We start from the raw sequence: 268823 nt of genomic DNA, 5'->3' as shown, positions 1-268823 counted from the left end.
TCCACAAGTTGCAATATAGATTAATTGCTAATAGGACAAGAAAAATAAATAATACAATGTAACATATACATACAATAATATACAATGTAAATGTTAGGATGGAAGAAAACCCCACACAATTTGTACATAAGAGCATTTATGAAAAATTATTAGAATTAATTCAAGAGTCAAAAAGGTGGTGCAATAAAAAAATCAACAAAAATCAAAAGAATTCTTATTCCTTGACAAGCATCAGTTAGAACATATGACAGAAAAAAGAAACCATTGGTGATAATAAAAACCACAGAAAATCTTGAATATAAATATAAAATTAACAAAACTTATGTGAAGAAAACTTAAGATTTTACTAATACGTACAAAAGAAAATTTGAAAATTTTTATCTTTTTATTACTTGATAAACTAAAGATGCCATTTCTCCACAAATTAAACAATGAATTAGTGAAAAATAAAGACAAATAGTTAAGAGAACACAAAAACATATATATTTAGATATATATGAAAAATTAGTTTATAATTAACATAGTATTTCTAATGAGTACAAATACTAAACTGTTCACCACATGCTTTGGGACCTATTGGTTTCCCACAAGGAAAAAAATTAGCAAATCTAGATTCCTATATCAACATTCATAAAAAACACAGCTGGGCTCCAGTGGCTTATGCCTATAATCCTAGCTACTCAGGAAGCAGAGATTAGGAGAATCATGGTTTGAAGCCAGCCTGTGCGAATATTTCCATGAGGCCCTATCTTGAAAAAAAAACCTCACCAAAAACTGGGTTGGTGTGGGGGAAAGGGGGGAGAAATGCCCCAAACACTGTATGCACATATAAATAAAAGAAAAAAAAAGAATTGGGCTGATGGAGTAGGTCAAGGTGTTGGCCTTGAGTTCAAAGCTCAGTATTGAAAAAAAAAAAAGTTCCATGTAGATCAAAGAGCTAAATATTTTAAAATTTAGTAAACTATTTTAATGTTCCTTCCTATTTCCTTCCTCTTTTTCTTTTCCTTTCCTCTTTCTGAACTTTTCAGTCCTAAAGCCATTAGGAGCAGCACAGCAAATTGGATTTTCATAAGGAGAAGACTCCCTGTATGGAATACTTGTGCTCATAAGACTAAGGAGTTTAGTAGCCCGGCTGGAGAGTCAGAGCCCAAGTAGGATGAGAAGAGTAGATAAATGGAAGGTCAATCCAGCGTGGAGTATCTAGGGTACAAGTGGGTCACAAAGGCATCCTAGTGTGTTATATTAGAGTCGTTTTAAATAAGGTGAAGAGACTGTTCATTTGTAGGGAAAAGCATGGTATGTGAACAGTGAGGACAATGTCCATGTAGGAAGATGGTATGGCAAGGAATGTCAGAGCCCAAGAAGGGGGAGGAGGGCATTAATGCAGGGACCAGCAATAGGTCATGAGAAGAACAAGAGATATCTGAGAACCTGAGGAGAACCAGAGTTATGGCGGAATGGCTCAAGTGGTAGAGCACCTGCCTAAAAAGCATGAGACCCTGAGTTCAAACTTCAGTACCAGCAAAAAAAAAAAAAAAAAAAAAAAACCAGGAAAACCAGGAGAAACTAAACCAAAATTTCAATGTGGAAAACTACTCAGCTCACAGAATACAATGAGAACCTGGATATTGATACTGCAAAAAATATGTATTTGGTCCTGTAGTTACTTTAAGAAATCACTTCTATTGGTCAGTAAAAATTATTATTCATGTGTCAGCATATAAATGCAAGTCAAAGCCCTGCCACTAATCAGCTGAGTTGACTGTTACTAAGGGATATCAGAAGTTTCCTTTAAGAAAGCAACTGGAAACTTGGAATCTGCTTGGGCATTGATTCCTCAGCTGCAAAACAATTAGAGTACAATATTTTTTGCCTAAATCTGCTTTCTTTAAATAAGGCAAGAATAAATGGTGTTTTGTGTGAAAATGTAACTGTCTTGTGCTATTTTTGTTCAATGCAGTGCACCTGTAACAATGAAGCCGGCACAGAGCATCAGGGCTAAACTCTTTGCCTCTGTTTTTTTAAAAGACTTTTTCTGTTGAGAAATAATTTGCATCTGGAGATATGCATAAATCTTAAGTGGACACTTTGATCAGTTTTACAAATGCATCCATCCAAATCACTCATGCCCCAATCAAGAATAGAACAGGGGACTGGCGGTATAGCACAAGCAGTAGAGCACCTGCTTTGCAAGTGCAAATCCCTGAGTTCAAACCCCAGTCCAACCCCTTCCCCCCTGCAAAAAAAAAGAATAGAACAAGGCCAAACGTACTATCACCACAGTCAAACATGGCCTACTGCCCTATTTTTTCTACAGCCTGTGAATCGTTTTTGCATTTTAAATGTCTTTAAAGACATTTAAATGAAGAATAATTTCTGTGACCCATGAAAATTACATAAAATTCAAATTTTAATGTTTATAAATAAATTCTTATTAGGACACAGCCATTGGTTTATATTTTATCTATGACTGATTTCATGCTACAATGCAAAGTTGAGTAGGTGTGACAGAAACTGTATGTCTCTCAGAGCATAAAATATTTACTCTTTGGTCCCTTACAGAAAAGATTTGCTAAACCACAATAGACACCATTTTCATCACCACTAAATGTCATCTCATGCTTATTTCTAGTGAAGACACCGCTCGGAGTCATCTTTGTTTCCAATTCTATCATCATGCATTAGCTTTACCTGTTCTCGAATTCAATTTCTTGGTTTACCTTTTGTTTTTATGATACTAGGGGTTGAACCCAGGGCCTTTGCACATATGAGGCATGTGCTCTACACTGAGCTACACCCCCAGCCCTGAATTTAAATTCAATAATACCATATGTATTTTTTTTTCAGTACTGGTATTGTGGATTATATGGCAGATCTATGTTTAGTTTTTTAAGGAGCCTCTGTATTGTTTTCCAAAGTGGTTGTACTAGCTTACATTCCCACTGCATTTCTCCTGCATCCTCACCAGCATTTGGTGGTGATAGTGGTCTTGATGCTAGCTGTTCTAACAGGGAAGAGGTGGAATCTTAATGTGGTTTTGATTTGCATTTCCTTTATGGCCAGGGATGGTGAGCATTTTTCCATGTGTTTTTGGCCATTTGGGCTTCTTCCTTAGAAAAAGTTCTGTTTAGTTCAGTTGGCCATTTCTTTACTGGTTCATTGATTTGGGGGGATTTTAGTTTTTTGAGCTCCCTGTATATTCTGGTTATCAATCCTTCATCTGATGTATAGCTGGCAAATATTTTCTCCTACTCTGTGGGTAGTCCCTTCAATTTAGAGACCATTTCTTTTGCTGTGCAGAAGCTTTTTAATTTTGTGTAGCACCATTTGTCCTCCTTTCTCTTAGTTGCTGGGCTGCTAGAGTTCTACTGAGGAAGTCCTTGCCTATACCTATTGTTTCCAGGGTATTCTCTGCTCTTTCGTGTACTGATTGCAAGGTTTCAGGTCTGATATTAAGGTCCTTAATCCACTTTGAGTTGATACTAGTACAGGGTGACAGACATGGATCTAGTTTCAGTTTTCTGCAGGCAGATAACCACTTTTCCCAGCAACATTTGTTGAAGAGGCTATCTTTCTCCATCGTATGTTTTTGGAGTTTGTGTCAAAAATAAGGTGGGCATAGCTGTGTGGATTCACATCCAGGTCCTCTATTCTGTTCCACTGGTCTTCATATCTATTTTTTGTGCCACTACCATGCTGTTTTTATTGCCATGGCTCTGTAGTATAGTTTGAAGTCGGGTATCGTGACACCTCCAGCATTGCTCAGAATTGCCTTGGCTATTCACAGTCTTTTGTGTTTCCAAATGAACTTTAGGGTAGATTTTTCAATCTCTGTCATGAATGTCATTGGGATTTTGATGGGAATTGTATTGAACATGTAGATTGCTTTTGGTAATATAGCCATTTTTACTATGTTGACTCTGCCAATCCATGAGCATTGGAGATCTTTCCATCTTCTGTAGTCTTCCTTGATTTCTTTCTTCAGTGGTTTGTAGTTCTCCTTATAGAGGTTATTTATATCCTTTGTTAAGTTTACTCCTAGGTATTTGATTTTCTTTGAGGCTATTGTAAATGGAATTGTTTTCCTATATTCTTTTTCAATTTGTTCATTGTGTATAGAAAGGCTACTGAGTTTTATAAGTTGATTTTTGTATCCTGCTACATTGCTGAAGTTTTATGGTGTCTAGAAGCTTTTGGATGGAGTTTTTTGGGTCTTTGAGGTATAGGATCATGTTATCTGAAAATAGGGATATTTTGACTATTTCTTTACCTATTCATATTCCTTTTATTTTTTCTTCTTGCCTTATTGCTCTGGCTAGGAATTCTAGGACTATGTTGAATAGGAGTGGGGAGAATGGGTACCCTTGTCTCGTTCCTGAGTTTAGGGAAAATGGTTTCAGTTTTTCCTCATTAAGTGTGATGTTGGCTATAGGTTTGTCATAAATAACCTTTATAATGTTGAGGTACATTCTTTCTATTCCTAGTTTTCTTAGAGCATTTCTTAGAGCATTTATCATAAAACAGTGTTGAATCTTATCAAAGGCATCTATTGAGATGATCATGTGGTTTTTTTCTTTCCTTCTATTAGTGTGTTGCATTACATTTATTGATTTGTGTATGTTGAACCATCTCTGCAACCATGGGATGAAGCTGACTTGGTCATGGTGAATGATCTTTCTGGTATGTTGTTGGATTCGGTTTGTCATTATCTTTTTGAGGATTTTTGCATCAATGTTCATTAAGGAGATTGGCCTGTAGTTCTTCTTTTTGGAGGTGTCCTTGTCAGGTTTTGATATGAGTATAATACTGTCTTCATAGAATGAGTTAGGCAGTGTTCCTTCCCCTTCTATTTTGTGGAAAAGTTTAAGGAATGTTGGTATTAGTTCTTCTTTGAAGGTCTGGTAGAATTCAGCTGAGAACTTGTCAGGTCCTGGACTTTTCTTTTTTGGGAGATACTTTGTTGCTGCTTCAATTTCATTACATGTTATAGATCTGTTTAGGTGGTTAATAGCCTGCTGGTTCAGTTTTGGATGGTCATAAGTATCAAGAAATTTGTTCATTTCTTCAAGATTTTCCAATTTATTGAAATATATGTTCTCAAAGTAATCTCTGATGATTCTCTGGATTTCCTTGGTGTTTGTTGTTATCTTCCCTTTTTTGTTTCTGATTTTACCAATTTGGGTCTTTTCCCTCCTCATTTTAGTCATATTTGCCAAGGGCTTGTTGATCTTGCTTACTTTTTCAAAGAACCAGCTCTTCGTTTTGTTGATTCTTTGTATGGTTTTTTTTTTTTTTGTCTCTATTTCATTAATTTCAGCCCTTATTTTTATTATTTCTCTCCAGCTTGTTTTGGGTTTTGCTTGTTCTTGTTTTTCTAGGCGTTTGAGATGTAGCATTAGGTCACTGATTTGAGATCTTTCTGTCCTTTTAATGTATGCACTCATGGCTATAAAATTTCCTCTTAGGACTGCCTTTGCTGTGTCCCATTGGTTCTGGTAGGTGGTGTTTTCATTTTCATTAGCTTCCAGGAAACTTTTTATTTCCTCTCTTATTTCTACTATGACCTGCTGATCATTGAACAATGTGTTATTCAGCCTCCAATTATTTGCATGTTTTCTGCTGTTGTTTTGTTGAGTTCTAGTTTTAATGCATTGTGGTCAGATAGAATACAGGGGGTTATTTCTATTTTCTTATGTTTGCTGAGGTTTGCTTTCTGCCCTAAGATATTATCTATTATGGAGAAAGTTCCATGGGCAGCAAGAAGAAACTATCTTGTGTTGTTGTTGGATTAAATATCCTGTAGATATCAGTTAGGTCCATTTGATTTATGGTGTCATTTAGTTCTAGGATATCTTTGTTGATTTTTTTGTTTGGATGACCTATCTATTGGTAATAGAGGGGTATCAAATTCTCCCACTTCCACTGTGTTGGAGTCTATTTTTTTTTAAGTCTTTTAGTGTATGTTTGATTAAGTTGGTTGCACTGACATTGGGTGCATATAGGTGGATAATTGTTATTTCCCTTTGATGTATTGCACCTTTTATTGGTTTGAAGTGTCTTTCTTTATCTCGTTTGACCAATGTAAGTTTGAAGTCTACTTTGCCTGATGTAAGTATTACTACTCCTGCCTGTTTCCGGGGGCCATTGGCTTGGTAAATCTTCTTCCAGCCTTTCTCCCTAAGCCAGTGTTTATTTCTGTCAATAAGATGGGTCTCTTGTAAACAACAGATAACAACAGATTGTTGGATCTTTCTTTTTTTTTTCTTTTATTATTCATATGTGTATACAAGGCTTGGGTCATTTCTCCCCTCTGCCCCCACCCCCGCCCTTACCACCCACTCCACCCCCTCCCTCTCCCCCCCACCCCCTCAATACCCAGCAGAAACTATTTTGCCCTTATTTCTAATTTTGTTGTAGAGAGAATATAAGCAATAATAGGAAGGAACAAGGGTTTTTGCTGGTTGAGATAAGGATAGCTATACAGGGCATTAACTCACATTGATTTCCTGTGCGTGTGTGTTACCTTCTAGGTTAATTCTTTTTGATCTAACCTTTTCTCTAGTTCCTGGTCCCCTTTTCCTATTGGCCTCAGTTGCTTTTAAGGTATCTGCTTTAGTTTCTCTGCGTTAAGGGCAACAAGTGCTAGCTAATTTTTTAGGTGTCTTACCTATCCTCACCTCTCCCTTGTGTGCTCTTGCTTTTATCATGTGATCAAAGTCCAATCCCATTGTTGCCCTTGATCTAATGTCCACATATGAGGGAGAACATACGATTTTTGGTCTTTTGGGCCAGGCTAACCTCACTCAGAATGATGTTCTCCAATTCCATCCATTACCAGCGAATGATAACATTTCATTCTTCTTCATGGCTGCATAAAATTCCATTGTGTATAGATACCACATTTTCTTAATCCATTCTTCAGTGGTGGGGCATCTTGGCTGTTTCCATAACTTGGCTATTGTGAATAGTGCCACAATAAACATGGGTGTGCAGGTGCCTCTGGAGTAACCTGTGTCACAGTCTTTTGGGTATATCCCCAAGAGTGGTATTGCTGGATCAAATGGTAGATCAATGTTTAGCTTTTTAAGTAGCCTCCAAATTTTTTTCCAGAGTGGTTGTACTAGTTTACACTCCCACCAGCAGTGTAAGAGGGTTCCTTTTTCCCCGCATCCTTGCCAACACCTGTTGTTGGTGGTGTTGCTGATGATGGCTATTCTAACAGGGGTGAGGTAGAATCTTAGCGTGTTTTTAATTTGCATTTCCTTTATTGCTAGGGATGGTGAGCGTTTTTTCATGTGTTTTTTGGTCATTTGAGTTTCTTCTTTTGAGAAAGTTCTGTTTAGTTCACATGCCCATTTCTTTATTGGTTCATTAGTTTTGGGAGAATTTAGTTTTTTAAGTTCCCTATATATTCTGGTTATCAGTCCTTTGTCTGATGTATAGTTGGCAAATATTTACTCCCACTCTGTGGGTGTTCTCTTCCGTTTAGAGATCATTTCTTTTGATGAACAGAAGCTTTTTAGCTTTATGAGGTCCCATTTATCTATGCTATCTATTAGTTGCTGTGCTGCTGGGGTTTCATTGAGAAAGTTCTTACCTATACCTACTAACTCCAGAGTATTTCATACTCTTTCCTGTATCAACTTTAGAGTTTGGGGTCTGATATTAAGATCCTTGATCCATTTTGAGTTAATCTTGGTATAGGATGATATACATGGATCTAGTTTCAGTTTTTTGCAGACTGCTAACCAGTTTTCCCAGCAGTTTTTGTTGAAGAGGCTGCTATTTCTCCATCGTATATTTTTAGCTCCTTTGTCAAAGACAAGTTGGTTATAGTTGTTTGGCTTCATATCTGGGTCCTCTATTCTGTTCCACTGGTCTTCATGTCTGTTTTTGTGCCAGTACCATGCTGTTTTTATTGTTATTGCTTTGTAATATAGTTTGAAGTCAGGTATTGTGATACCTCCTGCATTGTTCTTTTGACTGAGTATTGCCTTGGCTATTCGTGGCCTCTTGTGTTTCCACATAAATTTAACGGTAGATTTTTCAATCTCTTTAATGAATGTCATTGGAATTTTGATGGGAATTGCATTAAACATGTAGATTACTTTTGGGAGTATCGACATTTTTACTATGTTGATTCTACCAATCCATGAGCATGGGAGATCTCTCCTCTTTCTATAGTCTTCCTCAATCTCTTTCTTCAGAAGTGTATAGTTTTCCTTGTAGAGGTCTTTCACATCTTTTGTTACGTTTACACCTAGGTATTTGATTTTGTTTGAGGCTATTGTAAATGGAATTCTTTTCATAGATTCTTTTTCAGTTTGCTCATTGTTAGTGTATAGAAATGCTAATGATTTTTCTATGTTGATTTTATATCCTGCTACCTTGCTATAGCTATTGATGATGTCTAGAAGCTTCTGAGTAGAGTTTTTTGGGTCTTTAAGGTATAGGATCATGTCATCTGCAAATAGGGATATTTTGACAGTTTCTTTACCTATTTGTATTCCTTTTATTCCTTCTTCTTGCCTAATTGCTCTGGCTAGGAATTCCAGTACTATGTTGAATAGGAGTGGAGATAGTGGGCATCCTTGTCTGGTTCCTGATTTTAGAGGGAATGGTTTCAGTTTTTCTTCATTAAGTATAATGCTGGCTGTAGGTTTGTCATATATAGCTTTTATAGTGTTGAGGTACTTTCCTTCTATTCCTAGTTTTCTTAGAGCTTTTATCATGAAATGATGTTGGATCTTATCAAAGGCTTTTTCTGCATCTATTGAGATGATCAAGTGGTTTTTGTCTTTGCTTCTGTTAATGTGGTTTATTACGTTTATTGATTTTTGTATGTGGAACCACCCCTGCATCCCTGGGATGAAGCCTACTTGGTCGTGGTGAATAATCTTTTTGATGTGTTGCTGAATTTGGTTTGCCATTATTTTGTTGAGGATTTTTGCATCAATGTTCATTAAGGAGATTGGCCTATAGTTCTCCTTTTTGGAGGTGTCTTTGCCTGGTTTTGGAATAAGTGTAATACTGGCTTCATAAAATGTGTTTGGCAGTTTTCCTTCCCTTTCTATTTCGTGGAATAGTTTAAGGAGGGTTGGTATCAGTTCTTCTTTAAGGGTCTGATAGAATTCAGCAGAGAATCCATCAGGTCCTGGACTTTTCTTTTTGGGGAGACTCTTGATTGCTGCTTTAGTTTCATTTTGTGTTATAGATCTATTCAGGTGATTAATTTCCTCTGGTTCAGTTTTAGATGATCATATGTATCTAGAAATCTGTCCATTTCTTTAAAATTTTCAAATTTATTTGAATATAGGTTCTCGAAGTAGTCTCTGATGATTTCCTGGACTTCCACGGTGTTTGTTGTTATCTCCCCTTTTGCATTCCTGATTCTACTAATTTGGGTTTTTTCTCTCCTCATTTTAGTCAGGTTTGGCAGGGGTCTATCGATCTTGTTTATTTTTTCAAAGAACCAACTTTTTGTTTCTTTAATTCTTTGTATGGTTTTTTTGGTTTCTATTTCATGGATTTCAGCTCTTATTTTTATTATTTCTCTCCTTCTATTTGTTTTGGGATTTGCTTGTTCTTGTTTTTCTAGGAGTTTGACATGTGTCATTAGATCATTGATATGGGATCTTTCAGTCTTTTTAATATATGCACTCATGGCTATAAACTTTCCTCTCAGGACTGCCTTAGCTGTGTCCCATAGGTTCCGGAAGGTTGTGTTTTCATTTTCATTGACTTCCAGGAACTTTTAAATTTCCTCTTTTATTTCATCGATGATCCATTCTTCATTAAGTAATGAGTTATTTAGTTTCCAGCTCTTTGCATGGTTTTTGTCTTTACTTTTGTTGTTGAGTTCTACTTTTACTGCATTGTGATCAGATAGTACGCACAGTATAATTTCTATTTTCTTATATTTGCTGAGACTTGCTTTGTGCCCTAGGATATGATCTATTTTGGAGAAGGTTCCATGGGCTGCTGAGAAGAATGTATATTGTGTAGAGGTTGGATGAAATGTTCTGTAGACATCTACTAGGTCCATTTGATCTATTGCATATTTTAGATCTTGGATTTCTTTATTGAGTTTTTGGTTGGATGACCTATCTATTGATGATAATGGGGTGTTAAAGTCTCCCACAACCACTGTGTTGGCGTTTATATATGCTTTTAGGTCTTTCAGGGTACATTTGATGAAATTGGGTGTGTTGACATTTGGTGCATACAGATTGATGATTATTATTTCTTTTTGGTCTATTTCCCCTTTTATTTGTATGGAATGTCCTTCTTTATCTCATTTGAGCAATGTAGGTTTGAAGTCTACTTTGTCAGAGATAAGTATTGCTATTCCTGCCTGTTTTCGGGGGCTATTGGCTTGGTAAATCTTCCAGCCTTTCATCCTAAGCCTATGCTTATTTCTGTCAGTGAGATGGGTCTCCTGTAAGCAACAAATTGTTGGATCTTCCTTTTTAATGCATTTTGTCAAGCGGTGCCTTTTGATGGGTAAATTAAGTCCGTTAACCTTAAGCGTTAGTACTGATAGGTATGTGGTGATTCCTGTCATTTAGTTGTCTTAGTTGTTTGAAGGTTTGATTGTGTGTACCTAAGTTGAGGTTACTCTCTACCATCTTGTTTTTTATTTTCCTGTGGTTTGGTGGGTTTCACTTTCTGTGTGCAGAAACCCTTGAAGAATCTTTTGTAGTGGTGGCTTTGTGGTCACATATTGTTTTAGTTTCTGCTTATCATGGAAGACTTTTATTGCTCCATCTATTTTGAATGATAGTTTTGCTGGGTAGAGTATCCTGGGGTTGAAGTTATTTACATTCAGTGCCCGGAAGATCTCACCCAACGCTCTTCTTGCTTTTAATGTTTCTGTTGAGAAGTCTGCTGTGATTTTGATGGGTTTACCTTTGTATGTTACTTGTTTTTTCTCTCTTATAGCCTTCAATATTCTTTCTTAGTTTCTGAACTTGTTGTTTTAATGATGATATGTCATGGGGTAGTTCTATTTTGATCTGGTCTGTTTGGTGTCCTGGAGGCTTCTTGCATCTCTATGGGAATATCTTTCTCTAGATTTGGGAAATTTTCCATTATTATTTTGTTAAATATATTACGCATTCCCTTCACTTGCACCTCTTCTCCTTCTTCGATGCCCATGATTCTCAAGTTTGGTCTTTTGATGGAGTCGGTGAGTTCTTGCATTTTCTTTTCATAGGTCTTGAGTTGTTTAATTAATGGTTCTTCGGTTTTTCCTTTAATTACCATTTCATCTTCAAGTTCTGAGATTCTGTCTTCTGTTTGTTCTATTCTGCTGGATTGGCCTTCCGTTTTGTTTTGCGGTTCTGTTTCATTCTTTTTTCTGAGGTTTTCCATATCCTGGGTGGTTTCCTCTTTAATGTTGTCTATTTTTGTCCTGAGTTCATTTATCTGTTTATTCATCGTGTTCTCTCTTTCACTTTGGTGTTTATACAGTGCTTCTATGGTTTCCTTTATTTCTTCTTTTGCTTTTTCAAATTCTCTATTTTTGTTGTCTTGGAATTTCTTGAGTGTCTCCTGTACATTTTGGTTGACCCTATCCAGTATCATCTCTATAAAATTCTCATTGAGTACTTGTAGTATGTCTTCTTTTAAATTACTCATGTGGGCTTCATTGGGTCCTTTGGCATAGTTTATCTTCATTTTGTTGGAGTCTGTATCTGAGTTTCTGTTTTCTTCATTCCCCTCTGGTTCCTGTACTAATTTTTTGCTGTGGGGAAACTGGTTTTCCTGTTTTTTCTGTCTTCCCGTCATTGTCTTTGGTGTTGTTACTGTCCCTGTACTGTGTGCAATTAAGTATTTTCTACTTGTAATAATAAGAATGGTAATATTTAGAATGGAAGGGTGAGCTGAGATGGAAAGCAAGAAGTTAAAGAAAAGGGGAAAACAAATACACAGACAAGAGGGAGAAAGCAGAACAAGGTATCAGACAAGAAAGTTTCAAAGGTATAAAGAGGGAGCATTAGTGTACTAATTGACAGTAAGGTGAACAGACAGAGGGACAGAGATAGGATTGAAAATCAAAAACAAAAAAAATTAAGATAGGAATAAAAATAAAAAATAAGTAAATGAAAGAAATATCTATATATTAAAAAGAATTAAAATAAAATGGAAAATAGAAAATTAAAAAAAAAAAACCAAAAAACCCTCCAAGTTCAAATGCAATGAAGTTTCTGTCTTAATAATTTGGGTTTCCATCTCAGTCTTCAATCCTGGAGATGGTGCCTCAGATGTTGTTCTGTAGGTGTCTCATCAAAGGAGATGCATAAAGTAGAACAAAACTACACACACATACACACACACACACACACACACAAAACCCACCTAGTGTCCCAAATTCAAATGCAATATAGTTTCAGTAAGTTTTTCCACTTGCAGGTGTAATTCGGTTGTTCTCTCATCAAAGGTAGGGAGAAAAAGAAAAAAAGAGTCTGGAGACAGTTCTGAGAATGGTATCTGCAGCTGTGGCTTGACTGCCTGCTGCTCTCAGCCTGCTGTTGCTGGAGGCGTTGTTCTCGCAGATCTCTGGGGTGAGCTTAGCACTCACCTGGCCCCGCAGGCTTTGTTTGCTCAGAGTTCTCCCGTGTGGGAGCCTCTGCTACAAGCTCTCCCCTTTCCAAGCACACTGGAAAAGGTGACACTGCACCCACGTTGTCAGGCCTGGTCCGCGTCTTCCCAAGCCGTCTAGGTGCTGGCTACTGGCGGCCCGGGGACCCTCCTGGTTTCTCCGTTTAACGTGAAGTGGAGATTCTCTGCGCTGGCTGGAGGTGTGGAGGGGTCAAAGTTATGCCTTTTCTCAGTGATTATGCCTGCAAAGTGTGTCTCCAAGATTTCACTATAGGAGGCTCACTTTCTGCTTCCTCCCTCTCTCTTCTGTCTTACCTAACAGAAATAACAGATGCCCTGAGCACAGTGAGCGATCTTTCCTCCAACGTGTTATAAATAGGATATCATGCCAGCTGCAAAGGACCTGATATGGTAGATCAATTAATTGCAAAATGTCTCACAGTTCTCTCTTCCTCTCAGCATCCATGCCCTCTGACACCTGACTCTGGATCTTTCTTTTTAATCCTGTTTGCCAAATGGTGTCTTTTGATGGGGGAGTTGAGTCTGTTGACATTCAGTGTTAATATTGATAGGTATGTGGTGATTCCTGCCATTTAGTTGTTTTTGTTGTTTAAGGATTTGTGTGCAGTCGAATCAATGCTACTCTCTAATTACTTATCTTTTCTTCTCCTATGGTTTGATGCTTCCCATCCACTCATGGTTTTGTTTGCTTTCATATTCTGTGTGCACAATTCCTTGTAGAATCTTCTGTAGTGGTGGCTTGGTGGTCATATATTGTTTTAGTTCCTGTTTATTGTGGAAGATTTTTATTGCTCTGTCAATTTTGAATGATAGTTTTGCTAGAGTATCCTAGGGCTGGAGTTATTTTTATTCAGTGCCTGAAATATCTCACTCTATGCCTTTTTTGCTTTTAAGGTTTCCATTGAGAAATCTGCTGTTATTTTGATGGGTTTGCCTTTATATGTTATTTGTTTTTTTCTCTCCTACAGGCTTCAATATTCTTTCTCTGCTCTCTGAGCTTGTTGTTTTAATGATAATATGCCATGGGGAGGTTCTATTTTGGTCAAGTCTCTTTGATGTCCTGGAGTCTTCCTGTAACTGAATGGACAAAATTTTCTGGAAATTTGGGTAACTTTCTATTATTTTATTGAATATGTCATGTATCCCTGTGGCTTGCACCTCTTTTCTGTCTTCAATGCACATGATTCTCAGGTTTGATTTTTTGATGGAGTCCCTGAATTCTTGCATATTTCTTTCACAGCTCTTGAGTTGTTTGACTAAGATTTCTTCTGTTTTTCTTTAATATCTATTTTATCTTCAAGCTCTAAAATTCTGTCTTCAATTTGTTCTAGTCTGCAGAAGTGGCCTTCCACTGTGTTTTTTGTTTGAATAAGGGAATTTTTTATTTCCAGGATTTCTGTTTGATTCTTTCTTCTGAGATTTTCCATATCTTTGTTCAACTCCTCTTTTATAATTTGTGTTGTCCTCTTTAATTCCCATATCTCTCTTTTTTATAGTGTCCTTTATTTCACTTTGATGTTTGTTGAAGTCCTCTCTGAGTTCCTTTATTTGTTTCTGTGTCTTCTCGTGTTCTTTATTTTTGGTGTCTTAAAATTTCGTGAGTGCATCTTGTACATTCTGGTTAACCATGTCTAGTATCTTCTCCATGAATTTCTCAGAGATTTCTTCCGAGATTTCTTCTTTGAGGATTTTTATGTGGGTGTCACTGGACTCCTTAGTGACATTTATCATTGTTTTGTTGAGGTCAGGAATGGGGTATCCATTTTCTTCATTTCCCATTGAATCCTGTATTGAATTATTTTTTGAGGATGGTTGTTTCCATCCCTTCTTCTTCTTCCCATTGCTCCACTTGGTACTGTGCAACTATGTTTTTGGTAAGCTAGTTGAGATTTGATTGCCTGATTTCTTTCCTTGATTTAATTTTTGTGTTGTGACTGACTTGGTTGTTACCTAGGTTGATGTGCTCTTTCTGTCCCTGGCCTGGAGGTGTAATATAGCATAACAAATTTACAGGTTCAATGCCAGGCCAGTTGTTTATATATTATATAGCAAACCCCTTGGTGACAATATCTATAAACACTGGGAGTTTGGAGAGGGTAATGGTTATTAGGCTAGTTATAGATTTTGGAGAATTGGTAAAGGTGGCACTAAGAAGGGGGGGTGAGAAAAGGAGTGGGTGGGTGGGGGAATTTCTAAGGGGGCTGCTGTGTTTTGTGGCCCTTGTGTGTGTTTCGGTGTGTTTCTGTTGTAGTGGAGGGTGTTTGTGTCAGGGACTTCAGGGGGCTGGGATTGTGTGCAGTTGGTAGAGTGGGCTAGTCAGCAGGTAGTGAGTGTGTAGGAGGGAGGGGTAGTGTGGTGACAGGTTGTGGAAGGATAGGAGGGGAAGGTGAAGATGGGAAAGAGTGGATGAGAAGGAGCAAAAAGAATTGTTGAAAGGAAGAACAATGGATTGTAGTACAGGAGAAGGAGGGAAAGTGAAGAGGGTAAGAATAGGGATAAGAGAATAGTGATGATGAAGTTAATAATACAGGAATAAAAAACCAACCAGCCAAACAAACAAAAAACCCACCAGACTCAGGAACTACAAAAAACTCAGTCTTTTGGTAAAAGTTCTGGAGTTATTCCTTAGGTGCCACATCCTGGTATTGGCATACAAGAGGAAGCTCTGATGTGGTCCTTCTGTCCACAAGATTAGTTGTGAGGTGAGGTAAGGCTGCCAGCTCGTGCAGAGTGGTCAGAGCTATTGTTTTTACCAGGCAGCAGCTGTGTTGCCCTTCAGCTGCAGCTCTGTTTGGTCAGCAACTCCCCCAGCAAGGTGGGGAAATTCAGTTTTGAATATTGGCCTCTGTCCCAGAGATCAGCTCCAGGATCCACCTCTTGCCCTGCTTTGGGAGGTTGGCCTATCGCCCCACCCCTGCTCTCAGCTTTGTGCTTTTCCTGATCTCTGCTGAGTGCTGGTGGCTCCTCTGGGAGGTTGGGTTGTAAACTCCTCTCCCTTTCTCAGCCTTTATGCCTTTCCCAATCTCTGCTGGGTGCTGGTGGCTACTCTGGGAGGTTGGGTTGTAAACTCCACTCCCTTTCTCAGCCTTTATGCCTCTCCCAATCTCTGCTGGGTGCTGGTGGCTCCTCTGGGAGGTGAACTTGTCACTCTGCCCCACTCTCAGCCTTTGCTGCTTTGTACTCCTGTCACTGAGAGTTGGGCTCATTGCCCCAACTCCAGGGCAGGTTCAGCGTTCCACCTCCACCTCCACTGTTGGAGTTAGATTACAATTCATTTGTTTATGTTTTTCAGTTTTCTTGTGTGTGGGGGGGTTCAGTCTGCCCAGTGGTTGTGCTAGATTATTTTCCCTGGGGGGTGGGGATGTAGGTACATGATGCTCACTTGTTCCTTCTGCAGTTTTATGCAAGCAGCTTTGGAGCCAGCTGGCAGGGAGAAATGACACTGATTTTTTTTCAGTGCAGTGCAGCTAGGGAGGCTTTGCACAGGCTAGGGATCCAGGATGTCACAGAGTTTTTCCCTAATGGAGCTTTGAAGTAGATTGAAACTTTATTCAGTAATTTATATGGCATAGGACTAATAAAGAGAAAAATGTGGTAGAAGTCAGTCACGTTTAACACCTTACTTTGGAAAGAACTTATCAGTGGGCCAGCTGGAATGTCAGGTTTTATCTATGCTTTAAGTGGTCTTTTCCCAATAACTTTTTTTGGGGCTGATGGGGATAGAACCCAGGACTTGTTCATGCCAAGCAAGCACTCTACTACTGAACTATATTCCAGCCCCACTTAAGTGCTCTTAATTTTTCTTATAGAAAAAGTATAAATCAGTTTATTGTAAATATATCTCAACCAGAATTGTACAGCTTTCAGGTAAAATTCAGCACCTCTTTTATACTAATGGGCTTCTTTTAGTAGATCTTATAGTTGAGATCTGCTACAGATAAGTTATCTCATCTTTACAGTTTACAAAGCCTTATTTTCACTTTTATTTTTAAAGGTCATTTTTTGCTGAATATAGAAGTTTAGACTGACAGGGTTTATATTTTTCTCTTTCACCTATAAAGACACCAATACCTTACCTTTTGTCCTCTATTATTCCTGATGAGAAATCAGATATTATTCTGTTATTGTTCCTCTGTATATAATACGTCCTTTGGTCTTTTGAAATATAGATCTGCTTTCAAGATAGTCTCTATATCTTTGCTTTTTAGCAATTTGACTCTGATGTTAGATGTCATATGAACCAGATATTTAAATGTAGTAAAAAAAATGTAAACATCAACTGTACCCCCAAAAAGTTAGAAAGGTAAAGGAACTAGGATGCTTCTAGGATAAACTAGGAGTTTAAATATTTTTAAGTTATGGCTATTAAGAAGTATGAAAAAGAAGGGGAAAGGAAAAGAAGAAGCAAGATAGGAAAGGGAGGAAGTATATGAGATAAAGGTATAGTGAGAAAAAACACACTAAAATATGAATAGATTAAGAAAAAACAGTAAAAAAAAAAAAAAAAAAAGTAAAACCACAACAGTAACAACAGCAAAAAAGAAAGGGAAAAAAAATTTCCTCATTGCTAAGGAAGAGGGTGAATCTCCACTCCCCAGGTTTGTCTTTTGCAGTTCACTTTGTGAGTAAGGAAAGTTTTTTGAATTCCAAATAGGTTAGACCAGAGAGGATTGTTTGGGTTGTGGATGTGGCTCAGTGGCAGAAAATCCACCCAGCATGCACAAGACCCTGAACCTGACTCTCAGCACAGCAAGAAGACAGAAAATGCTACTTGCAGGTTGGGTATGCTTCTGCTCTGGCTTGCAGCTCACTTCAGGCTGCTCCCAACTCACACCAACTCTCAACTCACTCCCCACTCAACTGGAGTCAGGTGGCTCCCTGTGTGGCAGTCTGGCTTGTGACTTGCACTCTCTGCATAATAGTTCTGTGTCTGTGAATCTGGTTCCAGACGAATTATCACAGGGTTGCTTGCTTAGCCAATAGAGGGGAGAAGGCTTTTGGAGTTTGGAGATACTGGGCTGCAGGGTCTTCTGCTCTCCCCAGCTGGGGGTTTGTCTTCAAGACCTTTTCTGAGATAACTCCTCCAGTGAGTGAGTTGGGAAGTGCCAGGGGCCCCTTCTCCAGCTTCTACCTGCTTTCAGCACAGGATATAGATTCCTTCTTTTAAACTTTATTGTGTGTGTGGTTTTTTTTTTTTTTTTTTTGGCAAGGTACCAACCATTTGTACTCAGCTCATGCACCTGTGGGGTATCTCAAGGAAACTGTCCTTTTCTGTTTTGCCTGCAATGCTGACACTTTGTGTTAGGGTCCACTGTTTCTTTTGTAAATCTAAAGTTCAGTATTTCTGGAGTTCTCTCTTCTCTGTCTGCTGTTTACTGTTTCCCTCCCTTAGCAATTTGGATTTTGGTTTGTTTGTCTGTTTTGGTGGTGTGGGGTTTGAACTCAGGGATTCATGCTTACTAGGCAGGTGCTCTACCACTTGAGCCATTCCACCAGCAATTTGTTTTTTTGGTACAAGTTAAATAGGAAGCCACTGAAATGTTTTCAATAAGGAAAGACATAATCCTTTTTGGGGCAAGAACAGAAGTTGGGAGTTGGGGGTCTAATTAGGAGACTGTTGGTCCAAGTGGGAGATGGTGGTTGCAGAGGAGATAAATTGTAGTCAAATTATAGTTGTCTCCCTCCTTCCTTCCTTCTTTCCTTCCTTCCTTTCTTCCTCCTTCTCCTCCTCCTCTTCCTCCTCCTCCTCTTCCTCCTCCCCCTCCTCCTCCTCCTTTAGAACATGTTTCATTATGTTACCCAGGCTGGTCTTGAATTTCTGGACTCAAGTGATCCCTCCAGGATTACATGCATGCATCCAAACCCAGCTTTGAGGTTGTGTTTTGAAGACTTTGCCAATGGATTGGATTAGAAATGAAGGGTCACAACAAAACCCATGGCAATGTAGCACTCTGTTTCACTCGGCAGCCTTCCTCACACATGCTCAGCATGAATGGCATTCCCTAAGTGGCTGTGCTTACTCCTGTGGTTCACCACAGAGTCTGTTCCCATGAGCATCTGAGCTTGATGGGCCCATTATGGTATTTGTAACATCACCACAAAATAATTTATTCATGTTCTTTATCCTCTTTGCATGACCTTCAAGAAGTATGTGCGATCCGCTTTCACTTTGCCAATTGGACTCATGTCTTTATTGGTCATTCAAGTGGGGCAAAGGAAATGTTCTTTTACAACTCAGGCAAACTGAGTATTTGTCCTGCAACCTGTCAGAGGAAACAAATTTAAAAAAAAGAAAGAAAAGTACGTGCTGCTAGACACGGTGGTGTACACCTGTAGTCTTGGCACTCAGGAGGCAACAGCAGGAGACTCATGAGTTCAAGGCCAGCCTGGGCTACATAGTGAGACCCCCCCCTCAACTCAAAAATCAAAAATAGCTGGGCATGTGGGCTCCTGCCTGTAACCCCACTACTTGGTAGGCTGTGAGATGATTAATGGTCAAGGCCAGCCCAGGCAAAAAGTTAGTAAGAACCCATCTTAACCAATAAACTGATGGCATACCAGGTAGCTGTCATTCCAACTACAAGAGAGGCTACAGGGATAGAGGTCCAGGCCAGCCAGGCAACAATGCAAGACCTTATTTGAAATATAATTAAATTTAAAAAGTGGCTCAAGTGGTAGAGGGCAAATATGAGACCCTGATTTCAAACCACAGTACTGCCTAAACAAAAAACAAAACAAAGTATGTGCTTTCACTTCTTAGGTGCTATATATTGTTTTGGTTTTAGGGTTTGATTTTTTTTTTTTCCTACAACCATGTGGCTTCCCATACTTGCTTTAAAAGTCTTTTAATGATCACTGTTAAATGAGTATTATTTTTGTTGTTGTTTCTCCTCTTTTTTTTTTTTTTTTTTTGAGGCAGGTTCTCATTATATAGTCCAGGCTGGCCTCAAACACACAATTGTCATGCCTTAGCCTCCCAAGTGGGATTACAGGCTTGCTCCACCACATCCAGTAGAACTGAATATTATTTTTCTTTTTTTTTTTCCTAAGAGATAGTATCTTAATATATTGCCCAGGTTGGCCACAAACTCCTGGGCTCAAGCCATCCTCTCCTCTTGGCCCTGCAAGTAACTGGAACTACAAGTATGTACACCTGTGCCCAGCTTGCTACATAATTCTTTGAAATAATAATGACACTTTTATTCTCCATGCATTTTTCTTTTCTCTTTTGGCTAGTAAAGCTTTTATCTTCCCTCCCAAACACTCTCAGTAACTCTCCCTCTGGGAAGATTTTGAACTTGTACTTTTGAACTCAGGAGTACCAAGCTATGTGGGTCATCACTTTGAGGTAGACACTTTAAGATTCTCTACCTTTCCTTTCCTTCTGCCACAAGGACTGACCATACTCCATATAACAACAGGGAGTAGAGACACAGTTTACTCTTCAATAAACAGAAAGCATAGGGGGAAATAGTCGCTGCTGTGAGCTATTATGGTTTGAAGGTCATTTGTCACCACAGCATAATCTAGTATATTCTGACTGGCACTTCACCTATGGATGCATAACATAAGGGTTGCTGAGATTCTAGGACTTGATTTAAGTAATCTTCCTCATTGCCTCTCACCCTGTTTAGCTGCTAAAATGACTTCCTGCTGTACCCAGAAAAAAGTCCCAAATCCCACAGTGTGCATGGTCTTTGCACTGGTTCCTCTACCTCTCACATCTCTCTTCCTACCTTCATTCTGTCCACGAGGCCTTCAGGCACTTCCTGAAGTGGAACTTTCTTCTCCCCGTTCTTCCTATCATTGCCTTGTCTTCTCATGCAGATTTCATCAAAATTCACCCCTTTAGCTGGGCACCAGTGGCTCATGTCTGTAATCCTAGCTACTCAGGAGGCAGAAATCAGGAGGATCTTGGATAGAAGCTAGCCCCAGGCAAATAGTTCCCAAGATCCTATCTTGAGAAAAGCCATCACAAAAAAAGGTCTGGTGGAATAGCTCAAGGTGAAGGCCCTGAGTTCAAACCCCATACTGAAAAAAAAAAGAACTCACCCCTTTAAAGGAGCTTCCCTGACAAGTCCATCTAAAGCAGCCTTCAATATGTAGCAGAAAACCTGACCGAAAACTCTGGAGGAAAAGAGTCTAGCCTACAGCAAATGCTCAATTATGGATAATACAATTCACATTTTAATGAGTCTTGAACATATTGTCAAAATCCTTTGGAAAAAAAACAACAGACAACCTGCATCTCTCCCTGCATCCTCAAGAGTACTGGATAAGATCTACAGACTCTATTTTGCTCACTTGCTAACAAATTTATATCTGGTTGGCTTGAATATGCTTTTCTTTGGTTACTGGTGAGGATAAATAATTCTTATCCTTTTCCTAAAAATTGTTTATTCTTATCCTTTGTCCATGGGTATTAGGGAGTCAGTGCTTGTCTTGTTGATTTATATGCATTCTTTATAGTGAAAGGTCGAATTTTAAGATAAATAGCCTAATGGGAACTTGAAAACAATGTTAAAACATCTCACTGGTAGCCTCAGATAAATTAAATTCATACTCATAAGGGTAGTTTGTCTTGTTTTAATTTGTTGGTTTGGCTTTATTGGAAGAGGGAGTTAATTACTTATTAATTTCTAGCTAATAATTCACATCAAAGAGATAAGGGTGGGATGCAGTGGCGGTAAACAAAATACTTTTCCCAATATGGTAAAATACCCTACTAAAAACAGAGACAGACATCTGCAACCTGATTCTGGTAGGCAAGCACAAGTTCAAGGTCAGGCTTTAGAATGCAATTCAAGGTAAATGCTAACTGGGAATGCAAATTCGTGTGAGATCAGGATTCCATGAAGTTACAAATAACTATTCTAAGGCTAATGTGAAAGGTAAGGTATCTACAGCACTTGTACTTATTGCTTATTAATTAATATAAGTCATACTAAATGTACAATTGAGCTGTTTTCATGCAAAGCTGCTTTGCCCAGCTACTTCAATCTACCCTTCTCCTTTCTCTGTGCCCTAGAAGGCTGACCTCCTATTGGGAAGAAGATCTGGAGATGCAAGGGGTGGGGTGTGGGGTAAATTGTATTCTTCTACTAGAGGTCACTGCTCCTGCTGTGTGGAACTCTCCCGCAAATCACAACTGCTCTGTCCAGGCTCCAGTAACCCCTTCTTCCTCCTCCTCCTTCAGGCAGGGGGTGATAATGGGTCCACATTGTTGCTAGGCTTGGATACTTCATCATCCTCTGTGGTTTTCCTACCCAGCCCTCACTCTGCCAGTGGTCCCTTTGTTCTGTTCTTCTCAGTTGCCTTATTTGAGTCTGCTTTTAGTGCCAGGGTCCTGACTGATAAAGTGATGTTGCTTATTAAAAAAGAAAGGAAGGGTGCTGGTGGAGTGTCTCTAGTGGTAGAGCACCTGCCTAGCAAGCATGAGGTCCACCATTCAAACCCCAGTACAGCCAAAAAAAAAGGAGGGAAAGAAGGAAGGAAAGATGGAAGGAAGGAAGAAAGGAAGGAAGGAAGGGAGGAAAGAAGGAAGGAAGGAAGGAAGGAAGGAAGGAACAAACTTAATCGCCACTTGTCTAATATGGTACTGCTACCAACTGGTCAATCAAAGTATCCAAAGAGGAAATAACCTCTTAACAAACTTGCTGCAGAGGTAGGGAAAACAAATATCTTGCAAACCAAATATCGACAAGTCCTATGACACATTGCCCTGTTTATCTCTCACACTTCTACCTATTACATTGTGTCTTGATATCTTTTTTTGTCATGTGTGTTGACAGAGTCAGCTAATTGTCTCTATGTAGCTATTCTCTCCTTCTTTTAGCAATGAATGCCAAGGTTTAGCTGGGCCCATAGTCCCGCTACATCTCTGAAGCTTCCTCCCAGAAGCTGGGCCCATGTGTCAAGCTTTGGCTAAAGGGATGTGAGTGGAAACAATATGTGCACCTCCAGGTCCTGCCTTTGATGGAAGGCATGCCTCTGCTCCCTCTTCTCCTGTGCCTTGAGTGTTGGAGGGTGGCCTACTGTCCCATCTTGTGCTGCCTCCTGCTATTGGCCTTGCTATAGTAAAACTAGGGAACTCTGCTGGACACTGATGGCTCACAACTGTAATCCTAGCTACTCAGGAGGCAGAGATCAAAAGGATCACAGTTTGAAGTCAGCCAGGGCAAATAGTTTGCAAGACCCTATCTCAAAAAAAAAAAAAAAACTTGCAAAAAAGGGCTGGTAGAGTGGCTCAAGGTGTAGGCTCTGAGTTCAAAGTCCAGTACCACAAAAAAAAAAGAAAAAACTGGGAAACTCTCAGGCAAGCTGATGAATTGATCACCCTAAGTGTGGATGTCATAGTGTGGACTAAAGGAGCCACTTTGGAGGCTGCTTGTTGAAGAGAAAAGGAAGTATGCCCTTGCCACATGAATAAATCAAGAAATAGACTCTTATTTTGTTCCAGCTATTGTTACTTTGGTTTCTTTTACAGTAACGGAATCTGTATCCTAACAAATGCACACTTTTTCCTCTATTTTTCCCTCTTTTCTCCTTGTAGCTGGAATGTTCTTTCTTACTACAATATTAGAACATGAGAAAGGTGTGGGGTTTTTGTTGTTGTTGTTGTTGTTAAATTTGTTTTATTTATGTGTGTTCTTAATAGATGATCTATTAATACAGGTTTGCTAGATGGTCTAGCAACTCCTCTTCTAGTTACATATATTTGGAAGAATTGAAAACCAGTACTCAAATGAAAATTTATAATTTATTCTTAGCAGCACTATTCACAATCCAAATGTTTATCAGCTAATGAATGGATAAATCAAATGAGATACATGCATACAATAGAATATTATTAGGGCTATAAAAATGATGAAGAACTAATAAATGCTACAACATGAAAACATTATACTAAGTGAAAGAAGCCAGACCCAAAAAGCCACACATTGTATGATTCCATTTATATGAAATAAACAGAATCCGACATTATACATAGACAGAAAGCACAGTAGTGGTTGCCATGGTTTGGCAGGAGTAGAGAATGGGGAGTGACTACTTCATGGGCACAGGATTTCCTTTTGGGGTGATGAAAACATTCTGGATGTAGCATTTTGAATGCACTAATGCCACCAAATTGTACACTTGAAAATGATTGAGATGGTGGTGAATTTCAGTGTGCATGTCCCTGGATGTTCGTGCACACACACACACACACACACAGAGTCTATTTAAATTGAACTGAGGAAGTGTGGAAGCCATGAGTTCTCTTTCTCCTTCCAAAGGAGACTTCTTTCTGTTTTACCTTTCTTGTGACTTCCTAAAGAGCTTGAGCATGACACAGAATACATTGGCTTTTCCTCAAAAACCACTGGGCCTCCACTCCTGCACTCTCTGTCCCCTTAATCCCCAGAACCTATGAATATGTTACCTTACATGCAAAAGGGTCTTTGCAGATGTGATTAAGAATCTTGAAACTGGGTGGCGGTGGCTCATGCCTATACTCCTAGCTACTCAGGAGGTAGAGATCAGGAGGATCGTGGTTTGAAGCCAGGCCAGGCAAATTGTTCACGAGACCCTATCTTGAAAAGCCCTGTCACAAAAAATTGGGCTGGTGGAGTGGCTCAAGATGAAGGCTCTGAGTTCAAGCCCCAGTACTGAAAAAGAAAAAAAAAGTTCTTGAGAGAGGGAGATCATTATGGATTATACTAGTTGGACTCATATAATTATAAGAGTCCTTATTCCAATTCAGGAGGACAAATTTGAAAGATGTGATAATGGTGATGAGAGGTGCTATCTATGCTGCTGGCTTTGAAGATGGAGGAAGAAGGGGCCATGGGTTGAGAAATGCAGGTGGCCTCTAGAAACTAGAAGAGGAAAAAAAAAAAAAAGAAAAGAGAAAAAAAAAAGATTCTCCCCTAATGCCTCCACTTTGATTTAGGAACGTCTAAGCTCCAGAACTGTAAGATAACAAATCTGTGTTGTTTTAACCCAAAAGAAAAAAGAAAGGCCCAATTGAATCTTTTCTAGTTCTCCCTCAAAAAAATCCTAATACCTTAAAATTTTTTATAGCTGTAATGAAAATGGACTTTTCCTTCTAGCAAGTTAATAGGAAAGGCTATCATTTTTGTTGACTGCTTGTAACATAATTTGAAATCTTTATCTTGTGGAAGCTTCGAAATAGCCTCATGAGGTAGGTATAGGTATTCCTGGTTTTCTGGTGAGAAGCTGAAGGTTAGGAAACTTGCCTAAGAGCGTAGCTAGGAAGGCTGGTAGCCAGTTAGCCTGTCATCAAAGCCAGTGCAGGAATTTCCCGTCCTGGGCTGTTGTGACCTTCAATGTAAAAAGATTCCTGTCTCCATAGATTATTGACAGCTGCAGCTGCAACTGAGCACATGCAAGAGGGTGATGGGGCCTCCTGGCAGGCCCAGTGGGTTTGACAGATTTGAGCTGCCAGCTGCTGATAATTACAGTGTGGTTCCTCCCCTGGGTCAGCCTTCCAGGGGCTCCCACTGGAGCTGGGGGCTGGGGGCCTGCTTCCTTCCTTTGCCTTTCTGCCCCCACCTGGGACATCTTTTTACCGAGTGGGGCTGCTTCAGCCATAAATTCCTTTTTAAACATTTGTCCTTGGCAATTTTTCATGTGCATATTGTTTCTTATAAAGGATTTAGTCTGAAATGTTTTTGTCTTTGTACTTTTGTATTACCTTAGTATGTTTTTTATTTTGATTTATGTTGCTTTGAGTTATTTTAAACTACATTATCTTATTTGTACACCTTTTAAGTCTTTCCTAATTTATCTTTTATGTTTCTTTTGCTTGCTTTTTTTTTTTTTTTTTTGCAGTATTGTGGTTTGACTTGAGTCATCCCACCAACCCTTTTTAGTGATGGGTTTTTGTGAGATAGGCGGGCTTCAAACCACAATCCTCCTGATCTCTGCCTCCTGAGTAGTTAGGATTACCGGCACCTTGCTTTTTGCTTACTTCTTGAATTTTATTTTGTGTACAATTTTTTTAAAGAGTTATTTTTCTCATGTTTTGTATGATTTTTAATCTTTTCTTGCTGTTTTTCTTCTTCAATCTTTTTCCTTTTTTTTTTTTTTTTTGGTTTCACCCTGCTATATCTTGGCAGACACGAATTTATCTTTGATCTTCTAGTTTCATTTTAAAGTGTTTAGCTTCTTTATTTGTATTTATTATATAATTTCTATTCTTAGCCTTGTAGTCTCTTTTGTTACCTGGACATACTGTTTTTGCTTTGGGTTTTTTTTTTTATTAATTATTAAAGGCCATTTTGGTACCCTGTGAATGGTAGTCAGCTCACTTTACATGACTCAAAACTTTTTTAAAAATTTTTTTCCACTTGCACTGTACCACTAATTTACCACAGGAATCCTGATTCTTCTGTTCTGAACTCTTTTCGTGTGTTTGAAATATGATTCTTTTCATTTGAGATGGGGTCTTGATATGATGCCCAGGCTGACCTTGAACACCTTCGCTCAAGCCATCCTCTTGCTTAAGCCTCCACAGTAGCTGGGACTACAGGCATGAAAAACTGTGCTCTGCTATTTCTTCCTGTTCTTGACTTTGACTCTTTACTGTTTGTTTTCGTCACGGTCGTAGGGAAATTGATGGAGGCTGAAAGCTTCAGCAAACTCTTACCATAAACTAGGGAAATGTCTTCTTAGCTGTGGCTACAGCTGTCTCTCTTGTTTCTCTTAATAGATTTCATATGCTCTTCGGCTCTCCCCCAAAAACTTTAAAAAAAAAAAAGGAACAATAAAAGAAGTAAATCACTCTTCCTGAAATAAGCACCTTTCTGGCCACAGAGATCCTCTCTCTCATTTTCTACCTGTACTTTTACTCTCTTCCCCCATCCTGTTTCTGTTCCCATCCCTCCTACACTTGCATCAGCACTGGCTCTCAAAACCCTTGGTAGGGTGTGGAGGCTCATACCTGTAATCTCAGTTACTTGGGAGGCAGATACCAGGAGAATCATAATTCCAGGTCAACCTGGGCAAAAAGTTGGCATGACTTCATCTCAACCAATAAAAGGTGGGTGTGGGGGTGAGCGCTTGTCATTCCAACTACACTAAAAGCCTAAATAAGAGGATCAAGGTCCAGGACAGCCCTTGAGACCTTATTCAAAATATAGCCAAAGCAAAAAGGACTGGGGGCATGGCTCAAGTGATAGTGTCTGCCTAGCAAGCATGAGGCCCTGAGTTCAAACCCCAGTACCACCCAGGGGAAAAAAATCTTTAGGGACCAATGAGTAGCTTTTGCTGGAATTGCTCTTTCATCTCTTAGCCCTAACCATGGCCCTCTTCTGCTGTGACACCTTGAGCATGGGGAGTTCCTTCTTCGTCCTCTACACACCCAAAATCCTTGGAAAGACCAGCATTTTTCTTTATGTGGGTGTGGTGCCAGGGCTGGTACATGCTAGGCAAGCACTGTACCACTGACCTTCATCCCCAGCCCAACCACTGATCTTTTTAACCCAACACCTTCACTTTTGAGCATAAACACCTCCTTGGAGACTGGATCCACCAGCTCCCACATCACCTTCCCTCCTTTTATGGTCACTCATGTATGTTCATTGAAGAATTTAATTCCTGCCTGGCAGTTTTCCTGCTATCATCCCAGGTGATTTCAGTGTCCATGTGGTTGATCCAACGACCAGCTCAAAACCGAGCCTCTGTTTTCTGAGGTAAACTCCCAGACTGGTCAGTTAGCCTAAGGTTCTCCTAACCATCTGTTCATCTAAAGGCTGCTTCACTTAAATCCGTCTCCTCTCTGCATCGCTATATGTGGCCTCTTCTTGGCTCATATTACATACACTATTGAACTGAATTTCTGCAACATCCTTTGAAGTGAGGCTTTTATTAAAACCTACTTTGCAGGGCTGATGAGGTGGCTCAAGCAGTAGGAGCACCTGCCTAGCAAGTGTGAGGCACTGAGTTCAAACCCCAGTACCGCCCAGGAAAAATCTACTTTGCAGATGAGAAAACTGAGACTTAAAACAAGGAAGAACAATTTGGCTTATCTATCACAATTTAATAAGCAACCAGGTACCGATGGCTCACATTTATAATCCTAGCTACTTAGAAGGCTAAGATCGGGGGATCATGGTCAAGGTCAGCGGGGCAAAAAAACTAGGTGTGGTGGTGGAATCTGCCATCCCAGTTATGGCAGGAAGTGTAAATAAGAGGATTGTGGTTCAGACTTGGCTGGGCAAAAAAAAATGAGATCCTTTCTCCAAAATACCAAAAGCAAAAAGGGCTGGGGCCATAGCTCAAGCAACAGAACACCTGCCTAGCAAACACAAAGCCCTGAGTTCAAACCCCAGTACCTCCCAAAATATTTTTTAGTAAGCACTCACCTTAACTCTGCAGTTCCAAGTCTAAGACTTTATCCTACAGAGACACTCAGGTTCATGGGCATGTGCTTAGTGACTTATATAAAAATGTTCACCACAAGACCAAGGGACTGGTTAAATAAGGACTGATACAACTACTGAGATACTATGCAGCAAGGTAAAAGAAAAGAGGGAGCTGGGGATGACTGTCAGGACATATTAGTGAAAAGCCAAGTGTAAAACAGTGTGCATCATTTACTCCCATTTGTATTCTTAAAAATGGATATTACAAACATATATGTATTTATATATCTATTTGGTGGTATATAATACATATATGTATTATACATCTATTTGAACTCAGGGCCTTGTGCTTACAAGCCAGGTGTTCCACCGTTTGAGTCACTCCACCAGTCCTAAACCTATGCTATGCATGGGCCATTTCCAAAAGGAGGTCCAAGATACCGATAACAAGTATGGGCTCTAAGCGGGGAGGAGGAACTACTTTTGCTTACATTTTTGTGCTGTTACTTTTTTAAATCCATATGCATATATTATGTGCACATTTTATCTTTTCTATTAAAAATAACTGAACTGTCCTTTAAATGTTCCGTGTCTAGCAATAGGCATTTGTTAATAGAACTCAAGGCATGACTTATGACTCATTTTTATATGTTCATTTGCTGTGATTTATTTCTAGGGTCAGAAAATATTCAGAGTGAACCCCTGACTCACTGTGCACCACCTGAGCAGCACACGCTCTAAGGGACACTGTCAGTGCGCATGGGGGCACGTGTGAGAAGGAGGCAGAGGAGGCAGTACCAGAACTGAGCAGGCAAGAGGTGGGAGTGCACCAGGGATTATTTTTGTGCTCATGTTAATGTTTCTTACTCTCATGCTATTGAAAAAAAAACACTTTACCAAGCAAGTAGGTGTGAATCTCAGGCTATAAATGCAGCGATGTAAGAACGGTAACCTTGCTTGCTTTCTGTAACGCACCTTACATTCAGTCTCTGGTCTAGCAGAAGAATCTAAAGTGAATCCTGGCCAGGGTCCACATCCCTAAGGTTGGGGTATGGTTTAGGGTCCAGGAGGTGAGTATGTGAGGTGTCACCAATGCCAGGGCTCTGCTGTTCCCTGCTCCATGCCTTCTAAAGATATGGGCATCTTGTTTTTTCATTGTTATTTGGTTGGTTGAGTTTTGAGTACTGGGATTGAACCCCGGGTACTGTACATGTTAGCTAGGCCAGTGCTTTACTATTTTGAGCCATGCTCCCAGCCCTTTTTGTATTTTGGGTTTTTTAGATAGAATCCACTAACTTTGCCCAGACTGGCCTCAAACTTGGAACCCTCCTTGCCTCTACCTCCCAAGTTTCTGGGATTACCACTGTGAGCTGCCATGGCCAGCAGCATCTTGTTGAGATTGTCAGAAGACAGTGAAGACCTGGGTACCATTCTTATACAGACCCACTCCCTCCCTGGTTTCTCCCTCCTTCCCCTCACAATCCTCCCCAGTCATTTTGGAATGATTCTTCTCGTCCCTTTGGAATTCACAGCAGACTTGTGGAACACTTCTGTTTCTACTCCATGATATGCTTCCTCTCAAGGGAGACAGCAGTAAAGTTGCTTAACATCTCTACACCTTAGTTTCCCCTCATCTGCAAAATGCAGGTAATAATTTTGTCCATCTAAAAGGTCTGTTGTAGGGCTGGGGGAGTGGCTCAACTGGTAGAGCTCCTGCCTGGCAAGTGCAAGGTCCTGAGTTCAAACCCCAGCACTGCCAATAAATAAATAAATTAATTAATTAAATTTAATTAAAGAACTGTTGGAGAAACAAAACATGAAGTGTTAGGACAGTTCCTGATACATATGTAGCAAACACAAGGCCCATGACTTGAGAATGGCTTGTATGTTTTGAGGTGTGGGGAGGGGGGCGGAAATCAAAGGAAGAATATAATTTTATGACACTTCAAAAATATTTTAAATTCAAATTTCTGTCCCATAAAGTTTTGGGTTTTTTGGTGGGACTGGGGTTTGAACACAGGGCTTCGAACTTGTAAAGCAGGTGCTCTACTGCTTGAGTCACACCTCCAGTCCATCTTGCTCTGATTATTTTGGAGGTGATTGGCCTAGGCTGCCTCAAACCTCAGTCCTCCTGATCTGACTCCCAAATAGCTAGGATTACAGGCGTGACCCACCGGCACCTAGCTCCATACAGGTTTTATTGGAACAAGGTCATTTGCTTTACATACTGTGTGCATGGCTACTACCACACTACAACAGAGTTGGATAGCTGAGAAAGAGTTGATATGACTCACAGAGCCTAAGCTATATACAATCTGGTCCTTAATTTAAAAAAGAGTTTGCTAGGTATGGTGACTCACACCTGTAATCCCAGTTACTTGAGAGGCAGCAATCAGGAGGATCAAGGTTTGAGGCCAGCCTGGGCAAAAAGTTAGCAAGACCCCATCTCAACAAATAAGCCAGGTGTGATGGTATGTTTCTGTAATCCTAACTACACAGGACACATAGGTAAGAAGATCACTGCCAAAGTCTGCCTGGGCAAAAACTTGAGACCCTACCTGTGAAACAACTAAAGCAAAAAAAAAAAAAAAAAGGCTGGGGGTGTGGCTCAAGCAGTAGAGTACTTGCCTATAGCAAGTGCAAGAGCCTGTGTTCAAACCCCAGTACTGCCAAAAAAAGAATAAAGTAAAAGGTTGCTGACCATTATGTAGACCAAAGTCAGGGAATGACTAAAGCAGGTATACTGCTTGTCTCATGTAAGCAGCAAGGGGACCAACAGGGTCACAGAGGATAATCTGTGAGTCCACTGTCATTCAGAGATTAGAGCACAGAGAAGAAGGGCTGGGTCCCTGGGTCTCAACCTGACAATTCTCTAGTGTCAGGATAACTGGACACGTCAAAGCTCAAAAGCTCAGGAGGAACTTGAACCAATGAAGTGTGTGCCAGACCAGGAAAACACTTCTCTGAGCAACTTTGACTGTGACTACTTTGAATGCAGTAGAAGTGACAGTGTGTGTCTTCTAAGGTCAGGTTTTGGGAGACATTGTCACTTTCAGTGGAATGCTGCCTTGAGTCTGCTTACTCAGAGGAAGCCCAAGCTAGCTACCTGGAAAGATTACATGGAGAAGAACTGAGATGCATCAGCTGACAGCCCCAGCTGAGCCCAGCCCCCAGCCCACCCGTGAACTCACCACCTAGCCCAGCCTTACCATGCAGAGTAAAAGAACCACCCCATTGACCAAGACCATGAAAGTCATCGTGACAGAATAGTCAGAAATAATGAATTGTTTTCAGCCATTAAATTGTGGGGTGATTTGTTACACAATAGATACCTGATACATCCCTGGACTCTCAAATGCCAAAGATATTACAGAAGTCACTGTGCTCTGTCTGTATATTTCATCCTGCTTCACCCCAAGTGAATGTCTCACTGCACTTGGGAAAAATGTCTCACTGAATTCAAGAAAGAATTTCCATCCTTACAGTCTGCTTTCCAGACCAATTTTGATACTAATCATTTATGTAGACTAGATAATATTTGTAAATCATCTTTCTATTAAAAGATTTATACTAGAATATACAAAGAATTCTTAAAGCTCAACCAATTATAAAATGGGAAATCTGTCTGAATAGACATCTTTTCAAAGAAGATGAGCCAATGAACACTGGGAAAGAAACTAACCATCATTAGTCATCAGGGAAAGGAAAATCAAATCCTAATAAAATACCATTTCACATCCACTAGGATGGCTAAGATAAAAAAAGTCAGAGACCAACAGGTGGTGTAGAGAAATCAGAACATGGATGCTACAAATGGGAATGTAACATGGCAGAAAACAGCCATTGTGGAAAACAGGCAGTTCCTCAAACATTAATGCATACAGGTATCTTATAAACATAGAGACTGACAGACTAGAATTGAGAAGCAACTATATACAGTTGTCCCAACAGTGTTGAAAGAAACATTTCCCCCTCTAGAATGGTCTTGGTACTTTTGTCAAAAATGAGTTGTGATGTTACTTATGTTTCTCAATTCTAGTCTGTCAATCTCTATGTTTATCCTTATGCCAGTATCACATTTTCTTGTTTAATGTTCTGTAGCATGTTTTGAAATTGGAAAGTTTGAGTCTTTCTACTTTCTCTTTTTTAAGATTGATTTGGCTGTTCTGAGCATCTTGCAGTTCAATATGAATTTCATTTTATTTTATTTTGGTGGTACTGAGGGGTTAAAAGTCAGGGTGCCCTACCACTTGAACCACTTCACCAGCCCTTTTTGCTTTGGTTATTTTTGATAGGATATCACTTTATGTGCAAAACTGGTCTGGACCATGATCCTCCCATTTATGCTTCCCCACATAGTTGGGATGACAGGTTAGAGCCACTGCACCCAGCCATTGGTTGAGACGGGGTCTGGTGATGGACTCCAGCTCAGGCTGGACTCAAGCCACAATCCTCCTGATTTCTGCCTCCCAAGGAGCTAGGCTTACAGTGTGAGCAGGCTCCATATGAATTTTAGAAACAGTTTGTCAGTTTCTATGCAGAAGTCCACTGGGATTCTGCTAGAGATTATAGTGAAGCTGTAGAAAACTTTGGGGAGTATTGCCACTTAACAATATTGTCTTCCAATCCATGCATGTGGGTTATTTTTCCACTTAATGTAACTCTTCTAATTTCCTTCAACAGTAATTTGTAGTTTTCAGTGTAAATTTTTGCTTATTTTGTTAAACTTACCCCTAAGTGTTTATTATTTGGGGATGCAATTGTAACTGAAATTGTTTTTTATTTCATTTTTTGATTGTCCATTGCAATGCAACCAATTTTTCTATTTACATTTTATAACCATGCTGAACTTGGTTATTAGTTCTAATAGTTTTCTGAGGATTTTCTATATTTAAAATCATGTCATCAGCAAATAGAAATAGTTTTACTTCTTTTCTAATATGGATGCCTTATATTTCTCGTTCTTGCCTAGTTGTCCTGGCTGGAATCTCTAATTCAATGTTGACTAGAAGTGGACATCCTGTCCTATTCCTGATCTCAGGTGGAAAGCATCTAATGTTTCACCGCAAAGTATGATGCCAACTGAGTTTTTTGAAGATGCTTTTTATCAGATTCCCAGCTATTTGGGAGGTAGAGATCAGGAGAATTGAGGTTTGAAGCCAGTCCAGGCAAATAGTTCCTTAGACCCTACTTCAAAAATATCCAACACAAAAATGGACTCGAGGAGGAGCACCTGTCCAGTAAGTGTGAGGTCCTGAGTTCAAACCCCAGTACTACCACAAAAAAAAAAAAACCTTTATGGATACAGAAATTTGAAGGAGTTTCCACCATGACGGGCTTCCTCACCACAGGTCTAAAAGCACCGGGGCCAACTGATCATGGACTGGAACCTCCAAAACTGTGAGCCAAAATAAATTGTTTCTCATTTTAAGTTGATTATCTCAGGTATTTGTTATAATAATAAAAAGCCAACTAACACAGAGACTCACTTGCCTCATCCTACTTTGATCTTCACCCAACACATCCTTTAATTCCTCCATTAACCATGCCCTTGCCTTTCACCCCACAATGACTCCTCCTTGAGGCATAGCCAACTCATTTACCTCTCATGCACTAGTAATAACCTGCAAACACCTCCACTGTAATACATAGGGTCCTGAACCATTTTCTCTTGGCATTCTATTTTTTATCATGTCCTGCTCATATGAATAGCTGGGTTATTGTTCCACCAAGTCAAGATTAGGGTATAATTTTCTTCCTGGCATTTTTAACCCTGAGGCATACTAGGTAGTCAGTAAATGTTGGTTAATTAAATGGATGAATAAATGAATGGAAGTTGAATGAATCTAGTCTGTCACTGAGTTCCTGAATCACAGTAAATCCATAAGAAAGATGCTACATCTACAGCTCCCTTTAAGAGCATCTAATTCAGTATGTCTCAAACTTGAAAAATATTTACAACCATTTTAAATAGAAAAGATAACTTACAGGAGACTCCAAGATGGTGGCTAGAGGGAGGAAGCAGAAAGCGAGCCTCCTATAGTGAAATCTTGGAGACACACTTTGCAGGCATAATCACTGAGAAGAGACATAACTTTGACCCCTCCACACCTCCAGCCGGCACAGAGAATCTCCACTTCACGTTAAACGGAGAAACCAGGAGGGCCCCAGGGCCGCTAGTCGCCAGTGCACAGATGGCTTGGGAAGACACAGACCAGGTGAGCTTCGCGGTGTCGCAGTACTCCCACAGACAAGCCTGGGCCAGAGCAGCATAGCCCCCTGGACAGACTGACCTCCACCCGGGGGAAAAAAGAGAAACTGAGTAATAAGCAATAAGAACAATAAAGACATGCGGGAAAGAGGGTGGGACGCCCTGAGCGCCGAAGATTGAGGGAAGGGAATCCTTCCCGGGACTGTAAATAAACAAGCCTGGCGGGCAGGAGAGGCTCTGGCGGGAGCGGGGGTGCGCCTAGCAACCAGGAGCGGGAAAGCTTGTAAGAGTGGCGGAGGGAGGAAAACTCCACAGGAGAGGAGGGAAGACCCATTTCCCACGTGAACTGTAAATAAACATGGCGACTGGCAGGAGCAGCAGCACCGCCCAGTAATCAGGAGCAGGAAAGCTTGTAAAAGTGGCGGTGGAAGGAAAACTGCACAGGAGAGGAGAGAAGACCCACCTCCCACATGAACTGTAAATAAACACACAGGCCTGAGAACGCGGGTGCAGTGTCACCTTTCCCGGTGTGCTTGGAAAGGGGAAAGCTTGTAGCAGAGGCTCCTGCACAGAACTCTGAGCAAACAAAGCCTGTGGGGCCAGGTGAGTGCTAAGCTCACCCCAGAGATCTGCAGAAATAAAGCCTCCAGCAACAGCAAGCTGACAGCAGCGGGCAGGCAAGTCACAGTTGCAGATACCATTCTCAGATCTGTCTCCAGACTCTTTTTTTTTTTCTCCCTACTTTTGATAAGAGAACAACCGAATTACACCTGCATGCTGAAAAACTTACTGAAACTATTGCATTTGAACTTGGGACACTTGATGGGATTTGTGTGTGTGTGTGTGTGTGTGTGTGTGTGTGTGTGTGTGTGTAGTTTTGTTCTACTTTATGCATCCCCTTTGATGAGACAACTACAGAACAACATCTGAGGCACCATCTCCAGGATTGGAGACTGAGACAGACACCCAAATTATTAAGACTGAAACTTCATTACATTTGAACTTGGAGGTTTTTTGGTTTTTTGTTTTTTTTTTTTTAATTTTCTATTTTCCATTTTATTTTAATTCATTTTTAATATATAGATATTTCTTTCATTTACTATTTTTTATTTTTATTCTTATCTTTCTTTTTTTTATTTTTGATTTTCAATCCTCTCTCTGTCTCTCTAATGTCTGTTCAGCTTACTGTCGATTAGTACACTAAAGCTCCCTGTTTATACCTTTGAAACCTTCTTGTCTGATACCTTGTTCTAGTTTCTCCTTCTCGTCTGTGTATTTGCTTTTCCCTTTTCTTTAACTTCTTGCTTTCCATCTCAGCTCACCCTTCCATTCTAAATATTACCATTGTTATTATTACAAGCTAGAAAATACTTAATTGCACACAGTACAGGGACAGTAACAACACCAAAGACAATGACGGGAAGACAGAAAAAACAGGGAAACCAGTTTCCCCACAGCAAAAAATTAGTACAGGCACCAGAGGGGAATGAAGAAAACAGAAACTCAGATACAGACTCCAACAAAATGAAGATAAACTATGCCAAAGAACCCAATGAAGCCCACAAGAATAATTTAAAAGAAGACATACTACAAGTACTCAATGAGAATTTTATAGAGATGATACTGGATAGGGTCAACCAAAATGTACAGGAGACACTCAAGAAATTCCAAGACAACAAAAATAGAGAATTTGAAAAAGCAAAAGAAGAAATAAAGGAAACCATAGAAGCACTGTATAAACACCAAAGTGAAAGAGAGAACACGATGAATAAACAGATAAATGAACTCAGGACAAAAATAGACAACATTAAAGAGGAAACCACCCAGGATATGGAAAACCTCAGAAAAAAGAACGAAACAGAACCGCAAAACAAAACGGAAGGCCAATCCAGCAGAATAGAACAAACAGAAGACAGAATCTCAGAACTTGAAGATGAAATGGTAATTAAAGGAAAAACCAAAGAACCATTAATTAAACAACTCAAGACCTATGAAAAGAAAATGCAAGAACTCACCGACTCCATCAAAAGACCAAACTTGAGAATCATGGGCATCGAAGAAGGAGAAGAGGTGCAAGTGAAGGAAATGCATAATATATTTAACAAAATAATAATGGAAAATTTCCCAAATCTAGAGAAATCTATTCCCATAGAGATGCAAGAGGCCTCCAGGACACCAAACAGACCAGATCAAAATGGAACTACCCCATGACATATCATCATTAAAACAACAAGTTCAGAAACTAAGAAAGAATATTGAAGGCTGTAAGAGAGAAAAAACAAGTAACATACAAAGGTAAACCCATCAAAATCACAGCAGACTTCTCAACAGAAACATTAAAAGCAAGAAGAGCGTGGGGTGAGATCTTCCGGGCACTGAATGTAAATAACTTCAACCCCAGGATACTCTACCCAGCAAAACTATCATTCAAAATGGATGGAGCAATAAAAGTCTTCCATGATAAGCAGAAACTAAAACAATATGTGACCACAAAGCCACCACTACAAAAGATTCTGCAAGGGATACTGCACACAGAAAGTGAAACCCAACTTAACCATGAAAAGACAGACAGCACCAAACCACAGGAAAAGAAAAAGCAAGACAGTAGAGAGTAACCTCAAGTTAGGTACACACAATCAAACCTTCAAACAACTAAGACAACTAAATGACAGGAATCACCACATACCTATCAGTACTAATGCTTAATGTTAAAGGACTTAATTCACCCATCAAAAGGCACCGCTTGATGAAATGGATTAAAAAGGAAGATCCAACAATTTGTTGCTTACAGGAGACCTATCTCACTGACAGAAATAAGCATATGCTTAGGATGAAAGGCTGGAAGAAGATTTACCAAGCCAATGGCCCCCAAAACCAGGCAGGAGTAGCAATACTTATCTCTGACAAAGTAGACTTCAAACCTACATTGATCAAACAAGATAAAGAAGGACATTCCATACTAATAAAAGGGGAAATAGACCAAAAGGAAATAATAATCATCAACCTGTATGCACCCAATGTCAACGCACCCAATTTCATCAAAAGTAGAACTCAACAACAAAAGTAAAGACAAAAACCATGCAAACAGCTGGAAACTAAATAACTTATTACTTAATGAAGAATCGATGAAATAAAAGAGGAAATTAAGAAGTTCCTGGAAGTCAATGAAAATGAAAACACAACCTACCGGAACCTATGGGACACAGCTAAGGCAGTCCTGAGAGGAAAGTTTATAGCCATGAGTGCATATATTAAAAAGACTGAAAGATCCCAAATCAATGACCTAATGACACATCTCAAACTCCTAGAAAAACAAGAACAAGCAAATCCCAAAACAAATAGAAGGAGAGAAATAATAAAAATAAGAGCTGAAATCAATGAAATAGAAACCAAAAAAATCATACAAAGAATTAATGAAACAAAAAGTTGGTTCTTTGAAAAAATAAACAAGATCGATAGACCCCTGGCAAACCTGACTAAAATGAGGAGAGAAAAAAACCCAAATTAGTAGAATCAGGAATGCAAAAGGGGAGAGAACAACAAACACCATGGAAGTCCAGGAAATCATCAGAGACTACTTTGAGAACCTATATTCAAATAAATTTGAAAATCTAAAAGAAATGGACAGATTTCTAGATACATATGATCATCTAAAACTGAACCAAGAGGAAATTAATCACCTGAATAGATCTATAACACAAAATGAAACTAAAGCAGCAATCAAGAGTCTCCCCAAAAAGAAAAGTCCAGGACCTGATGGATTCTCTGCTGAATTCTATCAGACCTTTAAAGAAGAACTGATACCAACCCTCCTTAAACTATTCCATGAAATAGAAAGGGAAGGAAAACTGCCAAACACATTTCATGAAGCCAGTATTACACTTATCCCAAAACCAGGCAAAGACACCTCCAAAAAGGAGAACTATAGGCCAATCTCCTTAGTGAACATTGACGCAAAAATCCTCAACAAAATAATGGCAAACCAAATTCAGCAACACATCAAAAAGATTATTCACCACGACCAAGTAGGCTTCATCCCAGGGATGCAGGGGTGGTTCCACATACGAAAATCAATAAACGTAATAAACCACATTAACAGAAGCAAAGACAAAAACCACTTGATCATCTCAATAGATGCAGAAAAAGCCTTTGATAAGATCCAACATCATTTCATGATAAAAGCTCTAAGAAAACTAGGAATAGAAGGAAAGTACCTCAACACTATAAAAGCTATATATGACAAACCTACAGCCAGCATTATAGTTAACGGAGAAAAACTGAAACCATTCCCTCTAAAATCAGGAACCAGACAAGGATGCCCACTATCTCCACTCCTATTCAACATAGTACTGGAATTCCTAGCCAGAGCAATTAGGCAAGAAGAAGGAATAAAAGGAATACAAATAGCTAAAGAAACTGTCAAAATATCCCTATTTGCAGACGACATGATCCTATACCTTAAAGACCCAAAAAACTCTACTCGGAAGCTTCTAGACATCATCAATAGCTATAGCAAGGTAGCAGGATATAAAATCAACATAGAAAAATCATTAGCATTTCTATACACTAACAATGAGCAAACGGAAAAAGAATGTATGAAAACAATTCCATTTACAATAGCCTCAAAAAAAATCAAATACCTAGGTGTAAACCTAACAAAAGATGTGAAAGACCTCTACAAGGAAAACTATACACTTCTGAAGAAAGAGATTGAGGAAGACTATAGAAAGTGGAGAGATCTCCCATGCTCATGGATTGGTAGAATCAACATAGTAAAAATGTCTATACTCCCAAAAGTAATCTACATGTTTAATGCAATTCCCATCAAAATTCCAATGACATTCATCAAAGAGATTGAAAAATCTACTGTGAAATTTATATGGAAACACAAGAGGCCACGAATAGCCAAGGCAATACTCAGTCAAAAGAACAATGCAGGAGGTATCACAATACCTGACTTCAAACTATATTACAAAGCAATAATAATAAAAACAGCATGGTACTGGCACAAAAACAGACATGAAGACCAGTGGAACAGAATAGAGGATCCAGATATGAAGCCACACAACTATAAGCAACTTATCTTTGACAAAGGAGCTAAAAATATACGATGGAGAAATAGCAGCCTCTTCAACAAAAACTGCTGGGAAAACTGGTTAGCAGTCTGCAAAAAACTGAAACTAGATCCATGTATATCACCCTATACCAAGATTAACTCAAAATGGATCAAGGATCTGAATATCAGACCCCAAACTCTTAAGTTGATACAAGAAAGAGTAGGAAATACTCTGGAGTTAGTAGGTATAGGTAAGAACTTTCTCAATGAAACCCCAGCAGCACAGCAACTAAGAGATAGCATAGATAAATGGGACCTCATAAAACTAAAAAGCTTCTGTTCATCAAAAGAAATGGTCTCTAAACTGAAGAGAACACCCACAGAGTGGGAGAAAATATTTGCCAACTATACATCAGACAAAGGACTGATAACCAGAATATACAGGGAACTTAAAAAACTAAATTCTCCCAAAACTAATGAACCAATAAAGAAATGGGCAGGTGAACTAAACAGAACTTTCTCAAAAGAAGAAATTCAAATGGCCAGAAAACACATGAAAAAATGCTCACCATCTCTAGCAATAAAGGAAATGCAAATTAAAACCACACTAAGATTCCACCTCACCCCTGTTAGAATAGCCATCATCAGCAACACCACCAACAACAGGTGTTGGCGAGGATGCGGGGAAAAAGGAACCCTCTTACACTGTTGGTGGGAATGTAGACTAGTACAACCACTCTGGAAAAAATTTGGAGGCTACTTAAAAAGCTGGACATCGATCTACCATTTGATCCAGCAATACCACTCTTGGGGATATACCCAAAAGACTGTTACTCCAGAGGCACCTGCACATCCATGTTTATTGCGGCACTATTCACAATAGCCAAGTTATGGAAACAGCCAAGATGCCCCAGCACTGACGAATGGATTAAGAAAATGTGGTATCTATACACAATGGAATTTTATGCAGCCATGAAGAAGAACGAAATGTTATCATTCGCTGGTAAATGGATGGAATTGGAGAACATCATTCTGAGTGAGGTTAGCCTGGCTCAAAAGACCAAAAATCGTATGTTCTCCCTCATATGTGGACATTAGATCAAGGGCAAACACAACAAGGGGATTGGACTATGAGCACATGATAAAAGCGAGAGCACACAAGGAAGGGGTGAGGATAGGTAAGACACCTAAAAAACTAGCTAGCATTTGTTGCCCTTAATGCAGAGAAACTAAAGCAGATACCTTAAAGCAACTGAGGCCAATAGGAAAAGGAGACCAGGAACTAGAGAAAAGGTTAGATTAAAAAGAATTAACCTAGAAGGTAACACCCACGCACAGGAAATCAATGTGAGTCAATGCCCTGTATAGCTATCCTTATCTCAACCAGCAAAACCCCTTGTCCCTTCCTATTATTGCTTATACTCTCTCTACAACAAAATTAGAGATAAGGGCAAAATAGTTTCTGCTGGGTATTGAGGGGGGGAGCGGGAGGGGGTGGAGTGGGTGGTAAGGGAGGGGGTGGGGGCAGGGGGGAGAAATAAACCAAGCCTTGTATGCACATATGAATAATAAAAGAAAAATGAAAAAAAAAAATCCCTATTTGCAGATGACATGATCCTATACCTTAAAGACCCAAAAAACTCTACTCAGAAGCTTCTAGACATCATCAATAGCTATAGCAAGGTAGCAGGATATAAAATCAACATAGAAAAATCATTAGCATTTCTATACACTAACAATGAGCAAACGGAAAAAGAATGTATGAAAACAATTCCATTTACAATAGCCTCAAAAAAAATCAAATACCTAGGTGTAAACCTAACAAAAGATGTGAAAGACCTCTACAAGGAAAACTATACACTTCTGAAGAAAGAGATTGAGGAAGACTATAGAAAGTGGAGAGATCTCCCATGCTCATGGATTGGTAGAATCAACATAGTAAAAATGTCTATACTCCCAAAAGTAATCTACATGTTTAATGCAATTCCCATCAAAATTCCAATGACATTCATTAAAGAGATTGAAAAATCTACTGTGAAATTTATATGGAAACACAAGAGGCCACAAATAGCCAAGGCAATACTCAGTCAAAAGAACAATGCTGGAGGTATCACAATACCTGACTTCAAACTATATTACAAAGCAATAACAATAAAAACAGCATGGTACTGGCACAAAAACAGACATGAAGACCAGTGGAACAGAATAGAGGACCCAGATACGAAGCCAAACAACTATAACCAACTTGTCTTTGACAAAGGAGCTAAAAATATATGATGGAGAAATAGCAGCCTCTTCAACAAAAGCTGCTGGGAAAACTGGTTAGCAGTCTGCAAAAAACTGAAACTAGATCCATGTATATCACCCTATACCAGGATTAACTCAAAATGGATCAAGGATCTTAATATCAGACCACAAACTCTAAAGTTGATACAGGAAAGAGTAGGAAATACTCTGGAGTTAGTAGGTATAGGTAAGAACTTTCTCAATGAAACCCCAGCAGCACAGCAACTAAGAGATAGCATAGATAAATGGGACCTCATAAAGCTAAAAAGCTTCTGTTCATCAAAAGAAATGGTCTCTTAACTGAAGAGAACACCCACAGAGTGGGAGAAAATATTTGCCAACTATACATCAGACAAAGGACTGATAACCAGAATATATAGAGAACTTAAAAAACTAAATTCTCCCAAAACTAATGAACCAATAAAGAAATGGGCAAGTGAACTAAACAGAACTTTCTCAAAAGAAGAAACTCAAATGACCAAAAAACACATGAAAAAATGCTCACCATCTCTAGCAATAAAGGAAATGCAAATTAAAACCACACTAAGATTCCACTTCACCCCTGTTAGAATAGCCATCATTAGCAACATCACCAACAACAGGTGTTGGCGAGGATGCAGGGAAAAAGGAACCCTCTTACACTGCTGGTGAGAATGTAAACTAGTACAACCACTCTGGAAAAAAATTTGGAGGCTACTTAAAAAGCTAGACATTGATCTACCATTTGATCCAGCAATACCACTCTTGGGGATATACCCAAAAGACTGTGACACAGGTTACTCCAGAGGCACCTGCACACCCATGTTTATTGTGGCACTATTCACAATAGCCAAGTTATGGAAACAGCCAAGATGCCCCACCACTGACAAATGGATTAAGAAAATGTGGTATCTATACACAATGGAATTTTATGCAGCCATGAAGAAGAATGAAATGTTATCATTCACTGGTAAATGGATGGAATTGCAGAACATCATTCTGAGTGAGGTTAGTCTGGCCCAAAAGACCAAAAATCGTATGTTCTCCCTCATATGCGGACATTAGATCAAGGGCAAACACAACAATGGGATTGGACTTTGAGCACATGATAAAAGCGAGAGCACACAAGGGAGGGGTGAGGATAGGTAAGACACCTAAAAAATTAGCTAACATTTGTTGCCCTTAACCCAGAGAAACTAAAGCAGATACCTTAAAAGCAACTGAGGCCAATAGGAAAAGGGGACCAGGAACTAGAGAAAAGGTTAGATCAAAAAGAATTAACATAGAAGCTAACACACATGGACAGGAAATTAATGTGAGTCAACTCCCTGTATAGCTATCCTTATCTCAACCAGCAAAAGCCCTTGTTCCTTCCTATTATGGCTTATACTCTCTCTACAACAAAATTAGAAATAAGGGCAAAATAGTTTCTGCTGGGTATTGAGGGGGTGGGGGGAAAGGGAGGGGGCAGAGCGGGTGGTAAGGAGGGGGTGGGGGCAGAGGGGAGAAATGACCCAAGCCTTGTATGCACATATGAATAATAAAATAAAATAAAAAAGAAAGAAAAGATAACTTACAATACCCCTGGGACTCTTGTGGACCTACAAGGTCCTTGTTCCTCAGATTGAGAAAAACTCATGTAAGAAAGTCTTATTCAGCCAAGCTCCAATGGCTCACACCAGTAATCCTAGCTATGTGGGAGGCTGAGATCAGGAGGATCACAGTTAGAGGCCAGCTCAGGCAAATAGTTTGAGAGATCCCATCTCCAAAATAATTAGAGCAAAATGGACTGAAGGCATGGCTGAAACAGTATAGTGCCTGCTTTGTGAGCACAAAGTCCTTAGTTCAAACCCCAATCCCATCAAAAAAAAAAAAAGCTTATTCTATGAATATCTTTATGATTTTTTCACTGCAAATAGGAATATTTGTCTTAAGAAATGGTTTTAAAAACTGAGATTATTAGCAAAGTGAAATCAGTAAGATAAAAAGAAGAAATTTGTAAAGAAAATGAAATCAGGAAACTAAAAATTGCTCTTGGAACTCAGCTTCCTGTACATAGTACCTGTTCTCACCCTCATTTTTGTTTTTTTGTAGTAAAAATAATAGCAAAGTTTATTAGAAAAGAAATTTAGTGTAGCAGGATAAAAGTGAGAGAAATGGGAGGGAAAAAGTGAGAAACATTTCCTGCCCCCAATGCAGGAAATGGAAGTAGAGACTTCCTCGCTCTCGTTTTAACTGAACTTCTTAAGACAAAAGATCTAGAGTTTGCATTTCACCTCTGCCAGTTTCCTGCTTTGGAGAATGGTAAGTCACCTGACCTATCAGAGCCTCCACTGACTCATCCATTCAAGAGTAATAATAGCATTGATGGCACAAGGTTGTCACAGACATTTGCTTAGAAAACCTGGGAAAGTGCTTGGGAAACTACACGAGTCTTGCTATTCACACTGTAGTTGGCTATTGCTTGTGAAGCCCAGCGCAGAAAGCGTCAGGCCTTTCCATCGCACTTTGCAAAGTACTATAGAGGCGTGGGTCTGGCCTAACACACAAGGACAGAGGATCCACGCCCCTAGCTCTCATTGCTGACAAATCAGAGAGCCTCTGCTTGTTCACACAGGGATGGAGTCATCTCCAACGTGATGTTTTTGCTCTCTCTCATTCACTGCCTCTGAGCACACACCCTGACTCCTGGGGGCAGCTCTTCTCATGTGTCCAGAGGGCCTGGGCTCTCAGCCTTGGCACACAGAGCACAGCACAGCACTCATCACCAGTCTGTCATCCAAGCCTGGCTCACAGCATAGTTTACTTGCACAGTGATTCCAAACTTCACTTGTCCCATTGACCAGAAAACTCTGTTCTAAGACAGCTGGACACTTCGGAGTGGGGAAAGAGGAGCCAAACTCTTCCCTGCCCTCCTGCCCATGTTGGCTATAACTGTCTAGCTCTCATATCTTTAGCAGCAAACTAGCTGTCGATCCCCGCTTCTCTCCCCCGCTGCAGGCTCTGGGCTGCAGTAATAGTGCTGCCTTGCCATCGGGCTGAACTCCAAAATGACTGATAGCTTGGTATCTTGTCAATTGTACTGCTTGCTTGCAGAAGTTAAAGGCTGGATGCTGATAAGCACAGGTCCCCAGCTGCTGATCATGGAGTTATCACATATTGCCAGTCACTGAGGGGTGGCTCCAGACTGGATCTGTCTGAATACCAGATGACCTTGAGCTCATTATCATCTCACTGTAATAAACACACCAACCAGAACCATGACAGATCTGACTCTGCCCAAATTAAGGAAGAAATAGAGGTAGTACCCTGATCCTTGAAAATCTCCTCCCCTTCTCATGAAAAGCTCTCATGGGGGCTGGTGGAGTGGCTCAGGTGGAGGAGCACCTGCCTACTAAGTACAAGGCCCTAAGTTCAACCCCAGAATAGGAAAACAAAACAAAACAAAACTGAAACAAAGCCTCTGATGATAGCATGCACATCACACAGCCTTCATAATCCAGCCCTAGTAAAAGCCCAGCCCCCAGCCCTGCTCAGGGAGAAGGTGCCTTTAGAGTGCCTTCCCATCATTGGCCACCAATTAAAATTTCCTGCCTGCTCCTAGAGCCATTTGGTTTTTTGAAATGGTACTGAATAGGAAGAAGAACCTGCATGTTTGCTAATATCAGGACTTCAAAAGTGAAATCTGGGGTGGGGGAAGACGGCCCAAATAATGTATACACATGTAAGTACATGTAAAAACAATAAAATAAAATTTAAAAAAAAAAGTCTCACACCATCCCAACCTTTAACCTCTTGAAAGAGAAATGCTGTGCTAAGGCCTGTCTGTCAGTCACTTGGTTGTCCGAACACTCTCTATGGGGACTAGAGTCTAAGGGGCCAGTGTATGTGAAAGCAAGTCACATGGTGTGAGAACCCCCAGTTCTCAGGTCTTTGGACTTACATTGTCTCCTCTGGTTCTCAAGATTTTGGTCTTAGACTGACTGAATTATACCACAGGACTTCCTGTGTCCAGCTTGCAGACAGACTTCTTGGCTTTCACAAACACATGAGCCAACTCCCATTATATGTACATAACTTAAATATATCATATATGTATTGCATTATATATATGTATATATATGTGTGTGTGTATATATATACACACACATACACACCACACACACACACACACACACACACACACACACACACTTTGGTTCTGTTTCTCTGGTGATCCTTGACTAATACACCCCCAGAGCACTCACTGCAAGATCAGCCTGGAACTCCACAACTGGGGACTTAGAAGGCACCACAACCTTGCTCACCCCTGCTTCCTTTTTGTCATGTTTGAGGGTTTGGGGTGGTCTTAATTAACCAGCTTCCCCAACAGTGACTTCTCCCCTTCAGTCTTTTTTTTGGCAGTACTAGGGGTTTGAACCCAAGGCCTCATGCTTGCTAGGCAGGTGCCCTGTCATCCGAGCCACACTCCAGTCCCCTCTTCAGTTCATTTGCATTAAAGATGAGTCTTAAGCACCATCTATGCTCAAGCAGTCTATTCTGGCAGCACTGTACAAGGCAGACGGAATGAGCCAGATCCAGTCAGAGGTCAGGTGACCAACTGGTAAGAGAGTGTTTGTCCTGAGACATTCTTAGAGTTAGAGACGTATCAGTGTATGTTATTGCTAAGGGTTTCTTTCATAAAAGGAGTTAAAGCAATTATTGTAAGGGCAATCTTTGTTTCAGTGTTTGCATCAGTTGCATCTATCCTGACATGGCCCTGTCTCCTGGAAATTCCCGGGCCAGGATGCATCCAACTGCTGAGTAACAAGGAGTATGGGCCCTGTGAGATGCTTGCATTGGCCTAATAGCTATCATTAGTCCTAGCGCCATGATCTGTCTCCTACTGCCCCCTCCCTTGGAGGTCTCGTCACTGATAGTCTCCTGCATAGGGTCTGCTTCTGAGCAATCTCTTCTAAGTGGGGACACCCCAACTGTTATAGTCTATTCAGGCGGTTATAACAAAATACCATAGACAGAGGTGGTTTAGAACCAACAGACATTTATTTCTCGTGGTTCTAGAGGCTGAAAGTCTAAGATTGGAGTGCCAACAAGGTAGAGTTCTAGAGAGAGTCCTCTTCCAGCTTGCAACTACTTATATCCTCATGGGACAGGTGTGGTAGAGTGCCTCCCATGAAAGTGCAAAGCCCTGAGATCAAACCCTAGTTCCAATAAAAAAACTATATCCTCAGATGGCAGAGAGAGAGAAAGCTAGCCCTTCTTATAAGGGCACTAATCCCATTCATGAGCGCACCACTCTCATGACTCAATCACCTCCCAAAGACCCCACCTCTTTATTAAGCACATATTGGGATTAGGGATTCAAAATAACAATGTGGCAGGGCAAGGGAGGCACAAATTCTGCCCATTGTACCAGTGTAGCAGGGATCTTCCCATTTAACCTCAGAGAATCGTCCTCATCCTCCCCTTAACATTGGACACCATGAGCCATTCTCCTTCCACAGTTCCCCCTTTAACTCTTGTGGCAGCATTTGTCAGTGTCTGCTTCATCTCTGATGTCCTTTGATTTTGTCTCTGGCTGCCATGATTTCCTGTATCCACCAAAGGAAGTGACCCCAGACTTTTTTTGTCTGCTTTTCTCCCTCTGTGCTTTTTCACTTGCTTTTTCACATCCTTATGGTTCAACCATTATTTCCAGCAGGGTGAGTTCCAGAACTTATCTTCTTCCTGAGTTTCAGCCTCATATTACCAATAAATCCTGGCATCTCATCCTTACCATGTCTCAATTAGAATTCTTTCCTCCAACTTGCTTTGCCTCCTTGCCCCTAATCTGTGAAAGCTTCCCACTTTACTTGTTATCATCCCAGGCATCTCACTCTATTTTGTTCTCCTTTTCAAAGCCCTTTCCAAAGCCTATTGATCTTGTCTCCACAGTTTTTCACTCATTAGCCCTTCTCTCTCCAGGCCACCACCACTTCAGTGAATTGAGCACTCACTACCTTCTGTTTGATGTTGGGTCATTTCTGATCCTATCCCAAGAGATCACAAAAGTTAGGACATATCCTGGAATCCCAAGTTTCTCCCACTGACATCATCACTAATGAATTCCATGGCTATTATATCAGTTCCTATCTGTAGATACACATTCTGGGGTTAATGTCAGCAGATACTAATACTGGAAATTATAGACATTTGTGATCACAGAATCCCTATGTGCTATGCAGTAGACAAGAGAAGTAACTTAAATTTTGTTTGCCCCAAACCATGGCTTAATAAAAATCCTTTTAAAAGGCTATTATCAAGTAAATGAGATAATTGTTCTGTCATGGCTATGCATTAAGCTATAAAAATCAGTCTTTTTTTTTTTCAGTACTGGGGCTTGAACTCAGGGACTCTACCTTGAGCTGCTCTACCAGTCCTTTTTTGTGATGGGTTTGTTTTTTTTTCCCCCATCACACAATTTCATTTATTATGGTCAACTTACAAAGATACAGCTGAGGATAAAGAAAATGCATTTAGCAATCATCTTTACTCTAAACGAGATGACTCTGAGTTGACATTATTAGTTTATAATTTTTAACCATTTTTACTGTGCAATTCAGTGGTATTAGGTACATCCAATGAACTGCACAGTAAAAATGAATTGATTATTTTTTATTCTTTTATTCACATGTGCATACATTGTTTGGGTCATTTCTCCCCCCCTGCCCCCCTCCCCCACCCTCTGCCCCCCTTCCCCCCTCAGTTCCAGGCATATCCTGTTCTGCCTTGATCACTAGTTTTGTTGAAGAAAAGAGAAAAGCCTAATAAGGAAGACAAAGCATTTTTGCTAGTTGAGTTGAGGATAGCTATACAGAAATATTCCTAGCACTGCTTTCGTGGACACGTGTTATGACCCATGTTGATTCATCTCTAACTGATCTTTACCCTGGTTACTGATCCCCTTCTCGCGATAACCTCTGTTGCTTTAAGGTTTCTATATTAGCTTCTCTGGAGTGGGGACATCAAACACTTTCATGTTTTGGGTTTTCTGCCTAATGTGCTCTCCCCTTATCATGTGATCCAAGTCCAACCACATTGCTGCATTTGCCCTAGATCTAAAGTCCGCATATGAGGGAGAACATACGATTTTTGGTCTTCTGAGTTTGACTGACCTCAGTCAGAATGATGTTCTCTAGTTCCACCCATTTACCTGCAAATGATAAGATTTCATTCTTCTTCATGGCTGAGTAAAATTCCATTGTGTACAAGTACCACATTTTCTTGATCCATTCACCAATAGTGGGGCATCTTGGTTGTTTCCATAACTTGGCTATTGTGAATAGTGCTGCAATAAACATGGGTGTGCAGGTGCCTCTGGAGTAATCTGTGTTGTATTTCTTTGGGTATATCCCCAGGAGTGGGATTGCTGGATCATATGGCAGATCTATGTTTAGATTTTTAAGGAGTCTCCAAATTTTTTTCAAGAGTGGTTTTACCAGCTTGCATCCCCACCAGCAGTGGATTAGGGTACCTTTTTCTTGTGATGGGTTTTTTTTTTGAGATAGTGTCTCACGAACTATATGCCTAAGCTGGCTTCAAGCTGCAATCTTCCTGATCTTGCCTCCTGAGTCACTAGGATTACAGGTGTGAGCCACTGGCGTCAAACTAAAACCGTAGTAATTTGATGAAACTAACTGGATCAAAATACTTCTTTTCTGAAACTTCAAATTAAGTGAATAATAAAAGGCAAACAGATATTTTTAATTCACAAAAGCTAATATATTACTGAGGCCATCAAATATAATTTAAAAAATACTGACTTGTTCACTAATTATTTTACTAACTTATGTATTTCTGCCACAGCAAAATTTAATACCTTTTCATATAGTAGATAATCGCTTGTATCATGAGCATGTTATGGTACCTTCCTTCATCTGGGAAACTCTCCTCATTCCCTAGCCACATAAATCTGCCACTCATGACACCTACACTCTGGTAGCACAAGTGGGGAGTTGATTCCCAAAGACATGTTCATTAGATCAGAAATAAATATATGACCTTGGCCTGGCCAATCAGAGCTTTTCTGTAGAATCATTCTCTTTAGAACTTGGGAAAGAGTCTTGTTTCCTCTCTGGTTCCATACTGTAAGGATGTAAAGGTGGGGTGTCCCATGACCACATCTCCTACTCCATGAAGGAACCAGTCTAAGAATACAAAGCTATCAAGGATAACAGAATAGAGACTTAAGTCTGGGAGTAGTCCTACAAGATTATAAACCCTGGATCCAGTTGAACCTGAGGCTAGATATATTTCTCTGCTTCTTCAGTCTTTCTCCCTGAGCCAACACATTTCCTCTGTGTGCTTCTGTGTAGAGTCTCAACAGGTAAAGCCCTGTAGACAATAGCCATACCTTACATTGATTTGTGCCTTATGATATCTAGAGAGAGCTGAGTGAGGGTTTAATGAAAACCCACCAATGGATTAAACACTGAAATAAAAGACAAGTCTCTGAATTAAATTTAGCTCATTAATTTCCTTGATATTTCCAAGAGGCAGGCAAATCCACACAAGTATACTCACATTTCATACTCACAAACACAGACTTACTTTGTCATCCTCCCTTTATCAGACCGGGAGAGTGTGCATGTGTGCACACCCACTCACATATGCACACCCAAATACACACAACACCAAATACTACTTTCTGGGAACTTTGAAAATCTTCACATGCCAAGTTGCCCAAAACCAAGTTCTTTAAAGACTAGATCTAGCATTATATACAAAATGAATTAGAAAAAAATTTCATTTTGTTCCAGGACTGTGCTTTATGTTACAGTCCTTCTCACTTGCTTCCCACAAAATCCTATCAGGTGATATTAGCATCCCCACTTCACAGATGAGGGCTCTGGAGAAGTGACGCGCAAGGATACATATCTATTAGATCTGGAATTCAGAACCAAGCCTGGTCCCAGGTTCCTTGCAGCCTCCTTGTGGACTACAGACTGTGCCTGAGGCAAAATAGCAGCCACAGTCCATGTCTTGGAACACATCTCCATGTTTTCTAGAATCGAGAAAGGTATATAGCTAAGGTATTAGGCAAGCCCAACCTCTGCAGTGGGTGGGGGAGCAATGTGTGTGGAAACAAGTGACCACCCTGTTTATGGATGGAAGACAGCATTGATGACCTCGTGGCTGCTTTCCTTTGTGAAGGCTGGGGTAGCTGCAGTGATGAGGAGCTTGAAAAGGAAGATAGTATTAAGGACAGCAGGAAGACTGGGGTCACAGACAGTGGATGAAGGCAAAAGAGGAGTGGAGGTTCAGGAGGTTTGGTGAGGCGCTGAGTCCTACATCTGTTGCTGTCCCTCAACCATGAACTCAAAGGTTAATGGTATTCATGAAGCCTGCCTCACTTAAATCAATGCTTAACACAGTATAATTTCTCAGCAGGTGTTTCTGACTTAACTACCAAACTCAGAGAGCTTTATTGAATAGCATCAAAGGAAGTAGTAGCCCTCAAAATCTTGCTCCCAAAATTCTCACAAAAATGTTGGGAAGATGAAGAAAATACCCAGACCTTGTCACAGCACTGAAATCTAAGATCAACAGTCTATCATAGGCAAATGAACTGAGAGCTGATTATGAGGCAGGTGTAGCCATTTTGGGGAAAAACGCCCAGGCTACAGTTGCTGGTGTATCTCAGGAGTACTGGATGTAAGAAGTTTGAGTTTTCCATCCAGGTTCTGTTCTCTGGCTCAGACACTCAAGACTGAGGAACAGACAAATCTTGCATTTAATTCACCCCTCTAAATTTGTTGGATTTTTTTGTGATATTGGGATTTAAACTCAGGGCTTGGCACTTCTAGGTAGGAACTCTACCACTTGAGCCATGCCTTCATCCCTCTTGAATATTTCCTTATGCACCTTTGTGCATACTTTATTTCTGCATGCACTTTTTATCATATCCTCCATGCTCACAATCCATACTTCTGGATTTGGAAGCCACCAATTCCAGGAAATATGGCATAAGAAAGCATTGTATGTGTGTGTATGTTGAGGGCAGAGGTTAGGAAGAAGCAAGTGTACATATGGTACATCTTGGAAAGTTGGTTCTAGGAGTAAAGAATTGTCTGTGGGAGAAACCCAAAGAACCTCATGGCAGTTTGTGCAAGGAATACTCCATTCGTTCAGAAAACCATGGAAAGGGAGTATGAGGAAGCTGCCATGTCACCAGTGTAAAGTTTCCTTGGGAAAAGGAACCAGGTCATGGAGATAAGAAATCAACCTGCTCCAAGAAGTAGGAGAGAATAAAAGCACTGTGATGAGTGAGACCAAGATCAGCTACCCTCACTCTGTGAGGTCACGCATTGTCTGTTTGATGTGGGGTAAAGAGAAGAGCAACATTAGATTTACAAGATAGTGATGAATAGGAAAAAAGGAAACAGCATTAAGAAGAATCAGAAGGAAGTCAAAGCCTCTGAAAAATTTAAGAAACAGACCATAACCATATATTGGTCACTAGTATATGAAATACATTGCACAGCATCCTAGCCTCCCAGATAACACTGTAACTAAGCCATCCACAGACTATTCCACTGTTTAATCAACACAGCTAACTCTGGGTGATACATGGCATATGATGATGCCACCGAATTCTACAGACATGGGACCATTGCTGCACTGCCTTTACCACAAACTTCGCTCCTTGATCATAGGCAATTTAGTATGAGTTACCAGGATGATAAGCAATACATATATAATTCCACAAATAGCAGTGCCATCAGAAGCATTGTGGGCAAGGCAGACAAGCCCTTATCTGGAATAAGCATCTATTCTCATGAAGATAAGTTGCTATTTTCTCCATAACAGAAAGAGTCCAATATAATCAACCTAGGACATGGGAACTGGCTGGTCTCCAAGGATAAGTGTCATAACAAGACCTTAGTGTTGATATCTACTGTTGTGACATCACTAAAAATCCCATGAACATTAAAGGAATACAAAAAGAACATTATAAACAATTCTTTGCCCATAAATTTTATAACCTAAATGAAATGGACCAGCTCCTTGGAAGGCACAATCTGCCAAAAGACACACCAGAAGAAATAGACAATCTGAACAGGCCTCTAACAAAGAGATTGATTCAATAATTAATAACCTCCCAAAACAGAAAGCATCCAGTCCAAATAGGTTCATTGGTGAATTCTACCAAATATTTAAGGAAAAATCATACTAATTCTCTACAATCTCTTCCAGAGAATAGATGCAGAGGAATATCCTAACTCAGTGTATGAGTCCCGCATCTAACAAAATCAGACAGACAAAGACATAAAAAGAAAATAAAACTACAGACTAAGATCTTTCATGAACTTATGTACAAAATTTCTTAACAAAATATTAGCAAGTCAAATCTTATAGTGTATAAAAAGATTAGCATAGGAAAACTTCCCAGTAAATGAGTCTGACTAAGCCACCAGACTGAGAGCTTTATTGTCCATGAAAGAGAGCATCATGACCAAGTGGGATTTACACTAGATATGCAAAATTGGTTTAACATTTAAAAATCAATTAATGTAACCCATTACATCAATAGGTTAAAGAAAAAAATTATATGAGTATATCAATGATGCAGAAAAAGCTTTGATAAATTTCAACATGCACTAGTGATAAAAAAAAAAAAAACCTCCTAGCAAACTAGAAACAGAGGGGAACTTCCTCAATTTAGTAAAGAACATCCACAAACACCACAGAGATGCCACCATACTTAATGGTGAGAAACTCAAAGCTTTTTTGTTAAGATTAAGAACAAGGTAAAAGTTGGACACCAGTGGCTCATGCCTGTAATCCTAGCTACTCAGGAGGCAGAGATCAGGAGGATCACAGTTGGAAGCCAGCCCAGGCAAATAGTTTTCGAGACTCTACCTCAAAGAAAACCTTCACAAAAAAAGACTGGTGGAGTGGCTCAAGGTGTAGGCCCTGAGTTCAAGCCCCAATACGGCAAAAAATAAAAATAAAAAAACAAGGTAAGGGTGCCCCCTCTTACCACACCTTTTCAACACTGTATTAGAAGTTCTAGACAATGCAACAAGGCAAGAAAAGAAATAAAGGGTATACATATTGGGAAGGAAGCAATAAAACTACCTTTGTATTCAGATGAAAAAATCCAAAAGAACAAGCAAAAACTCTCCTAGAATTAATAAGTGACTGCAGCAATGTTGCACAATATGGAGCTGATAAACAAAAGTCAATAGTTTTCCTTTATCCCAGTACTTAACAAAAGGAATTGGAAATTAAAAACACATATCAACTTACATTAGCACTCACCCAAAATGAAATACTTGGATATAAACTTACCAAAATATGCAGAGAATCTGTATCAGTAAAACTACAAAACTCTGGTGAAAGATATTAAAACAGAACTAAATAAATGAGATATTTCATGTTCATGGATAGGAAGATTCGGTATTGTTAAGATGTTGGTTCTTCCCAATTTGACTTATGTATTCAAAGGAATTCAAAATTATAGCAAGTTTTTTTTATATTGACTAATAATAAAATTTTCATGTAGAGGCAAAAGACCCACAATAGCCAACTCAATATTAAAGAGGAACGGAGTCAGATAACTGACATTACCTTACTACAAGAGTTATAAAGATACACCAACTAAGACAGTGTGGTATTGGCAAAAGAACAGACAAATAAACCAGTGGAAAAGACTAGATGGCGCAGAGATAGACCTGTATAAAGATAACTGACCTTTGGCAAAGGAGCAAGAGCGGCATAATGGAACCACCCTGGGATGGCCACCCAGACAGACTTTGCCTCCCTGATGGAAAGAGAAAGGCACAGGCATTAGAATCATTCTTTTCCTATGCACAGCTCTCCAGGCTTCAGCACATTTGATGTATGGGAAAAATAATGCCAGCCTTCCCCATCTTACTGGGTATTTTTAAGGACAAATGTCGCCAGGGTTTTAACATCAGCAAGGAAGGCTGACCTCTGTACTCCTGCATCAGCCAGTCACAGACTATGTGAGGGCTGCTCCCCACCCAAGGCACAGTTCCAGCAGCCAGGGCAATTCCCAGGGAATGCTGGTCAGCACCTAGTACTCCCAGCAGCTGGGAGATGGATGTGTCTGTCCTGAAGAGGGATATAAAAGACGTGTCACAGTATCTATGTCAGTGAGACTTCTTAGTTTATGCCTTTGGATGTCCACAATAAAGCTCACAGGATCCCCTCATTATGACCAGAGGTCACTTTCCTCCTCTCCCCCCTGCCCCCTCCCCTCCTCTCTCTCCTTCCTGTTCCCAACACAGTGAACAGCTCTTCTCTGTCACACCCCCCCACTGCTATAATGTTCTGCCAAAGTATGAGAACAAGTGACATCATGGACTGAAGCTTCTGAAAACATAAGCCAAAATAAATCCTCCCGTAAATTGCTTATGTCAGGTTGGTCACGGGGACAAAAACCTTACTCATCTATGTACCGTTTTTTGAGGAGATATGCTCAGGGAACTGTTTCCCCCAGGTCAATTCAGAGCTATAGGAAGATGCTGTCCCAGGACCTTGGCTCTGGCATCCCATTCAGCCATTGTAATTGTGTGCATTGTGTCAGGGCATGTGACACTCCTGCGAGATACCAGAGGTCTGGAGAGAAAGAGGGGCAGAACTGCTTAGCTCTTTCTCAGATCTTCTAATGCACTGCATTTCTGTCTATGCTGTCCAAACTATAGACATAGACAAGTGCGGGTATTTAAAGTTAATTTAAGCTCTTGTTTCTGTTTCCTTTCCAGTTGTCTTCTGTTCTATAGGCCAGGAAGAATTTTCATGTCCGTGTGTGTGTGTGTATGTGTGTGTGTGTGTGTAGGGGGATCATGTGTAGTTTCATAGTCTAATGGTTTCATATTATTCTTCCTCTTCCTTTATTTCCTCAGTGCTAGCTCATTAAGTTGCTAGCCTTCCATCAGGCTCTTGAAAAGGAGAAAGAGTGTCCTACGAAAATTCAATTCCTTCTTGTTATATAGGAAGCTATTGAAATGGATCTAGATTTGTATTCTTTATTACTTTATATGAATGTTATATTTTGTTGTGCAGCATTCATATCTTTACCATAACTGAACTCTGTTTTTAAAAACCAACATACATTTCAGATTCTGGAATGTTGACTTGGCAGGTAAAAATCTAAGAAAAAGGAATATCATCTTATCTCAGTAATTGTGTAGGATGAAACATCAGATACAATGAACTGGCAAATATCTAGCACAGCAGGAGGGAGCTTGGAGGAGAAGGGAGGCAGGCACTGCAGTCTGTAAATCAACTAGGTTGCCCCACTGCTGTCAGGAGCAGGTTTTATGAAGATCGTGTTATCGCAGTGCTGCATGTTTTTGTTCTCTTGCACAAAGGAAGGAAAGATTCCAGAGATACAGGAAGAGGAAATGAAATGACCTCCCCCCCACCTACCCCCACCCTAGTGGAGCTGTCAATATGCAGATGAAGCCCTGAGCTCCTAGAGCAGAATCAGATCTTGCATGTAAGCTTCCAGGAGGAATTGTAAAGTCAGAAGTCCCTCCTGCTACTGAGTACCAGAGATGTACAGGTTCCTTAAGATACACTTTACATTTTCTCTTAATTGTACAGGTAACTTAAGCTCAGTCTAGGAAACATAGAAAATATAGATAGGTATTAAGAAGAAAAGAAAAATTAATCACTATCCAGAGATAAACACTATTATCATCCTCTGCTTATTATACACACACACACACACACACACACACACAATTTTTTTTTTTCAAGATAAGGTCTCACAAACTATTTGCCTGGGCTGGCTTCAAACTGCTATCCTCCTGATCTCTGCCTCCTAAGTATCTAGGAGGCTCAAGCCACCAGTGCCCAGCTTCCCTTTTTATTTTAATTTAATCGGTAATATACCATGAACACATTATTTTTCCTTTTTACATTATATCTTGTCTATATTCTCATTCCATTAAAAGTAATTTTAAATGTCATTTAAGTGACATGACATTACATCCTGTAAACATACTATGACTCATTTAACTATCCCTCTGATACCATTTAAGCACTTTTTTCCTCTCGTAAATAACACAGCAGTGAACAGTTGTTTGCATCTACTGAACATACCTTCCTAACAGTGAAAATCCTAGGTAAAAGAACATGAATTTTGCTGGGCACAATGGCTCACACCTATAACTCCAGCTACTCAGGAGATGAAGATCAGGAGGACTGCAGTTCAAGGCAAGCAATAACATTTCAATCAATAAGCTAAACTCTCACCTATTTGGGAAGTCATAAGTAGGAAGATCATGGTTTGATGCCCTGGGGGAAAAACTCCACACCTTACCTGAAAAATAACTGAAGCAAAAAAAGGGGCATGGCTCAAGTGGTAGAGTGCCAGCTTGGCAAACTGAAGTCTTGAGTTCAAACCCCAGTACCACAAAAAAAGTAAAAACGAAAATGGAAGAAATTCTACAAAGTCTATGAAGCCTACAAGCTGGGTGCCCATTGGACAAGACTACCTGCCCAAACTCTAAATGTAGATGAATTTAAGCTATTTTCTATAGGCAATGTGAGCCCTACAAAAATCAAAGAGTAACTTTTATTAAGTTTGTGAGCATTCTAAAGTAGTTTGGGGGCAATGCCAGTTACCAATTCATCATTTTCAAGTCCAAATTCACCCTTTTTGCCTGCTCTATGAAAACAAGGCTGGGACCTTTAAATATTTTTCCTTTCCCAGTGACACTAAAGCTTTGGCAGTAGAGGGCGCAGGAGAGACATTGCAGGACCAAAGAGTTTTGCTTCTTGTCTCCAAGTACTTCTTTTTCAACAGGCTCCTGCAACAGGCATAACTTCTTCAGTCCCAGGATCCTGTAGCAGAGGCCAGCAGCTTCCCCTGGCACCCTGGCGTGACAGTGCCTTCAGTGACACCTCCCCATGAACAATTTACCTCATCACTCTAGAGTGCTGATTTCCAGCAAGTTCTTCTGGTACAGACCTGAGCTACTCTGTTGTCCCAGGGGCCATGGCTTGTCTAGAGGATACACTGCTACGCCTTATATCTGCATTCTTACTTCCCTTAGCATTCTCTTTGCTTCCTGCTAGCCAGACCCTTGTTACTCCGATTCATTACCATAGTTAATTCATTTTATTACACTTCCCGTTTCTCTGTAGTTTCTCTCTTCTGCTTGGACCCTGACCAACCCAGAGGCCTGGACTCAGAGAAGATCTCTCTGGTGGATGAAGTAACTGACTCCTCTAACCAGCCTGAATCTCAGCTCTGACCCAGTCCCAAATACACTGTGCTGCAGTTTTAAATAATTGAAAGTCTTACTTAAATTCCCTCTTTCTTAAGTTTTCAGGTTGCAGAGACTTATGGACATGCCATTTAGGAGGCAAAATATAGTTACTTCTAAACTATTGTTGCTTTTTCTTTACTGACTCCCCCACCTTGGCCCCCATCATCAGCCACTGAGTTCATTCAGTCTTCTTCTGTTTCTTCTCTTCTACCTGCTGACATTACTCCATCTCCCTCTCCTTATTTCAGAAGCCTAATTCTCCACACACAACATGTTCTTACTATCACTGGGAAATTCTAGTTCCTGCATTTTGATCCTCTGTTCCAAACAAGTGCATCTGGATTAACAGCCCCAGTCATGTCCTTGGGTGTTTAGCAACCTTGTGAACTAATGAGGACCATTTCTTTTCCCTTTCCTGTTATCATGGACAGCCACCAGAAAATAACACTACCTGATTTGTCTGTAAACAAAAGCTATCCAGATAAAAGCTACTGTGCTCTGTTGAGTAAAAAAGAAAGTCGAATTGTTGATAAGTAATAATAAATTTCCCCTTCTCCGCTTGCTGGACATTACACATATCCTTCAAGTCCCAAATCATATGTCAGTGCTTCTGTGATTCTTTCTGTCAGCTCATCGGTAGGAATGAATCCTCTTCCTCTGAGCCCTTTTTGTATTTGTGCCTCAGCTGCAGTGCAGGTCACAGTTAGCTGGCTTAACACTGAGTTACCCATCATTTTGGAAACTCCTGTTGAAAAGGTACCATGTCAGGATGTGGGCCAAACAATGTATACACATGTGAGTGAATGTAAAAACAATAAAAAAAAGAAAGAAAAGGTACCATATCTTTTCTACTTTTGTGTTGAAAGATAATAAATGCCTAATTTGTAAATGGTACATTGTTACAGTCGCAGTAATAAAATCACTTCTATGTATTAAACATATGGAGGAAAATAACAACCAAATCAAAATGAACTGTAGATAAGTGGTTTTCAAACTTCAACTTGCATCAGAGTTGAGGGGGCAGCTTATTGAAAATACAGGCGCCAGTGGTTTATGCCTGTAATCTTAGCTACTCAGGAGGACTGAGGTTTGAAGCCAGCTTGGGCAAATAGTTTACAAGACCCTATCTCAAAAAAAAAAAAAACCACACAAAAAAATGGGCTAGTGGAGTGGCTTAAAGGTGTAGGTCCTGAGTTCATTCAAGCCCCAGCACCATTCACACATACATACACACAAAAATATAGATTCTTAGCAGAGCATGTTGGTGCGTATCTGTAATACCAGCACTTGGGAGGCAAGGTAGAAAGATCAAGAGTTTGAGGCCAGCCTACACAGAGACCCTGACTCTCTCTCTCTCTCTCTCTCTCTCTCTCTCTCTCTCTCTCTCTCACACACACACACACACACACACACACACACACACTACCCACACAGATTCTACGGCCCCCACCCATATAGTTTCTAATTCAGTAGGTCTAGGATAGGGTTCCAAAATTTGCAGTTTTATCAAGTTCTCAGATTATGCTGAAACTGCTGGTTGGGACACACTTGAAACCTATCAGGCTGTTCCACCTCTGTTGGTCTCAATACTCCCTCCACGTGTGCTTTTGTAAACCTCAGATGAACCCCAGGTCTGGGCAGACCCCCACAGTGCACCTTTCCCCAGTGTTGCACCTGTCACAGAATCAGATTCTTAGCATAGACACTTCAGTCACAGAAACTTAAGAGTTAAAAAATTAATTAGGAATCCCACTGACACCAGTGGCCCCAAACATTCTAATCCCCTCAAGTTTGACACTCTTTTTTTTTAATGTGTGTGTGGGGGGGTGCTGGGGCTTGAACTCAGGGCCTACACCTTGAACCACTACACCAGCCCTTTTTAGTGAAGGGTTTTTTTCAAGATAGGGTCTTGTCTATGATTTGCCGGGGCTGGCTTTGAAAAGATCCTCCTGATCTTTTGCCTCCTGAATAGCTAGGATTACAGATGTGAACCACCAGCGCAGCACAAGTTTGACACTCTTAGGGACGGACAGGAACAGTTTTCACCTCTACTTATCATGGTCCTGGTCTGCCATGATGCCAAGATGTCAGCTGACCAGCACAGGGACTATTGTCTGTGTTACCAGCTCCTGTGAGCACCTTCCTTGTTCTGGAATTCTTATCTGCCTGATCTCCATTCTTTCTATATCCTCACATGGATCAAACATTGGCTCGGACTGGATTTGATCTTGGTTTCCCTTGAGGACTTCACTGAGCACTCCTGATGGACTTGCTGAAGACCTTGGATCTTCCAAGCCATGGGCGCTGCCCCACTTATCCAGTTGCTTTTGGGGGGCCTTCCTCACTGGTTTCCCCGGAGGGCATGCCAGGCCACCCCAAGGCCAGAGCCCAGGGAGTCCCTTCTCTGGGCTACAGACCTGGGGCCTTCCCTTGCCAACATGACTCTAAGTGGAGGAAGTGAGAGACCCAGGCTGAGTTCTCAAGGGGATTGATGGCAGAGCGTAGGTGTCTGGGAGGGAGTCCATGCTAGGATTGGAGGACTGGGTCCAAATCTGGGTCTGACACTTGACCTCCGGCAAGTTACAGTTTCTGAAACCTTGGGAAATTGAAGGATTCATGAGAAGATGTAACAAGAAAATCCATTTCAAGTACTTTCCACCCACCTAGTACATAGTATTGTTAAACTGTTAGTTACTGTTATTACATTTGAATCTACGGGCTTCCTTTTGAATTGTGTGTTTTCTCACACAATGGATGGAGGGATCTCTGCAATTAGAGGGAAGGTTGCAAGTAGATGAGGAGAGTGCAGAGTAGTCTGAGGGTGAGAAGAACAAACAAAGGGAATTTCATGAATACTGTGTGCTTGATATGTGCTTGACATGTGCTGCTTGATATGAACCTCAAAGTAAAGCAAAGGAAGTATAAGAAGCCCAGGCAATGAGGTGTAGAGAGGTTAGACAACCTCGCCAAGGACAGCAGGAGGCACAACTGGGGTTTGAACCAGGAGCTGATAGGCTACTGCTCTTCCCCTAGCATGGCTTGGAAACCAGAGCACAGGAGAAGCTCAAGGTGAAAGGCACCTGGAGAAGGGCAAAGGGGACTTAGGAAGGAAAGTAGCTGGACCAGAAGACTGGGTCTCAGCAGATGCTACCCCCAGTGGGCTGCTCCCGGGAGCTCCCCTAAAGCCAGTGATAAAGGCCAAGGCTCTGAGCCTACACACAGCCCCACAAGCCACCTCTCTCTGCCCCAGAAATTGTGTCCCAGACCTCCTAACTTTTGTCTCTTACCTAATCTCTCTTGAGACTGAACTACAAATGGCTATGTCACTTGACTGGGACAAAATCTAACAGTCTAATGTAACCTGGCTCTGCCACTAACCAGCTCTGAGGACTTCAGCAAGATACTTACTTGTCTGAGCCTCAGTTTCCTTATCTGTAAAATGGAGAAATAATAATCTCCCCTCCTAGAACTGTCATAAGCTTAAATGGGTTGTATCTCAGTTTAATGTAGTCGTAACACTCCTGAAACAGTGCCCCCTTCATTTGGTATTTGATTTTTTTTTCAGTACTAAATATTGAATTCAGGGCCTCATGCTTACTAGGCAAATGTTCTACCTCTTGACCCACACCCCAAGTCCTTTTTGCTCTTAGTTTGTTTTCAGATAGGATCTCAAACTTTTCTTCAGGCTGGCCTCAGACCAAGGATCCTCTTACCTTCACCTCCTGAGTAGCTGGGGTTCCAGGCATGCACCACCGACAGGACCCTGCTATTTGATTTTTTTCAAAGCATGTCTTCGATTATTACTGTACTCTCTTCCAGAAGAGGAATTTTATAGATTGATGGTAAATGCCCTCATTTTACCTTTTTAGCTGAAATGTCAGCTTTACTATTATACTATGGGCACCAAGAAACACTTGTCATCATTGCATGTACAGATCTTTTGCATGACAAACTGAAACAGAGCGAGTGGCTCTAAACAGTGTGAAGCAGAAGCCATTGTCTCTAGTGTGCTGTCTTGATCTTTGCAATAAACTAAACTTAGATCATGTAATTGTAGCACTTAGTAGTGTGTGCTGGGGTTGTTCCTTTTTTAAAGTGTTTTCTCATCTTTTCCTTTTGGCAATAGCTAACCTGTGGGTTTTTAATTTTTTACTGTCAAAAATGGCTATTGTAGTTGCCTAAAAGGAAATTTGAGTGAATGTCATATTTGCACTCAGATGCATAAGATAGAAGCAGTTTCCCAGAAACATCCACTTTGCTAGCAGGAGACTTGGGGAGCATCTGTGGACCGTTCTGAGGTTAATAACTCCCTCACCTCCTCCTTCATTTTCAGAAATAATCTTTATTATAGAAAGAGCATAGAGAAAAAGCCAGTGGTTAAACAAAATCAACAATCATCCTACTATGCTAAAATAACCAATGTTAATATTTTGATATATATCATTTGTCCTTTTACTTTGCTAAATATGGATATTTTATAAAAATGGCCTCATATTGTGCATGATGCTCTATAACCTGCGTTTTTCACTTAACAATATATTGTGAACATCTTTGGTTAGAAAAAAAAAAGGAGGGTTATAACTGGGAGACCCTTGCCACAGTGTCTGGTACAGACCACACATAGGTCAGGGAGTGTATCTGACAGGTAAAAGATTGATTTTGACTGGGCACCAGTGGCTTATGCCTGTAATCCTAGCTACTCAGGAGACAGAGATCAGGAGGGTCACAGTTCAAAGTCAGCCCTGGGTAAATAGTTCAAAGATCCTATCTCAAAAAAACCCATCACATAAAAGGGCTGGCCGAGTGACAAACAGAAGAGTGACTGCCTAGCAAGTGTGAGGCCCTGAGTTCAAACCCCAGGGCTGCCAATAAAAAAGAAAAGAAAAAAAAAAAAGATTGACTTTGCTACTAGTCAGCTTGGCACCTCGAGGAACCGTTTCTTGTCTCTGGTCACCAGTTTCCTCTTTTATGAAGCCATAGCAGAACGTTTCATTAGTACTAGGTGTCAGCACATTCTGCACTCTTGATGCATGCTGAATACTATATGGCTCTTCACACCCTTGGAGACAAGTGTCATATCATCCCCATTTCTCAATGGGACACTGAGGCTTAGAAAGATGGAGAGATGTGCCCATTGTCCTGGAGCTACAAGGGGCAAAGCTAAGAATCAGAGTTCTCTCTTCAGACATAATCCCATGATGAAGTCCTGGGTTGACACCAATCAACCAAGTCTGACTCAGGGCTCCAGGGAAGGACCAGGAGCCAAGTGCTGCTCACCTCCTTGATTCCTGACCACCTTCTCAGTGCTTTTACAGCATTGCATTTTGCTACTCATATGCAGTCTTCCCTTAGATTCCCTGTGGATACCCAAATCCATACATGCTGATGTGTCAGGAAGGCAGGGAGGGGGAAGGGAGCTAATGAGTGCTACAGTGAAACAAAGAAAAACCGGAGTTGGGGAATGTTACCTGGGGTGAGACCAGAGAAGGGTCACCTCGCCTCAGAGGTTAAAGGAGCCAATGAAATAGTATGTGCATGTGACTATGTATAGGACAAGGTGTACCCCCTAATCCCATTTCTATAACCTCCTCTAAATGGTATATAAGAAAGGCTCTCTTTGTTCTTGAGCTCAGCCTTTGGACTCGAGTCCACAGAGTCACTACCAGCTTGCTTAATAAACTTGCTTCCTGAAAGCTTTGGTGTCCTCTTTGTCTCTGTGTGAGCCCTCCTCCAACATTTTTGGGGCACTTGTCTGGGATTTGGAGGGTTGTTTTAACCTTCTTGTTGCTGGCTCAGCATCCCTAGCCGGCCAAGAGGGCTGCCCCTGCCAGGTACCACTGGACTGTGTTGATCCAAGGGAGGGAGCCCCTCTCCTGGCAAGCAGAGGAAGTGAGTTCTGGTTGCACAAAGGAACCCAGGAAGGCTCAGGAACCAACTTGGGAGCTCCACCCATCAGACTGGTAAGAACCTGGGTTCAAATTCAGGCCTGCCTCAGGAGGCAGAAGGGGAGTCTGATCACCTCCCAGCAAAGACACCCAAATAACCCCCTTTTGGGGATGAAACCGTGTCTTTCAGGTTCAAGGAGTGTGTAGAAGTACCGTGCTGTGTGACAGTGTGTGAAAGTTGAGCCTGAGACATAACCTGGTTATGAAGCAAGTGCGGAGTCCTGATCCATGGGTCTGTGGTGAACTCATGTGGTCTAGAGTAAGCCCTAACAGAGCCTCCAGTTTGGGGCTTATATGGACTCACTATGGCCAAGAGACACCTAAATCCTGTGAGGGGAGCAGCAAGAGACAGATGAAGCAAGTGGTGTTATTTGTTTTCCCCATGTGCTGGAGAGAAGGACCCCTTACCTCCTCTCCACAGCCCTCATCCCTTCCATCTTTGTCTCTGTCTTGACATCTGGCAAACAGGAGGAATGGGAAGAGATTAGAGTAATAACACCCCCCCCCACAGAGGGCATGCTTAACAACTTTAAGAGGGGATTTAATGGAGATTATGGGGTCAAGCTGACTCCTGGCAAGCTTAGGACCTTTTGTGAAATAGACTGGCCTGCTTTTGGAGTAAGATGGCCCTCAGAGGGGTCATTAGATAAGGTCATAGTCAATAGAGCTTTTGAAGTAGTTGTAGGGGAGCCTGGACACCCAGATGGTTCCTTATATTGACTGATGGCAGGATGCAGTTCTCAGTCAGCCCACATGGCTAAAGCCCCACCTAGAGGAAGCATGTAGGGTGGTGGTAGCCAGGTGGCAGCAGCTTCCAAGTGCAGGGAAAATTGTAAAAAGCCATAGAAACACATATTAAGGGAGGGTGAGGAGTCCCCACCCCCTTATGAGCCACTGTACAGATTAGAGAATTTCTAGGAGCTGCAGATTTCTACCAGATCTGGATCCCTAATTACTCTCTCTTGGCAAAACCCCTTTATTAAGCCACTAAGGGGGGAGAACAGAAACCCATGGTATGGGGAGAGGAGCAAGAAAAAGCTTTCAAAGAAATAAGAAGGTACTCACAAATGCCCCAGCTCTGGACTTGCCAGAGATGATGAAGACCTTCCTCCTATATGAAGGTGAAAGACTGGAGACAACTATAGGAGTCTTGACCCAGCTGCTAGGTTCCTGGCACCACTGGGTGGCCTATTTATCAAAGCAACTTGATGCAGTTTCCCGTGGCTGGCTGCTCTGCCTGCTCACCTTGGTGGCCACTGCTGCCTTGGTGGCTGAAGCAGACAAGCTTACTTTGGGATAAGAACTCACAGTCCAAGTTCCCCACTCCAATTTGACTCTCATGGAATATAAAGAAAATTACTTGTTAACAAAATCCCAAATCAGCACCCCTCCCCGCCAAGCATGACTGTTAGAGGTTATGAATGAGGTGTTCTCCTGCCAGCCAGACTTGACTGACCAGCCATTAGTCATCCAGATGTTGAGTATTTCATGGATGACAGCAGCTTTGTCCAGGATGGCATGTGTTTTGCTGGATATGCAGTAGTGACTCTGGATGCTGTCATTGAAGCACAACCACTGCCTGCCAGTCAGGACCTCTGCACAAAAGGCTGAGCTTACTGCTCTCACACGGGCACTCCAGCTCTCTGCTGGATATTTATCTATAAGGACTTTAAATATGCCTTCACTACCATTCATCTCCACGGAGCCCTATATAAAGATGGGGCTCATTAACTTGGGAGGAAAAAGTGTCAAATATGGACCAGAAATTCTGGAATTACTAGAAGCTGGATGGGCCCCTAAGCAAGTAGCAGTCATGCACTGCCAAAGGCACCAGAAGAGGGAGACAACAGCTGTTCAGTGAAACCAAAAGGCTGGTAGGGAAGCCAAGTGAGCAGCCCTCACAGGAGGACAAACCTTGGCCTCACTGGCCACTGCCTTGTTCCCATGCCCCTTATCTGAAGGGGACCCAGGGTATACTTCACAAGAATAGGCTTGGTTTGAGGATGATGAAAAATTTTCCACCTGACAGATGGTGAAAGTTTATTGATGGCTGCATTGTCATACCTGAATCACTGGCTCCCATGTTTTTAAGCAGTTCCGTGAAGGAACTCACTCAGGGCAGACAGCTCTCAAGACCACCTTGGCTCAGCATTTTTATGTCCCCAAGCTCTACAACATAAGTAAGACAATATGTAAAAGGTGAAGTCTTTGCGCCAGAAAAAATCCCCAACAAGGGCTAAGATGTAAGTATTTGCTGGTGTTTTGTCTGCACCTTCTCAGGATGGGTGGAAGCCTTCCCCACTGGACTGAGAAAGCCTGAGAAGTGGACAGGTGCCTGTTATAGAAAATTATCCCTCAATTTGGAATACCTGTGTCTATTGGGGCAAAACAATGGACTGACCTTCAAGGCTGAGGTGATGCAGTTAGTGGCTAAAGGCTTAAAAATAACTTAAAAGCTGCACATGGCCTACCATCCCCAGAGTTCAGGGAAAATAAAATGTATAACTAGGACTCTAAAACTACACTTAAAAAAAAAACTATACCAGAAGACCCACCTACAATGGGATCAGTTACTGCCCATAGCCTTGCTCAGGATTAGGTCTAGCCCACCAAATGGATGGTTCTCTCCCCTTTGAAAATTCTTTTTGGTTGCCCACCCCCTTTAGTCTAGGGCCTACGAAAAAACCTTTAAAAAATGGATAATCTCACTCTAAAACAACAGATACCGGCCCTCATGTTGACTTTCTCAAAAATCAATGACTCCCCATTAGCCTGACAACTCCCACACACCCTTATAAGCCAGGGGATGCTGTCTGGGTAAAGGAATGGAATGTTCGACTGCTAAGCCCTACTGGAGGAGCCCTTTTGTTATTGTTTTATCCACCTCCACCACAGTTAAAGTAGCAGAGATCATTCCCTGGGTCCATCACAGCCAAGTGAAGACAGCTTCCCTCAAATGGGAGTGCATCCCTGATCCAGCCTCACCATACAATGCCTGTGTCCTTCCCTGACAGGACCCTGATCCCCAGGAGACAAGAGGAGACCACGGGCAACAAGACATCAGTCCTGCTCTAGTCACTCTGGTAGCTGACTAGTCTATGCATGGCGGAAGCTTGAGCAGTTACCCATCTCACCTTTGAAGACGAGTCCATTCTGTATATTCTTCTTGCTAATCTTGGTCAGCTCTTTACCTGGGGACCCCCAGGCTTTGGACTGTGGCTCATGCATGCACACTACCTGAGTGGGGAGTGCTGTCACCAAAACTCTGGTTTTCCATACTTACTATTCCTGTGAAGGCACCATTGTTGGGTCATGCACCCACAACCATACCACCTATTCAGTGTGCTTTCATGATGGTCAGTATATCTGTTTTAACCCCACCAATAACCTCGGGAGCAATGGCTAGAGGTCCAAAACTTCACCAGCAGTGGGAAGCTCATTAACCACACCCGGGTTAATGGCCCCAACCAACCTGTGTCCATATACTTTCATGTGTGAGTCACAATAGCTGAAAATGCCAGGCATTGGGGCAACTGTAGGGGGGCTAGCCTGGGAAAGGACCTATAGGTTAGATGACAAGTATATATGCCCAGAAGATGACAGTAGGACATCTGGTTGTACTATGAACAACTCTACTACCCTTATTGGGGTTATGAAAGGTGGGCAACTTGGCTTAAAGGGGAGGTCCATACCTCACATGGCACTGCCGCTCTTTTACAAAAAAGGAAAGCAACCCCTGACTGCACTCTTGGTGCCTGAAACCCTGTAAATTTCACTATTTTCAACCTTAGTGAAACAGGCTGGGAAGTTGGGGAAAAGTTTGGCATTTTAATCTATGCAAAGGGAACAGACCCCAGTACTTTGCTGCATTTTCAACTCATCATGATCACTCATGAGAGGTCTTCATACCAGGTCTTTCACTCCATTTATGAGGAGATACATCTCAGTTAAAACTAAAAACCTGTTCCTCTCACTAGCTGAGTCCACAGCACAAACTTTGAATGTAACTTTGTAGTTTGTTTGTGGGGGAACAAATATGGAAGACCATCGGCCATGGGAGGTGAAAGAGCTCAACCCACAAAAGTCCTTTAATGAGACCACTCTTCCTAGCCTCCAGGAGAGCATTTGACTCCTAAAAAACTTTATTATTGGGAATTACTGTATTTCCTGTCCAAAAGGCCAGTTCTCCACCCCAGTAGGGGACTTGATCTGCTTGGGACAAAAGTTTTACATTGATGCTACTTAGGAGACTCAGAGGTGGGGGTCCCAGTCACACGGAGCCCCCACCTCACCCACTGGATAATTTCCCTGAGCTTGCAATAGCCTACAATAATCTCAATCTGAGTAACTGCTGTTTACAGATTAATGATGAGGGAAAGGTAATTGAAGAGATTACCAACAAGATGAAAAATCTTGCCCATGTCCCGGTGCAGACCTGGAAGTGTTGGAGTCCCAATGACCTGTTCTGGGGGCTGGCTCTCAACCCTAGGTGGGTTCAAGACCTTAATGGGGCAACATTCCTTGTTTTAGGAGTGTGCCTGATATTACCCTGCTAATCCCCATGGTACTGCAGTCTTTCAGGACCATTATGGAAGCCACTTAAAAAGAAAGACAGCTGCTCCTGTAATGGCACTATGGAAATATAACCCCCTAGATCAAGATGGTGCTCTTTGGCCAAAAAGTGTATCTGAGCTCAAAGGGGAAAATGTGGCAGGAAGGCAAGGAGGGGGAAGGGAGATGAGTACTATAGTGAAATAAAAAACTGAAGTTGGGGGAATGTTACCTGGGGTGAGACCAGAGAAGGGTCACCTCGCCCCAGGAGTTAAAGTGGCCAATGAAATAGCGTGTGACCATGTATGAGACACACTGTTACTCACCCCCCCATTTCGGTAACCTGCTCTAAATGGTATATAAGAAAGGCTCCCTTTGTTTTTGGAGCTCAGCCTTTGGATTTGAGTCCAGTGAATTGCTGCCGGCTTGCTTAATAAACTTGCTTCCTGAAAGCTGTGGTGCCCTCTCTGTCTCTGTCTGAGCTCTCCTGCAACACCGAGGGCCCTTTTATTAAAATGGCATCATATTTGCATACAACCTACCCTCATCCTCCTGTACACTTCAAATCATCTCTAGCTTACTTATAGTGCCTAATACAATGCAAATGCTGTGTAAGTACCCATTATACTGTGTTGTTTAGGGAACATTGACAAGAAAAAAGTCTGTACGTGTTCAGCACAGATGTAATTTCTTTTTCAAATATTTTCTGAGGTTAACTGAGTCTGCAGATGTGGAAGCAGGCATGCACATATCTACTTCCCTTGTCTCAGTTCTCAGTGGCAACACCAGGCTATAGAATGAAACACACCTCCTCCGGAATCTCTACTTTCTTTTTTAGACAATCATCCCATCTGAAAGGCTCTGGATCCCTGTTCTACTCATTAAATAAGAATTACAATAGCTCATATCTGCTGGGAGTTTACTGTGTGCAGGATACTTGAGGAAAAATCTTTTGAAACATTAGCTCATTTAGGCTTCTGAACAACTTTATGAGGTTGGAGCTATTTTTGTCTCTATTTTACACATTTTTAACACTCCCTGTTACTTCTCCTGATAAATCTTGTTCTGAGCACTACTGTCTTCAGCCCTGCTGTTTTTTCTCTTCTTTCTTCTCAGGTGCAAGTGTTATCTGCCTTTCTCTGTTACTTATTGCTCCTTGACCTTGGACACACTATTTGCATCAAAAAGCCTGAGGTGAGGCTAAAATGAGACAATGCTTATAATGTGCTTAGTACAGTGCTCAGTGAATGACAGTTTTTATCCTTACGTTACTAATAAGACCTGGATTATAACCTCCAAATGATTCTTGCTTCCTGACTTTTGTCTCCCTACTCAGCCTTGCTTTCTTGTTTGTTTGTTTACAAAATTTGCTCACACACAAATATTACCTGCACACTTGGGCTCTAGTATCTCTGTTGTAGACATACCCAGGACCTCATGCATGTCAAACAAGCACTTCACCACTGAGCTAATCCCTGCTCCACCCCTCTTCTTACAAAGACAACAGTCATGAGATTTAGGGCTCAGCCTAACTCAGTATTAAATCATCTTAACTAATTATATTTCAAATACCCTATTTCCAAATAACGTCACATTTGGAGGTTCTGGGTAGATATGAATTTAAGGGGAGGCTATTCAACTTACCCATTCCCTCATCTCCTATCCCACCCATAAGGTTGCTGCCATTCCTAGGGTGTAACCCTGGATGCTCTCATGAGGCCAGAGCAATACATGGTCTACAAGGCTGAGACTGGACCAGGAAGGAGTCAAAGAGACACAGATTCTCTCTTAATTGGGGCATCTTTGTTAGGCTAGAGCGTCATGTTCTAATTGACATATCAGGTTAAAAGGAGGGGGAGCAGAGAGGTACTAGGTATAAAATAGAAAAACAGCATAGTTTGATGAATTTGGCCCTGGCTTTAGACATTCCTACATGAATCTCACAGTGCTAACCTGAAGGCCTCCTAGTGATTTTATGTATTTATTTATTTATTTATTCTTTTTTTTTCTCTCTCAATGATTTAAAAAAAAATAACGTATTTTACTTAGGGATACTTTTTAATTTTGCCAAAGCCAGATATAGAGGCAACCTGTTTAAATTCATTAAGGTGCAGTGTCCTTATCTGCTCCAGCTAATATAACAAAATACCATAGCTTGGGTGGCTTACAAACAACAGAAATTTACTTCATAGTTTTGGAGGCTGCATCTAAGAAAAAGATACCATCAGAGTCAGTGTCTGTGGAGGACCGGTTCTCTGGAGCCTTCTCATTGCTTCCTTCCGGGTGGAAGGGGTGACAGTTCTCTCAGGCTTTCTTTTAAAGAGCATTAGCCCTCATGACTTAATCACCTCCCAAAGTCACCTTTCCCCCCTACAGTACCATCACCTTGGAGGATACAAGACCACAGCCTGCAGCATTTGGGTAAAATGTAAAGAAGGACATCTTGGTTTGAACGATTTTTAAGCGGTGGCTGTTTGAGATGCTTCCTGAGTGAGGTTTAAAGCAAATGCCTCTCTGCCTCCTGTACTTTTGAGACAAACCTCATTTCAGGTATTCCACCTGTTGTCCAAAACAGCACATTTGTATTTGTCAGATTGCTGTCCCAGCACGGGGCATTAAAAAAACAAACCAGTTACCCTTCCCTTAGCATATAGTCCATTGAACAAATTGAGCACCTAGTAGGTGCAGACACGAGGCTTCAACAGGACTGTGTGGTGCACATACTGTCCCTCTCCCAAGTACCAGTATCACAGAGGCATGAGCACCCGAGGGACAGGCGCAGGGGGCTCAGAGGAGTGGGTCTGGGACTGGGGGGTTGGGAGAGGCTTTCCAGAAGAGCGAACAGCCTGACCAGGAAGAAAAGCAAGGTAAGCAGGATGGTGTGTGAGCAGCGCCACCACCACCAACACAATTCTGCGCTACTGAGACACTGGCAGGGGTGGGGTAAAGCAGACTCCTGGTTAGCCAGGAGGAAAAGTAACCATGGTCAAGTTGTGAGCTTGCTCCTCTGGTGGCAGAGAAGTCAGGAACTAAACTCGGGAATGGGTCATGGGAAAGGATTGGGCGGGGGGGACGGAGAGAAGGGATGGGCTGCACCCAGGCCCTTCAGGCCTGACTTTGCCACTCTCTCAACACCCTTGCTGCTGTTCCCTGGCCATAAGGCAACTCGTCTCTCCTTTTGCAGGTGCTCCTTACCCCAGAACATCCCCTATGCTCCTGGAATGCTATGGAGCTAATTGTGCCAGACCAAAATGATCCACTGCGTGGTCCTCTATGTCTGCTCTGATGGCCTCTCACACCTCACCCCTTCAGTTCCACTCCCCCCTCACCTCTCTATTCTCCCAACCTCCTCCCACCATCACCAGCACCTGAAATATGGTGGCAAAACCACGGTGCACAGACGGTGCATAAGAGCTGTTTGGCAGACTGGTTAGAATGCAGGTTTCAGTCCCTACCTTTCAGAGTTATCTTTTGACTCCATGGGTCCTGGGCATGTCTACATTTGGTAGGCCACTTTCTCCAAAAATTATTAAAAATTATATTTTACCACTGTGCTGGGTTAAAGAACACAATCCAGGTTAAATTATGTTCATTTTTTTCCCTTCTCATTTTAAAACATTTTCATGGCTGTGCTTCCTATGCGTGGTATGTATGTCAATCCTGCCACCTTGGGTGTTTGGACCAAGAGGGGCTACAAAATTTGCATTTGGACATTGTAATGCTTAGTGCACCTATAGGAAGAAACAGATCCATATTTACAGAAATGATCCCAAGTGTAAGAAAGCAAGAGCAGATCCCAGGAGACAGCCACGAGGGACTCCCATGTCGCTGGAGTCTTTGACCTCAGCCCCACTTCCTCTCTGAATGAGGGGCCTGTGTGTGGTGGGCTATGCTATTGGGAGGAGTCTCCAGAAGAGGGAGGTAGAGGCAGATCAGAAAGTGGAAGGGGACCAGACATACACCTGGCAATGTCAGAACAAAGACCAGGACAGCATTCCGGGCAGTGAGACTGTTGATGGCATCAAGAAAAGCACAAAAACTTTGGATCCACTCCCTGGAAGAATGCACATAGGCACACAATAGCCAACATTTACACACAAATTTCCCTGGTCAGCAAGGATATGTGGATCCAGGTTAATAGTCTCCAGCATGGGGCAGCTTCCTGTACTCTGGCAAAGGAAAGCAGTATGCCAGAACCCCGTGCCCCCCCACCGCCCCGTAGGCCCCCCGCTCCTGGAATCCTGAATTCCACCTGGAACACACAACTGCTTCATCAGACTGTCGGTGCTGGCCTGGGCCTAACCCCTGCGAGCAGCCCAGTCTCCATGGGAAAGTGCATTTCTGTGACCACAACAGACTTCTGAAAGACTCTGGCAGCAACCAGCCAGTGTGTCATTGGGGTTGGTTGTCCTGATGATAATCCGCTTTAATGAGCGCAACTGTAAGGACAAACAAAGCAGCCTTTTCTGAGCCTTTTCTCATGCCCTGGCTCTGGGTTTAAATGCTTTCCCTCGGAATCCAAGTGTCCTGCAAGCATGGCTCTCCTGGGCCATGGCTGGCCAGCACCCCTCACAACACCGGACTCTGGATGGATTAATTAGTTTGTGGGAGTTGTTCACCCGGCTTCTTATGGAACCCACTGCTGCATGTAGGGGAAAAGACTTTAATTAATTCTGAATTAATGAAAAACCAACCTCGATCTCTCCAGTCTACTAATCAGAGAAAGCAAACTAAAACTTCAGCTAGCCATTGAAGCCAGAATTTCAAGAATTTAAGAAGAAAGAATGTCACTCAGCTGGCTCAAACTATCAATATTGATCTTGTCTTTGAAGTAACCATTTTAACTAAATCGATTAAAATATAAAACTAAAGATTGTCTCATTGAAGTAATAGTACATGGTTGTTGAAAGGAAACTATATAAATAGCCAGCATAAATATACATGTTTATGACTATATACAAATGCATTGGATATTTAAATATAATGTTTTTATTACATAAAATATTTGCATGTTGCTTGTTAAATATATTTATATATAATTTATTTAAATGTTATATAAGTATAATTTATTTTATATATTGTATATATTCTGAATATTTATATTCTTTTCATTTAGTAGCCAAATATGTAAAAAAAAAATTTTGTGATACTACATAGATCAAACCCAGGGATTCCCACATGCTAGGCAAATGCTCAACCCCAGCTACATCCCTACCCTAAAATACTATTGTGGCAATGGCAGAGAACCAGCTACAATTTAGGGGGTATTTTTTTTAGTTCTACCCTGGTGTTACCTGCTTCATACCTAGTATAACTGGTGTTACCTCACTTAATTTTATTTTATCTTATAAACGACCTTGTGAGAGGTCTCTGCTTTGTGGATGAGGAAACTAAACTAAGGTTCCCAAAGCTATAGTTTATTATTATTATTATTATCAACACTATTAATTCATCTGAAATAAACTCTTTTTCTTGGAATAACCTAAATTTTATGTTTGTGGGTTTTTTGTTTGTTTTTGGTGGCACTGGAGTTTGAACTCAGGGCTTCACACTTGCTAGGCAGGTGCTCTACCACTTGAGCCACTCCACCAGCCAATTTTATGTTTCTTGAAGCCAGGGGCATGAAGCAGGTTTCCTCTAGTCTGGAAATTCTTAGCTTGTACAATCATTACAGTTCTCACACTTGGAGGGATAACTACATGTTTCCGGACTTCTCAGCCAGGTCTACTAGAACAATGGTGTTGCAGGGAAGTGTGAACTTCCTTCACATGCTCAGTGGGAAAGCTACCCATGAAATCTAATCAGACCCTAACCCAGAGGATCCTGGACCCCCTCAGGGATGGAGGATCACTTGAGCTCTGCTCAGCATTTGTACAACCCAGCATGGTCACCACTGAGACTGCAGATACTCTCAAAGGATGTCAGAAGCAGGGGCTGGGGAAGAGAAGATGAATCAGCCTCTTCTCTGGGTTTTGATAGAAGTTCCTTTTTTGCTGGAGCTGCTAACCTGAGCAGGGATGTGAGTCCACGGCTGTTGGGGCCATCTTGCATTTGATCTTTCTGTAACTACCACTTGCATACAGATAAAAGTAACAAAGAGAAAGAACTAAACAGCTTGATTTGAATGGAAAATCCAGAGCAAGTAAAGTGGGCATTATCTGGAAGCCTGTCTCATGTTTTTATTAATTCATTTATTCATTCATTCAAGCAAGCTTATACAGAACACCTGCCATATGCCTATCACAGGGCCATGAGCCAAGGAGCCAGAAACCATAGATGAATAAGCCTAACTCATGCTTGCTAGTATTTCCCAGTCCACTGGGATTGAAAGATGTGTAACCAAATGCAAGCTATTGTAGTGAACTGCTGGAGAAGCAAAGTAGGGAGGTGACTGGGTTGGCTCTAGACAAGGTGGTGTAGGATATTCAAGAGGCCAGGGACATGAGAGGAGAGTCTTCCTGACACTGACACAACCAGGATAAATGACAGGTGGATGCCATTGTGCTGCATGTTGTGGAAGAAATAATATTGAAGTCTACAACTAGAGGACACATGTCATGGATTTAAGCCCTACTCTTCCCTTACTCATCCCACAAACATGTGCTGAGCGCCTGCTCTGTGGAAGCACTGTTTTAGGTACCAGACGCTCAGCAATGAACAATTCAGAGGGGAAAAAATGTACAAATCCTTTTCCTTATGGGCTCACATTCTAGTGGGAAATACAGAAAGTAGACATACTAAATTAACAAAGTACAGGCTATTCTCCTGATTCCCAGTAGTTAGGTTCTATGAAGTCACCACAAACACTGACATTATGAATATTGAACCTTTGCTCTTAGGGAAAATACAGCATCAGGTTCCTGCGAGCCTCTGGTCTAGATATTTTCATCGACTGATCAATACATGACCTTGCTTTATGTGTGTTTCTGTTTAACATATATTGCTGATTCATTACCATTGAACTTGTTGCCAATTCATAGCAGTAGGCTCAGGGCCTTTTCAAAATTGTCAACAGAAAGCTCAAAAACTCAGCAGGAAAAGAAAAACAGGCACAAAATAGACTTCAGGACACATGATTATTGTGTGAGACTGAGATGAGACGGCCGAACATTACCTGTTCAATCTCAGCTGCTAATCATGTATGTTGACTGGTTCAAAGTTTTCACCACTCTGCATGTGTCTGTCCCATGAGGCTGAACCTGAGGCTAGAGTTGCCCCAAATGCAGTGGCAGGGGAGCTCTCCTGTGGGAATGCCCCAAGTAGTTCAGAGGTGGGCCCATTTTGGATTCCAAAGAAAGAAGCACTAACCACCAGGGTCATGAGTTCAAAGCATGTATTAGCAGAATTTAGCAGAGGACTGCTGCATGTCCTTGGGTGGACAGTGAGAGAAAAATATGTCCATCCTAGGTGTGTCTGCAGCAAGGGCATCAGGGTATGGGGTTTATAAATGCAGGTGTAAGGAATTTGGCTTGGAGATGGGACCCTCTTTTTCAGGGTTTAGAGCAACTGCCTAAATACCATTATCAGTGCCTGAGAGTGTTCAAGGCATGGGATGGGTTCCAGACTGCTGGGAGACATGCAGCTGGCCAGGCCACAGGGAGGTCAAGGTACACTGCGTTATCAGTAGGCGTAAGAGAAAAAGCAGGAGTACCTGGGGAACTTTAAGTCTTGGAAATGACCAAAAGCGTTCTGCATGTGTCAGTTTTGGGGTTACAAGTAAATTTTAGCAAGTAGGCAAATATGCAAATACAGCATCTGCAAATGGGCTAAAAGCAGGATATTAAAAGGCAGCAAGTTATAAAGGAAAGTGAACCTCCCATAGAGGCTTTTTGAGCTACCATGGTGTTTGGGGGTATGGGCTGTGGGTGTTGAGGTGGTTCCTGGAGAACCAACACGAGGGGTTTGCTATGCATCGTAACTATTGGTGAATATCCTTTAGTCTCTGGGGGTCCTCAGCAGTCAGTAAGCCTTTGGTAAGAACAGCTGGTCCTTGGCACACCTTTCTATTTTCCTTTCTACACCAGGAATTGACACACATCTCTGGAGACAATGACAATCGTATGAAGTACTTTACAAAGCAGTCTCATCGGGACTCATGACAGACTTAGGAAGCAAGAAGGACAAAGGTAATTTCTACTTTACAGATGGAAAACAAAAACCTGAAGCTCAGAGGCTAAACTACATTCCTCTGAATTCCCTTCCCTGTGTATTCCTGCTTGAGGTGGGCCACAAGCGACTTCTTGAGATTTGGAGGACAGAGCTAAAGCAACATCCATATTATTTTTATGGGTGGTCAGAGCAGGTGTATTTATGGCACATTTATGTTTCTCTGTCACCTTGTTGGTAGGGGCAGCCACTCTGTCTTGCCCTGCTTCTTCCTTCACTTGCTGTGACTTTTGATCCAGGTGTGTGTCTAGCTCTGTGACAAAGGATGTCAGCTTCTCCTGTTAAGGGACACTCTTCGTTAAGGCCAGAGGTTGTGAATGACTGACACAGCCTACCATCCACTCTTGTGGGTTTAAGCTCCTGCCTGTGAATTCTGCCTCATCCTCATTCTTCCCACTCTACATCTTTCCTTCCTGATTGCCTGTCCTGTGGACTTCAAGCTCTATCATCAGAAAAAACAACAGCCTCCCAGAAACTATTTAACCAGTTCCCATAATGGGGTAAGATCAAATCTTATAACAAGAACAACACATGGAGATTTATGGGTGGGTGGATAGATAGATAGATGATAGACATCTATCAGTTTTGCATCTCTGGCTGGTATACCCTATTTAATATTTGATTACATCCTCTTCCATCCCCTGCTCAGAGATAAAAGAACTCAAATTTAGTATTTTTCATTCTTATTTTTACTGCATATGTGTATGTTCATATATAATATACAGTATTTGTTATTGGATTCCAATTCACATTAATGCTCAATAAGTAATAGTTCGAGACCCCCTACTGCCTTGTGAATTGATTCTCAGGTCCTTTTAGCCCTACAAAGTGTCATACACAGTTATCTCTTGGATTCCAAAGGAACACCTCACATGAACCCACAAACCTCTCTGTCCACTCAGGTTTCCATAGGGCATCTTTGCTGTTTCTGAGCCTGAGAAGGTTTAGGTTACCATAGGCACTGCCAGTGGAGACCCCAAAGATCATGAGCACTGTGATAAAGGAGCTGCCTCCCTGGATCCTGGTTCACACAGCTGTGTACAAAGCAAACCTGGATGCCCTTTTCTCTGTCTCCAATACCACACATCTTCACCTCAGTACCAAAGTACCCTGTCTTGTGCCCAGGGTCCCCATACAGACTGTCATTTAGCAGTCCTTTTCTCAAACCCTACAAACAACATCCTTCTTCCTACAAAGCAAAACCTCACCCCCATCACCACAGCAAGAAGTATTCTCTCGAAGAGAGTGCCTCTCGGACCCATCCACAAATTCTACTTATACACACCCATGCCTTAAAATGAAAGATATCCAGAAGGTCAGAGGGAAGGCTGGATACTTCACAGCTACAGGGTGTGAGAGCACAGCCAGCCATCCTCTGCTTCCCATCCAGGGCTCTTAATCCTGGATCCATACGACAGCAACGCCCACATCTTCCTCAAGAAAGTGTAAGTTCTCACTTTACCTTGAGGAAATGTAATAGCCTGTGTTCATTTTTATCAATAAGTCAATGAAATGAGCTGAGCACTGGTGGCTCACGCTTGTAATCCTAGCTACTCAGGAGGCAGAGATCAGAAGGACTGTGGTTCAAAACCAACATGGGCAAACAGTTCACGAGACCCAGTTTCGAAAACACTCATCACACAAAAAAAGGGCTGGTGGAGTGTCTCAAGGTGTAGGCCCTGAGATCAAACCTCACACCCCCCAAAAAAGAAAAGTCAATGAAACAGTATGTCTAAAAGGTTCATTCATTTGACACATATTAATTGATAAAGCAAATATCCTGTTTTAATTGAAGTGCTGGGGATCCATTGTTGAGTAAAACCAACAAAGAGCTCTCCCTTTGTTGGAATGGTTTCCATTCTAGACTAGCGCTCTGGAAACCCATAACTTCTTCCAAGTATTAAATGATGGTTTAATCTTCTATCCTACATTTATGACTTTCCTTCAGAATCACAGAAATATTTTGTAACCCAAGCCAAGCCAGAGCATCACATTACAGGTAGATAGAAATTTTAATTGATTTTATTGAAGTATAATTTCCACACAAGAAAATTCATAAAACTTCAAGTGTACAGTTTATAGTTTTAAAATATATGTATGCCATGCAGTTGCCACCACAATCAAGATTCAATCCAGAAAGTTCCTTTGTGCTGCTTCTCAATCTTCTCTCTCCCTCCTGTACCAATGATCTTCCTGTCCTCCTAGAATTTCATGTAAATGTAATCATATGCTATGTGCTTTTTTCTTACTGTTTCCTAAACTTCTTAAGATTCATTCATGGTGTCACATGTATTGATGTGTTTCATTCATTTTGATTGCTGAGTAGTATTCCACTGCGTGGATACACAACATTTTTGTTTATCCACTCACCTATTGACAGTCCTTTTTAGCATGACAAATAATGTTACTACAAACATTCACCTATAAGTCTTCAAGTGATCATGTGGTTGTATTTATCTCAGGTGAATACCCAATAGTAGAGTTCCTAGGCCATTTAATAAATATACATTTCTCATTTTTGTAAATATTTGTGCACTTCTCAGATTTATGACCTTTATAGTTCATTTTAGAAGAAACTGCCACCCTGTTTTGCAAGTATTTACATTGCCATCAACAAAGTATAGGAGTTCCAGTTGCTCCTTACCCATGAGCACTTGGTACTCCCTCTGGGTGGGTGGGCTACCTCGTTACAGTTTTTAATTGTCTTTCCCAGGCTCTGGGCTAAATGCTTTATTAATCTGCTTCTTATGAAAACCTTATGAAGCATGTAAAATTATTATTCCCATTTTACATATAGGAAAACTAAGACACATAAAGATTTCATAGCTTGCAGCTTGCCCAAGGTCACACAACACATATCTAAATTAGAAGCAGAGCCAGGGTTCAGTCCAAGCATTTTGACTCCAGAGATCAGAACCCCTGTGCTGTACTGGCCTCCCAAGGGTAAGTTCTTGGGCTCTACCATGGGTTCTGCCTCCTTCATAAGGACAGCTGGAAACATCAGTCAGTCACCGGAGGAGAAGGGGTGTTGTACAGGCTCAAGAGAGGTGTCTGGAGAGCCACACACAGAAAACAGAGGACGCTGTGGTGCCCGCTCACAGTTGGGGCTGGGACAGAAGGAGGAGAAAGGCCTCTGCCTTTCTCTGCTGAGCCCTGCCAAAGGGCAACATGGCAGCTCTGCCTTCAACAGACAGGGCAAGGTCATTCTTCATCCACTCCTTCCACTATGAAGAGCCTGTCAGTGCCTGTGGATTGGTCCCACTTGACTCACTAACTGTTACAAGAATCTGGGGCGGGTCTGGGGAAAGAAAGACTATCCTGCCTTGAATCCTTTCTGAAAACAGGTGGGGCATAAACTATAAATGAACACATGTGCTAGTTCTATAAGGAGACAGAGAACAGCAAAAGAAAACACGAAGCCTTGCAACAGTGTCAAGTTTCCAAGGCATTGCCTGATTCCAGGCAGCCACCCTGTACAATATGTATTTCATTATGACCCGAGCAAAACCCACAGGTGTCCTGAGGCATGGCCCAATGACCATGCATGCAATAGCAGGCTGAACATTAAAAAAAAAAAAAAAAAAAGTTGGCCATCTCTCAGTTCACAATATAGTCCTGGAGTGGTGGCCCTGTAGCCATTGCCCATTTAGGACCTCCCATGGAACCACTGACTCCATCATTTCAGCTGGAGACCACTAATATAAGGAGGGGAGAAGGGCCCAGTGTATTGGGGTGACATAGATTGCTTCAGCTATCGGCTGCATGCGTTATTCCCATTTTCTAACCCTCTAGGCAGAAACGCCTGCTCACTCAGGTCCAAAGAGCAAGAACTTTTTTTTTTCTTAAAACTATGGAACGCTTCACGAATTTGCGTGTCATCCTTGCGCAGGGGCCATGCTAACCTTCTCTGTATCGTCCCAATTTTAGTACATGTGCTACTGAAGCAAGCAAAAGAGGAAGAAGAACTTACCACTCACATCCAAGGCATTGCTCTGTGAGCAGCTGTTCTGTTGATGTGGCTGCCTCATTCTCCCAGCTTAGAACCAACAAACCCTAGGGAAGATGGTGCCAACAAGCAGAGTTCAGAGAGGCTCTGGTAGCTTTGGGGCCAAAGAGCACCAGCCCTTAGCAATAAGGGTACCAAACATATCTTCAGTAGGAGGTGACCAAGCTCTTAAGATGCTCATTTAGGGTACTGGGAAGATGAGATGTGGGTCAAACAGGCCAGGTGAGCCACTGACACTGGCATCTTTCTCCTTCTCCTTCTCCTTCTCCTTTTCCACCTTCTCTTCTTCCTCTCCTCCACTCCATCTTTTTCATTGTCATCTTCTTGCTTCATATTCATCTATAATATTTTCCCTCCTCTCCCTTCCTTCTTTCCTAAAACTTCCCTCATTCTTTTATTTCTTCTCTTCCTCCACTTCTGCTTCCTCCTTCTCCTCCTTCTTTTGTGTTAACGGGGTTTGAATTTAGGGTCTTGTGCTTACTAGGCAGGCGCTCTATCACTTGAGCCACTCCCACCAGCCCATTCTTTTATTCCTCTTAAAACTGCTAATAGTAGGGGCTGGCTAACAAGTGTGAGGCCCTGAGTTCAAATCCTAGTACCATCTAAATAAAAAATAATAATAAATCTGCAGTAGCCCTCAAAGAAGTTACTAGTGCTACTAGGTTCTCTGAACCTGGAGGTGAGAATAGGCTGGTGGCTTGAGGTTATTTGAGAGATGTTGTTAAAATGGCCACTGAATGGGGAAGGGTTCTGCGATGTGGTTGTGTGAAGACACACTGACAGACACTATTGTAGCCTTCTCTTAGCCATGAGAAGAGTATTGAAGAGAAGATGGCATATAGCTATGATGTCATCAAACTGTTAAACCCATAACCTTCAGCTGGACTTGGTTTGCTCATTTGCTTTTGCCCTGCTGGGGATCAAACCCAGGCCCTCACACATACCAAGCACCACTCTGTCACTGAGCTACCCCTTACTCCTGGACTTATTGTTATGTGAGAAAAGTGAACTCCTATTCTTTGGTTGGGTGTGCTTTTACACTGAAGATATGGTTAGTACATTGATAAGAGAATCAGGATTGAAAAATAAACTGGGCTGGAGGAATGGCTCAAGTGGTAGATTGCCTGCCTAGCAAGCATGAGGCTCTAAGTTCAAACCCCAGTACTGAAAGAAAAAAAATTAACAATATCCATTTATTGTTAACAAATGGATAATAATCGGGTGCCAATAGCTCACACCTGTAATCCTAGCTACTCAAGAGGCAGAGATCAGGAGCACTGCAGTTCAAAACCAGCCGGACAAATTGTTCGCGAGACCGTCTGGAAAAAGCCCATCACAAAAAACGGGGTGGGGGTGCTGGTCGAGTGGTTCAAGGTGTAGGCCCTGAGTTCAAACCCCAGTACCACACACGCAAAAATAAATAAATAAACTGATAAGACTGAAACACTGGCCCCAAATGAAAAATGCAGAATGGGATAGAAATAAATGCAAAGTTTCTGCATTAGGGATGAAGATGAGCCACTGCTAGGATAAAATACAAATGAATATGTATTCAAAAACTCAGCATGTCAGGGATGTCATAGATAAGCTGGACACTGATGGGTCACACCTGTAATCCTAACTCTTTGGGAGACTGAGTTCGGGAGAGTCACAATTTGAGTCCAGCCTGGCAAATTGTGCACAAGATCTCATCTCCAAAAGCAACCGGAGCAAAATGGACTGGAGATGTGGCTTACCCACAAATTCCTGAGTTCAAACCCCAGCTCCACCAAAAAAAAAAAAAAAAAAAAAAAAAGATAAATTTAAAAGAAAAATTGTACACTGTGAAAAAGTCTACATAACAGACATGCTATGTATCTTTACACACAATGTTTAAGAATGACAATTAGTATTATCCTCATACCAAAAAATCCTTGCAAACCAAAAAGAAAGACAGCAAAAACATTCCAATGGAAAAATGGTGAGAAATAAGAAAAGGCAATTCTCAAAAGAAGAAACCCAAATATCCAATAAACAGATGAAACTTAACTTCACTGAATCCGAATGCAAATCAAATGTAACAAAATTTGCAGGGGTATATTCAGGGTTTTTTGAGGACTGAAATTTATAGAATTTGGAAGTTGAGTCCCCAAAACTGTGACTTCAAAATTAGGTATGAAAGCAAATATTTTTTTGGAATGAGAAAAGAAACCACAACAAATTTTAAAAAATTTTAAAGCTGAAAGGTGCCACAAATATCACGAAAGCCAGTAAAGATAAGATAATATTTATATCAATTCTCTATACAATATTTTTTCCTATATTTTCTGGCTCTTTCATTGTGTCTTTTTTTTTTTTTTCCAGTGGAACTGGGGTTTAAACTCAGGGCTTTGCATTTGCAAAGCAGGCACTTTACTGTTTGAGCCACACTGCCAGTCCATTTTGCTCTGGTTATTTTGGAGATGGGATCTCAGGAACTATTTGCCTGGGTGGCTTCAAACATGATTCTAGGGCTGGTGGAGTGGCTCAAGTGGTAAGAGTGCCTGCCTAGCAAGTGTGAGGACCTGGGTTCAAACCCCAAAACACAAACAAAACCAAAACTTGGATTCTGAAACATGATGCTAGGATTACAAGTATGAGCCACTGGTGCCTGGCTTCTTTCATTATATTTTCATTTGGCAAATATTTTCTATTGCCAATTTCTTATGGAGAGAATAGGAGTATAATATAATAACACTCCACCTGCTCTTTTTTGCAATGGGTATTTTCAAGGTAGGGTCTCGTGCACTATTTGCCTGGGCTGGCATCCAACCGTGATCTTCCTATCTCTGCCTCCTGCGTAGGTAGGACTACAGGCACCTGGCTTAATTTTACCAATTTTTTTTTTGGTGGTACTGGCATTTGAACTCAGGGCCTCACACTTACTACCACTTGGGCCACTCCACCAGTTTAAAATTATTTTTGAGTTGAGATTCGTGAAACACAGGACTCTACAGCTAGATTTAGCTTGTTCTTTGTAATACTACTGTGGGTTTGTATTTTATAAACTCAGGAATGCTGGTATTTCTATTTCACATCATTCTTATCAAAAGAACTGTTTTGATGAGGCACTGATGAAAACTGAATCCGCCACTTCTGTTGTCCACATCTGACGATCAGAAGAATCCTCATATGCTAGATTCTAGCTCTGTATATTTCAATCCTTGTTTCTTTTCCATTTTCCAAACAGTTCCAGGGCCAAGGCTTCAGGATACTATCACATCATAATACAGTCTTTAGCTCTGCAACTTTGTGTCGTGAAGCAGGGTGACTTGGGAAATAGACTAGAGTATTTCCAGAAGCCACTCCTTCCCTGGGGAGCAGTCATAAATTAAATACACAAGGAATTCGTAGCAGCTCTGCAAATCTATCTCACCAAACCCTAACTAAATGTAGTTCCAATTCAATTTCACCTTAGGTGGCTCCCCAGAATGCCTCAGTCACTTAGACAGTCCTCAACACAGTGAGAACAAGTGAGAAAAACTGGTGGCCTAAACAGAGTTCAAAGTCTTTTATTTTGTACATGCCATATCCAAACCTAATCATGTGAATATATTGCTAGGGTCTTTATTAGATGACCTAAATCTTTACCTTCTTTTTTTTTTTTTTTTTTGGCAGCATTGGAGTTTGAACTCACAGTCTGGCTTTGAACCTCGATCCTCCTGATCTCTGCCTCCTGGAGTAGCTAAGATTATAGATGTGAACAGCTTTACCTTTTTTGATTTTTGTGGTACTGGATTTCACACTTGCTAGGCAGATGCTCTACTACTAAAGCCAGGCCTCCACACCTTTTTGCTTTGATTATTTTAGAGGTAGGACGTTTTGTTTGTTTGTTTATTGCTCAGGCAGGCCTAGAGCGGATCCTCCTGTTTGTTTGGGTTTTTTGGCAGTACTGGGGCTTGAACTCAGGGCCTTCACCTTGAGCCACTCTACCAGTCCTATTTTTGTGAAGGGATTTTTGAGATAGGGTCTCCTGTAACCATTTGCTCAGGATGGCTTTGAACCATGATCCTCCTGATCTCTGCCTCCTGAGTAGCTAGGATTACAGGTGTGAGCCACCAGTGCCCGGCCTGGATCCCTCTGTTTAAATTTCCTGCTGCAGCTGGGAGGACAGCTGTTTCACCAGGCCCAGCTTCTTTTTTATCTGGAGTTGGTCTGGAACTGTAATCCTCCCAATCTCAGCCTCCCAAATACCTAGGATTATAGGCGTGAGCCACCACTGCCCTGCTAGCTTCATCTTTATGGTAAATGACCTCTGGGTGCAGCTGGACCTTATGTTGGGTTTCCATATTAATTTCAGTGTTTTGGGCAAAAATTTGTTTACAGTAAAAATTATTCATATGGCCCACAGGGGTCTAACACAATGAGTTTTTCCTCAAGTATGGATCAAATCACTTTATATTGTTGTTCATTTCCAGTTGAAGTATTAGAAGGGCTTAGGATCATGCTATATAAAAATTTCAGGCATGTGAATCCTAGAATCACACACAAGTGGCCATGTGAGAACCACACAGGAACCGAGATGAGCTGAGGGGACTGCAGAATCACATTTCCTGTGTCACCAGTGCAGGGTTCCTTCTCGTGAAACCATGGAGTGAAGGACAAGCAGAACCTGCACCATATACTGTCTCCCTCTCCCTCTCCTTCCTGCTCTCCCCTTTCTACATGGAATTAGAGCAAATTGTTGATTATGTGATGAGACCTTACCATATTATATGTAAACCACAGAATTTTCAAAATTCAGCAAAATTTTTGGAAAATTTTGCAGTATACGTCAAAGGTCTAAAAATGTACACACTCTAAAATTCAATACCTAGGATCTTATCCTAACAAAATCATTAGGATATATTAAAATATGTATCTATGCTGGGTGCCTGTAATCCTAGCTACTTGGAGGTCAAGATTGGGAGGATCCCAGTTTGAGAGAGGCCAGCCCAAACAGTTCAAGAGACCCCATCTGGGAAATAACCAGAGCAAAATGGACTGTGGCTCAATGGATGAGCCCTGTGTTCAAATCTCAGTCAATAAAAACCCTCAAAACCCCACAATAAGTCAGGCGCCCATGATTTACGCCTGTAACCCTCACTACTCAGGAGGCAGAGATCAGGAGGATGGCAGTTCAAAGCCAGCCCTGGCAAATAGTCCTCGAGGCCCTATCTCGAAAAAACTCTTCACATAAAAGGACTGGTGGAGTGGCTTAAGCTGTAGGCCCTGAGTTCAAGCCCCAGTACTGAAAAAAAAAAAAAAGCTCCATAGCAATAAACTTATTTGGTGGTAAATCATAACTGCACATACAGAAAAAAAAGAGTTCAGAAATAGACTCTGACATAATAAGAAACAATACTGACAGAGATGGCCTTGAAATTAAAGGAGATGATAAAGATTGTTCAACAAGTGTTGATAGGATAATCACTTAACTTGTATTTATAAAATAAATTCCAAGTAGACAGTGAAATCAAAGATATGAAATTAGTATTAAAATCACTTGGGCAGGTGGAGTGGCTCAAGTGATAAGAGGGCCTGCCTAGCAACATGAGGTCCTGAGTTCAAACCCCAATATATTTAAAATAAAAACCCACTACAGTGGAAAACAAGAGGGGATTTTTTAATTTTAAGTTTTCAAAAATTAAGAAGTATGCCAGTGTGTAGGAAAAGGCCTATGTAATCGAATACAATCCCCACAATCCACAAAACTTACATAGCTATGACTATATAAAACTTTGACATAAAAAATAGTATGAACAACGTCTGAGGAAAAAAATGACAAACCAGGAATGACATTTCTTTCGTTTTGTTTTTGGCGGTACTGGGGTTTGAACTCAGGAATGGCATTTCAAAATGAATGATGGACAAAAGCCTCATTTCTCAATATGTAAATGTAAAAGCAAACCAAGAAGAAAGACCAGGGGAAAATATGCTTATAATTACAGAGTTTCCAATAACACATTTAGAAAAATATTTTAAAACAATTTTTACTTAACTTTACTCAGGCATAAGTTACATTTTCAAAATTCAGCAATCTGGGGGCTGGCAGAGTGGCTCAAGCAGTAAGACTGCCTGCCTAGCATGCATAAGGCCCTGGGTTCAAACCCCAGTGCCACCAAAAATAAGTAAATAAAATAAAAATTCACCAATTATGAGTGTAAAGTTTGGTAAGTTTGGTAAATGTATATGGTTAGTAACCACCACCATGACCAGGATATAGAATGTTTTGATCATCCAAAAAGTTCCCTCTTGCCCTTTGTTAGTCAGTCCCCTGCACCCAGCCCTGACATCTGAGAACCACTGATGTTTGATTACTATGGCTTTTCTAGAATTTCCTATAGCTGAAATTATGTTGTATGTGTCTATTCTTTTCATTTCCATATGCTTTTCAGATTCACCCATGTTGTTTCAGATATGAGTAATTTCTTCCTTTGGGTTTTTTTTTTGGTGGTAGTGGGGTTTATACTCAGGGCTTCATGACTGCTAAGGCAAGCGCACTGCCACTTGACCCATGCTCCCAACCATTTTTGCTTTTTTTTGGTTATTTTTCAAGTAAGATCTGGCATTTTTGGCTCGAGGTCAGCCTCTGACTGCAGTCCTCCTACGTATGGCCTCCAGTGATGATATGACAGGTGTGTACTATCATCCCCATCTTATTGCTTGAGATAGGGTCTTTTTTTTAATTATTAATTTATTCATGTGTGCATGCACTGTTTGGGTAATTTCTCCCCCCATTCCCCTCCCCACCCCTTCCTCCTCCCCCCATTCTCCTCCCCTACCTCCTTCCCCCTCCCCCCCCCCCATGAGATAGGGTCTTGGTAACTTTTTTGCTGGGGCTGGACTTGATCCAATCCGTCTCTTGTAATCCTCCTGATCTCTAACTCCCAAGTAGCAGAGATTACAGCTATGGGCCACACACCTGGCTCAGTAATCTATTCCTTTTGATTGCTATGTAGTATTCCATTATTTGGCTATACCACAATGTGTTTATCCATTCACCAGTTGATGAGTATTTGTGTTGCTTCTAGTTTGGGGCTATTATGAATAAAGCTGCTAGGAATAAATTTATGTAGACATGTACTTTCATTTGTCTTGCGTGAATATCTAGTGGGTGGGATTTCTAAATCTTGATTTGCATCCCCACCCACTGTGTTACTCACCTTTCTGTACCTGTGACAAATATCTGAGAGAATCAATGTATGAAGAGAAAATGTTTATTTTGGTCCACAGTGTTGGATGTTTCAGTTCATGATTGATTGGCCCTTGTACCAAAGCAGCTTATTATGGCGATGTGAATGGCAAAGCAAAGCCACTCATCTCATGCCAGGAGGCAAAGAGAGGAGCAAGTGGGGTAGGACTGCACTATTCCCTGCATGCACCTGGCTCCAATGAACTGAAGACCTCATACAAGGCCCCACCTCTTACAGGTTCCACTGCATTCCCATAGCACTGAGCTGAAGAGAAAGTCTTTACCTCGTGGGCCTTTGGGTTACATTCAAGATCCCAGCAAGGACTCAGGTGGCTCATGCCTGTAATCCTAGCTACTCAGGAGGCAGAGATCAGTTCGAAGCTTCATAGTTCGAAGCCAGCTCAGGCAGATGGTTTGTAAGACCCTATATGGGGGAAAAAAAAATCACAAAAATGGCTGATGGAGGGGCTCAAGTGGTAGAGTGCCTGCCTAGCAAGTGTGAAGCCCTGAATTCAAACCCCAGTACTGCAAAAAATTTTAAAAAGATCCCAATTATAGCACCCACCAGCTGTTTATGAGAGTTCCATTTGTTACACATCCTTGCCAAAACATGGCATGGTCACTCTGCTTTGTTTTCTTTAGGGGATTATTTTTTTGAGACAGGGTCTCCAATATAGACCAGACTGGCCTTGAACTTGCAGCTCTCCTTCCTCAGTCTCCCATGACAGATGTGCACCACCATGTCATGCCCATCTGGTCAGTCTTTTTTAATTTTAGCCATTCTGACTGGTGCGTAGTGATAACTTGTGGTTCAGTTTGTATTTCCCTAATTAACAACCATGTTTAGCTTTTTGTTTTTGTAATTTGTATTTTTCTTGGTGAAATGAGTCAGTCATCTTTGAATGTCGGATGATTTTTGTTGGTAAGTTATACATTTTTTAGTCCATTATCTTAGCCCATATTCACAACAGAATACTACAGACTGGGTGATTTATTTATTTATAGTTGGAATGATGTATTTATTTTGCTTTTCTTTTTCAGACTGGGACATTTATGAAGAAAAGAAATGAAAGCCAGGAGCCAGATGTTTCATGCCATTTATAATCCTAGCTACTCAGGAGGCAGCCCAGGTGGATAGTTGTCAAGATCCTGTCTTGACAATATCCAACACAAAACAGGGCTGGAGTGGCTCAAGTGGTAGGGTGCCTGCCTAGCAAGCATGAGTCCTGAGTTCAAACTGTAGTATTGCCGGGGGGCGGGGGGACAAGAAATGAACGGCCACATCTGGTAAGGGTTTTCATGCGACATAATGATCACACAAAGTGAGAGAGCAAGAGAAAGCCCAGGGAGCCAAACTCGCTTTTGTAACAACTAACTTGGGACAACCAGTGATATTTGCCTTCATCCTATACACTCCTAAAGGCCCCACCTCCCAATGCACTCACATCCGTAATTAAATTTCTATGTGAATTTTGCAGGGGACAATCAACCACAGCAGACTTGTGAGCTTTTTTATTTTTATTTGTTTTTCGGTGGCATTGGGGTTTGACACAGGGCTTCACACTTGCTAGGCAAGTGTTCTACCACTTGAGCCTCTCTGCCAGCTCCCTTTTAAAGTTTTCTTTAAAACTTTATTTTATTGGGTGTACGATTTGGTTGTTGCTTGGGATCAGTTTGATTTTGGGGGACTTCGTTTTAAATTTTGTTAAGGCAGACCCACATTGGTGATTCGTTTAGGACTAATTTAGTCCTTTTACTAAGATGGTAACCTTCTCGGCAATGCTTCGTGTTCAGAAGTTTCTTTGTTTTGGCTGGGATGAGGACAAACTCCTTGCAGCCCCAAGTGACCTCCAGGGATTATTTGGCATACTCCTTCTTGGTGTTCTTCCCCAGATCAGAGAATTTCACCCCATGCATGCTCAGGACAGTATCCAGCTTAAGACTTGAAGTTATTCCATCTGCAGCACTCTCTCTCTCTCTCTCTCTCTCTCTCTCTCTCTCTCTATCTCTCTGATACTCTGCTCCACAAGTTAGAGACTTCAGCTTCTCTGAACTCTGATCTCTGTATCCTATATTCTGTGAAACTTCTGGGCTCTGGGTTCTCCGTTCCTATAGTAATACTTGGAAAGTATTTTGAGACAGTTAACTAGGACAATTATAAAATTTACCTTCTACTCAAGAGGCAGAAATTAGGAAGAGTAAGATTCAAGGCCAGCCTGGGCAAAAATGTTAGTGAGACCTCATCTCAAATAATAAGCCCAGCATGGTGGTTCCTCTCTGTGATCCCAGTTATTCAGGAGGCCTATGTAGGAGGATCACAGTCCAGGCTGGCCTGGGGCAAAAACTCTTGACTCTACCTGAAAAATAACTAAGGCAAAAAAGGAGTGGGTGTGTGGCTCAGTGGGATAGTGCCTGCCTACAAAGTATGAGGCCCTGAGTTCTAATTTTAGTACCGCCAAAAACAAACAGACAAACCAGTACCACCAGAAACAAAACAAAAAAAACTCACTTTGATTCTTTTCTCATCACAGGCCTGCACTGCCTGTTTACCTATGCTTTAAAATCTTTTTTTTTTTTTCCTGGCTTTTTAGTTGTTTACAATGGGAGGAGATTTCCTACAGCAGTTAATGCTTCATGAAAGGGGAAGTCTGTTTTTCCTATTTTCAATTTAAACTGTACTAAGGGAAGACTTTGGCCCAGCTTCTGCCTAGTGATCACCCATGAACCAATCAAGGTAGTAAAGACATATGAGTAAAATCACAATTTCTAAGGTTGGAGGTTGGAATGTGGGAGAATGATTCTCTAATAAAAAAAAAAATGAGGAGCTGTGTCAGAAGAAAGGGGAAGGGGATGGGATAAAAGCAAAGATGAGGCATCCACTGGAACCACAGTTCAAATGATGACTTCAAAGAGAAACCAGCTGATAGAGCTGTAAGAGTTCCATTGTCTAGAAAGCTGAGTTCCTTCCTTGGCCTGTGTTTTCCAGTGTCAAGGACACACTGGAGGATGTCCAGGATGGAGATTCATCATGTATAACAGTTACACTGAAAGAGATAGAATGCCATGAAAAGTAACTTTCCTCTCTCCCTTGGTTCTCCTCCTCTGCCCCTCAGTCCTGTTCCATGGAACAAGTTCTTCCCCTTCTCTTGAGTGAAATCTGAGCTTGGGCTGGCTAGTTTTCTGGTCCATGCCTCCAGACCTCCAGGCATTCTGACCCCACGAATTGTTTTATTTGGGTAAAATGCCCAATTTAGTGCAACAGTCAAACCTGAGATTCCATTTGTAGGAATGCTTCAGGGGGAAAAGAGCATGGGGTCTGAGTCTCTATTTTCCCACCAAGAAGATATCTTTGAACCACAATATTCCACCTCCTCCATCCTCAAGATGGCTAACGGTGTTCTTTTCTGACCTCTCCAGAGTGCGGGATAGGAGCAGGGAGGGGAGAGAGGGAGGTCCTCCTTGTGTGGTACTGTCCTGCTCTGACTTTGGGGTTCTCTTGGCTTTGAATATTCTGAGCTTCTTCCTGTGGGGAACTTGTTTTAACTATATCACTTCCAGTGAAGTGTTGTGAGGCCAGACACAGATAAGAAAGAAACTAGAAGACAGGTGTAGTGGCTTACACTTGTAATCCTCAGCTATGAGGGAGGGATAGGTAGGAAGATTGTGATCCAAGGCCGGCCAGTCCAAGGTCCAAATTCGAGACCCTTCCTGAAAAATAACTAAAGCTGAACAGGACTGAAGGCATAGCTCAAGTAGTAGAACACATGGCCGGCCTAGCAAGCGCAAGGGCCTAAATTCAAACCCCAGTATACCATGGGGGGAGAGAGAGAGAGAGAGAGAGAGAGAGAAAGAGAGAGAGAGAGGAGCTAGAAAAACTTTTACAGTTTTGTAGTTTTGTTTTACTCCCCGTTCCCTGGGAAGAGAGCAGGGCCACTCAGGAAAAACACCAGGGCCTGTCACAAGATAGAAAGAGAGAAACTGTGGTGAATATCTTCATTGAGATTTCTTTTCTTTTTTGGGGGGGGAACTCAGCGCCTACACTTTGAGCCACTCCACCAGCCCTTTTTTGTGAAGGTATTTTTTGAGACAGGGTCACAAACTATTTACCCAGACTGGCTTCAAACTGCAATCCTCCTGATCTCTGTCTCCTGAGTAGCTAGGATTATAGGCAGAAGTTACCAGCACCCAGATCATTGAGGTTTCTGAGGGAAGAAAAGGGTGAGGCAGGGCAAGCAGGTTTAGGATTGGCTAATTTGAATAATTTCAGTGAGTTCTGGGATTTAGAGGCATGGTGAGTCCTGGGGTATATGTCATCTCCTTTCTGGTCATCTCATACCTGGTCCTGGGGCAGTTAGGGTGGGTGTGCAGTGACCTGGAGTGTGAAAACCTAAAAAGAAAAGTGGTTGGGGTGGGAGTTCATAAATTGCCCAAGAAAAGAACTGACCAGCCTCCAGCCAGGGCCTTAAGTGAGTCAAAACAGCATTTAAAAATCTTATTTTATTCCAGTAGTCCCAACTACTTGAGAGGCAGAGACAGAAGGATCACTGTTGGAGGCTAGCCAGGGCAAAAGTTAGCTAGACCTTATCTCAAAAACAAGCTGGGTTTGCCAGCATACACCTGTAATTCCAGCTACTTGGGAAGCAGAGGTAGGAGGATTGATGTCCCAGATTGGCTGTGTTAGACACTATCTAAAAAACTAAAAGCAAAAGGACTATATGGGGTGTAGGGCGGGGGGAGGGCACCCTTGAATTTAATCCACAGTACTGGAGTAGGGAGAAACTGTATTACAGACATTTTATGGGTTCTTTGAACACGTCTCATCACAGAGGATGTCTCTCCTGCAGTTCCTTTGTTGTCACTAAGGTCTTGTCTTCTGCCTGTATCTGGCACACGTGCACATAAGCATTCTTCATTTGAAGGTACTGCCTTTCCCGCCTCTGTGTGCCATGGTCTGAGGTGGGTCAACTTGCCTCTGCAAGGAAGCCAAGCTAGGCCTGTCCTTGCTTCTCACATCTGACATTGAGTTCTACATGACATGAGCATCAGCCAAGAAGAATAGGGCGCTGAGAGAACGCCACAGAGGAATGAGGCTTCTAGAGGGTGGGAGAGCAGTATCAGAGCCAATGGAAAGACAAGGCTCTCCAGTGTAACAGAAAAAAGTGCTAGGCAGGTCCATTATTGGGGTGAACAAAGGGCACCATAAAATTCAGCAATCAAGATAAATACTTTTTAATGCAAGTGTGTGGGGCTTTTTGTTTTTTTCCTTTGATAATGGGGTTTGAACTCAGGCCTACACATTGAGCCACTTCACCAGCCCTTTATTTTTCCAGATAGCGTCTCATGGAACTATTTCCCCAGGCTGCCTTCCAACCACGATCCTGATCTCTGCTTCCTAAGTAGCTAGACGCCCCCGGTGCCTAGCTTAATGCAGTGTTTTAAACTACATTTCAGTGTTTGTATTGGGTGCACAATTTCCCTTTTGCCGAAGACTCCATATAGCTCAGGATATGCTGCTATGGAACAGAAGCTTCCAGGTCTCTTAGCCCTTTGGTTGAAGCTTGAAGTCAGATCAAACCAAGGCATTAGGTGAGGCATGCAATGAACAGACGGAGGAGGGGAGACGACACGGAAAAGTCCAAGATGCTGCAGGGAAAAAAGCTAGAGGAGTATGTGGGAACGATGATCCTGTAGGGCCTCTGTAGAACCATCAGTAGGGAGACGTGCTTAGGTTGGATTCTTCTGCAGTAAAGAGGGATGAATTGAAGAAGTCAGGTCAGGATACAGGTACGTATTTTATGAGGCTGGCGCATTTTCTAAGTAAGGGATGACAGAATTCCATCTCGACAGGTGTAGACGGGTTCCCAAAGTTCATGTCCGGACCTCAGTGCCCACTGTAGCACGGAGGATGGGGGCTGCATCACCGCAGGGTTCCATTCCAGGGGTGGGTGCACCACGGCGCGTGAAGGACCCGCCCGAATTCCGCCCACGGCTGGGGCAAGCAAGGCGGGGCGGGTCCCTCCGGTGCGCTCACCCGCCTGCCGCCCAATCGCCGCGGGCTCGCGGAGCCCCAGGGGGCTGGGGCCGCCGCCGGAACGTGCCGCGGCTGCGCCGACGCGCGATCGCGGGGCTGGGCGGCGGGCGCGCTCAGTCTGGCGGCGGCGGCCGTGCGCGGACAGACGTGCCGGGAGCGCCGCACCTCCCGCAGCCCAGCCGCGCCGCGCCGCCCGGGCTGTGCCCGCCCGCCTGCCTGCCCGCCATGGTGTCATGGATCATCTCCAGGCTGGTGGTGTAAGTGGCCTTCTTTCCCGCGTCCCTCCGTCCCCTCCTTCCCCGCCCCTGGCCCCCGGTCCCCGGGCTGTGAGCCCCTGCAGCGCCCGGCCCCAGTGGCTCGGGCTATTAATATCCCGCGATCGCTAAATTTAGCAGGTACAGTAGCTGCTGAGGACGCCTGCGAGCCGGCGGGCGGGTGGCCGGCCGGGCGGCGCGGGACGCGCGCTGCTGCCGCCTCGGGGGTCGCCACGCGCGCAGGCGGAGGCCGGGCCGGAGTACCGGGTACCCGCGGGCGGAGCTGGGGCGCAACGGGGCACCGCTGGGGACTGCGTCTTGCTTGTCCCGTGCCGCTTTGTTCCCCTGGTGGAGTGGATTTGCAGAGGCCGGGAATGGGTGCGCCGCGGGGACATGCATGTCTCTCCTTTGGGAGAATGCTGGGGTGGTCCGTCGCCGCCCCCGGCTTGCCACGCTATTGTCAGGTGAAAATGACAGACCGATCCAGACAGGCGAGCTGCCTGGAGGGGTCATCGCGGAGATCAGTGTAGAGATGGAGGCGGAGCTCCCTGAGGTTGAAAAAATACTCCTTTTTAGGTTTCTTAAATCGACAGCGGCACAGGCCGGTGGGACTTTGGAGGACGCGTATGAATCATGGAATAGATGCCTTCCTTCCCAACGTCTGATGCCTTTTGCAGGGATTTGAGAGACAGAGGCAGGCATCTTGAGGAATGCACGGGAAATTTCCAAGTGACAGCTCCCAGGGCGGTGGCGATGACACCTCCCAGGCCATGCAGGAGAGCAGAGTCATCTGGGGTGAGGCCTGTGAAGACCTTGGGGATGGGCGTGGGGGACGTTTTTTGACTTCCAAGCTCCTCTCCGACCTCACTTGGGGAGGATGGATTTGCCACCTGCCCAGGGGAGCTAGGACTAAAATGAGTCTGGGGAGGCTGACGTGAGGAACACGTGCCTTGGCCTTTTCTTTGTCTGAGAAAGAGGGGCTCTGGATTCCCCTTGATTGTGCAGCATCACTCCCCGTGTTTGGCACATCTCTCATCTTTCCTTCTGATTTTCAAAGAAGCAGCGAGGGCCAACCTTCTGAAGTCCTCGGCATTGTCTCTCAGCCACCCTTCTGGGCTTTCCTCCCGAAGTCATCATCTGCGCCTCTCAGTCCCCAGTCGTGCCATCATCAAGGTCTCTCCACAGCTGTTGCCAACTGCTGGGGGTCTGCGCTGTACCTTGGGGTGGCATGTTAAATATTTAGGAGACTTCTGCAGGGAGAGCTGGCATGAATGACACAGGGAAGTGGCTGGCACGCCTTGCCACGCCTCATGCCTGACTGAAGCCTGGCTTGCCTTTCGGGTGGTATTTTCTCTCCTGTAATCTCTGAATTTGCCAGAAGCTTCTGAAGGACCCTCAGGGTAGGGCAGGAGAGCTTAGTTGGTCTGGGTGGCGGGTTCTTTCTATAGGTTCTACTGGGTTGGGAGTGAGGATGTCAATTGACCATCTTTAGTTTTATCAGGCCCTCCCCCTTTCTGTAAAAGGCAGCTGAAGGGGGTGTAAAGGAGATAGAGGAGAGACATGAGACATATGTTTGGGGTCTCAGCAACTTTCTAAAACACCACGTCTTGCACAACTGGGACTTCAAAGAACTTACGTGACCATGAGAATTGCCCCTCAGGACTAGAGGAGTGTCTCAAGCCCAAGAGCACCTGCCTAGCAAGGGCAAGGCCCTGAGTTCAAAACCCAGTACTGCCAAAAAAAAAAAAAGAGAGAGAGAGAACTGACCCTCAGGTCAGCTCAGTCCTCCTGAGCCCAGGGTAGAGTTGATGACATTTGGGGGCTTTGGAGCCACTGTCAACTCCAAAAGGTCCCTAATAATAATAATATAATTCACTATATAAACTTTATAAACCCAACATGAATTATTAACACCGCTTTAGTAAGCAACATCTGTGTCATATAAACAAGGCCTGTTCATTATAGGATAATTAGAAAATAGAGAAAAATCAACTGGAAATCATCCACTTTATTGCCACACAGAGACAATTTGTAATTTTGGGGGTATATTCTTTTTTAAGAAGTTTTCATATAGACATATGTATGCACATATATTTATATTTACAATTCAAGGAATTTTTTTTTTTTTTTGCAGTACTGGGGTTTGAATGGGGTTTAACTCAGGGCCTATACCTTGAGCCACTTCACTAATCTTTTTTTTTGTGAAGGGTTTTTTTCCAAGAGGGTCTCATGAACTATTTGACTGGGCTGGCTTGGAACTGTGATCCTCCTGATCTCTGCCTACTGAGTAGCTAGGATTACAGGCGTGAGCCACCAGCACTCTGCTCAAGGTTTTATTGATTCAGCCCAATTTTCACAAACCTAGAGGAACAAATTATGAAGGTGGAGGAATATTGTGTTTGGAATCAGAAAACTCATAGTTGAAATCCCAGTTCTGCCTCTTGTCAGCAGATTCTAGTCCACAGCCCAGATCATTAAGGATCTTTGTTCATAAGCTAGTTAACTTCCTGTTGCTGTTGCAAAGATTTCAATGACATGTGATATATGAATTACCAAGCACCATGGAGAGCACTGAATCAACGTGATTCCCTCCTTCTGTGCTCCCTGGGTTTTCTGCAAGACAGTATAAGAGCTAGGGAAAGGGGCTCTCAGACTTAACCCACTCCTGCAGTTTTCCAGCTGAGTTCTCTGAGGACCACCCAGCCTGCGTGGGCTCTGGGTTCCCCAGTCCTGAGCTGCTCCCTTGGTTTGTTTTATATATTGGGATTGTAGATAAAATACAATTTGGAAAATAAATAAGTTTTACTGCTAATAAAAACCACTGCTGTAGTCCTCCCCCACATCTTTAACTGCAGAAAGAATGTGTCTTACTCAAGGACACAGATAAACTGGTGAAGGAAACAGGTTCTGAACTTCTGGTCCAATGTTCTTTCCATCTTTAAGCGTCTCTGACAATTGTAGTGAATCCATTTCTTTCAGGTTCCCAAGCCCTATGATATGAGAGCACCCTATGATTTTGTCCATAAGTCTGGTTTCCTGTAAGTAGTCTTTAGGGTGTTTGTAAGCCTGTGTAGCATCAAAGAACATTAAAGAAAGACCCATCACTGTGTTTTGAGGATGGAGAGGGAGTGTCTTCCTGTCTTTGTGGTCCCAGGCATCCAGAGGCATTTAAAACAAGATAATGGGATCCAGGGACAGCCAGCCTGTGCTTACGGATGTCTGTGCTGCCATTGGCTAGTGAGTGTTTTAGGAGTAGTGACTGTGGGTTGTCTCCCTCTCCAGCTCCTTACCCCTCTTCCAAGGCACTTCTGTTGAAGTACCTGGTCCACTCAGTAAAGGTTGGTTTTGTTGAAGGAAATCCAAGGCTCTGGGAAGCCAGCCAGTGCTGGTCCCTGGCATCACGTCAGGCTCATGCCCACTGGGCAAAGCATGTCAAGTGAGCATCAGTGACTTCTCTCTTGCCAGTCTTCTTCCTCCCAACTCCCTTGGCTCAGCCTGGGAGAGGAATTAGGAAAGAAAGAGTGCAGGAGTAAGAGGGACCTTGTTAGACAGAACCCTCTTGGCTCTGCAAGAGCTTGCTTGTCTCTTTGTAAGTGTTGTTTTCCCCTCTTTACAGTCAGCTCAAGGCCTAAGCACAAATGAATTTCACGCTAGGGAGAATATGCTCATGGGTGCCCTGGTGGAGGGAGAACACAGAGGTTGCTCTGTGACTTCTTGGGAGAATGTGCCATTTTGAAGCATTTATTTCAAGGATCAAGTGTTAACCCATTGTCTCTGGACAGAATTTTGGCCAAGGTCCAGAGTGTTTGATGAATGGATCCAGCACTTCCCACCCGTTCCATAGTCAGTGGTCTGAATTCATTGAAAATTTCTGAGTAATTGATGGCTGTACAGAAAAAAAAAAATTTCCACACTGCACATCTTTGAAGATCACTTTTTTTTTTCCCCAGTGCTGGGGATTGAACCCAGGTCCTTGCACACACTGGGTAAATGCTCTACCCCTGTGCTCTAGCCCCATTTACAAATCTTTTAAAAATGTTAGTTTGAAGAAAGTACAGTTTTAGTTTAATGGCTGAAGAGCTGGCTAAATCCCAGAAGTGGGATTTGGCGCATGGCGTCTGTTCATTCTGGGTCAGGGATGTAAAAGTGGAGACTGGAAGGAATGTGGATTGTCCTCAAGATGTTCCCTACTGTTGCAAAACAAATGGAAAAAGAAAGAGACCATAAATCCTTAAACATAAGCTTGCCTTTCTTTGGGGCCTGCTTTTAAAAAGTGGAATGCAGGAAGATGACCCAGTTAATAGAGGGTTCAGGTTAGTTGAGGATTTATTTCCTGGCACTGGCTTGTGGTACATTGTAGTTGCTGGGTAAATGTTTCAATCAAATTGTGAGACGAAAGATGTTGGGTTAGAAGTGAGCATGCGTGGATTCCAATCCTGGCAGTATTATCAGAGTCCTAAGGGCAGCTCACACCCACCCAACTACCCTGGGGCCCTAACTTCCTATCTGAGAGACCAGGTGTTGGTCAGGTCACCTGGGAGGTCCTAATAGCATCAAGAGTCCACTCTTGGACTCTTCCTCAAGACCACTTCCTTCCCCACCTAGCCTCAGTGCACCCCATTTATTTGTAAGCAGGAGAAGTACCCTCAAGGAAGTGAAAAATACCAGCTTAGATTTTTGCTGCTGCTCAACTGCCCTGTGTCTTTACTTACTAATCCGGCCTGCCTGCTGGGAAGTAGCTTTTGTGAGCTTCTCCCCACTGTGTCTTATTTGGGGTTAGCTGACAAGTGAGGGTCTCACCTGGTTATTACTGGGTCAGTCCCTCCTTCCTTCTGAAAAGAATCTTCTTCTTTGGAGGATGTATTATTTGGGGGTGAAAGAGCCCTGGGGAGCTAGAGGAAGGGGGAGATAAGCCTTCTTTAACCATCTTGTGAGGCTGCCATTTTGATGTATGTGTGTGTGTGTGTGTGTGTGTGTGTGTCCAGGAGAACTATAGAGCTGGGGAAGGGGAGGGCTTGGCAGTGCAAGCACATGGCACTTTTGGATTTTACTGCCAAGAATTAGCCTCACACATGCCCCACTAGTTACCAAGCTAAAGGGGTTTGCATTTGAGTCTGAAAATGTCTTTCTCTTAATTCTGAGCCTTAAGAGGCCCTGAGGGATTGGAAGATAGGTAGTTATATACATATTATTTGTTCTGAACTTTCACATCTCATCTGTATTCATACAGGAGTATGTTTTCTTTTTTAGTCACACCCAGGGTCTTTCCTGGGAATATGGAGAAAGGGAACTAGAAAGGGCCAAATATTTGGCACACAGTTGGGATGTTGGTGGAAAAATACTTTTTTACTTTATTTCTTATTTTTGTAGTGCTGGGGATTAACTCCCACCTCCTGGTGGCTTGAGACAACAAAGGTTTGTTTCTGACTTGATGGCTGTCTGTTCATGGTAGTTGGCGGGGCCACTCGGCTCACCATAAGCTCTCAAAGTCCCAGGCTAATGCTGTCTCCTGTCTCGTAGGGTGGTATCATTGTCACAGAAGACATGAGGGTTGACTACAGTAGGAGAGAGAAACGGAGTCATACACTGGCTCTTAAGTACCTCCATCTGGAAGTGATAAGAGGTCACATTTTATTAGCTAAGGCTGAATTCAAGTAGTAGAGAATTACATTCCTCCCTCAACACCTATGAACAGCCCTAATAACTACCATATATGTTGAATAAATGACTCATAATCAGCTTTTTAAAAACTCTAAAAATGTCCTTGGTATAAATGGAATTGACTTTCCTAGCTGGGAGAATCCTAACACATTCTTTCACCCTTTTACATTAGCAATATCTCTCTTGCCAGGTGCCTGTGGCTCATGCCTATAATCCTAGCTACTCAGGGGGCAGAGAGCACAAGGATTGTGGTTCAAAGCCAGCCCTGGGCAAATAGTTCGTGAGACCCTGTCTCGAAAAAACCCATTATAAAAATGGGCTGGTGGAGTGGCTTGAGGTATAGGCCTTGAGTTCAAGTCCCAATAAGAAATAGCTCTCTTACTTTCTTTTTATTTCCTTTTCTTTGTTCTGCTTATCAGTCAAAAAGGGAAGTCTTAAGTTTGAGGAGAAATTAGGGACTATAGAACCATGCCATTCCACGGCTAGCGCACTGGGCGGTGCCCTGTGATTTCCATATGTTCCTTCCCCATATGTGTCTCCAGCTATTCTCTTCCATGAAGCCTTCCTTGCATCCACTAACTGAGGAACGTTTTCTGTTTTTCTGGGTCCTCAGAGTGGTATTGTTATTTTGTACCTCGTGATACTGCGGTTTGTGCATTTACTGCCCCTTAAAGACCATGTCTGGCCAAACACCGGTGGTGCATGCCTGTAATCCTAGCTAATTAGGAAGCAGAGATCAGGAGGATCACAGTTCAAAGCCAGCCCTGGGCAAATAGTTCAAGAGACCTTATCTTGAAAAAACGCATCACAAAAAAAAAAAAAACAGGGCTGGCAGAGTGGCTCAAGGAAGAAGAGCGTCTCCCTAGCAAGCGTGAGGCCCTGAGTTCAAACTCCAGTTTGAAATAAAATAAGACCTTGTCTTTTTCTTCATCTCCCTCATAGCTCTTCATGTGCAGTAGGTGCCTAATAAGTGCATGTTGGATCATGAAGAGTTAGGACCTCTCTATTCAAAGAGCCATGGGCATCCCTGGAGTAGTTGAGAATGCAGATTTCTAGGCCCCACCCAAACCTAATGAATCTGCATTTTAACAAGATCCCCAGAAAGCTTGAGAAGTCAGAAGATGGGGTACATTGTCTCCTCTATGAAGAGAAATTGACTTGCCTTCAGTTCCCCTTATTGACCGGAGAGCTGGGATTTAATTCCAAATTATCAGTTCATTCTAGATGCTGGTCCATCCTTTCTGGTTCTGACAGATTCAAACCCTTTTTGAGTCCCGAATGGCACAATTGGATTCCACCAACCTAGTGCTCAGCCAAGAACCTTTCGCAGATGTGCTGCCTAACTGTGATCAGGCAAAATCTTGATTTGTCACCACTGCGGTTTAAGACTGGCAAGGCAATGTCTGACATACAGAGTGTCAGGCTGAGGGGGGAATAGACACAACCTGCCTGGAGAAAGACCCTGGTGAGACATGGCCAGCTGATACTGGAGGGTCACAGTGGATTTCCAAGAACATGAAAGGACTTTTTCTCATGAGCACATGAGGCTCAGAACCACCAGTCCACCGGTGTCTTTCCTGAGGAGGTTGTAAGATCCCCTGGGATCTTTGAACACTTCTGGCCAGGCCTCGTGCTGTGCAATCCTCTTAGGAAGTCCTCATAGCTCTCCCTTCAAAAGAATCCCCCCTCCAAACATGACTCCCACCTCCATTCCCACCATTAGTGATGCAGCTGAAGGGGCTTTCACCAGAACCCATGCCATACTGTTTGGACTTTCAGCCTCCAAAACTGTAAGCCAAATAAGCCTCTTTTTTTTTTTTTTTTTATAAAGTTCGCTTACCATAGGCAATTCATTTTGGTAATAGAAAACGGACTAATACAAAATGTAAGAGAAGTTATTTCTTTTCCCTATTGTTTAAAAACTTCCTCTCCATTCGCTTTGATCATATGAAGAGCCAAATTCAAACTGCTTGTCATTCTCAACAGCGCTCAACATGGCGTGGTTCTTGCCACACTCTGGCCCGGCTGTCGATTGCTCTTCCTCTTCTTACTCAGCTTTAGCCTCTTCACTCTTCTTGGCAACAAGCTTGTTCCACCCAATGGCCTTTACATTTGCTGTTCTCTTGGCTACAGCACTCCCTAAGATTGTCCCTCCATTCTTTCCACTTAGGTCTCTGCTCACATGTCCCCTCTTCAGGAGAGGCCTTTTCTTTTCTATTTTTTTGGTGATACTGGGGTTTGAACTCAGGGCCTCATGCACACTAGGCAGGTGCTCTACCACTCTGCCACTTGCCAGCACCAAGAGGCCTTTTCTGATCACCTTCGCCAAAGCCCAGTTTCTAAGCATTCCCTGACTGCTTTTAATTTATTTATTTGTCCATGGTCTTCATCTCCACTAGCATTTGACCTCCATGACTTTTGAGTTCAATTTATTTGTTAGTTTGATTATTTATTTTGAGAGAGGGTCTCACTATGTATGTAGCCCAGGTTGGCCTCAAACTTGCACTCCGTCTGCCTCAGCCTCCCCAGTGCTGGGATTGCATGCATGTGCCACCACACCCAGTGATCACCATGACTTTTGACACTTGTTTTGTTCACAGCTGTTCCCCTAGTGCCTAGAGCAGTTCTAACACATAGTAGGTGTTTTCAAATATTTATTGAACAAATGATGACTCACTATTCCCTTTGGGGTAAGAAGATTGTTTTTTCAAACCCCAGTTTTGAAGAAACAATTTGTGATGTTGTTTTCTTATTTTGTAGTACTAGGGTTTGAACACAGGGCCGGCACCTTGGGCCACTCCACCAACCCATTTTGGTGAAGGGCTTTTTTGAGATAAGGTTTCTCGAACTATTTGCCCAGGGCTGGCTTCAAACCAAGATCTTCCTGATCTTTGCCTCCTGAGTAGTTTAGGATTACAGGCATGAGCCACTGGTGCCTGGCTAAGCCTCTGTTTTCTCATCTGTAAAATGAAAGATTTGATTTTTGTACCTGGAAATGTGGAAAACTAAATAACCTTAAAAAAATCCTCCATTTATTAAAACTGAATTTTCAAAATTTCAAAGAATATAATAGCAGTCTCTTAAAAACATAACTGAGCTTTTTCAGTAGTAAAGAAAATTTTCTAGGAGACAAAACAGAGGGAATCATTTTGCAGGGATGCAGGCTGGGACTGTAGCAGCTACGTACAGACTACCTGGAAATTTTTTACCCCTGGGGGCTCTGGCAGAAACTATTTCCAATTTCTCCAAGAGATTTCCATATACACCATACAAAATTAGTTCCCAAACCATGAATTCACACTTCAAAATTAAAAAACACATGAGGAAACAACTCCTATATAGGAATTAGCAGACATCATAAGCAGCAGGATTAGCTCTTCAATAATAAATAAACAGACATCATATGTATTGTGTCAGTAGGCTTTCCATCACTGTGACAAAATACTTGAGATAGTCAACTTAAAAACAGGAAGGGTTTATTTTGGTTCACAGTTTGGGAGGTTTTCGAGCACAGTTGGGTGGCCTGTTGCTTTTTGGTCTGTGGAAAGGCAATCTATCATGATGGAAGTGTGAGGCAGAGGAGGCCTGCTTGTCTCTTGGTGGTCTGGGAACAGACAGGAAGGGGTCAGGGTCTCAGCTCCTCAAAGGTATGGCCTTGATTACATAACTTCCTCCCACTAGGCCCCAAATGCTAAAGGTTCTACCACCTTACCGTAACCTTTGTAAGCACTGCAGCCTGGGGACCAAGCTTCAATATATGGTCCTTTTGAGGACATTTAGGGTACCCACTGTAGCAAGTGGTTAGGACTTCATCCTTTCTCAGCACTAATCGAGCAATTTATTAATTACCTGGTTGTTTTATTCATTGATTTACTGAATAAATGGTTTACTGACCACTTGCTTTGTGCCTGAGTACCAGAGATATGAAGATGAATGAGTGACGGTTCCATCTTTGAGAAGTCTGTGAGATCACATAGTCAGTCAGTGGCAAACTGGGACTTGAAATCAAGTGTCCCTTCTGTCTGACCAGTGCTCTTTCCATTGGGCAGAAGTTTTGTGGGTGTTGGTGAATGATTTTCTTGGATTTGGTTGGAAATTGTTTGGGAGGAACCCTTTCAGCTGAGGACGTGGTATGCCTGACATAGGAAGGGATTCAACCACTGCAGGATCACTCTCCCTGGGGGCCACCAAGGAAAGAAGAGAAGCGAATGGAAGAAGTGCTAAGAGGAACAAAGTGGTGCAAGACACGAGTGAGCCTGAGCAGCCTCATGCATTGTGTTAGTCTTCTGCTGCTGCGACAGCCATCAACTAATGGCTTGAAACTACAGATGCATTCTTTACAGTTCTGGAAGCCAAGAGTCTGAAATGAATCTTATGGGGCTGGCACTGAGGTGTTGGCAGGGCTGCTTCCTTCTTGAGTTCCTTGCTTCTTCCAGCTTTGGTGGTGGCTGTGGTTGTTCCTTGACTTGCAGCTCCATCGGTTTGGTCTCTCCTTCCATCGTCACATTGGCTTCTCTTCTGCCCTCATGTCTACCTCTCCTTTCCTCTGACAAGGACGCCCATGGCCCACTGAAATAATCCAGAATTATTAGTCTTCCCATCTCAAAACCCTTAGTCATGTTTGCTAAGTCCTTTTTGAGTTGGGAGGTAATATTCACAGGTTCCCAGAATTAGGACATGGCTGTCTTGGGAGGCCACTACTCAGCCTTCCAGGTCCATGCTCTTGACCTTGCTGTGGCCAAGCCAAGGAAGTTTAAGTGAGAGTGTCTTACATAAAGAACACTTTGGGGTTCTAGCCTTATTCTGTCTCTATTTCTAGGCTTTCTTCCTCCTCCTCCTCTTCTTTTCTTCTTCTTCCTTTCTTTCTATGGAGTTTGAGCTCGAGGCCTTGTGCTTACAAGGCAGGTGTTCTACCACCCGAGCCACACCCCAGCCTTTTTTTTTTTTATTTAGTTTTATTTTTCAGATAGGGTCTTGTGTTTTTGTTTTTTTTGTCTTTGTTAGGGCTGGCCTCTGACCACAATCCTCCTGCCTATGCTTCCCATGTGACTGGGATTACAGATATGATCACTCAGCTGGCTTGTTTGTTGAGATGAGGGTCTTACTAACTTTTTAACCCATGCTGGCCTGGAGCTACAATCCTCCTGATCTCCACCTCCAGAGTAGCTGGGATTATAGTCATGAGTCACTGCACCTGGCTCGTGACTTTTTTTTTTTTTTTTTTAGTAAGGGATGTAATGAAGTTTATTATAGATTAAGGAGAAGAGTTACAAAAGTCCATGGTGGGGCTGGGAAGCAGAGAGCTAGGTTCTTCTTTACTTATTAAAAATTAATATTCAAGTCAATAGAAAAGATGACCAGTGAATAAACAATGACTAGTAATGCAATAAAGTCATTTACTTACCATCCAGTTTAAGAAATAGACATTGCTTTCCTTGTATGAATATACCACAATTTACTTGTCCACTGAACTTTTGACCATTAGGTGTTTTTTTTCCTCCTTTGCTCTTGGAAAGGATGCTGCAGTGAATACTTTTATACATATTTCGTGGGTACTTGTGCACAAGTTTCTTTGTGATTGAAATGGCTGCATCGTCTCCTGACCAAATAACATAAGTTAAGCTTTCAGAGATGAGCAGGCTCTTTATTCTCTTCCACTGACCAATCTCTCTGAACCGTGACCATCTGTTGCAATTACCATAGCTTTACAAAAATTCTTTTTCTTTTTCTTTTTTGGTGGTACTAGGGTTTGAACTCAGGGCCCCACATTTACAAGGCAGGTTCTCTTACCCCTTGAGCCATTCTGCCAGCCCTTTCTTGTGACAGATGTTTTTGAGATAGGTCTTGAGAACTATTTGCCTGGGTTGGCTTTGAACTCCTAATCTCTGCCTCCTGAGTAGCCAGAATTATAGGCATGAGCCTGACATGAAAATTCTTGACATCTGGCCTGACCAGTGCCCACCCATTTTTTCTTCTGAAATTGCTTCCCCAAATGGCCTTCCTTCATCCGTGGACACGATTTCACTTGCACCTTCACCTGAGCTGGGTCTTCAACACCACTTGGTATTTTACACTTTAGTATTTTCACCAGTCCAGTGAGGACAGAATGGAATTTCATTATGGTTTGAATTTGCATTTTCCTGAATACTAATGAGATTGAACACCTTTCCATTTGTTTGTTTGTTTGATCATTTTTGTGGTTCTGGGGTTTGAACTCAGGGCCTATACCTTGAGCTACTTCACCAGCCCTTTTTTTGTGAAGGGTTTTTTTGAGATAGGGTCTCATGAACCATTTGCCCGGGCTGGCTTCCAACCACGAACCTCTCGATCTCTGCCTCCTGAGTGGCTAGGATTACAGGCATAAGCACTAGGCTCCATGTGTTTATATTGGCCTTTCATGTTCTTTCATGAAGTGCCTATTTAAGTCTTGGCCAATTTTTCTCTTATCTTACTGATTTGGAGAAGTTCTTTAAATATTGTGGATGCTACTCTGCTGTGATGTTACAGATGTCTCATCCTGTTCTGGCGGTGTAGCTCAGGTGGTAGAGCATGCTTCCTAGCATGAGGCCCTGAGTTCAAACCCCAGTACCGCCAAAAGCAAACAAACAAAACCAAACAAAAACGTCTCCTCTCCATCTGTGATTTCCTTTTTTGGTATGTTTGGTGCACAGATGTTCTTAGTGTTACTGCAATAGATTTATCATTTTTTTTTCACTTAAAGTTTGTGTTATTTGTGTCTTATAAAACCTTGCATCACTGAAATCGTGAAGATATTGTGTTGGTTCTGGCAGTTTTACAGTTTTCCTATTTGCATTTAATTTGTTAATCCTTCCTGAGTTGGTTTGCATATATGATGTGGAGCACCAGTCTAATTTTTTTCTTTTTTTCCCTACATGAAAAACCAACCTTTGCATCATTTATTGGAGAGTTCATCTTTTTTTCTGCAGATCTGCTGGGCTCAGCCTGTCAGTGAATCGAGTTTTCATGCCAGATGCTGGTGGCTCATGCCTGTAATCCTAGCTATTCAGGAGGCAGAGATCAGGAGGATTGTGACTCAAGGCCAGCCTGGGCAAATAGTTCATGAGACCCTATCAAAAGAACCTTTTACACAAAAGGACTGGTGGAGTGGCTCAAGTGGTAGAGCGCCTGCCTAGCAAGTGTGAGGCTCTGAGTTCAAACCCTAGTACCGCCTCACAATAAATAAATAAATAGAGTCTTCATGATGTGTGGGTCTGCTTTAGCATTTGCCTTTTCCATGAACAAATTTAGAATTATCTTAAAAGTACATGTTTCAGTGCAGATACATGCACACACTCAAAAATCTCTTGACATTTTAATTAGAATAACATTGATGCATGGAACAAAAGAAAATTGATATTCCTAACATATTGAACGCTCCAGCCCATAAACATGGTATCTACCTCTATTTGGGTCTTCTTTAATGACTGATAACATTTTCAGAACTTTTGCTAAAAAACAAAATGTCACACACGTCGTTTGTTAGATTTATTCTCTGGCATTTAATATTTGTTGATGCCAGTGTATTTAGTATATTAATAAAGTTTTCATCTTTCTTAGAAGAATACAGCCGTGGTGAATTTTGGATTCCTTTGGGTTTCAGCTGGTCATGTGGTCTGAGGGCAGAGCAGTGTTGTGACTCTCCAGTCTGCACCCTTTCCCTTTCCCTCCCCTCACCGCCCTCATTAGCATCTTTGAGGCCTGGAGGCACTCTGACTTTGCTCCTGATGGGAAAGGAATGCGTCTACATTTCCCATATTGTGCTTTCAGAAGCGTCCCACTTTAAAGTGATGGTTTGCTAAGAGTTTTTATAATGAATGATACTGTATTTTATCTAAAGCTTCTACTGAAGTAGTTGTTAGTCTGTTAATTGGAAAATTGTATTAGTTAATCTTATCACTAAATCCACCTCACTTCCTGGATAAACTGCAGTAGTTTGTGTAAGACTGGATTTCTTTTTTGAATGGACCCATCAGGGCCAAGTGCTTGTTCTATGGAAAAATTTAAACTGTTGACTCAGTTTCCTTAAAGGTTGTGGATTTCCCCTCTTCTTAGGTCATTATTATTTTAGGACTTAAATCATTTCAGTAATTTTTCGGATTTATTTATTTATTTATTTGCAGTGCTAGGGATCAAACCCAGGGTCTTAGGCTGCTAGGAAGGCACTCTACCACTGAGCTGCATCTTCTGTCCTTGATTTTTTTTTCTGGTGATACTGGGGTTTGAACTCAGGACTGTGTACTGGCTGGACAGGCACTCTAGCGCTTGAGCTGTGCCCCCAGCCTTTTTGATGTAGGCATTTTTCGAATAGGGTCTCGAATTTATGTCTGGACGGGTCAGAACCATGATCTTTCTTCTTATGCTTCCTGTGTAGCTGGGATAACGGTTGGGTGCCACCATGCCTATCTTTTTTATGATTGAGATGAGTCTTGTAACTCCTTGCCTCTCCCAACACTGGCTGCCCACAAACTGTGATCCTCCTGATCTCTGCCTCCAGAATAGCTGGGATTATAAGCATGAGCCACTGTACCTGGCCTTTTTTTTTGAGACAGTGTCTTACTATGTTGCTCAGGCTGGCTTTAAAATCACTGTGTAGCCCAGGCTGGTCTCAAACTGCCTTAGCCTAAGTGCTGGAATTACAGATGTGCACTATCACACCTGGCTCAAATTTGTTGACAGTTAACAATAGTGTCTCTGCACCCCATTCCTTTTCTCTCTCCTTCTAGTTCTCTCTTACTCTGTCTTCTGTACCCCCCATTTCTTATGTCTGAATCTTTTTTCCAGTTTCTGCATATCTGCCTCCTCAGCCATATCTAATCAGCTGTTGAATATATCTATTGATTTTTGAATTTTAATTATAATATTTTAGAAGTCCTATTTTGTTTCAAAACAGTTTGGCCGTATTATATGATGTATTTTCTATATAATTTTTTTCTAATTTTTTTTTGGTGGCACTGGGGTTTGAACTCAGGGCCTCATGCTTTTTAGGCAGCCTCTACCACTTGAACCACTCAGCCAGCCCCCTTCTATGTATTTTAAATTAACTTTTGTCCCTTTACACATATTGAACATATTTATATTATATTCTGAGGTTGATAATTCTAGCATCTGAGAAAGTATTTTTGAAGGGCAATTCCAACTCCTTTTGTCTTTGTTGGCTCTTGATCAAGGTGCATTGTGTGTTTTGTAAACTTGTTTCTCACTCTAAGCTCGTACTCCTTAGGACTTTATCTGTAGGAATTCTTGGAGGCCTGGGTTAGAGGTCTCTCACCAGAGAAGGGGACGATCTTTAGAGTGACACTATTAAATACATGACAGGGTCCAGGCTTTACAGAGGGATGTCCTGGACCAATCCTACTCAAAGTGTGGCCTGGTGACCCACAGCAACACCCAACCTGGGAATTTATCAGAGTTGTAAGTTCTCAGGCTCCCCAGACCTACTGAGTGCGAATGTCTGAGGGCGGAGAACCCAAACCTGTGTTCTAATAAGCTCTCAGCCTTTCTTCTGCGGTAGGAAACTGAGGAGGCACTGCCCTAGACCACCTCTTACACCTCACCCACCCACCCCCAGTCAGGACTTGTACTCTGAAGCTTAATGCTTTAGCTCAGGAAGTGCCCTTAATTTATTTTTACTGGGCTCTACTTTAACTTACTTTTGGACTCTGAGGCATCCTTACATTGATATGGCATCAGCATGTGTAAAAATTCTTTCTATTGATTACATTTTCAAATTTGAAAGTCTCTAAAACTCACAAAAAATGGGAAGACAGCAGAATAGCCACCATATTACGTTAGTCTTACCAGGCACCCTCCGTTTCTTTTTGTATAAGTATGCACATTTTTCTCCTGCCAAGGCGTCTGAAAGGAGGTTGAGGCTGTCATATCACTTCACCCGCAGTACTTCAGCATGTCGCTCAAGAACAGGATTATTCCCCAGGTCACTGGTTCTCAGACTTGTTGGTCTCAGGCCCCCTTTATACTCTTAAAAAAATTGAAGGCTGGGCACTGGTGGCTCAGGCCTGTAGTCCTAGCTACTTGGGAGGCTACTGAGCTTGGGAGGATTCTGGTTTGAGGCCAACTTGGGCAAATAATGAGACCCCATCTCCAAAATAACCAGAGCAAAACAGACTGGAGGTGTGGCTCAAGTCATAGAGCATCTACTTTGTGAGTGTGAAGCCCTGAATTCAAACCCCAGTCCTACAAAAAAAAAAAAAATTGAAGATCTTTCCCAAATTTTACGTGGCTTATATCTTTCAGAATTTACCATATTAAAAATTAGGATGGAGTTGGTCACCATGGCTCATGCCTGTAATCCTAGCTACTCAGGTGGCAGAGATCAGGGGGATTGTGGTTTGAAGCCAGCCCGGGCAAATAGTTCGGAAAGACCCTATCTCTTGGGCGGTGGAGAGGCTCAAGTGGTAAGAGTGCTGGGTGAGCAAACACAAGGCCATGAGTTCAAGCCCCAGTGCTGCCAAAAAAAAAAAAGAGAGAGAGAGAGAAAGACCCTATCTTGAAAATACCTAACACAAAAGGGCTGGTGGAGTGGTTCAAGGTGTAGGCCCTGAGTTCAAACCCCAGTACTGCAAAAAAAAAAAAAAATTAGGATGGAAACATTTGAAATATGTATTAATTAATTAATTTAAAATAACAATAAAAGTTAGGACACGTTAAAATTAAGTATACCTTTTTGTGAAAAAATAATTACGTTTTCCAGAGCAACAACAAAAAACTGGCAAAAAGAGGACATTGAACATGTTTTCAAATCTCTTTCATGTCAAGATTGACAGCAATGTGGAATCTGAAACCTTAGTAATGAGGGTGACCTGCTATGATCACTTGGAAACCTGGTTCTCTGAGTTAAATGCCGATCTCTGAATGTTGACATGTGTATCATACAATATCAAAAATAAAGCTCACTAATATCATCGCCTCAGAAAAATCTTTTTTTTTTTTTTTGACTCCCCTTCCTACTCTGAAAAATCTTTGTTGGGACATAATGGTGAATACAAATTCAAAATTTTAAATTTGTTTGAAACTTCAACTTTCGTCATTAGCAACAAATGGTAGATAGTCTGAAGTAATAGGCTCAGTTTGCTTTTTTCTTTTGAGCAGTACTGAGGTTTGAATTCAGGGCCTTGCTCTTGCCAGGCAGGTGATACTCCCAACCCTTTCTGCTTTAGGTGTTTTTTGCATAGGGTCTCTCATTTATACCCAGGCTGGCTAGACCATGATCCTCCCATTTATGCTTCCCGAGGAGCTGGGATAACAGGCATGCAATGCCACATCCACTTTTTTATTAGTTGAGACTGGCCTCGAACTGCAATCCTCTCAATCTCCCCCTCCCAAGTCGCTAGGATTAGAGGTATTAGCCAGCATGCCCAGCTGCTTTTCTTTTCCTTTTTTTTCAGTTGGAGAATCTTTTTTTTTTTTTATTTTTTTGCAGCACGGGAGGTTTGAACTCAGGCCTCATGCTTGCAAGGCAGGCACTCTATTGCTTGAGCCAAACCTCCATTCCATCTTGCTCTGGTTATTTTGGAGATGGGGTATTGGGAACTATTTGCCCTGGCTGGCCTTGAACCATGATCCTCCTGATCTCAGCCTCCCAAGTAACTAGGATTACAGTTATAAGCCATTAGTGCCCAGTTCTTTCTCTTTTTTTGATAAGGTATCTGCCTGTGTAGTCAAGGCTCTCCTATGTAGCCCAGACTGGCCTCAAACTCTTGATCCTCTTCCCTTGCCCTCTCTAGTGCTCCAGTGTGTACCACTGCCCAGCTTTCATTTTGTTTATTTACTGGAAAACGCTTACCAGATAGTCAAGTCTGAAAGTCTGAATAGCCGTACTATTCATGAAATAGGGGGAAATCGGCACACAACTGAAGACACTTGTAATAGTTTGGCGTGTAGCTGAAGTACTTTATGGTATTCCCTATTTCATGACAGAATATTAAAAACACCTGTACCAAAGGGTGAAGCTTTATTTTTTTTCCATTTTTATTTATTTATTTATTTATTTTCATGTCAGAAGGGTAATGTGCCCATGTCCTAACAAGATTTGAGGGCGGCACATGTCACGCAGAGGCGTGAACACCCAATCATCATGCTTATGAACCAAAAAAGGATCGGGTGAAGCTTTAATAAAACTGACGACCTTTATTCTTTATCGTACCATCAGTGATATATATTTTTTTTTGTGGCGGTACTGAGGTTTGAACTCAGGGTCTCACACTTGCAAGGCAGGCACTCTTAGTGCTTGAGCCACTCTGGCAGCCCTTTTTTGTGATGTGTTTTTTCCAGATAGGGTCTCAGGAATTATTTGCTCCGAGCTGACTTCAAACCATGATCCTACTGACCTCTGCCTTCTGAGTAGCTAGGACTATCAACAATATTCTTAAATGAAATGGGAATTGTTTTCTTTTGAGTCACAGTGGAGAATTCAGTATCTGGTAGAGAACGGGGCTACTGTCCTGATTTGTGTGAAGCACCAGCAACACTTTTACCCTGCATTGTTTTGGTATCATCACTGCAAATTGAACACAGTAAAAAGGCACATGTCCTAGCCCTGTTCTTGAAATTGTTTTGATCTAATGAACTCTCTGAAAGGGTCCCAGGCAACCCCTGGAAAAAAGGTCTTTGGGGTGTCCTCGGGAGTCTGTGAATCATACTTTAAGAACCATTCACTGTCAGGCACAATCAAAAACATTTCCACACCTAAGAAAATCAACTCTAATTGTACAATATCATCTAACATGTGGTCTGTGCTCAAACTGTTTTTATTTATTCAATTTATTTATTTGGTGGGACTGGTATTTGAACTTCACACTTGCAAAACAGGTGCTCTACCTCTTGAGGCACGTCTCCAGCCCATTTTGCTCTTATTATTTTGGAGATGAGGTTGCTTGAACTATTTGCCCAGGCTGGCCTCAAACCACAATCCTCCCAATCTCCGTTTCCCAAGTAGCTAGGATTACAGGCATGAGCCACCAGTGTCTGACTCATTTTTATTTGTTAAAATTCCTTTTTTGGTGCTTTTTCCCCCTTGTTTCTGTTTTGATCCAATTAAGTTCACATATTGAATTTGGTCGTTATGTCCTCTGACCAACCTAGAACAATCCCTCTGACTTCATGACCAGGCTGGTCATGGTGTGGAACGTTCTAGTTTTGTCAAACTTGCCCTCATGATGTGACTCGGTCATGTTGGACTCAGTCCAGCCATCATGGCAGGACACCATGTAGATGATGAGGCGCACCTGCCTCTGCTTCCTGCCAGAGAGACAGAGTGTCAGGCTGTCTCACCACTGCTGATGCCAAACCTGACTACTCTAAAAAATTGACAGTTTCTCTAAATCCATAATTTTCAGCTGTTTTCAATGGTAGGTCAGGATATCTTATCTGATGCTATTGGAAACCAATGACCTCCTTTTGATTCTTCATGTTTGAGATTTGCAAATATTTTCAAAAGATACTTTTAAGTACCGTGCAAGCTGGCTCACATAACACAGACATCTAGAATGACCCAGGAGCTCATCGTTGGCACCAAAGCAGCAGGTTCTCTGGTCCCTACTCTGCGACCCTTGGCACCTGCTCCATGTTAAGGCTCAGGTGTAGATATGAGGTGACTGCTTGAAGATTCCCTATTTGTGTCCAGCAGGAATAGGGCATCTCTGAGCATGAGCACACCTTATGTGGGAGATTAGGCTTCCTTTGGGGCTGGCAGAATGGCTCAAGTGGTAAAGTGCCTGCCTAGCAAGTGTGAGGCCCTGAGTTCAAACCCAAGTAACACCAAAAAAAAAAAAAAAAAAAAAAGATACTTCCTCTAAAGAAGCTTCTTGCAAGAAGCATCTTTCTCTTGCTCTTCAGAATGTGGTCATAAACCCGTCACTGAGCCAGATCCTATGGCAGGAAGATGGGATGTAGGACCCACCCTACATCTAGGGGTATGATCAGTCTAAGTACAGGGACCCCAAGGGGATTAGAAGACCTGGAAAACATTTGGGCCCTGTTACCAAGATGGAAGCCAACTGGATGTTGGGCTGCTGTTAACTGTAAACAACCTCCAAGGAAGGCATTAGTATTCATAGTAATATAGAACACTTTACTGAGTACCTAGTATGTAACAGAGACTATGTCATGCTGTCCTTTATTCATTCAGCAGTTGCACGCAGCCATCTGGGCTTTAGTGAGCCAAGTGTCAGTCACTAGTGAGGGAAACAGATGGAGTCATGGCTGTCATGGTGTTTCTCATATAAGGTTCCATAATTTCATCAATACAGCAGTCATACAAAGTAGGCATGGCTGTCTCTTTCTCAGATAATAAAATTGTAACTCAGGGCTGGATAGCCTTCTCCAGGCCACTCAGCAAGTTTAATAGTGACACCAGTTGCAAACCGGCATGATAGCAGTACCTGGTCCGGGACTGAGTGGGACTCAGGAGTATAGATTCTGGTCCTGACTCTACTCCTGGTAAGCTGTGGAACCTTGGGCTCAGGGCTATGTTTCCCAAGGCCTTATGGGATGGAGCAGGGTGGGACTGTACCTCTTGTTGGGGTGGGGACTGGGGAAGTTCCCTGATCACTCACTCCATCCACCATCTGCACCAACTGCTCTGGTCTAGGTAGACTCTCAAGCTCTCTTTTGAGTCTCCTGCAAGGCCTTTGATGGTTATGTGAGGAGCGGTTGAAGACAGGAGTCCAGGAAGGACCCTCAGGAATGGCTTGCCCGTCACATCCCAGGGGAGAAGAGCAAGGGAGGAGTGCAGGATTGGTTGGTGAGTTGTTGCTGTGACTTCTGCCCACACAGGATATCCACACGAGCTGCTGGAGATGCCATTGTCTGTCTTCCTTTGTAACAGGCTAGCTCTGGTGCCTACTTTCTTAGCAGCAGCCAGCCTGCTCAGCTCACCTGGGTCTGTCCTATCACTGGAGAGGCCAGGATCCAAAGTCTGAGGTCTGCCTGGGCCAGCCCAGCCTCGCAGTGTCCTCTGAGGCATAACAGGCTCAGCACTTCCTTGGAGACTGCTCATCCAACGTAATGAGGCTCTGGGTGGGGAGGTGGTTTCCCTGCAGGGCCTGGGCAAATTCCCCAGCTGACACTGATGCCCAGGTAGCTGAGCTGCCGTCATGAGGCTGGCAGCAGGATGAGGTCAGCTGTGCTTGTGGCATGCTGGGCACAGAGCTTGGGGCTATGGGGCTGGGTGAAGTCACTTGGGGTGGGAGGAGAATTAGAGAAGTTTCTTGAGTAGGTAGAGTGTACCGTTGCTTATTCGTTACATTTGCTTAGTCAAGAAATTTGTGTGTTACCCGGCAGTTTTCAAGCTGCTTTCACATGTAGGATCCTGGGTCACAAATGTGGTGCTCCCAGGCTGAAACCAGACTGTAGATGCTTTGCAGTACTTTAGGTTGGAATCCGTTAATGAACATGGTGATGGAAAGAGGGAGCACCTAGATTGAAATTCCTGACTTCTCTTGAAAAGGCAGAAGATCTGGCACTGCGGGATGGCTCTATGCAGGCAACATCATCTGAACTTTGGGGTGGCTGCCCCTGGGGCACCCTGATCCACTCAGCCCTGTTTCTGCATGCTGCTTTTGCTTACTCGGTCTCATCTTACGCCTGGTCTGTTCCATCACTGGACTGGGCCTTGATTCTCTATTTCCAGAGCAACTTGGGGAGGCGGGCATTAGCGTCCCTGTTTTGCCAGTGAGGTAACTGTGGCCAAACTGGTTTCAACATGTTATGTAGGAAAATAGTCACAGCTCGATTCCATCATGTCTCTACCGCTTAACAGCTCTGTGACCTTGTGTGAGTGACTTACCCTGTTTGGGTCCCAGTCTTCCCATTCATAGAATGAAGGGATTGGGAGCTGTATTGCATATTTTTCAGTGCACATATGAATGGAGTCCAGAGAAGACAGGATGAGAAGGAAAAGGCTGAACAGCATAGCTGAGGAGTAAAAGGACTTTCAAAAGGACCTCTGATACTCTGTTTTAATCTATTTGCTTTGCTGTGACATTACTTTTCTCTTCTCCCAGAACTTCCAATACAATTGGCTGTTCACATTAATGGAGAAAGTAGGGAAGAGCTAAGTGCTCACTGGGGTTCTTTCCTGCACTGTTATTTGTCACTGAGTAGTCCCTGGCTTGTGCAGGTAGGTGCCAGTGAGGGACAGGATTTCAACAGAGATCTATACTTTATGTCAACTGTTGCACTGACCGTTTGTGGACATTGTTTCACTTACCATGAGAGTAGCCCCAATGGGTAGGCAGTAGTATTTCCATTTTAAAGATGAACAATCTGAGGTTTAAGAAAGTTAAGGAATGTGTCCAGCTCTTAAATTCATATCTACCCAGAATGTGACCTTATTTGGAATAGGGTTTTTACAAATGTGTATGTCAAGTAGGATGAGTTCATACTGGATCAGGGCCAGCCCTAATTCAGTGACTGGTGTCCTTATAAAAAGAAGAAAATTGAGACAGACTGAAGCATGCAGGAGAACACCATGTGACAACGGAGGCCAAGTGGAGTGATCCCTCCTCAGACCAAGGAACATGACAGATTGCCAACAACTGGGAGAATGTACGACAAGGGGAGGAGGACCCTCCCTAGGGCCTCCAGAGGGAACATGGCCCTGCTGCCATCTACCTCCACTTTATACCTGTAGCCTCCTGAACGGTGAGAGAATACATTTCTGTTGTCATGGCAACCCCACAAACTGAACGCAGTCTCCATTACCTTGAAACACCCATAGGCTCCTGCTGGCCTCCCTACTGCAAGAGGTAACAAGGGCAACTCAGCATGATTTGTCCTCCTAGAGCCTCTACAGGCTCCAGGTACTTGGCTCTTTCCTTTCTAGTGCTCACAATCATTTTAATAATTTGATCCAGAATTTTGCATTGCTTGGTATCAGGGCCCCCCCATAATGTAATCCTAGACCACCTTGTTTTTAACATTTGCATGAACATCTTTATAACATGAGCTTTCACGCCTTGACTTGGCTCATTGCCACCAATGCCGTCGTTCCTTCCACCTCCCCAGCTATATCCTATCCACCTCCAGTGCCTGCTTTTTCTTCCTTGGACCATTCTAGTGTAATGTGGATTCTTTGTTCTTCAACATCAGCACACACTGCTAGCACCAGTTTGCTGGGCAGAATTCTACACAGCTGTCCTAAGACACTTTGTGATTTATTTTTTGTTTGTATTTCTCAACTCATTAATTTGTTTCTTAACTTCATCAGTGTTTATTGTTTTGCTTCTTGGGCTAATGTCTCAGTTCCTTGAAGGAACTGTCTTTTGCTTCCCACTTTTTTTCCCCCTTTTGTACATTTTATCACTCAACAGATCTAGATATAGGTAAGAGAGAAGTTTTTAAGCAAGGATGGAAAATATTTTTCCTGATTTGGGAAAGATTAGAAAGACAAAAGGTTGACTCGAAGGGAATCTTTCTTTTTTAATTTTTTGAGACAGGGTCCTACAATCGTAGCCCAGGCTGGCCTGGATCTTGAGATCCTCCTGTCTTACCTCCTGAGTGCTGGGATTATAGGTGTGCACCCTCATGTTGAAGGGAAATTTTCTTTTCTTTTTGTGGTACTAGGGATTGAATTCAGGGCCATGCACTTCCTAGGCAAATGCTCTATCACTTGAACCACACCCCCTGCAGGGAAGTTGTTGACCTTTGGGGTAGATGACATACTCTAGCACCTAAAAAAGGATGACATATCTGTAATTGGAGTGCAAATTCCCATCCTTACAAAAATTTTAGCTTTATCCATAAAGCAATAACAAAGTCATTAAGCACCTTGTGTGTGCTCAGTTCTGTGATAGATAGGCCATGGAAGCCATGGAAAATAAAATAGACATGACCCTTACCCTGAACGAGTGTTTACTTTTGTGGAAAATCTCGACAAAGAGTAGTAAGTGAGTTCTTCTTGACCTGATTTCCTATGGCTTTTTATTCAGGCGACAGAGTTCAGACAGGCCTGGTGATCAGAATGGGCTCCTGGCAGCTGTGCTTTTACTGCACGACCCACTTTCTCCACTTGGCTTTGACTGACTGGAGCAGAGGTGAACATCTGACACAAATCAAACCAATCCGATTTCCCCTTTCCTGGAAATATTAATATGATATTCAAAGGTAGCGAGTTGCTATGAACTGAATTGTGTTCCTCAACATTTTGTGTTCAGAAGCTTTGACTCCTAATGTGGTAGTATTTGAAGATGGGGCCTTTGGGAAATAGGTTTAGATAAGGCCATGAAGGTGGGGCCCTTATAATGGGGTTAGTGTACTTACAGGAAGAGAGTCCAGAGTACTTGCCTTTGGGCTGGTGGAGTGGCTCAAGTGGTACAGAGTACTTGCCCTCTCTCTCTTTCCACTACGTAATGACATAGCAAGAAGGCAGCAATCTGCAAGCCAAGAACAAGAACCCCATTGATTCTGACCATGCCAGCAACCTGATATCAGACTTCCAGCCTCCAGAAAAAAAGCATCCTATTTAAGCCTCCCAGTCTGTCATGTTTTATCATGGTAGCCTGATCTAACTAATACAGCTGTAGGTAGGAGCTGGAAGAGGTAGGAGCTGTGAAGAGCTAAGAGGCAGGAGGTGTGGGGGCTGTGCTCTGCTGCTATGGATTGAAGAGCAATCCACACAAAGAGCATGTATGTTTGATGTCTTTCTCAGTGGTCTTGAAATCTTACGGCCATTGAGAATGGCCATAAACCAAGACAACCTGTCTAACAGAACCTTGTCCTGGGGGAAGTTGGGTTCATATGTGTTAGGTGAGACACAAAAGGGAGATGAGCCCAAAATACACAAAATAGGAGAAATTTATTATAGATTCCCAAGGAGGTTTAGAGGTATTGATGGGGAGTCAGTGACAAATCTGGAAGCCACTGGACCTGAGGGTCTGTTCCATTATTAAGGCCCATGGAGTTGTTTGCTTTCCCAGGGTGATTATGGATTGGCTGTTGGCAAAGAAAACACTTGTTAGGGAGAATCTGACTTCCCTGACTCCCATGGTGACCATTAGGGTTTATTGTGTGTGGTCAGTGCTTGTGGCATTGCTGAGTTTGGATCAGTGGGACAAAGAACAATCTGGATGTCTCACAGACTACCACACAGGGAGGGGACATTTTAACTAGGCCAGGGGTGATGGGATACAACAGAGTTTCAAATAACACACCAGGCCTAAAAATGGATGCCGAGGCAGCAACTATATCAAACAAGTTTATGACAATGTAGAGGTGAATCCGCAGAGAAGGAGGAATGACAGGGACCTTTAGAGATGTCTAGGTATTAGAAATGTGGCCTGGCTTCTCCAGGACTCCAGTCCCTGGTTGGTTTGGGCACTACCATAGCATACTTCCCACAAATTCCCTTTATTGCTTACACCAACTTGAGTCAATTCTGTTACAACCAAAAGAACTGCTACCAAGACCCTTCCCAGTGTACAGGGGAGGGAAAGCCAAGCAGAGAAGCCAAGAGCTGGTCCTAGGGACACTGATGAGTGGTGACACTCAAGCTGCAGCCAGGTCTTTAGGCCAGTTCTCTGCTCTTCTGCCCTTCAGGATCTCACTGAGAACTCAGGGAAGTAATCCCAGGTGCTTCTGAAACCACAAGGAAAAATGCTGTTATTCCTCTACCACCAGTTTTTTAAAACACACTCTGCAATCTGTAGTACTTGAAAGTGCCTTTCCAACATCAATTGTGTTTGCCTCTTTTCTCTATAATCCCTGTCATGGAGTAGCAAGGCCATGGCCACTTACATTGTTGCTTTTGGATACATCTAAGAGAGTCTTAGCTGTGTACATTGGCCTGCAACCAAGGTCTTCCCATTCCTTTGTGCATTCTTTGCATTGTCTGCCTTTTGTTCTTGTAATCTGACCCACATGTGAGCCTCAAAAACAGGTGATCTTCTCTGACACCCACCAATGCCCTGTCTGGTTCCTATAGTTAATTTTAAGATAGATATTTTAAATGAGTTCATTCATTGGAAAATAGGGGAAAATGGAAGGGAGACGTTACTGTTATTTCTACCACCCCACCCCAACTGCCAATAGTATAAAGAATCTTTTTTTTTGTGGTGTCACTGGGGTTTGAACTCAGGGTCTCACATTTGCCAGGAAGGTGTCTTACCTCTTAAGCCACTCTGCTAGCCCAATACAATCTTTTTTCCTACTTGTGAATTTAATTTGTAAAAATATATAGTTGTAATCATATATATTGAGAATGTTTTATCCCACTTTCCCCCTTAACATGAGAACAGAAACAGTTTTGTGCAATTTCACACATTTTGTAACTATCATTTTTTAGTGGCTATATCCATTTGGATAAGTTGAGCACAATTCACTTAAGTATATCATAATTCCCATTGGGTACGAATGAACCATAAATGTAGGAAATGTAAAATTCAAGCCTTGATTTGTTAGACACTTAAGTTGTTTCTGATTATGTGTGAGTGTGCTTCTGTGAATGCACACATGACTGTATTCTTCACCTGTTTCTTTGGATTTTTTTTTCAGTACTGGAGTTTGAACTCAGGGCCTTGCGCTTACCAGGTAGGGGCTCTAACACTTGAGTTACAAACCCCCCTTTTTTGCTTTAGGTATTTTTCAAATAGGGTCTCACATTTATGGCCCAGCTGGTCTGAACTATGATCCTCCTATTTATACTTCCTGCATCGCTGGGATGGCAGGTGAACACCAACTGCTCCCAGCTTTTATTGATTGAGATGGGGTCTTGCAGATTTTTTACCTGGGCTGGCCTAGAATCATAGTCCTCCTGATCTCTGCCTCCTGAGTAGCTAAGATTATAGGCATGAGCTACTGTGCCCAGTGGCTTTGGATCTTTTCTTCATTATAGATTCCATGATCTTTTCTTTATGATAGATTGATAAGCAGGTGTGGCTTTTTAAAAGACTTTTTGTACATATTGTCAAATTCCTTTCCAACAAGGAGTGTGGACTTATCCCTTGCTCACAACAGTGTGAGAGGCCTATCAGAATTTCACTGTACCTCTTTCTCTCCCAGCCTCTAAATAAGTAACAGGGCTAAAAAAGACACATGTTCTATTAGTGTTCTTGAGGTGCATTAGGAAAACTGCTCCCGATTACCACTTTGCAGATCAAGTAACACTTACCAAGAAGAAGGAAAATGCATTTGGTCTTTCGTTTGCTAAGGTTACATATAGTAACTGTCCCCAGCCTGTGGGAAAATGTTGCTAGTGTGATACTGTAGGGAGCTTTACATAAAAATCCTTCGGTTAAGTTTGTTTGTATCAACTTGTACAGAATAGAATGGGCAACAATTTAAACAAACTGGAATACTTGTAGGATATTACTTTTTTAAGCAAAAGGTGGGAAAATGAAGTTGGTTGTCTTTACTCAAATGTTTTTGTGTGTTTTGTGTTTTGGGAAGAGCAGCTGTTGCTCTTAGACTGGGGTGGTGGGAAGGTCTCACAGAAGAGGTTTTGAGTTTTAAGATTTGGGAGGTAACAGAGATGCAGAGTGAACATAGTGAGGACTCAGGACTCATGCAGTCTTTTGGATTGAACTGAATTGGTAGCTATGGGCCAGATTGTAAGATCCTGGAAAGTCAAGTCCGAGAGTCCATGAAATGTTTAATATTCTATATGGACTGATTCAAAAGCTATAAGCAGAAAGGGAATGTGAAATGGTATCACTTTTTTAAAAAGTACCTGGACAGGTTTTTGTTTTTGTTTTTGTTTAATTTACGGTAAATACATACTTACCACCTGTGGTAGCAGTTCTACTCCTAAGTATTTACCCAAAAGAAATGAAAATATATGTCCATACAAACACAGACTTTGCTCAAATTTTTTTTTAAAGATTGACATACAAATTACACACAAATTTAAAACTTATGAACATCGAAAATACCATATAGGCTGGGGATATAACTCAGTGGTAGAGCACTTGCCTTCTATATGCAAAGCCTTGGGTGTGAGGCCTAGCATCACAAAAACAAACCCAACAAATCACAAAAAACAGGCAAATAACAAACTGAGGAATGTATTTAGAACAAATGGGATCAAATATTTCTACACACATCTCACCAGAAGAATAGAAAAGGCATTTCCCCAGACAAATCACAAAATTTGACTGATGACATTAAAAAATTTCCATCTTGGGGACTGAGACTATAGCTCATTGGCTCAGTGGTAGAGGATTTGCCTGGCATGCACAAGGCCCTGGGTTCGATCCCCAGCACCACACACACACAAATTCCCATCTCAAGATTCTTTTTAGAAAGTGTAGTTTAAACTGAAGTGCTACTTCTCTGCCTATCCAGGTCACAGGTTTTTTTTTTTTTTTTTTTTTGTTTATTGAACAAAATAATGGATTTTATGACACTTCCACAAATGCATGTAATGTACTTTGACTTTATTCAGCCCATCACCCCTCTTTGTTCCTTTCCCTTTGACCCTCCCCCACTCCTTCTGTGTTTAGATTCGTGTCTTTTGTTTTATGGATCTAGATTTCTTTTCTTTTTTTGTTTTTGGTACTGGGGTTTGAACTCAGGGCCTACACCTTGAGCCACTTCACCAGCCCTTTTTTGTGACAGTTTTTTTCAAGGTACGGTTTTGCAAACTTGGCTGGCTTCAAACCTCAATCCTTCTAATCTCTGCCTCCTGAGTAGCTAGGATTACAGCTGTGAGCCACCGGCACCCAGCTTTGATCTAGAGTCTGTGTATGAGAGAAAACGTACAGTATTTGTCTTTATGAGTCTGGTTCATTTTACTTAACACGATGATCTCCGGTTTCATACAACTTCCTCAAATGACATAATTTTATTCTTCTTTATGTTCAAGTAATGCACTGTGTATGCATGTCCATATTTTCTTTACCCCTTCATCAGCTGATGGGCACCTAGGCTGATTTTATAGCTTGACTGTTGTGAATTGTTCCACAATAATCATGGATGTTTAGCAGCCTTATTCATAATAGTCAAAGGTTTTGGGAGTAGCCTGAAGAGAACTGCATGTCAGGCAGCTGAGTCTAGCAGTGATGGGCAAGGTAGACCAAAACGGAGTCAGCAAGGGGAAGGGCAGCTATTTAGAAGGCTTTCAAAGTCCTCCAGACATGAAACAGTAGAGCAAAGATGGTGGGAAGAATAAGAAAGGACTGGCTGAATAGAAAAGTTACTACAGATGGGTGTAGCGGTCCACACCTGTAATCACAGCACTCAGAAGGCTGAGGCAGGAGGATCAAGAACTTGAGGCCAGCCTGGGCTACACAGCAAGAGCCTGTCTCCAAAAACCATGGGCCGGGATGTAGCTCAGTGGTAGAGCACATGCTCAAGGACCCGGGTTCAGTCCCAGCACCACCAACAAAACAAAAAGGTTACTACAGAGAAAAAGTCCAAAGCATGGAGCCTGCTCAATTTAGGTACCAGGGGAGAGAAAATAGAGACAGACCAAAACGAGTGGCAGATGTTGGTGTCAGGTATGGATAGAGGACGGCAAGCTTCAAAGTGCAGTCCTGGTCCCTGTTGGAAATGTAGACTCCCTGGCACCACCTCAGACCTGTAGAATCACACACTCGGGGCTGAGTGCAGCAGTCTGCTCACATGAGCCTTCCTGGTGATTCTCATATGCTCTTGTCTTTGAGAGCCTTTGAAATAGGAAAATTGGTGAGCTGAGGATCTATGATCCAAGAGGCACTATCCAGCAGTCTGCTGGTGACAGGGAGCTGGAGTTCAAGGAGGAGAGCAGTTGGACTGACCCTGCCCTTCGTGCAGGGAGGGTCCTGAGAGAGGAAGTGTGCTGGGGGATGCAGAGGCTCGGGACCGTCTTGGGGATGACTCCATGAAACTCCCTTGGTTGCGAGGAACAGCATCCTGCTTCTAACCAGCCTGGGCAGGAGAGGACATTAGTGGGAAGATGCTGGGGCAGCACTGGAACCATGAACTAAGCACAGGTCTGTGTGTCTGTCTCCCTCTTCCCCACCCCACCACCTTTTAATTTATTACTCCACCTCTAACAGTGTACCTATTCTAGGCGACAATCAATAGCTAAGAAAAAGACTCGATTTCACCTTCATAGAGCATATGTCTTTGTGAGTCTTTTTCTCTCCCCTTCTGCTGTCTTAGCATGAAGCATTCACTCTGCTTCTCTCTGTTCCATTCTTCTTTCTACAAATACCCACCTCTACTTTGGTGAACATATGTGGCCAATGTGGCCACTGTAGCATCTTAAATATACGTCTTTATTTTAAGGAACCTGCACTCATCTTAGCCCTGATTCTAAATTCCTGAGAGTAGGTGGGAATGTAAGAGGCCCAATTGGGCCCAACCTGGGTAACACCACCTCTGGCTCAAGGCAGGGTCCTGTGGTACATGCCCTGGGGGTGGGGATGAGGGTGGAATAGATGGTCGTTATAAGAGAGGGAGAAGACGGAGCCCTGCGTGGGTTTGTGCACTCTGATTACTAGAAACCTTGATTGTTGAGAGAAACTTGTCAGTGCAGAGAGGTTTGAAGCATTGCTTTTTTCTTTGAGGTGTGGGTAGATGACTTTAAAGCTCCCCCCACCCCCACACACACACCCTGAGAGTCTGTGATCACAAAGGAAACAGCAGAATTTGGCTATGTGAGCCTGAAGGACAAGTTCTTGGCTCAAGGGGAGAGGAGGATATCCCTCCTGAGTTCCTTCCTCTTAGCCAGAGCAGATTTGTCTTTCATCTAGCTAGTGCTGTGCTGAGTTTAGATACATTCATCTTTTCTTGTTGTGAAATCTAGGGCTTGGTTGCTAATGGTTTTACAGGAACAGTTTCCTTCGTTTTACTGGAATATTTATGAGTTCTGGGAGATCACAGGAGCATATGTATGAGTGGCTACTTACCCACTATCCTTAGGAGGAAACTTCAACTCACTGGTTCCCTTTAGTCTTGGTTGTAAAGTGTTTCTCTCACCTCTTCTCTGTATCTGAGCTATTCATTCATCCATCCAACCGTCCATCTATATGTACTGTATACATACTTTGTGCCAAGTGCTGTGCTAGGAGATCAAGTTCTCCCTGCTTCACATTTCCAGTCCTCCTTCAGCTTTCCCTCTTCCCCTCTCCTTTGGATGGATGCTGGCAGAATGTGCTCTGAGGAGTGAGGGGGCTCTCCCCGCTCCATCCCAGCTTCTGCCTTACCCAAGCTGCACTGAGCCATCTGTAGCCCCAAAGCCATGATGTTTACTCATGTTCTTCCTTCCTGGGATGCCTCCCCTACCTGCCCACCTTCCTCTGCTTTTTATCAAGCACCTGCTGTCTTTTCAAGATCTTCTGGAGCATCCCCTGCCTGGAAAAGTTGCTGGTTTTAAAGTCCAGCCTCAGCCCACAGAGTGTTCATTGTAGATGGATGGTCTGCTGTGTGTCATTCAGGTTGACTTGAACGTGGTAAGGTCTGGGATTGTCTCACTCATCTTTGTATCAGAAAGAAATAGATGAAGGATTGAACGCTACCATGATCATTAGGGTGGGAAAGAAAAGGAAAGGATCAAGAAGAAAAGAAGAGCCATGAGTGGGGTCTTACGCCAATAATCCCAGCTCTGAGGCAGGAGCATAATGACTTTGAGGCTGGCCTGGGATACACAGGGAGACCCTGTCTCAAGAAAACAAACAAAGAAGAAGAAGAAGAGGAAGAGGAAAAGGAAGAAGAAGGAAGAAGGGAAAAGAAGAAGAGGAGGAAGAAAATAAAAACCACTCGTTACTCCATTACTATCTTTTTCCACTTAACATTAATATATTAATACTTTTATATTGTCCACAGGAGTTCTAAGATAAGATTATAGTGATCTTTTCATGTTGCATAGACAATTTCCTTTTTATTTTTGGTCATTTATATTCCATTTTTGACATAAAAATGCCATGGAACACGTTTATGCCTTGATCTTTGTTTGTTCCTGATGATTTCTTCAGAGTGGATTCCCAGGAGTACAATTACTGGGTCACAGGAGAGCAACACTGTTGAGGTTTGAGTACTAATGGCAACTTGCCTCCCAGAGAGATTGTGCCGGTCTCTACTCCCATCCATAGTTTTGTTATTATTGGATTTGTAGATTCTCCTCTTCCTTTTTTTGTTTTTGTTTTGTTTGCTGCAGATGGAACCCACCAGAGCCTTGAGCATGCTAGGCAAGCCTTCCGCCACTAAGCTGTGTCACTAAACCTGAGTTTGTGAATTCTTAGAAAAGATGGGGACAAAAACCCAAAGCACCAATAGTTTTCCTAACTGGTCATGGTTTCAGTTTGGAAGAAACTTTTTTAGCAGCCTTTTATACGCCAGAAGCCAGGGAGTGGAGAAAGACCTTGTCACACTGAAACCTTTGGGCTGGGAGGTTGGCCTTCAGGGACAAAGTCAGTATTATCAGCCCAGCAGATGGCGACCCTGGTGGAGGGACTGCACAGCCCTGCAGGCTGACCTTTGGGCATGGACTTCCCAGCAGCACTCCATTAGCCACATATCCATTAATGAGGAACTGGCTTTGGGAAGCCAGGCTGGCTTTATGAAGCCTCCTGGGAATTAAAGGAAGATGGGGCGTGGATGAAACATTTGTTGCTGTCATAATCGGGGTAGGTCACCGCTGTGCGTTTATCTGCATACAGCCGCCTGGCCACTTAAGCCCAGAAACACATGTAGGTTCTGAGTGATGAGTCATTTGCCTGGGAACTGAACTTCTAGCCTCTTAGGTGTGCACAACTGTTGAAGTATTTAGAATGCTCTTTTGTATTTTTGCTGACATTGACACTTACAGAGTTGATGGCATTTAGAGGATACTTTGAAAAATAAAATAAAATGAACCCTAATCAAGTTTTTATGTTCTAGCTGATTTTATATGGTAAGGATGGTTTTTTCATAAGTTATGTTTGAAAGTTGATATCACATTGATAATCAATTAAAAATGAATTGGGGAGTTTAATATGGTCAAGATGAGATGGGAAATTACTAGCAGGAGAATATTATTATGCTGGTCCCTTTAAAATCCTCTCATTTCATTTAATCCCTGAAATAGGAATTGCTGTTACTTCTTATTTCTTAAAACTTCGAGATATTTAATAAGTTAAAGTCCTATACCAACATGTGGAGAAAGCCCATGCCCTACACAGTATTTGGGGAGTTGTTTTATTCTGGGTCTGCCAGGAGCTAGAAGGAAGCCAGCTGCTGTGATCTGCTCCCAGTAGGGCAGTATGCCTGCTGGAAAGCCTGTTATGGATTCTGCTGGTACAGTCAAAGCCACCTCGAAGGAGGAGCTTCAGAGAGAATGTGGATGGAGAGGTTGGACAGCTCCAACCTCAGATCTTCTACAGGGTTATGGAGAAAATAGACCAATTTGGCTTCAGTGGTAGAATTTGGAGTGAATCCCAGGTGACAGATTTAGGTCAGTAGAGTAAAGAGTTCCTTAGTGTGGTCCACGGTGAGCCAACCTGCTTTGGATGATAGCAGGTTCCTGTATGTGGGGTGGAGTGGGGGGTGTTGAGACAGAAAGGAAAAGTGTCCTAAAGTGACCTGACCTTCTGCTGGGATGGATTAGATGGCCTTCAAGTTCCCTATGGCCATTGTCCAGTCTGGCCTTGTCAATGTCGCCAAGGTCCATCTGGCCCTGGACTGCTTCCTCTGCTGCAGATACCTCTCTGGATTTTCCAAGCATAGAAAACAGATTGGAGGGACACATACAACTATTTCATTGGAGGGACATAGGCAGTGTACCAATATTTTAACCACCATCATTGCTGGATGGTGAGATGGTGAGTGATTTTGATTTTTACATCTTTCTTTTATATATTTAAAGTTTACTTATACATAAATACAAATGACTTGTGTTTATGTTATCAGTAAGCGAGTTAAACCCAGTGGTGGTATTTATTGTGTTTACTTGAATGGTATTATGGTTTACATAAGATAAACAAATGGAGTCCCTGCCCTTAAGGAACTTGTAGTCTGATGAGGAGGGGATGATGTAAGCAGTCATAATTCAAGCTAAAAGGAGCCTGAGCTAGTAGTGCTAAGTGTGCAGAAGGCACGTGCACAGGATACCACCCCCTAAGGCGCAGGGAAGATTCCACATAACAAGTCTGGGTCTGGGTATAGAATAATAGCAGGGGCTGCTTTGTCCCCCAGGGACATTTGGCATTGTCTGGCGTCACTTTTGTTTGTCACATCTGGGGTGGAGGAAATGCTGTTGGCGTCTAGTGGGCAGAGCCTGGGATGGTGAACATCCTTTAATGTTCACAACAAAGAACTATTTAGCCCAAATGTCAGTAATGCCAGGGCTTCTAATCTAGTACATTGCAAGCACATGGAGGACTTTAGCAGTCAGAAGTGGAGGAAGAGCATGGTGGCTGAGCACAGTGGCAAAAACACGTGTGGATTAGTGGAGGGCACATGAAGCTGGTGGGGCAGCTATGGCTAATGTCAGAGGCCTTGGATGCCAGGAATAGCAGTTTGGACATTTTTGTATAGACAGCAGGGAGCCAGGGAAGTGTTTTTGAGCAGCAAAATTGTTCCATCAAGAATGTTGTCAGGGGTGGGGGGGTATGGCACCAAAAATGTATACACATGTCAGTAAATGTAAAAATGATAACATAAAAATAAAAAAGAAGTTAAAATAGAAATAAGTTCTTAAATCTCTGCAAGATGAAAAGAGCATCAGAGCTATGAGCCTCCTTAGATGATCCAGGTCTTTCTACCTACAAAGAGGAATCAGGCCTACCAGCCACATTGCCTCAAGCAAATTGGGTACATTTTGAATCTCTGATTTCTTATCAGAATGAATTAATTGTATAAAGGGGAAAAAAAAGGATGTTGTTGGTTCTCAGCTAGGCATGCTATATTCTTAGGTATTTGGGGGGCAGAGGTAGGAGGATCGTGGTCCAAGGCTGTCCTGGGCAAAAGCATGAGACCCTATCTGAAAGACAAAAGAAAAAAGATGAAAGAGCTAAGGGTTGTGGCTCAAGTGGTAGAGTGCTTTCCTATCAAGTATGAGGCCCTGAGTTCAATCCCCAATACTGCCAAAAAAAAAAAAAATGTTGTCAGTTCTGATCATCTCACCTTTGCTTCATTGCTTTGCTCTCTGCACAGCCACAGAGACTAACACACACTGTACTTTCCTGTTTTCCTCCCCAGTCTATTCACTCTTTGTTTTCCAGTATCCAAAGGAAAGCTCTGTCAGCGCTCTGCCTTGCTGACCCAGGATTCCATCTGCTGGTGACAAAGGCATGTAGCAATAAACAATCCCCCTTTGACCACTTTAGTTCCTGCTGTAATTTCCAGGAATGTACCGTGGCAAGGGGTGACTGCCCCTGACTATCCTGGTGGCCTGTGGCAGCTTTGCTTTGCCTCACCTTTGTGTGGATGTTTAGCACTGACCTCACACTATCTCAGGATGCAGAGTGGAGTGCACAGGAGCCCGTTCCTGCTCAGAGATGTGCTGGCAGTGGAAGCAGCTGAGCAGAGGGCGGGGGTGGCTCTGGGCCAAATGGAAGTGATGCATGTAAGAGTGCCTGAGCTGGGGGAGAGGCACACACCCCAGAAATCAACACGGTGCTGCCGTCCCTTGTTCTTTCTGAGCTCATCAGCAGAAGCACTGTGCTGAACACCCACGACAATATAGGTTAAATGTCCTGTGTCTGACCGAAATGCTTGGGACCAAAAGTGTTTCAGTTTTAGGTTTTCAGATTTTGGAATATTTGCATATATATAAAATGAGGTATCTTAGGGCTAGGACCCAAGTCTAACCACAAAATTCATTTATGTGTCATATACGCCCTATATACATGGTCTGAAGGTAATTTGGTACAAATATATTTAGTTCTCCTGCATTTTGACTGTGATTCATCCCATGAGATCGGGTGTGGAATTTTCTGCTTATGGAGTCACATTGGTGTTCAAAAAAGTTACAGATTTTGGAGCATTTCAAAATTTCAGATTAGGGACCCATAGTAGGCATCAAGTAGGGTAATTGTTTTCTGAATAAAAAGAATAAGGAGGCCAATATCCAGGGAAGAGGTGTGATGGCCCAAGATCGCCCAGCCACTTGGGATTAGAACGGAACATAAAACCAGGGTTCCTGATCCCAGGTGCCCTTGTCCTGTGCCACCTCTCCTCTTCCATGCCCAGGGACCCAGTTTCTTTATCCTAGGTCCTGATGAGGCATCTTTAGCCAGAGCTGTGCCCTCCAAAACCCTCCTGTTTCTTGAATTTACTGCTCTCTTAATGACGCAGCCAGTCAACTCTAAAAAAACAGCGTGTTCCTCCCTATCTACTGCCAGTGACCAGGAGCTATTAAATTTCTCAATGCTAAAATGTCAGTGACTACATTTAGTTACAAACCCGGGATATCTCTGGTGGTGCCTCACCCCAGGCATTTAGTGACAAGGTGGGATTGGGGTGGGAGGTGGGACCCTCTGCAGTGCTGAAATTTTGGCTAAACTATTCTATTTATAGCAAAGCCTTCTTAGATGGAACACTTACAGGGAAAGGGTGTGGTATGAACTTGCTGGTTGTTTTCTCTCTTTATTTTGGGAGGGGCCCAGGCTAGACCCCACAGAGCCTTACCTGGTGGCACACATCCAGAACCTATGAATCAGGGAGTAGGATGCTTTTTATGACTCCAAGGATTCAGCAGTGCCCAAATTGGAAATGTGTTTTCTTCCTTGTCCTAGACCGCAGGGAGAATCTGCCTTGTAGGAGTGAGTGCCCTTGGTCTCTGAGCCACATGGCATTCCTGGATCTTATAGGTACAAGGGCTTGACCCAGCCCCACCCCAGGACTGGTATAACTGCCACCATGGCTCCCATATCATGCCTCCTGGTGGTAGAGCACAATAGCCTATAGGCTCCCGTTTAGGAAAAATAATTTACCAGATCTTTGCAACATTTTCATTTTGAAACTATTTCCTGATATGTGATCTCATGTGACCCTCCCTCCCACATCTATGGGGTTTTGCAGGAGAATTAAAACAACTGAGGCTCCTGGGAACCTGTCCAAGAATCCATGTCTGGTCAGCAGTACAGCACAGACCAGAACTGAATCCCTGAGTTCTAGGATCTCCAAGGTTGTTGCTCCTTCCATTGTACAGCTTGGAGTTCAGGGCCTTCATAGTCAGGCAGAACAGCCAGCTCTGTGGGTGGGGAAAGCCTCAGGATGTCGTGTGTATGGAACGAGATCAAGTGGATGGTGTGTATGGAACGAGATCAAGTGGATGGTGTGAATGGAACGAGATCAAGTGGACAGTGCCTGGGAGTAGGCCCTCACAGAGGACACTTTGTCAGATTGGCACCAGACACATGGCACACACTCCCCTGGGAGGTGAGGGGCAGGGGTAGAGCTACAATATCATGGGTCCCCAACTTGTTCACTTTCAGTAGAACCCCAATCCTGTTATAATTTGCATGAGCTTTGTTGGTGGGCTTATATATTAGATGAATCCCTTTTGTTGTTGTTGTTTTGCTGTACTGGGAGGTTGAATTTGGCCTCATACTTGCTAGGCAGGTACTGTACCACTTGAGCTCCTCTACTAGCCTTATCTCTCTGTTTGTTGTTTGTTTTCTTGTTTGTTTGTTTTCTAAGACAGAGTCTTCCTATATAGCCCAGGCTGGCCTTGAACTTGCAATGTAGCCTAGGCTGGCCTCCAACTCTTGATCCACCTGCCTCAGACTCCTGAGTGCTGGGACTACAAGTATGTGCCACCACATCCTGATTTTAGATGATCTCATTTTAAATAAAACAGTCCTCATTATGACTTCAGATTTTTTCAGCAAAGCTGAGGATTATGCTCATGTAGATGATGTGTGATCAAATAGTTGACTGCTTTTTGTCAAATCAAAAAAATTCAAGAGCTGGACTTGGTGGTGCATGCCTGTAATCCCCAGAGCTCTGGAGTGGGAGGCAAGAGGATCCCAGATCAAGAGTTGGAGTACAGTCTGGGCTGCATAGCGAGACCCTGTCTCAAAACAAATATATATATATATGTATATAAAATCAAGACATCTGTGATTTAGCAATCTGAGGCTTTGAAAGCTCACATTCACTTCCCTCCCTGCCATGGACTCGCAGTGTGACCTTAGCCCGGTTATTTGACTTCCCTCATCCTCACTTCTGGTCTGTGACATGGAGATTGGCATCCTGCTACTTCATAGAGGTTTCGTACATGTAAATGCCTGTAAACGGCTTAAAGCTTTGGTGAGTGCTCAGAAATTGGCACTGGTTACTGCGTGATGCCACCATTTTTTTTTTCAAAACATGGTAAATGCTTTTCAAAAGGTTTCCTTCTTTGTGTTGGTTCCCTGAATAACAGGACATCCTTCATTTAGACTGTCCCCTAAGCCCACTTATGATCCTGGCCATTTAGGGCTCACAAATGTGAAGAATTCAATAAAATAAAGTTTCTTACATCCCTGTCCTCAAAGCCAACTCATTCTGATATTGTCTTGGATTTTTCTGTCCTTCTCAGTCACTAGTTTTATTCGTTCTCTTCAGATCTGCAAAAGCAAATGGCACAGCCGTTGAAGAGTAATTCTCGTTCCGTGGAAGTTGAGAGAAGGATCTTTATTTTTTATACAAAGCAAGCTGCTTGTTATGTTTAAACTCTTAGCTATTAAGAAATATTCTACCGTGTTTTTTGGGCAGTCCCAAGGATTGCCCTTCAAAGCATTAAAAATGGAAAACTATATTACCCAGATGGGGGGCCTCGCTTTCAGATGGGGTTACGCGTGGTGCTTAGGGCCCTTGGACCTATGCAACCAGCAGAGTGGAGAGGTTTGCTCGCTGGTGTCCTCCCAGAGAAATGGTCAGCTTCTGCCTCATCTGCAGGGCAGGTGCTTAAGAGTTGCTTATGGTTAGTGCAGTAACTCACACCTGTAATGCTAGCTACTCAGGAAGTAGAGATCAGGAGGATCATAGTTCAAGACCAACCTGAGCAAAAAGTTCACAAGATCCCATATCAACCAATGGCTGGGTGTGGTGGCCTGTACCTGTCATCTCAGCTGTGGAGGGGAAGCATAAGTAGGAGAGTCACGGTCCAGGCAGCTCAGGTATAAATCAAGATCCTATCTCAAAAATAACAAATGTGAAAAAAGCTGGCTGAGTGGTGCAAGAGGTAGAGCACCTGCCCTGAGTTCAACCCCCACCAGCACTGCCAAAAAAATCCCAAAACCAAAACCAAAACCAACTGGTCCTATCTGTCCCAGGCTCCCCAACTCAGGGTGAGTTTCAGGAGGACTGCCAGCGAGAACCATTGGGTTTTTTGGTTTTGTTTTTGGCGGTACTGGGGTTCAATGCAGGGTCTTATACTTGCTAGGCAGGTGCTCTACCACTTAAGCCACACCCTCAGCCCTTTTTGTTTCAGTTATTTTTTTTTTCAGATAGGGTTATTTTTGCTGCAGACTTCTATTCTCCTAACTTTGCCTCCCACGTAGCAGGGATTGCAGGCGAGAGCCACTACGCAGCCCAGAGTCATTCTTAAGCAACCATCAGCTGTGTTTGTTTTGCTGTCTCACACTTACTCATAATTAAGATATGCTGGAAATTCTCTCAAATTTTAAATCTTTCTTACGGAAGGAAACTTGGCAATTTTCCACGTGCTTTCTTTTCATGGGATTTCTTCTAAGGGTGGCATTCTGGACATGAGCTATCATCCCTCTCTTTCAGAGGCTCTTTGTGCTTCCATGAACAGGTGAGACATGTTTCAGGTCTGCACATAATTTACTTTCCCTTAATTCCTCCCTCCTCTTTAGGTCAGGTGACAACAGTGCTTTCGTTAGCTGCCCTGGGCCTCTCTGCTACAGACCCATTGACCTGGAATCATGGGAATTTCTTATGAGCCACACAATAATTTAGAACCAAGCTACCTCAGATCCTTTGTGTAAAAAATAACAACATAAAATATCAATAACAGGAATGAATATTTCTTTCTTTCTTTTTCCCTCCCTCCCCCTGTCTCTCTCTCTCTCTCTCTCTCTCTCTCTCTCTCTCTCTCTCTCTGTGTTGGGGATTGAACCCCAGGCCTCAAGCATGCTAAACATGTACCCTGCTGCTGAGGTATACCCCCAACCCCAGCAGAAGCTTTTTTTGTTGGTACTGGGGTTTAAACTCAGGGCTTCATACTTACAAGGCAGGTGCTCTACCACTTGAGTCATCCCATCAGCCCTGGGTTTTTTGGGTATTTTTGAGATAGGGTCTCTCAAACTACTTTCCAGGGCTGGCTTCAAGCCTCAGTCTTCCTGATCTCTGCTTCCTGAGCAGCTCGGATTACAGTGTGAGCCACCGGCATCCGGCAGCAGGAACATTTTTAATGGGTAACTTGTGGGATTTTTTTTTTTTGGGGGCGAGGGTACTGAGGTTTGAACTTAATGGGTAACTTTTTAATAGGACATAATACACAACCATTTTCCCTCTACAACCAGAACTGTTTGTTTTTTTTTTAAGTGTCATTGCATGTTAGCTTGCACTCCTCTTAAATGTCAGCTCAGTACTGTATGTTCACATTGTTGTATGATCAGTCTCCAGATCTTTTTCATGTTGTGAGACTGGAAATTGATACTCTCTACCTAGTAATCAACTCTCTATTTCCCTTCCAAGTTGCTGGCTGGCAACCACCATTTTACTTTCTATGAATTTGACTTATCTAGATAAGCAGTAGGCTTATTAACTACTCAAAGAACAGTTCACTCACAAGTAGAATCACTCAGTATTTGTCATTTTGAGACTGGCTTATTTCACTTAGTGTAATATGTTCATGCTTCATCCATGTTGTAGCATGTGTCCAAATTTCTTTTTAAGGCCGACTGATATTTCTTTCATTACATATTCCATGTTTTGTCTATGCATTCATCCATTGATAGACACTCAAATTGCTTCCATTCAATTTGCTTCCATTCACATTGCCATTCACATTGGCTGCTGTGAATAATGCCGCTGTGAACATAGGTTTGCAATTATCGATTTGAGACAGAATTTTTTTTTTTTTTGTAGTACTGGGGTTGAACTCAGGGCCTATACCTTGAGCCACTCCACCAACCCTTTTGTGTGAAGGGTTTTTTTTTTTTTGGCATAGAGTCTCACGAACTATGTGCCTGGGCTGGCTTCAAACCACAATCTTCCTGATCTCTGCCTCCTCAGTAGCTAGGATTACAAGCATGAGCTACCGGCACCTGGCAACATAGAACCATTTTTAAGGTTCAGCTCCATTCTACTCTGATAACTTGGCTGATTTTTTTTTTTTTGAGATGGAGTCTTGCTATGTAGCTCAGGCTGACCTTGAACTCACAATCCTCCTGTCTAAGCCTCCTGAGTTCTGAATTATAGGCATACACCACCATGCCTGACTACTTAGCTGATTTTAACAGATGAGGAAATCAGTAATGGGACTTCGTAGACCAGTGTCATCTGACAGTGTTTGTTTGCATGGTATCAAAGGATCGTATCCATGAGGGATACAGCTTCTGTATATGAGTGAGGGGATGGAAGGACCCGGGTTCACATCTGGTTAGGTGTGTCTGATTGATGTAGCTGAGCCACAGGCCCACATTTCTGCTGCAAGGGAAGCTGATAAGTGGGCATCAACTATCTTAGATCCAGGTGTGTAAGGTGAAGACTTCGCTACATGAGGCAGTAGGGGCTGTTGCTGTGCTGGGAGCCAGAAGAATGCCAAATGCCTGTTACACAACCTTACCCATATCTACATGTTCACATCCCACTATGTCTCAGCTTCCTTGTCTTCCTAGAATGGCTTGGCATGGTGAAAGAGATCACATGTGTCCGGGGGTGGTGAATGTATAGAGTAGGCCACCAGTTTCTGGTGTTCACATGGTCACTGAGAACCTGGGAAAGCTCTGTGTTATTGTCCATGCTGGTTCTATCACCTCTCTCCCTTTCTGTATGGTCCTAGTCAAGTGCAACTCCTTGGAACTTGGAACTGCCTACTCCTCCTTTCTTGACTTGCTCTTGTACATGTGTTCAGGGGTTCATGAACTAGGGTTCCTGGGGCCTGAAGCTTTTAAAATTGTTGGGAGAATTCAGAAAAAGTCATTAGGAATTCTTTTTTTGATTGAACGTGGAACCTCACTGATGCTTAGCAGCCACTTTACCACTGAGCTGCACCCCCATCTCAAAGTCATAAAATTTTGATGTCCACCCTGCTGGACCCATGTAGTTAAGGAGCCATGAAGCTTCAGCTTCACTCACTTCCCCATCTATAGATTGCGTTGACTCATTCTTTTTCATCCTTTTTTTCACATTAAAATTGAGGTATAGTTTGTGTACAGTGACATTCATTCATTTTTACTGTATCATTCTGTGAGCTTCAGCAAATGCATACAGTTGTAAAACTGCTGTGCCGGTGTAAATACAGAACAGGTTCACTACTTCCAAAACTTCCATGCTTCTCCGTAGGCAGCTTGCCTCTGACAAGTCTCTATTTGCTATCTCTGTAGTCTTGCCTTTTTCAGAACGTCATATTAATGCAGTCTGTACTACGTGACCTTCTGAGTCTGGCTGCCTTTGCTTGGCCCGGAGCATTTGAATTTCATCCATGTTGTTGCGTATGTCACCCCTCTGTCCCCAGCAGTGGTGATGCTGGTATGGGGAAGGCTCAGCCCTCCCTCCAAGAGCTGAGTCTAATGATGAGGGAGGCACTTGGACCTGTCGCCCGAGGCCTTTCCTTCTACATTTCACCCACACAGTTTTGCCCTACCTCCTTTCTTGTTTTGGTATACCTGGCACCCCATCCACTTTGTGACTGCCTGAGGATTAAACCTCTGACCCTGAAGTATCAAGTGGGGTTGGAAAGAGCAAAGAGATTGAAGCCAGGCAGAGTATTGGAAACCAGCTCACCCACTTGGCAGCTCTGTAACCTTGTGTTGAATCTAGCACAGAGTGGGACTAGTTAAATGTCTGTTGAATGAATGAATGAAGGAATGAGTGAGTACATGAGTGAATGAATTAGCAGGGAGATGAATGGAATGAATTTAAATGCCCGAAGTTCTGGGTTCCTCCTATGTAACAAGGGGATAATAGTAACCCTCACCTGACTGCTGTGGGGATCATGGACTGGTGTAGCACTGGTGGGCATCAGTGAAGGTTTGTCCTCTTCCCATGGTCTTCCCTAGAGTCTTTTGATACCCTATCCCAGATGGGCTCATGTACATGTCCTCAAAGCTGACTGGGCCCTAGCACCTGCCATGTGGGAGCCATGAGGGTAACCAGCTAAGCAGACAAGACCCCAGAAAGCCCAACAGATACCTGCTGACCCATGCCCCTCACACTTGCTTCTTCCCCCTTCATGGGGTAGATAGGAAGGCCATCAATTCTTCCTTCTCCCCAAACATACACCTTGTAGGGGGCTTGAGAGGAAGTCTACCAGGAGGAGAAGCCATTTTCCTTTTAGCAGGAGACCCCCTGCATGGGGCTTGGGCCTCTGGCCCTCAGATGTGGGGACAGGGCATGGGCTGGTAGCAGGCAGCCACAGAGCATCACTGTAAATGAATCTGTACTCCTCTTCAAAATACTCAGTGGACTTCTCCTGATGATGTCAATCACCTATTTGTGTCATTATGTGTTTGCTGGCTGCCTTCCCTCCCAAAGGACCCAGGGCACACAGTTGGTGCTCAATAAATATTTAATCATTGAATGAAAAGTTTTGTAGTTACAAGAATTGACATTGGAAGTTACTATTTCTGTAGGAAAATAGCAGGGAAGGGAACTAATAATTGTCATTCATGTACCATATGTCTGGGATGCTAAATCTTCACCTACAGTCTCTTGCTTTAATTTACGCAGTGACTGTGTGGCCTCTACACTCAAGGGAACTAATGCAGAGTAGTGGAGAAATGTGCCTGGCCTCCCACAGCTAGTCAGTGATGGAGCCAGATTCTAACTCAGGTCTGATGTCAAAGCCCAGCTTCTTTCTACAGTCAGCTGGGTTTTATGAGAATATAACTCTCTACAATTTAGGCTTAAAAAAACAAAACAAAACAACAACAACAACGAAAGACTCAGAAATTTGAGGAGGATTTGAGTAGGTTGGATTATAGAGTTTAACAGCATGAATTGAATTTTTACAGAATATTGGTTTCCTGCTTACATCAGACTTTTTTGTTTTGTGCTTTTCTAAATTAGGTTTGGGAGCATTTCTGTAATCTGATTGAATTTTTTTTTGTAATACGCATTGTACACAGCTCTAACTTAGCAATAACCCCCCTCTCTATACTCAAAGATCCAGCATGGGCTAGGGAATGACCATGTCCTTGGTGACAGGAGGACTGGGTTTGAGTCTTGCTGGATAGGGAGATGGCTCTGGGGGATCCCTGAACCACTCTGAGATGGGGAAGGTAACCCCAGTTGTCTCAAAGTGTTGAGATGCAGATCAAATGAAACAATGAGCAAATGAGATGTGGGAGAGGCATCCCAGGAAGAGTCGCGTATATGTTAGTTGTCCCAGATCTGCAGAGAGGGGTGGGGGGCTTGAAACACTGGGAAAAAAGACTATTCAGATAGGCTGCAGAATCACACAGCAAGGTGAGAAAGAAGGATGTGGTTCATTTCTGTTCTGCCAACATCAGCTGGGGTTGGGAAAGAAGTTTGTTTGGACGGATGTTTTATGTGCTTGGAGCCCAGTAATTATTCTGTTACCTGCTGCCGTAAATACATACTGCAGGGCCACACTGGAATTCTGTTAGGCAAGGAAGTTGAGTGAGTTTTAATCGTGAGTTTTGACGTGCGCATACAATTGTGTAACCATCACCACAATCAAGGGGTGGCAGCTCCTCACTCTCTAAGTTCTTCACACTTGTTTGTAGCCAGCAGTGGCAACCACAGATGTGGATTGTGTCCCTGTACATTTCCCTTTTTCAGAATAGCATATAAATGGAATCATACGTTGGGCTGCCTTCTGGATTTGCTTCTTTCACTTACTGTAATGCATTTGAGACTCCAAATGTGTCTGATCACAACAAGATTAGTGCTTCTAAGATCAGTCTGAAAAACCAACAGCATTCATGCACACCATTAAAGCCAATAGGAAATCTAGTTTTACAAATTTATAATGCCACCAAAAAACTTGAAGTGCCTAGGAAAAAGTAAGACAAAGTGTGCAAGATTTTTAGGGATAAAGTTAAAATATATCATGAAAAGGCATTAAAGAAGACATGAAGAAATGGAAGAGACCATATTCACAAAGAGAAAACCTGATATAAAGATAGTGATTCCTCCAAGCAAATTTTGTGAATTCAGTGACATTGCAGTTAAGAATCCAAATGAGGTGGGGTTTTTTATTGTTGTTGTTGTTAAAGAACTTGACAAGCTATCACAAAACTCATATAGAAAAATGAATAGCCAAGAGAATTTTAAGAATATCAGGATTTATCATAAAGCAGTGGTTATCGTGATTATTTTTAAGGTCCTGTGGTAGAGGTGCATGATTAGACAGTGGTCAGTTGAGTAGAATAAAGAGTTGAGAATAAAACCTAAACATGTCAGAAAATTTTACATATAATGGGATAGCATTGCACGCCACTGGGAAAAGATTCAATAAATGTGCCTTGGAAAATGGGGACCCATACAGAAAAGAATAAAACTGAACTCCTAACTCACATCATACATAAGGATAAATTCCAGGTGAATTAAGATCTAGTAGTGAAAAAGCAAAAGATAAAAACTTTTATAAGAGACTGTATATGACCAGACCTTCTCAATATGATATTAAAAACAAGCTATATAAGTAGGGGGTGGTGGCTTACACCTGTAATCCAGCTGTTTGGAAGGTGGAGGTAGGAGGATTATGGTCAGAGGCCAGTCCCCCTGACAAAACCACAACACCTTATCTAAAAACAAATTAAAGCAAAAAAGGGTTGGAGTGTGGCTCAAGTGGTAAGAGTGCCTGCCTAGCAAGCACAAGGTCCTGAGTTCAAAACTCAGTAACACCCAAAAAACACATAAAAATAAGATAAAAACAAGCTATCAAAGATGAATTTATTTGTTCATATAAGATTTAAAACTTATGTACAACAAAAGGCATCATAGACCAATTATGAAAGAATTTATGTTGGAAAAATACATTTGCAATGTGTAAGTCCAAAAATGAATTTATACCCAGAATTCACAAACAAACAATTCCTAAAAATCACTAAGAAGAAACTTAATGGGGGGATCTGAGCAGGCCAGCTAAGCAGCTCAGATGGTCAATGGGCTTAAAAAGTTGCTTGACTTCACTTGTAATTGAGGAAATACAAATAGAAGATTCCATTTCCTGCCCAGTGTGGCAAGAATGAGGAATATCAGAGGGCAGAGGGCATGGTTCAAGTGGCCCTTCTGGGCAAGTGCAGGGCCCTGAGTTCAGGCTCCAGTACTGATAATGAACAGACAAATAAGCAAACACAAATAAATAAAGGGAAAAAAGGATGTGGAGTTTTAGAACTCTTTCACACATGCAGGAAGAAGTATAAATTTGTGCTACTCTGCCAGGTGGTTTTGCATTTCCTACTGGAAGATGCTGTACATTGTCCCACACACTGCCTGCTCCTGTTTTGTTTAGGTATGAAGTGTACCCACCCCCAGAAGGCTCATGTGCTCTCATCCAATCATTGAGAGGTGATTGGACCATGAGGCTCTGACCTAATCAGTGGATTCATCCACTGATGGATTCATAATTTTGTGGAATTTTTGAGGTGGTGGGAATTTTTGAGAGGTGGGGCCTAGTTGGAGGAAGTAGGTCACTGGGGTGTATCCTTGGGTACTATTTGTTTTCTTGGGCTCCTCTCTGTCTGGCTGTCTGCTTCCTGGCTGTCATGGCCCTGCCGTACACCCTTGCCGCCATGATGCTCCACCTCACCACAGGCCCATAGCAGTGGACCAAGTTGATTATGAACTGAAACATCTTAAACCATGAGCCAAATTAAAAATTTCATCCTTTTACTCTCAGGTATTTGTCACTATGAAAACTAACACATTATCCCGAAAAAGGTCTCAAATGTGCATTTAAGAATGTTCAGAGCCAGGAGTGGTGATGTATCCTAGTATTCAGTGGGCTGAGACAAGATCTCAAGTTCAAGACCAGCCTGGACTACATGTGAGATGCTACCTCAAAAACCCCCCAAATTAATGTTCATCACAGTCCTGTTCCTAAACAGAAAAATTGGAAATAATGTAAGTGTGCATCAAGAGAATGCATAAATAAATTACGATATATTTATGTAATGAGAAGGCACACAGTGGTTAAAAATGATCTGGAAAAACAGAAGGCTGAATGAAAATGACATATTGCAGTGGGCTTCATCTGGTATAATTCCATGTGTACATGGCTTAAACAGGTAAAATGCTTTTTTTTTTTGGTTTATGTATAGCTCGTGTAGTTAATACACAAGGAGAGAATGATAAACACTAAATTCATGGAGAGAGGATCTGTCAGGAAAGCTTACGGAAGGGATTTTCACATATTTTTCATGCTTTAAAGTTTTTTGCACAATAAAATTTATAGCATATTGCCCATTGTTGCGGTCCACTCCTCCAATCCCAGCAGTTAAAGGGGGAGGCAAAGGGATTACAAATTTGAGGTAGCCTGGGCAACACAGCAAGCAAAGACTGGGGATATAGCTCAGTATGAGAGTGTTTGCCTAGCAAAGCTCTGAATTCAGTTCCCAACACCTTTAAAAAAAAGAAAAATAAAGGCAAAAATTATTGCATATTTATTGGAATGCCAAAAAGAACTAAAGAACCAAGGAGCATTTTTTTCTGTTAGATAACAAAAACAGTCTTGGAGATTAAAAAGTTGATTCATTGGGCTGGGGATGTAATTCAGTGGTTTAGTGGTTGCCTGGCATGCACAAACACAAGGAACTGGATTTGATTCTCAGTACTACAAAGAAAAAAAATTTGATTCATAAGCTTTTCGAAAAAACCTTCAGGACTGGGTGTGGTGGATCACATCTATAATCCCAACTACTTGGGAAGTGGAGCTAGGAGGATCTCAGTTAAAAGCAGAGGGGTGTGTGTGTGTGTGTGTGTGAGTTAGACCCTATTCACAGAATAAACCAGGTGTAGTGGTGTACATCTTTAATCCGAGTTATGTGGGAGGCATAGGTAGGAGGATTACAATCCAAGGCCAGGCTGGGTGAAAATCGAAAGATCCTATCTGAAAAATAACTAAAGCAAAAATGGATGGAGGCATGGCTCAAGTGGGAAAGCATTTGCCTAGCAAGCACAATGCCCTAGGTTCAATCCCTGGTACCACCAAGAAAAAAAAAAGTAAGAAAGAAAGAAAAGAAAGAGAAAACCCAGGGAGCAATAATTATATATTATACATTTTTATCCTATTAAAAACAAAAAACACAAAATACAATCAGTGTAAATTGTAATACCTTTAATGCTTAGATGAAACAGCATGCCTTCTTGAACTGAGAGACCTTTTGTGTAAATTCATTTTGTTGGATATGGCACACCATTTTAAAATAATTAGGAAATACATGTATGTAGAAAAGTCCCTACAACATATGTGGACAGTGTAATATACATTTGTAGCTGCAAAGCAAAACTCCATGTGACCACTGCCTGTGTAGAAAAATCGATGCCCTTGTGGAGGTATTATTTTGTCAATGCAGTTGTTTTACAATGGTGTAAATAACTATAAATAGCCTTATTATTTTGCTTATATTTCATGTTTTAATTTTAGAAAAAAAATTATTGCTAGCATTGATTTTTAAAATGTTCAGCACAGTATAGGACTAGGAAATGTTGACCTCACTCTAGGCCTGATGAGTCTTGGAAAATAGCGGTTTGTTTCATGATTTGCAGAATCTTGGCCACAGCGAATGACTGTGGTGCCAGAGTGTGCAGTCGCTGCCTGCAGGCCTGGCAAGCCAGGAGCAGTCCTCCTCGGTGACATTTAGGGTTAATTTGGCTGAGAAGCTTCTCTTTTTTCTTGGTCAAAGCTCCAGGAAGTTCTTCGCAGTTGGCTGATGGGGCAGGGGTGTGGCCTTTACCATTTTGGACTGTTCCTTCCTTTTTGGGCATTTGCTGGGACACTATCCTAGGACACGGGGCATTTTTTAAAACTCTTAGGATAGATTGCGCTTGATGGTCAGGTGAAGAGTCCATGGCCTGAGGACCAGGAAATTACACAGGCCCAGGTTTCTCAGCAGTGTCATTGCTGACTGTTGGGGCTGTGTCATTCTGTGCTGTGAGTGACTTGCCCTGTGTGTTGTAGGATGTTTAGCCTTTACCTGCTAGATGCCCAGAATACCAACTCAGTTGTGACAGCCAGAGTACCTCCAGCTGGTTCCCAAAAGCCCCTGGGAAACTGAATGGTCCTTGGTGAGGCCGATGATCCCTTTTCAGTGCAATCCATGTGGAGGCCATGGGCAGGGGGTTGGGGGTAGGGGAAGGCTACCTGGATGGAGACCCCTAGTGTGGCACCAAAGGAGGAGCAGAGGCAAAGCAGGCAGATAAATGGAGCTAGTAAATTAGGGGTGGCTCCCTGGTAATAATTAATGACAGGGAGAAGGGAGGGGGAGGCTCTGATCACAGATACCTGGGAGAGGTGTGTAAGCACGGGGCCAGGCTCCTTCCTGGAGGATGGTGCTCAGCCTTCTGCCTTCCCTCTGCTCACAGAGCTTTGGATCTTCCTCGTATTTTATCACTTTGTTCCTGGCCTATGTGAATCTAACAAGTGGGTGAAGTTCCTTGGAGAGAAATGGCAGTTGTTTGATCATTTATTTGCTTAATATTTATGAAGCATGAACTTGGGCAGGTGCCATTCCAGGTACAGGAACACTACTAATCATCCAGAACTGCATGATCTGAATGGGGAGATAGCACAGATAGCTCCGAGGGCAAGAAAAAAAAGTGGACTTCCAGGTCCTCATTTCAGTCCTGCTCCTGCCTGTGGTGTCCCCATGGGTAAGTGAGTAATGCTGATAATCCGCAGTGTATAAAAGGGTGGTATGAATTTTTATTCCACATAGATGTGAAAGGATTAATGAATTAATGAAGAGTGTGCCCACCTGTAGAACAGTGAGCACTCAGTAATATATATATACACACATATAAATACTGGTACTGAGTGGTACTGAGGTTTGAACTCAGGGCCTCACGCTTGCTAGGCAGGTGCTCTACCACATGGCACTCAGTAATATTATTTTAAATGTCTTATTATTGTTACTACAGCATGAGGACTATCACAAATTTAAAGAGTATCCAGAAACTTCTGAGAGAGGAATGATCCAAGGCTTGGGTGAGATGGTGAATTCAGAATTAGTAGGACTTTATCTAGGGAAACAAAAAAGCTTGTGGGGTTGGGGGAGATTGTGCAGTAAGAGTCAGGCAGCAAACAGAGCAGACCAGAAGTCACAGACTTCTAGCCAACTGGCCACCAGAGGCCAGCTGCTAGCTCTGTGATCTGAAGCTAAGAGAGGGGTGACCCTGAGGCTGGGAAGGCAAGCACGTGGGGCATGTGGTCTGAACGTAAGGGGCTGGGGATGTAGTTCAGTGGTAGAGTCCTTGCCTGGTATGCAAAAAGCCCTGGGCTCTATCCCAGGACCCCCCCAAAAAAATCCCCTTAAAAATATCTCATCATCAGCTTTGAAAGACCTAAGTACCTGACCCCTTTTGGCTTTGGCCTGCTTCTTTCATTATTTCTTTTCTCCAAAGTAGATTAGGAATTGGTCGTTGTAGTAGGGTGCCGGTGTTTCACAACTGTAATCCTGGCTACTTGGGAGGCAGGTATCAGGAAGATCGAGGTTCAAAGCCAGCCCAGACAAATAGTTGATGGGAAAAAAAATCATAATAAAGGGCTGGTGGGTGGCTCAAGGTGTCGGCCCTGAGTTCAAACCCCAGTACCCCCCCCCACACACACACACGAATTGGCCATTTTAATCCTGTTTCCATCCTGGGGAAGTGAAATGTTAAGAGTTATTGAGCTCTTAGAGACCAAAATGCAAATTTGTCTGTGGTGGGATCCTGTGTTGTCAGAACCCAGGCAGGGGGTGCTGGCAACAAATTCACATCAGAAGAGTCCAGCAGACTGAACCCAAGCCTCCCTGTGTGAGTGCCCGGACGCTTCCCTGCTCTGTGACCACTCAGGATGTCACAGCTCATCAGAATTCACAGAGGCACCAATCAATCAGTTTCTGGATCCATCTTGCCCTGCTTAAATGTGTTGCCTCTGGCAGGGCCAGAAACCAGCCTGGCAGTTGTGGATAATAACCAGAGCATCTGTGCCTGAGTAGCTGTGTGTTTACTTCCCTGGAGTCGATGGCATTGTGCCCGAGGCTTTGCTGATTCAGCCGGGTGCTGTCTGGAATCCACCTCACTGTCCAATCCTCAGTCCCAAGGTCATGAGTGTCCCCTTGGTGGTGCTGACTTTGGCATCTCAATTCTCTGAAACTTCATGCAGTGAACACGCACTTATTGGGTACTTCCTACCATCCTAGGAACAGGGGGTGTAGTAACAAATGAGCAGACACCAATCCTGGATTAGAGGAATTTGCCGTGTTGTGGGAGAAACAGACACTGAACAGATCATCTAAGTGTCATGGATAAGGGCCAAGCAAGGAAAGTTCAGGGAGCTGTGACAATTTAAAACAGGAAAAGGAACCTGATCTGTGATGAGCTAAGGAGAGGCCTTCCCCAGAAAGGAAGTCTCCCCTGATATCTGAGAACGCTTAGGGGTGGGGCTAAGAGATGGGGTGGAGAAGCTAAGGAGCCCTTTCTTACTAAGGTGGCCTGTGACTAAATCCCACATAACCTGTGGCCTTCTTTCTTAAAGTTCCTCCCTCTTGTCCCCTTTGCTGGCTTATCTTGCTCCTCATGCAGATTAGATAAGCCTTGCTAGAAGATAGCCTTATCTACAAGGCCTTTCTATAAGATAGCCTTACTCTCCAAGGCAGTGGACAATGGTAACAGGAAGCGAAGCTTGGAGAAGGCCAGCCTGGCTGGTCCAGCCTCAACTTTACCCCTTACCAGTCATGAAACCTTAGTTAGCAGCGGCTAATGGCTCTGAACATTGGGGCCTTATCTGAATAAGGGACCCCTTTGGCTAGAGCAGTCTAAGTGATTAGCTCAAGGCCTGTGTGAGTAAGGAGTTTGCGAGACACACACACACACACACACACACACACACACACACACCCTTTCCCCTTCAGGGTCAGAAACCAATTTGGTTTTTGGTTAGTTAACTGTTACTTAATTACTGTTGAGCCACTCCACCAACCCATCAGTTAACTTTCTGTTTCTCCACGGAAACCTGCTGTTCCCCAGCGACAGTGCTTGTGGTAAAGCTGCCCTCTGCTTGGTAACTTGCATCTGTCCTGGGAGTCCTCTGTAGGACTAAATACCGAATGTGCCTTGGCTTTGGGCCTCGTCAGTGTGATATCTTCTCTAACCAGGCAGGCTCCTTGCAGGGACCCCAAAACTCTGTCTGTGGGATTGTCTCAGGAAATTCTGGCTCCTGTGAGGTCTGGGCTTCTGTACCTAATCAGCTTGTACCTGGGATGATATCAGGAGTGACCTTGTCAGCAGGGCAAAAGGATTAAGCCCTTCTAGGTCCAACATTCTATTCATTCACTCACTCATCCACAAACATCTATCAATAGCCTGCTATGTGGTAGGTGGGAGCACCATGCTGAGCGAGTAGATGGCCATTCTCTGCCCTCAGAACACTTACAGACCACGGGAGAGATGTGTCAGTCAAAGCATCACACAGTGGTAAGAGGATACTTGATAGTGTGCACACCATGCTGTGACGGTATAGCCAGGAGATTTGACCTAGTCTGGGAGGGCAGAGAAGGCTTGTATGAAACCATGTGGGAGTTCATCTGATGGATGAACGAACAGGTGTTAACCAAACAAAGAAGGGAAGACAAAAGCCTGGACAAAGGCAAGGGGCAGCGAATGAGAGCAGGCAGAGTTACGCCATGCAGGTCCTTAGAGGCTGGGCTGGAGTCAAATTTTGTACTGATTCTGCGCAGCCCTGAGTATAAATCAGTGAGGGCTGATACCCAAATTGTCACCGTGTTGTGATTGATGTTCCCTCTGCATCTTAAGAGCAGTGAAAAGTAGGTTAATGCAGGCTGGGAAGCGAGATTGACCTGATTAAATTTACAATTGAAAAAGCATTTTCTGTCTGTCAGATGCTGGATGGGAAGGCTTTGTGGGGCTCCGATGGGAATCAGCAAGGGGAGAGGAACTCTCCCTTTCATTTCAGGGGTCTTAATGGCTCACCTGGCCTGCCCCCTCCCAATCATGGCTTCCATGACCCCGAACCACCCTTTCATGTTGCCAAACCACAGGCTGAAGGAAGTGGGTGTGGGAGGTAGGTGGGGTTCCCAGGGACAACCCAGCTGTGAGCAGGAAACCTTCAGGACCGTCATAAAAATAAATCAGCCCACAGCAGCACTTTCCATAGTCTGGATGACTGCTCCTGGCCTCGGAGACAGACATTGTCTATCAAACAGGATGAATGAAAATCACATTTCTCCTTTTTCCTCTCTCTTCTCTGCAGGCTTATATTTGGCACCCTTTACCCTGCATATTATTCCTACAAGGCTGTGAAGTCGAAGGACATTAAAGAATATGTAAGTAGAGCCAGTTATTTTGGAGGGGTGGCTGAGGGGGTGAGGTGGCTGCAGCTGGGTGGCAGAAGGTGGATGTTCTCCTTGGTGTGGGCACTGGTAACAGGCAGTCATCACTTTTCTTATGAGACTTCTCAGGAGTCCTGTCTGGTCTAGACCTGTTCCCTGTGTAGACTTTGTTGTTGAAGTGAGGGAAGTAGAGAGGTGCAGGGAGAGGAAATGTCACATGGAATCGGAGGCCCCTGCTCTATGACATGACGTGAGAGACTTGCTTTCCTCAGCCTCAGCTTCCTTGTCTGAAAAACATTCTGTAGACCATACAGTGCCATCCCTGGGAGACAGCTTGGCATGACAGCAAGTGCATAGGTCTTCCAGTCCAGCAGAGCTAGGTTTTCTCCTGGCTCTGCAACTCCAACCCTGTTTCAGTCTATGCTTCCAGCCCCCACAATTTAAGCCCTGCAGTTATATAAGGTGTTTGAAAGCAGGGGCTGTTGATCATCCTCTACCCATTTCTTGCAGTACCTAGCAGAGGACTGAGCACATGGGAAGGAATGGATTGGAAAGATTCACTGGTTGGAGGATTATATTCATTACAGTTGGATGATTTGGGTGCCCCAGCCCTGGCACCATTCCTGAATGTACTGGGTACCTTCAGCAGGAGAACTGCTGATTATTCAGGGGTTAAGCAACCCCTTATTGACAAAGACAGGTGATGGGTGATGAGAGAATGGTGACCCTTCCCAGATAGGACACTAACTTGGGTCAAAGTGCAAAGAATGTGAATTTGGACTTACAGAGGCTGAGGTCAAGCCCTGGCTCTGATATTTGATTGGTGCCATCCTGAACAAGTAACCAAAGCTTCCAAGACCCTCAGCATCCTCAACTGAACAGTGAGGTGGATAGCAATAATCCCGCCCTCTTTTAGTCAGATGGCACTTGCCAAGTAGGTAAAGAAATAATTCAGAGTGGGCTTGGAAAGTCATTATTTTCTACGCTATCCCAAGAAGTCTTTATGACACCAGAAACTTCAAGATTAACTGCAACCAGAACAAAGCCCACAGTCTCCCAGTTTCCCATAACTACTTGCAGTTTGTTGCTCTGAGGCAGGGGCCCCAGAGGGGGTGGTTTCTGCCCTGGAGGCTGGCTGGTATTCGTGAGGGCATCCATGTGCACACTATAAATAGCTGGAAAGTTGCAAGCACAGAGCCTCCTGGTTTCAATTGACTTGGCCCAGGGTAAAGTGTTAGGCAGCCTCTTCCAGCCCTCTGTCTCCCAACCCCTTCCTCCCCATGGCTCAGTGCCGTAGAGGGAGGCCTTCCTGGGGTCACCACCATGCAAGTTCTGTCCTGCTTTGTAGGGACAGAAAATCCTCTCAACTCAGCTGGGACAGATCAAACTCTGGTAAATTGCTTTTCACTGACTAGTCCACAGGAGCCTGGTTTATGACTAGTTGGCAATTCATTATTTTAGAGTGAAAACGGTAACCGCCAAGCGGAGCAGCTGCTTGTGTTGGCTGCTGAGCACACCCTTTTCTCTGGCGGAAAGCTTGAGGGTTTCATAGAAGGTTTCTGGGTACAAATGGAGCTAAGGAGGAAGGAGTAGTAAGGAGCTGAGTGGTCTCAGGAGAGACCTGCCTCTTTTCTCTGTACTCACACTCACACTCTCACACACTCCCAAAATTACTCTGGGGCACACATGCACTGTCACACACACACTCACTGTCACAATACTCAAATACCCACATTCACACATGCACTCACTCACACAGGCACTCACTCACTTCATACACACTCACACGTACACCCTTGTTTTCTTCTTGTCCTTTTGACTAATATCCCCAACTGTCCAAGAGAGGAACTTGGGACTTTCCTTTGACTCTTTCTTCTCCCTCATCATTGAACTCCATCCACACTCTTGGTTGGTGACTACTCCTTCATCTCTTCGTCTGTCTTTTTTTTAAATTTTATTTTATTATTTTTACATTTACTTACATGTGTATTCATTATTTGGGCCACCTCCCCCCTCCCCTCTTCTTTGTTTTTTTTTCCCAACACTAGGATTTGAACTCAGGGCCCTGTGCTTGCTAGGCAAAGTGCCCTACCACTTGAGCCACACTCCCAGTCCTTTTTGTTTTTAATTGTTTTTCAGATAGGGTCTTGTGCTTTTTGCCTGGGCGGACCTGAACCTCAATCCTTCTACCTATACCTCTTGTGTAACTGGGATTACAGGTGTGAGCCACTGTGCCTGCCCCCCACCTTCATAATCTTTCAAATCAGGTCTCTCTTTCTTATCTGCTGCCACTCTAAAACAATCAATAGCCTCATGGATTCTTTTTTTATCTTCACTGTAACAAATTATCCTGAACTTTGTGGCATAAAACAACACATTTATTATCTTGTGGTTCTGGAAGTCAGAAGCCTTCCAGGTCTCACTGGGTTTATATCAGACAAGGCTGCATTTCCTAGGAGGCTCTGGAGGAGAGTCCATTTCCCTGCCTCTCCCGGCTCCTAGAGCCTTGACTTGTGACCCTTCTTCCTGCGTCAGAGCCATCAATGCTGCATCTCTCAGAATTCTTCCACTGTCACTTCTCCCTGGCCTAGCTGGGAATGGTTCTCCTCTTTTAAGGATGCACACAATGACACTGGGCACAGGATAATCTTCCCATATGAATGTCCTTAACTTAATGACTCTGAAAAGTATCATTTTCTATGTGGAGATTAGAACATGGACATCCTTGAGGAGCCATAATTCTGCCTACCACACCTCCTGACTGGCTCCCCTGTCTCCCAACCCTCATTTTCCAACATATTTTCCATATAGCATCCACAAGCCTTTTATTTGTTTTTTTGTGGTACTGGGATTTGAACTCAGGGCCTACACCTTGAGCTACTCCACCAGCCCTATTTTTGTGATGGTTTTTTTCGAGATAGGGTCTCATGAACTATTTCCCTTGGCTGGCTTTGAACCTCAATTCTCCTGATCTCTGCCTCCTGAGTAGCTAGGATTACAGGCGTGAGCCACTGGTACCCAGCTTCATAGATTCTTATACCTTTCCAAATGTATGCACTAATCAAGGCTTTTGGATGAGCACTTAAGCAGAAAGCAATTTATAGGGAATCTTAGAATTAACTAGCAGGCTGGAGAAAGAATTTGGGGAAGATCTAAGAAAGCTGAGTGGTGGTAACAGCCCAGCTGATGCCACAAGAAGGGTTTGCTTGGGAAGCTCCTGGTCATGTCATCACCACAGACACTGGCTGCCAGCCACCTGTACCTGAAGACTTAAAGTCCTGAATAAGAGCATCTGATTTTTCAAAACCCAGATAACAAGCCTAGTCTCCCACAAACACCTTCATGCAGGGAGATTCCTCCCAGTTTAGCAGGCTTTGGATACTGGCTGGTCAAAAAAAAACCAATAGAATAGCTATTGTAGTTACTTCTTTGGCTGTCCAACAGCCACATCTACCATGTAAAGCCTTTACCCATATTTTAGCTTTAAAAACAACCTTCCAACAAGAATTCTATAGAACTCACTCATTTGTTAAATCCAAGTTTCTTCATTTGCCAAGTGCTACCCTAGGTTCAGTATTTCTGGGCAAAGTCCTTTTCTGCTTCTGATAGGATCGAACTTTAGTATTCAATACTCTAAACACTAAATTATCCAGCAAACCATCACCCATACATGTGGTGTAACCCACATACTATACTGGGGGAGAGAATTAACTAAAATCTAACTAGTTAAGATATTTAAGTTATACATAACACAGAAAGAAAGAAAATATAGATAGAAGCTACATTCTCTATTCATGAAAGTGGTTATGTGTTCATTGCAGTATTTATATCTTTTGTTAAAAAAAGATAATTTTAATTCTAAGGGCCTCACGGAGTGACTCATGTGGTAGAGTGCCTGCCTAGCAAGCATGAGGCCCTGAGTTTTTTGGCCCAGTTCCACCAAAAAAAAAGAAAAGACAATTTCAAAAGGGTAAAATCATGACTTTTATATAAATAAAAATAAAGACACGCTGAAGATTCTACTTAACTCATTAATTAATGAGAGAACCAGTAAGGTATTAATAATAATTGAAAGAAGACTGCGAATAACAGACATATTTAGGCAATCAGAAATGTTGAATTTGTTCATTGATATTATACACATTTCTTGGAAGACTGAGATGAAGAGTTCAGTTGTACCTCCACTAGGTAAAAATCATTTGCACTCCTATGGAGAAATCCGGTTTCATTGAAATCAGTTTTCTATAATCTGTAAAGCTGTAAAATAGCTCAAAGACATTTAAAAAGAAGATACCTACAGAATCAAGATAATTCAAAAGTATGAGCTAGACCCTGGGCATTCCAGGACACCCGTTCTTTTCCAGGTTTTCCTAATACTTCCCTCTTTTTTACCACTCAGCTCATGCTCCCTTAGCCTTTAGTTGGGGCTTTAGTGAGTGAGGTTCCTTATGCAGTGGAGTGGCCCGAATCTTCATTCCTTAGAGTCTCAGCCTTTGCAATCTTGCCTCAGTAGGATTGTCATAATGATCTGCTGACTTTCACCTCTGAACAAGATAGTGCTAGGAGGTCACCCTAGCACTCAGTTTCTATCTAACCTCCTTCCTGCTGCCTATGTAGCAGCTGCCCTAGTCTCCCTTGGTAATCAGGTTCAGTTGCCCCATCAAAGCCTGTAATCCCTTTATTATCTATTTCCTAGTAGCATGAGTAGCTTGAAGTGGCCAGGTGATGGTAAAGTCTGCTTCCATTTCATTGCAAGCGTTTTGTATTCCCTGCTAGAAACATCCATCCCTCAGGTAATAAAGATCATTAAAGAGCAGAGATCAGAGATCTGGGGATTAGAAGTAAGAGACATTGTGAGTTAGACCAGTGATCCTCAGATGGTGACATGCATATGTATGAACAGGGGGGCTCATTAAAATGCTGATTCTGATCCAGTGGAACTGGGATGGGACCAGAAATTCTGCATTTCTAACAAGCTTCCAGTAATGTCAATGGTGCAGGTCCATGGACCACACTAAAAGTTGCAAGGAGCTGGCCTGACGCTTATTATAAGAAATGTCATCATTTCCTTGGTTCCTGAACCTTTAGATTCTGGCTAAGGAGCAGTGTGCTATATGTTGGTCACTGGTTCAGATAAGAACATGCACATCGGCCTGAGGAGATGCTGGTTCCCACCTGCTTCTCTTCAACTCTCAAGGCCTGTGCATTGGATAACACCAACTGCTAGGGCAATGGAGTGCATGTGATCAATAAGTCTCAGAGCATCAGCCTGTTGTCTTTTTATTTTTGCTATAAAGAAGAGTCTTTGGTGAGAAGCAGTGTGGAGTGAGAGGCACTCCCTGAGTCCTCAGCTTGATGTGTGGCAAGCTGGATTATCTCCCGGAATGCAGAGAGTAGGGAAAGCAAGGCCATATACAGAATAAATGAATACGCCACAAAGACCCAATGCTGCCCCATATGTTAGGAAGGGCGTCATGAGCCTCTCCCAGGAGGCTGGCTGGTCCCTTGAGACATGCTTGGTCTTCGCTGGGAGCTTGCTCTCTCTCTTTTCTTTTTCTGGTTGTATTGGGGTTGCAACTCAGGGGCTTCTGCTTGCTAAGCAGGCGCTCTGCTACTTGAGCCACTCCATCAGCTCTTTTTTCTCTTAGGTATTTTCAACATAGGGTCTTGAAACTATTTTGCCTGCGCTGGCCTCAAACCTCGATTCTCCTGATCTCTGCCTCCCAAGTAGCTGGGATTACAGACATGAGCCACCGATGCCCGTCTGGCAACTTGGTTTCTGAGTGGTCACAGCCAGGTCAGCACTGGTGAGAGGGATTCCACATTGCTGAGCCCTCATGCTGTCTGTCAGTTCTGTGTGGCCGCTTGGTACACGAGCCTATTGAACTCACACTGTCAAGCCTGAGGAAAGAGCCCTGTTGACACCCCAGGCCTGATCACTTCATCTCTCTGGCTACTGAGTGCTTCCCCTGCTGCAGACATTTTGGCAAACACATGCATGAGCACACGTTATCATTTTCTGGGCCCATTCACATCCTTCCTAGACCATCTGCACAGCAGTCTCAGCCTCACCTCTTCCACAGACCTCATCATCTAGCCTATCTTCACCTGGTATTTTAAGGTGTACTTGGGATTTGTCTCCGAAAAGGTAAAGCACAAAGCATGGAAACGCCTGACCTGAAGGAAGTCATTTGTACTTACGGTTCCCTAGATGTAAAAGGCATAACATACTATATAGCCACATGGGGAAGCCCCAGAGCCAGTCAGGAGGCAGGGGGTTGGGGACAGGCAATGTGGGTAACAGTCTTTAGTGTGTTCTCTGTGGGGAGGGTAAGGCAAGCAGCAGGGTAAGCAGGGCTAATCTGAATAATTTCAGCAGGCTTTAGCTTCATCTGGCAACAAGCAGCCTCTATGTGTCTGGCATCTGGCCCTAAGGGGATTATGGCTGGGGAATATTGGCTTAATTTGTGAGGGCACCATAAAGGAAGGAGTTTGGAGTATGGGCTCTGGATTATCCAGCTTGTGTATGAAAGGTGCCCTGGGCAAGTCTTGCTATCTTCACAAGTACTGGCTAGCCCTGGGAGGGGTGTCAGTCTCCAGTCAGTGAGGCTTCAGATGCTAGAGCATGAAAAATACTCTGGTAGAGTAGCTCGAGAGGTAGAATGCCTGCCTAGCAGCACTAGGTCCTGAGCTCAACTCCTCCAGGACCACCAAAAAAAAAAAAAAAAAAAAAAACAGAATATATAAAATAAGTAAATGTGCCCAATGACTACTAATGCAAACACCCCACCAGAGAGCATTTCTCCTTCCAGGCTATGTGTGCAGTGTTCAAAGTTCTGCCTGCAGTGGAATTTCACTTCTTTATCTCTTAACCTAGCTGACCACTATGAGCTCATACCAGCAGTTGTTGCAGTGTCATCTGTAAGCCAGGCTCAGAGTTTTCCTTTCTCAGTCACTTGGCACAGGGACGTCCCTATGAAGCTGTCACAGATGTAAGAGGAGTATGAAAAGCTTGAGAAAACTAGTTAGAGGAGGGGCAGAAGCAAGGCGAAGTCCACAGCCCATAAGGGAGGCCTTTTGCAAGCTGCCAGGAGCTCTGGGAGCAGGCTCTGCTGGACTGCGGAGTCCCAGCCAGTGCTGAGGTTTATGGAAGGTCTCCAGGCCCGCTTCCCACCCTCAGCTCAGAAGACTTGCTCTGGCAGAGGATTGGAGCTTCTCTCCTGTCTTCTCACTCCTGGATTCTGCCCCCGAGCTGTTCAGGGGACACTCCAGTCATGTAGTCAACTTCCTATTCCAGAGTGGATCCTCTCAAATCAATTCTGATTGAAGGCCCACCCCCATCTACAGGGGTCTGAACAGAATCCCTCAAACCTGGAATGTTCTGTTTCAAACCTTGTCAAAAAGAGCTGTCATTTGATTTCTGTGAGGCATGATGGGGAAAATCATTTCCTGGTAATTTTAGATGGATATGGTTTCCATCTCCTCGTTGCCAGTATGCCATTTACCACGTTAGACTGGGTGAGTCATTCTCAGATTCTTTTAGTGTGAAAGTATTTTATTTTTTTTGATCTTTTGCTCATTTTTATTTATTTATTTTTTTTTCATTTTTCTTTTATTATTCATATGAGCATACAAGGCTTGGTTTATTTCTCCCCCCTGCCCCCACCCCCTCCCTTACCACCCACTCCACCCCCTCCCGCTCCCCCCCTCAATACCCAGCAGAAACTATTTTGCCCTTATCTCTAATTTTGTTGTAGAGAGAGTATAAGCAATAATAGGAAGGAACAAGGGGTTTTGCTGGTTGAGATAAGGATAGCTATACAGGGCATTGACTCACATTGATTTCCTGTGCGTGGGTGTTACCTTCTAGGTTAATTCTTTTTAATCTAACCTTTTCTCTAGTTCCTGGTCCCCTTTTCCTATTGGCCTCAGTTGCTTTAAGGTATCTGCTTTAGTTTCTCTGCATTAAGGGCAACAAATGCTAGCTAGTTTTTTAGGTGTCTTACCTATCCTCACCCCTCCCTTGTGTGCTCTCGCTTTTATCATGTGCTCATAGTCCAATCCCCTTGTTGTGTTTGCCCTTGATCTAATGTCCACATATGAGGGAGAACATACGATTTTTGGTCTTTTGAGCCAGGCTAACCTCACTCAGAATGATGTTCTCCAATTCCATCCATTTACCAGTGAATGATAACATTTCGTTCTTCTTCATGGCTGCATAAAATTCCATTGTGTATAGATACCACATTTTCTTAATCCATTCGTCAGTGCTGGGGCATCTTGGCTGTTTCCATAACTTGGCTATTGTGAATAGTGCCGCAATAAACATGGATGTGCAGGTGCCTCTGGAGTAACAGTCTTTTGGGTATATCCCCAAGAGTGGTATTGCTGGATCAAATGGTAGATCGATGTCCAGCTTTTTAAGTAGCCTCCAAATTTTTTTCCAGAGTGGTTGTACTAGTCTACATTCCCACCAACAGTGTAAGAGGGTTCCTTTTTCCCCGCATCCTCGCCAACACCTGTTGTTGGTGGTGTTGCTGATGATGGCTATTCTAACAGGGGTGAGGTGGAATCTTAGTGTGGTTTTAATTTGCATTTCCTTTATTGCTAGAGATGGTGAGCATTTTTTCATGTGTTTTCTGGCCATTTGAATTTCTTCTTTTGAGAAAGTTCTGTTTAGTTCACCTGCCCATTTCTTTATTGGTTCATTAGTTTTGGGAGAATTTAGTTTTTTAAGTTCCCTGTATATTCTGGTTATCAGTCCTTTGTCTGATGTATAGTTGGCAAATATTTTCTCCCACTCTGTGGGTGTTCTCTTCAGTTTAGAGACCATTTCTTTTGATGAACAGAAGCTTTTTAGTTTTATGAGGTCCCATTTATCTATGCTATCTCTTAGTTGCTGTGTTGCTGGGGTTTCATTGAGAAAGTTCTTACCTATACCTACTAACTCCAGAGTATTTCCTACTCTTTCTTGTATCAACTTAAGAGTTTGGGGTCTGATATTAAGATCCTTGATCCATTTTGAGTTAATCTTGGTATAGGGTGATATACATGGATCTAGTTTCAGTTTTTTGCAGACTGCTAACCAGTTTTCCCAGCAGTTTTTGTTGAAGAGGCTGCTATTTCTCCATCGTATATTTTTATCTCCTTTGTCAAAGATAAGTTGCTTATAGTTGTGTGGCTTCATATCTGGATCCTCTATTCTGTTCCACTGGTCTTCATGTCTGTTTTTGTGCCAGTACCATGCTGTTTTTATTATTATTGCTTTGTAATATAGTTTGAAGTCAGGTATTGTGATACCTCCTGCATTGTTCTTTTGACTGAGTATTGCCTTGGCTATTCGTGGCCTCTTGTGTTTCCATATAAATTTCACAGTAGATTTTTCAATCTCTTTGATGAATGTCATTGGAATTTTGATGGGAATTGCATTAAACATGTAGATTACTTTTGGGAGTATAGACATTTTTACTATGTTGATTCTACCAATCCATGAGCATGGGAGATCTCTCCACTTTCTATAGTCTTCCTCAATCTCTTTCTTCAGAAGTGTATAGTTTTCCTTGTAGAGGTCTTTCACATCTTTTGTTAGGTTTACACCTAGGTATTTGATTTTTTTTGAGGCTATTGTAAATGGAATTGTTTTCATACATTCTTTTTCCGTTTGCTCATTGTTAGTGTATAGAAATGCTAATGATTTTTCTATGTTGATTTTATATCCTGCTACCTTGCTATAGCTATTGATGATGTCTAGAAGCTTCTGAGTAGAGTTTTTTGGGTCTTTAAGGTATAGGATCATGTCGTCTGCAAATAGGGATATTTTGACAGTTTCTTTACCTATTTGTATTCCTTTTATTCCTTCTTCTTGCCTAATTGCTCTGGCTAGGAATTCCAGTACTATGTTGAATAGGAGTGGAGATAGTGGGCATCCTTGTCTGGTTCCTGATTTTAGAGGGAATGGTTTTAATTTTTCTCCGTTAAGTATAATGCTGGCTGTAGGTTTGTCATATATAGCTTTTATAATGTTGAGGAACTTTCCTTCTATTCCTAGTTTTCTTAGAGCTTTTATCATGAAATGATGTTGGATCTTATCAAAGGCTTTTTCTGCATCTATTGAGATGATCAAGTGGTTTTTGTCTTTGCTTCTCTTAATGTGGTTTATTACGTTTATTGATTTTCGTATGTTGAACCACCCCTGCATCCCGTGTGAAAGTATTTTAAACTGAAAGAGTACATGATGGTTTTGTAAATGCCACAGTGTACCCCCACCCAGCACAATAATGAAAAAATAGAAAAGAGTGCATGATGGGAACATCTTCAGGCTAACAATGCTTAAAGCCCCCTCTCTGCCATGGCCCATTCTTCTCTATCTATAGTTCCAACCTTCCTCTTGCCTTTCTAGGGGTCTGTTGATCATTCTTCTTGGATGTTCCCTTGGATCCTCAGACTGCCCTCAGCCTCATGGAGCTCAACCTCTTCTCCCTAAATTGGCTCACTTGAGTTTCTTTTTGGTGTGAGCAACCCCATAATTATCAGTCATTCATGCTTCAGCTTCAGTAGGAACCTTTCCTCCCGTCTGTGCAGCCATCCACTCAGTGGGCCTCATGGAGAGTATCTGTTGCCTCTCAAATTAATTCTGTCTTTTCTTCTCAAATGCCAGCTAGATAGTATTTCCCAGCATTCTTTCTCAACAGTTTTGAAACCATCTTTTCTTTCCCACTCATAATACCAACACTCTAATCCAATCATTCAAAACGTATTCATTCAATGCATGCCATGTACTATTCTGTGTACTAGAGATATCACGATGTACAAGAAGAACTGGTCTCCAGCCTTAAGGAGCTTCCAATCTAGTAAGAGGAACAAGTACTTTCAAAGCAGTGTAAGTATTATGGCAAGGACCACATGTGGCCTGGCAGGAGGAAGAAGAATAGAGGTGCTTACCTGAACTTTGGGTACTTCCTAGAAAGAAAGGCATTAAGTCTGAGATCTGAGAGCTGAAATCTGGAGGGCAAAAGAAGGTGCTGTGCTTAGGGAATTGAAAGTGGCTCGTTGTGGCTGGGATGGGAAATGTAAGAAGGTGGGGGGGGACTTTTGAAGGAGATAACTCAGCTCATGCAACACTTTGAAAGCCCACTTAAAGCATTTTGGTCTTATCCTAACAACAATAAGGCTGTAGTTCTAGTTTCAACAGGAGCTGGTGGTAGTCTGAAATAAGGAAATGGTAGAGTAGATAGAGATATGAAGGTAAGTTCAGGAGAAGTAAGAGGGCAGAAATGATAGAACTGGGTGATTAGTTGGCTGTGCTAGGCCAGGGGTGCAGTCTAGGCCATGGAGGATGCCTAGACTAAGGGTAGACAAGGATGTCTAAAAGAGAGCCTTTGGGAGGGATTGAAGGGCCAGAGAAGAGGGTGGCCAAAAAAGTCAAAGGGAAACCAGGACAGCATTAGTCGTGGGAGCTTTCAGGAAGTGATCACCTCACACCTTGCTGAAAAGTCAAGTGACTTTTCAAATAAACAGAGAAAAGGGTCCCTTGCCCTCCCTTGAAGTATATTACCAAGTGGAAACCCCACTGGGAGTCGTTTTGATGTAGTGGACACGTCTAGGAAGTGGGAGTGAAGAGTAGACTCCCTAGGAATTGATGACTGGTGTAGCTAGGCATTGTGTCAAAGAAAGGGATTTAAATTGTTATTGTTTATTTAGATCTTCTTTGATTTCCTTCATCAGAGTATTTTGTAGTTTTCTACCTATAGACTTTTGACATTTTGTTAGATACAGTCCTAAGTAATTCATTTGAGGGGTGGGGTGTGCTCTGCTAAGGAGTATTTTTTTCTAATTTCAAGCTCCAATTGTTCACAGCTGATATATGGGAAAGCACCGGCATGTATATATTTACCTTGTCTCCTCCAACCTTTCTGTCATCCCTTACTAGTTCTGGAGGACTTTTTTGTCTGGTTAGGGTTTTATATAAACAATCATGACATTCATGAACAAAGTTGGTTTTATCTCATTCTTCCCAGTCCATATACCTTTCCATTTGTTTCTTGTCATATTATATATTAATTTGGACTTTCATTACAACCTAGAATAGGAGTGACAAGAGACAAAATCTTTTTTTTTTTTTTTCATTTTTCTTTTATTATTCATATGTGCAAGAGACAAAATCTTTGCCTTGTTCCTATATCTTAATTGCAGATTTTTTTTTAATAAATGTTCTTCATCAAATTGATGTTCCTACTTTACTGAGAGTTTTTTTTTAAATCACAAATGTTTTTTCGATTTATTTCTTATTTTGTTTTGTTATGGTTGTAAAGACTTTTTGTTTTGGTGTATGTGGGGGGGGGGGTACTGGGATAGAAACCAGCATCTCATGCATGCTAAATGTGTGCTCTTCCTCTTCAGCCATGACTCCAGTCCTTTTTGCTCTAGTTATTTTGAAGATAGGGGCTCACATTTTTTGCCCAGGCCATCCTTATACCCTGCCCATTACCCTTCTTTACCCCCACCCCCATTTGGAATCTTATCTGATTCTGTGCAATTCAAGATTCAGCCAAGGATTTTGTTGTTGTTCATGATATTGAAAGAGTCTTGCTGTGTAGCCTAGGCAGGCCTGGAACCCCAGATCTTCCTATTTCAGCCTCCCAAGTGCTGGGATTCCAGCCAAGGATTTGAAGGGAATTTATGTGGGGATTCTGGGGCCTGTCCCTTCAGACCTCCCTTCTCTGGGATTTTCCTGTCTCAACTTCCACCAGCAACTCTAGCAGGCTTAAACTCAGTTTTCCTTTCTTTAGGGAAATAATACTATGGATTCCTGTTTAAGTTCTATCTGCCTCAGAATGTACAGGTGGGGATTGCCTTTAGCCACATCAATCTAGGTTAAAACCTGTATCCTCCAAAGGTTGAATCTTTTCCAGTCTCTGCCTGTTCTTCATGGTTCTTTGGTATTTTGAAAAATTCTATTAAGAACTAATCATTACTAGAAGTAGGGCCCGATCAATACATGCTATTCCACCATTACTAGAAGCAGAAGGAGGAGACGAAGGAGTTTGGACTTTATTTTACAGACTGAAAGATTTTAGATGGGGAAAAGTTTGAAGAGTCCTAGTTTGGGGAGATTAGAATGGAGTGACTTTCGGGTGGATTGGAAAGCAGTTGGGAGAATTTTTAGTAGCTTAAGAGAAGGGTACAAAAGCCATAATTAGAGGGAAGAGGCAGTGGAAATGGAAAAGGGAGGATCATATGGAAGAGATTTAAAGAAAGATCTAGTTTCTATAAGCAAGGATTCTGAAGATTATTACCCTTCCACTCAGGGTCTGCCCTGGTGAAGGTCTGTCCCAGAGTGGTCTGTGTAGGCCTGTGACATTTATTCACCAGATGTTAGTCCTGTAAAATGAAATGGCTGAATCCTGATCACTCCTGGTCTGCAGGTCGCCCTGGCTCACCTGAGGATTACTGAGGGTCCCCAGGGTCTAAAGAATATAATTTGTCAGTTTTGGAATAGCCTGTTTGCTTCCAGACCCAAATGTGGAGTTGAACTGGACAGGAGTTGGGGAATGGTAAGGAGAGGGAGTTAGAATGCGGGTGGCCCTGCCTAGACCTGCCTCAGTACCCACAGCCTGAGGCTCTTCCTATAGTGGGCAGCCAGTTACCCTTGACCTTTTCTACCAGCTCTGCTTCCTCTTTCAACAGGTCAAATGGATGATGTACTGGATTATATTTGCACTTTTCACCACAGCAGAGACATTCACAGACATCTTCCTTTGCTGGTAAGTGCTCTAAGAATTGGGACATTACAAAGGGTGATCTTACCTAGTACCAAGGGAGAGGGGGGAAAGGGCTGAAGCCCCAAACCTTGCTCAGGTCAGAGAGGCAGGGGGCAGGGCTATTAATTGGAGCCCATTTAACAAATTGGTCTCTAAAAGTGGTTCAAGTAAATATTGGTTAAGTTTGTAAGAGCAGGTATGTTCAAGGCACTGGGGATATAGGAGTAGATGAGACAGACACAGCTCCTCAATTAGTGGTGAAGAAGCATCCAATGGCAAAAAAAAAAAAAAAAACAGAAAGAAATAGTACACAAAGTCATGAAATAAAAAACCAAATTTCCTTCCCACACCATGTACTCTCACCATAATCATGACTCACAATTGTGTCTCATCTTGTTTTTCCAAATGTCCCACTTTCACTTCTGACAGTGCCTTTCTAGCCTATCATTATTATTATTATATATATTTTGCAGTACTGGGGTTTGAACTCAGTGCTTACACCTTGAGCCACTCCACCAACCTTTTTTTGTGATGAGTATTTTCAAGATAGGGTTTCTTGAACTATTTGCCTGGGCTGGCTTTGAACCATGATCCTCCTGATCTCTGCCTCCTTAGTAACTAGGATTACAGGCGTGAGCCACCAGCACCTGGCTCTATTTTTATTATTGTTATTATTAGTTATTATTATTTTGGTTGCACTGGAGTTTGAACTCAGGTTCTTATACTTGCTAGGCAGGCACTCTTACCACTTGAGCTACTCCATCAGCATGCCTTTCTATTCGAATAAACTTTACTTTTTGCTACTCTGAAAAAAATTTTTTGTGTTTGTACACATACTCATATACATTTTCCTTTTTTAAGAGTCTTTTTTGGGGGGTCGGTGCTGAGGTTTGAACTCAGGGCCTTGTGTTTGCTAGGCAGGCTCTCTACCACTTGAGCCGTACCTTCAGCCTTTTTTGCTTAGGTATATTACAGATAGGTTTTTGAATTTTTGCCCAGGGCTGACCTATACCTCCTGCACAGGCATCTGCCACCACGTCCAGCTTATTTGTTGAGGTGGAAGTCTTGCTAACTTTTTGCCTGGTCTGTTTTTTTTTTTTTTTTGCAGGGGTGGGGTACTGGGGTTTGAACTCAGGGTCTCATGCTTGCTAGGCTTGTTGCTTTTTTCATTTTGTTTTGTTTTCTTGAGGTAGTGGGGATTGAATCCAGGGCTTTGCACATGCTAGGCAAGCACTGTACCACTGAGCTATATCTGCAGGCCACTGATGTCCTTGTGTGTGTGTGTGTGTGTGTGTGTGTGTGTGTGTGTGTGTGTGTGTGTGTGTGTATGAGTAAAGTGGGAGAGTTTATTGAGATGAAAATATAGCAAAGAATAGACCTGGGAGGGGTCTCAAGACAGGGTGGTAGAGAAGTAACAAGGTCTGAGGGGTTTTTTATCCATTTTCTCCAGGGCCTTGCTCAGTTTCTATGCTAATTAGGTGTGTAGAAACAGCACTCTGGGTGGCTGTGCCTGTAACATTCTGATTGGTTGTGCCCTAATCCTCATACTGTCCTTATTCTGGTCCATCCTGCTTTTCCTTCTTTGCACTCTTTAAGGTCACAGAGCAGTCATAATGAAGGTTTCCAGGGGCCTTTCTGTCTCATTACCACCTCTGAAGAAGTAACCTTAACTACCTTTTGGGAAAAGGGGTGATAACCACTCTTTGGCTGCTTTGAGCTAGAAAGGGGCATCAGTAGGGGACAGCAGTCAGGACCTTCTTACAGAGGCCTATCTAAAGTCCCTAGTAGATGGAGGTCTTTATTTGAGGCTCCCATTATAATTTTGATTTGTGTGTGTGTGTGTGTGTGTGTGTGTGTGTGTGTGTGTGTGTGTGTGTTATACTGGAGTTTGAACTCAGGGCTCACACTTGCTAGGCAGATACTCTACCACTTAAACCACTCTACCAGCCCCCATTTTTATTTTAAACTTAAAAGGTGACAAGGGAAATTTAGTTGGCAGGAAATATAGGTGATGGGTTTCCAGGACCAAGCCCAGGAGACATCCAGTTATTTTTTTACCCTTTGATGAAATCCTGAATTCCTGGCCAATGCACCAAATATATTCCCAACGTGGTCTGTCTTGAGCCTGGGGTCTTTGTCTCACAATTTCAAAGAATGAAAATCATGGATAATGAGAGTGAGTAAAGTGGGAGAGTTTCTTGAGATAGAAAATTAGCAAAGAGTGGAGCCCCCAGAGCTGGGAGGGGCTCCAAGAGATGGTGCCCACTTATGTCCTTTTAATGAGCATTTCAGTTGGTTCACATTTTTTCTCTTATAACAGTACAACTATTTCTAGCAATGAAGCAATTAAAAATGTTGAGGGAGGTCTTTGTATTAATACATTGTTTCTTCTTGGGTGGAAGAGGCTGTGAATAATATATAGTATCCTGCTCATGTTTAAAGTGTGTGAGTTTGAGCCCATGTGAATGTGTACTAACAATCCTGTGGAAAATACACTTAGCCAGAGTTGTTTCTACAACTTAGGATCATGGGGTTAGTTTTGTATTTGCTGTGTTACATGAATGTAACAATCATGTTACAAATATCAGAGAAAACAATAAAGATATTTCCATTTTGGAGAAGAAAAAGTTCTTACCCAAAAAGGATCAGCGTGAACGTCCCCTCTGGGATGTCCTAGGCAAAGGAACAGGTCTGAACAGCACTTCTCTGAATCTCCTTTTGGGTCAATGGCCTTAATTCTCTCAACATGAGCCTGACTTTTATCTCTATGGAGAGAAACAGCTGTCTCAGTCATGGTGGCCTCAAGCCATAGGGCAGGAATTCTGGATCTCCTGATTCAATATGCTCGTGTCCTGCTGTCTTGCACTGCCCACACCGCACAGCAGACTCCAGACGGGCTGGGCCTCCTTGAATGGAGACAGAACTCTGCTGGGATTTCCCTATCTCCCCCAGTTCCCAGAGGCTGGCAATAAGGAGTCAGTCCGTTGTGTGAGAGCTGCCTAAGGAAGCATCCTATCTGACTTCTGGAGATGAGGGTAATCGGCCCAGTCCAGTCAAGACTGTGTAGTCTGTTAAATAGAGTGGCCGGCACCTCAAGTCATCCAGCCTTCCCTCCTTCATGCACCCTCTGTCTGGTGCTGGGTAGCTTCCTGCTGCCCGCCATATCCTTCTCATAACATCAGGGACAATGGCGTTAGACACAGGAGCTCTTTCCCAAGGGTATTGCCATGTCAGCCTTGCTGCATCTTGCCGGATGGAACTCCTGTCTAAGATGGCTGTGTTCCTCCCTGGTAGCTGGAATATGCCCTGGTTCACACACGGTTGGAGTTTTATACCAAGTAAGTGGTCAGCAACTATTTTTAGAGTTGATTTGATTTTTATTTGGGGAGGCATACTAGCTTTCTTTCATTGCCATAACAAATTGCCATAAATTTAGCCCTTTAAAAGAACACAAAGTTTCTGTTCCACAGTTTCCTTCACTCAGAACCTCACAGGCCAAAGTCAAGGTGCAGGCCAGCCAGACTCCATGGGGAGGTTTTGGTGAAAGTTCCCCTTCAAGCGCATTGGCAAGTTGTTAGCAAGTTGTTAGCAAGTTCAGTTTCTGGGGCTTGTAGGACTGTGGTTTCCATTTTCTTGATGTGTGTCACCCCCTTCATCTTCAAGGTAACCGCAGCACGTCGAATCCTCATGCTTTGCATCTCTGTCTTCTGCGTCTGTCAGGAGACACATTGCTGCTTTCGCTTTAAGACCTCATGTGATTAGATTCGGTTCACTCCAGTGACCTGGTCTAATTTCCCTATTTTAAAGACAGCAGGTTAGCAGCCTTCCTTACATGTGCAAGTCCTTTTGCCACATAAGGTAACACGTTCGTGGGAGTAACACCAAGCGGAGAAGGTCATGGACAAAATTCTGACTGTGACAGAGGCTCTTCAGAAGCTGGTACATTTGGAGCTACACAGGTGTGGGTGGGTGCCACTCCCCTTCTAACCCATCACCTGAGACCTCACCTGCTCCCACCTTTGGTTCTCTTAGCTTCAAGTGTCTAGGAGTTCACAGTTGGGAAATGAGGGTTCCTTGCCCTTTTCCTGGAGATCAAACTCTGTTTCTGTGGGGAAGAAGCTGTCAAGGGCCCTTCCCTGCCTGCTTCAGCCCCTCACTCTTCACCCTTCACTGTCCTCCCCTAGGACAGTCCCTCTTCATGGTTAACTTTTTAACACACTCTTCCTTGATGGAAATAGCAGTGAAAGTGGTCATAGAAAAAAAATAAAACAAAACAAAAAACAAAGACAAAATAAAGTGGTCATAGAGTAGATAGGATGGTGAGTTTTCACAATTTGTGGAGGTGGATCTGGTACAGATGATTCCAGAAGCTCCAGAAGCTGCAGGATTACCTTCTCCCTTCCGCACTCACTTTAGTTAGAGAGCTCTGGGGCCTTTAGGTGGGGAAACAGGCTTTAAGCCAGACGTTAGCACGGTTTTTCCGTACAGGGTGAGATAGTAAATGTTTTGAGCTTTGAGGGCCATATGCTTTATTGCAGCTACTTTACTCAACCATTGTAGCATGAAAACAATCAATATATAAGTGAATGGCATGACCGTGTTCTAATAAAATTTTATTTATAAAATAGGTGACAGGCTGGATTCGGCCCATGAACCATGGGTTATTGGGGCTCCTGGATCCATTCTAACATCAACAGAGTCGCTCTCTGACTAACTTAAGCATATCTCAACTGGTAAAGTGCTTACCTAGCATATATGAGGCCCTGGGTTCAATCCCTGATGAAAAGAAAACAAAACAATAGAACTTTGTTGGGTGATGGTTGGTATAACCCACAGAATGGAAAGGACAGCTGAAAAACTCAATTCTAGAAGGGGAAGAACCAGGGAACCTCGGGGGCCCTCACAATGAAGCTTAGTGATTCTGCTTCTGTCCACTGCCACCCCCATCAGCATTATTTTGCTGTGGGCCTCCCAGCTCCAAATTTCACTCTACGGTGAGCTAGAGATTTCTTAGTACTTACTACTCAGTACTTCTTTCATAGTACTTAGTAGTTAGCTGTGATCTAGAAATCACTTGGCATAAACAGAGCCACCAGGGTCCTGCTCACTCATATCTAGGATGGAGGAAGGGGTGGAGAAGAACTTTCCAGGGGGACGGTCCAAGAGAAAACTCCTACCACAAGTGTTTACAGAAGCCGCTGTGTGTTGGTTCTGTGCAGGCACCGGGCACTCAGTCAGAGCAGCAGCTCCCTGCAGCCTGTGGGAGAAACAGCACCCCAGACATGTTCAACCCCGGTGAGGTGCAGGTGCTTGAGTACATCATATCTCTTCCTCCACCTCATCTTTTTCTCTGCGTTGAAATAGGTGGTCCTTGCTTCTCTTGTTTTCTTTGTGGTTGAGGGGTAACACTCTTTTTTCCTCCTATAGTGCATGTATGTCCTTCCCCTCTCCTTCCTCCTTCGTTTCCTCCTTTCCTTTCCTAGCTAAGATGTACAGCTTTTCCTCCCATCCAAGACATCTCTTTTCACACTCCACACTGGAGGCGTAGGGAGGCTTCCCATTTATGCTGAGGTGTGAGACCTCAATAGCAGCTCCCAGAATCTTTTATACCATACTGCGAAGCAAACTGGCTGTCCAGGGAGACCTCTCATGTAACCAGCATATTCCATCCTTACAATCGGCAGAAATTTGACTTCCTCCAGTCTATAAAACTTAGGATCCACCAAGTCTGAAGGCTGTTTCTTCATTGACTCTGCGCAGGGCAGTGGGCCCTCACCCACCAGAGGATATCCTACAAAGACTCCTGAGAGGTTTATTTAGCAAATATTAAGATAGAAGTAATCCCAGATAAATAATAAGAGAAACTGCTGGGCACTGGTTGTTCACACCTGTAATCCTAGCTACTTGAGAACTGAGATCAGGAGGATCATGGTTTGAGGCCAGCCTGGGCAAATAGTTCAAGGGATCCTATCTCCAAAATAACCAGACCAAAATGGACTCAAGAGGTAGAGCACCTGCTTTACAAATGTGAAGCCCTGAGTTCGAACTCAACTCCGACAAAAAAAAAAAAAAAAAGAGAGAGAGAGAGAAAAGAAAAAGCCAAAGCCTGGGATGGATTTGGCGAGCAATCAAAGGAAATCCAGGTAGAGTTAAAGCCCTTGTCTTCCACTGTTGCATTGCTTATCTGTCTCAGCTTTCCCACTAATGAAAACCCTTAAGGGCAAGGACCTGTCTAACCTAAGTGTGGTTTCCCATCCTGCTCTGCACATGCTTTTCAACTTGTAGCGTTTCCATAGGATTTCCTTGAATGAATGAAAGAAACAATAAATGAGTCAATACACAGGTATCTTAGCAGACTAGTGGGGTAGGAAAAAAGCTGGAGGAAAGAAATAGAAAATGTAGTGATTGCTAATGATAGGGTGAAATCTTTAGATTCTGGTTTTGCTACCAATGAAACATTCAAAAGGGGCTGGAGGTATGACTCAAGTGGCAGAACACGTGCCTAGGAAGCACGAGGGCCAGAGTTCAAACTCCAGAACTGCCCCCCCAACCCCCAAAAAAGGAAAGCCCTCGAAAGTGATACCAGATGTGCAGGAACTTCTGTGTCAGCAGCAGTAAAAATGACACTAAGACATAAAAGTGTGAACTTTATAGGCCAAGTTTAATTGGGCAGAGAAGGATGTGGAAGTTGGGAGCTGGGGAAATGGGAGCAGCACTGAGGAGAGAAATCAGGGTCCCCAAGCAAAGGATAAGGCAAGGTTTTTACTCTTGTGTGGGGTTTATAGAGGTGGGTCAGGGTCTGTTAATTTTTCAGTAGCCGTGGCCATGGTCTCAAAAGATGTTTTCTCCTTGTAAACATCCTGGCCTTGAGGAGTCAGAGGTCAGCTTATCCAGGAGCTGTTGTTCCTCCCATCCTGCTTAAACATCCTGGCCTTGTGATAAGGATGGCCCCTGTAGCTGCTAAGAGAACACACATTTTTGCTTTTAATGAGTTCTAGGTTTAGAAGGCCCGGTTTTGTTTGTGGGATCCTCAGGAGTCTCACTTCTCATCTAGTTTGTTTTTGGAAAGGTTATGGCAAAGGCATCCTGACTTTATTAGTGTACCTGGGTTTTAAGGACCATCAGATTGCTTGGGGGAGTAAGGAGATGGACAAGACAATGCACCATGCCTTTTATTTTTAACTAATTAAAATATATTTTGAGACAGGGTTTTTAGCCCAGGCTAGCCTTGAACTCATGATCTTCCTGCCTGTTGCTCACAAGTGCTGGGATTATAGATATGCGTCACTATGCTCAGCTGCCTTTTCATGGGTAGCAGGTTATGAGTTAAAGCCCCAGAAGTACATCTGCCCTTAGTCCCTATCTATCTCAAAAGGAGAATACTTTTAACCAAAGTTCTGGGAAAGCTGGGAATTAGCAGATTATGATGACTTCCTTTGTTTTTTGTGTTTTTTTTAATGCTCTGGATACTTACTGCCCAAGGAACAAACTCATTCTGTTGTGATTCTCCTATAACCAGTTGATTTCCTTTGCCCCAGATGCCTTCAAAGGAAGCTCCATCACCAGAGTAAACAGAACACAGAGCAAGCACGCTCTCAGACAATCTAAAGCTACCTGCCCAATGGGCAGGCCAACTGGCTGCTCCAAACACAGTCTGCTACCTGAATTTGTCACTGGCATTGGAGATGCTCTGTTGATCTGACAACATAAGCTCTGGGAAATGAACCCAGAAGATTGAGAGACAGGAATGGCTGAGTTAGCATGGATGGGATAGGCAGGAAAACCCAAAGGATGATCCAAAGCAGGCTGGCCAGACAATAAAGGGGCCAGGGTAGTCCAGAAGGACCACTCAGGATATAACATGCAAACACATCCCCTGCCCTAAGCTTGTTCTCTGTGGCAGAGGCTCTTATAGTTGGCTAGACACTGTGAGGGGTGGCTACAGGGGATCAGGGACTCTTACTCATATTTGCACAGAGGTGCCACATCTGTGTATAAAAGTACACACAGGAATTCCGCTCCTGGACATTTATGATACAGATGTAGCTTCGTGTGTATGTAAAGAAGTATACACAAGGAGGCTCACTTAGAGCTTGCTGGTAGCAGCCAAAGATGGTCACTTCGTGAATATCCATTCATGGGGCCTGTGAGAGGCTCGTGTATCCGTATGTAGCCATTAAGAAGACTGAGGCAGCTCTCCCTGTGCTGGCATGAGACAGTCCCCAAAGTATACTGTTGATTCTGTGTGTGTTAGGGAAGAGCAAGTGTAGAGAGGGTGTATAGGATGCTACTGTGTCTATGAAGGGCAGTTTCAGGGGTCATGGGTACCTACATGATGGCATATGCCTAGCCCCAGTCTACTTTTGGAGGGATGCACCAGAAACGGATCATACTTTTGCTTTTAGAAAAAGAACTGGAGGTCGAGGTAGGAAGGAGACTCTTTGTTGTATACTCTTCCGTGCTTTTAGAATTTTTTAACTATGTGCAAGCATGACCTATTTTTTAAAAATCTGTCTTTTACGTAATAAGTAAAAGAGCTGCAGTGCGACAGTTGCCCTTGGGATTGTCTGTGTATCTTGTGCTGGTGCCTGAGCTGGCCAGATTCATTTGCTTTCCCCTCAGGGCTGGCAAATACTTGTTTTCAAAACAAAAGTTCCTTCATTATTAATCACCAGAGTGTTCCACTGTGGGAGAACCGTGCTCCTGTTCTTTCAGCCCTGCTCTTTTCTGGCTGTGAAACATTAAACAGTCTTGCCATGAAAGTGTTCTCCCTCCACCCCGCAACTGCTGAGGGAACATTCAGGAGGATCCTGTGGAAGCAGAAAGCAGAGGGGCCCAAGACCTGGATGTGGAAAAAATGAGTAGGTAGAGCTGTCATTTGGTGGGGGGTGTGGAATGTCTGTTGAGTGTTAAACAGCCCTGAGAGTGCTTGTTAGAAATTGCTTTTTAAAACACTTTCAGGCTGGAAGCATGGCTCAAGTGGTAGAGTACCTGCCTAGCAAGCACAAAGCCCTGAGTTCAAACCCCAGTACTTCCCTGCCCCCCCTCCCCCCAAAAAATCAGCTCCCTTATCTAGGGAGGATGCCTGGGAAGAATTTATTTTCTGATCCTCCAGACTGGCACAGCTGACCTTCTCTCATAGCATCATGTTTTAAGATACCTGGGATTTGTTTTAAACAGCTGTGGTTAGACATGAAGGTCTGGAAAAGACTGTCACAAAGGAAGAAATTTGTTATACTCCTAGATTCCTGGAAACAGTAAGCACAGCTCTCTACACCAGGCAGGGCCACACCAGGAAGCACCAGCATAGATCAGGAGGCAGAGGGAACAAACGGGGTCGAGTCTTTGTAATTTGCACAGGAAGGAATCAGTGAGGCGGGGTAGGCAGGCTCAGGGTTGGCTAGTTCAAATAATTTGAAAGGGTTCTGGGATATAGGGCTGATCACGGCTGTCTGGTAACTGGTCCTAGTGCTACTGGGGCAAGTGGATGTGATCTGGAGCGTGAGGTCCCAGTGGTAGAGTCAATGACTAGAATATGGGCTCCAGATTGGTTGCTTACCTATGGAAGGTGTGTTTGCAAGTGATATCTTTGCTGTCTTTAGGAGTTAGCTCACCCTGACATGGGCAGTTTGTCCAAATCTAGCAAGGACCCATATGTCAAACCACTAGAATATGGTACATAAAAAAATCCTGTTAATATACCTCAGACTGTGAACTCTGGTTGCATGGGGTTGTCCACAGTACCAGCTATCTGGCTGAGTTGGTGAATGGAGTTAAAATCCAGACCAAGCTCTACCTGCCCAGCCATGTGCCCATAGAACTGCATCCAGTTGCAGGGGCTAATATGTTTTTAATATAGTCAAAGATATTATATAGACTAGCAGAAACCCACTACAGCACGTCTCAGGTTGCTATTCTGTTATTTGTGATACTTTATCAGTCTCTGTTTCTCTGACTGGACTTCTAGTTTCAAGGATCCCAGAGTCTTTGCGCTTCTGGAAGCTCCAAAAAGGCAGGGATCAGGTCTTCTTTGCTCACTCTTGTCTCCCTAGTGCCTGGCACGGCAGATGCGTGGAAGTGTTGGTGGAACAAACGAATGGGCTCAAGGGTATGCAGGACCTCAAACTCCAAAACTGTGTTGCTTGCACCCCAAGCTCTCCTTTCTTTTGACACCAAAAAGATCAATATCTGTTTGCCTGCCATCAACTTGAGTGGGGTCAGTAGTATTCTCCAGTTGTCAAGAGTTGGGCTCCTGTCCCTGCCTCTGTTGGAGTCAAGAAGGGAGACTTACTGGGTGCTGGTGGCTCACACCTGTAATCCTAGCTAGTTGGGAGGCTGAGATCAGGAGGATTGAGATTCAAGGCCAGTCTGGGCAAATAGTCCACAAGACCCCATCTCCAAAATAATCAGAGCAAAATGGACTAGAGGTGTGGCTCAGGAGGTAGACTGCCAGCTTTGCAAGTATGAAGTTCTGAGTTCAAACCCCAGTCCCACCAAAAGGGGGGGGGCAGGGAGAAGCTTTAATTCTCATTCTGGATGGAAACAGTAAGCTCCACCCTGCTGTGATTCCCCTGGTGTATATACCTTCCTGGCCATGACTGAAGGGTGAATGACTGAGTGCATTGTCTCAGGCCTGGTCCTCTGAGCCTATGGGCTGCAGCTGGAGCTACACACCAATCTCAATGAGTATAGCCTCACAGAAGTGCTAGCTGCTGCCAGGCAGGACCCCAGGGTGGTTGCTAGAGTGACCTGTGTTCCTGGTTTACTTGGGCCAAAGAAGAAAACAGGGACCGGCCTCCAGAGAGAGGCCTTGTTGTGCTGTGCGTGCATGTGTGCTTTCCATAGTAGGAGGAGGATGGGGAATCCTGGACAAGTGTCCCTGCTAACCCATGGGCTCATCCAGCCCGGCTTAGGGTTGTGCTGTGAGAACCTAACGGAACATGATTGTTCTTATCTCTCCAGGTTTCCATTTTATTATGAACTAAAAATAGCATTTGTGGCCTGGCTGCTGTCTCCCTACACAAAAGGATCCAGCCTCTTGTACAGGAAGTTTGTACATCCCACACTGTCTTCAAAAGAAAAGGTAATTTATCTTGCTTCCAGCAAGTGAAAGATAAAAATTGGTAAATAAAAAAGGTAGATTTCATTACATAGGATCCTTCACTTGGTTCTTATTTACCCCAGTCATTCCCTCTAATCTATTTTAAAAAATTGTTACTGTGAGGTGGGCACTGGTGGCTCAAGTATGTAATCCTAGCTACTTGGGAGGATGAGATCGGGAGGATAATGGTTTGAGGCCAGCCAGAGCCAAAAGTTCACAAGACCCTATCTTAACCAATAGCTGTATTGTGGTGTGAGATTGTCATCCTGAGTGGGAGGCTGAGATGTTCCAGGCCAGTCCAGGCCAAAACAGTTTGAGAGACTCCATCTCCAAAAATAACCAGAAAAAAAGTGGCTGGTGGAGTGGCTCAAGTGGTACAGTGCCTGCCTTACAAGCATGAGGCCCTGGGGTTTTGTAGCAAACTCCAATAATACCAAAAAAAAAAAAAGTTATTGTAACCCTTTCTTTTAAAATTTTTTTATTTTTATCAAATTGTACATATCTGGGCTGGAGGTGTGGCTCAAATGATAGAGTGCTTATCCAGCAAGAGCAAGGCCCAGAGTTCAAACCCCAGTACTGCCCAAAATAAACAAACAAACAAATAAATAAATAAATAAATTACTGTGTTTTAAAAAAAAATTGTACATCTCTATGGGGTGCAAGATGATAATTTAACACACGCATTTAATTTGTAATGGTCAAAGTTGCTGGCATTTCTATCTCCTTACACAAATTTTTTGTATTTTTAGAGTTTTTTTCTTTGGTGATACTGGGGTTTAAATTCACGGCGTTGCACTTGCTATGCAGGCACTCTGTCACTTGAGCCACACCCCCAGCCCTTTTTACTTATTTTTCAGATAGGGTCTTGTGCTTTTTGCCCAGGTTGGCCTGAGTCCTCAATTCTCACATCTGTGAGTAGTGGGGATTTTAGGCATATATCTCGCCACATCCTCCTGCTTCTTGAGTTTTTGATTAATACCTAATTACGTGTACATACCTATGAGGTACAATGTAATATATGTGTATGATGTGTGCTGATGAAATCAGGGTAGTTAACACTTCTATCTCCTATCAACAAGTTAGAACCTCCAAGTTCTTCTCTTCTGTTCATAAAACATGTAAAAGTTATTGTAAACTGTGGTCACTGTTCTACTGAGCTGTAGAACACTACCAAAAGATTTTTAGACGTGAGAAATGAATTTGGTAAAGTTTCAGGATACAAAGTCAACATATAAAAATCAGTGCAATTTTTTTTTTTGGCTGGGAACCAAACGCAGGGCCTCATGTATATTAGGCAAGCAGTCTACCACTGAACTGCACTCCCAATTTCAGTAGCATTTAATTAAATAGTTTTTTTGCAGCACTGGGGTTTGAACTCAGAGCCTCACACTTTGCTAGGCCAGTGCTCTACCACTTGAGCCACTCTGTCAGCCTTTTTTTGTCATGGATTTTTTTCAAGATAGGGTCTGGAGAACTATTTGCTGTGCTGGCTTTGAACCCTGATCCTCCTGATCTCTGCCTCCTGAACGACTAGGATTGCAGGCCTGAGCCGCCGTGCCCCAACTTCAGGAGCATTTTAATTACAGCAGTAGTGATATCGCTAATGAAATTTATGAAAATAATGTCTTTTTTAAGTGTATTTTGGACAAGTTTTAAAAGGTGGTGAAATTCTGTAGAAGATATTATTTGTCATTGGCCTGGAGAGGTAGAGTACCTGCTTAGTAAGCATGAGGCCCTGAGTTCAAGTCCAGTACCACCACGAAAAATGATGTTATTTATCATTATGAGTTGTAAAACATTTCCATAAATAAAAAACAAAAAATTTACTCAGAATTCAACTCCCCAAACTGAACTTCCTTCCTTTTATCAAGCTTAGCCCCTATCCTCTTACAGATATAACTTTTGCATATACTATTTACAATTTTTTGCAGATTCATTTTGAAAATAGTTTAAAAATTAACATAGGCCAGCACAGTGGTACACACCTGCAGTCTCAGCTACTTGGGAAGCTATGGAAATAGGACCCATTGAGTCTAGAAGTTCAAAGTCAGCCTGGGAAACACAGTGAGACCCCATCTCAAAAATAAACAAAAAACTTAACATAAACTCATTGTATTCTGTCATCTTAAACATCTTTGCATATAACCCACATTTCATATTCATAATGATCCATGATGACGGAACTATTTCCCTACCGCTATATATTTTAGATTATCTTTTCCTATCATAGACAATACTGTGAACACCACCATATATGGAGTTTAGTTCTTTCTTTCCCAAAGTGGGATTATTGAGTCAAAAGAGTCCAGCATTGAATAATTCTTTATTTATATTATTTTCTAACCTGATGGTGTAGTAGAAATCTTTGAAGTAAAATAGGAGCCCTGTAAGGTAGCTCCTTATTGGTATATTAATTTCCACAGGGTTTTTGTGTGTGTGTGTGTATGTGGGGGTGGAGGACTGGGGTTTAAACTCTGGGCTTTGTGCTTGTAAAGCAGGTGCTCTACCACTTGAACCACACCTCCAGCCCATTTTTCTCTGGTTAATTTGGAGATGGGGGGTCTCATGAACTATTTACCCGGGTTGTCCTCAAACCTTGATCCTCCTGATCTCAGCCTCCCAAGTGCTAGGATTACAGGCATGAGCCATTGGCACCCAGCTATTTCTACTTTCTGAAAGTTGAATGCATAGGACTTCCTCTAGGGGAAGGCTTTGGGGAACATAGCAGTTGGATGAACAGGCTGCTGTAAACATGTCTGAAAATCCCTTTAGGAGCTAGGACCCCAGCTCTTCCTGTCTTAGAAACTTGGAGGTAGAGGAATGGATCTCCGTATTGACCTGGTTGTCAAGTCCTAGTCTTCCTCCATTTCCCCAAATACTGGGCCTCCTCTGAAGTTGTCAGTGTCATTGCCATTGAAGGGAGCTGCCAGGAATCACTTCCAGAGTCAGTCCGGTCACAGCTGCTGTGATTTCCTGGGGAGGCTATGAACACTGAATCCAGCAAGGCTGGGATGAGGGATGCTGATCCCTCCTGTATACCTCAAAGCAAGGGAACTAGTACTAATAAGATGAACTTTGAACAAGCAGAACATCTCACACAATGGTTGGTTTCAATTAGTTTTGACATTCTCACTTTCCTTGTCTTCGAGAGGTGGGGCACTTACAGTTCTAAAATTTTGTTATTCTACACTTATGTAAGTCTATAACCATATATTACCCTGTGTGTATATCGATGGGATATTGTCACACTGAGCTCTGAAATTGTCTAACTGAGCTCTGAAATCAGCTACTGTGGCTACACAATAGACATTTACCTGTTTGTTTGTTTTGGTTTTTTTATGTGGCCCTGGGGTTTGAACTCAGGGCTTCACGCTTCCTACATAGGCACTCTACCATTCTGCCAGCCCCTAGACATTTCCTTAAAGCAATGATAACTGCAAAATAACCTAAAAAAGAAATTAAACAAGCAGGATAAACCAAAGTTCATCCAAATTTGAACTAAACCAAGATTTTACTTGGCTATAGTCTCAGAAGGAGACTTCAGTCCTGTTTTCTACCTTACTTTTACCTTGTTTACGACACCAGATGATTTTAATTTTTTTATTTCATGATCTGTAAAATGATCCATTTCTTTCTGCATCCAGTCCCTCCCATCAATATATACACGTGGCAATATATGGTTATAGATTTACCTAAGTGTAGAATAACAAAGTTTTAGAACTGTAAGGGCCCCACCTCTTGAAGACAAGGAAGGTGACAATGTCTTTCACTGACTGAAACCAACCATTGTGTGAGATGCTCTGCTGGAATTACCTCAGTTAATCCTCACCACACACTGCAAAGTAGTTACTATGTCTTCATTTTCTAGAAGACAAAATTGTGTAGAGAGGCCAACTATGGAACTGGGCCTGGTGGTAAACACCTCAACCCTTGGGAGTTGGAGGTAGGCGGATCTGAGTTCAAGGCATGAGCTACATAGTGAGATGCTATCTCAAAAAGAAAAAGCAGCAGAAAAGGCAAATGCAAAGAAAGAGGCCAAGTGTGCCAAGCCACAGAGCAGAGCTTTAACGTTCTCAGTCATTAGCATCGTCTCGCCCTGGTTCTTTTGGTGTCTTATGGAGTGGCTGTGCATAGAGTGGCAGGGTTGTCCAAGGGGCTTTAGAGACAATCCCAGGCCTTCCTGGTCAGTCAATTGCTGTTTTTTGCAAACTTCCCATTTGCAGTATCTCTTCTGTCTATCCACATGTACTCCAGGTGTCCATGATGTTTCAGAACTAGCACTCAGGACAGGGGAAAGAACACAGTTGCATTTGAACATGCCATCTCAGCGTGTGCCTCCACCCTTCCTTTGACAGGAAATTGATGATTGCCTGGTTCAAGCAAAAGATCGAAGTTATGATGCCCTTGTACACTTCGGGAAGCGAGGCTTGAACGTGGCAGCCACTGCGGCCGTGATGGCTGCCTCCAAGGTACTGTGCCAGGCCCCAACCACCACAGTCCCCCCGGTCCTCCCTGCCTGACAGCCGTGCAGCTCACCCAGGATTAGCTAAGGACCAATCAGTGGTTCCTCATCTTTTTAGGGTTCCCTTTGAAAAACTGATGGAAAAAGTGGTGAATCTTACTCCCCCTCTTTCACACATACTCACATGTATACACATATCAAGTGGTCCCCAGAGTCCAGGAAGCTCTATGTGGGGCCCAGGCTAACCTGTCTGGAGCTGAGGCCTGAGAAGTAGAGAGGGAAGGGGAGAGACAGAGAGATGCCTCTGCAGTTTCCCAGGGTGTGTTGGGAGAGCCACCTAAACTTGAAATAGATAGAGAGACCATGTGAGTGAGCAGGTAGACTTCATCCTCGTGTGGCTTAGCAGCTTCATGAGAAGAGATCTGGGTCCCAGAGTGAGCTGAGTTGTTCAAATGAAGAGCAGTAGTAAATGAAATGGAGAAAGGAAGTTTGAAATAAAACCATCTTATAGACTATAGTGATAAAATCATTACTTTTCTTTTCCACCCAGCCTTTTTAAAAAGACCGCTGTTCTGTCCTAGCTCCTTCTCACATCACACCCTGTCATTGTGTCAATTCCTCATTTATGTCCTCAGACCTGAACAATTAAATTGGTCAATCATTTCCTCTTAAATTCAGCACATGGCCCTAGTGTTCCCTGGTGACAGCCTCTTCCCTGGAATCTAGTCGTGGGGTAGAGGTCTACAGTAGGCAGTTACACTGGTATTTGGGAAGACACAATGGTTGGGAGGTGAGTTCTATTAGCAAAGGGAGGTTATAAGTCCTGGATGGTGGTGCCATGGTTTGGGGACAGAAGTGGTAGAGCTGTGGAAGGGTTTGAACACATAGTTTCTTTTTTGGTGGGATTGGGGTTTGATGTGGAAGGGTTTGAGAGGACAGTTGACACCAATCTTGGTCCTCCATGGGCTTTGAGTGGATGGCAGGATGGAGCATGCTGAGAGCCCACTGGGTCAGGGCACCCAGGAGGGTTTCTTGTGTCCTGAACCAGGGAGAAACACATTGGGAGCTTTCTCCAAGAGATCTTGGAGGACTCGGTGCACAGGACAGAATGATCATTTCAAAAGCACCCTTTGCCTGAAGTCAAGGAGTGCTACAGTCGGAGGATGGGAGAGAGGGGAAGAGAACCAAAAGGAACAAAAAGTTCAAAGGTCCTTGTCAAAGACCAGCTCCTTCTGTCCCACAGAACTGTGGGGAAGTGTCTGTGGTTTCATATAGCAATACTCGCCTTGGTGTAATAGATGCTGCCATAGTGATGGAGCCCAGGGAGTATCTCTGGAAAGGAAACTTCACTTGGTATCCTGAGGAGATCTAGCAGGGTTTACAAACAGCAGGAAATCACAAGAGCCTCCCACTTATGATGCAGCCATCTTATGTTCTTATTGGTAAGCTGAGAGAAGAGAACAGATAATAAATTCTAAATTCATCCGGGCAGCCTTGCAACACAAAGCTATAGAAAGCCTGTCTCTACCCAGTTTCTCTGCCCCTGAAGGCTACAGGAAGACAGTATTGCTCTTTCCCAGTTCAGCCAGAGAGCCTAAACGTGGTATATCTGTCAGAGTAACTCAATACAGGTCACCTGGCTACTCAGCTGCACGAATGGGACAGGGTTATCCTTTTCCAGGTCTGCTTTCAGCTAGGACTTCAGGAGCCCAATCACCGCCTGCCCCCTGACCACCCGGGAAGCCCAATGGGCCCAAGAGTTCTCCAGCCAGGCACCTTATAAGAGCTAAAACCTAAAGGAAGCTCTGTCCCGAAACTTGCCTCAGGAAATAACTGTTCATTTAGTTCAACTAAAGTATCGAGGGACATCTTCTTTGTGTTGAATTTGGTTGGAGAATTTTGTTGGGGAAATTATCCTGCTTTATGGGAGCTTTGCTTTTTCTTCCTAAATATAAATATCTGGAGAGGGGAAACACATGTCTTTCAAAAATTATGCCCTCTATTTTTGAAACAGATGTGCACTTTAAAAAAAAAAAGTAGTAAAATCCAAAAGTCCAGTCAGACTGGAATGTGTATCAGTGGTTTCCATAGCAACAGTGGATAGCACCAGGCTGGGTCAGAAGATAACTCACCAGCGGTCCAAATCTGGCTTTCATGCCCTACTACATGGGAAGATTTTTTTTTTTTTATTTTTAATAAGAATCTCAGATGTACTGAATCAGAATCTCAGGCAGTAGGCCCATGAACCTCTGTTTTTAACAAGTACTCCAGGTGATTTTTATAAACAGCCCGCTCTGTACAGGTCACTGCCTGAGGCCCCATACAGCACCAAGAGCACAGGTGATTAGGTTAAGTCAGTTGATTTCTGTACCTATTCTGGGCTGCAGATTCAGCTCCTTAGACCATTAACTTTGAGAATGAGAGGAGAGCAGAGAGAGAGAGTTTTTCCCCAAAACTTAATGCCAATTGAGAACTACATTCACATGACACTTAACAATGGAAGTAAGTCCTGAGAAATTCATTGTTAGGTGATTTCAGTGTCTACTTATGCAAACCCGGATGGTACAGCCTACTACACCTCTAGGCCAGATGACATATCTCAACATAAATGTGGATGGAAACACTATATGGCACGTGACTACACTATGGCAGGGCTACAGGCTCTTCCTCCAGGAATCAGTGCTTCCTCCCTTTCTGCTCTTTTGTCCACCCCTTGATGGCTCCCAGGAGGATACTAGGGAGCTCACATGGAAGAATGAAAGATCTTTTGACCACACTAATAGTTAATACTTTTTTAAAAATAATATTGAACCTTGAGCCAGTTCCCTAATAAAATAATTGTAGGGATTTTTTTTGCATCATCATAAAGTATGAAAAAACTGTAAACCACATCATTCCACAAATGTAAATTCTTATTAATGCTAATATTGTATCTTAGAACTGGAAAAATTAAAACAAAAAAATTAGACATGTGAAATTACTCCCCAGGACAATTTGCCTTTGTCCCACTCACTCCCACCTTTACCCTAAGGTCTCCATCCCTGTCCCAAGGAAGTGATGTACCTTCTAAGTATCCCTGGTTGCTTGGCTCCTACATATTTTCTGTTTTCTAGCCTTTGATTCTAACCCAGAGGGAAAACTGAACACCAGGTCTTTTTAACACTGAATTGAAAATTAATCTTTCTCTTTTTCTCTCTCTCTCTCTCTCTCTCTCTTAATAATGCTCTCAAAATTCATTTGTTCAGAAAAATGCATTCACATGAGAGGGAGAGCTGAGAAAGAAGTAACTAAACAAAAATTTAAAACCTTGGGGTCTCTAGGCCACCTTGCTCCCCTTAAAACTCAAACCCTGTACCAGGTCTCTTCCACCTGTTCATTCCCAGACTGGTAAAGCGACCTTGCTTTTGACTGGTACCATAATTTTAAAAAGAATGTTGGTTTTGTTCCCCTGCACTAGTTAGTAAAGTCACTTCTTGACCACCCTCAATAAAACCTGCATTCTGCCTGTGAATCGGGGGGTCTTCCTCCACACGTGGTTTCACCAAGAATTCCATATTTCCCTAGTGGGTTGTTAGCTTGTTAGCTTCTTAGATGGGATCATGGCTCAAGTAGTACAGTGCTTGCCGAGTGTGCTCGGGGCCCTGGGCTCAATCCTCAGTACTAAAAAACAAAAAACAAACCTTTATTTTTAGAATCAGAAACTCATTCTAAGAAGTGCATAAGTGCAGTGATTTGGGGCTTCTGACTGGGGTCAGTTGCCTTGCCTTTTTTTGTTTGTTTTAGAAAAAAATAAAACAAAACAAACTACTTGTTTGCAGTTAATCAGAGGGTAGGCATTGATTTTTTTTCCCCTCATAAAACTGCCCTATATAGCCATGCTTGGGAAGTACTTACAAGGAGGAAAAGAGGGCTATCTATCTCCTCCCTTTGTATCCATTTTCTGGCTTCTGTCCCTCATGTCTGCTGAATCTATGGGCTGAAGACTCCCAGAAGTCCTTATGTGTCCCTTCACCCCTCAGAGGAACACTTCCTGGCTGCTGTATTGGCTTGTTTCATCCCAGGACTGTGGGACAATATAATATTTAGAATTCACTGCATCAACCAGTTTTAAACACCAGGCTTATCTCAATGGTTATGGACAACTTGCTGAAAAGGTTTGGAAGTGTTCTCCTTGCCCTCTAGTCTCCCAAAGAATCACTTAAAACCCATTACCCTTTCCCCTCAACCCCCTCCAAGACTGGGGATTGAACCCAGGGCCTTGGGCATGCTAGGCAAGTGCTCTACCACATAAGCTACACCCCCGGCCCTGGAGCTTCACTTTTCCCAACAGCTCTAAGCAGAATCCAGTAAGACTTTACCAGTGTGAACTGACAGTTCTTGGCTTTGTCATTCAGTGCCCCTGTCCTGGATTCCCTTTCTCCCAATGTTTCTACCTGGAATGTTGTCTCATTTCACTTTGCTTGGTAGAGGGTTATGTGAATTCAAACAAACAAAAGACCCAGTCAGACAAAGCGGCAGGACCAGGGATTCACAGGGGTTGTCGGTCAGATGTTATTTAGCCCTCAGTTCCATGCTTTCCTGCAGGGCTGAGATAGTCTGATGCATCATGGGTTCAAACCTGTCAGACTGCTGGCTGGATCTCAGAGAACCACCTGGTTGAAACTGTATCTGAGGGGATAGTTTGAGATTAGATGGGAATTGCAAGAGTGGTCCCTTGGCTGTGGGGACAGGGCCCCATCTTGCTGGTGGTTGGATTTCAGCGTTGGATGAACTTCTCTGGGTCCCCACCTCACTCTCCTCTCCCTCCTAGCACCATCTCATTTTCCCCTCACCTTCAACAATCTCCTGACATACCTTGTTCCCCTGTCAGCTTCTCTGCCTGGAGCTTAAGTCTGGCATTTCTGATTCTCTGCTGAGTATCTCCTCCTTGGTACCTTTAGTCAACACTCCCCTAATTCCAAATCTGCCCCTCCTCTGTGTCCCACCTTTCTGATGCAGTCACCTTTGATGCTTCATACCACTTACTTTTCAAGTCCTGACCATTCAACAACTCTCCTTCCTTCTTCTGGGTCTTCTTCCCTGACCTTCCCTTGGACTCACAGTGTCTACACAAATGGTTGATTTTCCTTCTCCCTTTCTGTTTGAGGCCTGTGCAGTCCCATCCCAACCCAAGACTTCTAGTCAAGTCTCTCTTACCTTTCCACATTTTCTGCTACTGTACCCCCAGCACTACTTTCTTACTGTTCTAGAAATAGCAACTCTGCATACTATTTCTAGAATTTTCTCTTTCCTGCCTCTACCTTGCTTCTTGTTGGTCCTTCATCTGTCTTTATTTTTTACCTCTGTGAAATCCTCCCCACCCTTCAAGGTCAAATGCCACTTTCTCTGATCCCAGGTAGAACTGGTCGCTCATTGCCTGGTCCTCTGATGGCACTCTGTGGCAGTAATTTATGTTTGAGTCTTATCTGCATCCCTAGTAGGGGCTCGCTGAGTTAACGGAATGAAAGACTTGTACATGTTTTCATTTGCCACAGTAAGAAGAGCAATGCTTAAGCATCAAGTATATCCAACGTGTGGGCTTGGGAGATGGGCAGGCCAGGTTGGAAAGTCCCAGATCCACTCCTGCCCATGGTACACCTGTGAACCTCAGCTTTCACCGAAAATGGTGGTAGACTCTGCCACAAAACCGTTCCTAGACAACATGCACAAAAACTCCACCGAAGGCCAAGCTCATAATAAATGCTGATAAAGGTCACCTGTTTCTCCAGCTTCTGTGTGGTTTGCTCTCTGAGGCTGTTAAATAGAATAAAACCACAAATCAGGTCCTAGGTCTGGGAAGTTATTTATAAGGCAGACTTTTCAGAAAGGAGGCTGAGTTTTCCACTATTGTCCCACCCACCTGTCACATGCCCTGTCTTTCTGGGCAAACCACTCTCCCAGCCTGGGCCTCTGGTTCCTCATGATTCTGGCCTGACTTTCCATGGAGTTGCTCCTTCCTCCTCTTTAGCCCTGAGGTGTGTGGGTCCTTGAGGGGCAGCTTACAACAGGTGAGCACCGCCAGTAGAGAAGGAAGGTCAAAGGTCAGTTGCTGGAGCAAGACCCTTAACTACCTTGCTGTGTGCAGGAACTTCATAGAGAGCTGAGCTCTGAGATTGGGTGACTCTCCCAAGGTCATACAGCTGTTAATTGCTGAGCTAGCATTAGAGTGGGGGGTCTCTAATTCCTAATCCAGTGTTTCTTGCCTCTCCCTAAGTACACCGCACATACACACACACCCTGGGCAGATACTTCCTGGGCACTTTCTGCTTGGATTATATCACCAGCCCCAAGGTCCTACGCAGACCACCCCCCCACACACACCCAGCCTCCCAAGTGACCAGCTGCCACTGAGGATTTCAGAGTCAGACACACCCCCTGGTACTTTATGGTTTCTCCCTACTTTCTGACCATTTTGTATCAAACACCTGTAGGAGTTCACCGGTTCACTAACATACCAAAAACCACATGCTGCCAAGGCAGACTCCCTCTTAACCTTGAGGCAAGGTTGGGGCAACATTTAAAGGCAGAGTAAGAGTTTAGATCACAAATTTGTGCTACCGTGAGACATAGTTTATTTAACTTCTATTATGTGATCACATGGCATGTTTGCACATGTGTGACTATAGCTCCACTTTTCACTAGCAACTTGTCAAATTTGCTTTGTGGATCCCCTCCCCGCTTCACTCTTTTCTCCCTCCTCATTATCCCATTCTAGCAGGGCCTCTCCTGCACCCCCTTCTTCCGACTCCCAGAAAGAGAGCTCTGTCACTATGTCAGTCACCCCTCAGGGCCTTTGCTGCAAAGGACAAAGCAAGGGCAAAGCAGAGAGTCCAGCTGAGATGACTGTTTTGACTTCCACAGCTTCTGTGTATGGACGGTCTGTCCCAGTGACCCTGAAATCCCATCTCCTGGGTGTTGCCTGACACAGATGACCAAACTGACCTGGTTGGGGTGGGACTCACCTGTGCACTGTCACCATTCAGCACAGCTCTAACTCACCTCACCACTCCGCTCCTGCTCCTCACCCCCTCAGCAGCTTCCATGGTAACTCACATCCAGCCTACTCCAAACCAGAAGCCCCAGGCCTGCCTTCCCCCTCTCCCCGCCGGTTAATGTTTGATTTGCCTGCCCCTCTCTCTTGTTAGAGGCATTCCCAGATAGGTCAGGAAGCACAGTTGTTACTCCAGAAGTCCATGTGCCCAGCTGCAAACTGGGGAGAAAAAAAGGGAGAAAGATATTGGGGGGCCAGTTCTCAGTGTTTCTAGAATGTTCTCATTCTAACATCCTACTTTCTTCACATTGCTTACTACTCCAAAACCTTAGTAGAGTGCTTGGTTTATCGCCAAAGATGCAATTTAGGCAGCTGAAGCTGCTTTTTTAGTCTTAGCTCCAGTTACCTGCACCAAAACTTCTTCTCCCAGAGGGGTTCACTCACAGCTTCCCAGATGCACCTTGGGTTTTCTGCTCTCATCCCGTGATCCACAGCATTCACCTACTTGCAATAACTTCCCCCTTTCATCCTGATGATGCAGTCCTCACCTCACACATGCTTGAGTTCTTGTGTGAGTCCTCCTGGAATGTTGTGCCAACAGTGAAGTGTGTCATCCTGTTTGTCTCCCCCTCCTCTCCAATCATGAATCGCTGCGTGTTTTGTCGTCTTTGCCATGTGTGGCCTTGTTTGCATTTCTGTCTCCATGTCCCAGCTAGACTGTGAGCTCCTTGGAAGCAGGAGGCACATCATACTCACCTTTGCTCCTCTGCAGGGCTTCACAGAGCTTTGTGAGCATTCCATCAAATATTTGTTGTGAGTGAGTGAAGAAATAAATACATGAGTGAGCAAGTGAGTGAGAGAGTGGAGGAAGAGGTGAGGACTCCCTCAACTTCTTGTTATTGGCCTGGTGCCCATGGATTTTTTTTTTTTTTGTCCCCCTTTTATCCTTTATCAGGTGGCTCGACTCTTTCATTTTGTCTCCTCTTTGGACCTCAGAGAAGGGCAGGTAACCCTGTTGAGAGGTGTGACTAACTCCAAACTGATCCAGTCAGGTAGAGAGGCCAAGCAGCCCCCTCTGCCCACCAGCCCCTGGTCTGGATCAGAGGCAGGTGTCTCCACCCAGACACCTGTGTGTGAGTGTGTGTGACTCCAGGCTGGGCACATGGAGCTGGGCTCCAATTCATCATTCTGCCAGAGCCTCTCAGCGTGTTAATTTGGTAACATCTAACATGTGATTAACTTACTGGAATTTTTTTCCCCTTTGTTTAATGCCTGGAGAATGAATTGAATTTGATTATTGATGCTATCATGTAGGAATTCTTATCATTTTTTCCTGTTTTGTTTGTTAATCCAATTTTATGTCACAAGCAAGGCTTGCTCTTTGTGTGGCATGTTGATAAGGAGCCTGCTTGACACTGATGTGAAGCATGTATAGCTGCAGGGGTTAACTGTCAGTGAGCTGAGTACCCAGTGGGATTTGGACGGAAGTACTAACTCTTCTTGAATTACCGGTGGGAAAAGTGGTTACCGCTTGCCTGACTCACTAAACCTTTTGCCTTTATTCTCATTGTCATCAGTAGCAGGAATTAGCTACTACCAGAAGTGAGATGAGCTAAAATTCATGCTGTGCCCGTACCTTCCTCTGTGACCTGGTGGTCCCTTCAGGAGGGAAGACCTCATCAAGGGCTCCTGGAGATACTATGTCTTTCCTCTAAGTTCTGTTTTAATTTTTGTTTCCTTTTGTTAAAAAAACAAAAAAAAAACCTCCCATGTCATTTTTTAGTCTAAATGATATTTGTCAGAGTTGTACAAGCCTTACATTCATCAAATGTGTTCCTCAAGGTGACCTTGAGGGAATACTGTAGGTGTTACTGAAAATTAGAGTGTTCCTGGCACGAAATTCTACAAGGACAAAAGAGTGTGGAGTTGTGAAGAAAAGTTTATACCCCTGCCTTGCAGGAAAGTCTGTTCCTTGCAGCAGGCACTTTTGCTCATCAGATTCATTCATGGTCATTAAACAGGATAACTGGAGCCCCAGACAAAACTACCAAGATTCCCTCTGGGGTGGAAAGAAGTGGCAATTCTTAGTGGTGACAGATACTACAAAATATACTTCTGTTTCTACCTGGTCCCCATCTTCACCCACACAAGTCCTCCAACGGCCACTCAAGGGCACTTTCCTCTGAGACACCTTGCCTCACACATTATGTGCCATCTGTCCCTGCCTCCTGGGCCCCGCTGACACTTCCCATACATTCCTTTTAGACATATCCTAATTCCTTGGTCAACAGGATGCTGCCTCAGGTCTGGGACCCTGGCTGATGCATTCAGGTAGGGTGGGGGTTTTCTGCTGTTACAGGTCACAGGTCATAGAAGCAGCAGCTCCACAAACTGTCGTATGTTTACCCTTTTCTTTCTTCTCTCTCTCTCTCTCTCTCTCTCTCTCTCTCTCAGTACTGAGGATTGAACTCAGGGTCTTGCTCATGCTAAGCAAGCAGTCTGCCACTTGTGCCACACATCCCCAGTCCTTTTTTTTTTTTTGTTTTGTTTTCTATCTTTCTATCTTTGCTTTTCAATAACTTTCTCTTGTCTGGCCTCATACTCGAGATCCTCCTGCCTCCTTTTCTTGAGTGGCTGGGATTATAGGTGTGTGCTGACACACCTGGCTTGGTCACTTGTTTATTCTTTCCACCCCTTAACCCCTAATGTGTGTCAAGTAGAGTGGCAGATCCACAACTGCAATGGTAAAGGAAACAATCTGGGGAGGAGAGCAAACCAACAATGCCAGGAGTTAAATACAATTGCATGGAGTACAACAAAGAAGAAAGGCAGCATTGAGAACACTTACATAGAGTCAGAATGGTTAGAGAAAGCTGCTCCGAGAAGCTACAACCCATTTCATTGAGTCTAAAATCATAGTCTTAAGTACTACTAAGAAGGGAAGTGGCAGTGAAATCAGGACACAGTGCTTTTACACTAGTGTTTGCCACTTATTAAACAGACTCTTAGACTCATTTAGACAGACTTTTTTGCCAGTGTTACTTCTGTGTATACAATTAAAAGGAACATGGAAGCACAACAAATGGGTGACGGTCTCCCTAACCTCATTCTTCACTGTCAAAGTTTGCTGAATTGCTCTTCAATTTAGCTCATCCAGTCATGGCCACATTGCACCATTCCCTGCTCTTCCAATGCACTGATGATGTAGAGCCGTTGTTTCTGGAATTTTATTTTTGCTGCTGATCCTCATTCTGCCAGTTCTGATGCTGCCACTTTCTTGATTGTGCCAGAAGTATCAGTGGAATGTGTTTTTAGACAATGGGACTCATATTTCTTTCTCAAGTGGTTTGCTAATTGAACACTCAGGGGCTTCCATTGTTCATTTGTGCTACGGGGAGTAACAACCGAGTGCATTCATGTGTAGGCGGTAACAACCATGTCAGGGAACTGGATTGAAGACTCAATCCAGTTTCAGAGATGAAAATACAATGTGCCTTGGAATTGATGAAAATCACTTATAAGAAGTCTAGGAGTAGGTGGGAGCTGTCCATCATCAGTGACCTAGTGATGCAGAGGAACTGGGTAGATAGCTCTATGATTTGCCTAGATACGTCAGTTCTAGACATCTGAGCATCCAGGCACTCTTCAAAACAGAGAGTAGGATCAGGCCTTTTTCTTACAGATCAAGAAGAGAAAATATCTTTCCCAGAAATCCCCCAGATTTCCCTTTGCATTCCATTGGCCAGAACTGAATGATAAGGTCATCTGTAGCTACAAGAGGGATGGGAAAATGTTTTTACATTTTCTCATTTCAAGAATGGGGTGGAAATGTCTTTTAGATGGTCAAGTAACAGTACATCCTACTGTGGTCAATTACATCTGGGATACACTGAGTTAAACAACCTGAAGTACTGGAGGGCTTCTCAGAGCCCTTAATATGGCAATATAGTTCATTGAATCATAGATTCATAGATTGGAAATGAGCTTTTTCCAATCTTAGGGAAATTAATTTCCCTAAGTAGGGAGCTCAATTTTGCAGACTACCAATGGACAGCCCTTGACTGTGTCCAGAATAACAAAACAAAGGCTCTCCAGAGCAGAGCTGAACTGAAGTGGCAGGTGGATTAGGGTTTGTGGGAGGTGAGTGGGAACAAGCTTTTGAGTAGAGTCTGAGCAGGGCTAAGAGGTTTACAAATGAGAAAGACATGTTGATCTTAAACACCTCCAACTCTTTTGATGAAGAAGGGCTAGTTTGTTTTCAAGATTCTGTCTCCATGCCCCTGTATTTTCCTCTGTCACAGGACTGGGTTGGTACTGAGCTAACTCCTGCCACTTCCAGTCTTCATAATGCTAGCGATATTGGAGCTAGACTGGCTGGCTTCTGGGAGTGAAATTGAGCCCTTTGCTCAAATGGACATGAATGATGCCTACTGCTGTTTTCTCTCTGAACTGTTGCAGATGGAGTTAGTCCCTGACCATGTATTTGGGCTTGGGGTCTTGGAGCCCCTCCTGGTCCTCTTGGCCAGAAGCAATCTTTTCCTTCTCTGATTTCAATGGCAACTTAGGTGTCCAAGCAGCAGCAACATGATCGTCATAGTTGGCCTTGTTGAACACTTCCTCTGCCTTGGGTTCCATAACGGGTACTTAAAGGGCATAATCTCACTGAATATGCACCAGCATCCTGCCAGGTGGATACTTTTCTGCAGATGAGGGAATTGAGTTGGAGAGAGGTTAAGTTTGCCCAGTTGCTGAAGGATAGGAGTGGAATGTGAATCCAGGTCTCATTGAGAACTCTTGTTCTTATTCTTCACGTTCTGTAACTTCTGGTAAGGCACTTCCTTTTTTTTTTTTTTAAAGTTTTGATGTTTTTTGGTTTTTGTTTTGTTTGTGGTCCTGGGGGTTGAGCTTAGGGCCTTGTGCTTGCTAGGCAAGCATTCTACCACTTGAGCCATTCCACCAGGCCCTGATAAGGTACTTCTGTGTTATTTGTACCTTTGTCATCTTATTTTTTGTCAGAAATTGAGCTGTATTTTTGCTATTTTCTAATAATACCCAGAAGAGTATGTTGTTCATAGAAAGTACTTGATAAGTCATTGTTGGACAGATAAATGAGTAAGATGAATGAAAGAGTACATCATAGTCAGGGGTGGTGGTGCACACATATAATCCCAGCATTTGGGAGTTTGAGGCAGGAGGATGTGAGTTTGAGGCCAGCTAGCACACATCATGAGACCCTGTCTCAAAATCCAACAACGAAAAAGAGTGCATCAGGCCTAAGTGTTTACCTCACATTGAATTACTCAATTAGTTATCAGAATGTTTTCTCAGAACCGATTTTTATTCTTTCAAATTCTAGATGTGAGGAAGGGGAAGGGAAGTGTGCAGTCCTGGGTTCAGTCCTCTGAACTGCAAAAATAAATGACATTCAAAATGTTACTGAGTAAAATAGTAGATTTGGAAGGGATATAACAGGCGCTGACCGGCCCTCGTTTTCTTGGCAGAGATTCCCAGCTGTTAATCTTCAGCATGTAAGGCCTGGGACCCTTCCTCCCCCTCCATTCTAAATAGCCGTTTCTGAGGAAATGAGGGTGATTTCTGCTTTTCACATCATGTCCTCCAGATACTCTTTTGCTTCGATTTATAATCCTAATTCTACACATTTGAGTGGTTTGAGTGGTTTTCTTTTGTTACTGTTGTTAGTTTCCTAGATGCGTGGTTTCTGTATATTTGGTAGGTTGGGAACTTATCTACTTCATATTTTAATGCATCTTTGCTTTGTGTTGGCCTTTCTTCTAAACTGTCTGCTGGTCCCTTTTGTTTGTCTCTAACTCACTCTGGATCTTTCGTGTCAGGGGATTGCAGTGCTTTGTTTGTCAGTTATTTATCTATGTGTTTTTTATTTTACTTTATTTTATTTTTTTGAGATAGGATCTCACTAAATAGCTCAGACTGGCCTTGAACTCAAGATGCTCCTGCCTCAGCCTCCCAAGTGCTGGGATTACAGGCATGCACCACCATACCCAGCTCTCAAACCCTCTCCCAACTCTGAAAGCCTCTAAATTATTTTGGCTCTTGCCTGTTTCACCAAACCCATCAGCAGCCCCGAGTCCTGGTGCCAGCTGCTCTGATTCATTTTGTGGTGATTTGTTGGTTCTGTTAAGCCTGTTGTGCCTTATTGTCCCCAAGTCCATAATTATCCCAATAAAATACTCTCCTAACGCTGCTGTCCTCTGTACCTCTGGTCCCCATTGTTGCCCTGATACTTGAGGACGGTCTGCATGCCCCAGCATTTCTGAACAGGCCCAAGTTCATTGATTTGCCTCGTAGTTACTTGCTCGTTACTACTTGCTCCAAATCCCAACCCAATTCTTAGTAACTCCAGTCTCCTACCAGTCCTGTCCCAGTCTTAGGTTTTCTTTCCCCCACGCTGAGGCACACCTGAAGCACTGTTCTAGCCCTCAGCCTTCACTGTGATCCTGTCCACTATGGCAGATCCTGCCACCCAAGTGGCCAGGACCTTCTCTTTCACCCTATCATGCATTTATCTTGCTTTCCTAAACAAAACAACAATCCCCTGACCTCAAGAGTAATGCCATGGCTCCCTCAGAATATGAAATGGTTACAGTCAGCAGCAGGGATTTTTTTTTTAAATACCATTTTCCTGTTCCTGATTCATTACCTTTTGGGTATTTTATGAAGCTCAAATGCACCCACATAAGTAAATGTGCCTTATAAACAGAAACAGCTGCATATGTAAAAAAAATTATTGTTGTCACATATTAAAACAATATTGTGTGCATTTTATATCGTTTGGAAAGAGTAAGGGATGAGCATATAGAATATTAGGTTTTGATTTTCCGACCGCATTCTTGTGTACTTAGAACTGAGAAATACATAGCCATATATGGATTTTCACTTGTGTAAAGCCAGAGGGGCAGCTTAGAGAGTAAGTACTCCAGGCAGAAATCATCCCTGGGCCCCGGTCGTCAAGGGGGTGTTGGAAGGAGCCTGAAGCCAGAAGACCAATGGCTGAGCCCCAGAGAAGTCCTGGAATGTGCTGGGTTTGACCCTTTCTTTGTTTCCAGCAAATATACCTGGGTCCCTTCGCCTTGGTAGAGGCATCCCAAGACTTGATTTCCACCTTGCCAAGCCTCTGAGAAATAGTCTCTTGACCTTTGTTGCATCTGCCCCCATGACTCATGTGGTCAGGCCTCTGATGTGTGCCCTCCTGTGTTGTATCCAGGGACAGGGTGCCTTATCGGAAAGACTCCGGAGCTTCAGCATGCAAGATCTCACCACCATCAGGGGAGACGGTGCCCCTGCTCCCTCGGGCCCTCCTCCACCTGGTTCTGGGCGGGTCAGTGGCAAACACAGCCAGCCTAAGATGTCCAGGAGTGCTTCTGAAAGTGCTGGCAGCTCAGGTAAGTGTCTCTTCACTTTACCTCTTTTCTACTCTTTGGGCTTTGTTTTCACTGAGAAGCCTAGTCCATCAGGTGGCATGCAACCTGGCATTTGTCCTGTGGATCTGCCACCAACAGAAATGGTCATTAGACTGTCTCAGGCTTTCTTGGGGGACTCTGCCCAGGGGCAGGTTAGGTCACCTGCAGCAGAGGGCCCCTCTTCCTCTATTTTATTGCCTGGGGATTTGGGGGTGTTGAATGGGAGTACCTGGGCTAGGCCTAGAGGCAGCTGGCACAGCTCTCTTTGTTCTCTGTGTGTGTGACCCCACATTCAGGAGCCTTACCTGTGTAGAACACATGAGTGTCTTCTCTCACTCATCCAGGGCTGACAGCAAACATGGCTCTTCTTGCTGCCTGAATAATTCCTGTCCCTTCTCTCACTCTACTGTTTCCTCCTCCATCCCTGACCACCCATTCACCATGCCCCCCAACCCACACCTACCCAGGGCCACACAAGCTCTAAGGTCTAATTTTGGGGAGGCCAGGGCCTTCTGATAACTGCATCTCTGTCTCTGGTTGTCAAGAACCTGGCTTGAGGCTACCCGTATGGGGATTGACCTGGCAAGCTTGCTCCACATGCAGGATCCTGAGCCCATCCCCAGAGGCCTCCAGGGGCTCGGGGTGAGACCTACACATATTATACTGTGGAGATGCAGATGCATTCAGAACCCCCCCGTGTCTGATCCATCAGTGTGGGTTTCAGGCTCCTGGAGGGTTGGGGCATGGACTTGGGGGTTAAGGAGCTGGGCCAGGACTCATGGTTTCCCATACTGGTCCTCAGGCTGATGACAAGGACTTTGGCTCTCGGGAGCTGAGTACAGCTGCTATACAGCGAAGTGGTGATGACAGTGGTATAGAGGGCTGTGCTAGATCACACTCTGATGGGAGTGAAATGAGAGAAGGAGGAATTGGGCCATTCTTTTGAAACCTGTGGATGTGTGCCTGGTGTCTGCCCTGCCCTTAAACAGAGTCAATTGGGGACCTCAAGGCCACCTGGACCCAGACTGCATGCTCTGAGGTGCAGCCTACTGGGGGGCACCTTGGCTCTGAGCCCCAGATCTTGACAGATCCCACTTGACTAGGAGGTGGGGGTATGAACCATGGGCATGACAGCTCACACTCAGACCTAGATCTATCTATCAACACCCTTGGTGATCATCATTCCACTCCGGCCTCTCAGTAATGTCCCCTTTGCTGCTCCCCCAGGTTTGAAGATGGTGGATTTTTGGAGGAGATGTTTTAACCCTAGAAGCAGAGTAAAACTGAGGAGAGGGGGGGTTGTCCAGGGGACAGGGATGAAGGCCACCTTAGGGAAGGGTTATCTCCTGAGAGAATCCCTCACTCCCAGAACCTAGAGTGGAACCTCCAACATCCAGGGATGACTCAGTCCAACCCACTGCTTTTACCAGTGAAAAGACAAAGGCCAGGGGAGGGGAGGATAAAGAATGGTGAAGGGGGTGAATTCAAGTATGATATATTTGATAACTGTGAGAACTTTTGTAAATGCCACAATGTACCCCCACCCAGCACAACAATAAAAGAGTAAAGAAGAGAAAGAGAGAAAAGGACTAGGCAAGGAGACTGTTACTGGGTCATCTGCTGATAAGCTGCCATAAAGTGTGGCTTTGTGGCTGCCAGGCCAGAGTCCTCTGTTCAGTCACCCATGGACCATCAAGCTTCATTGACCAGCTATGGCTTTTAGCCTGTTGGGCACTGCCCGGAAATAGATATTGCTTCCAACCTTGACCGATTACTGAGCCTCAAGTGGAAGATGTCACTTAGGAGAAAAAGGGGCCCCATTCTGTGAGGCCTAGAGGGCAGAGCAAGAATCAAGGGATCAAGGGAGTAGCCACTTCCTAGCTGTATGACCTGAGCAAGCAGTTTAACCCTCTCTGTAACTCAGATTCCATGTTTGTACTCAGGAATACACCATTTGTGAGGATTTGATTGAAATAAGCCAGGTAAAGTATTTAGGATCGTGCCTGACACTAGTATGTAGTAGCTATTATTGCTTTTGTTATTTATCTCACCCAAGAAAACATTTTGTGACCAGGGAAGGAATGGGCTGCTTTGTGAGGCAGTGAGATCCCTGATTTTGAGGTGGCCCAAATCAGGGATTCCTGCAATGGCTAGGAAGTGGTGTTTTGTAACCCTGCAGTCCTTTTCCCTCTAAGAGTCTATCACACCACTCTAGAGGAGAACCAGGTAGAGAAAGCAGGCTCAGAGAGGTCATGCATGGTCCTAAGGCCACACAGGACCAAAATCTCCATCCAGACCTCCCCTTGCTGAATTATTCAGGGTGGCCTCAGAACTGGGAATGTGAGGAGCTTGGCTGGGTCCAAAAGATGATGGGGATTTCTGCTAGGCCTTGATCACCTTCTCAGTTTAGCGACAGAGAGAACAGAGTTTGGAATGATTTGGTTTAGTGTTTGGCTCTGCCACCCTCCATTAGCAGAGCTGGTGACATCCCCTGTTACCCCTCAGGGAGGCAGAGGGGAGTGCTTTGGCAGTTGGGTGGAACCAGCTAATGCTGCAACATGACCTGATCTTTCACTGTCCTTTCCCTTGGCCTCAGCATCTGTGGCTCAAGAGGCAGAAAAGGGAAGTGCCGACCCAGCAGAGAGGCCAGGGACATGTGGCACTCTCTCCAGCTGTTTTGGGGCCTAAAACAAAAGCCATTACAGAAAGACGGACAGGTGAAAGATGGTCCAGGCTCTGGGTGTGGGGCAAAAGGCCTACATAGGAAGCTCTGAGGCTGTTCTGCCCCTAGAGTGAAGGTCAGGATCCCTAGGAGGAGGTCTGGCAGAGAAAGCCCAGCCACACAGGGCTGCTGTGCCCTTTCAAGGGTAGTAGAAAGTACCCTTGAGTAAGAGAGCTGACTGGGCTTCCATTCTGGCTGGGTGACCCTGGGCCTGTGCATACGGAGAAAATGCTATACAGTGAAGCAGACACCACCACTAAGTAGTCACCATGCTTATTCCTTCTGGGCCTAGATTCAGCTTCAGAACTTTTCTCAGAATATACCAGCCACTAGCAGAGGATTTAACCTTGGCACAGGGAACAGACCCAATTTCCTTTTGTTTTTGCCTTTGGAAAAAGGGCCAAATAATCCCTAGTCAGCCTGCATCTTAGGGTTGTGAGGAACAACAAGACCATTTGTAAACTCTGGACAGATGGCAGGAGTGAAAGACAACCTGGGAGAGAGGACAAGTAAGAGACTGTGGCTGCAGCCCAAGAAAGCCTGTGCAGTCATTGGAAGTCACAGATTAAATGGACACATAGATGGATCCTGAAAGCATGATGCCTTATGAAAAGAGAACAAACAGAAGGAGATTTTATGTAACAATTTATGTGAAATAAAAGCACAAGTATTAAGCAAAAGAACAATACAGTTTGTAATAACAAAATGATGCATATTCAGCCAGGTGCAATGGCTCATGCTTGTAATCCTAGCTACTACCCTGGAAGGGGAGATTGGAAGATTTCTTTTGAGGCCAGTCTGGGCAAAAAATTAGCAAGACTCCATCTCAATTAATTAAAGTCTGCATGCCTGCCATCTCAGCTACTTGGGATGTGTAAGGCAGTAGTATCGTGGTCCAGGCTGGCCTAAGCATAAATGCAAGACCCTATTAAAAAAAAATACCTGAAAGCAAAAAGGGCTGGGGTGTGGCTCAAATGATAGAGCTCCTGCCTACTTAGCACAATGGCCTGAGTTCAAACCCCAGTACTGCCACAAAAGAGAGAAAGAGAGAGATTCAAATGTTAAAATCACTGCTCCTGAAGAGGAAGAAGAATGTGAGTGAGGTATTGGGACAAAAGTCATGCAACTGTTCATAAAAAGTGAGGGTTCCCATGAACCAGTGATGACCGTTTGATGAAAACTGAGAAGGAAGGTTTACTCAGCCCTCTGTACCCCAAGGAAAGAGGAAGCAAGCAAGGGAGGAAGGGAGTGCACAGACTGTACCTGTATGCTGACTTTGCCTTGCTAGCTCCTGGACGACAGATGCTGTCTGTGCCTCCCTCTAACTACCCCCAAAGGGCCAACACAGGCTCGGCACATAGAGGCATGTGGTCTTAGGAGGTGCAGACAGGCTCTGGACATCTCCATTGGAGATGGAGAAGGATAATTCTCCTGCTGCTTTTGGCACGCAGGGAGGGGTAGTGCACCTGAACTGACCTCTTGAGAACCTGCTTGGAGTTTTCCTTTTTGCTTAAGGGGCAGGGCAGGCAGGGACTGATATTACCCTCCCTGCAGAGTGAACTGGGAGGGACTTAGACACAATCCACTGAATGCCTGGCATAGGTACATAAGGAGTTGAATGAATGATGCTAGCCTTCCATGGGTTTTGTCACTCAGTCAGCATGTGTATAATGCTGTATAACAAGACCCCAACATGCACCAAGATCAATGGTGTTTGCAAGGCAGTAGCCAATTAGGCTTTCAGCCAAATGCCCAGATAGTAACTAGTGCATTGGATTCAGAGATCAATCTGAGGAGGTTTTCTGGAGGGCTTTCTAAACAGGAAGGGCTGGAGGAGAAGGAGGCTTCTGGGAGGGGGTGGATTTATTTCCCAGAGGAGACTTTGATCCTATCCCCTCACCCTCCATTGGGCTGCAGGACACAGGGCCAGGTGAGGGTATGTTCTAGCACCAACAAGGAAGCTGAAGTTGAAGTGTCCCCTCCTTCATCTTGGTATCTCTGCAGAGACCCTCTTTCCTGGGTTTCCCCACACCTCCCTGGGGCCTCCCCGTTTGCCTGGGACTGGTTCCTATCGGGTGGGGGATATTGCTGATGGTGCCCCACCCCATTCCTACAGTGTGTACCTGCTGCTCCACCTGCAGGACCCGGAAAGGTGAGTAGCAGCCAACCCCCTGTAGCCTGCTGGACTCTGGCCTCAGGAGGAGGCCCTAACCATGAGCTGGCACCTGGCCTCGGGGCTCCTTTCCATCTGCATGGTCCAGGAGAGGGAAGAGGACCTTTAAAACAGCAAACACACTGTTTTGCAGTGTCTGTGGGCTAGGATGGGAGCAGCCAAATCTCTCAAGAGGCCATAGTCAAAATGTCCACAAGAGCTCAGCCATCTGATGGCTTAACTGAGTCTGGAGGATCCACTTCAAGATGGCTGTCATGGCTACTGATGGAAAGAGGCCTCAATTCCTTATTTCATGGGCTTCTCCAGGGCTGCCAGAATGTCGCTACAACATGGCAGGTGGCTTGGCCCAAAGTGAGTGGTCCAAGAGGTAGAGGACAGGCAGGAAACCATGGTATCCTTCATGACCTCATTTTTGAAGTTACACCTGCCACTTCTGCCTTATTTTATTTATTGGAAGCGAGTCATTAAATCCAGCCCACATTCAAGGGGAGGAGACTCATTTCCACCTCTTGAAAGGAGGAGTATCAAAGAATGTGTGGGGATTTTTCAACCTCCACAGGGTCATACTTCCCTGTGCTATGAGTAATGAGGATTAGGAATTTACAAAGGTCCTCTGAAGTGACAAAGTCCTGAAGTTCCAGGGGGTTCTGGTCCTGGTGCAGCCAAGGGAGCCCTGGTCCTGCTTTGCCACTTACCAGCTATGCAACTTCGTGTGAGTCGCCGCCTAACTACTCTGAGCCACCGTTTCTCAATCTTGAAATGAAGATAAAGATCCCTATGTTCCCACTTCCCTGCACTGTTGTGAAAATGGCTGTGAAAGAGCTTTTTAAAGGATTGTTGCTATTATTATAACCTGGAGTAGCCAGGAGAACTCGGAGAGAGGATGAAACTGGCCTTTTCCCACCCAGTGTTTGTGAGTGACAGCTTGGTGGAGCCATGGCTACCCTGCTATTGGCAGTGTTGTTCGTTTATGACCTGCTCTTCCTGTTTGCCTAACCTCAACTGGACACCTTAGGGACTTTAGCCCAGTATCCTTGTGATCCTTCCTGGTTCCCCAATAGAGGATCCATCCTTGGCTTTGAGGATGGGGTGGAGGGGGCACCCTCGCAATTATTAGGCTCTTCGCACATCCATATGGATGGCAGCCTATCAGGACATGAAACTGCCTTACATGAAGTGTTCTGCTTTCCCTCCATTTCTTCATTTTTAGGTTTCTTAGTGCTAATGTTTTAAGGTCTATAAGAGACCAGGGAGGCAGCTGGCTGCCCTTGGCCATAGGGTCATTGTTGGTACCTGGGCCGCAGCCATCATGGTGAGCCTCCTTCAGATTGTGCGTGACCACTGGGTTCATATACTTGTCCCTTCGGGATTTGTCCTTGGATGTTTTCTAGACAGAAAGAATGATGAAAGGCTAACTGCCTTCCGGAACAAGAGTCTTTTATATAAAAGGGAATTGAGGCCCAATGAAGAAGTTACCTGGAAGTAAAGGCTGGCTGATCACAGGATGTTTACATTTTAAAAGTTATGGAAGAAATAAAAACTCAGTTATTATTTAATTAGTTAAAAAAAAAAAAGAGAGACCAGGGAAGCTAGGGGGTCCAAGTGCAAGGTGAGCAACATCGGAGTGCTGAGCAGGCACACAGTTGGAGAGCAGTGTTCTACCCAGGCTTGACAACCCACCTAGGTCCCACTGGGGCCTTCCAGTCCACATTGGAAGTTGAGGGGCTGCACACAGCTTTTTCCAGTGCTAGGCTCTACGACTTGGGCCTGGTGGACTTACTAGTTCACCAGAAACAACCATGCAGCCCTGGTGGTCCCAGGAGACAGTGGTTATTTCTGTCTAGTCATTCTTCAGAAGTTTGAATCTGGGCTGGCGACATGGCTCAAGTGGTAGAGCATCCTGAGTTTAGTCCCTAGTAGCACCAAAAAAACCAAAAACCAAAAAGTTTGAACCTGTAAATTCCATGACCTCTAATCCTGGAATATTGTCACTTGTGGGAGCCAGAAGGGTAAAGTTTACTCTGCTCCATTCTTTGCTCCTGGCACTGCTCTGTGCAGCTCTCAGAAGCCCTCACCTGCTGTGACACCTGGTGGTTTCATAATCAGAGGCTACATTCCAGCCGTTTAAATATAACTGCAGCTGATGGTAAGAATTTTGGTGGGCCGCTGTGCAGGCAGGTTGGCCAGCTATGTGTACTGGTATGTCCAAGATTCAGTGTTTCCTCTCCCCAAAGCAAATAAGGGGCTGTTAGGGAGCAGAGCAGGCAGGACTTGGTAGAGGCCTCCAGCTGAATGGCTATGCTCAGAGACCTAGCCTGGATGCCTTGATCCAGCCCCAAGTTTCTAGGGCCTTTCCCTCTCCAGGGGAAAGCCCTATTTACATCCAGTGCTCTCGCTGATCCCCAGGACTGCTTGCAAGGAACTATCTGATGATTCCTCTATCGCATTCCCGACTGTGACCTTGGGGAAGTCACTGCACTCTAGAACTCAGTCTCCTCCTCCATAAGGTGGTGAGGTTGGGTTGGATGTCTTGTGGTCCTTCCAGCTCTGAAGATCTCTGCAAGTGAAGGACACTGGTCTGTGAAGTGGTGGCAGACAATGTTGGGGGAGGTTTATTTTGCACCTGGGGCTGGAGGTCAACTCTCAAGCAGCAATGCCACGAGAGAGGATTCCACGGTGTCACCAATGCTTTCTTCCTGGCCCCCTGGAATGGTATCATATGGTGGGGGGGTGATCAGGCCAGAGCCTGGAAAGGTTTAAGGTATTTGGGGGACTAGTAGAGCCCCAGGATCCCTGAGCAGAAAGTATAGTTTCCTAAGGATTGTAAATCCAGATCTTAATTCAGGATGGGGATTGGGAAAGGAAGGATGGGCATCTTGGAAGCCTGTAAGCTCCTCATAGGGCAGTGCCAGCCTTGGCAATAGAATCAGAGGCCCCACAAAGCTGCAGATATTAGGCAGAGCCTATTCTAAGTTGCACATTTTGGATCCCAGAAGGTTCTCCCCCCCTCCACCTCTGCTCTGTTCCTTCTCCTCTGTCAATCTGTTCCTGTTGTTTCCTGCACCTCTCTCTCCCTGCCCCCTCCCTCCCCTGCTTCTATTTTTGTATCTCTCCTCCACCCCTCTTTTCTCCCTACCTATCTTGATGGAACATGGACCAGAACTCAGGGTTACTGTCTATAATTAGCCAGAGATATTTGCCCCCTTCTTTTAAAATCAAGTATGTGGGACCTAGTATTAAGTGTGGTGGGTTTCATCCCCAAAGACCCTGTCCTAACAGAGTGTTTTCTTCTCTCTCCTCGGTGGCTGCTGGGGACGTGAATGTAAGTGTTCCAGATGGGCATGCTCGTCAGTCATGTGTGCGGCCTTCCATTAATTGCTAGCGTGTGCTGTGGGGGATGTGTTTGCTAACCTGGGGTGTTCTGTGCTGCAGGATAGGGAAGCCCAGGGCTCAGCACAGCCGGCTCTGTCAGGCCTTTAAAGGGCTTAGTCTCATCCACTTTAAGCTCCCTGCCTCCCCTTGGAGAGAAGAGGTGGAGCCTGATGCCCTGCCTGCTGTACACTGCTGACACTTCCTAACACACACCCATTCTCCTTCTGTAGAAGACAAACATGGACCCTTTTCTAGAGGCCACTCAGCCTTGGGTCCTTTGGTGGCAGCTCTGTGGGCCCGAGGCCAGGGCTGCTGTCACTCAAGGTTTATGAAGCGTTGTGGTCATGACCTCGCATGGGAGACCCTGCTCTCACACAAGTCTTCTCTGAGGCCATCAGAATGCTAGGGTGTAGATAGCAACAGCCTTTCAGGCCCAGTGCCAGGGCAGAGGACATGTTGGGTCAAAATTCTACGCAGGTCTGTGGAACAAGAACAGTGCCCAAGCCACTCGGTATCGTCTGCAACCTGGTGCTGCCCTCAGTGGGGCTGTGTTGTTATGGGGCTTAATCATTCTTCTCCCTTTTCTGAAAAGGATTTAAGTCTGCTCATAGAAATGTGTATAACATAGTGAACCAAAGCAAAAAAAAAAGCTTGAGGAAAAGGGAGTAAGATAGGGTCCAGATGAGAAGAAAATTTAAAATACCCACCATCAGGATGTGGACTGTCAAAGATGCTGGGCTTCCTCAGCCATTGCAGAGGGGAATAGAATTAGTTAAGAGATTCAGCATCCACCGTGCACTGGGACTCAGAGCTTGGCTCATCAAGAACGTTTATTCTCATTGGTCCTGAGACTAAGACAATATTGCAAACAACACTGGGCAAAAACGTTCAGGGCACATGGTGACCAGGAGGGATCCTCTCCTTTTAGGAGGTGCTTTGTGCAGCTTCCATCTGAAGCTACTTCTGGCCCCCAGCTGCCCACATCGGCCTCCCTTTCTCCCAGGATCTACTCAGCTGAGCACTAGTTTCTACTCCCACATCCATGTTTGGGTTCCCCTTGACTGTTACGGGCCAGATGGTTCTTTTCCACCCTACCGCCCTTGTTCAAGGATGCAGTGGAAAAGATGCACAAAGCTCTGTTGGGTTCAGTCCTGAGGTGATGGTTGTTATTGTTACTGCAATGTGTGAGTTCCCTGGATGCTTCAGTGCATCCAGACCAGATGAGATGTTAGGTGCCTGAGATCTTGTTTGGGGTCACTTTCTGATGCCCATAGCAATCACTACAGGAAAAGCCCTGTATCAGGGTTTAGAGGGAACATCACATGCACATGTGAGGCATAGATTCGAACCAGTACCCAACCCCACTCCCAGGATGTGGGTTTCCTGGTGGATGGAGCCTGGCCAAGCTGCCTCTGAAGATAGACCTTGGTCTGAGAACTTTTGGTCCTGGGTAGTTATGTCTGTTATTCCTTCTGTCAGGCAGGAGGTATCTTGGTGGGTATTAAGCTTGGACATGGGGCAGAACTGAGCTGTCTGAAATGACACCAGAGTTCCACTGAGTTTAGTGGATGAATAACCACTGAGTGTCCAACCTGGGTCAGGCGTCAACCAACCATGGTCTTATAAAACTTTAGTACACTTTCTGTTGGACTGAGGTAGTGAAACTGACATGAGAACCAGGGCATGTGGCACAAGTTGTGTGCTATTACTCTAAGCACAGCTGGGGTCTCCGGAATGGGAGCCTTGGGAGGGGCCGAGTAGTCCAGGAAGTCTCCAGGGGTTATGTGTTCAGCAGTATCTGGAAGAGTTCAACTGATTTGGGCAGGGGAAAGGAGTAGAGAACAACCTAATCTTGGAGTAAACAGGCAGAGGGAAGCACAGAGCGAAAAAAATCCAAGGCGCCTTAATGTCAGGCCCTTATTAAGGTGCAGTCTGAGCAGCTCAATGTCCGCCCACCATCCTGCTTTGCAAGGCCAGGTTAAGGCAGTGATGCACATATGCTGCCCTCTGCTGGTTCTCGGGAGCAAGGCAGCAGAAACTGGTAAAGCCACTCAGAATTGGATGCTATCTTTACTCCACACCTGGTGCTGTTACAGTGTAGCCAGTCCCCTGCCCATGGAAGACAGCACATTTGGTGGCTGACAGGTCTTAGGATGTCTCAGCAAGAACTCAGGTTTCTATCTGCAGACTTCAAGGTGGTGGTACCAGTTAAGATGAGGATCCTCTAGCTCTACCTTCTGTGATTCTATGTAAAAACAATATAGATAGCATAGATGTGTCTGTGAATGTCAGATGAAGCTGGATATGGATAGAGAACAGTTTACATCTTGAATATGAGCCACCTGACTAGGCAATATGGAATAGACTGCATTCAATAAGACAAATTAATTCTGGAGCTTTTCCTGTGGATTTATTCAAGACAGACTGAAACAGGAGTCTCTCTCTCTCTCTCTCTCTCTCTCTCTCTCAGAGGGGAAAGTGAAGGCTACATTCAGATTCTGCTTCTACCATGCATCTCTGATTTTTTAGCATGGGTCTTTGAAATGAAAAATTTGCACAGCTTTGCTTAAGATTGGCACTCAATACATTGGTTAATGCACTGTCAACATTACTCCTATGTACAATGTAGAAAACCATGCCTCCCACCTTGAGATCATCTGCTCTGCTTTTTAAGGAGATTCTTTCCAGAGCATTCTTCAGGTGTGGAGTCACAGATCTAAGGTGCAGGGTTTGGCATGTCTTAGTTAAGGCAGCTGTTGCTTCTCCCAGGGGAGTGGTGCCACCAACATCCCTTGTGTCTGTGCACACTGCCTGGTGAATGTTACAATCATACTCCCACAGTCTTGAGCCCCTGCAGGGAGCCCAAAGACACCAGTGCTTCTTTAGACAGAGCCTCAGTTGTCCTAACAGGCCTGGCTTGTGTGCTGTGTTTAACACTGCCCTTCCTTGCTCCTTTCGACACTGATCCCTCCTCACCGTACTCTGTCTCCTTTATGTAGATTGTAAATGGACATTAAGTGGTTGAGGGAGATGTGAATGAGGGTGGTGTGAAGGCATGGGCACCCCGCCAGGTCCAAAACCCACTGGCATTTTCTGACGAGGAGGAGGAAGACCTGCTGGAGTTCATGTACAAGTATAAGGCACCAAGAAGGACGGAGTTGCCCCTGGAGGTACACGGTGTCTGGGGCTGTGGGTTGGAGCATGTGTTTGCCCAGGGGCTTTAACCTGGAGCTCTGGGGATCCCAAGAATGGTGTCTGTTGGGGTACCCAACAACTCCTGAGTGCTTAGATTGAAAAGGTCTTCCTCCATCAAACAGGCAGGACAAACCACTAGGTACTTGTCAAGGTATATGTGTGTGGGAAGGGAAGAATCTACTAATTTTATTTAAAAATAGGAGAGGTGGTAAAGCATGTAGGTTTTGATTTTTTTCCTAAATATCAGCAGCTATTAACCTAAGATGATACACCAGTAAAATATAACCCAAGTAAATGTTTTGGTGTAAGGAAAACTTAAGAATATGTTATTTGTCAGGTTTTTATAAACAAGGCTTGTTCATCACTCTATCTTCAAAACATAGCATTGTGCCTGGTACAAAATGGCTATGCAGTGTTATCAAAGGGGCACAACTCTTTAAAGTTACCAAAAACAATCCATTTGACATAGTTACCATGGATGTTGATGGGGTTTCCGCAGCAGGAGTGCCAAGTATGGAGCTCATGGGCCTTCCTGTGTGATCTGAGTGGGGAATCGCCAGTCACAGGCTTAGGGAAAAGTCAGCAGACTACAGGGACCACAAAGATTTCCCCTCTGCCCCCTCAGTTTCCTGTGCTGGCCTGAGGGACTATCTGGGGCAAATTGAGAGTCCTCTGTGAAAGTCAGATGAGTTGCACTGAAATGTTCCACCACACAAACATGGTGGCCTAATGTTAGTCACACATTCCTTTCCAAGGTGAAGCATACGTGGATCACTTATTTTTTTTAAATTATTTTTGTGAGAGTGTGTATGTGCTGCTGGGGATCAAACCCAGGGTCTTCTACATGCTGGGCAAGTACTCTACTGACCTACACTCCCAGCTTTCAGTTAGAACAGTGGCGGAAAAGGACACAGTGTAGAGTGTCTCTAGCTACAGAGAATAGGGGCTGAGGGGGAGCCCCTAGTTGTGAATCCCCTTAGGTGCTATGCTAGGAGAAACTCTGCCCTTTCATTTTCATAGCAACTCCTACGATTTGTGCATCCCATAGGAGGAAGGGGTTTCCTGAGACATTTGTGGGAGAACCTTTGATTCTTAAAGGTGCTGTTTGCCTTTGTGGTGTGGTTTACTGTTCAGTGAAAGGTTTCATATTCAGAATGGGTACTGGAAATTTGAGGAGCATGCCAGGAAATGTAAGGCCAATTCCCAAAGGAAATAACAGCAACCAGGGAAAAGCTGGGGAGGCACTTCTCTGCTGAGTCACTTGTTAAGATCATTTGCTCCTGAGGTGGAAACAAGAGATGCATCATTCTGCACAACCATTCCCTTGGGAGACCTCCAGGTTTAGGACATGAAGCACCCAAGAGGGAGGCATTGGCCTTTACAGTGGGCTCAGCCTCACAGGGTGCATGGGATCCCACCCTTATATTCCTGCTATGAATACGTAGAGGGAGACCCCCAGCTCTACCCACTGCCTCACTCATGTGCACTTGGCCAAGGGAGCTGAATGTCTCAACATGCCCCCTGCCCCCCAGTGCTGTCCTCAAGATTCCATACTCATGCCACACTGAGGGATACCCTCTCGCTTTCTCTATCAGGTACCGCCTAGAATCCTTCGTTCTCGCTTCAGGAAGAAAAGTACCTCATCCTCGGCCACTGAAACCACGTGAGTGAGATGAGCCAACAGCACCGGATCCACAGAATGTCTCTTCTCTGCCTTAAAGAGCTAGTCACTAATAACACAGAAATCCGCAGGCTGGGTGTGCTTTGAGTGTGCAACCTCACAGACATGGCCTTTACTCACTCCCCTTCCACCTTTAAGAATTCCTTTCTTTTTTTCCTTTGAAGTTTTACTGGGGAGAGGCTAAAGGGAAAGGCTGGGGGGGTGGACCTTTAAGTCTTCTGAGGTTAGTAATTTTCCACAATTGGATTGTCATTACAGATAGCAGTGTGTTTTTAGAAATGCAAGTGATATCACCCCTATGCTGCTGAGATGTACATTTGTAATTTATCTGTTGCATATTTAGTTTTTAGTCCTGTAAATGCAAATGAAGCAATTTTAAAAAAAACAAAACTTTTTGTTCTTGGTACTAATACTTTGGACTACGATGTACAGATTTATGGCTTTGGCTTAATATAATGAACTTGCAAGGGCTGCCAGAGGTTCTGATGAGAAAACCGCAAAAACACCAATGTAAGCAAATATTTTGATTCTAGATGATGTCTCTGATGTGCTTGTAAAAAGCTTCCACATCCAACTCCAGTAGAACAGCCCTTTTCCTGAAGGAAGATGGTCCATTTCTTCAGACGGTTGTGTAGTTAACAGGCAGGGGAGTCAGGAGTGCAGAAGGGCAGTATTTTAGCAACAGCAGAGCGTGTCGGTGAGAGGTCAGGGCAACGACGTAGGATAAGGAAAGTCAGGAAGCTCACCTCCTGTTTGGATTCAGGATGAAGAACTTCTGAACCCTTTGAGCTTAAAATGCTACTGCCTCAGGCAGGCGGCTCTACCTTAGCAAAGCTTCTCCAGCTTAGGAACTCACAGCTGGAGAAAGAATTGTGACCATTTCAAAAGTGCTTGGCAAGCAAGTACTTCTCCTTCATAGGTAGAGGAGCCTCCAATCTGAACACCTTGTTTTTAGAGAACACTACACAAAAATGAAAAAACTAGAACTATGCTTTGTTTCGGGTATGTTCTAGATGGCTGTATAACCAGCATGTTACACAGAGTTCTAGAAAGGTTAGAGGTTGAGATCTTTGGTGGATGACTCGCTGCTCAGACACATGGGCAGCTGTGGCTCACCGTTCTCCCCCTGGCCGTGTGGAACGCGAGCAGAGGTGGACTCACGCTCACGGCACTCAGGTCTCACTGGTGTTTTACACAGGCCAGGGCTGCTTCGTAGGGGATAAAGCATTGAGGATTTTGAGACGAACCTGGCTTAGACAACATTGTGATCTGAGGTAGCTGCCCTCCCTTCTGGGAGCTGAGCCAAAATGTAGGACTAGTATATTTGTGCTTAGAGTTGGTGTTTTCTTTCAGTGTAATGCATGCAGTCAGTGGTCACAACCCAGTTACTCATATTTGGATTGTGTTTGTTCATAGATATGCCCTGAAATCTAGACAAGTAGTGTTATATACAACATATTAACTGTCAAGCGACTACAGACCCAATTAAAAACTGCTCCATTACTGAGCTGCACAAACACGTATCGATGGCCTTTGCTGATAATGTGTTAGCTAAATCATAGCCACCTCACAAAGGGTTTAGTTGAGTTCATTCCTGCCAGGTGTACATATTGAAATTGCTTCTTCCCACAGTTCCTCTGAAGGTGATTTTGTAATTTACAAAGGGATTTAAGAAAATAAGACTAAAAGCAAATTCATGGCTGCGAGGACAAATAGAGGCTGTCAGCCCACTGTCTGTGCCTCACACCCATGAACACCTGAATCTGTTAGGGAAGACAAAAATCTGTTCTCTTCAAGCTCTTTCGAATAGTTCCAGACAGGAAAAATATACTTAGTTGGGTGTACTCAGAATTATCAGAAGCAAGTGCAAAAAAAGCTTAAGTGAAGCAGCTTTTTAGCAATTTTTTTTTTGCCAAAATAATAAATGTCTTTAGCAGTGGAGCTCAAAATTCTATTATATTTTCACCATTTTACAATGGAAAGTTATAACAAGTTTAGGCTATCAAGTATGCACTCAACTATGCCAAAAACAGTTTGAAGCACTGTACTTTCAGACATGCTGTATTACTTCTCATTCAAGATTAAAAAATGTAAAGGTATCCAAACTATTGTCTTAATGTAAATGTAACCATTTTTCTTTCAAGTGTTGACTAGGGAGTTGATTTCTCTCTTAAAGTCACTCACTGTACAACTGAGAGCAGCTGTCATATTTCTGCAAAATGTGTTTACTTACCTGACAAGCTGTATATTTGTGTATGGACTTACATAAAATGTGAATGCCTATCAGTGTACACATTGTAGTGTGGTGTTCTGTCTAGAGGATATAAATGAATGTTTTTAATTTGCTGACATACAGACCCAGGCTGTTTACAAAATGCTAGCTCGAAAGTCTGTAATTTTCATGTGATAACCTTTAGTTACTTGCCATTGAGCAGGTGTCCCATTTCTGAGGTAAGATGTGGTCTTGTGCTTATCAACTGGACAGTTTAGTCATAATTCCTCCGGGCTTTGTGTGAATAGCTTGCTCACTTTGCTGGCCTTTGAAATGTGTGTCCTCCGTGGTAAACTGTCCATGTGTTTGTGCTAAGAGTGCTTGTCAATCATGACCATCATTGAGCCTTCCTACTTCTTCACCTTGCACAGTATTTGAATGACAAAGGATGTGCTTCATCCTCTAACAGCGTACACTCAGAGCTGATGTTCTGGATTGTAACTGTGCACATTTCCTCTAGTTTATATCTGAAGTCTCCATAGAACCATCTATAATTAAATAGTATACTGGACTGTGTATCAAAGGGATGTAAAATTACAGTATTCCAAAGGCTGAAGTTCTGTTGTTTTGTTATAATGCCTGATAAACATCTTGAATAAAGTCTTAACATTTTCTTTTAAAAATATCTTTGTAATGTTGGGCTTCTGAAGAAGGAGGAAATACTTTTTTAAAAATAGAAGGTACCAAGGATTAGAAGTTGAGTGCTCAACCACTACCTGGCCAGAAAACTTGGTTGGCCCCATGTCTACTGCATATGATTACTGGCAGGAAACAATTCAGTGGTAGATGGTTTGTAAACTATTGATCACACAAATATAAACCTGAAAGATGTTGTTTTACATTTTAAAAAGATTAATGGACACTGGATAGCTTTGCAAATACAGTAGTTAATAGTAACAGCTTTTAATTCTGCAAATACTGTTGCTCAGTCATTTTGTGCAAGGGCCATTGTCTGTGGTAAGGATGCCCTTAACCCTTTGCTGCCCTTGTCTTTGCAACATGAACAGGTATACTCAAGATTCACTGGGAGGTCATAAAGACTTGAAAATATCAAAACTAAACACAGACCTATTTTCTTTGCTTTCATAGTCCTACATTCTGTATGTTCGACACAAGGACCATAAAGTGTCAGGAGGAAAAGAAGTAGATTCACAGGAAAGAATGGAAAGGAAGCTGGAGTTCCAGTCTTTTATTCATGTACTCAGTCAAGTCCAATGTCAACAGAACTGAAATTATCAGGTTAAGAGTCAACAAATAACAGGAAAGTAAAGTTATAAATTGGTAGCATTATTAAGTATTTAGTATTTATAGTGTTAGATTACAATCACTTGTTGATTTAGATACAAATTTTCCTATGTTGTTAGAAGACTGAGGGAGATACACAGGATCCCAAGGAATTAGAATAGATTCTGAGACTTATTAGCTGTATTTTGGGTAATTTATTTAACCCTCCCTAGGATTTAGTTTCCTCAAATTTAAACCAGGGAACGTTATTACTTTTGCAAGATCCGTAGAAGGTTTAGCAGTTTGTGGATATGCTGAGCATGGTAAGTATTCAATAAATTATCTGTATATGTGAATAAACTACGTACTTTCTAAATTATACATCTACTTGAGGGTCCCGTAGGCAGACTCTAATTTAGTGAAAGCTGGGCTTTGTTTATAGGGCCTCATGCTTGCTAGGCAGTCGGTCTCCTAAAATGAGTTTTGGTGATAATCATTCCTCCCCAAACACTGTGCCAATTGCCCCTTCCACTTCAGCCCATTTCTGCATGCTGAGGTTCTGGTAGCCAGTCCTTGTCTCTATCACTTTTGTCTTTGGCCTGCAGGAGAAACCAACGTGCTCCAAGGTCCCTGTAACAGCGACCCTAGGAGCCACATTTACATTAGAGAAGTCACGGAGGCTGTTGGAAAGTGTCCTTCTCCCAAACTCTGTGTGTACCAGTTCATCCCACTGCCAGAGGTGTGCTGCAGGGTAGCAGCAGGGCAGGTAAAAAGAGGTGCGAAAGCCTCATAAGTGGCTGGACTCTGCCATCTCAGAAGTGTGAAGAAAGAAAAATCCACCAGACAGAATGCCAGTTCATGTTTCAGGCTCTTAGACATCTCAAATGTCTATTCTTTATGAACTGGTCTTGTAAATAGACACATACTTGGCCTTCTGGTTTTAGGACTTTCTTTTGTTACCTCTTTGTACTAATGAACACACATATTATTTCCAAGGAATCACCCTAATATTCCTGGCCTGACATGTTACAGAACTTCAATTTCATTATCTTATCCTACTATAATAGTCATATCATCATTAGCCTTTATATTAAAGGATTTGAAACAACTCATTCAAAATTTAAACCAATGGTTTTCAGCCAAGCAAAGTGCTCTGTTGTTGAAAATGCTTCTATATAATTCTGATGGAGAGCTCAGAACGAATGCCCCAGACTACACCCGTTACCTGCTCCTCTTCAGGTTAACAATGTTTAACTCTTGCATCATCTCTAAGCTGGCTGAAATTACTTTTCTTCCTTAGTTTCTACAACACATTTTTGGAACAGTCTGAAAAAAACTTATCCTTCAAATGAAAATATAAGCTGGGCGCCAGTGGCTCAAGCCTATAATCCTAGCTACTCAGGAGGCAAAGATCAAGAGGATTGCAGTTTGAAGTCAGCCCAGGAAAATAGTTCTTAAGACCCTATCTCGCAAAAACCCTTCATAAAAAAGGGCTGGTGGAGTGGCTCAAGGTGTAGGCCCTGAGTTCAAATCCCAGTACTGCAAAAATAAATAAATAAGTAGTCAGTTTATCCATCTGCAATTTCTTTTTTTTTTTGCAGTATGGAGTTTGAACTCAAGGTAAAGACCCTAAGTCACTCCACCAGCTCTATTTTTGTGAAGGGTTTTTTGAGACAGGTCTCAAGAACTATTTACCCAGGCTGGCTTTGAACCATGATGCTCCTGATCTCTGCCTCCTGAGTAGCTAGGATTACAGGCGTGAGCCACTCGCACCTGGCCTGGATAAATAACTTTTAAGAAAAACAGTGCCTATCAAAACTTGGGTAGAAAGGTTTTGTTGTATACCCTTCCATTTCATAAAGGAAATGTTGAAAGGTTATTTCATTAACTCTTCTCTCTATGAAAAAACCTACCCCAATAAGGTAAGGGAGAACTCTCATGAACACATGAACCTAGTATGCTAGAAGTCAAGTATGCTGCCAGTTCATGCTCACCTCTAAGCAAAACTGCTCACATAACTATTTTTTTACTCTGTGTGAACCTGCTAACACAACTAAGTGGGCTAGGATAGCTTCCTGACCAAAGCACAGCCAATTCCTACACTGCAAAGTGACATCGATGAGATCTGGGGTGAAAAGGTAAGCTGGCCTAGTTAAAGTCTCCTGGCAATTACAGACAGAAACTGAGGGTCACAAGATATACCTCCAAAGGTATAAGTGAGGTATAAGTTGAAGTTATTATAAGGGAAAAGGAACGATACATAAACAAAAGCTGTGAATTAGAGAGGTTGGTGAGGAGAGTGAAGTCAACAACATAAAGAGGACTGAGTCACATGCTAGGTAGAACCTAAGCATGAATATCCACCACCTTCTACTGAGGAACTCCATTCAATTTCTGCCCTTCCTGAGGCCTGCGGTGACTCTGGGTAGCATATCCATCTGGAGAGAGGCTGGACCCAGCTAGACCCAGGTATGCATCCTTAAAATGTCACACTGCTTCAGCTACATTGTTAGTGTTAGTGTCTGTCATTCCTTACTTAAGATTTCTTGCAACTAAATAAGCCTAATTGAAACAACTAAGGAAGCCATTACCACTTGTTAAAAATAATGCACGACTTTAAATGTCTAGTTCCCTGACCAAATCTGGGGATGTTTAATCCATTAAGTTTTAATACTTTCTTAAGTTTAATGTTGGTATTATAGGTTTACATATCGGTTTATACAACTTACATTAGATTCTATACATTCATTTTTGCAAGGACATCATATCTTCAAAGATGCACATTCAATAACTGGGAAATTATCACACTTCTAGTCTATACTTTCAGGTTTGTTCGATCATGATACTTCAGATAAGGATCATCAACGTACCAGTTTCGCCTCTTCCAGAAAGATGTTGTCATTTTATCTAAGAGTTTACTCTGGGTTTTATTGCAGAACACAAATTCTCTCAAGCGTCTTTTTCTTGCAGTTGTCTTTTTCCATAATTTTTTCTTATAACCTGCCTGTGAGGTAATATTACAGACATTTAAAACACTGTATTATGGAAGAAACAACAGATTATCTTCTTAACTCATGGTTTATGTGCCCAATGGGAACAAAGACTTCTATAGGGGCTGGGATGTTTTCAGGAATAATGGTAGAAAGGCATGTGTAGTCTGAAAAAGAATTAATTTAGTATTTTGGAAAAAGATTATTTAAATTAAAATCACAAGCCTGGCATGGTGGTGCACACCTGTAATCCAGCACCCAGGAGGCTGATGAAGGAGGATCAAAAGTTTGAGGTCAGTCTGGGGTATATAACAAGATTCTGTATCAAAAAATAAAAATGGAAAATCAGTCAGGCATGGTGACGCCCACCAGTAGTCCTACCTGTTGGGAGGTTCAGGCAGGAAGGAAGATCACTCGAACCCTTGAATTCAAGACCAGCCTGGAGCTGGAGGCATGGCTCAAGTGGTAGAGTGCTTGCCTAGCAAGCTCAAAGTATTTTATTTTTGATGGCACTGGGGTTTGAACTCATGGCTTCCCACCTGCAAAGCAGGCGCTCTCCCACTTGAGGCACACCTCTAGTCCATTAAATATTTGCCCAGGCGCCTTGAATCTCAACCCTCCCAATCTCAGCCTCCCAAGTATCGAGGATTACAGTTGTGAGACAGCAGCACCCAGCCTAGTGTGAAACCTTGAGTTCAAACCCCAGTACTGCCACCTCCCCTCCCCACCCCACCACACACACATAAACAAAAAACAACCCAGCCTGGGCAACGGGGATAGAGCACTGGCCTGGCATATGCAAGGCTCTGGGTTTGATCCCCAGAACTGAAAAGGAAAAACAAAAACAGAAAGCAAACAAACAAAAAACAAAGCTAAATAAATCTGTGTGGATGGTGAAGAACAAGATAATGATATATAATTATAATAGCTAACATTATCTTATTATCTCCTTAGCAATCTTCAACAACATACTTATTTTCATTTTACAGATTGAAAAAAAAAAAACTGATTAGAGAGGTAGCAAACTGAGATCTAAGAAGAAAAAGAGTTCTGGCAAGGGAGGTGGCTTATGTTCATTTTAGGGGCTGAGTAGTACAAAGGCGAAGAAGCACAGCTCTCAAATATATTGCTTCATTTATTTTCACCCACTAGGGACCTATTTTTATGAAAAGTACTTTTCTAAGGAATAATAAATACAGTAAAACTATTATTAGGAGTGAAGAATGGTTAGCCCATATATTTAACTCAAAACTTCCATATATACCATCCATGAATTATTAATTTTCAAGAATAGATTTTTAAAGAAATAGAAAATTAGATCAAACACAGAAACTAAAAAAGCCAAGTACAGTGGCAGGCACCTTCTATTCAGAAGGCTGAAGTGGGAGGATCACTTTAGAGGCCATCTTGGGCAACAGAGTAAGATCTACTCAGGAGGCAGAGATTAGGAGGATCATGGTTTGCAGCCAGCCCCAGGCAAATAGTTCGAAAGACCCTATCTCAAAAAAACAAACAAAAAAAACCCATCACAAAAAAAGGGCTGATGGAGGAGTGGCTCAAGGTATAAGCCCTAAGTTCAAACCCCAGTACCACAAAACAAACCAGTCAAGTGCCAGTAGCTCACACCTATAATCCTAACTACTCAGGAGTAAGAAATCAGGAGGATCGTGGTTTGAAGCCAGGTGGAGGCAAACAGTTTGGAAGACCCTATCTCAAAAATACCCATTACAAAAAAAGGCTGGCAGAAAGGCTCAAGTGGCAAAGTGCCTCCCTAGCAAGCACGAGGCCCTGAGTTCAAACTCTAGTACTACCAAAAAAAAGGGAAGGGGGTAGTGGTTCATATCTATAATTCTAGCAACTCAGGAGGCAGAGATCAGGAGATACAGCAGTTCAAGGCCAGCCCAAGCAAAAGCAAGACCCCCATCTCAAAAACACCCAACATATAAAAGGAGGAAGTTAAGAAGGTGACTATGGTTGACATACTTCCTCTATAAGAATGAATATAGAATTTTTAAACCTGTTGAAATCACTGTTAGAAGGGGATTAAGATAGAAAAAACAGAGGGGATGAACCAATTCAGGTTATAATACATATATATAAGGAAATGTCATAATGAAACACCTTGTATTGCTATCTTAAACAAACAAAAATGTAGTTTGTTCAAAAATGGAGAACAGAAAGATAAAACACATCCTGTCTGGGGGGTTGGTACCAGTGGAAGAGGGAAGGATATAAGGAAAGGAAGTAGGAGGATGAGTGATATGGAAATACTATGTACCTGTGTGTAACAATGGAAAAATGAGACCTGTTGAAACTATTCCAGGAATAGGGGAGGGAGAATAAAGGAGAATGATGGAGGGGGTGAATTCAACTATGATATTTTGTAAGAACTTTTTAAAATGTTACAATGTACCCCAAGTACAACAATAATATGCTAATAAAAATAATAAAAACTGAAAAAAAAAATACCCAACACAAAAAAGGACTGGTGGAGTGCAAATGGTGGAACACTTGCCTAGTTAGTGTGCAACCCTGAGTTTAAACCCCAGTACCATTAAAAAAAAAAAAAGAGAGAGAGAGACATGGGGGAGATATGTCATGAATAGGCTCACCGAATTCTTTGATACTCAAATCTATTGCTCACATTTTCTCAATTAGGTAACAGAATAAAGACTTACCTTTCTCCTTAGCCAAAGGCCAGAATGAAGTCGAAGAAACCGATAGACTACAGCTTTTACAGTCTTTCTCTTTCCTTTTCGTGAACTGAAGTATGTTACAGTTCTGGCTGGTAGTTTCAGGGCACTGGGAGTGAAGGGGACCACTCTAAAATATATTTTAAAAGACATAACTCAGAAATCAGATAGATTAAATGATAAAATCCATTTCTACACAGTACTTAGGTGTATAAAGCTGTTCCACTGGAATGGAGCTTTTAACATACAGTATTATTTCAAATGATTCATAAAATCAAATATAGGTTAAGAATAGCAACTATCTTCACCTGCAAGCCTTCTAAAATCCACCCCTGCTGGGAGTGTGGCTCAGTGGTAGGGCATGTGCTTAGCATGCGCAAAACCCTGGATTTGACCCCCAGCACCAAAAATAAAATCCACCCCCTCAATCCCTATGAAAGAATTTTATCTTCCTATATCTTAATTTTGATTTCTTTTGTTAGCATGTATTAATTGTGCAAAGTGAAGGTTTCATTGTTAATCACCCTACTTCTTGCCCATCTGCCCACCATACTACAAACACCTTGAGAACTTCAGCTTGTTTGACTTTGTGCCTTTTCTGCTAAGTATAATGTTAAGCACATACGGGTGCTTAACTGAGTATTTGCTGACCGAATGAAAACCACATACCACCCAGGCTTGTAAAGCTGAACATCTTGTTTACTTTCTGCTTTACCTGACAGCTTCTATCCAGGAAAGCACACATACATCAGAAGTGAGCTGTGTGGCCTGGCACTGGTGGCTCGGGCCTGTAATCCTAGCTACTCAGGAGGCAGAGATCAGGAGGATCATAGTTTAAAGCCAGCTACAGGCAAATAGGTTGCAAGATTCTTTCTTGAAAAACCCATCACAAAAAAGGGCTGGTGGAGTGGCTCAAGCATTAAGTGTGAGGCAAGTCCTAGCAAGTGTGAGGCCCTGAGTCCTGAGTTCAAAACAGTGCCACCAAAAAAAAAAAAGTGAGCTCTGAGGCCTAAGGCTATAGCTCCATAGTAGAGTGCTTGGCTAGCATGTACAAGACTGTGTTCCATCCCTGGCAATGAAAAGGAAAAAAATTAAAGTGTGCTCTGTCTGTTAGTTCTTGCTTCAGGTGTCTGGGTGTCTGGATATCAATCATATTGTCCTGTTCAGTCAGGCAAAGTCTGCATAATCAACCGCAGGTAGGCAAAGGATAACAACTACTTCTAATATTTGTCTTTTAAGCACAAATGTTTCGTGTATGTATGTGTCTATGCTTGGGATTGAACTCAGGGCAAACATGCTAGGCAAGTGCTCTGCCACTAGAGCTATACAGCCCCTGCCCAGGCATGAAGATTTTAGAAATTCTGTCTAAGCATCATGTTTACCTATTAAGGATCATTGTAGAATGCCCACATGTCAGGTTTCTGACAGATGAGACAAGTCCAGGAACACAGGAAACAACTGGTGTCTGAATATGACTAAAATGCCTGGTTGACAGTGCAGAATTAAAACAGGCATTCTTGGCACAGTTTCGATAGGCTGAAAATGCCAAAACATTTAAAGACCGTAAGATTCCTGTAAAAAGAAAAAACAGTATACATATTTAATATGATACTCCAAAATATGCAATTAATGTACCAAAGCAACCAATGTCATACATAATTAAGGATCCTGAGAATTGGACTGACCCATGGAGCTTTTAACCAATTTTACTGAGGTATAACTTACCCTAAAATTACCTATTTTATGTGTTCCAATGATTTTTACAGAATTCTGAAAACCAGTCTGGTTTGTCCAGTACAAGGGAGGGAATATGTGAAAGATTAAATCCCACTGCCCAGATCTTATACTCCAAGGAGACAGAACTCCCACACTCAGTGTAAAGACATTTCAGACATGAAAGCTCAAAGAACAACAGAGTGACAGCAGAAGGATTTATGAAGAAAATAGCACTTTAGTTCTCTTGAAAATGAACAAACCCTTGAGAAGAAACACATTTTGGGTAGGAAAACAACATCAGCAAAGGTCTGGAGGCTGAAACCAAAACAGGTATGGAAGCCAGGACCAGAACTGCCACAGACCTGAGCATAGCAGAGATGCCTGGGGACAAGTAGTGGGGAATGAGGCAGGTTTCAGAAAGCAGATATATATGGACTAAACTGCAGTCCTCTTTATTTGCTGCTATGCAAATTAAAATTCTTGGGCTAGAGGTGTGGTTTAAGTGGTAGAGCTCAGGGCAAGTGTGAGGCCCTGAGTTCAAACTTTAGTACTATCCAAAAAAATAATAATCAATTTAGAATTCTTCAGAGCGCTGACTTCACTCATACTTTATGACCAAGTCTAGTATGGGACTCAAGAATACATATGTTAAAAAGGTCCCACAAGATGGTGTAAATGATCTCAGAGTAGAATATGGTGATAGTGGCACAACTTCCTAAACTTATTAAAAACTGTCAAATTTTACACGCAAAATGACTGACTTTGCATCAAGCAAATTCTACCTTGGCCAAGTTTTTTTTTTTTTTTTTAATGTTCAGCCAGGACTTAGAACTACTGCCCTACTGTCCACTTCACCAACTTCACCAAGGTAATGGGGCATTGTGGTGCAAAAGTGAAGTGATGTAGGTTTGAATCAGACTGGGTTCATATTTTAGCTCTATAGCTTTATAGCAGTATGACTATGGGCAAGTCACTTAAACTCCCTTTCCTCACATTTAAATTAGGTTGGACTGGTGGAGGTGCTCAAGTGGTAGAGTACCTGGCTTGCAAGCATGAGGCCGAATTCAAACCTAAGCACTTTCAACCGCTCCCCCAACCCCACCCCAACAACCAACCAACATGAAAAAGGAACTTCTGGGCTCAAGCAATCCTCCTGCCTCAGCCTTCTGAATGCAGGAGCATGCCTTTCATGCCTGGCTCTGTTTTCTGTTTTTTATTTTTCTTCTTTTCTTTCTTTTTTTTTTAATATATAGAGAATGTTTGGAATGTCCTAGCCATGGTATAGCCTAACTTTAGGAAGGCATCTGCAAAAAAGTTTCTTTATATTCTAAAGAAGTGCAGAAATGTGAACGGGATAAGAGGTGAGTTCCACACTCCCTAAATTAGTTGATTGCTGTTCACCTGATCAAAATCTCTTCCTGCCTTCCTAATGGATGCTGTTTCGTTTCCAACTTTTATGAAGGCTCCTGAAGCTGCTTAAGGAATCGTTATCAATCTGCCCAAAAAACAAGCAGGGAACTATGGCTAGTTAGCATATTTGTGAAATGACAGAATATGAGACTCCAAATGATTTTAGTAACAGAGAAAAACAGATCAAAACCAACAAAGTGAAATTGGAGATAAACACATTGATGTTAGTGTAAAATGTTACTTGAAAAAAGGAAGAATGAGCTTGGTTTGAAAGCAGCACATGGGAAAATGAACTGGAGGGTTTTACCTACCAATGTGCTGTAAGGTGACAAACTTAGCAGTCTAAATTAGAATGAAAGAAGTGCAGTTCTGAAATAAAGAGAAGTAATTGACTGTTCTTTCAGTCCTCTGCCCTGTTTAGGGAGAACATAGATGTTTTCACAAAAGAAATGATACAAAAGCAGAGTTTTGAAGAAATAAGAGGAACTGGGAGGTGCAAAGGAGAAGAATAAAACGGCACATTCAAGAAATTACAAAAGACCCTACATGTCATGAATCACTGGAGTGGTAGCCAGGTACCAGTGACTGACACCTGTAATCCTAGCTACTCAGGAGACAGATCAGAAGGATTCAGTTTGAAGCCAGCTCAGGGAAAAGTTTGTGAGACTTTATCTTAAAAAAAAAAAAAAGCCCATCATAAAAAAGAGCTGGTGGAGTGGCTCAAGGTGTAGGCCCTGAGTTCAAACTCCAGTACCACCAAAAAAATCATTGGTGTGACAGATGTGAGCTGCACTGGGTAGGGATGCCGTGAGCATGACAGAATCTAAGCCAGGGGTCTTTATTTTTTTTGGGTCCTACATTCCCTGTAAGAATTTTGAAAAAGCATGTAACTTCCACAAATTCTTATTATTTAAAATATTAAATGGGGGGATTGTAGCTCAGTGGTAGAATGGGGATACAGCACATACAAGGCTCTGGGTCCTATCCCAGTTCCTAAAAGCAACAAAGGTTAAAATATTAAATAGTTTAACTTGTTAAAAAGAACTCCATTATATTTAAAATATTGGCATTTAAAAGTAAGTTGCTGGGTTGGCGAAGTGGCTCAAGTGGTAGAGCGCCTGCCCAGCAAGTACAAGGCCTTGAGTTCACCAAAAATAAAAACAAAAATCATTTCAAAAACTTAATAAAAACAAGCTGTCCCATCATTCTTTTAATGGTTTTAAGTAGAATCTAAGTATTATAGTGAATTGACACAATCTGTAACATTTATTTAAAAAATACAAGGACTATAAATCAAGCATATGAAAATAAAAACTTCTTTTCATCAAAACGTACTCCAGGGCTGGGATGTAGCTCAATAGTAGAGCACTTGCCTAACATGCATGAGGCTCTGGGTTCATCCCCAGCATCAAAAAAAGTAAAAGGAGCATGTGAGAACTGCTTGGATATGCATAAACAAAAAAGATACACATATCTAGAACACAGAAGTAATCACAACTCAAAAGAAGCTAGAGCCAGTGGCTCATGTCGGTAATCCTAGCTACTGAGGTGGTAGAGATCAGGAGGATTGAAGTTTAAAGCCAGCAGCAGGCAAATAGTTTGTGAGACCCTATCTGGAACAAAATGTTTCACAAAAGAAAAGGGCTAGTGAAGTGTGGCTCAAAGTGTAGGCCCTGAGTTCAAGCCCCAATACTGTAAAACAAACAAAAAAAACTCAATAGAAAATATTTAATATTTAATTCAAAAGGCCAGTACATGTGTACACTAATCAGAGACACATCTATTTAAACCTCGATGAGATACCAGACTGACAAAAATCTCTGGGTCAGGCAACAGCAAGTGTTGGTGTCACAGAATATGGAGCCTGCCCTCTGGGTAACTGGAAACAAGCACACACCACTGGAAAACAGTTTGGCAATATCAGGCAATGCTGAATATGTATCTATGTGCTCTCTGACCCAGCAACTGCACAGTTAGTGTTACACACACGCAAAACATTCTTGCCTTGGTACCAGGACATGAGATCAATCAGCTTTGTATGTAATGGTCCCCAAACTGGAAACACACGTGTCCATCTGATAGTAGAATGGAGAATTGTGGAACAGTCACATAAGAAAATACCATACTATAGTAAGGAGAAAGCATTACAGCTACTTGCAAAATGAATAAATCTCAAAGTAAAAGCAGCAGACACTAGAGCAGACACTATATGATCCCATTTATGTAAAGTTCAAAACTAGACAAAACTAACGTTAGAGAGATGCATATATATGCAATTCAAAAAAAAATAGGCAAGGTAACAAGTATGAAGTATAAAATTTTTATATGGTTGCCTTTTTTTGGGGTGGGACAGGGGTTTGAACTCAGGGCTTCACGCAGGCGGTATACCACTTGAGCCACACCTCCAGTCCATTCTGCTCAGGTGATTTTGGAGACGGGGTCTTTAGAACTATTTGCCCCAGCGGGCCTCGAACCTCAATCCTCCCAAGATCAGCCAGGATTACAGTTGTGAGCCACCAGTGCCCGATTTATGGCACACAATTTTATCCTTACTTAGTACGTTCTGTGCGAAGCTGATCGTGCTAGTTGAAAGATTTTTAACGTTCTGCAGAAGTCCTGCCTTCACCTCACCTCCCAGTCAAGACACCATCAGCCCCACCCTGTACTGAGCCGGTCCCTGCAGGCTACACACGACCGGCGAGCTTCGGACGCCCCAGGCGATGCACGATGCGGATGGGCTCATTTACCCACCGGCCGGGTGGTGGTGCCCGGCATTCAGTGTACCCCTCAAATTCAGAGATTCCAACAGCTCAAGGTCATAGGGTCCTGGCCTCCCCCTTACAAGAGTGGGCTTTCCGAAGTCTCCCTCGCCCGCTCATGCCCAGCCTCTCCGGAGGAGCCGGTAAAGCACCGGCAAGCGCGGGGCAGCCAGGTCAGCGCGGGTGTGAGTCGGCGGGCGGGGGCGAGCTGCCGCCTCGCCGCCCCGCAGAAAGTGCTGAGCAGCCCTCCGCCTCAGATGTCGGCCTTGCTTTCCCTGTTGCCCTCCAGAGTAACGCCCGTTCCACCCGCGCCCGCTCTCCCCTTGGTGAGGGCACGGACGGAGCGCGTGGCTGCACTGACCTGAAGCGCCTCTCACGGCGCCCGCCACCGCGGAGGCAGCCATCTTGCTCGCTCGCCTACGGCGGCCGCGCGGGCCCAACGGAAGCCGCGCACGTGGGGAGGAGGCAAGGAAAGGCGTGGTCAGCTCCACGGCCCACGGGCCCGGCGTGCGTGCTCGGCTCTGCGCTCCGCTGCGTGCGCAGCTGCCCTAGGCCGGTGCTGAACACACGGCAGGCTCGGAGCCGAGGGCAGTCGGCGCGGCCCAGGTGTTAGAGCGCCTGCCTCCGGGGGACCCGAGTTCAAGCCCCAGTACCACCCAACGAAAGCCCACGCCCACTACCGTGACCCCGGCCCCAAAGGAGACGCTTCCCTCTTTCGAGATGAGGGCTCCTCAGCTGCCCAGACTGTCCCCAAACTCTTGGCTCCAGCGATCCTCCTGTCTCAGCCAGGCAGACAGCTGGGACCACAGACTCCAGTCGCGGTGCCCCGGCTGCTCAAAAACTTCTGAGCATGTGACTGAAAGATCTACTCAAGGACGCAAGGTTCTTGAAACAATTTCTTGCTGTTTTTATCGTTTATTTTGGAAAATTACGCTTCTTATCCTTCACAAAAAAACCTGGAAAACATATGGCTAAATAAATGGAAAAAATAGCAATATTAAAAGCTGGGAGCTCGTGCCTGTAATCCCAGCTACTTGGGAGGCTGAGATCGGGAGGTTTGTGGGTTAAGGCCACTCTTGGCAAATAGCCAGAACTCCCCATCCCCAAAATGCAAGGGAGATGTGGCTCAAGTGGTAGAGCGCCTCTTTTGGAAGTAAGGATGACACCCTGAGTTCAAACTCCAGTTCCACAAAAAAAAAGGCATTTTGAAAAAAACTGAATGCCAATTATAATAAAATGAATGTAAATACTCTGAGGATATTGCACACACAGGTTTTTTTTGTTTTGTTTTCATCCTTGTTTTGGGTTTTTTATGTTTTGATTTTGCTGCTGGGGATTGAACCTAGGGCCTCCTGTGTGCTAAGCATGCCCTTCACCACTGAGCTACACCCTAGCAACATACGTATTTTTTTAAAATTAAGCATAGTGTGATGGTGCCCGTTTGTAACCTCAGCTACTAGGAGAATATGGAGTTGGAGGCTAGCCTGGGTAAAGTTAGAGACCCTATCTCAAAAACAAAATACAACAAAATACAAAAAATACAAACAAAAAAGAGCTGGGGGCATACTTATGTGGTAAGGCAGATGTCTAGCAACTATGAGGCCCTGGGTTCAAACCCCCAGTACTGAAAAAAAAAAAAGTTCACTAGCACTCATTTTGTAAAACAGCTCTGCCTGAAAAGTTCTACACTATTCATTCCTGTTAGCAACCATACGTTCCTTTTTTTTTTCTTTTGGTGGTGGTACTTTCGTTTGCGTTCTATGCTTGCTAGGAAGTCACTCTACCACTTAAGCCACACCTCCGACCCTAGGGAGATAGCAAACTAGAGAGAGAGAGAGAGAGAGAGAGAGAGAGAGAGAGAGAGAGAGAGAGAGAGAGGGAGAGAAAGAGAGAGAACCTCAAAGAACTTTAACCTATATAGATTATATCTATTGACAAGTATTGTACTGGAAACTAAGATTGAGAAAAATTAAAAATAGTTGTTTTATACTGTTACTGTAATAAGTCACCAGAAGTTTAATGGCTTAAATGAAATAAATTTATTATCTTACAGTTCTGTAGGTCACAAATCCAAAATTGATTTTACAGGGCTAAAATCAAGTGTCAGTAGGTCTGTGCTCCTGAAAGCTCTAGGTGAGAATCCTTTTCCTTGCCTTTTCCAATTTCCTTTAGCTATGAATTAAAAAAAAAAAAAAGTTACGAAAATTCTCCTGAAGTAACTTGGAAACTGCAATCACATAATTTCCCAGTTGAAAAAGGTGTGGTGACCCCCATGCCAATTCAAAAAGCCCTGATGATTGTGTCAGTATGCTTTTCAGCACACGGTCGGTAGTTTTGGACTCAAAGCAGTGATCAAGATGGCAACTATACAGTTCTAAGCTCATCACCCGCTTACACACCTGTGTCTCAGAGAAGCTACTATTTATAAAAATGTTATTTAACATGTAATCAACTTCTAGTTATTTAATTTCTATATTGTGATAACGCTAGTAATATGCTGGACTTCATATCGGGTTATTGTTTAAGGGACAATGGGGTTTTTTTCCCCTTTTTTTGGGCTTCGCGCTTGCAAAGCAGGCGCCCCACCACTGGAGCCACACCTCCAGTCCCGAAGGCATGGGTAATATTTAACAAGTTGATTAGACTCGGTGGGATACTTCGAAGTGTGTTTCTGCACTGACTTCTTTATCTTCCAATCTGTCCCACCGACTGCGACTCAAATTATGCTTGTAAAGTAAAAACGAGGGAGAGATGGGCGTGGTTTAATCTGGAAGGAATACAAGCCGTGGGCCCCGTGGAATCCGGCTTCCTGTCCCTGCTCCACTATAGACACGTTCCGCCAACAGTCCCGCCAGTGCTCCTTCTGTCTCCAGCAGTCAGCCTGACCCTGAAAAAGGTCAGACGAAACACTCGCAATCTGAGACGACTCTATTGTTTACGTAACGTAGGACAAATCGATTCTTTACTACGAAATACCCTGCTTGGGTATTTCTTTGTTGGTTTACTTCTCCTAAGAGTACACTCATCGGTTTATCACGGACGATCAAACCGTGTGAAGCATTTCCTTCAGTCCAGTTCACCTAGTAACCCGGGCTTCAGGTCACGGACCAGAAGCCTCAGCGCGACCCGGAAACAGAATCCGCCCTTCCACCCTCTCACCAATCGCCGCGGGCTTGCGTTTTAGCAGCCGGGGCGGTGCCTACCTTCACAGAGCCGCCGGGTCTCTGAGAGGGAAGGAGGCTGCGCGTGCGCAGTGGCGTTGGCTGCGCTTCCTGTGCGCCCGGCACAGAGGCAGTACGGTCGCGAGCACGCACGCAAGCACGCACGCGCGCCCTCCTTGACTTCTGCCGCCCCAGCAGCTCCAGTGTATACCACCAACGCCGTCCATTCGGCCAAGATGCTGCGAGCTTGTCAGTTGTCTGGCGTGACCTCCACTGCTCAGGTGAGCGTGGGGGCTCCCGGAGGGAGCCTGTGAGAAAGCCCACGGAAAATGGGGAGAGTTTGATGCTGCCTAGTTCCCAGGACAGTGGCGTATCGTAAGCCTCCCGGGCGGGCCAGTGAGGCAGTTAACTAGGGAGTTCGCCCGATGACTAGAGGATTATTGCCAAAGCGGGCTGGGGCGTGGAGAGGTGGCAGGGAGGTGGGCGCGGGGCCGAGGCGCGGCTTCGGGGATGTGTCATCCAATCAGCACCGCTCTGCCCCAGTCGAGGACCAATCCTGACTACCGGCGTCCTGGCCGTCGGTTGGGCGCGTAATAGGTTTCCAATCCGGAAGGTCGAAGCGGGAGAACTACAGTTCCCAGCAGGACACGCGAGGCTGTGACTTGGTACATCTTTAATAAGCAGGTGCCTGGACTGCTTTAGAGAGTCCGAGATTTAGGGGTCAAGGTTGTAATTAACCGGTATTGGCTGCCTTTCTTTTAGTAGCTGAGAACACCTCTGAGCTGTTCTTACTCTAATAAGTGAAAGATTTTTCATTTGTGAAACTTAAATTCCTAGCACTTGAGGAAGAACAGGAGTCATGACCTTGTACTCATTTCTGTAATTAGCCTGGGGATCTGTGTCTCCAGGCGCTGGGACAACTGTGGCTAACATATAAGGAGCCTAGACACTAAAACACTCAGCTTTATTTTTGTTATTTTAGTTTTGCATAACTTCAAAGTAACTTTATATAATTCAAAATAAAACAAACTTTCCGTTGCTCACGATTTCCAGAAAATTGATATTTGGGCGAAATGTTGTATTGCAAAACCTACTGTGGCTCGAGCAGTAATTGAATGAAATCCCTAGCCATAGTGAGTTAGACATCATAAAAGTCAAGCTTTTTTTTTTTTAACCTCCAAGTTTGCTTCCCTCCCTATTTATTACTGGAGTAAAGGAAGCAGCTTCTTCCATTGGCAGGTGGGACCTGCATTAGTTTCCTATTGCTATGTAATAAATGCCACAACACCCATTGGTTTCTGTAGAATGGAAGTCTGGGCATGAATGATCTGTGTTCTTTGCTCAGAGTCACACAAGGTGACCAAAAGTATCAGCCATGGTGTGGTTCTCATTTGGAGATCAGGGTCTTTTTTCAAACTCATGCAGTTTGCAAAATTCAGTTCCTTGCAGCTGTAGGACTTAAGTCCTTATTTCTTGCTACCTTTTGTCAGCCATTTCTCTCAGCTTCTAGAGACTGCCAGCAGTTTCTTGCTACAAGGCCTCCAGAGGCCATTTTGCTTTTAAGCAGACTTAAGTGTTTCCTTTCACCAGTCTTTCTGACTTCAAAATCACTTATTTTCCTGTTTGTGATCTCTAGACCCAGAATTAAGTTAGGCCAGACCTACCTGGATAACTTCTCTTTTAATTAATTTAGAGTCAATTTTTTTGATCCCAACTATAGATTAAAACTTCATAATGAAATATAAATAATTTTCTTCATCAAACTTCATTCTTTTTTTTTGGTGGTGGTGATAGCTCAGGGCGTCCTGCTTGCTAGGGACACTTGAATATATGCTTACAGTGCACCTTCCTTATATTCATCCCTTCCCTTCCATCATTCTCCCTCATCCCTCTTCCTCCTGTTTTTTTGTTTTGTTTTGTTTTTTGTTTTTGCAGTACTGGGGCTTGAACTCAGGGCCTACACCTTGAGCCACTCCACCAGCCCTTTTTTGTGATGGGTTTTTTTTTGAGAAAAGGTCTTGAGAACTGTTTGCCCAGACTGGCTTGTAATGAACGATCTTCCTGATCTCTGCCTTGTGAGTAGCTAAGATTACAGGCATGAACCACTGGTGCCTGGCTTCTTCCTCCTAACAATTTCAACAGGTTTTATTGTTTTGTTTTCATACAAGTATATAAAGTACATCAGCCACATTCACCCTCCTTCATGCTCCCCTGAGACAGGATTTTGCTGTGTTGCCCAGGTGATTCTCCTGCCTCAGTCTTGAGTGCTGGGATTATAGGCTTGTACCACTGTGTCTGGCTATAGAGTAAATTCTTTACATAGTAGTTAGTGACTGCTACCTACGCTTTTTGAAAAGCAGTGACATTCCATCATATCCAGAACAAAATCTAGACTCCTTACCATACCCATTAGGCCCTTCATCATCTAGTTCTTTTCCTTTTGGTTCTGGTTTCTCCAGCATATGCCTAACTGCCTTTTCATTTGGTGTTTCTTTTGCCCTGAACTCTCCTCACACATTTTTGCTCCACTCACTCTCATGCAGGTATTTTCTCAAATAACCTTTCTTTCCTAGAGGCCTTCCTGATCTCAAATAGACTTATAAACACTTTCCCTTTCCTTGTATTACTCTATCTTTACTCTTACCCTACTTTGTTTTACTTTGTCTCTGTTAGCACTACTGGACCTTATAGTGTGTATTCGTGTGTGTTTGTTCCATTTAAAATGTAAGCTCCACAGAGACTCTGTATATATGTTGTTCACGGCTGTATTTCCAGTACTGACAGTAGTTTCTGGCTCCTAGGAGATGCTATTAAGTGTCTATGCCACGTTTGAACGAAAGAATGTGTTCTGTGAATTTTTCTTACTCTGAAAGTGGATATGCTCTCCCTTTAAACACCCCCTCCTCATAGCCTTTGTAACTTCTGAGGGTGTATTAGCTAAGTTCTCCAGAGAAACAGAGCCAATAGGCTATGTGTGTACATGTACTTACAACCATTCATTATAAGAATTTGGTTCACACAGTTATGGAGATTGGCAAGTCCAAAATCTGCAGTGTGGGCTGGCAGACTCAAGACTTAGGAGAGTGAATGGCACAGTTCTAGTCCAAAGGCAGTGTGCTAGAGACTTCCTTTTTGCCTTTTTTCAACTCAGACCTTCAACTTGATTTGATGAAGCCCACCATGCTCTGGAAGGCAATCTGCTTTACTCATAGTTCACCAATTTAAATGTTAATCTTATCTAAAACACCCGCCAACATGACACAAAACTAATGACCCTATTCTTTAAGCATGGGCTCATTATCCTTGAATTCTCTAAGGGAGTTATTCAGTAAAAATGAATTGGTTGGTTTTTTTTTTTTTTTCCTAGAAATATGCTTCAGAACTCTGGTCCTTCTCAAATTATTGCCTACTCCTAGAACCTTTCTTCTCTCAGTCCTGTACTGTATTACAGGCCAACCTTTTTGAAGTGATCAGTGGGTTTCAGCCTGGCCTAGGCCTCTCCAGACTACAAACTTGTGAGGGTCATTTGCATATGCAATCATCTTTTCTGTGTATACCTTAAAAGAAGGAGAAACATTGTGTTTTGAGAGTCAACCAAGCCAACTTATTTAACTCAGACCAAGCTTGGTAGCCTGTCTAGTTGAGAATTCAATTTGTCAGTACTAGAGGTAGATTGCCAACCACAGTGCCAGAAAGTAGTTTAGTAGATCTGTTCAGCCTGATGTTTGTTCCTATCCATACTAGAATCCTTTTTGTTATTCCTCATTTTCATGTCTCTAGACCAGTGGCCATTTTGAAATACATTTTATATTTAGTACACCTGATTGAAAACATCTAAAATGTATTCACACATGTGTACAGGAAAAATCAAAGAAGCATCAGATTCATTCTTTTGCCATGCTAATTAGTATCTGCCATTTCCTTTAATGAAGAGTACTTTTTCTCTTAAATGTAGAATATGTTTATAGTAAGGTAATACATAATTCTTATGTATATTTATCTATATATATCTATTGTTTGTGGTACTGGGAGTTGAACTTAGGACTCTACTATTTGAGCCACACACTCAACCCTTTTTGCTTTAGATTATTTTTCATTTAGGGTACTGTTTTCTGCCCAGCTGGCCTAGGACCACAGTCCTCCTACCTATGCTTCCTGCCTAGCTGGGATTAGAAGTGTGAGCCACCACTCTAGTTATGTTTGTTGAGATGTGGTCTCACTAACTTTTTTGCTCAGATGGCCTGGAACCTTAACTCTCCAAATTTCCGCCTCCAGAATAACTGAAATTATAGGTGTGAGCTACTACAGTTGGTCTAAGATATTTTAATATTCTGCATTTCAAGTGTAGAGGTGATCATTAACTTCTGGTTGCCTTTGTAGGAATCTTTGCTTGTATAGGAATTCTTATGACAAAATCCACCAAAACATTGACATTTACAGCAACCAGCAAAGGCTACAGAGGAAACATGGAACCTCTAGATAGCGTTCACATGAGGAAACTTATATACAGTCTCCATTTTGGGGTCGTAATGCTGGATTGTGTTTTCTTACATACGTTCACTTTAGTTTGAAAGATGTAAGGAATAGATGCTCTGTGTAAGAGAATTGCATGGGAATTGTACATTTTTTTCTGGGTTTTAAGTATTAGTAAGGATTTATTTTATAAAATAGGGAAAAGTGGGGTAGGGGGACATATTTCCTGCTCCCCACACAGGAAATGGGAGTAAAGACTCCTTTTGCTTTTTTTGTGTTTGTTAAAATTATTTTTCCACAGGTCACGAGCAGCAGTGCTGACCTGATAACATTCAGTGCAAGGTCATGGCAAATTGCTCTGAAACATTCTTGTCCTTTCTACATCACAGGTCATTACTAATGACAAGGAATTCCAGAACCAGGCCAATATTTTGTATGCATTAGAGTAGAATACAGGATATGTAGGTTATTTAAATTCAGAAATAATTTAATTTGGTGCTGAAGAGAGTGAGCTCTGGAGGCAAACCTTGTATTTGGCAATGATTTATTGGATGACACCCAAAGCATAAGCAAGAAAAAGTAACTTTGACTTCATCAGAATTTAAAACTTTTGCACATCACAGGTCACTTGAGAGTGAAAAGGAGCCAGGCACTAGTGGCTTACACCTGTAATCCTAGCTACTCAGGAGGCAGAGACCAAGAGGATCGTGGAGGCCCTATATCAAAAAGACCCAGTACAAAACAGGGCAGGAAGAGTGGCTCAAGTGGTAGACCACCTGCCTCAACAAGCATGAGACCCTGAGTTCAAGCCCTAGTGCCGTGCAAAAAAAAAAAAAAATATTTCCAGATTATATATCTAAGAAGAGTCTAATATCCAGATATGTGAAGAACTCAGCAACAAAAATTAACCTAGAAAAGTAGGTAAAGGAGTCTGGCGCTGGTGGCTCACACCTGTAATCCTAGCTACTTTGGAGGCTGAGGTCAGTTGGATCACGGTTCAAGGCTATACTGGGTAGATAGTTCAAGAGACCCGCATCTCCAGAATAGCCAGAGCAAAATGGACTGGAGGTGTGGCTCAAATGGTAGAGCGCCTGCTTTGTAAGTGTGAAGCCTTTGCAGATAGAATTACCATATGACCTTGTGTCCCCCCACCACAAGAATTGAAAACAGGTGTTCAAACAAAATCTTTAGATGAATGTTCATAACGTCACTATTCACAGTAAGTAAAAGATGGAAACAATCCAAATGTCTACCATTGACTGATGACTGATACTAGATGACTAAATAAGCAAAATATAGTATAGATAAAATATGGTATCTCTATATAATAGCATAGTAAATTTAGCCATCAAAAGAAATGACATACATGCTATATTCATACACATGCTACAATGTGGACATACTAAGTAGCCCAATGCCAGTGACTCTTACCTCTAACCCTAGCTACTTGGGACGTTGAGATGGTGAGAATCATGGTTCCAGGCCAGTAGTTTGTAAGGACCCCCCCCCCACACCACCAGTCTCCAAAAACTAGAGCAAAATGGACTGCTCAAGCAGTAGAGCACTTGCTCTGCAAGCACAAGGCCCTGAACTCAAACCCAGTTTAGCCAAAAAAAAAAAAAAGAGAGAAAAGTCAAGCACAAAAAGCAGAGTATCACTTGATTCCATGTATAGAAAATATCCAGAATAGTCAAACTCATAGAGACAGAAAACAAATAGTAGTTACTAGGATTTAGTGAAGAGAGGGAAAGTGGAGGATGACTGCTTAATGGGAAAGATATTTCATCTTGGGTTAATGAAAATGTTCTAGAACTTGATAGTGGTGATAGTTATTATAATAAATACCACTAAATGGTTAAAATGGTGAATTTTATGTTGAGTGAGTTTTACTACACACACAGAAGGGGCCAAGGTATTTATAGATGATCAGAAGTATAGAAATAGAGCTAAACATACATATGTACCCCAAACTTGAAAAGGCTTCCATTGGCCAAAGACAAGGTAACGTGAATTTTCAAAGAGATGGTAAATTGCAACTGACCTAAAACTATCAAAACTGTTTCAATCCATGAATTAAAAAAAGATACTGTTCTAAACAGAACTAAGAAATCTCTTGCAATTGCTTTAAGTGGGGTAGAGAGGAGGTTAAGGGGGAGAGATGATGGGGGCAATGTAAATAATGTATAATATAAGTCTAATTGTCACTATGAAACCCCACCCCTCCATAGTGAATATATCCTAATTAAAAAAAAGAAAAAAAAAAGATATTGTTCTGATTAGTTATAGCTACCTAAACAGCTACCCTGAGTTGAGCTTGAGGGTAAAATAACAATGTTGCTTATTCAATTCACTCACTTAAGTTTTAGGGGTTGCCTGGGTTCAGCTGAGCAGTTCTTACTCGTTGACCCTCATGAGGTTTGCAGTCAGACGACCAAGGTCCTTTCCCAGGTTTCCTTACTTTCAGTAAGGAAGTTGATACTGACTGCAGCTGATACCTCAGCAAAGGCTGGAATATCTACACATGTCATTTATGTGTCTAGTTTTCCTCAGTTTGGCAGCTAGATTCCAAGAGCAAGTAAGGTGAGAGGCAGAGCCATGCAGAAGCTGTATTCTTTTTATGGCCTAGTCTCAGAAGGCACAGTACATCACTTTCACTGTCCTATATTAATGAATTATTAACAAAGCCTGTACTTGTTTAAGGGAAGAGTACATAGTACTCATTTTTCACAGAGGAATGCCAAATTTCTGAAAGAGCATTTGGTATAGCAATGTTATTGCAAATGATATTAAATAATACACTCAGTCCTCTCACTACAAGTGATATCCCTCCTGCAGACACATAGAGTAGATTAGACTCTTGGTATCCACAGGTATGGGGTTGCAAGGAGGCTGCAGTTGAGGAAAAAACATAAATGCTCAGGATGCATAGAGTTCAATATTGTGCCGCAGATGTCTGGTTAATTTTTCCCATAACGCCACTCAACTTCTGCTAAAGAAGTTTCAACAGATCTAAGTATTTTACTATATTACTCAAGCACACTCACTTTTCTCCTGCTATTTGGGCAGCGTTTGCTTTTTGGGAGGTGTGTTTTCACAAAATGAAGGGTAAGAGAAACAGCAGATCACACAACCTATGATAACACAGGACTGATTAAGAGGTTCTCTGTATCAGTTGAGCTATGTAATGCATGCATGGGAACTTAAAATTTTTGGTTCTGAGTTTTTGTTTTTTTTTTTTTGCAGTATTGAGGTTTGAACTCAGGGTCTCATGCTTGTTAAGCAGGTGCTCTATACTTGAGCCACTCTGCCAGCCTTTTGTGTGTATGTGTGTTGAGTACTTTTTTTTTTTTTTTTTTTTTTTGGCAGCACTGGGGTTTAAACTCAGGGCCTCACTCTTGCTAGACAGGTGCCCTTACCACTTGAGCCACTCTGCCAGCCCTTTTTTTTGTGATGAGGTTTTTTGAGATAGGATCTCGAACTATTTGCCCAGGCTGACCTCCCGAGTAGCTAGAATTACAGATGTGAGCCACTGGCACCCAACTGAAATTTCTTTTCATTTTTAAAAATTTATTAATATTTTGTTTGCATTTGTTCAAAACTGTATATAATAAATCTGCAAATAAGACAGGTTTTCTTTACCTTCTAAGCCCTCCAAAATTTCATCCCATCACAGCATTAACACTGGGACCAGAATTTTGTCATCTAAATCATATCCTAATGCAGATGAGACATTTTGAATGTGGTCCTTAGGACATATTTCCTTAAGTTCTTTTTGAGCTAGAGACCAGCCAGCTAAACAGACAAGTTAGCTGCTCCCTATGATTCATTATATAATGGAATGACAGGCACAGAATAGACACTAGCTTAAAGAGAAACTGAGAGGTACCCAAATGTAAACTCTAGCTGGGCATGTGTTACTAATTCGTTGGTTACAACTCAGTCCTGCTATTTGAGGATGATTCTCCAGACGGCTCTTAGTTTTAAAAACCTTTGGGCTCCTGTTTCCACTCCTTGAGTTAGTCCTTCTCTAAAAATGTAGCCTATTTTGCACCTGCAAATAGATATTTCTGTAGACAAAGCCTCTTTATTTTGTTTTCTTTTTTTCCTTCTAAATTCAAACCGGCATGGTTTTTGTCAATACAGTTAAGAGAACCGTATTAGTTTCCTATGAATAAGGAAGAACTGTAAAGTTTCCTATGAATCTTACTTTGACTTCCTCCAATTAGACCAAGACCACACCTACACATCTCAAGATAAGCCCTTTTTCATTTTGAGTTCCTTATGCTGCTGTTATGGAATAATACCCTTAAAGGGTTCTCAGTAGCTTTCTTGTCCTAACAATCTGGGAAGCATACCCTTTAGAGCTTAAGAGGGCCTATTATTTTGCCATACTGGGGGTTAAACTCAGGACCCTTTTTTGTGATTTTTTTTTTTTAGGGATAGGGTCTTGAGAACTACTTGCCTGGGGCTGTCTTTGAACCTCAATCTTCCTGATCTCTGCCTCCTGAGTAGCTAGGATTACAGGTGTGAGCCACTGGCGCAAGGCTTATTGATATACTTTCTATACATGTATGAATATTAAAGACTGAAACCTGTCGAAGTCATTTAAGAAGGGATGGCGAAGAGTGAGAATAATTGGATGGAATGAACCAAACTGGGGTACAATATATGTAAATGTCACAAAGAAACCCCCTGTATAACTATCATATACTAATAAAAGTATTAAACATATATATAATCTGCCACAATTAGCAAATAAAGACACTTCCCCAGCAACTTTTTTCCCTTGTGGCTGGGGATGGAATATAGGGCCTTACCATGTTAGGCAAGTGTGCTACTACTGAACTGTATCTCCAGCCCACCACTCACAGTTGGTCATCATCAGGGGATAAAAGAATAAAAAGAGTAAGAATCAAGCAGTTATCTGCCTTTCCTATATGAGCTGTACTTTTGAGTGACCAAAGTGTGGGTGGTGGGAAGCATTTCTATAAAATGTGTCATACGTGAATGAAAAATGATAGAATTAGATACCACTTTTGATAATTTCCAGTAATCAATCCAGACATTAAACTTCAACAGTTACTAACATGACAGAACAGAGCCTTTTTTTTTTTTTGTCACTTTTGTCCAAATATGAGAGTTTAGTTAAGTAACATAGGACGTTTACTTAGTGGAGTATCATGCAGTCATTCAAAGTGGCAGTCAGATGAAAGTGACAGAACAACACGTGGAAATGTCATGCGATGGTAGCAGATGAAGAGCAGTGTTCAAAATGTCCAAATGAATCCACACTTAATATTACTATTTCTTTTCTTTTTTTTTAAATTTTCATAGTACTGGGTTTGAACTCAGGGACTGTACCTTGAGCCACTCACCAGCCCTTTTTTGTGATGGGTTTTTTCGAGATAGGGTCTCATGTACTATGCCCAGGCTGGCTTCGAACCACAATCCTCCTGATCTCTGCTTCCCGAATAAGTAGGATTAGAGGTGTGAGCCACCAGTGCCCAGCACAGCTTTTTTTTTTTTTGAGGTAGGTTCTCACTATGTAGCCCACACTGATCTTGAACTCAAGATTCTCCTTCCTTAACCTCCTGAGTGCAGCAGTTACAGACATGTGCCACATGCCCAGCATCCCATAGTTTTTAAAGAGGCAAACGAGTGTGAGCATGTGTCTGGATCTAGTGTACAGGAAATACAGAGGACAGAACACAGTAAATTGCACTTAAAGTCAGGGGCCGGTGGCTCATGCCTGTGATCTAACTACTCAGGAAGCAGAAATCAGGAGGATCAGGGTTCAAAGCCACCCCTGGCAAATAGTTTGAGAGACCCTCGAGGTGTAACCCCTGAGTTCAAAGCCTAGCACTGCCAAAAAAATTGTACTTGTTCGCAAAATCAAGTTGAAAAAAAAAAATTGCACTTGTTCTCAAAATCTAGCCAAAAACTCTTCAGATCAAACCAGGTTCATGAACAACTAATTGTTGGAAGGAAAACATACAGATTAGAAGAGCAGCAAACATCATTTTTTAAGAAGTTAGGTAAGTCTAGGGATTCATATTTGAGTGATAAAACTATTAAAAATATAGGTTTTTCTATTAAAGTTCTGTTTAGAAAACTAAATACTAAGAATATGATGGTAGGGTAATGAATGGAATGCTTGATTTTTTTTTTAAAGCAAGAACTATGTTTCAGATTAAGAACTAATTTGTTGTGATAAAATCATTTCTATTTGTTGGCCATGAAAGATAAGGAACTGGCCTTGAACTGTGAGCTTCCCTATCTCAAATATATATATAAGTTATACATATGGCAGGCAGCTATGCAAAGGAGCATAGGGCCCAAGTATATATTTGGTACTGGGGTTTGAACTTAGGGCCTCATGCTTGCTAGGCAGCTGTTCTACCACTTAAGCCACTATGCAGCCCTGTTTTGTGTTGGATATTTTTGAGATGGGGTAGAATGCCTGCCTAGGAAGTGTGAGGCCCTGAGTACAAGCCCCAGTACCGCCAAAATAAAATAAAATAAAGATGAAAACCTATGGCAAATCCCACTGGTATTCAAGAAACGATAGCATATACAACACCTAAAAGTGCTACTTTGTCAGATAATTCTCTTTTTAAAATATTAAGCTGAGGGAAAGGGAGAGTAAGGGAGAATGATGTAGGAGTTGAATCTAATTAAGATACATCATCATTGTAAGCACATGTAAATGTCACAGTGAAACCTCCCTGTGCAACTAATACATGCTCATAAAAATATTAAAAAACTGTTTTTTAAAATAAACCCATGAGAAAGCAAGGCAAAATAATATCAAGTGTTAATAGAACATATGTAAAAATATAGGAATGGTAAAATCAAAACATTTAAAAACACAACAAATGAGTACACAGAAATCAGATGAAGCAGAAGTGATACATAATTGAAAGCCTGAGTTTGTTGAAATACAAAAGAAAAATCAGCAGACAACAACATATCTTTTCTAACTTAGTACCAATGTAATAAAGCAGCAACTATCAAATGTCATATTATTAGATTCATGGTGTCAGTACTGATGATTGGACATTAACTTCTTGGTGATAGCCTCTGACAGGTTTCTCCACTATAAAGTTATCCTCCCCAAAAAATTAAAAGTAATTTTAGATGGGCTTTGGCGTGCAAGAAGCATCACCTTTTTTTTCCCTGATAACAAAATTTTTGTTTAATGAAGACATTTGTAATGAAAGTATTATTTCTGCATTACTAACCCTAAAAAGCTTCCCAGATTCCTTTAATGTTTTCTCCTCCTCCTTTAGAGTTGTCTCTGTGGGAAGTTTGTTCTCCGTCCATTGCGACCATGCCGTAGATACTCTACTTCAAGAAGTTCTGGGTATGTAGTTTGTCTCCCTGGAACCAGGCTTTTTATTGTGTGCTGCTAAGCTGTGTGTGTGTGTGTGTGTGTCTGTCTGTCTGTCTGTGTGTCTGTGTTTCTTTGATTATGGGAAATAGCTGCTTACAACCTCCTACTACAGAAATAATATGTCCTTAACCCATGGATTTAGTGATTATGGTCAGCTTGCAGTATGGTTTCACATTGTCATAAGAAGAAGGGTGTGGGCTGGAGGCATGCTCTAAGGCTTTCAGCTCGGTATCCCTTCAGCTTTAACTGATTTCTGTGTTCTCAATTGTCGTGTTTTTAAAATGTTTTGATTTTACATTGGTGTATTTTTGCATATGTTCTATTTTCACTTGATATTATTGTTTTTTGCTTTCTCATTCTATGGGGGTAGATTTATATCCAGAATTCAGCATGTTGTAAGTTAACAAAAAGTATTTGTTAGTTCTAATTTGATATTTTATTATTCTTTGTAAAGGATCTACTTTGTACTTACAGAAATGCTTATTTAAGGAAGAAGAGCTTTGAAAGTTAGTGATAGTTCTTTTGGGTGGGGTTCAGAGGAAATCTCGTGATTGTGAGCATTAAATACTGAGTTTTAAGTATTAAAAGGTAGATTGTGCTATAATCACAGGTATGTGGGAGACCAAGGTGGGAGTATCATGGTTTGAAGCCAGCCCAGGCAAAAAGTTAGTGAGACCCCCATCTCAAAAAAAAATAAATAAAGTGGACATGATGGTTTATCTCTGTAATCCCAGCTACTCAGGAGGCAGAGGTGGGAGGATCACAATCTGAGGCCACCACTGGACAAAATCTTGAGACTCAGTTGTTGGAGTGGCTCAGGTGGTAAGAGCACCTACCTTGCAAGTGTGAGACCTAGTCAACTCCCTCCCCCCCCCAAAAAAAACCCTCGAGACTCTATTTGAATATTAAACTAAAACAAAAAGGAATAGGGGCATGGCTCAAGCGGTAGAGAGTCTGCCTAACAATTTTGAGGTTCTGAGTTCAAACCCTAGTTCCACCAAAATGGAAAAAAAAATAGTAAATTGCTTCATTCTTTCAGTTGTAGATACCATCTTTTTTTAAAAAATGGTTTTCTAAAAGCAAATGTTATTATTTTTTATTGTAGGCATGTTAAAAAAAATCAGCGGAAGGTGATGTGCAGCCGTGGTGGTGAATTTGGCTGCTATGATCTGATTTAGTGATAGAGAAGTAGCAGTTAGAGGTCTCTGAGTCTTTCATTGGTCTGGGGAAGCCAAGGTAATATTTGTGACTCCCATTTCTTTCACTTAGGTTGACTGCTGGCAAAATTGCTGGAGCTGGCCTTTTGTTTGTCGGTGGAGGTGTTGGTGGCACAATCCTGTATGCCAGATGGGATTCCCAGTTCCGGGAAAGTGTTGAGAAAACCATACCTTACTCAGACAGACTCTTTGAGGTGGTTCTTGGTTCTGCACCTTATAGTGTTCCATTGCCAAAGAAGCCGGTAAGAGCTTTAAGCAACATTTCAAATTATCCTTGCAATAACTTTTAAAAGCAAACTGTTTTCATCTTGAATATTATTTATATATAACTCAGTGCAACTTGCCAAGTGTATAGTTAGTTCTCTTTAAATAGAAGTAGTTATCTGCAAAGATGGATTTTTAGCCTTTGGGAGTTCTGTAAGTGCTCAGTTAGTGCATACTACCTTGAAAATAATTGCCTTTCATAAGGGTAAATTGAGGAGGCATGTTGGCAGAGGTAACTGTGGTTGCTCTGTGGACTGAGGGGTATAAATGTGGATGTAAGTCAGCCCACACCACTGCAGCTACAACCTCTGACTTAGGACACTAAAAACAATGTAGAACAGTCATGACAAAGCCCATGTTACTGTTAGCTATGGCGCCTTTTAGATCATAAAACAGAGTCACAGGATATTCAGCTACATGCTGATTGGTTGACAGGGGTATCTTTTAGTATTCCTGAAATTTTGCACATATTTTTTCCGAGTTCTTCAGTTTCTCCCTTTCTTCTCCTACCAAATTAAAAATTTTAAACTCATATTTCTCCATTTAAATATGGCTTATATAGTGAGGTAGGAGAATTTTGGACTTGGCCTTGGGCAAAAGCATTAGACACTACCTGAAAAATAACTAAAGCAAAAAAAGGGCTGGGGGTGTGGCTCAAGTGGTAGAGGACCTGCCTATCAAGAGTGAGTGCCTGAGTTTGAACCTTAGTACCTCCAAAAATCAAAACAAAATGGTGTGGATTTTTATTATTCTCCATTATCTAACATAGACCAGAGAAAATCCTATCGTAAAGGTAATATTTGTAAAAACAGACTTCTTCCCCACCCCAGCCATACTTTTTCACAATGTTCCTGGCTAGTCTTCTACATCATTTATTCTTTCATATGAACTTTAAAATGTTTGTACTGGCTGAGAGCGCCAGATTTGTAGCTATAATACAGAATCTTATGGATTCATTCTAAAATCCTTGGCCTATTTTAAGCTATATGACCCCTGAGAAATAGCTGGAAGCAATTGTAGGAGCCTGAGGTTGAGGCTGAAAAGTTCAGAACAATGATCTTTTCTTGCTTGACATGATTTAAAGTGTCATCCTTTGTATTCTCTAAATAGATTTGATTTCTGCTCATTCCACTTTAGCTACCTTGTATAATATTTCCACTGGGATGACTTGGCATATCTATACTGTACCATGTCAAAACTTAAATTCTTCATGATGTGCTTTTTTTTTTCTCTTTGGTGGTACTAGGATTTGAACACAGAGCTTTGTGCATGTGCATGTGCAAGTGAGTTACACCCCTAGTCCCCGATTTGCTCTTTTATATTAAATAACAGTACCATGTTGTGAGGTTGCTAGGTTAGAATTCTTAGAGATTTCCATAGTTGCCTGTTTCTTGTTAGCTTTCCTATTTTGTTTAATCTCTAATATTTGTTCTTTTTCTTGCATTATCACTGTTCTTGCCATTGTCACTTCATATCTAAAATTACCTTCTGAACTATACCTGTTGCTCTCCACCCACCAGATCTCTCCTAAAATAGTCTAGCCCATCTTCATATCAATATGGGGGCGGGGCGGGGTTGAACTCAAGGCCTACACCTTGAGCCACTCCACCTTTTTTGTGATGGGTTTTTTCAAGATAGGGTCTTGCAAACTATTTTCCTGGGCTGGTTTTGAACCACGATCCTACTGATCTCTGCCTTCTGAGTAGCTAGAATTACAGGTGTGAGCCAAGAGCACCTGGCTCAGAGAATTTCTAAAATAAGCACTATCGGGCTGGTGGAGTGGTCCAAGCATTAAGAGTGCCTGTCTAGCATGTGTAAGGCCCTGCGTTCAAACCCCAGTGCCTCAAAAAAATCAAATAGGCACTATCACATTTTCATGATACCTCTGTTACGAACTTTCAAGCATTTCCTGTTGTTAGCAACAGAATATAAAAATTACAGATTGTATCAGACACTGAATAAGGAAAATAAAGCCAGGAGTGGTTAAATGTTCTGAGGAACTAGCCATTGTGTTCATTTTTTGCTGTGGCTTGTGAGCTTTGCTAGTTCTGAGGTTGACATTCTGTACCCTCAGTAATCTGCTCCGTTTACATTTGCAGCCTTACCTCTGAATGGTCCTGCACATAAACTAATGAATTATTTGTTTCTAACTGAATACATAATTTGACTTAGAAAGGAAATGAATTAGCCCTCTGAGTGTTGTATGGGTGAAAGGAATGATGTTTAAAGGGAAGGTCATACATACATCATGTACTTTATTAGTTGCCCTGAAAGAAACCTTTGGTAGTGCTAAGATATGACTTAGTGCTTTCAAATGACAGCTTTGGACTGTATTTTTTTTTTTCTTAAGTAATGATGGGCTTTTCTTACTATGAAAAATATATGTGTTCAAAGTGTTGATAATTTTATGTTAAATGTCTGAAAGACTTGAATTTTTAAAACAAAGCTGTCCTTTTAAAAAAACAGTACGATACTCTAAATGGTAAATGTTTTCATTTCCAAGATTCAGTCTGGTCCACTAAAAATCTCTAGTGTCTCAGAAGTAATGAAGGAATCTAAACAGCCTGCCTCACAAGTCCAAAAACAGAAAGGAGACACTCCAGCTTCAACAACAGGTACTCATTAGAACCATTCTTTTAAAATTATAGGTGAACAAATTGTTTTAATGCATTTAAACCTATAGTAAGAGGAGGCCCCCGCCCCATGCAGGACTCTTACTGGTCCCCAGCTTACCTCATTTTAGGGATTGAGTGGGACACAAAATTAGGCATTATTATGAATAAGTAAGTGTAACTTTAAGAACTGCCTTGACTATAATAGCTTTATCTTTTTCTTTTAATCCCCTCCCCATGACTCCTAGTCTTTTCTCCAGTTTAGATTTTAAAGATTTATTCTCGGGGGAGGGGGCAAGAGGGTGGAGGCTGGGGGAGGGGGGGACAGGGGGGAGAAATGACCCAAACAATGTATGCACATGTGAATAAATGAATAATAATTTTAAAAAAGTAAATCAGGAAAAAAAAATTTATTCTCTTTTCCCACCTCTTTTTTTTTCCCCTACTTTATCTGTTCTTTTTCCTCTTTTCTTTCTTAGTGATGAATGTGTCTTGCATAGCTCCTGCTGATATTTTACCAATAATAGCACCCTAATATGCAGCACTTGCCTATTCTTGAACTTCTTGAGTTTCTCTTTAATTACTTCTGTCCTTGATTAAATCACATAACATTCATTCAGCAGATATTCACTGAGTGTCTATTATATGTCAGGTATTCTTTTAGGCACTGGGGACATAGCAGGGAATAAATCAGGATTTTTAATTTTTATTTTTTAATCTCTGCTAATCTTGGTGGGATGAGGGAGAGAGATCATGTAAAAGTAAAATGAATAGGATGTCAGTGTGGGAGGGGGAATATTGCAGTTTTAAGTACAGTGAGTAAGGACTAGAGCAAAGACTGGTGTAGAAAAACATCCCAAGCAGTGGAATTGGTTAGTGCAAAGGCTTGACCTATGTAAGCAAGGAGCAAATGAGGCCGGAGTGGAGTGGGACAGAAGACTGTGGAGGTCCTTGGAAGCCATTTAAGAGTTCTGTTTTATATTCTGAGTAGGAGGGGAAGGAATTGGAGGGTGCTGAGCCAGGGAATTGCTATCTGGCACTTACTGTAATAAGATTACTCTGGCTGTTGTGAATAGATAAGGGACCCAGGGCAGAAGTGGGGAGGCTAGTTAATTAATGGGTTTTGTAATAATCCAGTTTTATCTCTTAAATGGGGCCTTCAATTTTCTAAAACAAATTTTTATAACCATTTTATTGTTTCTTCCTATTTCCTTTCTAGAATTGTTTTCTTTTTCATTAACAATTTTGTTTATAAATTTGCAAGCTCTTGATTGTCTTAAACTTCCTTTGAAGTTGTCATTTTTGAAGTGACCTTAAAAAAAAAACTGAGTTCTGTTCTTCACAAACTTACTGTCTTCATTGTGAAGTTTTCTTCTTTGTATTTGAAACTGTTGCCTTTTTCCTGCTTACGTGTCTTCCTTCATCTCTTAACCACTCTTCAAAATAATTATAAATCATTCTTTGGTTACTTGCTTTCTTTTGTCTGTCTTTGTACAGACTCTTTTTTTCCTTCATTATTATTTTTTTCCATGTTACGCAAATCTCACATCCACTTCATATAAAGATTTAACACAATTACTTGCCTGAAGTAAGGAGGGATAAAGTACAGATGGGTTGACAAGACTTCCCTGTCTTATGCTTTACTAGTCTTTGTCAGTTGTGTATGTTTGTCTATGTGGAGGATGGTACCCATTTGTGTGTTACTCAAACATGACAATAGATGCATTTGTTCTTAAGTAGCCAGATGTGAAGTGGGCCGTAGTAGTAGACTTTCTGTGTGTTTGTTAACCCAGGAAAGTATAAATACCATGAGTAACATATATTTATAGTATCTATAGAGGCAGCTCAAATTACTTCTGCAGCAGGTGATGCGCTTTCTGTCCCAGCTCCTGCAGTTCAGCATGAGGAACCTGCAAAAACTGATCGCCTTGAAATTGGTGAAGGAAAACCCACATCTGTAACTTCAGGTAGTTTAATTATTTATATTTGTTGTATTATCAATGGTATGCTTACCAGAACTGTTTAATGCTATGCAACACCTAGACACTATGTAAGTATACATTAATACTGGTTTCAAATCTTCAGACTTGCTTAGAATTTTTAGATTTGTAAGTTTGAGTAACTCTTTGAAAATAAAGAAATTAGTCAACAGCTAATCCCTTATTTCCATTTTGGAATCATTAAGCGTGATAATGTGGTTTTGGAATCCTTCCCATCAGAATGCCTTGTGTTAATATAACTGGTTTGTATCTCATTAGCTGTTAAAATTCTTTGCTGAAATTTAATTTCCTCTTATTTACTTCTGCTGCAAGAGGAAGCATCTTCATCTATAAGAGAGCGACCACCAGAAGAAGTTGCAGCTCGCCTTGCACAACAGGAAAAACAAGAGCAAGTTAAGATTGAGTGTATGTAAATCATGTAGCTTCTTGAGTATTTGAAGTAGTCTCTCAGTTGCTGTCTTAAGCCATCAGCACAAGTTTGTCATCTTCTAGGTAGTTGTGGTTTATTTTGTTTCCTTAGTGTCATTGCTCTGTTTCCCATTATCATTTTTCATCATTCGTGTTCCCATCTAAACTCCTTTTACCAAGTGATATGGACTATTCTTAAGGCATAGTTGTATAACATTCCAAATAATACATGCATTTTATCCATTAATTTCATGGTTAATGCTGAAGATTCTTTATACTCTAGGAAACAGAAATTGATTGTTTATGTTTCAGCATGTTAAACTTGCAAATACTTGTGTGTGAGTCACAGTGGCTCATTCTGTGACTTATGGCCCTGCCTCTGTACTCTCCTTATTAGCACTCTTACCTGAAGCTGGTGAAAAATGGAGCATTCTTCATGTTGCTAGTATTCAGCTAACAAGCAAATGTCTTTTTAAGTTTCTTTTTTACTTGTTTTTTGAGAGAGGGTCTTACTTTGTAGCCCATTTTTGCCACGTAGCCTAGGCTGGCCTTGACCACTCAATCCTCCTGCCTGCATCTCCTGAATACTGGGATTACAGATGGACACCACCACATCCAGCTTAATTTTATGTTGAGTTTTTTGATATTTTTAAAAAAGTAATGGAAGAGCCAGGTGCGGGTGGCTCACACCTATAATCCTAGCTATTCGGGAGGCAGAGATCAGGATGATCATGTTCTAAGCCAGCCCAGGGCAAATAGTTCGTGAGACCCTATCTCAAAAAAAACCCATCATGTAAGAAGGCTGGTGGAGTGGCTCAAGTGATAAGAGTGCCTGCCTTGCAAGCGTGAGGCCCTGAGTTCAAACCCCAATATGGCCAAAAAACAAAAAAATCTAAAAATGCATTTTCCTGTTTAAAGAAGGCATGTGCAATATAACTTAAACTGTGCTTCTGTATATTTATGTCTGTAGAGGTAGTGAAGCATATAGCTTTTTGCTGATCAGAAAGTTGTTTGTTTTAAATTCTTGTAGCAGCTGTTACAATCTTTTTTTGTCTTTCCTGGGAGCAACACTTATTTCTGTTTGTCTTTCTGCCTTGATTGGTTCCTTTCCCTACTGATGCATTGGTTCTGCCCTATTCTGAGGAGCCACCATTGTGAGAAAATACATGAAAGAGTGGAAGATACAGAATAGGCATGGGATAGGATATTAGTTTGGCTTGGTTTGGAGTTTTGTTTTTGGGATTTTTGGGTATATTCTTTGGAGTTTTTGGTCATGTTACAGGTAGTTGAGAATGTTAAATGACTTCTAAATAAGTGAATTGTTCCATCCCTCAATTTTTTCAGACTTCTTGACTGCTTCAAATTGAGTTTTTTGTTTGTTTGAGTCAGGATCTCACCATGTAGCTCAGGCTAGCTTTGAACTCAACATGTAGCCCAGGCTGATCTTTAACTCATGATCTTCCTGCCTCAGCCTCCTGAGATTGTTTTTAACTAGTTCATATTTTTTCTTCACTCTTTACTTTGGTCCCTTTATCATGGGCAACTCGAATTAAGTTAAGCTAATTTTCTTTTTTTATATGTGTACATTTAGATCTAATTTTTTTTTAATTTTTTAATTTTTATTTTTGTGGTCCTGGGGATTGATTCCAGGACCTTTTGCACATGCTTGGCAAGCATTCTACCACTGAATTAGGTATTCCATACATCCCAGCCCCTTGAATTAGGTTATTAAGTTATAAATTTGAGATGGAGATGTCAGCTGCTTAACTGCTCTTTATTTTGGTCCAGTTCTTACCTTTAAGTTTGGGCAAAGTGAAGCATTCAGGATCTTGACTCTTACCTCCTAGTTTTCTCTAAACTTTAAAAATGTGTATGTGTATGTAGTTTTTATCAAGGATTAGAACACAGTGAATAGAGAGATAGTGTAGCAGGTGACCTGTCAGTAACTGACTCTCCGTGGGCCTCTGTAGTGGTTGATCATTGTGTACGCTTAGATGTCCACCATTAACACAGGCCTGTCATGAAAGCCAAATATCACATTTTCCTTCCCTTGACTCTTGCTCACTTTATACCCCTGCTCTTTAGTTAAACTTCAGTCTGACTCAGTTTTCTTGGTATTTTGTCACTTGCTGTCTTTTTATCTGTTGCAGAGGTGCCACATGTGGTTCAGTAGGTTCCATTTGTTCATCCCTAGCTTAGCTTCTTGTGCTCAAAGTTACGTTTTGTTTTTGTCTCACATTCCACATTATTCTCTAATTTTTGGTCTTCTCTAATAACAATTTTATCCTCATTGATCCTCTTCAAATGAGTATTTCTCTATTTTAATGTAATATTCAAAATCATCTCTTGCTCTACTTTTAAAAAAATCTTAAATTTCTTTTTTGTATTTTTGAAGAAGCATATAGAAGTTTCTGTATGATCTTAAGAGGTGGGAGCCCCTTTTAAACATTAGTGTCTATTTCTTGAGTCATTCTGTGGAAAAAACATTGTCTATTCCAAGCTGGCTTTGCCTTTTTAGTTTGCATATTTTCTTGTCTTTTTCTTTCTCTTGTCTGTTATCTCCTTGATCCTGGCCATAACAAGATTTTGCTATAGGTTTTCTTTCTTACTGAGCAGTTGAACATGGTGGACACCTTTTTCTCAGTGAGTCTATACAATTGTTACATAAAATGAATAAAGCTGGTGGTTATACTATATTTATAGCCTTTAGAATATTCTAAACCTGTTTGTTCCACTGGAATATGTTAGCCTTCTTTAAGCACTTTTTTCCCTTTAAAAATCCTCAAACACTTTTTTACTGTGAAAAAATTCAGATATTCATAAAAGCAAAAACAATGCAATAAACCCTGATAGACTCACAATCCAGATTCAATTACTTGCCAACATTTATCCATTCCTGTATTTTTTTTAAATTTTATTCCAGCTTTAGCCAAGAGCTTAGAAGATGCTCTGAGTCAAACTGCTTCCATCACTCTGCAGGCAATTGCAGCCCAGAATGCTGCAGTCCTAGCCATCAATGCACACTCCAACATATTGAAGGCAGCCATGGATAATTCTGAGGTAAGCCAAGGAGGACTTAGTCATGTAGGCTTTAATAGTCTGATATCTTCCGTGTGCTATGGGCTTTTATGTGTGTGGTACTTTATTTTAATCCCACAACACTGATACAGTATAATAATTATTTTATATTAGCTTTTATATCTTAGTAGTGCTTGAATGTATTTGTTACTTTTTTGGTTTGAAAACTGCCAACCATTTCCTTAAAGTTTTTATTTTGAGATACTTTTAGACTGACATGAAATTTTAAGAAATAATACTGGTGATCCTATGTATCCCAGACATCACCTATTTTAAAAGTATGTGCTGATTATTTAACTTACATTAAACACTTCAAAGAATAAAGTAGTATTTTTTTTTTTTTTGCGGTACTGGGGTATGAGCTCAGAGCCTCACGCTTGCAAGGCAGGCATTCTTCCACTTGAGCCACTCCACCAGCTAAAGTAATAATTTTGATTATTACTAAAAGAATTTCTTCTATAATTCCATTCAGTTATTCGGCATGGAAAAATACCTCAACATGAAGTTATTTAAGTATTAAAATAAGTATGTAAATGTAAATGTCAAGGGTAAAGAATCATGCATGATAACTAAAGTTACTTTGTTACCACAACTGTATGTTTTGTTTTTTTTTTAAGTTTAAACATGCATTACATTGTTTTAGTCTTATGTACATCACAAAAGAGTTAAAGTAGACTCCTGATATTAATTGCTGGAAATTACAACCTTTGAAAACCTAAAAGGAAATTCCATTTTATTTGAAATTCAAGAAAGGAAATGTAGCTGGGAGCCCATGGCTCACACCTGTCATCCTAGCTACTCAGTAGGCAGAGATTAGAAGCATTGTGGGTTTTTGTTTTGTTTTGTGGTACTGGGGTTTGAACTCAGGGCCAACACTTGAAGTCACTCCACCACCCCTTTTTTATGGGGGTATTTGTGAGATAGGGTCTCTCAAACTATTTGCCTGAGCTGGCTTTGAACCTTGATCCTCCTGATCTCTGCCTCCTGAGTGGCTAGAATTACAGGCTTGAGCCACCGGCACCCGGCTAGAAGGATTGTGGTTTGAAGCCAGCAGGGGCAGTATAGTTCACAAGACCCTATCTCAAAGATATCCAGCACAAAACAGGGCTGGTAGAGTGGCTCAAGTGGTAGAACACCTGCCCAGCAAGCATGGGACCTGGGGGTATAGCTCAGTGTTAGAGCACTTGTTTTATAGGGAGAAGTATTGTATTCTTCAATAATTGGTATGTTCCTGTTCATCTCCAGGATCCCAGCATAGTGTTACTTTTAAGATAAGAAGATTTTTGTCTCCTACCCATATGTAACATATGTAGTTTAATCTATGTGCATTTTGGGAAAAGAGAAAAAAATAATTTAAAATAGTTAATTTAAAAATAATTTTAAAGCTAGGTGTCGGTGGCTTACATCTGTTTCCTAGCTACTTGGGAGGCATAGATCACCAAAGCCAGCCCCAGGCAAATAGTTTGAGAGACCCTACCTTAAAAATACCTAATACAAAACAGGTCTAGTGAAGTGGCTCAAGTGGTAGAGTGTCTACCTAGCAAGCATGTGGTCCTGAGTTCAAACCCCAATACTGCCAAAAAAAAAGTTCAGGCAGTTCCCAGTAACATTCTGTACATTGTGTATGTGATGTAGAATGAAGGATGGAAGTTGTGACTTGTCTATGACACTAGTGGTCTAGATTCTATAGCACTTCTAATTTTGTGAGCATTTTGCTGCACTGATAGTAATTATAGTGTTAGATCTTTTTCTTTATTCCTTTTTTTTCAGTAAGAATATAAACCAATTCTGCTCAAAGACGAAGCAATCAGTTCCAAAACCAGACATTAAAATAGAAAGGCTGGAACCTGTCTTAAGGGATTTTCAAGGGAATTTTTGTGTGTGTGTGTGGCACTGGGCCTTGAACTCAAGCCTTGCCCTTGCCCTCTACAACTTGAGCTAGGCCTCCAGTCCTAAGAGAAACTTTTTTTGAAGGGTACTGGGAACCAAACCCAGGACCTTGCACATGGTAAGCTGAGCTATTCTCCCAATTCTTTTTAAATAATATAAATCATAGCATTAATTTCATCTCAAGGAAGATTTCTAAGAATAATTGATTTAGACCTTATGAATTAGGAAATGGCATTCTGAATAATAACATTTTAGACTAATAAGTACTCTATAACTGTGTAAACTTTATAGTTATGCTTAAACTATGCTTTTGATAGTCCTGCACTTAAGAAAAATTCAAGTATTGGCACTTTTTGAAGAATGACTTAAAATCCATAGACAGTTTAGGAAAAGCTGTCATTGACTTTTTGTAGTTAATATTCCTAAGAATCTAATTTTAAAATAGTCTTTCCCTAGAAAATTTATGCACTGGAACATAATTTTTTTTTTTTTTTTTTTTTTTTTTGCTGTACTGAGGTTTGAACTCAGCCTCATGCTTGTTAACTTTATAAATTTTATTTCTCTTCCTTTTATCATTTTTACATTTACTTACATGTGTATACATTGTTTGAGGCACCTCCTCCGCACTACTTCCCTCATCCCTTCCCATCCCCCCGGCTTCGGGCAGAACCTGTTCTGCCCTCTTCTCTGATTTTCTTGAAGAGAAACCATAGGAGATAATAAGAAAGACATAGCATTTTTCTAGTTTGAAATAAAGATAGCTATATGGAGAGATTCCTAGTGTTGTGTATTGAAACCCACATTGGTTCATCTCTGCCTCATCTCTTCACTACTTCTTGGTCCCCTTCTCATAGTAGCCTCTGCCAGTTTAAGATTACTTTATTGGCTCCTCTACAGTTAGCACATAAACCACATTCAAGTTTTAGGTTTCCTTCCCTTTCCCTATTCCTCCTGTGTGTGTTCTCCCCTTAATACACACTAATAATATTGCTGCACTTGTTTTAGGTCTGTAATGTACATATGAGGGAGAACATGCAATTTTTGGCCTTCTGAGCCTTGCTGACTTCGCTTAAGATGATGGTCTTTGGTTCCATTCATTTACTTGGAAATGACAAAATTTCATTCTTTGTGGCTGAGTAAAATTCCATTGTGTATAAATACTACATTTCTTTAATCCATTCAAAGTTAGTGAGGCTTCCTGGCTGTTTCCATAGCTTGGCTATTGTGAATAGTGCTGCAATAAACACAGGCGTGCAAGTGCCTTTGTAATAACTTGAGTCGCGTTCCTTCAGGTATTTTCCTAGGACTGGTATTGCTGGATCATATGGCAGATCTATGCTTAGTTTTATAAAAAGCCTCCATATTGTTTTCCAAAGTGGTTGTACTAGCTTGCATTCCCACCAGCAGTGTATGAGGGTTCCTTTTTTCCTGTATCCTCACCATTTGTTGGTGGTAGTGGTCTTGATGATAGCTATTCTAACAGGAGTGAGGTGGAATCTTAGTGTGGTTTTGATTTGCATTTCCTTTTTGGCCAAGCATGGTGAGCATTTTTTCATATGTTTTTTGGCCATTTGGACTTCTTCTTCCTTTGAAAATGTTCTGTTTAGTTCAGTTGCCCACTTCTTTATTGGTTTGTTAATTTTTGTGAAGTTTAGTTTTTTGAGCTGCCTGTATATTCTGGTTATCAGTCCTTTGTCTGATATATAGCTAGCAAATATTTTCTCCCACCCTGTGGGTGGTCTCTTCAGTTTAGAGAACATTTCTTTTGTTCAGAAGCCTTTAAATTTCATATAGTCCCATTTGTCTATCCTTTCTCTTAGTTGTTGGACTGCTTGGAGTTCTACTGTGAGGAAGTCCTTGCCTATACCTATGTTTCCAGGGTATTCCCTGCTTTTTCAAGTACTAACTGCAAGGTTTTGGGTCTGATATTAAGGTACTCAATCCACTTTGAGTTGATACTAGTACAGGGTGACAGGCATGGATTTAGTTTCAGTTTTCTGCAGGCAGATAACCACTTTTCCCAGCAACATTTCTTAAAGAGGCTGTCTTTTCTCCATTGTATGTTTTTGGCGCCTTTATCAAAAATAAGGTGGGCATAGCTGTGTAGATTCATATCCAAGTCCTCTATTCTGTTCCACTGGTCTTCATATCTGTTTTTGTGCCAGTACCATGCTGTTTTATTGCTATGGCTCTGTAGTATAGTTTGAAGTCGGGTATTGTGATACCTCCAGCATTGTTACTCTTTTTACTTGGTATTGCCTCGGCTATTCTAGTCTTTTGTGTTTCCAAATGAACTTCAGGGTAGATTTTTCAATGTCTGTGATGAATGTCATTGAGATTTTGATAGGAATGACGTTGAACATGTAGATTGCTTTTGGTAGAATAGCCATTACTTGAACATGTAGATTGCTTTTGGTAGAATAGCCATTACTATGTTGACTCTGCCAATCCATGTGCACAGGAGATCTTTCCATCTTCTGTAGTATTCCTCGATCTCTTTCTTCAGTGGTTTGTAGTTCTCCTTGTAGAGGTCGTTTATATCCTTTGTTAAGTTTATTCCTAGGTATTTGGGGTTTTCTTGAGGCTATTGTAAATGGAATTGTTTTCCTGTATTCTTTTTCAATTTGTTCATTGTTGGTGTATAGAAAGGCTACTGATTTTTGTAAGTTGACTTTGTATCCTGCTACATTGCTGAAGCAATTGGTATCTCGGAGTTTTTGGGTGGAGTTTTTTGGGTCTTTGAGGTATAGAATCATGTCATCTGCAAACAGAAATACTTTGACTATTTCTTTACCTGTTTGTATTCCTTTTATTTCTTCTTGCCTTATTGCTCTGGCTAGGAATTCCAGGACTGTGTTGAATAGGAGTGGGGAGAGTGGACATCCTTGTCTCGTTCCTGACTTTAGGGGAAATGATTTCAGTTTTTCCCCATTAAGTATGATGTTTGCTGTAGGTTTGTCGTATGTAGCCTTTATAATGTTGATGTACATTCCTTCTGTTTCTAGTTTTCTTAGAGCTTTTATCATGAAATGGTGTTGGATCTTATCAAAGGCTTTTTCTGCATCTAGTGGGATGATCAAGTGGTTTTTGTCTTTGCTTCTATTCATGTGTTGTATTACATCTACTGATTTGCATATATTGAACCATCCCTGCATCCCTGGGATGAAGATGCCTTGGTCATGATGAATGATCTTTCTCATATGTTGTTGGATTCGGTTTGCCATTCTTTTATTGAGGATTTTTGCATTGATGTTCATTAAGGAGATTGGCCTGTAGTTCTCCTTTTTGGATGTGTCCTTGTCTGGTTTTGGAATGATTGTAATGCTGGCTTCATAGAATGAGTTAGGCAGTGTTCCTTCCCTTTCTATTTCATGGAAAAGTTTAAGGAGTGTTGGTGTTAGTTCTTCTTTGAAGGTCTGATAGAATTCAGCTGAGAATGTGTCAGGTCCTGAACTTTTCTTTTTTGGGAGACTCTTTATTGCTGCTTCAATTTCTATGTGTTATAGATCTGTTTAAGTGGTTAATGTCCTCTTGGTTCAGTTTTGTACAGTCATAAGTATCTAGAAATTTGTACATTTCTTCAAGATTTTCCAATTTATTGGAATATAGGTTCTGAAAGTAATGTCTGATAATGCCTTGGATTTCCTTAGTGTGTGTTGTTATCTCTCCTTGTTCATTTCTGATTTTACTAATTTGGGTCTTTTCCCTCCTCATTTTAGTCAGATTTGCCAGGGGCTTGTCAATCTTGTTTATTTTTTCAATAATATAAAAATAAAAAATATTTTTTAATATAAAATATAATGTTTTGGGGTTTTTTTTGGTCTGTTTCATTAATTTCGGTCCTTATTTTTATTATTTCTCTCCTTATTTTGGATTTTGCTTGTTCTTACTTTTCTAGGAGTTTGAGATGTAGCATATTAGGTCTTTTGAGATCTTTCTGTCCTTTTAATATACGCACTCATGGCTATAAACTTTCCTCTTAGGACTGCCTTTGCTGTGTCCCATAGGTTCTGATAGGTGGTGTTTTCATTTTCATTAGCTTCCAGAAACTTTCTGATTTCCTTTCGTATTTCTTCTATGACCCACTGATCATTGAGCAATGTGTTATTCAGCCTCCAGTTATTTGCGTATTTTCTACTGTTGCTTTTGTTGTTAAACATTTTGTGGAAGGACAGTTGATTCCAGATGGTTATTGACTTTATACCCAGTCATGAACCTTAGATTATGAGTTCTTACTCTGGAGGAATACTGTATATATATATTTTTGCCTTTGAATTTATTTTTACACATTTTAGCATTTGATCTTTTGGCCTTTTCTATGATGATAATACCAGTTAATCATGTTTACATAATTAAATATTTTTGTTTTAGATTTCAGGTGAAAAGAAGTCTGCTCAGTGGCGCACAGTGGAGGGTGCTTTGAAGGAACGCAGAAAGGCAGTAGATGAAGCTGCCGATGCCCTTCTCAAAGCCAAGTAATTACTCATGGACTTTAACAAGTAATTAGGGCCTCTTGGTGACCTTTACTTAGGCTGAGCTTTCTTTGTACTGTCTGTATTGAACGAAGAGAAAGCAGAGAAACCTTTCCCTCCCCCTTCTCTGTGTATGCTTGATCTGAATTGGCATAAGAGGTGCAAAAGGAGAGAGGATGTCTGGGTTCTTTGGCTCAGGCCTATAATCCCAGCTACTTGGGAAGCAGAGATTGGAAGGACTGTGGTTCAGGACCAGCTCCAGCAAAAAGTTAGTGAGACCCCATCTCACTCAAGAAGCGTGGTTGGTGGCATGTACCTGTGACCCCAGCTACTTGGGAGATTGTAGGTAGGAGGATTGTGATCCCAGACTGGCGCTGGGCAAATATATGAGACCCTAACTGAAAATAACTAAAGCAATAAAGGACTAGAGGCATGACTCAGGTTGTAGAGCACCTGCCTAGCAAGCCTTGAGGCCCTCAGTTCAAACTCTAGTACTGCTGAAAAATTAAGTAATAAAATAAAAATATAATGAGAGGCTAAAAAACATATTTAAACAAAAATAAAATTGGCGGAAACTGATATAAAGGATCTCATATAAAAATCAGGTTTGCTTTGAATTATTGCCTTAGGTGATGTCTACACATTTATTGAGATTCTTCTGTAATTTCAAGATTTTGCTGGAATGCTTTGGGTGGTTGTATCAGAATTTTTAAAATGTTACAATATATGCACCTTAATTACCAAAGCAGTGGGTATATCTGGCTTTATGCCTGGACCTTGATTCCTGGAAGTTGGCTAAAACTAGGGTCAAGCATGGAAACAAGTATAAGATCAACTTCTAAGATGGAAACCTACATTTCAGTGAAGGTTCTCATCAATATGAGTGGGATAATTATCATTCAAAATTTTACTATCTTTCTTAGCATACAAATTATCGATAAAGAATGAGAAGTCTTCTAATAAAGCCAGCATATCTTTTTGGAGACTTAAGACATTATGTTCACATCACTGGGACATTTGTCTGGCTGAGTTCTGTATTTTCTCGTAGGCAGACCAAAGTCTGTTGAAATATTCCAAATTGTAAGGGGTTCTCAAGACCCGTTACTTACTTGTTCAGTGAGGCCCTTGGCCTCCTCCCTTGCCTCTTCCAATATGGCTGCCATTCATTGAGCACTCATACGTGGAAGGCACTGTGCCACATTCTTCTCATAAAGACCTCTAATCCCTAGTCAAGTGTGTGCAGCACATGAGGACCCACCTAGGGGAGTTAAATGGAGGTTTGTCTTCTTCTGAAGTCTGGGTCCCATATACCATGCTGCTTCTCTCGGTCACTGTAGTAGATACAGCTTCTGGCTAAGGGTTTTCACCTGTTGGTAAAAAGTTTCTGTGCCTACTGCCTATAAAAAAGCATTGAGAAGTTTTTTTTTCAAATTATATTTCTTTCACAAGTTTTTAACAATTGTATGTTGTATTCACATCAAAACTCTTTAATACGGTTGGGAAGGAATTATATTAAATCTTGTTATATTAAATTTTGTTCAATTGGTTTCCAGAGAAGAGTTAGAGAAGATGAAAGGTGTAATTGAAAATGCAAAGAAAAAAGAAGTTGCTGGGACCAAACCTCATATAACTGCCGCAGACGGCAAACTCCACAATATGATAGTTGATCTGGATAATGTGGTCAAAAAGGTACATTTTTCAGTCTTTACAATGTTTTATATTTTTAAATGTAATCTATTGGTGAAAGGATTTTCAGAATTCAGGAAATTAATAAGATTCCTCTTGTCTGCCCATTTTTCACCTGCAAGGAATTGTTACTATTTTTGAAAACTTTTCTTGGGGCAAGGCGTGGTGACTCACGTCTGTAATTCTAGCTACTCTGTAGGCCAAGATTATGAGGGTCATGGTTCTGGGCCAACCCAAGCAAAAATTTGAGATCCTATCTGGAAAAATAGCTAAAACAAAAAAGGACTAGGAGAGCTGGAGGCTTGCCTCAGGCAGTAGAGCGCCTGCCTTGTAAGCACAAAGCCCTGAGTTCAAATCCCAGAACTGCAAAATGGAGGGGAGAGGCTGGAGTATGACATAATTGGTGACCCCGAGTTTGAACCCTAATACTGCAAAAAAATAAAACAAAAAACCACTTGCTTTGGGTACCAAATAGATTGTCCAGTATTGTTGGTATTTTCTTCTAGTTTTTTTTTCTTTTTTTTTTGTTTTAAAATGTTCACATTTTATTTTCTGGTGGTACTAGGGTTTGAACTTAAGGTCTCACACTTGCTAGGCAGGCAGTCTACCACTTGAGCCACTCCACCAGTCCCTAAAATGTTTACATTTTAAATGTGGTGAAGTGTCCATATGATACTTAATCAAATTATCATTTACATCTCAGGAAGGGATGGCTCATGAAACTGATCTTTGGTGAAGTACTCTTAAGAAATACAATCCAATTTTACACATTTACAGGCATCCCCAGACAAGTGTACTACAATGCAGAAATAAGGATATCACTACCACATAAGATAGAAGTATCAGAAACTTCAGTAAATTCACCTGTCTCTTAAGTACTTTCTGTAATAGGTAATGGTTTTTGGTCAATAGTTATTGTCACTTAGGAAAACTATAATGTTGTAGCAGATCTTCTCTTTGTACTTACGTGATCTATAGGGTGGTTTCTTGGGACCCAGAGAAAGGGAGAAGGGGGCACAGTTAGATGGGAAAGAGCCTGTCCATGGTATTTGAATAGGAATTAGAAGGAAACATAGACAAGGCTTTCTCTTCCTCCCTCCTTCCCTTTCCTACATGTACATTATTAGTCAAAAGGAATTTTTCGTTATTTCCATAATGCAGGTAATATATTTGATCATATTTGCCCCCTCTATATTATTGTTTCCTATACCCCCTTTTAAAATAATTTTTAGTGAGTTTCATTATTCTGTTTTAATGCATGCATATAGTATAGTTTGATAATATTCAACCGCCCCCTGCCGTACCCCATCACCTTCTCCTGTAGTTCTTTCCCCTCTGACTGGTTCCCATTCAAATAGTTCCCCTTTTACTGAGCATCACCCTTATATTTAACCCTTGTGTTTCCTCAGGTCCAAGCAGCTCAGTCTGAGGCTAAGGTTGTATCTCAGTATCATGAGTTGGTGGTTCAAGCCCGGGATGACTTCAGGCGGGAGCTGGACAGTATTACTCCAGAAGTTGTTCCTGGGTGGAAAGGGATGGGTAAGTACCATGGAAGTATTGGCACTTTTCCTTTTTGTAGTTTTTAGCACTAATTTCAACCTGTTTCAACTCCGTTCATCTGTTCCAAATGCTCTGGCATAACTCTTTTGGTATATAGTACATTGTTTCAACCACAAACATGATATAACACACCTGTGACAATACTGTAGTTTTAACCATGGGGAGCAGAATTTCATTCGGTGTTTAATTCCATAATTCATGATTCCATTCTAATCTCTGCTGTTCAAAAAATAAGAATGAAAAAAGTATGGAATCCAGGTGAGTTAGAGTGATATTATAACCTTGACTCCATCAAAGCTTTTGTTACTTTAAAAGTATCTGTAATGAATTATTTAAGGCATACCTTATGACTACTCTATGACAATAACACTCTGTTGAGAATTTACCTAGGGACCCTAAAATCCCATGGATAGAAACTGACTCTGGTTCCCCACTTGCAAAAGCTTAGACTGCAGTGAACTTTGGCAGTGAATCAGGGATCCGGTGCATCTGCTAGGGGACGGGGTGTGGGAGGGTGGGGTTGTGGAGAGCCACATTGTAAAGCATGAAGATACTACAACAGTTGTTCTTAACCCAGGTCATTTTGCCTCCCAGAGGACATCTGGAGATAATTTGGATAACACAGTTGGGGGCTGTTACCAGCATCTAGCAGCTTGAGATGCTGTCAAGTATACTATGGTACAGACTAGTATTCACAGTAAAGAATTATCTGGCCCAGAAAGTCAGTACTGCCAAGGTTGAGAAACCCTGTGCTAAATAAACATGTCATTTAAAAAGTTAAAGTCACTTGCAGTATGTTTTTGGCAATATCTGTTTAATTTTCTAATATTTTAAATGTAGTATACATTTTCATGATAAAATTTGAGGTGGGGTTTGAACTCAAGGCCTTCTGCTTGCTAGGCAGGTGCTCTGCCACTTGACCAATGGCCCCAGCCATCATTATAATAGAATTTGAAGGACAAAAAAATGGTGTTTGGTGGTTTTCATTTTACTTCTGCCCATAGTCATGCAGTTTTCATCTGCAGAACCAATCAGTGTTACTGATTCCTTGTGCACCACTAGAGATAGTGTATGATGTCATGATTACTCCAGCCCTCTATAGACATCCCCATGTCTAAAATAGGAACATGGCTAGGCCCTAGACCCTATTAAAACTCATTAGGATAGTTCCCAGTGGCTCACGCCTGTAGTCCTCGCTATGGGCAGAGATAAGAAGGATCATGGTTCAAAGGCAGCCTGAAATAAAAAAAATAAAGCAAGACCCTATCTCAAAAATACCCAGCATAAAAAAGGGCTGGTGGAGTGATTCAAGTGGTAGAGCACCTGCTTAGCTAGTGTGAGAGAACCTGAATTCAAATCCCAATACCACCAAGAAAAGAAGAAAACCCCAAAAAACTCAGTACTGGTTTGTGTTATGAATTATTTTGGTCTTATTCCAGTAAGTTGTAAATTTTCTTTTTTTTTTTTTTTTTTAATTTTAGTTCCTTTATTCATATGTACATACAATGATTGGGTCATTACTCCCCCCCTTCCCCCACCCCCTCCCTTTCCCTCTTATAAGTTTTCATTGTTTAATAGTCTTCCTGTGTTCTCCATAACTGGGCACAGTACTAAATATACCGAATGCTATGGAACATAGTGTTTTAAGCACTTGTGTTAAGCACAAGCGTTTTAAGCACTCGACATATATTAACCTATTTAAAGTTCACAACAGTCCTATGAGATAATGTTTGTTATTATCCCCATTTATAGAGGAGAAAACTGAGATACAAAGAGGTTAAGTAACCGGCCCAAGGTTGAGGGGTAGAACCAGGATTTCTTTCTTACCCACTATCTACACTTTACTCTGATTGATTTTATTTTTATTGGTAGCATGGAACACCCTTTTGGCCTTTTAAGTAAAGGAACAGTATGATTGTGATAAACAGAAAAATTTTTTTTGTTTGTTTTTTTGAGCATGTAGTCCATGCTGGCCTCGAAGTAGCTATCATTCTCCTTCACCTTCTGAGTGCTAGGATTACATGCATGAGCTACCATGCCCACCTGGAAGATTCATTTTTATGAGATCGCGGGTATAGGGACCAAAGCCTAAGGATGAGGACGCTGCTTAAATGCTGCTGCAGTAATCTGAGGGTGAACTGATATGAGCCACCTAACATGCGTGCCAATGGCACTGAAAGTGAAGAATAGGAAAGACACTAGGGGACATTTAGCAGTTGGTTTGTTGAGCTGTGATTTACAATGTCTAGTGAAGCTAAAGATTTATATATTCCCTGATCCAATATTTCAACTCAGGTCTATGCTTAAGGTTTATGCTCATATAAAAATGCATTGTGGCACTGTGGCATAGGCTGAACATGGACAAGGCCCTGGCTTTAGTCCCCAGAACTAAAAAGAAAAACTGTAAGCAGCTAAGTATGTCTCATATATGTTAGTTCAAATGAACCAGTAGTATATGTCTCAAATATAAATGTAAAGAAAAACAAAAAGCTACAGAAGAATACATAGAATAGGATGCCACTTACATAGAATAGGAAGTCTTAGAACATGCAAAGCATAAGTATTATTAAGGATATAGGCATATGTCACATACAAAGAAGTGCTTATGATACCCTCAGACTCAGAATGGACATCTCCATGAATGAAGGAAGGAGACAGTACTGGGAAGGTGCATGTGGGTTTGCCACTGTTAGAGAATGAGGTGCGAGAACGCCAGGGTATCTCTCTTTCGTGGCTTATAGCCTGTAGTACCTACACCATATTTATGTGCCGTGTTGAGATTAATGTTTGTGTGTCACCTTGTCCTACTTTGCCGGTCTTTCCTGCAACACTGGGATAGATCTTTATCCTTCGTTTAAACTCCAGATTAAGCAACTGACTTTTAGAGCCATTTTTGAGGAAAAATACTTTCAATTTGTTGGACTCAAAGGTCATGAAGAAATTCAGGATGTTAAGAAGCTCTTACTGAGATTTGCTGCCGGTCTATTTCCTATTAATGTTTCACACTTTGGTCCTTGTGATCATCATGGGGAGCATCATTCAAATTTCAGAACGTTTTTTTTTTTCTTTTTTACCCTCAAACCAGGCAGTCATAGTTCTTCGGCTAATTTGCATAGGTTTAATGTAAATTTAAGCTGGAGTTTACTGTTAAAATTCCCAAAGAAGCTGTATGTGGTGGCATGCATCTGTAATCCTAGCATTTGGAAGGCTGAGGCAGGAAGGTTGCAAGACATAGGAAGAGCCTGTCTCAACCAAAAAAAAAGAAAAAGTGGATTAATTCCTTAAGTATTTGAAATTTCAGTCAAGACTGTGACTTAATGTAGTGTCTGTAACTTAGTATTTTACTAAATAAGTAAAATTTCACTCTCAAATGAAATTTACTCCCAAGAAAATTTGTAATTTATATGCAAAAGCTAAGTTGATTGTTTTTGGGAAAATAGAGATGAGTCCCTTGAAACCAAAACTAATTTACCTTGATATATACTGTTTTATAATCTCTTTAAATTTTAGGAAATAAACTTACTTTGTTTTCCAATATTAAAATATCTGGTTCTTTTTTTTGTGGGGGAGTTTGAACTCAGGTCCCCATGCTTGACAGGGAGTCACTTTACCACTTAAGCCACTCTACCAGTCCATTTTTGTGTTGGGTATTATCAAGACAGGATCTGGAGAACTATTTCCCTAGGCTGTCTTCGAACCTTGTTTTGCTTCCTGAGTAACTAGGATTATATGCGTGAGCCACCAGCTCCCAGCATATCTGTTTCCTTTTTGTTTCCCTTTGGATGTTCCTAATTAATGATCAGTAACTATCCTTCTCTTTCTTTGTAGGCATTTCTGACTTAGGTGAGTAATTACATGTATTTTATGTTTAAAGGCATTTGGCTTGAGTCTTAAAAAAGATTTATGTCTTCATTGAACCCATGATTCTTATATTAAGCCATGTAAAAAAAATAGCAAGTAGAATTATGTTACATGTGATAAATCCAAATTGAGTATTTTGGGCATTCATGTATTTTTCAGGAACATTTTAAGTGTTCAGAATCTGTAGACAAGAAAGGTGTGTGGGTGTAAATTACAGATAGGTAGGTAGGTAGGTAGAGTGGTGATTTGCTTAATTTGTTATTTTAGAGAATTTCAAACATTGAAAAGTAAACTCTCATGGATCCATCATCCAACTTGAATAATTACCAATGCAAGACCAGTTTTGTCTCATATATTCACAACCTCTTATTTTGAAGCAAACTTCAAATATCTTTTCACTTATAAATGCTTTCAGTATGTTTTTAAAATCATTATACCATTATTATGTCTAAAACTTAATTCCTTACTATTATAATTCAGTGTTCAAATACTCATTATTTCATAAAATTAATTTTTACAGTTTATATTCAGATCAATATCCAAAGAAGTCCCATGCATTGGATTTGTTCAATGAATCTCTAAATGCCATCTTTGCTTTTCTACTTGTTTTGTGAGAAACTGAATCATTTGCCATATAGAAATCCTCACATTTGGGGTGAATTTAAGATATATTGTGAGCACATTTGTAAATGTCATAATATACCCCCAGGACAACAATTATATAATTAAAAAAATTGGAAATACTGACATTTTGTATTTTGATGTTGGAGCCATTCTTCTTCTTCCTTTCTTCTCCTTTTTGTTTTTTAATACCCTACATGATTTAGCCCTTAATGAGGGTATTTGGGCATGAATATTTTTAAAAATTCTACAAGTAATTTGATAGGCATCCCTGGTTGAAGATCACTATCCTAGAAAATACATATTTATAAAATGAAACAAAACTCTTGTTAAGGAAATGTCTGAGAATGTTAATTTGAGTTTTAGCAGAAAACAGTCTTTAATTGGGTGCCTGTTATAATTAACATAGATATACATGATGGAAAGTATAGAATTGATTGTATCTGTAGGCTTTGTCTTTAGAAACAAAATTAGAATAAATTAGAAATTCAGCTTACAATTAAGTCAGATTAGAACAACTAATTTGGTTCCATGAAATTATGTGATGCCTATATTACTTTGCTTGGAATTGACAAATCCTTAATTACTATACACTATTTCTGACTGAATTAGAAAATTTAACTACCTTTTGCTTTTTTTTTTCCCAGTTGTAAAATTACAGCCAAATGAAGCAAATTCCCTTGCAGTTACTTATAATTTTGTTGAAGTTACTAACTTTTTGATGTGGTTATCTTTTTAGCTGATAAGCTGTCTACTGATGATCTAAACTCCCTGATTGCTCATGCACATCGTCGCATTGACCAACTAAATAGAGAACTAGCACAACAGAAAGCCATAGAGAAGCAGCACATTGCATTAGCCTTGGAAAAACAAAAGCTGGAAGAAAAGCGGGCATTTGACTCTGCAGTGGCTAAAGCATTAGAACACCACAGAGGTGAAATACAGGCTGAACAGGACAGAAAGGTGCAAATGAAAATCATGGCTTAACATTTAAAGCAACACTAACTTGATTGTCTTCTACAGATAATACTGGCAGTTACTGGCTTTAAAATACTAGATGTAAGTCTTTTCAAACCCATGTTTAGAGTGGAGTTAGTCCTTTTAGGGAAGGATTGGTTTAGCAGAGTTCTGTTATGCTGAGCAGATGCAAAAGTGTAAGAAAGTAATAGGCATCTGTTATCCAGGATTATCCAGAGCTTCTGTCCCTTAAAGCAGGGCTGAAAGAATCTCTGTTAACTTTTGAATATATTTTTCTATCAGTCATGTTAGGTGGTTAGTGGTTAAAAATGGATGAGGGCTGGAGGTGTGGCTCAGTTGGCAGAGTGCCTGCCTCGCAAGCTTGAAACCCTGAGTTCAAACCCAGTCTCACACACACACACACAAAGAAAAAAAGATGAAAGAGCAATGTTTTGGGACACATCATCTGTTGAATGTGGCATTCAGTCTGACATAGGAAACTTACCATTTATCCCACCTTTGAAGTGCTTTCTTTCTAGCTTGCCAGACCCCATACCCTCCTGGCCTTTCTCCCACCTTGCTGGCCTTGACCTCTTGCCCAGCTTCTCAAGTACTGACATCCCTGCTATTGGTTCTGAAACCTTTTCTCACCTGAACTTTCTCCAAGTGGTCTTTTCTCATCCTTTGGCTGTGGAATTTAAATACCCTCTATATCTGCTAATGTCTCAGTCTGTGACTTCTGCTTTCACTTCAGATTTCTTACCATCAGCATACTTCACATCCCCAGCTTGGTTTTAAGTAGTTATTTTAAGTTCAATGTGTTCAAAACAGATTTCTTGATTCATTTCAACCTATATCCCAGCTACTAGAGTAGCTTCTAAGTAAATCACCATCTACTGGGTTATTTAAGCCAGGATTATGCTTAGTTATTCCTCATCAATTTCACATCTAGTCCAGTGACAGACTAACAGTTCTGCATCCACAGTAAATCCTAAACCTGTTCACTTTCCTTTTCCATTACCACTACCTTAGTTGAAGTTATCATCTTAGCAGTTTCCCTGTTTTCAGACCCAGCTCTCATATCTATTTTCATGGTTCTTGTAAGAGTCTAATCAGATGCTACACTAATGAAAATCCTCCAGTGACTACCTGTTTCATTTATCGTAAAATCCAAATTCTTTTTTTTTGTTGTTGTTTTTGAGACAGGGTATTGCTATGTAGCCCATGCTGGTCTTGAACTCTTGATTCTCCTGCCTTAGCCTCCCCAGTCCTAGAATTACACGTTTGCCACCACACCTGGCTCCAAAAATCTAAATTCTTAGCCAATGCCAAAAGGCCTTTTAATCTTATGCCTTCCTTCCATTAGCCAGGATACCCCTCATTTTCTGTGTCTTGACTATATCACATTCTCCCTCAGTTACTGGGGATTGGACACAGGGCCTCAAGTTTGCTAGGCAAGAGCTTGACCACTTGAGCCACACCCCCAAACCTTTTCCTTTTATTTTTAAAATAAGGTCTCATTTGTACCTGGGCTGCTCTTGAACATCAGTCCTTCTGTCTCTACCTCCTTTTTATTTTTAACGGTGCTGGGTTTGAACTCAGGGCCTCACATTTGCTAGGAGGCACTCTATCTCTTGAGCCACTCTGCCAGCCCTTCTATGTGTTGAGTAGTTTATTATTGTTTTGAGAGGGGGCAATACTGGAGCCTGACCTCAGGATCTCATGCTGGCTAGATAGGCACTTTACCTCTTGAGCCACTCCAGCAGTCCTTGTTTGTGTTAGGTATTTTCGAGGTAGGGTCTCATGTACTGTTTGCCCAGGGCTATCCTCCAGCTGAGGTCCTCCTAATCTCTGCCTCCTGAGTAACTAGGTTTACAGATGTTAGCCACTGGTGCCCAACTCTTATGTCGGCCACCTGAGTAGCTAAGATTACAGGTGTGTACCACCATGCCTGACTCTTCACTATCTCTTGGCCCTTTATGCTTTCTCTGCTCACCACATTGTTTTGGCTGCTCTCTTTAAACCTTATGTCTAAACTTAGATGTCACCTTTTCAGGAAGGACTTTCCAACCCCTTTAGTCTAAAACAGAACCTCTGGATCAGTCTGCCATAGTACCCTGTTTCTTTTAAACATAAAAGGGAAAAAGAGGTTGAACAGGAGTTAATGCTTTGCAACAGGCCCTCTCCTCAAATTCTTACTTGGAAACAAGCATCACAATCTCAAGTGTCTGCTTCCTCCATTAAGTGGACATTTCCTGAGAAGACATTTGTCTGCCCTGCGAACTGTTGGTTAAAAGCATGTAGTACGCTCTGGTAAGCACAGGACCAACACTTCCTAAACACTGAGTGGACTTATTGATTTATGTTGTTTCTGAGAAAAATATGAGTAATGAATTCAAAATAATCAGTGTTAAATAATTTGTATTATAACCCATGACATGATGAGTTTTTTATATTTTTGGTTTGATTTGGCCCACACTGAATCTAAATTCATGTTAAAATAAAGTGTTTCAATGAAGCTTTAAAAGAAATCGTGTTCAGTAACTGCCAGATTCTTATTTTCTTCATGATTTTTCAAAGTAAGCATTTGTTCACAGCTGAGAAAATGGAGACTTGAAAATCCCCAAGGTCACACAGAGATGGTTATGGTGATGCTAGGTTTGATCCTATGTCTACCTAGTTATTTCTTTTCTGAGTTAGAAGTATTTACTTCTCAAGGGGATGTGTGATTCAGGAAATGACAGTGTTTGTTCTATATAGCAGGCAGCCTGGTAATCAGGAGGAAGCACAAGTTTTGTGGTCAGAGAGAGCCATGTTTGAAATTTGATTTTTGCCACAGCTGTGTGACCTTATTTGAGTTGCCTTCCAGTGTTCAGGTGTCTGATTCATACAAGAAATACAGGAGCTGGAGGTGCGACTGCCTTGCAAGCACAAAGCCATGAGTTCAAACATCCCATAGAAAAAAAAAAAGGGAGTAAAATAATGGTGGATTTAGGACATGGAAGCTGCTGTCACCAGTGTCTTATTAGTCCTTCTCTTTCAATTGAGAACTACCTAATCATTTCTGGGTTTGGTTTCACAGGTAGAGGAAGTCAGAGATGCTATGGAGAATGAAATGAGAACCCAGCTTCGCCGACAAGCAGCTGCCCACACTGATCATTTACGAGACGTCCTTCGGGTGCAAGAGCAGGAACTGAAGTATGAATTTGAGCAGGTGAGGCCTTCATTCCCCTCCTCACTTACGTTCTTAATACCTGGGACTTGAACTCAGGGCCTTCATCTTGACCCACTCCACCAGCCCTATTTTTTCAAGATAGGGTCTTACAAACTACCCAGGCTGGCTTCCAAGTGTGATCCTCCTGATCTCTGCCTCCTGAGTAGCTAGGATTATAGGCAAGATCCACAAGCACCCAGCTTTGGTTTTGTTTTGATGGTACTGGGGACCAAATCCAGGGCATCCCATATTCCAGGCTACATCCCTCACCTTTCTCCTTTCCTTTTAATGTATTCTGGGACTGTCGAAGAATAGGGGGAGAGTTGCCAGTGATGCCTGCATGTTCATGATCAGATATGATGTTTGGGTGGCAATACAATAATTTCTAAAGTTGGCAATTTAAAGTCTGACTGTAAAAACTCAATTAGATCCCATCAGAAAATTTATAGAGAATTATGTATCAAATGTGAGTCAGAAGTTTTGAAACCTTATACACAATGCAGTTGCTTGAGATTTTAAAGGCTTTCATTGCTTCAGGAAGTAACAGTTGCTGAGAGATTAGTATCCAGGTAGGTGACATACATGGAACAATTTTGTTTTATTTCAGGGTCTGTGTGAGAAACTTTCTGAAAAAGAATTAGAGTTTCGTCGTCTCAGTCAAGAGCAAGTTGACAACTTTACTCTGGATATAAACACTGCCTATGCAAGACTGAGAGGAATTGAGCAGGCTGTTCAGAGTGAGCATCATCTGTTATAATCTTATTCAGTGCAGCAGCTTCTTAAGAGTAATCTCTTATTAAGAGAATAATGGGGGCATGGATGAATGTCAGGTAATACAGGTAATAAAAGTCACTCCACTAAATTTTATTCATTTCTTAGAAAGCTGGCTCCAGATTTGACAAGCTTCAACAAAGTGTTAGGAGAGGAAATTAGAAAAGAGGACCTAATCACAGTCTAGGCTGACTTAGGTATAAACATAAGACCATATGCAAAAATAGCTCAAGCAAAATGGGCTGCAGCTCAAGTGGTTAAGAGTCTGCCTTGCAGGCACCAGGCTGAGTCCCGACTTCTAACTGCAGTACCGCCAAAAAATAAAAAAGATCTAAAAATTTAAACCTATGTGAGACATGAGATCGCTATTTTCAAGGCAGTTTAGCTCACATTCTTTGCTTGTGTTGTGTGTGCCCTAGTGGAGGTGAAGGCCAGTGTAGCCTCAAGGTTCTTTCCATAAGTGCTGGAGATTTTTACTGAATACTGTATCTACCCTCCACATGGTTAGGTTGAGGCCTTTATGTGTTCCATTGGAAGGGACATGTCTTGGCAACAAGGACACTGACAAAATAAGTTCCTTTGGGATGTAATGGAATCTTACCATAGATCAGTAAAAATAAGCACAGTATTCAAGGAGTGTCAACATCCGGTCTAGTTCAGTAAGTTCATTTGAAGTCTTCCAGATTTTTGCGGAAATTTTCCGGTGGCCTTAAATGTGAATAATGTGTTTCTTTCTCAATACTAAAGATAAAAACATCTGAATTAGGGAGCCTGCAGATGTAAATGACTTCATGCATTGTTCTGGGTCTCATGGAGGGGAGGAAGAGAGACTTAGTTGTACTCTATACTTCCTCCCAGTTTTTTCCATGACTTTAATAAAAACAAGTCCTCATCAAACTCTGCCTTGCCTTATTGCCTCGTATGAAGAGGCTAACTAGGAAAGAACACCTCAGAAATGTGTAGTGGGAAGGTGGATTGTAGGAGGCTCTCTGGCCTCATCATCCACATGTATGATTTAGCTTATTGAAAGTGCATCTGTTCTGTGAATATATGTGAATCAGGTGGAGAAAAGCATTTTTCTATGTCTTTTTTTCTTTCTAGGTCATGCAGTTGCTGAAGAAGAAGCCAGAAAAGCCCACCAACTCTGGCTTTCTGTGGAGGCATTAAAATACAGCATGAAGACCTCATCTGCAGATAGGCGTACTGTCCCGCTGGAGAGTGCAGTTGAGGCTATCAGAGTCAACTGTTCTGATAATGAATTTGCCCAAGCTTTAACTGCTGCTATTCCTCCAGAGTCTCTGACTCGGGGAGTTTACAGTGAAGAGACCCTGAGGGCCCGTTTCTATGCTGTCCAAAAACTAGCCAGAAGGGTAGCAATGATTGATGAAACCAGAAATAGCTTGTACCAGTACTTCCTCTCCTATTTGCAGTCCCTGCTCCTATTCCCATCACAACAACTGAAGCCACCGGCAGAGCTATACCCTGAGGACATAAACACATTTAAGTTACTGTCATATGCCTCCTATTGCATTGAGCATGGTGACCTGGAGCTGGCAGCAAAGTTTGTCAATCAGCTGAAAGGGGAGTCCAGACGAGTGGCACAGGACTGGCTGAAGGAAGCTCGAATGACCCTAGAAACTAAACAGATAGTGGAGATCTTGACAGCATATGCCAGTGCTGTAGGAATAGGAACCACTCGAGTGCAACAAGAGTAAGGTGTAGGAAGAGTTGTGTAACGTCCTATTTCATTTCCAAGGAAATCAGCAGTGATGTAAGGGTTTGCAACAAGGGTCCCAGAATTGTCTAGAACAGGTTACAGTCCTGTGCTAAATGTTAACACCTGTTGCATTATCGTTCCACTTGCTATCGTGTCTGTGAACTCCAGGAGTGCTTCCTTTGCAACTTGTATAACATTTCCTGTTTTTCAGGTTTTACTGATCAGGCTTGTGAGCCAATCAAAATAATGTTTGTGATCCCTACTCTTGATTCTGCCCTTGGAGTAAACTGAATAAAGCAACATGATGAAAACTGAATACCTTATCCCTTTTCAGAAAGTACCATTTCCAATTTGTCATATGAGCAGAAAACTCGAGAAGCAGAAGTAGGAACTTCTGTCCAGTTTCCAGGCTGTGAACGAGTCACCAGAAGTCCAAGGCCTGCTTCTTGGCTTTTGAATGTTTGGGTGAATTGATTTCTGCTGGTTGAATCGAGAGGGATGTACAAGCCTTAAAACGCCAGTGTAGTTATAGCTGGAGATACATTTTAGTGGTTTGAAGGCATGAGGAATTAGCTTGCATCCCAAACTTTTTTTACTGCCACCCACAGAAAAACCTACTTTTTATTGTGACCCAGCACACACACATCTATATGCATCTACATAAAGCAGTTCTCAAACCATTCCTACTCATGCTGTTTTCTAATACTTGGGTGGAGGTAGTGATTCTGAAATCTGACTGAAGGAATCGAATTAATTTTGTGTTTTTCATTTGGACTGCTCTAAGACCCAGATAATTCTCAGTTCCCCTTGCTAAAGACTAGAACAACTGCATACTGGGTAAACATTAATTCCTACCTGTTGACTTTATTTTTACTCCTTAAAAATTACCATCTCTAAGTAAAAACATTGCCGGTTTTTTAATTAAAATTTTGTGGGGGTTATGTGTTCATAAGATTACTAAGGAGCCACTCTCCCCTCTCCAAGCAATGTATCTGCATATCATGAGGGAGTTAGTTTATGTTTCTGGTAAGTGTACATGTGTAGATTCAGATCTCTGCACACCATTCACCTTGTTTTTTGATTTGGGGGTACAGTACGTATGTCCATCTTTGGCCTGAGATGATGTTAATGCTCGAGTTCCCTTGCAAATAGATAAAATACACTGAGTTTCTCTGATGGGCGCTCCTGCTTTGTGAACTGCCCTTGATCTCCCAAGGAAGAGGCACACTGGGCACTAACTGGAGGTTAGGAAATTTCTATGTGGAGATAACAGGCTGTTCTGAATTCAGTCTTTCTTTCCCTTTGGAATGACATGAAATTGCAAAATACATTTACTTGCAAACCTAAACTTACATATTTGTTATATTAGAAGTGAGTGTAATTAACATTTTATTCACAGAAAAATCTGAAGAGATTGCCAGAAAATCTAATTTCTCTTGGAGTCCTGAGAGCCTCCCTTCAGATGTGATTATTTGAGTTTACCAGGAGTGATTGATCTTAGCTTAACAAAATAAGACAAAAATAACAGCTGGTTCTCAAATATTAGTACACAGTTCTAACAAAGCTCTGCACCCCCATTACTAATTAGGAAATGGGATGATACTGTCAGACCTTGTTTTTCCTCATGCCTAGTCCAGCTCAGTCTGCCTGAGGTATCCTCTACAGCCCTTAAAGTCAAAAGGGATCTCAGCTCTACATCAAGGAGATGAAATGCAAAGAGCCAAGTTGGGGGAAAGGTACAGTACTGGGAAGTTAGGGAAGATCAGTTTCACTTCAGCTTATTTCTTTTGAGGCAGGCTACTTTGTATTAAATCATTTGGTCTCTTAAAGGTTCTGGATAAAGTAGTCTCCAAGTCCTAAATAGGTTGTCCCACCAGTTTTAAAGTAACTTGCCTTAACTTGGTACAGAAAATATCATTTGAGTTAAAAGGAAAATAAAAAGGCTTACATGTCAAGTTATCTTCATCAGGCCCAGTGATCACCATTCCCACTGGTCTAGGCTTCTTTCCATTTGATATATCTGGTGCGGGGGGGGGCTGGTGTGTCACTGGCCATTTACAGCTCTTACCCATGTGGTGGGGTAACCTTGGTTTCTGTCGCTTGGTTAAGTTTATGGAATGGGTTCTGGAAGAGTTCTGAGGCAAGAGACAGTAAAGGGGCCATTGTTACAGGAACTACTCCATCAGTGTACCAGCAGCAAAGTCTAGGTTGTCATGGGAAAAAATTGTCATCACCTTTATTCCTCTTGGACGTTCTTAGTTTTCAAGTCTTAAATATTGCTAAGCTCTGAAAATACGTTCTTGGGGTTGATCCCCAGCATTACTAAATCATCTGAAAAGTCCACAGCAGGTTCATCTGGACAGTGCTTTGTAATAGGCCCAAACCTGGGCCAGGCTGAAGGCTTATTCACTGCCCAGATCTTGTGTACCTTTTCATTGTCCTGTATCCTAGCAGATAGCTTTACATCAACCAAATCAAGCATACCCTTTTTGCTAGTAAAATTCCATTTCACCTTTAAAGTCTTAAGAGATTCTATAAAACTGGCCCTGCCCATCCATGCTGGAGATTCCACCTCATAGCACATACCATTTCAGTGCTTTCTAAACTGTTTTCACCATGACCAACAGTAAAGTCTGTATCATCTGGTATACTTAGGCATGTGTTACCTGTATGCACACATCTGTGCTGCAATGTGAAAATACATCACAAATGTTACAGAACTGCACCTAATCCATTTTATTAAAAAGAAATCATGGCCACTACCCACAAAAACTGGTATCGGTCTCTACAGCCCAAAAAGATTAAACACTACCCTCTTTTATAGAATATGGGCACATAACTAGTGATCTAACCTCCGGGCCTAGTTCTTGGTGTGGCATCTACACAGTGAAGGCTACCAGACAAAAAGTTTTAAGGTCCATGGAACTTTTGCAGAGGTGGCACTCAATATCCAGTTGGCATCTACTATGACCTAGGTTCCAGATTTGAATTTGATTCTAAAGCCATTTAGGAACTTTCAATGTTGTTGAGCCTTTCCCTTGACTATAATAATATCCATTTTAGAGTCCTCAAATGTTCTACTGAACCAGAAATCTAGTTTCTAAGGAGTTCCATACATTAGAATCTAATTCTGAGGCAACAGTGAACAACTTATTCCATATATATTAAGACTGCTCCCTTCCCATTGCAGGAGAGTCCTTACTGCCATCTGCAGGAGAGTCCTTACTGCCATCTGTTCTTTTGATATTCTGGTTGTTCTTGCTCCTTTTACAAAAGTTATTCAGAAATCACTTCACTAGCTTCAGTCCCCACTTTACAAAAGGCTGCCTTTTGATTTTTTAACATATGATTGTTTATATGCTGCCAATGCTGAGACCTTGTGGCATCATTAAAACATTATATCCCTTTTTAATCCTGAGGCTTTTCAAAACTTGATTCTAACTGGATCTGAGTTATAGCTCAAAAATTTCCTCCCCAAAAATCTGAATGAATGTTTCATTCAGGTTATAAATAAGTTTCTCCGGTACAAACAGCTGAGAAGTCTTATTCTGCACTGTTCTTCTAGAGCAGACCTTAAAAACTTACGGGTCCTGAAACACCAAGCCGCCACTTGTTTTAATAAATGCCTTTTAGGAATACAGTACTGGAGATGTATGAACGTGAAGAAAGTAGGGAGACTGTAGATGGTTAGCAACCAGACTACACAAAGTGAGAAAAAGCACCAACACTGAGAAACAGTCCACTTTAACATTTCATAAGAAAAAACTATCTGTACAGGTTTATGACCAGAGGTAGGAACCTGAGAAATTAAGGAAAACTGGAGGTGGAATTGGAATAAGGACATACACCTGAAGGCACAGCTGGAACTAAAAGCAAAAATGTGGCATAGAAAAGCATCTTTTACTGACAGAACATGCTGAAGACTATGGTCAGATAAGCATAAACACAAGACAATGGACATATCCTGTAGGCTTCAATTTTTCTCAGAACAGTTCAAGGCAGGTTTTTTTTTAGCTCAGAGTACAGAGGTTTGACATATCTGTAGCACAAAAATCAAAGCTCCTGAGCTACCTATCACCCACTATGAAAGCCCTGCACGAATTGGTATGTTGACAGTCTGGGTGGATGTCCCGTGTCACTAACTGCAGCACAACATGATTCAGTTAAGGCCTGGATGGGAAGAGGTGTGCCACACAGCTCAGGAATAATGTACTTAAGGGAGCGGACAACTCCAGGCGCTGATAAGCTAAATAGAGATGGGGCCAAATTCAGAG

The 268823-nt window shown here is 42.3% G+C and overlaps 4 protein-coding genes, 1 long non-coding RNA gene and 3 other non-coding genes across 21 annotated transcripts; 4 read left to right on the top strand and 4 right to left on the bottom strand.

The window, feature by feature from the left end:
- Positions 1-18778: 18778 nt before the first annotated feature.
- Positions 18779-18905, top strand: LOC141415310 (small nucleolar RNA SNORA27). Its single transcript, XR_012440287.1, has one exon. It is a non-coding gene; the product is annotated as a small nucleolar RNA SNORA27 (small nucleolar RNA).
- A 61414-nt stretch (positions 18906-80319) lies between these two features.
- LOC141415158 (U6 spliceosomal RNA) lies at positions 80320-80422 on the bottom strand. Its single transcript, XR_012440172.1, has one exon. It is a non-coding gene; the product is annotated as a U6 spliceosomal RNA (small nuclear RNA).
- Positions 80423-93303: 12881 nt separating this feature from the next.
- Reep1 (receptor accessory protein 1) lies at positions 93304-208967 on the top strand. Of its 5 annotated transcripts, XM_020179027.2 has the most exons (9): positions 93839-93961; positions 147117-147189; positions 160882-160958; positions 171918-172038; positions 176412-176525; positions 190792-190969; positions 195826-195861; positions 202273-202424; positions 204045-208967. In XM_020179027.2, exons 1-9 carry the CDS (start codon positions 93930-93932, stop codon positions 204114-204116), a joined length of 855 nt encoding a protein of 284 aa, XP_020034616.1. In that variant the 5' UTR covers positions 93839-93929; the 3' UTR covers positions 204117-208967. The 5 variants fall into 5 exon arrangements, with proteins under 5 accessions (XP_073906240.1, XP_020034616.1, XP_073906239.1 ...); XM_074050139.1 differs by lacking the exons at positions 93839-93961; positions 195826-195861 and adding an exon at positions 93304-93457; XM_074050138.1 differs by lacking the exon at positions 195826-195861.
- Positions 111654-111757, bottom strand: LOC141415334 (small nucleolar RNA U13). The gene has a single exon (XR_012440308.1). It is a non-coding gene; the product is annotated as a small nucleolar RNA U13 (small nucleolar RNA).
- LOC141414857 (uncharacterized) lies at positions 167603-183640 on the bottom strand. 3 transcript variants are annotated; one of them, XR_012439784.1, is made up of 4 exons: positions 183557-183640; positions 182275-182311; positions 177804-177965; positions 167603-167915 (listed from the first exon to the last, which is right to left on the bottom strand). It is a non-coding gene; the product is annotated as an uncharacterized lncRNA (long non-coding RNA). The 3 variants fall into 3 exon arrangements; XR_012439783.1 differs by having other exon boundaries at positions 183520-183617; XR_012439785.1 differs by lacking the exon at positions 182275-182311 and having other exon boundaries at positions 183557-183636.
- On the top strand, positions 197107-197490 carry LOC141414856 (NADH dehydrogenase [ubiquinone] 1 beta subcomplex subunit 1). The gene has a single exon (XM_074050142.1). It carries the CDS (start codon positions 197192-197194, stop codon positions 197366-197368), a length of 177 nt encoding a protein of 58 aa, XP_073906243.1. The 5' UTR covers positions 197107-197191; the 3' UTR covers positions 197369-197490.
- Positions 207565-219713, bottom strand: Mrpl35 (mitochondrial ribosomal protein L35). The gene is made up of 4 exons (XM_020179024.2): positions 219556-219713; positions 214692-214881; positions 213295-213439; positions 207565-210630 (listed from the first exon to the last, which is right to left on the bottom strand). Exons 1-4 carry the CDS (start codon positions 219596-219598, stop codon positions 210442-210444), a joined length of 567 nt encoding a protein of 188 aa, XP_020034613.1. The 5' UTR covers positions 219599-219713; the 3' UTR covers positions 207565-210441.
- A 2671-nt stretch (positions 219714-222384) lies between these two features.
- Immt (inner membrane mitochondrial protein) lies at positions 222385-264865 on the top strand. 8 transcript variants are annotated; one of them, XM_074050136.1, is made up of 15 exons: positions 222385-222636; positions 234118-234191; positions 235491-235680; positions 238206-238317; positions 240201-240281; positions 240627-240719; positions 243646-243782; positions 250062-250165; positions 251716-251851; positions 253258-253387; positions 257237-257251; positions 258630-258853; positions 261930-262061; positions 262669-262798; positions 263934-264865. In XM_074050136.1, the coding sequence occupies exons 1-15, from the start codon at positions 222592-222594 to the stop codon at positions 264545-264547; spliced, it is 2217 nt and encodes a 738-aa protein (XP_073906237.1). In that variant the 5' UTR covers positions 222385-222591; the 3' UTR covers positions 264548-264865. The 8 variants fall into 8 exon arrangements, with proteins under 8 accessions (XP_073906237.1, XP_073906234.1, XP_020034612.2 ...); XM_074050133.1 differs by having other exon boundaries at positions 240180-240281; XM_020179023.2 differs by having other exon boundaries at positions 240177-240281.
- The last annotated feature ends 3958 nt before the right edge of the window (positions 264866-268823 follow it).

Source organism: Castor canadensis, chromosome 12 (assembly GCF_047511655.1).
Source record: "Castor canadensis chromosome 12, mCasCan1.hap1v2, whole genome shotgun sequence".
NCBI classification, from domain to species: Eukaryota; Metazoa; Chordata; class Mammalia; order Rodentia; family Castoridae; genus Castor; species Castor canadensis.
Note: the sequence above shows the minus strand (reverse complement) of the source record. Positions and strands in the feature narration are given on the sequence as shown.

Excerpts from the sequence above, each read along its gene's own strand:
- Reep1 (XM_020179027.2), top strand. The coding sequence starts at position 93,930 with ATGGTGTCATGGATCATCTCCAGGCTGGTGGT. Across the intron at positions 93,962-147,116 it reads ATCATCTCCAGGCTGGTGGT|GCTTATATTTGGCACCCTTT; the intron begins GTAAGTGGCCTT and ends TCTTCTCTGCAG. Across the intron at positions 147,190-160,881 it reads CGAAGGACATTAAAGAATAT|GTCAAATGGATGATGTACTG; the intron begins GTAAGTAGAGCC and ends CTCTTTCAACAG.
- LOC141414856 (XM_074050142.1), top strand. The coding sequence starts at position 197,192 with ATGGTGAGCCTCCTTCAGATTGTGCGTGACCACTGGGTTCATATACTT.
- Mrpl35 (XM_020179024.2), bottom strand. The coding sequence starts at position 219,598 with ATGGCTGCCTCCGCGGTGGCGGGCGCCGTGAGAGGCGCTTCAG. Across the intron at positions 214,882-219,555 it reads CGCCGTGAGAGGCGCTTCAG|GAATCTTACGGTCTTTAAAT; the intron begins GTCAGTGCAGCC and ends TTCTTTTTACAG. Across the intron at positions 213,440-214,691 it reads TCTACAATGATCCTTAATAG|AGTGGTCCCCTTCACTCCCA; the intron begins GTAAACATGATG and ends AATATATTTTAG.
- Immt (XM_074050131.1), top strand. The coding sequence starts at position 222,592 with ATGCTGCGAGCTTGTCAGTTGTCTGGCGTGACCTCCACTGCTCAG. Across the intron at positions 243,783-250,061 it reads CAGCCATGGATAATTCTGAG|ATTTCAGGTGAAAAGAAGTC; the intron begins GTAAGCCAAGGA and ends TTTTTGTTTTAG. Across the intron at positions 250,166-251,715 it reads GATGCCCTTCTCAAAGCCAA|AGAAGAGTTAGAGAAGATGA; the intron begins GTAATTACTCAT and ends ATTGGTTTCCAG.